The sequence below is a fragment of the Mesoplodon bidens genome (genome assembly GCF_964165515.1).
Source record: "Mesoplodon bidens genome assembly, chromosome: 13".
Lineage (NCBI taxonomy): Eukaryota > Metazoa > Chordata > Mammalia > Artiodactyla > Ziphiidae > Mesoplodon > Mesoplodon bidens.
Window position 1 is genome coordinate 77,044,658 of NC_138169.1, and position 288,358 is coordinate 77,333,015.

Genomic DNA, 288,358 nt, shown 5'->3' on the forward strand with positions numbered 1-288,358 from the left:
AGTTTGGATTAGAAAATGACTAATCTGGGAAAAAAGAATAGACCTTTAGATATATATTTAATACAAGCTGTCTTATTATGTATATAAAAGTACAACGGTGGGACTTCCCTGGTGGTCCAGTGGTAAGGAATCTGCCTTCCAATGCAGGGGACGCGGGTTCGATCCCTGGTCAGGGAACTAAGATCCCGCACGCTTTGGGGCAACTAAGCCCGCGCACACCTCAACTGCTAAGCTCCTGTGCCTCAACTAGAGAGCCTGTGTGCCACAAACTACAGAGCCCACGTGCCCTGGAGCCTGCACCCCACAACTAGAGAGAGAAAACCTGCACGCCACAACTAGAGAGAAGCCTGCGCACTGCAACGAAAGATCCTGCATGCCTCAACGAAGATCCCACGTGCCGCAACTAAGACCCGAGGCAGCCAAAAATTAAAAAAATAAAGTACAATGGCTAGAGTTTTATCAGTTTTTCTTTCCTTCCATTTTTTATTTTTGTGTGTGTGTGATGGGCTTGAGATTTTTTCATTTGAAAGTGCCTCTCCCACCCCCCCGCAATATTAACAAATAAATCAAGCTTGTTTGTGTTCAGTTCTATACAAAAATTACGATCATTTTGCAAGTGTAATTAATTTAAAATAGAACTGAAATAAACTGCAGACACCATAATATACTTTAAATTAATTAATATCTATTCTAGAAATTCTATGTAGTTTCCTGAGTCTTTCAGTCATGGATGATGAGTCTCCAATCTTAAAAAAAATTTAAATACATTAACCAAAGCTTGTTGCTTGTTTTTTTTCCTCCCTTTTTTTTTTTGGTCTCTATAAATCTTATCAATCAACTTTGGCTATAATAGTATTTATGTACTTATATTTGAGTAGGGAAAGTACAGCTACAAGCTTTCCCACTCTATTATCCTTCAGTGCCCTTTGCCTGATTTAAATCAACATGCATCAATTTCACAGTTAGGTTTCTATATTGAATACTTTTAAGTACCAGAAGCAAAGTAGGTTATAATTCTAGAAGATCTGTGTTAATATTAGTATCAACCTTCAGAATACAATAAAGGTATGAGAAAATGTTCATTCTTCAAAATATTCTGGGGGCAAAAACCCCCTCTATGATCAGGTTTTGTGTTCCTAGTTTTTAATGTAAACGCTTTATATATCATTATATATTCCAGCTCAGTGGAGCGGTCGCTCCTCCCTCCCCTCTGTCCTCCTTCCCTCCTGTCTTTGCTGCCTCCATCCCTCTTTCCATTTCCAGGTTACGTGATTCTAAAGGAGAGAACACATTCCAGTTGGAGAAGTTGATTCCCGACGAAGAGTTGAGTGCATCTACTTTTTTTTTTTTTTTTTTTTTTTTTTTTTTTTTGCGGTAGGCGGGCCTCTCACTGTTGTGGCCTCTCCCCTTGCAGAGCACAGGCTCCGGATGCGCAGGCTCAGCAGCCATGGCTCACGGGCCTAGCCGCTCTGCGGCATGTGGGATCTTCCCAGACCGGGGCACGAACCCGTGTCCCCTGCATCGGCAGGCGGACTCTCAACCACTGCGCCACCAGGGAAGCCCGAGTGCATCTACTTTTTAAAAAAATTTTTGGCCGTGCAGCATGAGGGATCTTAGTTCCCCCACCAGGGATCAAACCCCCTGCATTGGAAGCATGGAATCTTACCCACTGGATCGCCAGGGAAGTCCCGAGTGCATCTACTGTTGTAGGAGCAATGCTGCTTGGCAGGTGGGCATTTCTTCTTCCAAAGCCGTTGGGTCCAAGAGGGGGAGGTCTTATGTATGATGTGGCCATCACTGTATTCCTTATACCTAGCAAAGTGCCTGGCACATACTAGATGCTCAGTCAGACTTTCTTTTTTTTTTTTTTTTTTTTTGTGTTACGCGGGCCTCTCACTGTTGTGGCCTCTCCCGTTGCGGAGTGCAGGCTCAGCGGCCATGGCTCACGGGCCCAGCCGCTGCGCGGCATGTGGGATCTTCCCGGACCGGGGCACGAACCCGCGTCCCCTGCATCGGCAGGCGGACTCTCAACCACTGCGCCACCAGGGAAGCCCTCAGTCAGACTTTCTTGAATGAGTTAATCTGCATAACTGGACCATCACAATTTGGATCATAATACTGTATTGCCCAGAGTTAATAAGTACAACTCAGATTAAGTCCAGATCTGTGCATTCACATGGAGCTCAAATGAGGAGAGACAGGTTCTGGTCCATGTGCTTTTGCACAGAACATTGATCTTACAAGGAAAATGTAGAAATTAAGACTCATGGGCAGAGTTCCAAGTAAATGCCATTCTACTCCTCTTCCAGATTTTGCTGCCAGTTTTCACGTTGTCTCCATGTATTCACCCAGCTTTCTCCTTCCCGGGGCCCGCCTATCCTGCTAGCACTCCCTTGTCTCCTATCTTGTATGACCAGAGCCCAGAGTTTTATGTAATGAATGGGTTAAATAAATCCAATGTTCCTGTGTCTTAAACAAAGACAAAGCCTTTTATTACAAGATTATGCATAAAGTACTATGAACTTACACACCTTCAAGCCACAATCCAGACTGAGAAATAGAATATTTATCAGTAGCCCAGAAGTCCCCTCCAGTCAGTGTGCCAGGCCAAGGTGAACTTCTGTTGTGACTTATCAGATTAGTTTTGTTTATTCTTTTCTTAAAAATTGTATTAAAATGTACATAACATAGGGACTTCCCTGCTGGCGCAGTGGTTAAGAATCCACCTGCCAATGCAGGGGACATGGGTTCCATCCCTGGTCTGGGAAGATCCCACATGCCGTAGAGCAACTAAGCCCGTGCGCCACAACTACTGGGCCTGTGCTCTAGAGCCCGCAAACCACAACTACTGAGCCTGCGTGCTGCAACTCCTGAAGCCTGTGTGCCTAGAGCCCGTGCACCGCAACGAAGAGTAGCTGCCACTCGCCACAACTAGAGGAAGCCCATGTGCAGCAACGAAGACCCAATGCAGCCAAAAAAAAAGGTAAATAAATTTTTAAAAATTACACAACATAGAATTTACTATCTTAACCATTTTTAAGTGTTAAGTACATTCACATTACCATGCAACCAGTCTCTAGAGCTCTCTTCATCTTGCAAAACTCAAAACTCTGTACCCATTAAATAACAACTCCCCATTCCCCCGCTGCCTGCCCCCAGTTCTTGGCAACTACCACTCTACTTTGTCTCTATACATTTGACTATTCCAGGTACCTCGTATGAGCAGATTCATACCGTTTCTGTCTTCTGTGACTGGCTTATTTCACACTTTTGCCTATTCTTAAACTTGATTCGTATACAGGAGTCATACAATATGTGTTCTTTTGTGTCTTTTTCTGTTCAACATAATGTCTTTAAGATTGATCCCTGTTGTTGCCTGTTTCAGTAATGTGCTCTTTTTTACTTCCATGGTATAGTCATATGCCACAATTTATTACCCATTCTCATGTTGACGGGCATTTGAGTTGTTTTCCAGTTTTTGGCTATTTATGAATGAAGATGCTATACGTAGTCCTATTTTTGTATTTATCTTTTGGTGGACATATTTACTCATTTCTCTTGGGGATCATACCTGGGAGTGGAATTTGGCATATGTTTGGCCATAATAGATATTGTCAAACAGTTTTCCAACGTGAAATATGGGAGAGTTCAAATTAATTTTGTGGTATGGTACCTCATACCTCACCTGGGCCTGTCACAAGAGCCACCTCCATGGGGATCTCAGGAACACAGTGGGGGGCTGGGACTTGGTCATTTTTCCCTGTTTCGGCTCCACTCTGTCTCCTGTACCCCCCTCCTCCAACACTGCCCCCACTGGCACGCCCTTATTATGGGCCTGGGGAGTTCCACCTCCTATGCAAGAGAAGTGGTGTATCTGCGGGTTTCACCAAATGGCTTGTCTGGAAAGAATCTGCATGTGTCGGGAAGGGGAGCAGTAAGGCTAAAAGGCGTCAATGAGGAGAAGCAAGAGAAACAATTCTGGTTGTTCTGGGACCCTGGTTGGTGCCACGCTGCGGGGCTGGGGTTGGCCCCGGATAGGAGAGGATGAAGATAACTTACACTGTGGTCCTGTTTCCTCCCAGGCTCCAGAGGAACCAGTTCTGGAAAGTTTGCCCTTTGTTTACAGTATTTATTTCATATTTAAACAAACATATGACAAAAAAGCCCATCAAGAAACAAATACGCAGGACTTCCCTGACGGTCCAGTGGTTAGGACTCTGCCCTTCCACTGCAGGGGGCATGGGTTTGATCCCTGATGGGCAAACTAAGATCCTGCATGCTGCAAGGTGCGACCAAAACAAAAACAAAAACAAAAACAAAAAACACCCAAATACTCAACACTCCTGGGGTTTCTAAGAGCGACTGAAATGAAATAGTCTCACTTGACTTATTTGTCCTCAGAAAGTACAATGGTGGGGAAGGGCTGTGGGAGGGGGTGTGTCAGTGGGAAGCCTTTTTCCTGGGCTGCGTTTTCGAATCATGTTCAGTAACTTGACACTGTCACCTGGGTCCATTTCTCATTTTTTAAAAAATTAGTACTCGTTTTTAACATAACAATACAAAGGAGTGATGAGCAATTTAAAAAAAGAAACAATGGCAACAACTGAAAACCGAAAACGCCCTCTCTCACCCATAGTACCCTAGGTCTAGCGGATAGTCCACCAAATTTGTAACCCTAATCTTGGTGTCATAAAGCTGGGGTTTCTATCCTTACTTTGCCCCTTTCTAGCCCTGTGACCTTAGAAAAGATACTGAACCGTTCTGAGCTCTTCTTTACAATGAGAACCATATAGAACTCTAAAAGGGGTCGAAGAGATTAAATTAGAAAATATACATGCCAGGCCTGGCAGTGCCCTAACCTTAAACCTAAAATAACAGGACACCAGGTTAAATTCAAATATCAGATAAATAACAGTTTTTTTTCATATAAGTATGTCCAAATATTGCAATTACTGGGTGTCCTGTATTTTATTTGCTATATCTGGCCACCCCTTCATGGCATGTTATAGGCACTTGGTAAATGTTTCCTCATTTCCACTTCCTCACAAGCTCACCTAGAAAGGACTTCAGATGCTGCCCGATTTAAGTGTTGCTAAATTGTGGTTGAAGGATGGGGAGATAAGGAAAGATGACTGTGGCAAAATCGGCTATAACCATATTTTTATTTCCACAAGTAGAATAGTACAAAAAATAGCATAGGGCTTCCCTGGTGGTGCAGTGGTAGAGAGTCCGCCTGCCGATGCAGGGTACATGGGTTCGTGACCCGGTCCGGGAGGATCCCACATGCCGCGGAGCGGCTGGGCCCGTGAGCCATGGCCGCTGGGCCTGCGCGTCCGGAGCCTGTGCTCCGCAGTGGGAGAGGCCACAACAGTGAGAGGCCCACGTACTGAGAAAAAAAAAAAAAAAAGCATAAAATACTGAGGGCCAGCATGACGTCCTACCTGATCATTAATTCACTCTTTATAGAGGGCTTAAATAATGGTTCTCCAAAACGATGCATTTCTATCTAGATATTTAAATTATGTTTATGGCGAATTTTTTCATGTTTATAGCGTAGTTTTGAGTGAGAAAAGCAGGATAGAAAATTGTAATGACATTATGATCTCTACTCCATTAAAATACAGAGAAAAAAGCTACGAGGAAATATGTGAAAATAAGTTTGGGTCATTGGATTTTTTTGCTCATCCTTGCATCTTTATGGTTTTCAATATTGACCAAACTTTCTCTAATGAACTCAATTACTCTTAGAATAAGTAAAATTTAAAGTTCTCTCTTAAATTACATTAGAGTTTTAATTTATCAGTTGTTTTAGATTATAAATAAAATTTTAATGAATTAAGTGGTGGGAAACTTAACATAACTTTAAACTTTTAATTATCAACAAAACGTAGAAATTCAGATTGTAACAAAACCGTACAGTTGATCTTAAAAAAAACAAAAACGAAACTTTGTTCTGAAGTATAACACAAACAGGAAAGTATATAAAACACAAATATACGACTGAACCCATTTTTAAAAAACAGAGACTCGGGTACCCACCTAGGTCAATACACAGGACACTGTCAGCATCCCAGACGACCCCTACCCCTGCCATGTGTCCTATTCCCAGTCACAACCCACTCGCTTCCACCTAGTTGGTTTGTGTTAGTTATTTACTTCCTTTTCCTTTCATTTCAATTTTACCACCTAAATTGTATCCCTAAAACGTGTAGATTAGTTTGGCTCGTTTTTGAACTTGATATAAGTGGGATCATATGTTTAGTATGTTGCTTGTCTGGCTTCTTTCACTCAACATGCTTTTAAGATTCATTCAGATCAGGAAACTTGCACAAGCCTCTTAGATAACCTCATCCACCAAAGGGCAGACAGCAGAAGCAAGAAGAACTACAATCCTGCAGCCTGTGGAACAGAAACCATATTCACAGAAAGATTGACAAGATAAAAAGGCAGAGGGCTATGTACCAGATGAAGGAACAAGTTAAAACCTCAGAAAAACAACTAAAAGAAGTGGAGATAGGCAACCTTGCAGAAAAAGAATTCAGAATAATGATAATGAAGATGATCCAGGACCTCAGAAAAAGAATTGAGGCAAAGATCAAGAAGATGCAAGAAATGTTTAACAAAGACCTAGAAGAATTAAAGAACAAACAAACAGAGATGAGCAATGCAATAACTGAAATGAAAAATACACTAGAAGGAATCAATAGCAGAATAACTGAGGCAGAAAAACGGATAAGTGACCTGGAAGACAGAATGGTGGAATTCACTGCTGCGGAACAGAATAAAGAAAAAACAATGAAAAGAAATGAAGACAGCTTAAGAGACCTCTGGGACAACATTAAATGCAACAACATTCGCATTATAGGGGTCCCAGAAGGAGAAGAGAGAGAGAAAGGACCCGAGAAAATATTCGAAGATATTAGAGTGGAAAACTTCCCTAATATGGGAAAGGAAATAGCCACCCAAGTCCAGGAAGCACAGCGAGTCCCATACAGGATAAACCCAAGGAGAAACACACCGAGACACATAATAATCAAACTGGCAAAAATTAAAGACAAAGAAAAATTGTTGAAAGCAGCAAGGGAAAAATGACAACATACAAGGGAACTCCCATAAGGTTAACAGCTGATGTCTCAGCAGAAACTCTACAAGCCAGAAGGGAGTGGCATGATATACTTAAAGTGATGAAAGGGAAGAACCTACAACCAAGATTACTCCATCCGGCAAGGATCTCATTCAGATTCGATGGAGAAATCAAAATCTTTACAGACAAGCAAAAGCTAAGACAATTCAGCACCACCAAACCAGCTCTACAGCAAAAGCTAAAGGAACTTCTCTAAGTAGGAAACACAAGAGAAGAAAAGGACCTACAAAAAGAAACCCCAAACAATTAAGAAAATGGTAATAGGAACATACATATCAATAATTACCTTAAACGTGAATGGATTAAATGCCCCAACCAAAAGACACAGGCTTGATGAATGGATACAAAAACAAGACCCATCTATATGCTGTCTACAAGAGACCCACTTCAGACCTAGGGACACATACAGACTGAAAGTGAGGGGATGGAAAAAGATACTCCATGCAAATGGAAATCAAAAGAAAGCTGGAGTAGCAATACTCATATCAGATAAAATAGACTTTAAAATAAAGAATGTGGGCTTCCCTGGTGGCGCAGTGGTTGAGAGTCTGCCCGCCGATGCAGGGGACACGGGTTCGTGCCCTGGTCTGGGAAGATCCCATATGCCATGGAGCGGCTGGGCCCACAAGCCATGGCCGCTGAGCCTGCGTGTCCGAAGCCTGTGCTCCGCAATGGGAGAGGCCACAGCAGTGAGAGGCCCGTGTACCGCAAGAAAAAATAATAATAAAAAAATAAAATAAAGAATGTTACAAGAGACAAGGAAGGACACTACATAATGATCAAGGGGTCAATCCAAGAAGAAGATATAACAATTATAAATATATATGCCCCCAACATGGGAGCACCTCAATACATAAGGCAAATGCTAGCAGCTATAAAAGAGGAAATCGACAGTAACACAATAATAGTGGGGGACTTTAACACCTCACTTATACCAATGGACAGATCATCCAAAATGAAAATAAATAAGGAAACAGAAGCTTTAAATGACACAATAGACCAGATAGATTTAATTGATATTTATAGGACATTCCATCCCAAAACAGCAGATTACACTTTCTTCTCAAGTATGCACGGAACATTCTCCAGGACAGATCACATCTTGGGTCACAAATCAAGCCTCAGTAAATTTAAGAAAATCGAAATCATATCAAGCATCTTTTCTGACCACAACGCTATGAGATTAGAAATGAATTACAGGGAAAAAACCGTAAAAAACACAAACACATGGAGGCTAAACAATACATTACTAAATAACCAAGAAATCACTGAAGAAATCAAAGAGGAAATCAAAAAATACCAAGAGACAAATGACAATGAAAACATGATGATTCAAAACCTATGGGATGCAGCAAAAGCACTTCTAAGAGAGAAGTTTATAGCTATACACGCCTACCTCAAGAAACAAGAAAAATCTCAAATAAACAATCTAACCTTACACCTAAAGGAACTAGAGAAAGAAGAACAAACAAAACCCAAAGTTAGCAGAAGGAAAGAAGTCATAAAAATCAAAGCAGAAATAAATGAAATAGAAACAAAGAAAACAGTAGCAAAGATCAATAAAACTAAAAGTTGGTTCTTTGGCAAAATTCAACACGCATTTATGATAAAAACTCTCCAGAAAGTGGGCATAGAGGGAACCTACCTTAACATAGTAAAGGCCATATACGACAAACCCACAGCAAACATCATTCTCAATGGTGAAAAACTGAAAACATTTCCTCTAAGATCAGGAACAAGACAAGGATGTCCACTTTCACCACTATTATTCAACATAGTTTTGGAAGTCCTAGCCGCAGCAATCAGAGAAGAAAAAGAAATAAAAGGAATACAAATTGGAAAAGAAGAAGTAAAACTGTCACTGTTTGCAGATGACATGATACTATACATAGAGAATCCTAAAGATGCCACCAGAAAACTACTAGAGCTAATCAATGAATTTGGTAAAGTTGCAGGATACAAAATTAATGCACAGAAATCTCTTGCATTCCTATATACTAATGATGAAAAATCTGAAAGAGAAATTAAGGAAACACTCCCATTTACCACTGCAACAAAAAGAATAAAATACCTATCAATAAACCTACCAAGGGAGACAAAAGACCTGTATGCAGAAAACTATAAGACACTGATGAAAGAAATTAAAGATGATACCAACAGAGGGTTTCCCTGGTGGCACAGTGGTTGAGAATCTGCCTGCTAATGCAGGGGACACGGGTTCGAGCCCTGGTCTGGGAGGATCCCACATGCTGCAGAGCAACTAGGCCTGTGAGCCACAACTACTGAGCCTCGCTTCTGGAGCCTGTGCTCTGCAACAAGAGAGGCCACGATAGTGAGAGGCCCGTGCACTGCGATGAAGAGTGGCCCCTGCTTGCCACAACTAGAGAAAGCCCTCGCACAGAAACGAAGACCCAACACAGCAAAAATAAATAAACTCCTACCCCCAACATCTAAAAAAAAAAAAAATGATACCAACAGATGAAGAGATATACCACGTTCTTGGATTGGAAGAATCAATATTGTGAAAATGACTCTACTGCCCAAAGCAATGTACAGATTCAATGCAATCCCTATCAAATTACCAATGGCATTTTTTACAGAACTAGAACAAAAAATCTTAAAATTTGTATGGAGACACAAAAGACCCCGAATAGCCAAAGCAATCTTGATGGAAAAGAGCAGAGTTGGAGGAATCAGACTCCCTGACTTCAGACTATACTACAAAGCTACAGTAATCAAGACAATATGGTACTGGCACAAAAACAGAAATATAGATCAATGGAACAAGATAGTAAGCCCAGAGATAAACCCACGCACCTATGGTCAGCTAATCTATGACAAAGGAGGCAAGGATATACAATGGAGAAAAGAGAGTCTCTTCAATAAGTGGTGCTGGGAAAACTGGACAGCTACATGTAAAAGAATGAAATTGAACACTTCCTAACACCATACACAAAAATAAACTCAAAATGGATTAGAGACCTAATTGTAAGACTGGACACTAAAACTCTTAGAGGAAAACATAGGAAGAACACTCTGACATAAATCACAGCAAGATATTTTTTGATCCACCTCCTAGAGTAATGGAAATAAAACCAAAAATAAACAAATGGGACCTAATGAAACTTAAAAGCTTTTGCACAGCAAATGGAACCATAAGGAAGACAAAAAGACACCCCTCAGAATGGGAGAAAATATTTGCAAACGAATCAACAAAGGATTAATCTCCAAAATATATAAACAGCTCATGCAGCTCAATATTAAAAAAACAAACAACCCAATCCAAAAATGGGCAGAAGTCCTAAATAGACATTTCTCCAAAGAAGGCATGCAGATAGCCAAGAAGCACATGAAAAGCTGCTCAACATCACTAATTATTAGAGAAATGCAAATCAAAACTACAATGAGGTATCACCTCACACCAGTTAGGATGGGCATCATCAGAAAATCTACAAACAACAAACGCTGGAGAGGGTGTGGAGAAAGGGGAACCCTCTTTCACTTTACTGGGAACGTAAATTGATACAGCCACTATGGAGAACAGTATGGAGGTTCCTTAAAAAACTAAAAATAGAATTACCATATGATCCAGCAATCCCACTACTGGGCATATACCCAGAGAAAAGCATAATTCGAAAAGACACATGCACCCCAATGTTCATTGCAGCACTATTTACGATAGCCAGGTCATGGAAGCAACCTAAATGCCCATCGACAGATGAATGGATAAAGAGGATGTGGCACATATATACAATGGAATATTACTCAGCCATAAAAAGGAACGAAATTGGGTCATTTGTTGAGACATGGATAGATCTAGAGACTGTCATACAGAGTGAAGTAAGTCAGAAAGAGAAAAACAAATATCGTATATTAACACATATATGTGGAACCTAGAAAAATGGTACAAATGAACCGGTTTGCAGGGGAGAAATAGAGACACAGATGTAGAGAACAAACATATGGACACCAAGGGGGGAAAGCGGCGGGGGTGGTGGTGGTGGGGGTGTGATGAATTGGGAGATTAGGATTGACATGTACACACTGATGTGTATAAAATTGATGACTAATAAGAACCTGCTGTATAAAAAAATAAAATTCAAAAATAAAAAAAAGATTCATTCATATCGCCTAGCATTGTAATAATTTTATTCATTGCTGTTGTAGTGTTGGTATTTCAATGTAAGACTGTGCTACCACTTACTTACCTGTTTTGCAGTTGATGGACATTAGGGCTGATCCCAGGCTTTGGCATTGTGAACTGCGGCTGCTGTCAGCATCCTGTCTGTGTCTCCTGGTGCACTGGGCGGATGTTCTAGCTTCTGTGAGCTGAACTTACTTTGTGCTAATGAGATTTCTACCCACCTGTGACCATAAAAGGGAAAACTGATAAAGACCCTGGAGTTTGGAAATCTGAAGCTGTGGATCTCGTTGTCGTGGATTGACTCCTATTCATGAGAAATTTATATTTCAAAGAACTGAAAACCCAGCAGTTTTCTTACATGTCAGAATAATCCTGCTGTTATTTAAATGCATTAAAAATTCTTTTAAATGGCAAGAAGCAGCCTTGAGAGCCTTCTTATTTCAAATTAATATCATCTAAATATGAAGACCTCTGCTTTGTGACTAACAAAAACATTTGCCAGTATTCCAATTTAGACAATTTTGCTTTCAGCCAAAAATCAGAAGTTTTTTGAGCTGGGAAAGATTTTTTAGAGACACTAGTTCAACTCCTTCATTTCATAAATCAGTAACTGAAGCCTTCTTGAAGGTCAAATACCTTCCCAAGGTCATAGTTAACTAATTAGTATAGCACCAGGACCATATGAGGACTTTCTGACTTCCAACCTTATATATTATTAAATTCCCCCCAATATTACATGAAGCCACCTTTCAAACTATGGAATGTGTGGAGGACTGAGAATGTTATTCTGCCATTGTCACCATCATTATATTTGACTCTTCATATACCTACCTAAGCATGATCCCCTCTGCCTGATTTTCCTGGCATCCCATTTTTACTAGAGGTATGGTAAGATTATACATATGCTATGGCACTGGTGCAGTGATCATTTTTTGGGTAATATTTTGATCCATCTGGCAGCAGATGGTTGTACATTATAAAATTCCTGCAAGTCACAGCTCTGTGTTTACCATAACCATCCATTACTGGCTACAGAACAGGGGAGCACTGGAGATAGTACCTCTTTGCAAACTCTACCCCTGTGATTCCCAAATGCCAAGTCTGAGATGTGGTACTGGCTTGAGATGGCATTTTTCTTCATCTGTGGTAAGGCGAGAAAAACAAAACAGTGAAAGGTTTTTCATAAAATTAATTTTGTTCAATTTAAAGGGAACCTTTTATACTGAGATTTGTCTTTCCTACTTTTTCTGCGTTAAATGTATTTTTATGGTATTTATAGTTTAAAATTTTTTTTTTTTTTTTTTTTTTTTTTTTGCGGTACGCGGGCCTCTCACTGTTGTGGCCTCTCCCATTGCGGAGCACAGGCTCCGGACGCGCAGGCTCAGCGGCCATGGCTCACGGGCCCAGCCGCTCCGCGGCGTGTGGGATCTTCCCGGACCAGGGAACGAACCCATGTCCTCTGCATCGGCAGGCGGACTCTCAACCACTGCGCCACCAGGGAAGCCCTAAAATGTTTTTGAGGGCAGTGCTTACAACTGTCTTATTCACTATCATACACTCAATTCCTAGCATAGTGCTTGACATAAAACAGAGACTCAAAAAATATTTAAATGGGTGAGTAAAAAGTAAATAACCTTAGTTTGGACATCAGTTTTTTCAGGGAGGCAGGACGGGGGGAAAGATTTTACTAATCCCTGAACTCTAGAAGTCTGATAAATTTCAGATTGTCACTCTTGCGTAGCGATACAAGACATCTAGTGTACTGGATGGAGTGTCCCCCCAAAATTGGCATCTACCTGGAACATCAGAATATGACCTTATTTGGAAATAGGGTCTTTGCAGATTCAATCAAGTTACGGTGAGATCATAATGGATTAGAGTGGGCCCTGATCCAAAGACTGGTATCCTTATAAGAAGAGGGATATTTGGACACAGAGACACAGGGAGAAGGCCTTGTGATCTCAGACACCAGAGGGAAGAGATTGCAGTAATGCAGCTCCAAGATAAGGAATGCTGGCAACTACCAGAAACTGGACCAGGCAAGAAAGGGTCCCTCCACCCAGCCCTCAGCCTTCAGAGGGAGCATGGTCCCGCCAACACCTTGATTTTGGACTTCAGCCTCCAGACGTTGAGAAAATAAATTTCTGTTGTTTGAGCCATCCAGTTCATGGTACTTTGTTATGGAAGCCCTAAGAAACAAATATATCTAGGAGTCCAGCCAGTGGATTTGGTGGGAAATAGAGGGGAAAAGAGCAGGATTTCTAGGGGTTAAGTGTGTCTCGTACAATCTATTTTGGGGCAAAAAAGAGAATTCCCACGCTGATTCTTCAGGGTATAATTAATGACTATAAGTATAGGGGAGTCATCTGGAGGATACTTTTCTATTTTTAGTCCTGGAAGATTCAGGGGAAAATGCTTTGGGATGATGTAGGAAGGATATTTGTTAGACATGAATCTTGATGGAAAGAGGTATTAGGCACTTGTTAGAACCCAAAATGGATTTCTAAAAGCTGGGCATAAGTCAGTTTTTACAATTAATATATTTTAAATGTATTATTATTATAGGAGCCCAGTATTTAAAACAATTTTATGATGAATTCATATAAGAGAAAGAACAAAGAAATATTTATAGCCTAATATATAATTTATATACCTAGATTTTCTTTTGTTTTAAAATTAATTAATTTTTATTTTTGGCTGTGTTGGGTCTTCTTTGCTGAGTGCGGGCTTTCTCTAGTTGTGGAGAGCAGGGGCTACTCTTCGTTGCAGTGGCGGGCTTCTTCTCATTGCGGTAGCTTCTCTTGTTGCAGAGCACAGGCTCTAGGTGCGCGGGCTTCAGTAGTTGTGGCTCATGGGCTCAATGGCTGTGGCTCGCGGGTTCTAGAGCACAGGCTCAGTAGTTGTGGCACACAGGCTTAGTTGCTGCGCGGCATGTGGGATCTTCCTGGACCAGGGATCGAACCTGTGTTCCCTGCATTGGCAGGTGGATTCTTAACCACTGCACCACCAAGGAAATCCCTAGCTAGATTTTCATATATCCCATTTGCCTGAAACAAGAACCTTCTATACAAAAGAAGAAAGTAGGACAATTTTAACTAAAGCTTAAAAAAAAATGACAATGCCTATATGTAAGCTTTCCTAGGGCATGTATTTTTGTCTATACTATTTACTGAGTGTAAATGGTGCCTGCATATAAAAGCTTAATAAATACTTGTTGAATGAATGTCCCAGGTAATTTATATTGTTACTGGAAGTGGTGGGATTACATGGCCTCTATTTTGTGGTCTAATACTTCATTGTTGTGATGACAAACACATCTCGTTTACTTCTGTGAGGCAGGATGTGAGGAATGCGAAGGAGACAAAGAATTACAGGATAAAAAAGTGTGCACTAAAATCTGAAAAGTTATCAAGCCATATCTATAAAACAGACTACCTAAAGTGATAGTGGTAATCTAAGCTCTTGACAGAGTTCAGATGATAAATTTGTGAGGGAGGGGTGAGGTCTTAGAGAGCTGAGAAGGTCTCATCCTGTCAGTGAGCAGGGAACCTATGAATTCTGTTTGGCCACCTGGGGCCCATTTAGTGCACTAGAGTACTAATTTGCTAAATGGGTCCCTCATAGTAAAAATGAATGAGTAAATAGTGAGCAATTTAGGGATGGTAAACCGCTAGTAGCTCAAGGGATACAGGAATGTGAAACTATAATTATACTCCTTGTTCCTAATGTACTAACTAAATGTATTACATTGTATATTGCATCTTGCTGAGTTTATTTCTGGACACAGCTGAGCCCTTTACAATTCAGACTGAAACCAATCCTGCCATCAATTCATGCCTCCATTAAAATCCCAACTGCTTATATTAGAAAAAAAATTCCAAAGATGGCTTCTTTTAGCTCGGATCTAAGGATGCAAACAGGATTAACCTAGATGCAAAACACAGCAAGTCAGTTATAAATCACACGGCATAAAATAAACTGTGGCAGTAAATTGAAAATTATGTTCTCTTTTTCTATACTTAGCTGTGAAAATATTTTAACAAGTTGGCTCAGGGTTTGCAACTTTTACATCTGTTGTTTCTTTTCGGGATTATCTTTTAGCATTTGAAGATGTGGTTCTTTTAAAAGTGTGGCTAGTCAGAAATGTGGTATCAGATTGTACATTTGGAACATTTTAAAGGATGGGGGGCATTTGTGAGTTATGTGGTTTCAAGATAGTGGCCTATTCCCCACTCTACTTTTAAGTAGGAGAAGCTGCGATTTCATGGGTGTCTAGAAAATATTTGTCCCTAACTGAAATCCTTTTCTTATTCAGAGAAATTGTACAGTGTGGGTTGGCTCGGACGGTCTGGATGATGTTCCATGATACCAGCAAACTCCAGGTACAAGTTTCATTGCCCTTATCATTGTCTATTATTAAAACTCTGAGGTTCCAGATGATCTGGTGTTCAGGGGACTGTCTATATTTATGAACTCTCATTTCTTTCTCTCTCTCCTCTCACCCCCAAGTTTAGTAACTTCACTGAAGGTGTTTGGAGGTGGAACCAGGGGTGGATCACACTGTGGATCCTCGTTCTTCTGCTCTCCCCTCAACTCTGATTTCTATTATTTTGGATACAATGGAATATGACATCTTTTAGATTATAGACACTATGCCCGAAATAGTTTCTCTGTGTAGAAATTATAATCTGCATTCTCCCCCCGCCCACAAAAAAAGGACCCACTGTTTTTTGAGGCTGGAATGTACTTCCTTTTTCTTCATGTTGAGATACTTGAACATAATTTATTCCCTTTCTCCTCCTAATTTAGTAATCCCTCATACCAAGTCTGGCAGGTGTGTATGAAGACTCTTCAACCCCTCCCCACTCCAATACTTTGTACACTGAATTCTCTGACCAATGCTTTTTCTTTAAGTTTTCCTGCTTGGAGGAGGTTTTTTGGTTACAAATAACTTCAAGGGGTAAATACAGCTCCTAGAGGATGAAAAGGCAAGAGTTGTGGTGATTGTGTGAAACTAAACAAGACTCAGATTATTGAGAACAGCGTTATGATTTCTTAGAGAGGATGCAAATGGACAGTGGGCCAATGGTGACAGAATTTCTGATTAGAACAGACTTCCCTTGAGTTTGTTACATTAGCTAAATAAAAATAACTCCAGAAAGCAGATATATGAGAATTAATATATATTTCTTTTTTTTTTTTTTTTCGGGAAAGCAGCCTCAGAAGAGGTGGTTTTTCTTTATTGGGAACTCAGATGATCAGAGGTCCTCTGTCTCCAGTGAAATACTGAGGCTGAAGGAAGATGCCACAGCGCATTCCTTTGCATCCTGTGCTCTCTCCCAAGGTACAGGGAAACCACAAACACCCACCCTCTAGCCCTCCCCACTGCCACTCTTAAGGACTTTCCCCAGTACCTCCCAAAAGAGGATGCCCCCACACACAAAGTTAGGCCTGGCAAAAAGCCAAGCATAGAAAGCCTCAGTAACTCTTCTTCGTGGAACCAAAGCCAGAGAAGCCCATCACAGCTGCCATCTCATCCTCCTCCTCAAATGTCAAGTCCTCCTCAGCCCTCCTTTTCTTCTCCTTCTGTTTCTCTTTCTTGTAGGCTTTGGCCTTTTCCTCCTCTTCTCTGAGTTCCTTCATCCTTTCCTCAAAATCATAATCCTTCTGCTTCTCTTCCATCTTCTTCTTGTTGACTTCAAAACGTTTCTTCACCTGATCCGAAGTGGAACGTTCCACACGCATGTCTATGCCCAGGTTTCGCTGATGTTTCTTTCCATTAATGTGATCCAGGAAGTTGATGGAGTCTTTCACCACACAGTCACAGACATTGCAATAGTATCCTCCCATCTCAGACTGTGGGGTGGTCTTCGTAATGACGACTGTCTTCCCAAGTTTGGATTCCAGGTCCACCTTGTAGTCCCTATGCCGGAGAAGCTCTCGCTTGACTGGCTGCACTGGTTTTCCATCCTTCTTTTCTCTCTCTTCCATGAGCCTCTTCTCGGCGAGCTTCTCATATTCATCTTTGTCCCGCTATCGGCGGAAGTCCAAGTTTTTTGTCCCACTGCCCGACGCCATCTTCACTGCGAAGTGAATCTATATTTCTTAATATAGAAAAAATTTAAAAGGTTTATAGGAAATCAGCTAAGGAACTAAAAAATATAAAGAAATGTAAATAGTCCGTGTTTCAGTGCTGAAATTTAACGTAGTCTTTGTTTTTTAACCTTATTAAAGTAGGGCTAAATTAAAATACTGTTCTTTTCATTTCTAGAATAGTTTGTGTTAGATGCTACTCAAGGTACATATGGATTAGGCAGCTGAAATTCATCTTCAAGATCATTACCTCTTTCTCTGCCTCTTTACTTTCTCTCAGAGACTTATCCTTCAGCAAGTACTCAGCTTCATTTGTTCCAGAAAATTTCATCCAAAGTGCGGTCTCTATTGTTGGATTCCCTAGACTAGGTCAGTTCTCGTTTTATTTTTGCTTCCTCCATGGCACCCAGTATTTTCCCCTCGTCCACATCCCTCTCACTTGTTGAACCTCTTTCTTGCTAATCTATAAGCTCTGTGAAGGCAAGACAGTGTCTGATTTATTCAACTGCTGTAACAGAGTACCTGGCATATAATATGTTTATAATTATTTGTTAAATTAATTGACTTGACTATCTTATGTCTCTTGGGAGAACTTGCATTCTTCCTAATTTTAAAAATGTAACTCTGTGCTGTTGATTGAATTGAAATGGAATAAACATTTGTTTCATGAGACCAAGAGGTAATACTTCAAAAGAAAAATATAAAAAATCATTTTCAGGAATTTCAAGAATCAAGATAAATATATATTTTTTGGTCCTGTAACTTCCTCCATTCCTCTTCAATGAAACTGTGTAGATAACCCAAGTACAACTTTCCTTGCCCTTACTAGTTTCTGTTATTTCAGCTACAAGTTCCAGTTTCTCTGTTTCTCTCTTCTTCCTCTTTCCTCAACCCCCCCACTCCCAATTCACCCCCAAGTTTAGTAACTTTATTGAAGTTAAGGCAGTCCCTGGATAGTATGAAGTTGAAAAAGTCACAAATGTGAAAATCCAGATTTATAAAACAATGTGGGGGAATAGTAATTCAATTAAAAATTTTACTAAATTCTTTTAAATAGTATGCTATTTTAATCTAGCCTACAATATTGTTTCAACTGACAAGAAAGTGCAACTTTTCAGACCACGAATAACAATGTAGCCGTAGAATATAACTTCTTCTGAATGTTGAAAGAAAAAACAAGGGAAGACGTTAAGAGAGAACATACAGGACCAGCCCATCTCATATTCCCACCGTGTCTCCTCCATTCCAGCGTTTCCTCTACTTTCCATCGCTTTCTGTGTCATTAAGTTACTTCAAACCTTAAGATCAACAGGGAAAAATGAGATCTCAGCCCTTTGCCTTTTTCCTTCTTAGATGTAGGAACTGGAGGATCGGGTCGGGGCTGCACGATTTCCATTAAGCACGTTCAGTGGGTGGTGGAGATGAAGACCAAAGGCTGGGGACCTTTGTACCGTTTAGAGTCCCTAGAAGCCCTCTCTTTCAATTAACCGGGAAAACGAGTCTTCTGGGAAGCGGGAGTGGGCGGGCTAAGTACAAGTTAATGAACAAGAACATTCCCGGGCACGGAGTTCAACAGCAGAGGGCAGAATACCCACTGTCCAGGGCACACGGCTGGCTGCAAGGAGGGGCATAGTTTAAGGATCTCTGGGGCTTGTAGTTCACCACGTTTCCTTCGGACATGCCCGTCCGCGCACTGGAACTACAACTCCCAAGGTGCACCGCGCGCATCTGTCCGTCTCTGCCTCCCCGTCTCTGAAGCTCGCGCCGGAACCTCCCGGGAAGCTGCTCCCCCCCCAGCCCCGCCCTCGTACGCCGTCCCGTTTGTTTACCCTGAAGCCCCGCCTCACCGCCGCCCTCCTGCTCTCCCCTCTTCTGCCTGGAATGCCGTCATGCAGGTGATGCATATTCATGAGGCCCGCCGAGGAGCTCCCGCCCTGCCCGCCTCCCGCCTTCCCGCTGCCGGCGCGTGATTAATATTCAATGAGCCCAGCTACGCGGCGGGTTCGCCAGGGTGAGGCGGAGGAGTGGGCGGGGCCTGCGCTCGGCGCCCGCGACCCGGGCGGGGAGGGTGTGTGTGTGAGGGTGGTGGTGGTGGCGGCCAAGCGGGCGGGCGCGCGGGATGGAACACCAAGACACCGACGGAATGCTCCGAATTGCCACATAATCCCCTGAAACGGCCGTGCCGAACGCCATTGGCTTCTCCCTTCTCCCCGCGCCGCCGCCGTCTCCCACCTTCGCCTCCCCGCCTCTCTCTCTGCCCGCTGTCTCCGGAGCTGGGGGGGAAGCGCGAAGCCCCACTGCAATGGAGCCCGCCGCCGCGACTACGGCGCAGCGACTCCCAGAGACCAGCAGGGAGGACCGAGCTTCGGCTCCGGCGGCGGCTGCAGCGGCGGCTGCGGCCGCGGCGGCTCTGGCGGCGGCAGTCGGGGGCGGCCGGAGCCCGGAGCCCGCGCTGACCCCGGCAGCCTCGAGCGGCGGGGCGCGGGAAGAGGCCCCCGGCGAAGCGCAGCTGGGGCCGATGCCTGGCCGGCCGGGAGGCACGGGTCGCAGGAGGAGGCGCGGCGCCCCCCAGCCCACCGCTGGCGGAGCTGCCCCGGTGCCCGGGGCCGGCGGTGGCGCCAACTCCCTGCTGCTGAGGAGAGGGCGGCTGAAGAGGAATCTGTCCGCGGCGGCGGCCGCCGCCGCCTCGTCGTCCTCGTCCTCGTCGTCGTCCGCCGCTGCCGCCTCGCACTCCCCCGGCGCCACTGGCCTCTCCGCCTCCTGCTCGGCCTCGGCGTCGCTGTGCACCCGGAGCCTGGACAGGAAGACGCTGCTCCTGAAGCACCGGCAGATGCTGCAGCTGCAGCCGTCGGACCGGGACTGGGTGCGGCACCAGCTCGAGCGGGGCTGCGTGCACGTCTTCGACCGCCACATGGCCTCGACCTACCTGCGCCCGGTGCTGTGCACGCTGGACACCACAGCCGGCGAGGTGGCCGCCCGCCTGCTGCAGGTGGGCTACAAGGGCGGCGGCGTGGTAAAGGTGCTGGGCAAGGGGCACCCCGACGCCGGTCCCCGGCTCCCGCCCGGCGAGCCGCGGGACTCGGGGCCGCCATCCGGGAGGAGCGGACTGGCCGCCGTCGGGGGCCCGCAGCGCGCTCCTCCCGCCGACCTGCCGCTGCCCGGCGCCCCGGACGGGTGGGCGCTCCGCGCCTCCCGCGCCAGCCCCGCGCCCTCAGACTCCAGCCTGGGCGAGCCGGGCGCCCCGCGGCTCCTGGACGGCGCGGCCGCGGGCCCGGCCTCCGACACCGAGAGCTTCAGCCTGAGCCCCAGCGCTGAGAGCGTGTCGGACCGGCTGGACCCCTACAGCAGCGGCGGCGGCTGCTCGTCGTCGTCCGAGGAGCTGGAGGCTGACCCGGCCCCGGCCCGGACCCCGACGGGGGCTCGGGAACAGCCCCGCCTGCCCCGGCTTGGAGCGGGCTCCCGGCCGTCATCCCCGACGGCCTCACCGCCTCCGCCGCAGCCGAAAGCCCAGAGGGGCGTCGAGGGCCCAGGCGGCGCCGCCCGCGATCGGCCTCGGGAGGAGAAGGCGGCGGCAGCAGCGGCCCTCGGCCGCCCCCCGTCGACCCAGGATGGGAACAGGGCGACCGCGGAGCAGGCGCCTCCACCGCCCACCCTGTACGTGCAACTCCACGGAGAGACCACCCGGCGCCTGGAGGCGGACGAGAAGCCGTTGCAGATCCAAAATGACTACCTCTTCCACCTGGGGTTTGGGGAGTTGTGGAGGGTGCAGGAGGAAGGCATGGACTCGGAGATCGGCTGCCTCATCCGTTTCTATGCAGGTAAGGAGATCACCTGCACTTTGACGCGTGGGGAATAAGCACTTCCAGGTCCCGAGAAATGTTTGGCCACCCCGAGAGTCAGCGCGGGTCCTCGGGAATCTCTTACTTCTCTACAGCTTTCAAGTACGATCTGTGTGATACTAAATTGAGCAGTTTTAAAATCCGCGAGCTTTTGTCATTCTTGGGGCCTCCGAGGTTGGGAAGCAAGCTGGGACAGGTGGCAGGGCCACCAGGAAGCACAGGGAGCAGGCACTCCTGAAAGAAGCAGTGGTGGCTTTAACAGTGAAGTGCTGCCTTCGGACGTCCGTTCACCGGTTTGTTGGGTTTGAGGCAGTTTGGGATTTCAGGTAAACATCACGTGCACGTGATACCTACAGAGGAAAATGACCTTGAGAAATGCGCTGGAACACCCTCCCTCCGTCTGACTGTCCGCGGGTTGCCCTTCCAGCCCGGGAGCTCGCTCCGCATCAGCTGGTGCTGCTCGTTTGCCCACTTAGTCCTCGATGGAACCCAGCAGTTGCGGTCCTCTTTAGCGATAAGTTTCCTCAGCGCTTTTTGGCTTTATTTCAGTTTCCTCTGTAAGTTTGATTCTTGCGTCAAAAGTGGTTTTGCCTATTTCTTTCTCTCAGTTTCTTACTTCTAACCTTTATAGCCAGAACTGACCATTGCGATGTGACTTGCAATAGGGATATATAGGAATCACAATACGACTTGAGGGTGATCTAAAATCTTCCTCATTTTTTTTTCCATTTCTAGATTAAAGGTCTTAAAAGGAGAGTTAAATCTTCCCCAGATTTACTAAAGTACTAAATTACTTCCCCGCCTAGGTTGTATGGGTGGTGGAAAAATAATCACACTTGTAATTTCATTAATCTGTAGCCATTCTTTCTAATTTAATATGTTTTTGGTCCAGCTCGTGTCCCAGTAGCAATTTAGTCCGTTTGAATGAAGAAATTACTCACACATTGAGATATGCAAGACTGGTAGCATTCCTGGTGAGATGTTCCTTTACGTTTAACTGAAGTTTTTCTGTAATTCAAGTGGATTTCTGATGGATTTTTGCCTCGTAAAGAAAACCATATCATAATACAATAGCATTTGTAGTATCTGAAGATAATATCCCAAACCGGATGACAAGCCTTTAAAAGCTTATGGTCTAGAAAATAGGTGATTTTTTTTTTCATGTAGGAGCCACAACTATATCATTTTCTCCTGTGGCTCATGTAATTTGTAAAATACTGTTATTTTACAAAAGCAGTAAAGGGTAATCACACTTGGAATGAGAATATTTTCTTAACATGAGAATGATAAATGCCCTTATAACCAACCAATTACATTGAAGGAACTATATATAAAACAAAGGATATGTTAAATAAGCAGTATTGAACATATTTCGTATGGAAAGAGCTCTGCATCCCTTCTTTTCCTCATGACTGAATTGTTGATCATGATAAATGTCCATGGGAAGGGTTTTAGGTGTCCTAGTCATGACATTTAAATCTTTGATTCCCCTTGATTGTCTCTTCAAGTGTGTCTAAAATGTTCTAAGTGGATGATATATAGGTTTTTAAAAAAAAACTTATCTCAGTATAAAGGTGACAAATTATCTTTCTGGTAAATCGCAAATTTCTGGTGTGCTCATTTTAATCTTTTTGTTTCTTTCTTTATGAAAAGCAGGAATTGTTGCTTCGTTCTGAACTTATTTGCTTTATTTCTTATATGCACAGTATAAATACATATATACTTCTGTGAATATGCTTGTAAAAGTAACTAATTAAATGAGGAAGCCATACAGAGCATCCAACCTGTTCTTGAATATGAAGCTGGTATGCAGGTGTCCTAGAAGGAAGATGCCTGATTGTTATAAAGATATAACAGTCTTTATAAAGATATTATAAAGATGTTATAAAGATGTCTAATTGCTTATTTTATAGCAAGTTGAGCTTATTTTAAGCTTAAGAACATAGCAAACGTCTGTGTTGATGTTCATTTGCCATAGAACAAAATTTACCATATAGTGAGTCCACTTGAACTTTTGCAAGGAAGTTTAGTTACTGATGAACAAAAGGGCCTTGTTATAAGGTGGTCTCACTCATCACCGGAACATTATCAGGACTTCACGTGTAGTGCAGGTTTGCACCAAGCTGGAGGAGATTCCTAGAAGTTACCCGTGTGCTGCAGTGGAATGTAGGACACCCAACAGGAAAGCGGCATGTTTTGGTAGTAATTCTTTTCCATAAGAAGAAGAGAATTAACGTTTGTTTTATATGAGATCCTTTGAGGGGGTGTTTTCCACCACATTCGTTTTTATAATGTTACATATAACTTACTCTTAAGTTTATTGCTGCGTATCTTTTTGTTTATCTGTGTATGTGGAGTTAAGCATAGACTAGGAAATTGCTTTTGAAGGCTTTTGAATATTTTCCTGTATTTAAATTGAGCTCGTTATCTGTTGTTTTTCTAGTTTATCTGTTTATAACTGGAGAAGTTCTTGTCCAGTGGAGAACTTTCATTCTCTTGAGGTCACCTTTCAGTTAAATTTTAGTATTTATAACCTGGCCTAAGTTATTCTTAAAAGGCTTTGAAAGCCATTTGTGGTTGCTTGGAATATTTAAATATTTATTTAGGTAAAGTAAAATGGAAGTCTTTAATGAGCTAAAAGGCTTTGGACAAAAGGTACTATCTAATTACAGAGTTGTTGAGAAAAACTTAGTTTGAAAATTGTTGCTCCTCTGAAGCAACCATTCTCTTAGCTAACTTTAAATAAGAAAAAATTTAATTATGGCTCTATCTGAAGTAACTTGTGTGAAGTATTAAGTATATTAGGTACATTAACATTTAATTTTCCTTTAAGATCAGCCATCTTAAATTTTACCTGAGAGCAATTTTAGGTGAAAAAAAATTCAAGAATTTAGGTTACTCGACATAGGTTACGGACTTAAAAACAAACGTTAATGAGGTTATGTTTTGGACTCCCTGGGGGCGTCTGAGTCATTAATCAAGGGCAGTATGAAACTATATTTTTAATATTTTTGACTCTCTTCTACTGCCTTTTAGCTTTAGTCATCTGGCTGTTTCAGTTTAAATTGTGATAGTGGGAAATGATGTTGACAGGATGGAGAGTACACCCACTGTGGCTCGTGAATCTTGGACAAGATATTTTTATGTTTGACTTTTTGGGATTGCTCAGGAGAACGGACTCCTTACCCGCGCATATTTCTTCTCTTTTTCTCGTCTGGGATGATCAAACCTTACATGGTTTCCTACATGGAAACCAAGAAGGGGTGGTTCGGCATTAAGCTGTAATATTGACGAGAAGTCTCTTATTACTATAATTACAGCAGTATTCAGTAACGTGGTATGAACATGTGACACCAGTGTGTGCTTAAGCAGTCCTTTTAAGAACAAAGGGTTTAATTTTATTTTTGTTGCTTTTTGTATTTCAATTTTATACTTGTTTTTGATGTAAAGTGAATGCTGTCTTGTCTTCCATAGCTGTGGTTTGATAACGCCTGTTAATATGTTGGGTTTATTATCTTCAAAAATCTTAAGGAGCTTTCACATAAATTGTCTCATTTGTCCTTTCGGAAACATTATTAGGGAGGAGTGGGTGTCAATCCTCGTTTCAGATAAACTGATGCATAGTTTTGATTCTTGCTTGTGGTTTTTCAGTTCTTGGCAGAGCTGAGAAGAGAGAGCATGCATGTTCTGTTTTACAATTCATATTACTTTCCATGAATCGAAGTTGAATTTCATTTACACTTGAATTTTTCACTTGGTTAAAAGCATTCCGAAAATATTCTATTTTTGTTGGTAATGAGGTGATATTATCCTCTACTCCAAAGTGGTATTCCTTGTGAAATGTGGTTGGTTCTATTTTTATCATGCTGCCTTTAACATAAAGAAGCAAGACTGGCAAATAAGTGGACAATACAGAAAGAGTACGAAAGTGTTCTAAATATTCTGGTTGCTAATAGTCTTGCATGCATTTAAGTTGGCATGAAATAAAGTTCACCTAATGATTCTTTGTTCTCTTACACACGCCTCATTTGTTAAACTGTAAATCTTCATTTCATTTCAAATCTTCATAGAGCATTAACACTTTATCTGAAAAGTGGATAACTTTTGAGGGTAGCGGTGTTAAAACATAGCTTTACTTGTAAAGTATCGAAAATAGCTATCATGAAAGGTTTGCATAAACCTTTCATCTTAAAGTAAACTTATTTGTACTTTAGTGATCAGTAGTGCTCTATTGATGTCACCATGCTGTTCATTTTTTATAATTCATATGTTATATAGAGTTAGAGAGTAAGCTACTCTGCCTGGTTTTCATAGTTATTCCTTAAATGGTGTGTGTTTTTTATGCCTATTGAAATAATTACAGGGAGAGGAGATGAGTGTAAATGAGTTTATGAAGTTTCTGGTTGAAAGTTTTATCTTTTTGTGGCTATAAGATTGTTAAAACAGCCACTTTAAATGACTGGTTATCCCAAGATTCTTATTATTTTTTAAAGAGTAAGGTGTTTTTGTTGTTTTTGATTCTCTTTCTTTATAGAATGCTGAATTTGATTTCTTGGTAACATAACATTCATTAATGTTGTATATGGTCCAAGGCTAGTATAATACTTGACATTTTAGTTTAAACATTTGTTGAATTGAATTTGCGGAATTTTGTTAAGCAGCTGGTGGTGTATGTCCTGAATCTTCAGACTCCCTTCCTTTTAGGGTCCCCAGGGGTTGCGTTAAACACACATACACACAGAGGCATTTCTCCCATGACAGGAGGTTTTAGACGTGCCACACACTGTTAATATCTTCTATTTCCCGTGAGTGGAGCTCTATGCGGATTTTGAGAGAGTTCTCTCTCAAAGGTTTCTTAGAGTTAACAGGTGTTTTTTTTCCCCCCTTTTCAAAGGCATCTCTTACCTAAACTTTAAGATGAATTTAATGAGACATCTGTCAAATGAGGCGTTTTAGATTTAATGATTTTGTTATGTGCCAGGGCTGAACACGGTTCAGTCTATCTGGACAGGAGAAGGGTTTAATTGTACTGTGAAAGTCGAGAAAAGCCACTCAATAGAAAAGCTTTTCCTTTAAAGACGCCTGGCATTTTGAAAAAGAGAAAAAAGATGTTATCAGAATGTCCAAAATAGTCTGGGAAAGTGAAGGCTTTTTTTAAAAGTCCCACTTTCTAAAACCCACTCCACCCCTTGATCGCAGGCATCTGGTACAACACTGGTAATGAGGGGTTTTGAATCTACCTTCATGTCCCTCTGCTTCTTGGGCAAACTTTTTAATACTTACCTTTGGTTTTCTAAAGATAGTATAATTCAAACAAAACAAAATCGACCATTTGGATTCTTTAGACATATTAGGTATTTATAACCTAAGTCTCTGTGACGGGCTGTGTTTGGATTTGTTATGAAACTTTAACTCTAGGCTTTGGAAAATTTTGATAAACTGAAACTCAAGGGTTGGAAAAAATAGACTTTAGTGGTACTTTGATTAAATAACATTAGGATATTTGGTTAACTATGAAATAGCTCTTTCAAGCTGTGTGATAATTGTACTTTAGAATCAAGAATAATAACAGTTACCGGGTTGCTGAAGTGTAATTACATGTTGATTTAGAGATGGAATGGTTTTGTTATGTATATAATATATATGCCCAATATTCCTTTTAGTATGTTAAGTGAAACAAAGCATAACCATCCCATAATGCCACATGCATGCTGAAATAATTGTTTCCCTGTTGTATTTTTACATTTGAGATTGCTTTAATAGGTTGTAAAATGTATTTAATGATAGAGTGTCTTATTGAGGTACTAGTCCAATGACCTTTGAGTTTGGAACCTAGAAGTTCTCTTGGAAATGGAGTGAAATACTCTATTTGTAGGTTGCACATATTTTGTGAGTTTGTAAATGTCAATACTTTAGCAAAGAACAAAAAGAAAATCCAGAATTTATGACATGTATTTTCTCAAATGAAGCTTGCTAGAAGTAAATTAGTCTCATTTCCAGTTATGTGAAAGCATTCAGTTGAAGACTGAATAAAATTTGAAATAATTTGGTTTTGGACCATTTCAGTTAATGAATGAAAAAATCTAATTCGAAATTTGAGATACTTTGAATTGGTTGATTTTGTTTTAGTTTTTTCCCCTGCATTCTTTTCAGGCAGGAAGAGTTTTGAATTTGTTGCTGTGTAGTTCTACTGACTCATACATCTGATGATGAAGAGCAGGTGGAGAGTGAATCTTTTCAGATGTCTGCCTTCATTAACAATATGTTAGAATGTTTGGCGCCTTCTTTTCAAATACGAGGCGTGTTTTTAAATATAGCAAGAGAAAGTATGAACTGTATTTGTTTTCACTGCCTATTTAATAATTATCTGGATTTCACAATCAGTTCACTCCTGACACATGGTCCAAAGAGCAAAATTTTATGCATAGAACCAGTTTTTGACCTTTTTGTCATGTATGAGAAATATATTCCTAAGGAATTCTTTCTTTGTTCCTATCCATATATTTTGAGAACTTTTGGCTATACTTTAGCACTTGAAGGGGTGCTCCATCTTATGGGTTTTGAGTTTGGCTGATGTATCCTGGGGTCAGTTGAAAGTAACTTTGTTATGGTTTGTAATTTAAAGAAATGGGTCTGAGAGTTGGGAAAGTTGGTATGACTTTGGGCATTCATTTTAACTTATCCTGGGCTTTGATTTCCTCATCAGTAAAATGATGAGCTTGGAGTAGAATAAGTCTAAAATCTCTTCCAACTCTTAACATTCTGGGGCTTCATTAGAGAGCCTGTTCTTCAAATTAGAAGGACTAAATGTTGTAGTTGTTTTAAGTTCTGTACGACCTATCCATGGGTTTAAAAACAGCCAAATCCCCAGCTTTTTGTCACGGAGAAAGGAACAGGCTTGGACCTAATGCACACAAGTCAGCCTAAGGTTGCCAACCAAAGAAGAATACCTTTTTGGAGTCGATTAGGACTAATGATGGAATAGATAGTGTTTGATTACCCTCTCCCTGCCAGCTCTAGTCTTCAAAGTAGAATTCAGCACACTAGAGATGAATTTAAAGCAATACATCCTTTTAAAAGTTGACGTAAGTTTCTGTTCTTAAGTTGACTTGTAAAGTAAGATACTTTTATAATCCAGTTTATAAACTTTACTGTAGTGATAACTCTGTATTTGAGGGATCCAGATATGGGAAACTTAATGGTTCATTAGCTTTAATTCATGGTGAGCTGTATGTGCCTATCTACTTGTGCCTAGAGTCAGTAGGAGAAAAAGCACATAAAAATTTTTTGTGTGTTATTTTTGATTAGATCATAGAGTTTAGGATTCTGTAGAGATCCTAACATCTGTATTTTTATAGATGAGGAAAGCAAGCCCTGTAGAGGTTGAGTGTCTGGTCCAAGATCGGTGATAAACTCAGTCTCAGAATTAGGAATAGCACCCAGGATTTTGATTATCTGTCTAGTGTTCTTTTTTCCCCCACACTGAATTTATATACCTACTGTCTTTGGATTCTCCTTTATTTAGTATTCAAAATGAAAGTTTAAAAAATTGAGTGTGCTTCACACATTTGGTGCTTTCTCAGTTACTTCAAGGTGTTTCTAGTTTCTTTTCATTCTAATCAGTGCTTACGAGAGGTTACATATCACTTTGACAGATTATGGGCGGGCTTCTAATGGAACAGTTGGATATTTTAATTGCAGAGAGGGAAATTAGATTTCATCAGTGATGTTACCCTTCGGGGGTTTTATGATAGAACTTTAAAGTTGACAGATGGTTGACTGAAAAGAGTTACAGTGCTAGAAAATCAGAAAATCAGTGGTTATTTGTCCAGTCCTTTAAAGTTGAAATTGTTAGAGGAATGGAAATTTGGAAAACCACTGAATTTTAAAAAAATATTTGGAAGAAAAATTGAAGAATAGATCTTGAAAAAAAAATCCCATTCAGACATGTGTTCATTAAAAAGATTCAGTATTCATAATATTTTTTTATTTCATTTTTTTAAAGAAAAACGTATCTTCTCACAATTAAATGCACTTAGTTTATTTAGGTACACATACACAGCCCTACTTTTATGTGATATAAATTGAAACAACTTAGTTCAGTAATCTTTGGGCTTTTGCTGTTTGCTGGTTTTGGAAGTCTTTATCATGAAATCTGGTACTGCTTTGAATATCTTTGAGAGAGGGAGAGAAATGTCCTGCTCCTGTTAGCAAAAAGACAGTTTGTGAATATTTGTAGGGGTGAGAGATTCCCTTTTATATTAGGTTCCATTTTAATTTAATCATTTACCTTAAGTAAAAGTTTTATATGGAAATTAATCTATGGAGTCAATTAATTCCTCAAAGATGACTGCTCAGTTTTTACTATGAGGAAGGGAACTTGTAAAGTGCAGGAGTACAAATGGGTAAAAATACATTTCATCTGGCATATGGAATATGTACTCTAGCTGCTGAAGCAGAAAAGGAATTTCTCTTGATGGTCTCTGAGAGAGGTAGTATGGCTGGGGGTAGCTGATGTGCAGGTTTATGTAATAAATTGAATCTCTCCTTCTGGAAAGAAGTAAACAGCACTGTAGTTGGAGGAGACGCACTCTCTTCCTTACACACATCCCACACGTGCGTACATGATACACTCACACATGCACGCACACATGTTCTCCACTGAGTGCTGAGGTAGGGTGTAATGGTGGTGGTAGCAGGTGGGTGGGGTAAACAATCTTGGGGGGGAAAGTCTCAATTTAAAAAAAATTATAGTTCTTAATTACGTAGATCATTTTTTTTCACATTTTAATTGGTAACTTATTTCTCCCATGAATGGCCTGTTCATATCCCTTGCCCATTTTTTTGTTTGATATTTGCCTTTTTCCTACTGGCTTATAGATTTGTCTTGAGGGCATGTATCTAGGGGAACTAGCTTTGTTTCGTCAGTCACTATTGTCTTCATCCATTTGCACTGTCGGTCTGTTCCTCAAGGTATTCAGGGCTCTGTGTCATGCTTAGGAAGGCCTCCCCCTCAAGATTAAAAAAAAATTTCCCCTATTTTCCTGTGGCATATTATAGTTTTATTTGTATGTTAAAATTTTTAATCTATCTGTTATTTAAGAAAGATAGGAGCGGGGCTTCCCTGGTGGCACAGTGGTTAAGAATCCACCTGCCAATGCGGGGGACACGGGTTCCAACCCTGGCCCGGGAAGATCCCACATGCCGCGGAGCAACTAAGCCCGTGCCACAACTACTGAGCCTGAGCTCTAGAGCCCGCGTGCCACAACTACTGAAGCCTGCGTGCCTAGAGCCCATTCTCCACAACAAGAGAAACCACTGCAATGAGAAGCCTGAGCACTGCAACGAAGAGTAGACCCTGCTCACTGCAACTGGAGTAAGCCCGCGTGCAGCAACGGAGACCCAACACAGCCATAAGTAAATAAATAAATAAATAGATTTATTTTAAAAAAAGGAAGTAGGAAAGAACAAATTGTCCCCACACTTTTTATTCAGTAATTGAGTATTTCTTTAGTGACTTAAACTGTCACTTTTCCTCAGTTTATACCTTTTTAAAAAAACGGATAGGCATTTATATCATCCTTTACTATGTGCGAGGCACTGTTTTAAGTGCTTTATAAATATTAACTCATTTAATCCTCATTACAACTCTATGAGGCAGGTAATGTTACCACCCCAGGGTTACAGATAGGGAAACTGAGTTACAGAGCAGTTTAGTACCTCGTGTGGATTTGTCAAGCGAGCAAGGCACAAGGCAGAGTGCAAGCCCCAGCATTTGCTGCCAGAGTTAACTAGTGTGTAATAGCTTGCTTGGCCGAATGTGGAAAACTTGTCCTTGATAACCTTCTGGGGCCAGTTTGGGCACGTCAGCATTTGGGAAGCATGGACTTCGAAGTCCCTGAGGCTGGGACCTGCATTCTGGCTGCGCCCCTGAGCCCAGAGCTCTACCTCCCACTTTCCTTCTCTGTGGAAATAGGCAGTACCTGTGAGCCACACAGCGTTGCTGAGAAGATCAAAGGAGGCGAGGGGAAGTGCCTAGGACAGCAGGACTCGCTGTCAACCAGGCCCTGGTCTTCGGATGCAGAGAGCACTGATGGAGGAGCCAGGACCTAGATGTGACTGTGGGCTTCTTCTTTACTTGATGGGCAACCTATAATGAACCCTGTAATCTCTTTAAGCCTCATTTATTAGAGCGATTTATTTATTTATTTATTGATTTATTTTGCGGTACGCGGGCCTCTCACTGTTGCGGCCGCTCCCGTTGCAGAGCACAGGCTCCGGACGCGCAGGCTCAGCGGCCATGGCCCACGAGCCCAGCCGCTCCGCGGCATGTGGGATCCTCCCAGACCGGGGCACGAACCCATGTCCCCTGCATCGGCAGGCGGACTCTCAACCACTGCGCCACCAGGGAAGCCCCCTATTAGAGCGATTTAAAAAAATCCATCTCAGAGAACTTTGTGAGGCTCAGATTTGATGATATATGTGGAAGTGCTTTGTAAACCGTGAGATGTCATACAAATGTAGGGTGGTAGTGTTATTTTTAGCAATAGTAAATTGCCACAAATGTTAATTGGAGGTAATTAGGGCTCATTAAAGAAGATGGGATACGCTGTTGCTCAGTGACACAGTGACACTGGCAAACTATACACTTTCACTCACTCATTCATTCAATCCAGTAATTACTATGAGTACCTACTATGTCAAAAGTACTTCTGATTCAAAGATGACTAACTTTAATTTTCTAGGATCCCTTGAAATACTTATAGCTCTGAGGGCATGTTTGTGGAAACAAGCGGCCAACATTTAGAATACAGAAGTGGAAGATGCTCTAACAGAGGTAGTGGGGTCCACAGGTGACTGTAGTAGCAGCAAAGAAGAGGCTCCTGACTCCACGGTGTGAATCCCCGGAAGGCCCTTGAGCCCTCTTGAAGGACCAGAGGGACTAGACCCTTGCCATAATTCTGGAATACTGAATTGTTCGAGGAGCAACCATAAATTACTAGTCGTTCAAAGTCCAGTCAGACTGAGGATTAGTAATTCCACCTTAATCCTTTAAGATTTACCAACCCTTTCTATCTACGCCTTTTTATCCACTTGAATCATTGGGGCTTCATTTGGTATCATACTTCGTGAGGATCTAAGTTCTGGGTTAAGCAAATATTAATTTTGCTTCCTTGAAAAGAAAATGCAAATGTGCACATGCTCAAGGTTGCCCTGAAGCCTGGCAGGGGGCCTACACTACGCTTGAAAGACATTCTCTTATTTCTTTTTGTGAAGCCTGTGAGGGTTTTGCTTTCCTCGGATTTATAAAGTTTATGGGAAATGCTGTGTTCATCTTCTGGAGGCAGATACTTTCTTTTAGTTTAATGTCATGTAGACCAACCACATTAATGTAAAATTTGGAAGATGAGGGATTAATTGGTCATAACCTGAGGGTATTCTTAATTTTTAAAAAATAAAATTCCATTTTTTTGGTATAAATTTATTTATTTTTGGCTGCACTGGGTCTTCGTTGTTGCACGTGGGCTTTCTCTAGTTGCGACGAGCGGAGGCTACTCTTCCTTGTGGTGCGTGGGCTTCTTATTGCGGTGGCTTCTCTTGTTGCTGAGTGCGGGCTCTAGGCTCGCAGGCTTCAGTGGTTGTGGCTCGCAGGCTCAGTAGTTGTGGCTTGTGGGCTCTAGAGCACAGGCTCAGTAGTTGTGGCGCACAGGCTTAGTTGCTCCGTGGCTTGTGGGATCTTCCTGGACCAGGGCTCGAACCCGTGCCCCCTTCATTGGCAGGCGGATTCTTAACCACTACGCCACCAGGGAAGCCCCGAGGGTATTATTTTTAACTTTGCCCATCTACTGTCTGGATCTTCATTGGTGAAGGAATTTTTTTAAAAGCCTCTTGTGTGGACTAGGAGGAAACACAACGCTTAACTGTTCATATAAGCAAAAATAACTATTTTATCCATGGCTGTAAAATCTGTACTACACTACTATGGTAAGTTAAGTCTTTACTCATGGCCAGTTACAAATTTCTTTTGTTTTAAGTGGAAGGTAAATGTCTCTGAAATATTGTCTCATGTAGTAATGTGAATAACAACACTGGAAAAGATCTTTATTTTGCTTTTTATGTTAGTTTTAAACGTATGATAAACACCCTGTTTTTAAAAGAAGTTATGCAGATCCTGTCTGACTAAAATAAGTCATGCTTCTTATTCCAATGAAAATACTTCTAATTCAGACTAATCAACATTCAGGTTAATTACCTGCCATTGTGTATTTTCCACTGTCATTTGCACCTTTCTGCCCTCTGTGACAAATTTTTACAGAGGCCTCAGTTAACTCATTAGAGCAGTATTAACACCCGACAAGCTGATTTTCATGGGGGATAAGTCATAATAGAGACTTGGTGTTTTTAACCAGAATCTGAGTAGTATTGTCTCATTGATAAATACACAATGACAAAAGTTCTATAAACAAGTATCTTGGAACTGCTAAAGATAACGTCATTGTGAAGATACCACACAAAAGTCCATTTCTGAGAGTCGGGATCATCTTGTAGTCAGTACATTTGGAATGCTTGTTTATACCTTGAATTGGCTTGCAGCTGCTAATAGAGAATTGGGAGCCGTCATTGCTTCCTGCTTCTATAGATGTTCATAAGATCTCCCACCCCACCCCCAACCAAACAAAACGGTTGATAGCCTCTTGGTTCTAAGAAACTGATGGATTAATGCAGGTGATATTAACCTCTAGATAATACTGATGGATAAAGGGAGGTGGTGGTGTTCACTTATCTTGAAGGTACTATCATAAGCACAGCTATATATACCCCCTGGCCCGGTATCTTCTTTATCTTTTAGAAACATTTGTAATACTGGAGTAGACTAAACCAGAGTTGTCGGTAGATAGTTACTACTTCAGAAGCTGGTGAATGTGATAATTGAAGTATTACCTGCTAGGGAATAGCTTTGCCAAGCTTCACAGGTGAAAAATGGGTGACAACGTCATGGATATCTCAGGGAGAGCATAGAATCAAAGCACTGCAAAGGACCAGGGGCATCTAGTCCAGTTTCTTACTTAGCGTAGAAATCTGTGCTTATCCAATCCTGATTGATGGTCATCTGGCTTCTGCTTGTTGACGGCTTGCTAGATACATTATTCCAGGACAACACTGAGTGGAGATCTTGCTCCTTGAAATGTGATCTGTGGACCAGCATCGTCAGCATCTCTTGGGAGTATGTTAGAGATGCAGACTCTCAGGCCTCACTTCAGACTTACTGAATAATTGGCATTTTAACAAGATCCCTAGGTGATTCGTTTGCACAATACAGTTTAAGGAGTGCCAGTGTTGGATGAGTCGGGAGTGGGAGAGATTAGAATTGGAGGAGGGAAACCATTAGGGGCTTACATGGTTCAGTGAGATACTGAGGGCTGGAACTAGAGGAGTGGAGAGAGAAAAGGAGGCAGATGTGGATGTTAGCCTAGGACTCAGGAGCTAATATAGAAGCTCAAAGATGACAAGTTTGCACTTTGAGTGATGGGAGAATTGTGGGTCAGTTCATGAAGGTAGGAAGCAAGAGGTCGTGTGTGGGTATCACTAATTAATTCAGTCAAGCTGGAGGACCAGGCGCTCTAGTTAGGAGTTGGTGATGTGAGAATGAATGATGTGTCTCCTGCTCTTGATATTTACAAATATTTTGCAATTGAGGGTGGGTTTTGCTGAGGATGAGTTTGAAATGGTAATACACTTTAAGCTGACAGTAATCATTTGTTTAGCTGGTAAATGGACCTGACTCACCACCCAGCTTCCAGATCTCAGTGGACCCTTTTGCCTTCTACTGTTTATCAAATAAACAATTACAATAAAACTTGAAATGCCTTAATGAAGGCATTTACAGAGTGCCAAGGGAACCCCAGAAGCCTGACAAACCGATTCTTCCTGGAATGCTCTGGAAAGGCTTCCTGAGAAGGACTCCCTGTATGAATGGGGGACTAGCATTGCGTGGAAAGGGCATGTCAGGAACTGAAGCATGAGTGAAAGGGCAGGATGTGCGTAGGAAATGGGGAGGAACTGGCGTGGTGAGGTGTTAGGTGATGAGATTAAAAGTGGTAGGAGATGAGGCTAAAAAGGAGGTTGGGGCCAGATGATGAAAGGCCTCACATGCTAAGGGCTTAATTTGATAAGCAGTGGAAGCTACTGAGCATTTTAAAGTGGGGAGTGACATGATTAGATTTGTATTGTAGGGCATTAACTGGCAGCCAGCTGGAGGATGGATTGGAGAGAGACTAGAAATTTGGAGACTGCCTGAGTGGGGCAGTTAGTAAACATTTAAAGCGCTCTGTTAGGAGCTGGAGATCTAAAGAAAGAACGGCCTTGCCTCAAGGAGTTCAGCCTGGTAGGAGAGAAAGATATCATTGCAATATAGAGTCCCCTCCTTTGAGGTTTGTACAGTGTGGTTGTTTACCAAGTAGGGATTTAATCAACTCTTGGGGTAGGTGGGAGGTGGTTTAGAATATTAGAAAGAGCAGACCCAGCAGTAGGGGTGGATGGGATGGGCATTTCTGGCAGGGGGACCAAGGGGCTACCTGGGGGTTAGTTAGATGGGGGAGATCTAGACTAGGTCAGTGCAGATGAAGAACTGCAGATGTGGGAATTGTTCAGAATGTAGAATTCTTGGATCATATCGGATGATTACATGTTGGGGGAGAAAGAGTACTTGAGGATTTATTATTCATTCCTGAAGTAATTTGAGTATGTCTTCCACATCAGGAAGTGTGTCACTATAATCCATGCCAGGGATATAGTGTGAACAAGAGCGACAGGGTTTTGTGTGTTAGGATGACTTGGAGGTTTCTAGTTTGGTTGACTCTAATCCCATCAACCAACATGCAGAATGTAGGAACAGGAATTGGCTTTAGGGGGAGGGGGAGAGATGGTGAATTAGATTTTGGATGTGTTAAATTTAAGGTGCCTGAAAGACATCCAGGTAGGTCTGAAGAACTCAGGGATTATCTATGTTTAGATGTTAAAGTCTTTGGATCTAATGAAATTGCTAGATTAAGTGGGTTGAGTGAGGAGAGGGCTGAGGAAGCAACTCTGAGGACTGCCTGTATTTAAAAAGTGGTGGTAGTGGATTATGTTGAGTGAGAGAATTCAGGTATAGAAGAGAGACACTGTATGACATTTTTAGGAAGGTCAGTTAACAGGCAAAACTAAGTTTTGGTGACAGATCATAATAGTTGTTACCTTTCAGGGGGGTTATCGATGAGAAAGGCTCGAGCCACCTGCTGTTGATAATGTTCTTTGCCTTTTTCTGGGTTTTATTTTCCTAGGTATATGCATACACAAAAATTTATTGACTGTACGCTTATGGTTTATGTGCTGTACTAGATGTAAGTTATACCTCAGTAGAAAGAAGGGGTGTGGTCCTGAAGGAAGAAACTTGAACATTGTTTTTTGTATCCTGAAGGGAAAGAGAGAGGGTGATGGACGGACGAACGGATGGGGGAAAGTAAACAAGGGAAAGTCCTGGAAGAAATAAGATGGGAGGAATCAGGAACACCCAGTGGAGTTAACCGTGGGCGTGGGCGGGAAGAGGGCCACCTGTTTCTTTGAGACTGTTAGGATGGGTGAGTAAAGATAAAGATTCATTTAACTGACACTCAGGAAGTTGGGCCTTGGTTCTGTTAGTGAGAAGGTAAGGAGAAGCCAAGTCTCAGTATTTACTGTAATATGCTTTTTCTTGAGTGAATCAATCAGCTAATCATAGTTTATACCCTCTTTAGGGAATTTATGACTGTGATTTCAGTCTACACTGAATTTTCTGTAGGGTGATCCTCTCTTAATTGTGGTAACCCATCTGCAGCTTACTGCATGGGTAGGGGAGGGGGGATAATAAACAAGAGCTGGAGGAAATGATTGCCAAACTCAGGTTTACAGGTTTGGCTGCGCTTGGCAATGGGCAGGTTTGTTTTGATGGCACAGTTTTGGTTCCCTCCCCCCAATCTCTAAGTGTGTCTTTGGGGCAGGGGTTGGGGAATGGGGTTGGGATGTGTAGGTGTGGAGACATGATGGTCAAAAACCTTCAGAAAAGTTGCAACTTTGACAAAGCTGGGATCGTACCTTCCATTATGTCCTGTTTCCTTTCTGTTTAAAAATCACTTACAGAGTAATAAAACTCCTGAGATCATTTTATGTTTTTGCTCATGGCCTCCTACTGATACTTGCAGACATAAAAGCTGGTTCTAAAGAACGTGCTTTCCCCATTCCTAGATTGTCAGATTGACTTGTGGCTTGAATCTGTTTATAAAGTGAGCATGAAGACATGATAACTTATAAGTTTACGTAGATATAAATCAGATTGTATAGGGGGCAATTATTCTTAACTAAGAAATACTGTTAAGAAACCACATTAAGGGGCTTCCCTGGTGGCGCAGTGGTTGAGAGTCCGCCTGCCGGTGCAGGGGACATGGGTTCGTGCCCCGGTCCGGGAAGATCCCACGTTCCGCGGAGCGGCTGGGCCCGTGAGCGATGGCCGCTGAGCCTGCGCGTCCGGAGCCTGTGCTCTGCAACTGGAGAGGCCACAACAGTGAGAGGCCCGCGTACCGCAAAAAAAAAAAAAAAAAAAAAAAAGAAACCACGTTAAACCTATCATTTTTCCTCTTGTTAGTTGTAATAAGTGTTGAATTTCTGTTTTGTGCTCAGTACGGGGCTAGATGCTGAGATTTCAAATTGTGGTTATTGAAACAAATGAAAAACACACTTAGGTTGTTCTGAAGAATATAATTGCCCCAATATTTACTGAAGTATCTAGATCATCTGGTTATGTTATATTCCAGTTGCAAAGTTGGTTTCTGTAAATTTTTAATAAAGATGTTTTGGGGAATAAGATAGAAAGTCTTGAGAAAGAAACATAACTGTTAACTCTTCATGTCAAACATGGTGAATTGCCAAACAGCAAACTCCCTGAGGTAGGGAGCCCAGCGTGTTTAAAGACCTGGAGGAGGGGCTCCAGTGAGTGTAGTGTAGCAAGTGAGAGTGTCACGAGGCAGGGCTGGAGAAATAGTCAGGGGCAGATCGTGGGTGTGTGTGCCGAGTTCTGCCAAGTTCAGGGTGCTTCGGTCATCATAGTTCCTCCCCAAGCCCCCTCCCCCTTAAATACAAGGCAGGTAGATATGCACTCTTGGTTGTGTCTGGCTGTAAGGGCCTTATAGGCTACAGTTAGTGTTTTGGGATGGATTTTAAGAATCATAGGAAACCATTCCATTGAGTTATCAAACATCATTTAGATTTGTCTCTTTCAAGGACAGGTGCCATGACTATCACTTTATAACTTCCTTTCATCTTATCAGTAAGAAGGATAAAGGCAGGGTAAAAGTAACCCTGTCTTTTCTATATTTGCTAAGCCTTCTATTCTGGACACCTAAACAGCCACTTCTCTGTTCTTCCTGTGTGCACTCCCCACATGTGCTTTCTTCATCTTTCTTACTTTCCCTGGCCACCCAGGGCTACGCAGTCTCTGCACTGGGAACCCAAGATGCTCCCAAATAACATGGGGCCATGGTCTGATAATGAAGGCATAGCCCTTTTTTCTTTCTTTCTTTCTTTTTTTTTTTTTTTAACTCGTCTCACATTAATTTTTACAGAAAGCTTTATTTTACCCTCTTTTTGTTCCACCCGACCCACTTGTTTTCCCTTTCTTAGAAAAGAAAAATTAGTATCTCTCAGTGAGTGAGTATATAAACATTCCCTGTTGTACACTCTAACTTCCCCCAACTCACCCCAGTAGTTAAGCTGTGCTAAACATCAGGCATGTTTGACTGGGGAAATTAAAAAACACCAATTCAGTGTGTTCTCTTGGCACTTTAGCAACAGACTTTCATTTTAATGAAAATGGGATACAGTGTTACAATTTTTATATCCTGTTAGGTGTACATTCAGTGAGATTATACCTCCTTAGGATTTCTTTTTCGTACACTTTTTATCCATAAGCGAGAGAGGTCCTGGGGTCATTTGTGCACAAAGTCAATTATTTTTCAATTAAGGGCAGGTTAATTAGTTCCTCTATAGTTATTATTGAAGCTATTATTCTGTGTTCTCCCTTTTCCCTCTCTTGGTCATCATCTTTTGAATCATTTTCCTACTTTTTAATGAGATCAAGTGATAGTACGTACACAGGAAAGAGGTAAAAACAGTTCTTTATTTTAGGATTTTGTTGTCATTATAGAAAGTATAAAAAAAATTTGAAAAGTAGGCAAAATAGTGTCATGACCTCCTGCCTACTCATTGCTCGGCGTCAACAGTCAGCCACCTACTCGAGGCCATTCTTGTTTTACCTGGAGCCCCTTCTCCTGCGTCAATTACTTTGAAGCAAATACTAGACATCATATCTTTTCATCTGTTCATTTCACTAAACTTAAGTATCTCTAAAACATAAGCACTCTTTAAAAACAACCATGATACTGTGATTTCGTTTAAAAAAAATTAACGCTAATTCCCATTTTTCAGCGGCGCTCAAATTTCCAGTTGTCTTAAATTTTTGTTTAAATTATGATCCAAATGTGGTCGATACCTTTGTGATTTTTTGTTGTTGTTGTCTTTTCAATGTCTTTTCATTTTAGGTTTCCCTTCTCTCCCACCCTCCTCACCACCCCCCCCCTTTCCGTTGCAATTTACTTGTTGGAAAAACCAGGTTATTTGTTCTGTAGTGTTTCATGTTGTCTGGATTTTTGTGACTACATTCCTGTGGTGTTAACAGGAGTATGTTGAGGATTTGGATATATACTTTTGGGTTTTTTTTTCCTTTTGAGTTTTACTTAACATTTATGATCTTGATCAGGTAAGTTAAGTTGGAGGACTTAGAAAAGAGGTCCACAACTAATGCCCTGTGTCACATGTGGCTTACATGTGACCTGTTATGTTTGGTGACATGGTTTGAAATTTTTTTAAATTAATTGCCATCAGTTCAATATTTTAAAGTTTCCCATAAAAATCTAGACTTTTGTTTTTCTTCTTTTTCTTCTTCTTTTCTTTTTAAATCAGAAGATCTAGATCTTTTAAATCAGAAGTCCTGGGCTTCTGCAGCAATGCCCACACGTGTAGTGATGAGTGGTGGCAGCTCCCTCCCTGTCCTCTCCAAGGTACCCTGAGCACTTCACCCATGTAGGTTTCCTGAAAGGGCTGGTGTAGGGTTTGTGAACCCTGACTTAGAGCAACAGGAATTACTTTTATCTGCATGGTCTCACTTAAATTTTATTCATATTGATAGTTTGCTTTTAATCTTTTGCTACATGTTTTACTGTAAGCTGGTGTTTGGGGTATTTTACTAACAATCCATGTTTATTCAGATAAAGCTCAGAGCACCCGCTGATGTTCCCATTGTACCTTGTATATCTATCAGAAGACTCATTTGGTGCATTGTATTCTCATGCCCTGTGGAAATTGGTGTTTATAGTTTTAGAACCTAACAGAATGCTTGGCACATAGTAGGTACTCAGTAAATTCTTGTCGAATGAGTGAAGGAAGAAAGAACCAGTAAATAAACTACCAGATAAAACATAGAAAAAAAAATCATGTAATGCATATCCGAGTTTGAGTTTCAGTGGTATTTGTACCTCTGCTTCTTTCATTAGCATGTATTATCAGAAAGTGGCTGTAATTATGGTGTGTTATACTACACAATACAATTTAGAAATAACTTCTATATAGATAATAAGAGGTAAGCTGGGGATAGATTTCCTAACAAGAGATTCAATTTATTTGTGCTTTGGAGAACAAACTAGCTGGGCTTTCCTATTTTGCCATAAGAATTTGGAATTTAATTTCTCCTTTGGTTTGTGTCCTGTGTTAACAAGGACTTGTAGCAAGTGTGCAAAAGGAAAGGAGTTCAGCATGGACAGCGCGCACAGACTTGAGGATCCTTTAGGAGGTGTATCTGGCATAATTTGGTAAGGTTTTTAAACCTGGCATTTGAATACTAATTTAAAAAATACTGTTGTGTTTTATGGTTTAATAATCTTATTTAAGTTATACATCCTTTAAAAATTATAATTGAGGTTTTTGTCTCTTTCTTGGTCTGTGGTAAGCCTGCCTGAACTTTTCCTTGCTGACCGACAGACACCTTTTATAAAAAGCGTGGGTGAGGTCAAGTTCTGTACACTTCGACTCCAGGAGGATACTTAATTTATCAGGAGTAAAAGAACAGGAAAAATTAATACATGTTACCCAGTAGCATGCTCTAGCACAGTCTAAATTCTTAGTACCTGGTGGTAATGTGTGAAAATGTAGTTTGGATGACCCCAAGCCATCAATAAACTGACCTTTCATTAAGAAATCTAGCTCATTTTGCTTATCTTTAATTGTGAACTAAAAGGAACAACTAACAGTATTAAAAGTAAGGAGTTTCAGTTTTAGAATCCTTCAGTGGTATTTGTGGGTGGTGAAAAGTGATAAACTCTTATTGAAAGTGTGTGGTATCTTCACATAGTGAGGTTGAGTATTACAGGGAAGTGCTGTAATACTGAAAGAAATTAGAGGGTTTTTCCTGTTAGATGATTTTAGTAAGAACAAACAACAACAATAATATCGCCATCCTGTACGTACAGAGGCTTTACGTTTTTCAAAGCACTTTCAATACTGAAATGGTAATCACTGGATCAAATGAGACTTTCCTGATTAAAAGAAAAATTCATAATGTTACTGTTGTCCCTTTAACTCCTGTTTTTTTTTTTTTAATTAGTCACTGTTAGTAAATGTTAGCCAATGTTTCCTTTTTACATAAAGAAGAATCTTTACAATTTGGAGGAAAACTATGGTTGAAATTGAGGATTTGAAACTGAAATCATAGGGCTTCCCTGGTGGTGCAGTGGTTGAGAGTCCGCCTACCGATGCAGGGGACACGGGTTCGTGCCCCGGTCTGGGAAGATCCCACATGCTGCGGAGTGGCTGGGCCCGTGGGCCATGGCCGCTGAGCCTGCGCGTCTGGAGCCTGTGCTCCGCAACGGGAGAGGTCACAACAGTGAGAGGCCCGCGTACCGCAAAAAAAAAAGAAACTGAAATCTTATACTAATTTCAAATGAATTGAGTCAGAGACAGACTGTGAGAGGTGTTAAATCTAGACAGCTAACCACCGGTTTTATTCGCAGGCCCCAGGGGAGACTATGTGCATGCCTAATGGACTGCTTTATGTATCGATAATTGGAGGAACGTAGTTGGAAGGAAAACTAAATTTTTTGTAGTGAGGCCTCAGATGTTAGCACTTTCCTGCTGTTGTTAAATACTTAGGTTTTTTTGTAAACGCAACTTGATTTTCTTCTTCCTTTTCTACATACTGCCTGTAACGGCCTTTGAAAATTGTAAGGTAAACATTATTTGAATGATGTGCCTTAAGTAACAATTAATTTAGTTTAATTTTGCCCAAATAATTTTAGCTTTGCAGTTTTTTTCTTTAAAAAAAAAAATTTCTTGTAGCTACTTCAAACCTCAAGTTGAGAGTAGTATAAAGAACACCTGTGTAACTGTCTCCAGCCTTGTTGAATCTGTTTTACTTTATTTGCTTCACATGTGATGTTTTAAAGATGTGAACCTGCGTACACCTCATGATGTCAGCAACCTGGCACATGCTTTGTGAGATTCATTCCTATATGTCGTACATTTTAAAAAATTACTTACTATTTTAAAAATTGTCATTTATTATAAGTGGTGAGTTCAGATTTTAAAATATTGTTTGGTGGTATATAGCGATGCAGTTTATTTTTGCATTTTGATCTTAGTCTAGCAACCTTGCTGAGATTTTGTTAGTTTTAGTATTTGTATGAATTATTTTGTGTAGTCACCCATATCTCTTGGAAATAGTGGTGGTATTATTTTGGGTCTTGTATGTGTAATTTCTTTTTCTTGTCACACTGGCTAGAACTTCTAATACAGTGCTGAAAGAAAGTGGTGATAGAAAACTTTGAATTTTATTCTTTACTTTAAAGGGAATATGTTTTGCCATTTAATTTGATTTGTTTATAGTTGATAAACTTTATAAGGGTTAAGAATGGTATGAGAAGTTTGTTTTTAAAATCATGAAAGGAGTGTTGATTTTACTGATTACTTTTCTGTAACCTAGGGATCTTATGGTGGTTTTTTTCCCCCCCTTTAATCTGTGGAATGTGATAAATTATATATTTAGATTTTTCTTATGTTAAGTGATCCATGCATTCTTGAGATTTAAAAAATTACCTTGTTGAATTCAATTAGCTAATATTTTATTTAGTAGTGTTTTATTTATGTTATACAAGTAGAATTGGCTTAAACTTCCTTTCTTGAACTGTTCTTCCCTGTTTTGGTTTTACTCAGAAGGTGAATGTTCCCACTTTTTATTTTTTTCTGGAACAGTTTGTATAAGACCCGAGTTATCTGCTAGTTCCTTGAAGGTTTGGTAGAATTTGCTCAAACTCTCTGGACCTGGTAGCTTTTATAGTGGTATTTCACTTTATCTAATGGTTATAGCTATATTGAGGTTTTCTAATTCTTCTGGAGTCAGTTTTGGGAAGATGCATTTTTCTAAAAAATATTTGACATCTGTTTTTCAACATTATTGAAATCTCTATCACATTTTGCAATGTGCCTTCTCTTTATTGTTGGTCTAACCATGGGTTTGTAAATACAATATTATTAGTGTTTTGAAAGAACCATCATTTGGTTTTATTGAAACTTTTGTTGTTCCCCTCCCCCATATTTAATTAATGTATGCTCCTATTTTTAATTCCATTGATAAACTTTTTAGAAGTTCTCTTTCATTTTATTCCTAACTAAAGTCAGATGCTTAGCTTATTAATTTTCAGCCCTTCATTTCTAAGACCATATTTTAGTCAGTTTGGGCTGCTATAACAAAGTACCGTGGACTGGGTGGGTTATAAATAACAAAAATGTATTTCTCATGGTTCTGGAGACTAGAAGTCTCTGACCAGGGTGCCAGCGTGGTTGGGTTCTGGTAAGAACCGTGTTCCAAGATATGGACTAGTGACTTCTTGTATCCTCATACATCTGAAAGGGAGAGGGAACTGTCTGGATCACTTTCTATAAGGGCTAATCCCATCCAGGAAAGCTCTACCCTCATGACCTAATCATCTCTCAAAGGCCCCACCTCCTGATACCATCACATTGGGGCTTCAACATAGGAATTTTGGGAGGACCCATAACTGTCTATAGCAGATCATAAATATCTTTTAATACTGCTTCAGTGGCATCCCACAAATTTTGATATGAAGTGCATTAGTTTTCATTTGATATATAGTTAAGTTCTAAATATTTTGTAATTTTATTGTGCTTTTTTCTTTTATGAATTATTTTGAAAGGCATTTCAGTGTTTTCAAATACATTAGAATTTTAAAAATCTAAATTGTATCATTTATTTCTAATTTTTTGGCATAATTGTCAGAGAAAGTGCCTGTATGATATTGATTCTTTGGTATTTGTTGAGGTTGACTTTGTGCCCTGGTATGTTTTTATAATTGTTCCATGTCTGCTTGAAAAGATATATTCTACTTGTTGCATGTTGGGCTATAATATATGTTGTTAGATCACACTTGTTAGTTATATCATTCAAATTTTCTGTAGCCTTACTAGTTTTTGACTGCTCAATCTGTCGAGAGTATGTAAAAATCTTTCTCAATAATTGTAAATTCATTAAATTCCCCCTTTAATTCTGTTGATATGTGCTTTATGTATTTTGAGGCAATGTTGATAAATTGCAGGTAAATTCAGAATTTTAATCTCATTGACTGCATCTTTTTCTCCTTGTTGTATAATGACTATTTTTGTTTCTAAAAGTGGCTTTTGTCTTAATGGATATTTTGTTTGATATTAATGTGATTATATTAGCTTTCTTTTGTTAATATTTACTTTTTTTTTCTTCCTTTTATGTTCTTTCTGTATTGCTGCCCTTCTAAACTGCATATAGCAGGCTTAAAATTTAATCTGAGAGTCTGAAAATTCAGTCTATTTACATTTCGATCTATTATTTAGTTTTAATTTTGTGCTCCCCCCATCTTTTTAGGTTTTGATTTTCTCTTGACAGGGTTTTCTTTAGTTCTCATTTTACTTTTTGTTCATCTGGAAGTTTTATAATTTGCTTTATTATTTTAGTGATTATCTTAAAATGTTAACTTGAATATGTGACCTAAAAGGCTTGTAGTCACCATTTCTTCAGCATCCTCTCCTTAAAAACAAACAACAACAAAAAAAAGGCTTTAGACTTTTATAATTAACCCTTCTCCTGTCATAGGTGTTATTTTTACTAGTATTTTTGTTCTTTCTTAACTTTTTATCCCTGAAATTAGATGCTACTACTTCTATTTAGTCAGCACATGTTTAGATTTACCCATAGTCTTACTGGTATTCTAAATATATACATACATAAGGGGAATTTGTTTTAAGAATTCAAGTTTTACAGCCTCATATTATCAAACTCCAGACTTCTTGGGGTTACTTCTTATCAAAAAACATTGGTTACAATATGAAAAAGTATATAGGAGAAAGTATAAGTTCTGGAAACTTAGAGATAACATTTTGGTTAACTATTTAACTTCTTCCTTTCAACTTCTTTCTTCCCTTCCCAGTTTCTCTCTTCCTTCCCAGTTTCTCTTTTTCCCATTGTATTAGTTTCCTAGTGCTGCCACAATGATACCACAGACTGGGTGGCTTAAACAGAAATGTTTTTTCTCACAGTTGTACAGGTTAGAGGTCCAAGATCAAGTGCAAGTTTGTTTTCTTCTGAGGTCTCTCCTTGGCTTACAGATGGCTGTCTTCTCACTGTGTCCTCACATAAGTCTTTCCTCTGTGCACTTGCAACCCTGGTGTCCCTTTGTATATCCAAATTTCCTCTTATAAGGACACTAGTCAGATTGGATTAGGGCCCATCCTAATGGCCTCATTTTAATTTAATCACCTCTTTAAAGGCCTTGTCTCCAAATAATAGTCACATTCAGAGGTACAGCAGTTAAGCCTTCAACATATGAATTATGGGGGAACACAGCTCATAATACCTGTAATACTCATCTTCTCACTTCTTTCTTTTGGCAAATGGTTTTTGATTGCCTCTGTGTGCAGATGTGTGTTCATTGGGGATGTAGATGTGAATGAGGCAGAAGCAGTTCACATCCTCACAAGACTTCATCTTAGAGAGAAGTCTAATGATAATTTTTCTCCTTCACTCCCTCCGCCCTCCCCCTCCGTACACACACACACACACACACACACACTATACTTGTTTTGTGTTCACTAATATAACCACTCTTTTGTATACATTGAGGCATTGAGGAAAAATCCTTTATAGTCTTGAAAACCTGGTCCTTACATTTTTATAGCTTTTCTTAGAGCTCTACTTAGATTCAACTTGTCTCTAGATTTCTGACTACTGAATTTTTGTCTTTTACATTTATTGCTCTCTTTTCTTTTTCCTGTACTTTCAGCCACTTGTGTGACTGACTGCTGTCATGTAAAGAATATTCTACAGTTCTAATTGTAGGAGGGTGAATTTCATAGGGTTTTAAAAACTCCTGGGGTCTCTACTTTCTTCTGCAGTTCATTAATACATTTTTTTCCTGCATCTCAAAAAAAGCTGTTTCTTCCTCCCTTTTTAAAGTTTTAGATCTCAAGTCACCCCATTTTGGTGGAGGGCCTTGGCAGAAGAATGAAAAGAAAGAGAAAATGAAAGGGCTCAAGAGTTGATTGTTCAGTTTAAATACTGTTTCTCAGGTATCCCTGGTTCCGCACGTACCCAAAGTGAGCTCTACATTTTTTTGTTTTTGGTTTTTTTCGGTTTGTTTGTTTTGTTTTAATGCAGTGTTAACTTCCATTTGATTTTTGAGTACTGCAACTCAGGTGAAGGTGATCCAGAGTGAATCTTGGATTGATTCTTAGAACAGCTGCACATCTGACTGAGGTGTGTGATAAGTTTTCCCCACTCCTTATCATAAGTCTAATAGGCAGAGTTGGTATTATTATTATGGTTTTAGAAGTAAGTGTGAAGCATAAACGTGTTTGTGGGAGGAAGGAGGTAGTCTTTCTCTGTTTGAACACTGTCTCTAAAATTATTTATTTGTATAGGAATCTATGAAGGAGTAAAGCTTGAAGGTACCTCAGAACTTGACCTCTCGGTAAGAGAGAATTTGTACTTCTTAAGAGTGGATTAAATTATTATATCTAGCCAACTTCCTCATGAAATGTTTGTCTGAGCGTAAGAACAGCATCAACTCTAGGGTCGAAATGGGGAGCATGTAAGGGAGAGTCAGCTAGCCTTGTTAGTGCAGTCCTTGGGAAAGGCTTTCATTTGTGTGCTGCCTAATTATACTGTAAAATAAAAGACTGAATCCATTAAATAGCCAGGCCCTTTGTGTAGCTCCTGAATTCCTTTAATTTAGTGGCTGCATAGAAGCTTTATTCAGAGTATTCATAGTCCTGTACTATCTTTCCTGTCTAGATGCCAGGTCCTATTCATGGTGTTCTCACTGCAGGAAGTTCTCACATTCATCTGGGGGTGGCTGAAGTGGGGGAGGGAAAAGATGAGGAGGAGGCAAAGGACTGTGGATCTTTTTCCCTCCATTTCCTGCTTTGCTCCTTAAAAGCAAAACAAAACCAAACCCCAAACAAAAAGCAAACTCAAGAAGATAACTATAAAGGAAATTCTCAAGTGACTCAATGGATTGATAACTCCTGGTATATCACAGAAAAGTTGTGTCTGCCTCTGGTATCTATTTACAAATAGTACTAGAACACCCAGAAAAAGCATTTCAGGTCAGATGAGGGTAGGAGGCATTGGAAGAATAGATGGCAGTGTGTTCCAAAGGATTTATTTCCTTCAACTGAATGTATTTTAAAGGACTTTTTTTTTTTTTTTTTTTTTTTCTGGTAAAGAATAGCTCTAAGGTTTGTATTAGCAGTCAAGTTGGGCGCTGACACAGAGAAACGAGAGAGGAGTTCAAGTGAACGCCTGAAAATCTAAATGGGGGAATATAAAGAGGCCAAGGAATGCTTTTTATTGCCTCCTTCCACAGAGTTTTAAAAAATAAGTATTATTTTAGATTTGGTTTTGAATATGTGACCTTTGATTAATAGATGCTGAATTGCTGCTTATGTTTCCAATTTTTAAAATAGGTTTGTATTTAAGGAAGAGAACTGGACCGATCTGGATTTTGTTTTGTTTTGAGAGGCTGGTGGTGGTGGAAAATAAAGGAATGATGAGTGTAGTTGGACTCTTGTAAATAAACAGTGCACCAGTTTTGAATTGCCGGGATGTTATCTTGGTTAATGGGTAGTTCTGTAAACCAAGGGAAGTTCGATTTTGATGAGTTTTTTTGCCTAGAAATCTTGATAAATGGAGACGTTATCAGAGGGCGATCCCTGTTAGAGTCTGTTCTTGTTTCGTATTTACTGTCTTCTTCAGGACTTTTAGGTATGTGGTGTCATTTCCAGTTTCTGATCTCCTGTTGTCTCAGTAGATCCTTATTGTAGCTGACTATGCAATTAAAAAACAAACCAAAATCAAACCACCGCTCATCTCTGTAAAACCTTCAGAGAAAAACAAGGGGTGAACAATTAGATGAAAACTAAAGGAAAGTGAAGAATGTAGTTACATGTTGTGCCGTGTCTTGTACTGTGTAATAAATTTCTAAAAATTATAAACACAGAAAAAATAGCTATTTAAGGGGTAGGGTAGGAAGAATTCCTGACATATGGAGGCCTTGACTAGATGCATAGGAAACCGAGTAATAGAACCAAGACAAAGAATTGAATATTCAGTAGTTATCATTGAGAGAAATAATGCAGAATATTTGATTTCATTTTTTGATGAGATGGGAATGATAATGTGCTGCAACATTGTATTACATTTAAGTATATAGTTAGATAAGATTGTCTTTTCTACTATGGGAAGCTGATAAAAATGTTTCTAGTTGAATTTGAGGTAAATGTTGCACCAGAGATTATCTGCATATACTAATGAGTAGGTCTTAAAATAATTTACAAAAGAGAAACAGGTCATATTTTCATACGATATGCCCAAGCATTTTTATTGCCATGCCTCGGGAAAGTAATTTCTGAGATAAAACTGTGATGTTTAAATTAGTTTCTTTCTTTTTTTCATTTCCTTTTTCTTTATCATATTTGCTAACAAGTGTTATAATTATTGAGAAACTAGATCTCAGCTAATGTGTATATCCTTTATAGCTATTCATGATGTAATGTTTTTCTTTAGGTTATGTGCATGTATGAATGTGTTAAGTTTTAGATGAGTAGAGGCCAGGGATGCTGCTAAACATCCTATAAAGCACAGGACAGCCCCCTACAACAAAGAATTATCTGGCTCTAAATGTTAATAATGCTGACGTTTAAAAGCCTTGATCTAGAAAGTGCCTAAGTAGAGAAAATGGAGATCTTTGATTTAATCCCATAGAATATACCTGCCTACCAAGAACTTTAAAGGAAGAGGCAGGCTTTTATGGGAAGAACACTGCGATTCCCAAGACTAAAAAACAAACAAACCAATAACTGGAAAAATAATGCCATGTGAGGCACTTAATTAAACTGAAACAACCTGCAGAGTTGGAGTCTGTTTTTATTTGTTTCTCGTACATGTATGTACCTTCTCCTGTGTTTCAGGCGTTGTTGGGCACTGGAGAGAGGATGTAAACATGTGAAAGACTGGGCCCTTGCTGCACAAAAACCTTCACTGGCAATACCTCGTACAGGTGCTCTAGTAGTGGTGTGTACCGGTTGCTGTGGCAACACAGAGAAGGAAGGAATCACTCAGCATGGGGAGGCAGAGGGGCCATCTTCCTAGAAGGCATGAAATAAAAGAAGCGAAAGATGTGAAGTTAAACTCATAGAGGATGTCTAGAAGACAGTAGGATTTTGCCAGGTGAAGAAAGTTGGGATACCAGCAACATTTTAGGTGGAGGGGGAAACTTGTACATCATTTTAGGTGGAGGGGGAAACTTGGGGAAAGTGGTTAGTGTCGAGTGGCTGGAATGAAGCCTGCATTGGAGGAGATGGAAGGAGATGGCGATGGAGTCAGCTTGGTAGAAGCACTATGTGAAGGACCCTGTCTGCCGTGTTATGTTGAATGTGGACGTTATTTTGTAGGCGTGGGGAAACATAGGTGAGTGACAGGGTATCATTTCAGAAAGATGACTTCAGGGCAGAATAAGAGGGACAGAAACAAGGAGACCAGTTAGAATGTTGGTTGTTTAAGTTAATTTGAGAGAGAATGAGAGAGAGTCAATGAGAATGGAAAAGGGGATAAAGGAGATCAAGTTCAGAGTTGCTTAGAAAAAGAACCTGCAGGCTTTGGTGAAACTAGGATGAGGACTTAAGAGAAAAAAAAATGAGATTGAATTCTAGCTCCAGTGGAAATGAAGAAATAAAAGACGCAGGTTTGAGGGGGCAAGAGGGAAGTGAGTGGTATTAGGGAACTCTGTTTTCACTTACTGCTGAGGCCAGAAAGGTCAAGGATCTTATTGAAGTTCATGCAGGTAGTTTGTGGCAGTGTGGGAATGCTATTCTGGTCTTTTCCCAGAATATGCCGTTGAATGTGGCTTTGTGGGCTGTGCACTGCATGACTGCTTGGTTGCCGATCACGTGGATGAGGGTGTAAATAAAATGCACTTTTATTTAATCCTTATAATAACATGTTTAGATGGGTATAATTATTTTGAAGAACCTGAGATGTTAGGAAGTCCATGCTTTCCATTTTGGGTATGTTGAGCTTGTTGACCACAATAGTATATTTGGAGTTGATCTTTTACTCAAGAGGAGAAGGTACATTACTAGGGACTAGACCACATATTTTATCATTTTAACTGGTCCAGATAGATATTGTTTGAGGATTAAAAAGGAACCATTTAGCAAATTTATCCTTAGACGAGGCAAGGTTTGTTTTATGTAGAAGCTCTCTTAGTTGACCTCTGTCCACACTCTGTAACATTGTCTCAGCAAGGCTGGGAGGCTGTTTTCTAGTATGTTTGTGTAGTTCTCTCCTACCAACTGAGTTGAATACTTTATTGGCTCCTTCTTCAAAATATGTCCAGGATTTGACTTATCTCCTCAGTTCAAGTTCCATCGTCTCGATCCTGGATTTATTATAATAGCCTCTTAATGTCCTATCTCCCTGCTTCCCAACCAAATGAACCTGGTAGAATTAACGTCAGATCATGACACTGTTCTCAAAACTCTAATGGTTTCTGTCTCAGAGTAAAGGCCAAAGTCCTAACTAATTCCTAGAACAGTGCTTCCCTTGAGTTGGGCAAATGTTGAGTTCAACATTTGTTGAACAGATGAATGGCTCCCACTTTAAAGAAACAGAAACTGAATGTTTTAGATAATGCATTATGAGTTTATACTTGGCTCTGCATCAAAAGATTGATAAATGAATACACATTTATGTTTTACGTTAAAATGTAGGTGTTGAAGGTATTTATGTTCACGTTATACTAAATGTTTTATCATTTTAAAACATTTTATCACTTAAAACAAAAGACTGATTGTTAATCAACTGGGTCTGTATAAGCCATATAAGAAGACTTATGATATATATGGAGAGTTTGATTAGAGGAAAATAATTGAGGCCTTGTTTTAATAATAATTAATATGATAACTCTCTTGTATTGAGCCTATACAATGTCCCATAGGCTGTATAGACACTTTGCGAGTACTGTACATCTGCTTCTGTGCCCTGACAGAGGTCGGAATCCTCTATTCACTGCCACTAACAATTTGATCATTGTGTGTAGATGCATTCAGGAATGTGTGTCAGGAAATGTGTGTAGATGCATTCAGGTGCCCTGCTAAGTAGCGGGACTTTCAAAGTTCATTAGTTACTGACTGCAGCATAAACATGGAAACGGACACGCCATACCCATGTTACTGACTCTCTGGAAGAACCTCACCTTACTCAGGATATGACATTCATGGTGTGACTGTTGTTTACATACCTTTGAAACAGATTAATAAGAGTCATTTCCTCAAGATAATGACTTTAGAAGTTGGTCATTTTCTTTCTCTGCAACTTTGCTTAGAGAAATTGACTGTTCTATAAAATGTCTTATCAAGGGCCAAAGAAACAGATACCAGAATGATCTTTTGATGCTCTGGGATTGAGGCTTTTGCTTTTTCTCAAAGTCAGCTCTTTTGGAGTTGAGTTGATTTCCTTGAGCTGTCCCCTATTTCTTTCTTTTTTTTTTTTTTAAATAAATTTATTTATTTATATTTGGCTGTGTTGGGTCTCCGTTGCTGTGTGCGGGCTTTCTCTAGTTGCGGTGAGCAGGGTCTGCTCTTCGTTGGGGTGTGTGGGCTTCGCACTGCAGTGGCTTCTCTTGTTGCAGAGCACGGGCTCTGAGCGCGGGCTTCAGTCGTTGTGGCACGTAGGCTCAGTAGTTTTGGCCCACGGGCTTAGTTGCTCCACGGCATGTGGGATCTTCCCAGACCAGGGCTCGAACCCGTGTCCCCTGCATTGGCAGGCGGATTCTCAACCACTGCGCCACCTGGGAAGTCGTGTCCCCTCTTGCTGATTCCCCGTGAGGGCTGTGGTGAAAGCTAGTTATAGTCGTGTCACGAGTCCTTCAGCCTGCTGGTCCGGCCCCTCCTGTCCTGACCACTGCAGTTGCTCTTCTGAACGGCACTCCCACCTCACCTTCTCCAGGGAGAGCCGCCCATGCTCTGCCGCAGACAGGGCCTCCCCCCGTGCCCGAGCTGCTTGCTCAGCTGTTCCTGTTCTGCCGTGGAATTCCTTTCATCCTTGTGCAACAGGCATTCCCTGTCACCTGTCTTGTCACTCTGGCAGATGGTGCTTGGGGCCAGGGCCAGGCAGTTGTTGTGTGTAAATGCTGGGGTAGCATTAGGGTGTGTCCGTGCACACAGGAATGCGTGGGGGGCCCTGTCTGTGGGTTTGGCCACTCCTAGAGGCGCAGAGGCTGCTACCTCCATGCTTTTCTTTTCTGAACTGTTTCTCTACCAGGTATCTGTGTAATAAAATGTGTTTGGCTGTCAAAGAAGGCTTTCTGGTCAGAGGGATGAGCTTTGCAGTTATGCTCAGAGAGGGGAGGGTGCTTTGGAGAGTGTGACCGAAGGGACCAAAAGGTGTCTGAGAAACTTAGCCTACTTTGTGCTGACAGTATCAGAAGTAGGGCCCTCCTGACAGAAACGTCAGAAGGCAGGGCTGCTCAGCTGTTGCATCAAAGGGCGATGGATGTTGTCGTTTCTCCTCTAATATGCTGTAAGGGTAACTTAATGACACACTCAGTGTACCAAATTCCATATTTAAATTAAGAGAGGAAAAATGCAAGTAGAGGTTGTCATTTTTGTATTGTGTGATAGAAAGCATCAAATTACTATAGTCTTTCTAGGATCCCTAATGTGTGTCTCTAGGACTAAAATAGGCTTCTTGAAATTAACAACTCACAGATTCTTGTGTTTGAGTTAGCCAGCTAGCATTTTGAAATAACTGATGCAGTCAAATGAGCTAATAATTATTTTTTGTAGGCTATAAAGGCTTAGACATTTTATATTCCTTTCTTTGTTGTCCTTTGGATAGCTGGTCATTATAATCCTTTCATTCTGTGTACATATGGAAAAGTTGAAAAGCACTCTACTTTTGTAACTGGCCGGAATGTCCAAAATCTGATCCTGTCATGCTCTGTCAGCCCATTGGCCCATTGTTTTCTTTTTTTCATGTTCTTAGCAATACCAGTCTTCTCCATAAATAACTCCTTTCCCTGGAATGAAGATGGATACGTTTAGATAGGAATTTGCTTTAATATTATACTGGTAAGATAGTTTGTAACTACTTTTGTTTTATTGAACTGGGCATTTACTGCTAGGGCTTTCTTAGAAGGTATTATTCTCTCTTCAGGTACAGTTCTCTCTTAGTTTCCCTTAGCCAACTCTTTTTGCCATTTCTTCACATCTGGGTAAACAGAAATATGATTTGTGAGATTATTTTATTTTTTCCTTTTTATTTGTGCTAACTGGGAACTCAGGTTAATGTTTCTTTCATTTGTTTTTATTTTTATTTTAAAATAAAATGTATTAGACCAGCTTCTGTTACACTACAAATTCCCAAATGATTTTAGTGGCTTAAAATAACAAAGGTTTAATTCCTGTTTATGTTATTCATTGTGGATTGCTAGTGGGTGGGGGTGACAGGGGTGTGAGAGGGGATCTGCGCTTTATTACTCAGGGATCCAGGCTGATGGAACAGACGCTGTCTGGAATGTTGCGAGTTGCCATGCAGAGGGAAAAGAGAGAGTTCCAGAGGACTTCAGCTCACATGGCTTAAGTGACACAGCCCCACCCAACCATACAGAGCCAAAAGAGCAGTCCTACCAAGTGCCCCGAAGAGGGGACCCACACCATGGTGTGGGTCACTTAAGATGCCTCTGGCTGCAAGTGATGGACAGCCTGAATCAAGCACGCGTAAATCATGAGGGAATTCAGTGTTTCACAGCACTGAGAATCTAGAAGTTGGTGGGGTCCAGACGGCAGGTGGTGTGATCAGGAACTCAATGACATCATCAAGGACTTGAGTCCTTTCTGTCTCTCAGCTCCACCAGGTAGGCTTCCCTCTTGGTCAGAAGCTACTTCAGCAGTTCCAGTTAGCACTTCCAGAAATATTAATGTCTATAGAAGAAGAGAGTGCAGGAAGAAACATAATTTTTCTTAGGAGGTCTTTCCCAGAAGCTCCCAGTTAGATTTCTCATGTTTCATTGGGAGTATTGTCACATGTCCATTCTAAAGCAGTTACCATGATTGCTTTACAAATTCCAGTCTACTTGTTGGAGCTAAAACTAGAATGAACTTTCCCCTAAAGCACATGACTGTGGACAGGAGAGGTGGGTACTTAAACAAAAGTGGGGTTCAGTCAAGAAGGGTGATGGAGAATGAGCCACCAACAGTGTCTGCTACACTCTGTGCAGCACGGGTACTTATGGTTGAGGCTTTCCTCTCTAGAGGTGATGAGTCATTTTTTAATGGGTCTAAAATGGTACATAGAAGGGAGATTTGAGTGAACAAGGGGTAACCTTAACTTTAAAACCTCTTTTTCAAATAGTTCAGCAGACACAGAATAAGACTGTTTTTACAAAAGTCAACATTGTATGCATAGCACTGCAGTAGGTGCCAGGTAATGCGTTATATTAGAAAGGACAAGGCTTCAACTGCATCATCAGTTTATATAATGTCATCAGTCTATAGAACTCCTACCTGATCAGCCACCTACAGGAAACAAACCAGAAATGGGCCATTGCTTCTAGTAGCTCTGAAACAGTTCAGTTTTTGCTTAGATAAGGTAAAACTCCGGTGTGAATTTAATTAGTTTTTATTTCATTTCTTGCTCTTTATAGAGTTACATCAGTAATGTTGTACGGATTTTTCCTGCTGTATTTCAAATAAGGCTTGATGTCTCTTTGAGGTTTTGGAAAAGGTGTGTTCCAGTTTCTCCTTATCTCTCTAGTGCAGGCTAGACTGGCGATACTTTCCACCAGTTTGTATGGGGTGGCCACATTATAACTTCTGAAACCCTTGTTTCTATTCTTTTTTCATAGAGTTGAGCTTCACTCTCTATCTATCCTCTGAGATACCCAGAAAGGGTGCTGATCCCTAAAACAGGCAATGTGCTGGTGGAGGTGTGCTTTATCTCTTTATAGCTTTATATTTGTTGTTTCTCTTTCTGATTCTTTAGCAGGACTGCAGGGGCCAGCCCAGCAGTTCCTCTGCTGGAAGAGGATACCTGATTGTCTTGGTGCTTGCTCTGGGCCACCCCGTGCTTTTTTCCATCTTTGCCTTTTAGCTTTCAGCCCTCCTCCCTGGCTTACTCTTTCACCTGCTTACAGACCTGTATGAACAGATCAACCTCTGAGTAGTACTTCCTGCAAATACCTTTTCATCTTGCCTGTGTGGCTCTAAACCCTTAAGGTGTCTGTTTTTATGAGCGAGGGCTTCTTCATTCATGTGTTTAGGGTTTGAAAGAAATATGTTCAATTAGTTTTCATCTGTGGAAAGTTCCAGATTATGGATACTTCTAAATAAATCCTCATAGATTATAGAATGGTGAAGACAGCTTGCAGTTTGACCCCCATGAACTGATTTCCATGGGTGTAAAATGTCTTTCTTCTGCAAGTACTTGAAAAATATTCTGCGATTGTAAGGTCTATTATTATCAGAAAGCTGTTATCTTTTCCCCTATTAGGGTATGTTTACCAGAGTAAGTCATACCCTTGTGATCCAGTAATTAATACATAGCTTTTTTTTTTTTTTTGAAAGACAAAATGGAACACCTCATTCAGAGCCAGTAAACTGACATTTCCAAGATGAGAAAATGGGCACCAGGAAGCTGAGTAACTTGATGAAGAATACGCAGCTAGTAAAGGGGCACCTTTCTGTACTCAACCTTGCTGTTAATGCTGCTAGTCTCTCCTTCATCTTTTCCTTTAGCTTTTTTTCTTTTTCTTTTCTTTTTCTTTTGATATAGTTCATATCTTGCTTAGAAAAAGTGAGAGGAAGGTCAGAACTATTCATTTCTTCCACATTTTTATTCTTTTAGGCTGATGACCGTTAGCACTTATTTTTTTAAGAAAAAAACAGATGAAACAAAAGCAAAACCTTTATTCTTCTGCATTTTTGGGTAGTTACAGAAACCCGTAATTACCCAACAAAGAAAAAAGTCTGATTTCTTTTTGCTGAAGTGAAGAGCCTCTGGCATCTTAACTTCCTATGTGTTGTGTAGTGAACTGGTCTGAGGTAGAGCTGAAACCTCTAGTTCAGTTTATTACTTGACTCGGTAAATCCATTGCAGAGAAGAAAACTTCAGTTAATGTCCATACTTGAATTTTGCATGTAGAAAACCATTACCACTGGAATGAACTATTTCCTTAAGAGTTGGAAAAAAAAAAAAAGTAAGATCTCTTTTTTCCCACTCTGAAAATTCTTTCCTTCTAAGGATAATGAATGCAAATTAACTTCTTTTCATATGGTGACTTTCGTGATGGGAGGGTTGTAAGGTTAAATCTCTGTGCAGAATGGAGGCTGTTGTTGAATCCACTTCTTCATAAACCAAGAAAAAAGGAAAATTTTGTGTCAGATACCTATGCATTGTTTATTAGAACCGACGTGTGATGTTTGTGAGTCAAAACAGGATTTATATGGAAATGTTTATTGGTTGAATTTTTGAATTACTCTGTGGGAAATATTGATGATGGAGAGAACAGTCCTTAAGGTAACTTATAGCTGCTTTTTAAACATCACCTAAATATGATAAGTGTTTTAGTTGATGTGGTGTAGGATCCAGTGTTTGTAGGTTTGAGTGCTTGTCATGATGTGGAGTATATCAAATGGCCATGCCATTTAGTGAGAACATTGCTGTAGAAGAAACATAGGTAAAAAAATTGTCTTGAGGCCTCAAATAAAGCTTGGAAAAATGTGTTCTTTGCAAGCTTAAAAAATCGCCATTTACCTGTCAAATGAAAACACTTTTTAACTCTTAGGCTACTTTATACTTTTTGAGATTCTGTGTTTGCAGCTAAAATGTTTTGAATTTATTCACAAACATGTTTCTTTGAAGATGAAACAGATTAGGAATGCATTGAGAGATGGGAAGAAGTAGCTATACTGGATATGTTCTCATTTGTATCTTTCGCTTAAATAATCCTTGTTAAAATCCTTTGAACATATGAAATATTTCTGTTTTAATTTCAAGATCTTGCTTGAAATGTAACACACTGACATGCTTACTTTTCCTTGGCTATGCTTTGTTGGCTAAGATCAAGAACTAATAGAAAATGACTAATTGTATACTTGGTTGGTAAACCCACAATGTAGTATACTGGTTTTGGAGATCAGTTTCTTTCACCCTAATGTGTGGACCCCACTGATATTTGTTGGTTACTGGGTCTTTTATGTCTTACCCCATTTATTTGTTTTCTAAACCCCAGACTACTTTCCTTTTCAGGTCTACAGGAAGGATGAGTTGGACTAGTGATCTTCCCATTTTGGTTTTAAAAAATAAACCACTTCCAGTGTGTGTGTTCACAGTGAACAGCCATCAGAATACTGAAATAATTGGGAAAAACATAAAATTAATCGTTCAAAATTTCCTCTTACGTATCTACCCTGCTTGGTAATTAGATTTTTAAGTTGTCAGCATCCAAGCTTCCCCAGTATATAAATGTAAATAACAAAATAAAATTATTTTTCACATACTGGAAATTTCAGCTTTATCTTCCTGTTTACATTTTTGATGTTGCTTCAGAACTATTATGTATATACAGGAATATCAGTGTATTTCTGAAACATGTTAGAAATTTATTGAGAAGGTGGTATGAGCCTGGGATTGCCCACCACTACCCAAATAAATATTAACTGGGTCAGAATTGGTGATATTACAGAGTTTCTGTAACTGGTGCCTTAACTGACTCACCTGAGAGTAGGTTGTGCCTGGCATTAAAATTGTTACTACAAAGTTGGTTTGTTCTCCCTCCCTTTCTCTCTCGTGCTCTCTTTCTTCCTTTAACTTTGGGAAATTCAAAACCAAAAAAAAAAAATGAGAATGAAACATATTGCTAATAACTAATTTCAGTTTAGATTAAATAGACACGTGATTCCTCCCACTTCATAGACTCCAGCTGTTCTCAGACCTGTGCCTCATTGCCCTTTGGGTTCCATACTTGTCTATTTCTAGTTCTGTCAGAAATGGTAGTAGTACCTCCAGGAAGTAGTTGCATCTACCAGTTTCAGGGGCTGGATGCTAGTGGTCCACGGATTTATATTGTTTGAGCAGGACACGTTTAATTTTTAAAAGTTAGTTGTCAATATTTTTAAAAAATGAGTTTATTTCCAGTATCTCTCGAGAAGAAGCAGAAAGTCTGGCAACATCAGGCCCACGTTTCTGTGTGAAGTGAAGCATAGCTGCCTTCTTAGGATGATACACACCGTCTCCTTTTACCTAGTTCCACTGAGTTCCCTTCATTTTCTGTTACTTGCCTGACCCCCCAATAGGCATTTGCAACTTGCAGTCCTGCTCTAGAAGAATTCTTGCTACAGGTACTTCCCCATCTTTAAGGCATTTTCTGCCTTACTGCTGCTGATTCTGTGCTTACTATGGCATGTGAACTGGTGAAAAAATGTATGATTGGGGAGGCAGGTATACTAGGTTTTGAAACCTAGCTTTACCTTTTTCTGAGCTAGGCATCTTTGGACAAGTCTTCTGTCACACACCAGGCCCCTCGTATGTGCACGGCTACAGTTGCTGCCTCGGGGGGTGGCTGTGGTGCTGTGTGCCGCTCCTCCTGTTGCCCTCCTCCACTTTTCTTCCTCCACTTCCACTCTCCTGAAATGCTATGTTTTGTATTATTTTTGTTTGTTATTATTAGTGGCCTGCTTCACAAAACTTGGTGGAATTTGCACAGTGATACCCTTGAAATGGGTGTCCCTCTGGTGTTTTTAATGAGGACATGTGTGCAGATTCTTTGGAGATGAATAAATCCTTTTTTTTTTGGCCTTCCCGCATGGCTTGAGGAATCTTAGTTCCCTGACCAGGGTTGGAACCTGGGCCCTGGCAGCGAAAGCGCCGAGTCCTAACCCCTGGACCGCCCGGGAATTCCCAGAGATGGATAAATCTTAAGTTAAAATTTAAAAGCAGTACACCAGTGGAATTCCCTGGCTGGCAATCCAGTGGTTAAAATTCCACGCTCCCACTGCAGGGGGCCCGGGTTTCATCCTTGGTCAGGGAACTAAGATCCCACAAGCCGTGTGGCGCGTCACTCCCCCCAAAAATAAATAAATAAAATAAAAGCAATACACCATCTCTTTTAATATTCTAAGAAGTATGGTGATTATTAAATAGTACAACTTCCTAAGCAAGGTGCTAAAAGAATATGTTTTTTTGAAAATATGAGAGTATAAGAATATAATGAAAAAAATACAGGCATTCTGCAAATCTGAAATAGAGATACTGAATTTATGATTCTATAAGCATTTTTTAAAGATTTAGAAAATACTAGGTTCTATTTTCATTTGTAATCAGATGATCTAAGGCCTAATAAAGATTGAATAAGCATTTTTTAAAGATTTAGAAAATACTAGGTTCTATTTTCATTTATAATCAGATGATCTAAGACCTAATAAAGATCGAATAGTTTTTGCTTAGTATGCGATGACTTAAGTGATAGCATTTATTATCTTTAATAACAATTAATATTGCTTAATAAATTATAGGTGCTGTGAGAGTGTTCCTGACTGTCCAGCTAAATAGAAGCCTGTATTTGTCCTAGAAAATTAATTATCTGTGTTTGTAAAGCTGTGGTTTTGTTGTACTTTGAATCTGGTCCAGCTTATTCATTGACAGTTGAAGAGATGGGAACTTAAAGAGAGGGGCTTGATTGTTTAGGGTACTGCAAGTACATAATGATCGGCTGAGCCTCAACTGTGACTCACGTCTTCTCCGTTCAGTTTATATTCTTCCTGTAACTCCTCCCTAACTGGAAAAAAAAACAAGTGTTTTTCTAGAAATCATTTCCGTTCTCTTGATGTTACATGATTTTCATGTAGATTTATGCTTTGAAATTAAATTTTAGACATTAGAACAGTTCTTTAATTTTATGACTGGGTTTTATGAGTGATCCAAGTAGGATATAAGTTGTTCAAAGGAAATGTCTATATTGCATATCTGTAATTTGTTTTAAGATATTGACTCTTATTCTAACTTTGCCATAATGGTTTTGGTAGAGGTGTCTGTGGGAAAGTGTTCTTAGTTTTTTTATTCTGGAAATATTAATTGTAAAATTAGGTAATCTAAAACACGGTTGTTACTATTTAACACCCTTTAATATACCACCTTGCAGCTAAATCCACAAAACTTACCCACTCAACTAGAATTTCCATCCAGATATTTTCCCTGTGTGACTAAGTTACCTCTTTCTTGTTCTCTAACAATTACTTCTGGCTTTGGAGTACGCATGAGCTCCCAGCTACTTAGGGACACGCTGGCCCCTGTAGCCAAACTGCTGCGCTGAAGGAGCTTGTCTGCCACCCTCCTCCACTGCTCTTGGGCATCTCTTCTCTCTGTGACTTTGACTGCTTCTGAAATAATTATAGTGTAATGGCCTGTAGCCATGTTATCTGACCTCTTTTGGAATTCAGGAGGAAGCAGGGTGCCAGCGAGGAGAGGAGGAAGATGATGAGTGATTTCCATGTAGGTTACAAGTGGGGCTCTGAACAGCTACCATCCTCAGCCTCTGCCTCTGTCCTTTGGTTGGGTACACGCATCTCACCTGCAGGAAACCATGGGCACGCCTCATTCAGCCTCATGCAGTCTGTACTGAACCAGTGCTACCCACCCCACCCAGGGGCTGGGCAGAAGGAAGATGGAGACTGCTACACAACTGCCGTTTCCGTCCCATCCCCTCTCAGATCTTAATCTTTCTTAGTGCCTTCTCTTTGGTGTCTCTGTTTGCAGAGTCCGCCGTCCATGGCACTGTGACTCTGTTTTTTGGTAGCCCTGTGCCAGTCTCTCCTGTGTGTCCTTCCCTACCTGCTCCCTGGACTCTTGATAGCATGCTCCTGCCCTCTAAATGTGACTTTCCCCAGTGGCCTAAGATATTTTTTCCTATTGGGCAGACCTAGATCCTGTCACTTCAGCCGATAAACACTTAAAGTTTCAAATAGCCTTCATCTTAAAACAAAACAAACAAAACCCCAAACAAAACCCCTTTCACCTCCAGCTACTGTTCTATCTTCTCTTCCTCTGTTCTTTTACTAGCAAACCTTTTTTAAACTCTTCTTTCTCAACTCTCGTTTGTCCTCAACCCCATCCAGTCTGGGCTCTGCCTTTACCTTATTATGGAAGTAATCTTCTCAATGGGGATGGTAGTACTACTTACCTCACTGGGTTCTTGGGAGGATTAAATGAGTTAATACTTGTGAAACTCTTAGGACAGTGTGCCTGGCATACACTCAGTAGATGCCAGCCTTCCTTATTATTAGTTATTTGCCACACCCACTGTCTCTGTCCCTTGTCTCCTTTAATTATTGACAGTATTTGACACAGAAGGTCATCTCATCCTTTGAAAATGCTTTTCCCTTCCCTTGGCTGCTAAGATACTTTACTGTCCTTGTTCTTTTCCAGTGTCATAGTGACCATTTTCAGCTCCTTCATTAGTTTCTGTTCCACTTGTCCTTTATTTATTTTTTTTTGAGAGTTTTCATTTGGGAGTTTCTTTTAATAGTTCTTGTTTTCTGAAGAATAACCATTGTAAAATTTCCTCTTTTAAAGAATAGATCACAGTTCGAGGAAATGAATAAATGAGCACATATCTGATTTGGTTACAATTCGAAACCAGTACTCATTTTAAGAATAGTTTAAATGGTGACACGATTCACATTAGAGCAGCATCTGGTCTGTAAAGGAAAGTACTCTTCTTTACTCATTCTCATGGCTGTGGCATCCTCTCACTTCATTACTATTGGTCATTCTCCTCAAGATCAGAAATGAGGGTATTTTCTTCTAAATGTACTGTACTAAAGTTGGTTGCAGGATAGTAAGGATTTCCAAACTGTGCGAGTCTCCTGAAGATACCACTGTTGTGCTTGTATATGCAGAAGGAATGTGTGGAAATTGCCAGAATTACTATCAGTGTCACTGCTACTGCAAGAGGTATAATGCTGTGACTTGGTCCTTTTCCTGGATGCTCCTTCATTGTGTGAGTATCTAAAATCAAATACAAAAAGTACTGAGATGAAATTTTCCTTTTAATCAGCAAAGGTATGTCATTACTTATAGCAGGGCTCAGCAAATAATGGCCCATGGATCAAATCTGGGCACCTGTTTTTACAAATAATGTTTTTTTTTTTTGCGGTACGTGGGCCTCTCACTGCTGCGGCCTCTCCCGTTGCGGAGCACAGGCTCCAGACGCGCAGGCTCAGCGGTCATGGCTCACGGGCCCAGCCACTCCGCGGCACGTGGGATCCTCCCGGACTGGGGCACGAACCCACGTCCCCTGCATCGGCAGGCGGACTCTCAACAACTGCGCCACCAGGGAAGCCCTACAAATAATGTTTTATTAGAACTCAGCCACACTAATGTGTTTCTATTGTCTGTGGCTGCTTTTGTGCTATAGTGGCAGTGTGACAGAAACCATATGGCTCCTATAGCCTGAAATATTTACTCTTTGGTCCTTTAAAGAAAAGTTTGCTGACCCCTGATTTATAATAATCATTATTAGCGCTCACAAACACATACATTCCTTTTTTTTTTTTTAAGCCGAAGAGTCCCCATCCAGTTTCAGCACTGTGCTGCAATAAAAATATGAGTAAAACATAGTCCGTGCCTGCAAGAAACTCAGTTTTGTTGGGATCTGATGTAGAGTTAGTCGAGCAATGATAACCTCCCTGGCTTTTTGCAGAGATTTAAAAAGTCAGCACCCTCTCACCTTTTAATTAATTAATTAATTAATTAATTTAACAATATACATTTTAAATATTTATTTATTTATTTTTGGCTGCATTGGGTCTTCGTTGCTGTGCGTGGGCTTTCTCTAGTTGGGGAGAGCGGGGGCTACTCTTCGTGCAGTGCACGGGCTTCTCATTGTGGTGGCTTCTCTTGTTGCAGAGCACGGGCTCTAGAGCACAGGCTCAGTAGTTTTGGCACATGGGCTCAGTAGTTGTGGCTCACAGGCTCTAGAGAGCAGGCTCAGTAGTTGTGGCGCACGGGCTTAGTTGCTCCACAGCATGTGGGATCTTCCCGGACCAGGGCTCGAACCCTTGTCCCCTGCATTGGCAGGTGGATTCTTAACCACTGCGCCACCAGGGAAGCCCCCCTCTCACCTTTTAGATCTCAGGAATCTTGGGAAATAAATAAGAGCTTCTCCATTCAAAAAGTTAGAAGTTTCCTGTTTGAGGATTTTCTACTGTAAGAATGTGTCTTTTCCAAGTAGACTCTATATGAAAATTTGAACTCTGCTATTTTTGATCTAAGCAAAGATCCAGAGAAATATGTAGGGAATGACCCAGCACTTGTCTTTTAAATGTAAATATTTCTCCAGGGTCTCTCCATCTAAGTGTCCTGCACTCAAATTGCTGTTTGTGCATTTTTCTTTTTGGTTAATGCTATTACATTCTCTGAGTCATTCAGGATTGTTACCTTGAAATCATCCAAAGTTCCATCTTCTCCTTCACTTACTTTCTCCAGACCACTCCCAAATCTAACCTTTTTCCAAATCCTGTTGATTGCACCTCTGTCATTACATGCGTAACCTTGTCATGTTCATTGCCACCATCCTGTTTTGGGTCTCAGGTCTTTCAACTTTTCCCTCTCCACATTGCTACCAGAGTTATCTTTCTTTCTTTCTTTCTTTTTTTTTTTAAAGAAGATGTTGGGGTCGGAGTTTAGTAATTTATTTATTTATTTATGGCTGTGTTGGGTCTTCGTTTCTGTGCGAGGGCTTTCTCTAGTTGCGGCGAGCGGGGGCCACTCTTCATCGCGGTGCGCGGGCCTCTCACTATCTCGGCCTCTCTTGTTGTGGAGCACAGGCTCCAGACGCGCAGGCTCAGTAGTTGTGGCTCATGGGCCTAGTTGCTCCGCGGCATGTGGGATCCTCTCAGACCAGGGCTCGAACCTATGTCCCCTGCATTGGCAGGCAGATTCTCAACCACTGTGCCACCAGGGAAGCCCCGAGAGTTATCTTTCTTAAAGCTCAGTTGTGATATCACTCCCTATTGCTGGAAGTGGTGGTCTCTGAAGAGGGGTGCTTGCATTATAAGGAGAATGCAAATAGTTACATTTGGATATGGGAAGTAAATGTTAAAGCTTGTGTTTATGCTTAAATTAAGCTTTACTAATATTTGATGTGTGCCTTGACGTTGGTACTGTCATTGGATCTGTAAGTCATTGGGTCATGTGTCTTGAAATATCCCAAGGGAAGAATGCGGATGAGTTATCAGCCCTCCATTGTTTGCTGCTTTTCAGCATATTGCAGTCTATTACAGGTTATGTGCCTGTGTAAGTGGATTTATAGAGTATATCACTTAGTTTTCAATAAGCAAATGCTCTCAAAATGGATAAGTGACTTACAAAGATTTCTAAAAAATAGGAGGATTGAAGATAGTATTAATAATGCACAATGGGCTTCCTTGGTGGCGCAGTGGTTGAGAGTCTGCCTGCCGATGCAGGGGACACGGGTTCGTGCCCCGGTCCGGGAAGATCCCACATGCCGCAGAGTGGCTGGGCCCGTGAGCCATGGCCGCTGAGCCTGCGCTTCCGGAGCCTGTGCTCCGCAACGGGAGAGGCCACAACAGTGAGAGGCCTGCGTACCGCAAAAAAAAAAAAAAAAAAAGCACAATGAACAGGTTTTGGATGGGGGCGGTGGAGAGGAAAAGTGTTTCACTCAGAGAGAACAGTGTGGAGGAACTTGGGAACATCACGCTGGATTTAAGGATGTGGTCCCTTTGGTCCTGCTTGTTGTATTAGAACCTCTTTTCTTCTGGTTCTGTGATTGCTGGTGTGGGATGGGCATTCATTAGGGTAATACTCCTGGCCTCGCTAGGAGCCTTCACTTACTCTTCCCTAAGGCAGGAGAAGTGACTTCTCTCTCTGATGTTTGGAAAAAGGAACGGGGCCTGTCTAGTTCAGCTCATCATTTCCTGCAGAGAGCCTGCATTCCGCCCTGCCCAGTCATGCTCTCAGTTTTCCAGGGCAGGCCTCTGCAGGAAGGCCTGTGGCTGTTGAGCTGTGCTGTACTGTTTGCTGGAGGGGCGGTGTAGGACAGGAGTGGTAAGTACTGAATCTGTTTCACCTCAACACCAAAGCCTCCGTTCTAAGTCACTGATCGCTAACTCTGAAGGTTGTTTTATGTGGGTAAAAGACAGCTGTTTTTGAAAACTAAACTGTCTACAAATGTATAGATTTATGAATATTCTTGGGAGTGGAAGTAGAAACAAGCTAGTGGAAGTAGAAACAAGCTAGGACCTGTTGCTTTTACAATTAACTGCCATCCACAGGTAGGATCCTAGCTCCTGCAGCCACCCTGCCACGTCCCTGGGCTACTGGAGGTGATGGTGGTGGTGATGGCGGGGGAGGTGAGTGGAAATAGCAAATAAAAAAGACCTCACTTTGAGTACAACTTAGATATCAGGCTCTTAAATGGTAGTATTATGATATCACAGAATATTGAAATGAGGCAATATCAGATTAAAAAAAATAATTTTCAAACAGGAATGGAGAAAGTTAAAATTAAAATAAACAATTTCAAAGGGAGGCACTAAAGCAGAGTTTGCCTCAGCTTTTCAAAAGTACCACAGTGTTATTTGGCCCTCCGTCTCACAGTGGGAAATGTGCTTGCATTGGATTATGGGAGCAAAACCACAACGGCTCCCACTTGAGAAAGTCCTAGAATTTGAGCAAATACACCTGTTACTTATATAAGACTAGAAAGAAAATCATTTGCAGTTTTCTGTTGGATTTGATCCTTTCCTCTCTATGTGAAAGAGACAGCCCATACATGGCAAAACCCAATTCAGTTTTTGAGAGTTTTAAATGAAGTGATTTAATGGTTTGGAGCATGACTTACCTGTGGCATAGGCACGAAATCCTCAGTAATGACTCATAAGAGTTGTTGCTACCACGGAGCTTTAGAACATAGGGATGACTGAATTCTCTGAAAATATTTGTATGTAATTTCATTTCTGACGTGGTAAGTAGGTAACAGCTGTTTGAATCTGGTGGTAGCATGTGGTTGGTGGCAGCATGTGAGAAGGTAGAGTGTATGCTTTTATGTCAGAGAAATTACACCCCCCGCCCCAAATCTGGTCTGATAGAGCACAATAACAAAAAAACTAATCAGCTGAAGAAGTGGCCCTTTAAATCTGGCCCCTTTATCCAAGAAGTGGTTTGGAATAAAAGATGCTAAGATGCAATATTTGTCTGTCACTATTTAACTGCATAGAATGTAGAAAAGAGGGTTGGATGTGAGTGAGGCTCAAGGTGTCTTAGGGCTCCTAGGAGAGGGATGAGCACCACTAGTACTTCTGTATCTGGGAAAAGGGGTGTTGCCAAGAAGCCCTGTTTTGTAAATTTATTTAATGTCTATTTTAGAAAGAAACTACCCAGAGAAGGCTAAAGTTAAAAATTTGAGAAGCCACAGCTTTTATGCAATATTTAAGCTGCTATGATTAAAGAAAAACAAAAACGAAAAAATATTACAAAGACAATAATCTGTCCCGTTCCTCAAGCCCCAAGTCAGTGAGCAGGCACCCTGAGAACCAGAGGTTGATACAATGGAGAAGATCCCAAAACGGAACCAGACCTGACCTGTAGGGCAGGAAGTACAGCCTTTTTGAGCCTCTATTGAAAACAACTCAACAATGATATCATTGCTGGGGCCGGAGGAGGCTATATTTTATAACACTCTGGAATATGAGCTTAAAAATTGTATTACTCTGGGGCTTCCCTGGTGGCGCAGTGGTTGAGAATCTGCCTGCCAATGCAGGGGACACGGGTTCGAGCCCTGGTCTGGGAGGATCCCACATGCCGCAGAGCAACTAAGCCCGTGAGCCACAACTACTGAGCCTGCGCGTCTGGAGCCTGTGCTCCGCAACAAGAGAGGCCGCGATAGTGAGAGGCCCGCACACCGCGATGAAGAGTGGCCCCCGCTTGCCGCAACTAGAGAAAGCCCTCGCACAGAAATGAAGACCCTACACAGCCCCCCCTCAAAAAAAGTTGTATTACTCTGTAAACAGGACAAACAACAACAACAAAAGACTCTGTCACAACCTCACTCATGTATCTGGAATATAGGTAAAAACAGGAAAATAGGCAGAAAAAATTCTTTGAATATCCCAAATTAATGCCAGTAAGATTTCATTATCTTTAAATATAATTCTGCTAAGCTTGGTTACGTGGTTCTATTAGAAATATGCAATTGGGAAAGAGGCTGCTGTAAGCATTCACAGTGCCAGTATCAAGCCAGTGTGTGGGTGGGGATGAAAAATTATATGATTACCTAATAATGAAAAAGGAGATAAAAAATACTATAGAAGCAAATACAAGGATATAAAAGCTCGGAAGCTGGTTCTATTATGATAAAACAAACAATTTATATCTTAGTAAGTCTTTAAGTATCAGAACTACAATTAAGTTACTTTATAGGCATCAAGACAGTGGTTTATATGCTGTATTCTCTAGGGGGGTGGTGTTTGTGGGGATGGCAGTCTATTAGTGATGTCTGCTACACTCATTGATCATCACTGCTGAATAGGAGATAAACTTTTGAAAGTTTAATTTATCAGGTATAAAATGATGGCTAATAATAATAAGGATAATGATAAAGATTGAGGGAAAAAACTCTGTCTAGAAAATCATTAAGAATTGGACATTCAGCTCTATTTACAGTAGCCAGGACATGGAAGCAACCTAAGTGTCCATCGACAGATGAATGGATAAAGAAGATGTGACACATATATACAATGGAATATTACTTCATCTACAAATGAATTGCAAAGTTGTGATGTTTCATGCGATGGTAAATGTGAAAGCTTTTGACGTAAAGGTCACTTAGTAAATTGTCTCTTTGCTTACCCTTGTTGAGCTAATATCCTGAGGATCCCTACCTCTTCTTTTAAAAGAGGCAACACACACACACACTTAAAATTGTAGTAAATTTGAAAGTTGTCTTAACTAGTTGAGATGATTATTTAAAGTAGCAATTCCAGGGATCTCCAGAGAAAGAAAACTAAGAGGATAGAGATATAGATACATAAAAAGATTTATTTTAAGGAATCGGCTCACGTGATTGTAGGGGCTGGAAGGTCCAAAATGTTCAGGGCAGACTGGCAGGCTGGGAACCCATGGGAGAGTTGATGTTGCAGGCTTGTGTTTGAAGTCTGCAGGGCAGCCTGTTGGCTGCAAACTCAGACAGGAGTTGATATTATAGTCTTGAGTCTAAAATCTATAGGACCACCTGGAAATTCAGACAGGATTTCTGTGTTGTCCTAAGGCAGAATTCCTTCTTCTCTGAGACACCCCCGTTTTTGTTCTTACGCTTTCGACTCCTTATAATTGGATATCATCATGGGTTGTAAATTTCTTCTTCAGAAAGGGCTTTTTTTTTTTTTTTTTTCTCCTTTTCCTGGAGTTAAGGACTCTTTCTGTTAAAACTCTTTTGTCTGTGTTCAAGCCTTCATTGTCTTTGACCTTCCCATAAAGTATTCTTCTCATTGACCTCCTGGGTATGGTGTCTTCCTTCTTCAATCTGTTTCTATAATGCAATGGATTATTCTTCTAAATCTCAGTCTGTTCATGTTATTCCCTGCTGAAGAATCCTCAGTAACTGTCCATTTCCCCCAAATTGCCTGAGTCTAGGTAGTGTCTCCTGATGAATTTCCATGTTATAGATTATGGCATGGAGAGAACACATCAGCCAGTTTGCTATGTAAAGGGGTAATCTCCAGCTTAGAGGACTCAAGTATGACTTCTGTTATTATATTTAACAGATTCTGTTGTTATCATTTTTTTTATTAGCCTGAACTCTTTTTAACACATTGCCTTTGATATCCTCCTTAGCTCCTAACAGACCATTGTGATATAGGAGGCTTTCATACCTCTTCTTTTGAGGGAATAATCAGAGAACGTTTGGGAATTAAAACACCATTGCTGGAAATCATTGAATTGAACACTAGGCAGCCAATAATTTTTGGATGCTATATATAGATTTTTAATTTTGTAGCTTTATGTTTAGAGGCCCTAATTTAAAAAGAATAATCTGGAAGAGTAAATATAGTCTTCACTTTAATTAGGAAGTAACTTTTGTTGAACTAGCAGTGAAAGATGTGTTGAAGAGAATGATGACAGTATCATTGGTTGATTATTCTGGATTTTTTTTGACATATTGTGTACTGTGGCTATTCTATCAGGGCCTTGTGGTTTTGGTTTGAGACATAGCTTTCCTTTTAGAAATGTAGAAGCATGTCTTCAAATTGAGTTTGTTCTTTGGAGGATTTTTTTTTTTAATGGAGGGTAGCATTAGAGTTCTAACAGGAATCTCCTTAAACTGTTTTGTGACTGCTATTCTAGATAGTACACAAGCTAAGGATCCAGGAGATAGAATAATTTAGCCTGTGGAGTAACTGTGTGTCAAGGTATTGATTTAATGTCTGTAGCTTGATGATCTGGTGTAGGTTTTGAGTCATTCCTTAGCATGTCTGCTCACACTGTGCTATGGAAATATTTTAAATGAAGCCTTCTGACTCCTATGGTCCCATGAGAGTTGCTGGGGGGTGATAAACTCAAAGGTGTATTTAGAATTTGTAATGACTCTGTTGTATTCATAAGTAATCAGACCCTGTTGTGCTGCTATTAAAAACCTTCCAGAGGTTTCCCATTACACTTAGAATGAAATCCAAACACCCTACTATCCCTACAAGCTCCTGCCTGCCTCTCAGCCTTACTCCCCTTCCTCTTCCCCTCATTAGCCTGGCCCCAGCTACTCTGCCCTCTGAGCACGCCAGCTCATTCCCTCCCTCGGCCTTTGTACTTGCAGTCACCTCTGCCTGTATTCTTCTTCCTCCAGACATTTCAAATGCCTTTTCAAGGTCTCAGATCAAATGTCACCTCCTCAGAGAGGTCTTTACCAGTGTCTCCTCCTCCCCCGTCACCCTCCTCGATTACACTCTTTTTATTGTCTCCACAGTACTCGTCACTGTCCCCCTTGTTGGTCAGTAATCCTCAGGAGAGCCTGCACCTTGCTGTTTTATCACTTCCCTCACTGCTGTGTCCCTGTGTGTGGAAGTACATAGTGGGTGCTTTGTAAGTGTTCAGAGAGATGATGGAATCCTTATAATTATCCTCACTGAATCAAAGCGATAAAAACAACATGTGGCTAAACAGGTACTAATTCATACGATTGTCTGTTTAAATTACTCAATAATTGATTCATTGTTTCATTACATAGTACAGAATTCAATTATGTTAGAAACAGATACTGTCTCTTGGGGCTGGAGCTGGTATGCAGATACAAGAATCTATCTTTTGTTCAATTTATCAGGTCATGATTTCTGTCAAGTCTTTAAGAGAGATAGCTGAGTAATATATACTTTTAAAGTTTTATGTTCTAGAGGCTTTTTGGAAATTGCCAAAATGTCATTAGATCTTTTTTTATTAAGTTAAATCATGGCTGAGGCAGGGTGGTAGATTGAGAGCGTTCTGGACTGGAGGTCCGAAGGCCCAGACTCTCGTTTTAGCTCTGTCAGTAGGCAACTTTCCACGTGAGTCTTTTGGCCCTGTTTTTCCTAATTTATAAAATAATAGGGTTGAATGAAATGATCTTAAATGTCTATTCTCTTTTAACAGTGTATAATTATCTAGTTTCAAGCATGAACCAGTCATTTTTTCACTTTTGGGAATTTTTATAGGCTGTATGTATATGAGATAGTTGTCCAGATATCATTAAGCTTTTGCAAGAAGGGAAGGCCAAATTTGTTTAGTTTACCAGAACAGTAAAACATCTGAAAGATTCAAAAGAGGTTTGGTTTGTTTCACTTGCTTTTTTTTTTTTTTTTTGGTAGCCCCTGTGGTAAGAAATACTAAATATGATTTATGGGAGGTATTGATTTTAAAATTAACCGTATTATTTAAGTGGATAATAAAGATTTGTCTGTAAGATGCTGATTTTGGCTTTATCACTGTTTCAAGGATTCCCATCTTTTTCTTCTTTGGAGATCATCTAAGAATTTTACAATTGACTTGGCCTAATGTGTCTACTTCAGCATGTCAGTTTTACTTAAAGTTCATATAATTCTTCATTGACATTAGATACATGTCAGTTTTAAGAATTACTGTAGGATACTGTGTCCCATTCTGTATTCTGTAGTTCACTGGTCCTCAGACTTCAGCAGGGGAGTCAAAGTTGCCTCTTGGATTGTTAAAACACAGATTACCGCCCCATCCTGAGTTTCTGATTTAGTAGGTCTGAGATGGGACCTGAGAACTTACATTTCTAAGTTCCCAGGTGTTGCTGATCTGAGACCAACACTTTGAGAACTACTGCTGTAGTTTGTCAAGTTCTTTATTTGTTCTTGCTTCCAACATCTTATCCAGAGGAGTGTAGGTCCTTCCATACTGTGTAGTGATGCATCTCAATAGTACTGGCCCCCTTTCCCTCTTTACCTTGTGGGCCCTGGTATAAGGTATCTCACATCCTTTCCAGCCTCCTGGAAAGTGTGATACATAACAAATGGTTAAATGCAGCTGGAACCCTTAAGGCAACATACTGCTAGTAGCTTAACCTTTTGGATTCTGTGTTTAAATGGGGAAAATGTGCATTTAAAGGTGATAGGCAATTTATTCTTGTCAGTTTGACAACACTGGCTTTAGAATCAGAAATACTTTGGCTCAAAGGTTAACTCTGCCACTTATTGGCTATTTGAATTTCGGAAAATGATGTAACTTTTCCGAATCTTAGTTTCCTTACTTCTAAAATGGGTTGATAATATCTGCCTTATAGGATTTTTGTGAGGACTTAATTAAATAAGGTACATAAAGTACTTTGTAGGTACTCAATAATTACAAGAATGGAAAGTCAAATTTGTTTAATTTACCAGAACAATAAAACATCTGAAAGATTCAAAAGTGGTGTGGTTTGTTTCACTTGCAAACCAAATGGTCATAACTTCTTTTTTTAAAAATAAATTTATTTAATTTATTTATTTATTATTTTTGTCTGCGGTGGGTCTTCGTTGCTGCGTGTGGGCTTTTCTCTAGTTGCGGTGAGCGGGGGCTGCTCTTCGTTGTGGTGCGCGGGTTTCTCATTGCGGTGGCTTCTCTTGTTGCGGAGCACAGGCTCTAGGTACGCGAGCTCAGTAGTTGCTGTACGCGGGCTCAGTAGTTGTGGCGCACGGGCTTAGTTGCTCCGCGGCATGTGAGATCTTCCTGTACCAGGGCTCGAATCTGTGTCCCCTGCATTGGCAGGCAGATTCCTAACCACTGCGCCACCAGGGAAGCCCTGGTCTTAACTTCTGGGTAGTTTTCTATCAGAGCACTGTTCATGGCTGCCCTGATGTGGGTTGCTCCCCCAACCTGTTTGCAGGAGACTGGCCATGGGCAGTAGGTGGGTAGCTGTCTACTGTGTTTACACAGATCCCACTTCTCTTACTTGTTTGGAAATGCTGTGTCTTGTTCCTGTGTAACCTGGCTCTGTATCCCTGGTCCCTTAGCTCTGGCCTCTGGTGCCCGAATCAGGCCCTTCTTGCTCTGAGAGCCTGTTTCTCTGCTTCTGCGCCTCACTGTGTTCTGAGTGATCTCATGCTCCTCTTCTGGCTCCACGTGAAAACCAGTGTGTTTGGAGGTACGTAATTCCACCCCTTCCTGGGGTGGGATGACTTTTTTGATCACAAAAATAACTGTTCTCATCTTTAAATATGTCTTTCAAAATGTGTATGATTTTAATTTTACTAGATCCAGAGGACACGTTTTTCTTGTGCATTTGAAGCTCCAGTTTTCATACTGGATGTTCAGTAGACACATAGCCCAATGAAAAGAACTTGGATTTACTGTGTGTCCTCTTAAAAAGTACCTATATGCACTGGATTTTAGTTAGTTGGGGATACACTGGGGAAATTTCCAACTATGATTTCTGTTGATTGGGATGGAGAATCCCCTAAGAAACTGCTTTGGCCACTAAAGATGTTTTGTGAGGAAGTGCCAGTTGCTCCCATCACAGATGATGCTTGGTGGCAGTGTTCGGGGTTCAATGGCTTTTCATTGTTTTTGGATATGACCATGAATTCTCTTGTTGTCCTAAGGTCTATTGTGATGATGTATTTTCATCCGTATTTATGATTTCATGCTTTTCAGAAACAGAAGAGGTTTGTCTTCGTTGCATATTTACACAAACACTTTGCTTCCTATTTCCTTTGCAGTGGACCCGTGCTCATCTAGTTCATGGGCAGCAGGAGGGCGTCTCAGCAGATATATGTGTCTGACTGGGCAGTTGTCTCCTAAGCATGATTTTGGCTTGCATTTGCAAGTACGTGTAGAGAGAACAGAAGCATCAGATAGACTACCATTTATTTATATTCACAATTACAAAAAAAAATATGATGGATGTAAGGAACAAGATATAGCAGTTTTACTTGATTGAATTGGGATATTTGAGTATTGGTAGAATAATTCAGGATTGGGAGACAATATTATTACCTAAAAATTTATCACTTTCTGTAGTCATATCTATATGATACTAAAAGATATGACTTTATAGTGTGAAGGATTGAATAATACATAATGGAGCTCTCCCTGCCATTTATGTATTCTTGCTTAAAACTGTTTTATTATAGTATACGCATATAATATACAAATTTAACTTATATGAATTCAGCCATATATGCACTCCATCTTTTGGATAAACTATACATTTGTATATGTCAAAGAATTTACAAGTAAAGAAATTTACGAGGATAATTTCAGTAATATGTGGTTTTTATCCCATTCTTCTATCCCTAAGTAAGATGCAACCAAGAGTAGGAGAAGTAACAATGATAATAATTTTCAGTGCTGAAGATTGATTGTACAGCAGAGAGCAATGTAGTAGTAATTTTTGACAGATTAAGATCAGATGTTTTTGGAGCAAAGTGCTGTTTGTTTTTTGACTTCCAGTGTGCTTTTTGGCATCTATTTGTGTTGGAGTAAAATGAATTTATTTGCTTTTCTAACATTTTGAACACTTACCATGGTTTGGGTTGATTTCAGCTCTCGTAAGTAAGTAGCTTCAGTGAAAGTTTGTGAGACTCTTAAATAATTTAGGGACCAATAAAAGATCATTCTTGTCAGAAGATGGAAACAGTACCTGTAAATGGTACCTGTAAATGGTACCTATGCTAAATAAAACTTGATGAGTTAGAATATGTGTTTCTGGAGTTTAAAAAAATTAAAAGTAAGGTAAGTCACCTGTGTAGTTACTAGATTTTGATACTGGTCCTCACAGGCCTTTAGATAAATGCTGTATTGTAATGGTTATTGCAACAAGAAGCTATTGTGCTGCACTCATGAAATGAATATCTTTTCTGATCCATGAATACCACCATTATCAAGGGGATACTTGAAGCCTTGAAGAAAAGTTTTTCTGTTGCCCTTTCTTCTTCATGGACTTTTTTTTTCCCCTTTAGAGCAGCTACCAGTTAATATTTTTGAATACAACCTAATAACTTGTATCTTAATCTAATTAAATTGTCTTTCATGCAGGGTGAAATGAGTGACTGTAGGCATGACAGCCTCTGTAATGGGAAAAAAAAGGGAATATTTATACTTGTCTTTTAGGAAACTCATACTTCTCAAAATCTTAATCTGATTTCTCGAGAAGCAGGATGGCCACAGCGAGGAGGGACCTACTGTCTGCCAGCCAGCTAGTCAGAGCCTAAGCAGCTGGGTGCTCTAGTAACTCCAGACCCAGCCTCATGGTCTTCAAGGTTTTTTAATCTTTAAAATTTGAGACAGTGGGAAGAATCTTGAAGGCATTCTCATTGTCTGATTACACTGTCCTCATTCTAGACTTGTATAGAAGCAGACAGACAGTGTAATATCTCTAAAGCAGTTGTTCTTATTTGGGACAATTTTCCCTATCGGGAGACTTTTTTGGTTTCATACTAAGGGGATTGTTCCTTGTCACTGGACAGCTAAATGCCCTATAATACACAGGGTAGCACCTCAAGAAAGAATCATCTAGCCCCAAGTGTCAGTAGTTTCATGGTTGAAAAACCTACTGCTAAAGTATCATCTCAAAGAGAGAACATAAATCTCCAGTATAATTAATATTCTCACCTTGAAGGGTAGTTTTAGGAAAGAAAACAGGAACAGGTTCTAATTTTAGTTCCTGCCTTAGAATGATGGAATAGAAATTGGAAAACTATGGTAAGTCATGACACAGGTTTTGTGGCCTCATCCACAAGTCTTCATCTTTAGAGGGAAGAAAAGTTTATGGTCTAAGTTCCAGTGCAGGCCATCTTGCATTTAAGTGAGTGGTGCAAATTCAGAGACTACTAAAGCCACAGATTGGTCTGAAGAAATGAGGAAATCATCACCAAAAACCTCTCACTTGGCTTGCAGAATGGGATGTAGCCTGCGTCAGTATATGTTACATTGTAGGATCTACATTTTCCTGTCATTTCACTCAGTCTTAATTTGACTTTTTCAGAGTGAATTGTAACAGAGCACAAGTCTACTTTTAGTGACACTTGAATCAACAGAAGATTATTGGTATCTTTTTTTTGAATTTAGTCATTGTGGCTTCTTTTTTGACGTAGTTGCCATAATCAAGAAATTGAAGCATGGTCTCCTCAGGGCAAAATGAGTCATGAAGTCAGAAAACATATAGATACTTGTGGAAAAAGATTAATATGACATAAGCAAGTGCTAGAGGAGGGGAGAATAATTTGAAAACTCATTATTTATAATGAAGCAAATGAATCATAGTTCCAAAATTATGTTGTTATACAACACGGAAAACCAGATAATTGGTGCGTTTTTCTGTTTGACTCTCAATTTTAAAGGACTCTAATTGATGTATTGTTTATATTGTTCACTAAATACAGTGTTTGGATGATAGGGAGGGAGTGGAGAATATAGCATGCTCAGAGATGTGCAGCGCTTCTCCCCAAAAACAATTATAGTGCAGCGGCTGCCAATGGTGATGTCACAGTCAGCAGAGAAAGAGCCATTCAAGACTCTTTATAACCATCATTAGAAGGACAGAGAGAATTGGTGTAAAAGCTGAAGCAGTGTTAAGATTCCTACTGTGTTCCTCTGTTTTGTTGCCTTAAATGATAATGTTTTCAACATTTAATTACTTATATAATTTACAAATGATATTTAACATCATCCAGGGGAAGAGAGAGTACTGTTTATAGAGGACAAAGCAGTCACTCTCTTTGTTAGAGCAGAAGCAGAAACTCAAAGCAGTACTTCGGGACTGAGATAGAGAAAATAATGCTGGTTTCTAACTTAGTAATGTGACTTTTAGAGGTGGTGTTGAGCAAGACTGACCTACCTAGATTGTAAAACTTAATCTAGTTTATAGTTATGTAACATCCCTTTTTGGAGAGGAAAATGATATTAACATAGACTTAAGTGGTCTAAGAGGTGTAAAAACAGCTTCCTACAGGCAGGAAGCACCTAACTTAAAACTGATTTTCCAAATGCCAAAAGGCCTTCACTATCAGCTGTATACTGTGCTTTTTTGTCAAGTTTTTGGCACGTCTTTTTGCGGGATTATTACCCTTCTTGCTGGAGCTTCAGTTAGAAAGGAGTATGCTGTCTAGCATTTCTGTTTTAGAGATGAGGAAGCCATGCCTTCATTTGGCATGGCAGGGGTGGGCAGCTCAGGGGCAAGAGTGGTGAGTCTTGAGAACTAGGTAAGTTAGTCCTTGAATTGAATTTTATCTCAATATTTTCAGTCCATAGCTTAGTACCTGACCCATAAGAAGTACGTAATTAGTAACTATAATAATTTATAGGTAGCGACAGGTGGATACTTTATAGGGAGATTACTCCCTCCTAAATATATCTTTTATCACCCTCTTTTCTCTTTCCACCCCTGCCTTAGACCATCAGTTTGAGAGAGAGACAGACAGACAAAGAGAAAGAAAATACCAATACAGAAGAAAGAAAACTAAAGCACATTGGACTAGGCTTCATAAACTTTATTACACTTAATCGTCATAACCACCTTGTGATTAAATAGTATTCACATTTTATGGATAAGAAAACTCAATTTATAGTAAATGACAGAGCTGGGATTTGATTCCAAAGCAAGCCTCTATTTTCTTTTTTGCAGTTTTCTGTATTTTGTGGTACTTTGGAATTCTACTAAGGACAGGGACTGGTACTTATCTCTATATCTCCCTAATTTAGCAGGTTTAGTGATAGAGAAATGCCAAAAAAGTGTTTGTTAAAGGATCCGTTTCAATCTAGAAACTTGAATTTTCTTTGGAAGAATGGATGAAAAAGGGGAAGAGTTAGGGCCAGACTTAGAGATAAGATGGAGGCAGAGAGAAGTTAGCGTTTGTGGTGCACACAGTGCGTGCCTGGCAGTGGCGAGCCTCTGCTGAGGGAAACATAAATCAGAAATTGAGCCCCTGAGTTGTGAAAGCAGAGCCACCGCTTATAGATGTGTCAGCTATAAGGGGTCAGCACTGTACCGCCCCTTGGGGTGCCACTCACAATGCAGTATGAGTTGTACAGGGTACGGCTGGGTGCAGTGGCTTGCATGGGAGCATCTAGGTGTGTGCGTTGAGGGGTGTCTCTTTCTAGAAAAAAGAAGTAGAAGTACCTGGAAGTCTTAAAAGTCAGGGTTACTAAACAAAAATAAAACAAAAACAAAAAACCCCAACTCGATGAAAAATGAGCAAAGGACTTGAATTGACATTTCTCCAAAGGAGATGTGTAAATGGCCAATAAATATATGAAAAAATGCTCAACATCACTAATTAGTTATTAGGGAGATGCAAATCAAAACAAATGAGATACCACCTATTAAAAAACAGTGTTGATGAGGATGTGGAGAAATTGGAACTCATGTGCACCGTTGATGAGAATGTAAAATGGTGCAGTTGCTATGGAAAACAATATGACAGTTACTGAAAAAATCAACAATAAAATTACCATATGATACAGCAGTTCCACTTCTGGGCATGTATATAACTGAAAGCAGAGTCTGGAGGAGAGATTTGTACACCCTTGTTCATAACAGCATTACTCCCAATAGCCAAAAGGTGGAAGCAACCCAAGTGTCCATTAACAGATGAATGGGTAAACAAAATGTATTTCAGCCTTTAAAAGGAAGGAAATTCGGACGTATGCTGCAACATAGATGAACCTTGGGGACATTAGGATTGGTGAAATGAGCCAGTTACAAAAGGACAAATACTGGATGATTCCATTTATATGAGGTCCCTAGAGTTGTCAAATTCATAGAGACAGAAAGTAGAATGGTGGTTTCCAGGGGCTGGGAGGAGGGGAGAGTGGGGAGTTAGTGTTTAACGGATACAGGGTTTTAGTTTGGGATGAGAAAGTTCTGTAGATGGATGGTGGCGATGGTTGCACAGCAGTGTGAATGTACTCAGTATCACTGAACTGTATACTTAAAAATGGTTAAGATAGTAAATATTTTGTTGTGTATTTTACCACAATTTTTTTTAAAAGGGTAACTACTCCCACAAGCCTTATTGTCATCTTCTCTTTTTGCCACAGACTTTTCATTTAAATATATAATTCTCTTGACCAATATTAAGGAGAAAACCGTCATCTATAATTTAAGAATGCAATTTACAAAGCAGAGGACTTTTCCCACATCCACACTTGAAGAATGTCTGAAGCCATTGCCCTGAGTAGCAGCTGCATTTGGCAGAATTAACTTGGAATAATGGTGCCGATGGTCCGCTCTGACTTCTCCTACTAAACGGCCCCCTCTGAAAGTTGCACAGCTGCCACTTGTGTCAAACACGTGATGACGTTTGGTTTTTGTGCCTTTGGATAGTTTGTGTTAAGTTTATTTAATAAGATTGGAACTAGTATTTAGTCAGTTAATTGAAAAAGTTGGTCAAAGCAGAGCATGAAATGCTTTAAGGTATTTTTTTATACGTTCCTTATCCTAGACTTTGTGTGGAGGCATGGAGGTATGATTCCTCTAAAGCATTATATTGAAGAAAGGATCTGAGAAGAGCAGAAGAATAACAGTTTCTGATGTAGTGTGTCTAGACTGACAGGTAGTTCCAGGAACTGAATCAGGAGCAGAACAGTTATTTTAGTTCTTGCTTCAGAACCAGGGGGCTAGATTTTTATTACTGCCCCTCCATTTACAATTTTTCCACAAACCTAGTATTTTGTTAATTGATTCACTTTATTGAGTTTCTCCAAAGCATTCAGTTTAGTTTTTATAGAAATAAATTTTCCTTTTATATTCATATTTCTCCATTTATATTGGTTAATATAATTACAAATACAATTGGTATTATAGGGTTGGTTTGAACCTACCACTCAGCAGGTACGGGTAGAAATGTGCCCTGATGCTGTGGGGACCTCAGAGTGCCGTGGATTTCACTGGTGGGTTTTACTGCAGGGATGGAGATGTGGTTAATCCTGGTGGGTTGGTTGAAAGGATGTTGGTTAAGAGAGTGTTATCTCTGTTCAGAGTCTTTATCAAGTCTCTTGCCTTTGGGAGAATGTTTCTAGCTTTATCAGACAGACCTCAGTGGCACAGTATTCAGTCGGTACCCTCCTATCATAAACATTTCATGTCTGTTTTATGTTATTTGGTATTTTCCAGTAATTTGTCAATGAAGAAGTTATGCCAATAGCGTTTTCTGTCTGTTTAAGGCTATGCTCTCCTGAGCTCAGCTGAGAGACCCTTTTATGTTTATTTTCTTTAAATTCCTTTGAATCCGTTGTTACAGAGAACTCTGGGGGGTATCTCTGGGAGATGGATGTCTTTCACTGCCTGGGTTTTGTGTAGCTTGGCACACTTGTATGAGCTGGATACCAGGGGTGTAGGAAGCCAAGGTAGTAAAGTAGGAACTGGAGCAGTGGGAAGAGGGAGGGATGACCATTGTCAGAGGTGGCCAAGACCAGGCAGGGCCTGCAGTGGGCGTGGGCTCCTAGTGTAATCACCCGGGATGAGCCTAACATGAAGTCAGCCCCTTCCCTTCTCATTTTATATTGGAATAGTGCCTTCTGGCAAAGGGTAAAAGCTTTCTCCTTTTGTATGCTATTTATAACAGAGCATCATTTTATGTGGTTCAAGTGAGCCTTCAAAAATAGATGGGTAAGTGAGAGGTTTTTTTTTTATTAAACCTAGGGGCTATTCTCTTTCAGTCTACTGTGGTGTGTCACCATAAACTGGAGTTAAAACTTGTTACATCTTGTGTGTTTAGAAACACCAGTCTTGAGTTTAAAATAACCATAGCTTCTGTTTTTAATACTGGATGGATAAACCTAAAACAGATTTATGTGAAAAGATATTCTGGATTTCAAAGAAAAGATGGTTTATCCAGGATGCCTGTTTCTCCTTTTTCTTTTTTTTTCCTTTTGCTTAGCAAATTGCCCTCAATTTTTGAAATATGGTTAACTCCAATTATCTTTAAGTGGACTGTAGGCAAGTAGAAACTTCCAGAATATCTTGGCCATTCCCACCCATTCTTTCCTTACTGTCTTTTCTCTTGCAGGCATTAGTTACTATTATATGTTCATGGAGGGCAAAGTAATATTAATTTTGGCCCAAGCTTCAGAAAAATCACATTGAAGAATGAATTTTGGGGGAGTATCCGAAATTTTACATACCATTCTTACCTTCTGTTAGCACGCTTAATTGATTGTATGCAGAAACTTGTATCTTATATTCCTTTTTTTCTGTTTGTATTCTTATGTCTATTTCTGTGTTGTGCAAAGGGAACCAGTTCTCCCAGGCCTTCCGTCTTGGTGTTAGCAAGTATGGAGAGAGTAGAAAACCAGCTTTAACCTGCTGTTGAGGTGGCTAGCTTGATTTTCCGTCACTGGAGATGCTGACATTGTGGCGGGGAAGCCCATAAAACTCAATTAGATGAAGCCACATCAAAGCCTGCATCAAGGCAACAAGCCAGAGAGGGAGGGCAGCTGTGACACGGTGTCAGATGAGCACACGTGGAGAAGTGGGAGAGGAAGGTTGACTAAAGATACTTTAGGAGTCTGAACTACACTGTGTAATTTCTTTCCTCGAGCGTTAGTGAATATATGTAAGACTTTTTGTCTGTTTTCACAGACAAAACATTTCATTTCATATTCACAGGAAGCACTGCTGCCCTGAGAGATTAATTGCTTAAAAACTCGGAGATGGTTTTTCTGTGTATGTGTAGCTATATATCAATCAAATAATAAACTTATTTTTGAGTGAAAGCAAAACAGTGCCTTTATTTATTTATTTATTTATTTATTTATTTATTTGCGGTACGCGGGCCTCTCACTGTTGCGGCCTCTCCCACCGCAGAGCACAGGCTCCGGACGCGCAGGCTCAGCGGCCATGGCTCACGGGCCCAGCCGCTCCGCGGCACGTGGGCTCCTCCCAGACCGGGGCACGAACCCGCGTCCCCTGCATCGGCAGGCGGACTCTCAACCACTGCGCCACCAGGGAAGCCCCAGTGCCTTTATTTTTGAAGAAGCTAACATGCAGGTATATCTCAGATTTTGTAAAATCCTGAACTTTTACCAGAATTTTCTAGGCTGTTTTAGGAATGGTTTTGTGTAGAGGTGAAATACTGATGCTGCTCCCTGCCGTGAAGGTTGCACGTGCAGTAGGAAAGCCCAGTGGCCCCAGTGGAGGCCTCCTCTCTCCACTCTTCATCAGCGTCTCCTCACTCAGCATCAGACCTTCTGCACCTCTGATGTCTAGTCTCCAGCTACCACGGTCCTGCTGTCTGGCTTCTGTTTCTTCATGCTGCAATTCCCTGATGCCCATGGAACGTAGCTTTTATCTGTGGCTGGCTGCAGAAATTCTGATTCACGGCGGTAAATAGTTCCAGGCTGCACTTGAGACCAATTATGTTTGTGTATAGTCCATATATATATGTGTGTGTGTGTGTATATATATATATATATATATACATAAATTATAAGAAAACTAAACATACAAACCTTTAGTGCTTTCATAGCAACAACTTAAATTCTCTGGCTTTTTCTGTCGCACACTCCACATGTCATTTATTGTGGTTGTAGTTCTGTGTGTAAATATACTTATTTCCCAGCTGATTTTTAAGTAAAATCTGTGTGAGGCTAGTGATTTGATGATAAAACAGTAGATAGGAATAACAGGAAATGTAGATTGCATACAGAGTCACTGCCTTCACAATTTTTCAAAGAATTTGGAAAGACAACACTTTAGAAACAAGTTTATAAATACAAGTACATCTCCCCTTTTTGGTTATCAGGCAGTGTTACCAATTGCAAACACATCCCTGAGCCAGGAGGCTAGTAAAAGGGCCTCTAAACAGCCCAAAGAGACACTACAGAATTTAAGTGCAAGCACTTGGGGTATATCAGAAGTAGCAGTCATAAAGTGGGAGCCAGCCAGCTCCCTGAGGACATTTTTATGAATATCATTTATTATACTCTTACATATCCTTTAATAATGATGACTCAAGGCAATCAAGAAAAAGTATTCACCATTTATTTGATTTTTGACAAGGCAGGACAAGCTATGGTATATTCAAAAGTATTGGAATAAAACTTATTGCCAAAAGAGTAAATCCTTGAACGTCTATAAAGCTTGGTAATCTAGAAGAGCACACGATCCCTAGGTTTAGAAAGCTAAGATATTATCGTTACAACTACTACAAGGATTTAAAATGTTCCAGAGAAAGTCACAAGCTTCAGGTGAGACAGGAAGAGGGTCCCACAGTGGATCTGGTAGTGGAATGTGCGCCGGAATGTGCAGTTGGGAGGAACCAGGGGAAGGAACAGTAGTTAGGTGGCTGTCGCCATAGTTGAGAGAGAAGTGGGCAGTTAAGGTCAAGAATTTGAACCTGGGTGGTGACATGGGGAAAAGAGAGGAAGGACGGATGCAAGAGATACTCTGAAGGCTGCAGGGTGAATTGATTAAGTGGATATGGATGACAAGAGGGAGGGAGGTTTTAAAGGTGACCCAGGTTTTGCAGCCCTGGAGTCTGGGAGAATGTTGTTTATTACTGCAGAAGTGGGACAGGCAGCTGATTTTTCAGTGAGGGAGACTGCTTTGTTTTCAGGTGGTGAGTTAAGGAGCTGGCCAGAGACCTGGCAGGTTTGGACTTGAGGCCTTTGGACTTGGACTTGAGGTCTAAGAGGCTCTTTTCAGCCGTGCCCGAGACAAGCGAAGACAGGCATGCTTTCGTTGTTGCCTTGGTAAGTGCTTAGTAATTATTGGTTGGTTTGTACTTCTTTTGAGTTTTGTGGGATGACTGGATTTGCTTGAAAATGAATTTTGTTCAGTTACGTAGTTTTTCTTACAAGTAAAATGTCAGTAATTAGGCCTGCTCACGCACTTGCAGAGTAGGAACAGAAGCTGAGGCAGACAGGCTAGCCTGACTTTGCTGTAAAGCCTCAAGTTTCCTCTTGAAATGTTACGTAAAATCTCCGTTCAACTCCATAATATTTATCTTATATAATGAAAAAATGAAAGTATTAATAATCACCAGTGATACAAAATAAAGTTTCCTACCACGTTTCTCTGTGGTTTTGCTTGGTTCTTCTTGGTTCTGCATAGGTATGCTTTATTTGAGCTGCAAAGGGAAATGCAATTTCCTGTCAGCAATATGACGGCTCTTTGGTACATCACTGAATGTTCTTGCTGTATTATTTCCTTGATCTTTGGACAAATGTTTTAAATGAGTGGAGCATTATGAAATTCTGCTAGGAAAGCAAGATAGTACAGCTTATATTATTGAAACATTTTTTGTGGCAGGATTTGTAAGAGGGTAATAGGGAACGACTGTTAACTTAAGTGGCTAGTTAAGACTTTTGTCTTTATTGAAAATGGTGCTTTTTATTGAAATGGATAATTAGTAATTGCAGACACTGTCATTAATGGTTAAGAATCCAAATAGATAAATAAGTGGATGCGAGGGAAGTCAGGCCTTAGGTGACTTGGATTAATACCTTTTTTTAAAAAAAATCACTACCCTGCAAATTAATGAGCACACTACTTTTTCCTGTTGTGAGACACTTTCTCTCTTTCTGAATAAAGAAATTACAAAAATCACATTATTTTTAAGTCTGATGTAATCAGCTTGGATTCCTATAGCCAAGGAGAAGATTCTTTTATTACAATCTTTAGCACACATCTTTCTATTCAGAGCGATTAAATCAAACCCATCTTTCTATGCTACAACCCTATTTCAAATGAATGCTACAGAAATAGGAAACTAAACTCAATGGGAGTATATAGTATTGGCTAAGCTTTACTTCTAGCCTTGGAGAGTTTCCCATCTTTCAAAGTGCTGGAGCTTAAAGGCATCTTGGAAAAGAAGTGTTTTCTCAGGCATAGCTTATTGAATCTCTAATGATTATTTTTCAGTGTTAGGGTAAAACTGTAATTTGCTATCACATTTGTGCTCCATGCACACCAATATGAAACAGTTGACTTTATTGCTGAGGGCCTTTTAGTATAAATTATTTTTCATAATTATTTCAAATGGCATCCTTGGGAAAATAAATTCTGATTTTCCTACCCCCTTCTGACTAAAAGACTACTTTTGCTTTCTTCTCACTTTCTTCTAGCCTACCCCTTGCCTTTTTTTGTGGCCACACCATGCAGCATGTGGGACCTTAGTTCCCCAACCAGGGATTGAACCCAGGGCCATGGCAGTGAAAGCACCAAGTCGTAACCACTGGACCACCTGGGAACTCCGCACCCCCCCCTTCGCCTTTTTTTTTTTTATTGTGGTACGCGGGCCTCCCACTGTTGTGGCCTCTCCCGTTGCGAAGCACAGGCTCTGGACGCGCAGGCTCAGCGGCCATGGCTCATGGGCCCAGCCGCTCCGTGGCATGTGGGATCTTCCCAGACCGGGGCACGAACCTGCGTCCACTGCATCGGCAGGCAGACTCTCAACCACTGCGCCACCAGGGAAGCCCCCCCCCTCCTCACCTTTTTTAATTAGTGTATTCTGATGATTTTTCTAAATATGGGCTTCCCCAGATCTAATGCAAAGGAACATTCGTTGATAAACAAGTTTAAAAACATGTCTTCTCTTTTATTATTAAGCTCTGAATTTGAATTGGTTTTTATGATTCAACAATCCAGTAAGGGTTTTCTTTCTAAATTCCCCCTTTTTTCTTACCTTTCTTTTGAAAATCTGGGTTTTCCCCTAAATTTGATGCTTTATAAGTATCTCACAAAGAAATTACCTTGCAATTAAGAATAAAATATACCCACTGAAATAGAGATGAGAGCATAATTTCTTTAGAAAATCTGTATAAGATTTATCCAGTGAAGGTAGATTACAAGGGGCTACTTGTCATGACCTGCAAGTCACTTAGATATTTGCAAAGAAAACTCAGTTCTGAAAAATGATTTAATAAATTAATTGGACGGGATTTTATGTGCTGAGAAACATGACTTTCTTACACTTTGAAGAGACTTTCTAACACTAATCAATACATATGAGGAACTAGATGCATTAAAAATTTTTTCCTCTTTAACACGGATTAGCACCTGCCTGCTGCTCGGCATTGACAGCAAATCACATTCATTCATTAAGTACTGTGATGCAGAGATGAGCGATACAACCCCTGCCCTGGAGAGCATTCTTGAGCAGATGTCTCCACCAAGTTTTGTAGGATGAGAAGCGTAGCTAACCTGGTGAAGGAGGTAAGATGGGACATTCCAAACAGGGGGGCATCAGTGAGAAATGAAAGCATGTTGGGGTGTTTGGGGTGCTGCCAGTGGGTCTAGTTTGACTACAGGGATGAAAGGTTAAAGTAGAACATGCGGAGAGATGAGCCTGCAAAGGTCAAAGAACTTCCTTTGTGTGCTAGGAGTTTAGGTGAGGCAGTATTGTCCAGTGGTTAAGAGCGTGGCTCTGGGTTGGATCCTGGCTTTGCCAACTCCTAACTTACTTTGTGACCTGGGACAACTCCTTTGGTCTCTGTTGCCTCCTCAGTAAATTGGAGCTGAAAATTGTACCCACCTCATAGGAAAGTGATGAGAATAAGTGCTCGGTAAGTGTAAGTTCCTGTTGTTGTTGTTGGTTTAATTATTGTTACTGTCATCTCGAGGTTGTGGAGGACTCATTAAAGAATATTTCACAGGAGACTAACTAATGACATTATAGCATTTTAGAAAACCATTCCTGGCAAGCAGGGTGGAAGGATGAGGTATAAGGACTTAAAGATGGATAAGGCACATTATTGCAGTAGTCATCTAGGTAAGACAGATGAGGGCCTGAACTAAATCGGTTGCAGGAGGAGTGGAGAGAGGAAAGGATGGATTAGAGAGATTCAGAATGGAGATTTGGCTGGTGACGAATTTGATATGGAGGGAAAAAAGCAAAAAACAGTGTGTCCAGGGCTTCCCTGGTGGCGCAGTGGTTGAGAGTCCGCCTGCCGATGCAGGGGATGAGGGTTCGTGCCCCGGTCCGGGAAGATCCCACATGCCGCGGAGCGGCTGGGCCCGTGAGCCATGGCCACGGAGCCTGCGTGTCCGGAGCCTGTGCTCCGCAACGGGAGAAGCCACAACAGTGAGAGGCCCGCGTACCGCAAAAAAAACAAACAAACAAAAAAAACCAATGTGTCCAGCATAACTAGGAGGTTTTTAGATTTGAGTGACCAGTGGGGGAGCCAGAGAGAAAATACATGAGGAGGAGAAGCTTTAGGAGGTGAGAAGATGGTAAGTTTAATTTGCATTTAGATTTCATATTTGTGGGTCTTCCTAGAAGAGAGGTCCAGCAGCCAGTTGGGTACCAGTATATAGTTCAGGAAAGAGATCTGAGCTGACCTTGAGATGTGGGAGTTACGAGTGAAGTCACGGAAGGGACTGGAGGTGAGGAGCCTGAGAAGCCAGAGCACGCACATGTATCGAAGCTGCCATATTTAAAGGACTTGTTGATGGGGGCTTCCATTAGAAGGGATCCCATTAGAAAAGATTTAAAAGAATCTGGAGAAGTAGAAGAAAACTGGAGAATAGGAATGTTAACAGAAGTCTGGATGGGCTGGGCGTGGGGCTGGGGCTTGGGCTGGGGAGACTGATTCAAGAGCGAGCACGTTCATGGAGCAGTGGGGGGACCAGGACACGGGAGGTAAAGGTTGGCGTTGGATACTTTTCAAAGAAATGTGGCTCTGAGGGAAGGAGAGATTCCTACGTATCAACAGAGTTCCCTGCCCCAGTACCCCGCTAATCTGTGGCCGAGGTTCTTACCATTCTCTCTCCTGTCAAAGCCTCCCAGTAGTTTCAGCTCCACTTGGTATTTTGGGACCCAGCCTGGCCGAGATCAAGGCAACATGGCTACTGGGTCCCAGCCATGTCCTTGGTACCTCTTTCTCGTAACTAAACTAAGCTCTTGCCTTGCTTCCGGGGCCCTTTTTCTCCCCCTCAAACTCAACTAACTCCCTCCCTCCCTTCCTTCCCCTCCTCCGCCTCCCATATTGAACTCCCTTCCCTGGTTTCCAGCCCAGCACTTTAGTTGCTGGGAGACTGCGGTTCCACCTTTTCCTCTCAGTTCACTCTAACTCTCAGGAATAAATCCTCAAAGCTGGTTTCTTTCTTTTCTTTCTTTCTTCCTTTCTTCCTTTCTTTCTTTCCTTTGTTTTTACCACTTACTGCTGATTTACCCTCATGTCAGCTTGCCTACCTGTTTGAACCATCTCATTCTAACTGCCAGATTCACCTGGTGATGGAGCTTGACCAGTCAGTTGTTTGACCTTTGCCATTCCTAATACTGACTGTTCCTTTGTCCAGTCTCCTAGAGCCTGCTTCTCAGCTCTGCCCTAACAACAACCATAGCCAGTATTTGTTGAACATGGAGCTTTATATACAAACATTATAACATTAGTTAACAGTGATTGAATGCTTGCAGTGTTTCAGGCACTGTGCCGAACACCATAGGTATATGATTTAGATGGCAGTTTAATCTATTTTATAGACAAATAAACGGAGACTTGGTTTAGTAACTTGTCCAGGTTCACACAGGAAGAGGTGAGCCAGTATGCAAACATAGGCCCGTCTGACCCCTGAGATTATACTCCTAACTGTTATACCATGTTGACAGTTCCCTGCTCTATCTGCTGTGCTGTGGACTACTTGAATGTTTCTCAGACTCGGGTCCATTGGCCTATTGTTTGGGTGTTGATTTCCATTGTGTCCAGTCATACTTCAGACCTAAGTTTTACAGATTTGGTTTCCTGATAGAGATGGGTCTCTGTTGTTGCAGTCTACATGTACAGTGACTTTTGCCGTAACGAACTAATTTGCTTTCCTGAAAGGTAAATTTTATTTAAGAAATTTAAAATCAACATTTTTATTCTCGGGGTAAGTGGCTCTCTGCAAGATTGTGATAAGCCTTCTTTAAAAACTTAGGTAGAAATGTCATAAGTAGACACATACACACATAATATATATTTCATATATATTTGAAGTGCTTGTTTTGTGTTTTGAGGTGAGGAGGAAGCTTGAAGTTCTTGCCTAGATAGAACCTTTTATAAGTCAGTATACTAGTTTGATTTTGGAGATGGGAAAAAATGACTTTTCATTCCACAAGTGTATATTTTTGTGGATAGTTTGTTACTGTTTTAATCTACATTTCACAATTTCATGTATTAGTGGTTTTTTTTTTAATACAAATCACTTGGATTTTATTTGTAGATTTATTGTTGGTGATGAAGAAGGATGAAGGACTTTAAAGTGGTCCTTGTTATTTAGATATTCAGAGTGGACTCTGTAGGCCTGGGGTTTGCAGTGCTGGGGAGGGTGTTTTTAATGAGTATTACAGTTTTACTTTTATAATCACGTTGAGGATTATTAGGTAAATGGAGTAGAAAACAAAACTCTTCTCTTGCGGCAGCAGAGCAGAGAGTAGAGAAAATGGAAATCATGGACCTTACACTGTGCAGCCCCTAACCTCTTCATTATCCATCAGTTCCAGCTGATTTTGGAATCTGCCTTAATAGTGCTTTAGGGCAGGAGTTGGCAGACTTTTTCTGTAGAGAGCTGGATAGGAAGTATTTTAGGCCTTTCAGGTCACATAGTTCTCTGTTGCATATTCTTATTTGTTTTGTTTTTGTTTGTTTACAACCCTTTAACATTTTACTTTAAAAATCTGAGTCGTTCTTAGCTCTCAGCCATACAGAGACAAACCACGGGCCGGACTTGGCCCCTGGGCAGTAGTTTGCTGACCCTTGCTTTACAGGAACCTTTTCGATTGAGCATGTGATCACCTGAAATCAATGTAAGGTCATCTTCCATTCCATCCTCCAGAAAGTGCAAAATCCCTTTGCACTCCCAGTATCCTCTTGCTCCTCTGACCCTCAGACTTCTAGCATGGCCTCTCTCCCCCTTCCTTTCCAGGTTCACCATGTGACCTAAACCCCTATTGCCCTGTTGCTTGGATTGTTAAAGTCATTGCCTGCTCTGCAGGTTTCTCTGCTTCCAGTCTTCTACTGGTTTAAACTGCCCTGTACACAGCTCTTGAAGTAATGTTCTGGAAATACAGTGATATCGTGTCATTTGTTTTACTCAAGGTACATTAATTTCTTGTTGTATGACACTGAAACTCTTCTTATCTTTCTTTGAAAGGTTACGGAGCTTTACATACATAGAACATTTTTTCTTATTCATTTCCTATGTGAGCCCACAGTTTATAAAGCAGGTTATATCCTGTGATTACTTTCTGGACACACCTAAAATTGTTAGTCATAATGGATTTTATTGAAGTAAATTGTTAAAAGTAAATCCCAAGTTTGTAAGACTTGAGGCCAGTAACAATGGTAAATTCAAAGTGTTAGTCGCTGTGCTTTACAGATACATTGGCCTCTTTAGCCTTCACAACAAACTAATGAGGAAGGTACTGTTTTACAAGCAGGGCACTAAGACATAGAGGAAGTGAGGGGCAATGTTAGTTGAATCGATTCAAACCTAGGCTCTCTGGCGCCAGAATCCATGTTTTTGAACCACTGTACTATATTGCTTCCACAATGAAATAATAGTTAAGAGAAAGACTTTGAACCTAGTAGAGGAAAGGAAGGAATTGTTCAAACATAGCTTTAACCTTCATCCCTTTCCCTGCCAAGGCCCCAGCTCTCTTTGTATTTTGTTGTTTTGCCAGATAGTTTGTGAACTTGGCTGAACTTCATAGATGGAAGTATTTGAACGTTTGAAATAGGGAAGAGTTGAAGGTTATCAGAACAGAAAAAGTACAGCTCTTTTCCCAGAGCACAATCAGGTGCGTTTAGATAGAGTGTGCTAGAGACTCTATCCATAGGCAGAGAGAAGAGAAAGCATTTGAACATGATTATTCATTGTGAAAATTTGTTAAAAACATCAACAAAGCACTGTTTTGGTCAGCCATCTGCTGGAAGATAGAAATGAACTTGTTAAGAATTTGCAGTTATTTTTGAAAACTGTTGATTACTTGTTTTGTTTGTGGATTGCATATTGTCATCTGGATTGTTAATTGCTTGGGAAGAGAAATTCTATTTTCTGTTTCTTTTGCAATCTAAGCCCAAATTGCCGTTTCTTAGAACTCTGTATATAAGCGGGTGTTCTGTGAATGTTGACCAAGTGAGATACAGATACCTGATCTTATTGGACAATAGTTAACTTTGATCTTCACCCATTTGTTTCAGTTAAATCCTCAGATACTTAAGATTAAAAAAGCTGATAAATAAAATTCTTCCTTTCCAACCAGTTTGGTTAAGAATAGATTGTTCTTTTGTAACTAAAACACTTTTATCATAATAAAACATATCTTAAATATTAGCCAGCCAGCCATTGTATGACTTTTTATGGAGGCCACTATGTGTCAGGCATTGAATGACTTCTCTACTGTAGGCACTGTTGTAGGTGCTCAGGATACAGCCAACAAAGATTGGTAGCTTATATTCTGGTGGAGGGAAGAGATTGCAAACATAATATAGAAGTAACTTATATAATATATTAAGTAACAGATGCTATGGAAAAGGAAAAAGTAGGACGGCGCAAGTGGTGCCGGCACACTGGGAGGAGGCAGTCTGTGGTGCTATGAGCAGGGTGGTCAGCGTTACCTCGTTGGGGTTTGAGCAGATACTTGAAGGAAATGCAGGAATAGGCCAAGCGGCTAACTAACTATAATTCTTGTTACCGCCTCTTATTTTATTACCACTCTTCAGCTTGTTGTAGATTGACTCTGATTAATTTGAGTCCCTGTTTTATTCCACCAGTATAATCTGTGAAGGCTTATTTAGCATACGTTGTGGAACCCTTTGCTACCATAATCAGAGCAAATAAATTAAGGCTTAGAGTTTGTGTTACACAGATGTAATTTATTTGGGCTAACTATAGGTTTTGTGGTTTGATTATTTTTAGCAAGTGCAGTCTTCATCTTTTAGAACTTGCTTAATAGTTATTAATGTTAAGTAATGGTGTACGGTGGTGGTCTCAATTTTTTTTGTTTTTGCCTCTAGGTCGATCGCATGTCGTGCATGCAGACTCTCATCTTTAGCGTCTTTCATCATATGCAGCAGCTAAAGTTATTCTTGTGGGGGAGGGGACGTGAGGATGGCTGAAGAATGGGGCATTCCTGCGCGGGAGCATGTAAAAAGAAGGGTCCCTATTGTAAAAGACCCTTTCAATTTTGATACTTGCCTTGGTTCCAATTATTTTATTGTTTAGAGTTTGTCTTATCTGCTTAGGATCATAATAATAACTTATTGGCCTTATTTTCTAGAGTGCCTAGAGGGTATTGGGTACTGAGCTGGCTTCTCTAGATACCTGCAGCCTATGCCTTAGTAGTGAGTCTTTGTAAACACTGATAACATTAATCCTTAGAAGCAAAGATCTCTTGTCACTGCTGGTAGGAGATGTGCCAACAGAGAGATATTCAGCTGAAGTTTATTTTATGGAGTCTTTTTATTGTCTGCTTTCACTTAACCAGAAATTTCCCTTCTTGATATTTGTGCACGTTAAGTTGAGAGTTGAATTAAAACTAATTTCAAATGTCATTACTGAGAACAATTAGTTTTTAACTGTAGCTTTGCCCAGGTGACATATTTTACATGGCAGGTTTGGTTGGCACTGAAGAGCTGCATCAAATAGAAACTGTCTTTATGTAATATACAACTTCACTACCAAAATTTTTCATTTGGACAAGTGAGACGTGTCAAAAAGCAATTATAAAGTACCTGGATAATTTAGTATTTGGAATGAGCTACTCGGGTAAGTGTGCCAACGTTTATCTTAAAAATGGGGTCTCTAGAGTCAGCTGACTTGTGTAGTCTGTTGTGAAACTGCTGAATGAGCCTAAGGATTGTGTTTTAGTTCTTATTTTCCTAAAACAATTAGTGAAATAAAGTACTACCGTTCGTATCAATGGTGATTTTATTTACTAAGCCTGTGAGCTTAGTAAATTTCAAAAGATTTATGTAAGTTTTTTTTTTTAAGTTCTTAGGTTTTTTTAAAAAAATTATTTTATTTATTTTTGGCTGCACGTGGGCTTTTCTCTAGTTGTGGTGAGCGGGGGCTCCTCTTCGTTGCGGTGCGCAGGCTTCTCATTATGGTGGCTTCTCTTGTTGCAGAGCACGGGCTCTAGGCTCTCGGGGTTCAGTAGTTGTGGCACGTGGGCTCAGTAGTTGTGGCGCACGGGCTTAGTTGCTTTGCGGCATGTGGGATCTTCCCGGACCAGGGCTCGAACCCATGTCTCCTGCATTGCCAGGCAGATTCTTAACCACTGTGCCACCAGGGAAGCCCAAGATTTATGTAAGTTTTATACCCAGATTTTAAAAATTGTCGGCACTATACCTTGTAAAGTAAATTATTTTTTAATTATCTTACTGCTAATTTTGCTCATGATAGCCAACTGCTGGGAGGAGTACTTCTCTGTAGGTGTGCTCAAATTTCTTTAGTTATATATACCTGCTGTCTAATAAAAAGCTCACTTTATTGAATGCTTTCTGTGATGCCTGACATTGTTCTGAATGCTTTACATGTGTCTTATTTCACCCTCATAACAATCTGGTTTGATCTAATCTTCATTTTACAGCTAAGGAAATTGAATCCAGAGAGGTTAAGTGTTTTCACTCATTTATTCAGTTGTTTTGAGTGTATACTGTGTGCCAGCGTTGTTCTAGGTGCTGTACTGACAAAAATATTAAAACGAGGAAGAAGAAGAACAAAAAATTCTACCATTAGGGAGTCGTTAAGGAACCTGCCCAAAGTCGTAGAGCTCTTAACGACAGAGCTGGGATTTGGACCCTGGCAGTCTCACCCCACAGCCCGTGCTCTTCTCCGAGCTGCAGGGACGTCCCGCTCATTTTTATGCCCATAGTTTCCCTTCTTTCTTACCAAGTCTTAGACATTTACCTCTATCTTCAGCATCTTAACACATTTTCACACCTCTTTCCTGCCTTTCCCGAATTCCATCTGTTATGTTCACCTGTTCTGTCATATTCACTCACATTCGAGCACCCTGAGGCCGTCATTCCTGGTCTCCAGTAGAACTGTTGTCCGTGCTGTTTTGCTTTATGCCTACACCGTTTTTATTTTACTTCCTCTGTCATATTCACTCACATTCGAGCACCCTGAGGCCGTCATTCCTGGTCTCCAGTAGAACTGTTGTCTTTGTGCTGTTTTGCTGTATGCCTACACCATTAATATTTTACTTCCTCTGTCTCCCTCCTGCCCTTCCTTTACCTCTTTTCCTTTCACCTTCTTTTCCCCTCATTCCCCTTACTGCCTTCCTTCCTTGCCAGAGTGTATGCTAGCACTTAGAGGCAAAGGAGTGCTGGGGAACCAGCAGGTCTAGTCATTGATGGAAAGAGAGGCTCAGAGAAAAGAAGAGCAAACTCGCCAGTGGTCAGTGAGGGAGGGGACGGACGATGTGCCCCGGGAGAGAGAACACTGGGTCTGCTGGTCTGAGGAGCTGCATCTGAGCAGCAGGAGGGCAGCTGAGCCGACCTAGGAAGCAAATGGGAGAGACCTAAGTCTCCTTGGAAGAGGGTAACGTGGGGAAGGGGGAAGATTAAATTCCGTGGAGGGAAAGACCAGAGTGGAACCTGAGCAAGTGGGGATTGATTCCCTCTCAAATAGAATATGACTTTACTAATTTGATGATTGAAACTGTTCTAAGTGTTGCAGTTATAGTATTTGTGGCTCTAGAACATCATACAGCTAACTAAGCTAGGTCGGAAGAGGTAACAAGACATGGACTACAAAATACAGCTGAATTAAAGTAACTTCATTTCTAATCTTGTAGTGAGGGCTAAAAGCCGTAGGTAAGATAAGCACTCAAATACTGGTTGAACTGAAAGTAATTTGGTCTCATTCTATAGCTTTTTTTTTTTTAAATGCATATGTGCATGTTTTCATCCATCTTTCTACTGTGTGCCAGGCACTGAGAATGTATAAATCAGTGAGACAGTGCCCTCTCTAGGCACTTGGAGCTTAGTTGAGCAGACAAAGGACAACTTTTAAAGTTGTGTGAAGGGTAGAAATAGAAACTTACTAATTATGCCTTTTGGGTGGCGGTGTCCAGTGGCGTAGAATCCAAATGAAAAGTTAGATTGGGACAGGAGGTCAGGGAGGCCACTTCAGGCAGGCAGAATAGCAGAACTGAAGTCAGGGCAAGTGTGGAAGGGATTAAGTGTGGAGGAAGCCCAGTGAGGGCTGGATAGGAGGTGAGTGGCAGAAGACCAATTTGCAGAGTACACTGGAGAATTTGGGGAATGCCCATTGCCTATGCCTTCATCGCTTAGATTTTTGTTTTTTATTTCGTGCCTTAAGAGTCTCTCTTAAATGAAGTCAGATTTTAAAATAATCTCAAAATGCTTAGTTCTGGAAGAGTATGCTCTCTGGATATATATTAAGGGTTCATACTGGTGTTAAAACTTGGAATACTAGAAACTTTAATTTAAAAATTTGCTCATTGTTAGTGTTCTAAGTCAAATTGCTTTTAAAGAAAACAAGTCTTTTAAAAATATATAACATACATTCAGAAAAATGCACAAGTCTCAGTCACCAAGTGAGACCTCTGAGCTTGAGAAGTAGAATATTACCGGCACCCCAAATCCCCTTCTACCCTCCCTACTTACTAAATACCTGCACCCTCCTCCTCTAAAGGACCCACTATCCTGATTTCTCACCCTGCCAATTAGTTCTGCCTGTTTGAACTTTGTATAAGTAGAGCTGATCATATGTACTTTTGTGTTTAGCTTCTCCTGCTTAAGGTTGTTTATGAGGTTCGTCCATGCTTTTGCATGTAGTAGTAATTCATTCATTTTCGTTTCTGTTTGGTATTACCACAGTTTATTCATTCTACTGTTTATGGACAGTTGTGTTGTTTCCAGTTTTTTTCTAATTACAATTAATGCTGCTACAGACATTCTTGTGTATCTTTTAGAGAACTTACATATGTATTTTTGTTGGGTAAATCTCTAGGAATAGAATGGATGAGTCCTAGGTTATTCACGTTTTAACTTTAGTAGATCCTGCCAGCAGTTCCAAAGAGGTTGTACCAGTTTATATTTCTACCAGAATAGTATAAGTGTTCATATTGCTCTACATCCTTGTCAACACATGGCATTATTAGTCTAAATTTGGCCATTCTGGTTGGTGTATAGTGATCTCATTGTGATTTTAATTTGCATTTCCCAATAACTGCGGTTGAGCACTTTTCATGTGTTTATTGGCTCTGTGGATATGTGTGTGTATGACAGAGAAAGGTTGCCGGGGGAGGGGGAAGTCCAGTTTTTTTTACTGTTTTTATTTAATTAAAAAAACAATTTGTAGAGATTCTTTTTATATATTCCAAATATGAGTTTTTAGGTAGTTATATATGTTGCATATATCTCTTTCCCATACTGTGACTTGCTTTTTTCACTCTTAATGTGTCTTTTGATGGCATTCCTAATATATCCTACTATGTCCACCTATTCCTTGTGATCATTCTTTTCGTGTCCTATTTAAGAAATCTTTGCTTATGTTAAAGTCATATAAATATTTTCTTATAACGTCTACTTACGGTGTAAGGTAGATAGAGGTCAAGATTCTTTTTTTTTTTTTCCTTCATCCATATGGATAGCCAGGATTGATTTTTTTTTCTTAGTTTCAAATTATAGGGAATAAAATATTTCCAAATGTTTTATCTGATTCAGTCTACAAGTAATTTTAAATGACTTAAAATGCTCTCTTAATTGACATACTGGTGGTTCTGTTTCTGCTGTGATATCCGAAATTGCAAACAAACTGGTTTTTCTGCCTGTTCATCTACTTCTCTTCATCTGTCTATAGAGAACAAAACAGAAACTCCAGCTCAAGAGTTTCATATAGTGTCTTTCTGCTCAGAAGTCATATCTTTTGTTGGACACAAGAAATATCCTCTAACTTTGAGGTCATCATTGGGTGTGTGTGTGTATGCCTATATAGGCAAATGGAGAATTGGTAAATAAAATTTTAGGTAAGCCTGTCAGGAAAACCAGTGATTTCTATTATTTGATTCCTTTCTATTTCATTCTTCTAGGCTGATCTATAGTGATTCCAAAAAGAATTTATTGATAGATTCAGAAAGAAAGGAAACCTTCTATGTTATTCTTCCTAGTATGTATTTTCTGTGCTTTTTCTTTTCTCCTGCTGTCCCCATTTTTAGGCATATGGCATAAAAATTGTTATAACCGTGGGACTGGTGAGCAAGTATATTACACTTTCCTATTATTGGTTAGTTGAGTCTTTTTCTTGTTGTTATTTGCATTAGTCCTAAGATTTTGAGAAAACCTTTTTCTTCCGAAAGGTAGATAATACTTCCAAGGCAAATATCTTGTAGGGAAATGAAAAGATGGTCAATAAGAATTTTCTGGTGCATTGTATATATTGTGTATACACAACTTTGGACTATCTAAATATTGTTTGCAGTGTTGAAATGTTATCTTTGAGGATCAGTTTAACATCTCTCTTGAAATCCATAATTTCCTATTTATCTGAACAGAACTTTGCCCTCGGATCTAAGTATGAGATTATAATTCTTTAAGTCTAAAGCTCTTAAGTATAGTTTTATTTTCCTTATAAGTTTGGGATTATATGAGCTGAAGTGTTGTCTAAAGGAGATAAGATAGAGTCAGAAGCTGTTTGAGGAAACTCCAAGAAATAAAAATCTTGAGGTGAATACTCAGTTCATCAGGACTTCGTTTAAATTAGTATGTTATTTCCCCAGACGTTGTCAGCTTTTAGTTTAAAATCCTTTTTATGAATAAAGTTGCTCTTACTCCCTTTGATAATAACATCTTCTGGTTTAGTGTAAGATGAATGTATATTTTTTTCAAGTTAATAATCATTAGGGATTATTGTAGTGTGCAGCTACCAAACTTTCATCTTTATCATATGAAAAGGAAACTCTCACATGTCTATAACATAGTTACTGGTGAAATGGAGTAAATAGTGGTGGTGAAGGAAAGTTCTTATAAAATCTATCTTAGTTTGTCTATGAAGTTCTGTTTTCCATTAATTGTATTTACTCTAAAACCCAAGGGCATAAAATTAAGGGACTAGGCTAAAATTTTAAGTAAATTTTAATTGTATATCTTGAACATTTATTCTAAGGCTTATGGTTTTGGGGGAGAAGCATAAACAAGAAGATATCAGTGTTGTACTCCCACAGTTTATAAACTAAAATAGAACTAAGACGTTTGTGTATGTGGATTATTCTGAGGTGAGCATTTGGAAATAATTGGTTCAGTGGTGTATTCCAGAATTCTCCTTCTACTGTGTGAGAGGAAGGGAATGGGTGAGTCCAGTCTGGTGGAGAGAGAGTCCAGTGGTGTAGGATGACACGCTAGGACGGCTGCAGCACGCACTCATTTCAGAAGCGAGCAACATTTAGTCTTCATGTCAGGACTGGAGAAGTGTCCTCTCCAGCTGAACCTGCAAGCTGAATGGCTCAAGTAAAACTGAAGATGCAGGTAAGCAGAGGCTGATAAACAAGGACTGAGTGAATGAAAAACATTCATTCTTCCAATCTTGGTATAAAAAAGCCAAAGCTAGTCATATAACTAAAAAGTTAATAATGCTGCCATAAAGGAGTTTGTCACCATTAACAACAATAAATATGGAAAATGAAAGATTCTTTTTATTTAGTATAAGAAATGGATGGATTTTGTCATATTCATAGTCTCTTAGAAAGTTCTATGCTTGATTTTCTTTGATCACAGTAGTATATAATTTTGTATCCATAGCTAGTAATTAGTTTTTCTTTGCTCCTAAAAATGCAAAGGTTTTAAATTTAATATTTTATTTTTGTGTGAAGGGCAAGTTTTGTAATAGACTTGATTGGTTGTAAATTTACACTTCTTTCTGAATAGTCTATTAGCTAAATTGTTCTTCTTCAGCTTATTTTACCTTTATATCTTAGGTAATTGAGGCAGTTTCTTTAATATCTTGTTTATTATTAGAAAATACCATATGTAAATTGAGCTTTTCTCATCACTAGAAGTGGTTTCATATTTTCTTATCTCCAGTTAGTTCAGTTAATTTGTTTAGACTTTTATTGAATGCCTTCTGTGTGTTTGTCATTGGTCTAAGTCATCTGAGAATAGAAAGGTGAATGGCATGATTCTTGCTCCTGAACTAACAGAAGACAGAAAGGTTAATAATTTTAACATTACGTGAATCATGCTTTAAGTATGAAGTATATGTAAAGTGTTATGGGAAGACAGATGAGGGAGAAATTAATTCAGTAGGCAAAAGAGGCACAGATACAGGGTATTTAAGCAGGGCCTTGAAAGATGGGTAAGAATTGGTTTTCTGATTTACATACAGACTTTAAGAGAAAATGTGTTATATTAGAACTATATAGGCTGAATTCCATTACAACAAACATAACAAATCTCAATAATTCCTCTCCTCTCAAATTTCCAAATTTCTGTCAGCCGTCTTCTTAGATTAAGAAAGATTCTTTTAAACAAGAAAGTTCAAGTAATTCTCAGTAAGGTTTCCATAAGAGATGTGAGCAGACTTGAGACAGTTCTAAAAATATGTAGTTATAGTAGTGATCCATACTTTTGGTGTAATTTTAAGAAATCTATGCTTTTTCTGAAAATAAGTTAATTCATTTTCAGAGTTTTGTGTGCATGTATGTGTGTTCTCTTGCTATTCTATTGACTCAGGGCTTTTTTGTCCTAGCTGTCAGATTTTAGCTAAGCTGATGAAACACAATGTGTAGATTCATTCTACTACATGATGTAATTTAAAATTTTTACTCATTGGTAATTAGTGAATTAATTGTGTTAGTGTTAAGTACTGATAGTCAAGAATAAATACCATTTAAAACTGCTTATAGTTGTTAATACAGAAGGCTCCCAAGTCCAAATGTGAAACCCCAAAATTAATATAGAAGTTTTTAGGTGGTTAGCCTCAGAAGTTAGTGATTTAGAGTAGAGGGGTGAACAGAAATAACCAGCGATAACATTTGGGGGTGAGGATGGGTACAACTAGTTCAGATGCCTTGAGACAAGGAGGCCTGTGTGGCTGGGAGGACATGGGCCAGGGCGAGTATGGTAGGACAGTGAGTCAGAGAGTTGGTAAAGGGCCCGATCAGTAGAACCTGCTAGGCTATTACAGACTTTGGCTTTTACTCCGAGTTAGGAAGTCATTGAAGGCTTTTGAGCAGAACAGTGAACACAATCTGGTCTGTCTTTAAAAGAATGATTCTGGGTGCTGTGTTGAGAACAGACTAGTGCTATGTTATGGGTTTGAAGGAAGGATGGAATTACCTTTTCCAAAGATGGGTTAATCTTAGAGGAGTAGGCGGAGACGTTCAAGTAGATAGTTGGACAAAGGAAACTGGAATTCAAGGGAAGACTGGGCTGGAGATGCAAATATGAGAAGTTGAAAGTCTGATGTAATGAATCCATACTGTGGATTCCATTTATGCATGTAATTATGTAATTATCGCACTACTTATATGCAGATACTTGTTAATCTCTTACTTACGCTAAGCATTATACTTGTCTAAAATACTTGCTTTCATTTGGAATCAGTACCTAATGTGATTCCCTAGCACACTGTACTTTTTCTATCATGGTTTCTATCAATTTATACTGCAATTGCCTGGTTATCTGACTAGACTGTAAGGTTTTTAAGGATTGGAACCTGTCTTCTTGCCAAGTATAGAGGTGCTCATGTAGACCATGTGGAGCTCAATTTAATATGTGAGGACTGGAATACTGAGAGTTACTACATTTGAATTTTTCTCTTTTTTAAAAATTTTTATTTTATATTGGAGTATAGTTGATTAAATTTGAATTTTTAAGAATATATATCTTATATGAAATCTAGAAACCGCCATTTTTCCATTTACACAAAACTTTGTTGCTGCAAACAAAAAAACCTGGATTTTTTTTTTTTTTTCCTTTCTTTTCTCTCTGAAGGGATTTCCTTTGGGGAGACAAGGCTTATGTGGTATCGCAGTGAAAATTAAGTCATAACCATGTAACTTTTTTTTTTTTTTTTTTTTTTTTTTTTTTGCGTTACATGGGCCTCTCACTGTTGTGGCCTCTCCCGTTGCGGAGCACAGGCTCCGGACGCACAGGCTCAACAGCCATGGCTCACGGGCCCAGCCGCTCCGCGGCATGTGGGATCTTCCCAGACCGGGGCACGAACCCGTGTCCCCTGCATCGGCAGGCGGACTCTCAACCACTGCGCCACCAGGGAAGCCCATGTAACTTTTTAAAGGACTCCAAATCATTAATTTGAGAGAAGCTCAAAATGGCTGTACTGTGACCATCTTATTCTATCCAAAGTTGAGTGTTTCTGAAGACATACATAGGGTAAGCATTGGAAAGAGTGTGAAAATGAAAACATCATGTTTTCCCTTTTAGCATTAACTGACTCCTCAGCATTATCCTTAATTATAATGCCACAGTTGGGTGAGTAGAAAGGAACATCCTTCTGATCTTTCAAAACTTGCTTGATTTTAGCAGATTTCACACAGGAATGATTCATACATTACAAAGACACATCTGATGGGGTTCCTCTGCCCTCTTGCAGAAGAAAATAGTGCCAGTAAAAGGTATAACAACACCGAAGGAACCATCGCCATTATTTACAAAAGTAAGGAAGACTAGGGAGCCACCCTAAACTCACATGATTAAAAGAATATCTGAGGAATGGTTAATATGTAAATCTTAGGAAGGTACAACTTTGTACCAAGAAGGACCCTTAATAACCTGTGTGTGTTTTCCCCTCAGAGCCCTTTCTTTAAAGGAAATATTATTCAGATGACTTCCTTTTAAATAGAAAACTGCTTTATTATGAGTTGGATTGAGAGAAAGATGGGACTTAAGACCACTGAGGACACAGTTTGGTAACCAGTGATCTAATCTGATTTTCCCATTTTCTCTCCGCATTTGAGAGAATAAAGGCCTAGAGAAGCAAAGTGACGTATCTAAAGACATAGAGCCAGTTAGTGGCAAAGCCAGCTCTAGAATTCAGGTTTCCTAACTTTCAATCCAATCTTAACCTTCTTAGTTCTCATTTTGACTTAAATATTTATATTTTATTTAAAGTAATAGTAATGTATTTATTATTAGCCTTTATTTAAAACTGTGAGAAATCTGTTCTATATATTAAGTTAAAGACATTTTATTTTCCTTTCTAAATCCATGAGAGAAATGAAAAATCAATACCCAAGGTATGAACAAAAACACACAATTTTGTTTTTGGTTTAATTTTACTTGTGTACTTGACTGTGGACTCAGAGGCTATACGTTGTTTGTAGGTGAAAGACTGTACAGAACCAGCACAGACGTAGCAGCAATTGTTCAGTCAACAGCACAAAGCCCTGGGATGCGCTGGTGCAGTGGAGTGTCTAGGTTACCCAGCCTGTTCTCGTGCTAATGTGATTAAGCTAAGGATTTTGACATAGGATGATTATCCTGGATTGTCCAAGAGGACCCTGATTCTAATCCACAAGTGTTCTGATAAGGGAGAGTGAGGGGAGATTTGACACACAGAGAAGACGTGAAGACAGAGGTGGAGAGTGGAGTTATGTGACTACAAGCCAAGGAATACTGACAGCCTCCAGAAGCTAGAAGCAAGGAACAAATTCTCCCCAAAACCTCTGGAGGGAGCACAGCTCTGCCAACACCTGTTTCCTGGGGCTGTTGTAACAAACTACCACAAACTGGAGAAATTTGTTCTTTCATAGTTTTGGAGGCTATACGTGCTCCCCCTCAAGGCTCTGAGGGAGGATTTATTTTTCCTAGCTTCTGGTGGTTTCTGGCAACCTTTGGTGTTCCTTAGCTTTGCAACTACATCACTCCAGTCTCTACCTCTGTTGTCACATGGCCATTTTCCTTCTATGTGACTGCGTCCAAATGTCCCTCTTCTTATAAGGAACACTAGTCATTAGGACCCACTCTAATCCAATACGACCTTATCTTAACTTGATCGCATCTGCAAAGACCCTATTTCCATATAAGGTTGCATTCACAGGTACCAGGGGTTAGGACTTGAACATATCTTTTTGGGAAATGCAGTTCAACTCACAGCAGAGGATGTGGATGGCTGCCACAGTGACTGAGATAGTGGAAGCAAGGGAACAAATTGGGAGTTGGTTGTTCTATCGGCAAAAGATGACAGCTGTTAGCTTCAGCTATATTTAGGGGACAGAGGTGATAAGATTTGCTGAGGATAATGAGGGAGAGAGGGAAATTGAGGATGACTTTTCTACTTTTATGTGTATACAGTTGCTGATACAAGGTAGTGAGAATGTTAGATTTGTAGTGATGACCTTGAATACATTTAAGTGATTAAAATTTTTATTGGCATTTCTCAGCACATCGTACAACTAATTGAATCTAGGGTACCATTTTTTGGTGATTTTTTTTACCCTGGATGTTGGTTAAATGAGTGTGTATGCTAAATAAGTATCTTCTGTTTAGTGTTTTACAACTAATGTACACATCATTTGTACCTGTGTTGGCATTTTAGTTCACCCTCCAGTTGGTTGTTTTTTTGTGTGTGTGTGTGTGGTACGTGGGCTTCTCACTGTTGTGGCCTCTCCCGTTGCGGAGCACCGGCTCCGGACATGCAGGCTCAGAGGCCATGGCTCACGGGCCCAGCTGCTCTGCGGCATGTGGGATCCTCCCGGACCGGGGCACGAACCCGCGTCCCCTGCATCGGCAGGCGGACTCTCAACCACTGCACCACCAGGGAAGCCCCAGTTGGTTTTTTAAATCGATGGATGCCAGCTTTATTTGGAGTTGTGAGTAGGCAGCAAAAATATATAAAATGGTTGAAAAAATATGTAAGACTGTGATAGTCTTCAGGGTTAATCTTCATGGGTTTTAAGTCCTCTTGTAGAGTCTTGAAGACAGTTAAATAAACAGTGAGGTTTGTTTAACTCAGAGGGAAGTGAAGTGGTAACAGTGTCAGTCTACTAATGTACTGATCGTTGGACTTTAGCCAAGCCATCGCCCTACTACAGGCACAAGTCATGGAATGCTTCGTGGCTCTTTCAGTAGTTTGAATTTCCACATATAATGCTTAGAGACATGATACTTTCGTTCGCTGGGGCATTTTTACCTTTAAAATTTTAAAGTCAAAATGCTGTATTGTGCCTAGCATTCTTTTTGGAGCTCTGCTGACAAGAATTGCTTGATCTTAGGTGATACTTCATGATTAAGTGAGTTTTATATGTAAACTGAATATATTGAAAATATACTCTGATAATACTGAGATACTATAAATTAAAAAAACTATAAAATCAGAAAAAATTAGATTTGTTTAGATCAGATATCAAAAGTGTTGTAGGTGTCCTTCCAAAATTCATGTCCACCCAGAACCTCAGAATGTGACCTTAGGGTTGTCGCAGATTTAATTAGTAAGATGCGGTCAAACTGGATTAAAGTGGGCCCTAAATCCAATGACTGTTTGTGCTTAAAAGAAGAGGATACGCAGAGAAGGTGACGTGAAGATGGGGTTTAAGACTGGAATTACGTTGCACAAGCCAGGGAATGTCAAGGATTGCTTGCAACCACCAGAAGCGAGGAGAGAGGCATAGGGCACCTGCTCCCTCAAAGCCTCCAGAAGGAACCAACCCCAGTAACACTTTGATTTCAGACTTTCAGACTCCAGAACTGTGAGAAAATAAATTTCTGTTGTTTTAAGCCATCCAATTTGTGGTAGTTTGTTATGGTAGCCCTAGGCAACTAACGGTTTATGATTCTAAGACTGATTTTCATTGAAATGAAAGATGGATCATTTGCTGTTTTCAGAGCCACTCTCCCTACTTTTTAAGCTGCCTCTCAGAGTCACTCTTCTTGATAACTGGCTGCCATTGTGGTGACTGTAAGAAGTGCACTAACGTCACGTTCACATGCCCCTCCCTGTGATAGGCAGCATGGCTGATCACAGCTGTTTTCCCTTGTATCTCAGAAGACGGATGGAAGCTTGGCCACCTACTTGGGCTTATTGGGGTACCCAGTTCCAGAGGTTTGCCCATGGATATGACAAGAGTTTATTTCAGTTCCAGTTAGGGTGACATTTTGATTTGAATATAACTGTGTTAGGGAAATTCTAGCTGCTGCAAGAACCAACATACTGATCTTATGCTTTAACATAATACATGTTTCTTTTGTTCTCATGGTCAAGTCCATTGCTGATGTTTCTAGTCAAGCAGCTCCAAGCCAAGGGACTCAGAGACCTGGGCTCCTTCCATCTTGTGGTTCACCATCCCCTTGAGCCTCCTCAGAGAGTTCTTCTTGCACCATCTTCATCCAGCTGGTCAGTGGGTGGGGAGCCGGTGAAGGAGCACGGGCGGGGGGTACAGGCCACGTTTTGTTTGGCCAGAACCAGTTGCATGGCTCTACCTGAATTCCAAGAGAGGCTGAGAAAGTAGTTATCATTGTGTGTCCAGGAAGGTGAAATGGGATTGTTGAACATACAGCCAGTCTCTTCCAAAATAGCATATGTAATATATGCTAGTATATGCAAAATAGCATTTTGGTTCATTCATATTTTGAAAATTATCTTAATATATTTTGTAGCCATGAAGCTTTTCTTTTGTTTTATTATTTTGGATGTGCAATATAGGTTTTTCCAGCAAATGTTCTAAGTCATTCCTCTCAAACTCCCCTGGGTGTTTTGAGTAATGACATTTTATTATTTATTTATTTATTTATTTATTTATTTATTTATTTATTATTGGCCACATCAGGTCTTAGTTGTGGCGCTCAGGCTCTTCGTTGTGGCACACAGGTTTCTCTCTAGTTGTGGCATGTGGGCTCTGTAGTTGTGGCACGCAGGCTCTCTAGTTGTGGCACACAGGCCCAGTAGTTGTGGCATGCGGCCTCTCTAGTTGTGGCATGCGGGCTCAGTAGTTGTGACACGTAGGCTTAGTTGCCCTGTGGCATGTGGGATCTTAGTTCCCTGACTAGGGATCTAACCGCGTCCCCTGCATTGGAAGGCAGATTCTTAACTGCTGGACCACCAGGGAAGTCCCAGTAATGACATTTTATAACTTATTGCCCTACTAAAATTAAAACTTCTGTTTGATAATTTAGGAATGAAAAGTATGACCTGGAATTGCAGTATAATTGTAAATAAATCCATTGCGATAATATATTACTTCTATAAATCATGGTGAAAAGGAAAAGCTGACTTTTACATTTCTGGTATAAGGTTCCATAGTACCTGGAAATTCATGTTTCTCAAAAGTTTTTGTTTTTCTGGGCTTTCCTCGTGGAACAGTGGTTAAAGATCCGCCTGCCAGTGCAGGAGACACGGGTTCGAGCCTTGGTCCAGGAAGATCCCACAGGCTGCGTAGCAACGAAGCAAGTGTGCCACAACTACTGAGCCTGCACTCTAGAGCCGGAGCCACAACTACTGAGCCCACACTCCAGAGCCGGAGCCACAACTACTGAGCCTGCGTGCCACAACTACGGAAGCCCATGAGCCTAGAGCCCATGCTCTGCAACAAGAGAAGCCACCGCAATGAGGAACCCGTGCACCACAACGAAGAGTAGCCCCCGCTCGCCGCAACTAGAGAAAGCCCACGCACAGCAACAAAGACCCAACACAGCCAAAAATAAATAAATAAAATAAATTTATTTTTAAAAAAAAGTTTTTGTTTTTCTGGCCGCTTTATTTATAGTCTGGAGAATGAGCTAGCAAATACTTCTTTTCTATTGTCAGCAAGTTTTGGAGGCAGATTTTGCTCTCTAATTTCCAGGGATACTAAAAATGATAAATGGACATTATCCCTGTTGTAAACACAAACCTTCATTTATCCTCATTTCTGATTCTTCCTGGTGTGATCCCTGTTACTCATCCTTTTGTCAGACCTACTTTGTTTGAATGTTTATATGTGTATTGGTTTATCATCATACTCATAATATACTTTATGATGAAAATGAGAGGCTGTTTTTTTTCAAAACTGCATGTATACTGTAACTAATTCAGCTGAATGACTTTCGTTTGCCTATTGATAATACCCCCTTTCCTTAAAAATAAGAAAACTTTATGTTTCTAGAGAAGAAGCTTGAAATATTTGGCTGATAATTCCAGGCAAATGTTTTCCTCTGTAATATAAACTAAAGATTCTTAGAGACTAGGAAGTTGGTTTTGAGCCACCTAGTTTCTCTCCTGTCCTTTGTTTTTCCCAAACACATAGCTATTGATTGTATACTTTTTGTAATTTGCTGTGTATGTTGAGAACTGGCTGTTTTCTCTGGCCTAAACATAGGAGGGTTTTTGTCTATGCAGCAGGTGCTTGTACAGCACTTAGGCTATTGCAGATACTGTGCTGGGCTTTGGACCTGCACTTTGGAAAGAGCCACACCTAGTAGTAGACTGTGTTTGGCCTCCTCTGGAATCTACAGGCCAAGGGATGTGGTCGTTGGAGGAACTCTGAAGCCCAGGAAGACTGAAGTTCTGGGGTTCTTGATCCCTTTGAAAATCAAAAGACTTACTTGTGAATAAATTCTTTGGTTACCAAGGAATTAAATCCCGTATCTTAGATCTGAAAGACTTAATAGCTTTTATGATAGCAAGGGCTGTAAAATGTATGCTAGTCAATTACAGCTATTTCCTTTTCATTGTAGTTGTCTGGAAATGCTTTTTTTTTCATTGCTAGGTGTTTTGCTGCTCCTGAGAGTCCCAGCTAGTGAAAAGCTGTTCTTTTGCAGGGTTGGGAGTAGAGAGGAAAAACAGTATGGAGTCCTAGATGAAATTAGAATGCTATTTGTGTACAAATACGAAAGTTTTCACCAGAAAATTACAGATTTTTTTGTTTACTTTTTAGTCTATTTTCTTTTAATCATTATTTAATCTTTTAATCATTATTTTCTTTTAATCATCATTTTAATCATTATTCATACACAACTACTGGTATCAGTGTGAAACCTACTTTCATTGTGGGTGGTGGATATAGGTTCATTTTTATTAATTGAATGGCTTAGTGTGCTATTTTTTTCTTTCACATGTTCTTAGGATGTCTGGAAACCTTACTCATTTCTTTGGGAAAAGTATTCAGTAGTAGAAACATGCTTATTTTGATTTATAGCTGATTTATAGTTGCTGGCTAGGGAGAACTGGTAATATTGAAGAGGGATTAGGAGTTGTAAAAAAAAAAGTCATGAACTTTGATTTAGCAATTCGTAGAGTGAAAATTCAGAAACAATTATCAATAATGAAGAAATGAGAAAACAAAGGATAGTTCTATGGAGTATCTTGCAAGTCTTTTAACTAGAAAGGCTGAGAACTTGGGAAAGTGTATGATACGATAGGAGGTTAAATAAAGCAGGATATAAAATGCTGGGCATGTTATGATTATATGTATGTAAATGATTTGCAAATTAAAAAAAAACAAAAAATTCAGCAAAATGTTTATAATACTGTGAAGAAAGTAGGATTATGTTTATTTTCTTGTTTTTAACTCCCCTTTTAAACTTTCGATGATAGAGTTGTACTTAAAATAATAATTGAAAAAATTTAAGTGGAAACAGTGGATTTTGTGTGTGATTCTGAGAAAGTTTAAAATAAAGATCTTGAAGTTTCCTATAAGTAAATCATAGGAATGGGCTAAATGTGGGAGGTTTTATAATTTTTTTTTTAGAGATTTCTAATAAGTTGAGGTATTCTCATCTATTCGGAATGGGTGAGTTTTAGACATTTCTGAGGTTATGTTTGTACAAAATAGTTTAAGGACAGGGTTAGAACTTCTGAATCTAGACTCATCATCTGTGGTGTAATCAACCTTGTAGGGAAAAGGGTAGGTAGTCAAATGAATGTTATCTAATGCAGTAGAGAGTAGTGGAAAATAAGGTTTTTCGGAAATTGTTTTGCTCTTGAAATCTTTGTTTTTGTTTTTAAAAGTCAAATTACACGTTATCAGTATGTATTATAAAGTGGAAAGTAAACTCTCACCCCATCTCTCAGAGAGAACCACTGTGGAAAAGAATTTTGACTCGCATTGCATCTTACGTGATTGTGTAGATATTGTTCTTTGTTACCTTGTCAAGTCACCTTGGCTGAAGTCTGTTCTTCTAGGCAAAGCAAACTGAAATATAGTTTTGTTTTGTTTTGTTTTTTACTATGTCTTAGGAGAGAGGAATAGTGGTGTGGATTATCCAAAAATTATTCATGCTTGATTTTAGAATTTTTATTTTAGTGTTTGCATGTGTGTGTGCGTGTGCCTGGCTAGAACGTTCCAGCACTCCTAATAAAATCATCTCACAGTGAAGACTTGATTCAGCTGGAGCTGTGGAACTGTCTAGCTTCATCATCCTGATTTCCACATGCACAGCAGTGTGCATCACCTCTGACACAAGTCCCAATTTGTATCTACAGGAGGTAGTGAGTGTGTTGTTTATTCTTTTGGGAGCAGTTAGAGTAAATAGGGGTATACTGACCCTTAGGCATTCTCAGATTTAAGATTCAGTGATTCCTGAGGCCTCTAAAACCTCATGATATATAGTAATTTGCAGTGTTTCTGGGGCACAAGTTTGAATCGAGCCTACCCTGAGGCCTGCTGCCCAGCCTCGTCATTTCAGCGACGTTCAGCTGCTTCTCCTCACAAGTGGCGTTTTATGCTTTAATGCTTATGCCTCATGCCATTATTCTCTGTGGAGAACTACCACGGAAATAAAGGCAGCTGGGAAAGCAGGTGATGAAAAGTCTGACGTCTACCGAAGGGATGGTTTTTAGCCAGAAAATAGAAGGTGTAGGTAATTTAAGAATGTCGAACGTGGTAGAAGCTTAACAAACGTATGGACCGGAACAAGGCTACCATTCATTATAATGGAAACGACAACAAAAAGTTAGTGAAACTGTTTTGGTGATTGTTCTAGCCAAGGAAACAAGTGCTCATCGAATGAGAAAGAAAACTCAAGAGAACGTTGAAAAGGCTCTTAAGGTCTGGTCTGGTCATGCACAGGAAAGATGAGACTGCCGTTTCTGGGAAGTAACAGATGGTGAAGACATTGAACTGACAGGTGCAGGTTGATTTGATAAAGCTTTTCAAATGTGTATTTTTGCCAAATATGAAGTTAATGAGGGGAGGCCACACCAGCTAGCCATATAGTGCTCTGGAACTGAGCTGAAGAAGCTCAGAAAGCAGGGAAAGGTTGTAGTCTCTGTGAATGCAAAATTGTAATGAAACCCACATTTGAAGAAAATACCTTCTCTAAATACACGTCCCATGAAGAGACATGATCATCAGATATTCAGATAACTAAGGGATAATTTTGATGATGGAGTGGTGGGAACTTTAAGGATGCCTAGGCAATGAATCTAGTTCCCTGCGAGGACAGGAGGTGCGGGAAGGAAGGAGGGAGGAGGGGAGTGTAAAAGGCAGCACCGGCTCTCCAGTTCATTCCCAGCTACCTCTCTCGTCTTTTCCCCAAATTGATTCACCTGCTTTTTTGGTCAGTGTTCATCAAATGCTGATGATCCACCAGGTCAAAAAGGCATTGTTAACCTGATACTGTAACTCAGTGGGTCTCAAATTGTGGTCCTCAGACCTGCAACATCAGCAAAATCTCGGGCCTCCACCCAGAATTACTGAGTCAGAAACTGGGTGGTGGAGCCTTGCAGTCTGTTTATAGCAAGGCCTTCCTCGTGGTTTTGGTGCATGCTAAAATCTGAGGCCCTCCGTTGTAGCTTGTCTTCATGCAGCATTTCCTTTCAGCATTTCAATTTAACTTAATGTCGTTTAAGTTATCGTTTAATATCGTTACACACAATGTATAGTCACAGTAATTATCTTTATTTGGTTTTTCAGAGTTTTAAAATTTATGGATAATTTTACTGTAGTTTGTATTAGAGTTTGCTTTGGTGGATTTTTTAAACTTACTTTGGCCCTGGGTTTACATAATCTGTACGAGCGGGAAGGGGTAGTGCCCATTTTCCGGGCACTGTTTTCATGTCTCGTATTATAGGGGGAATTATAAGCTCTGGTGGTATTCAGGAATTGAGAGATTAGAGAAAGGTTCAGGGCATGACATTTCTCAGGGATAAGGGTCTACACTAATTTGGGAGATACAAATAAACCTAATCAGATGGAGTAGCTGTCAGTAAGAAGCAAGATTTACTGGGCAGTTGACTTTGTATATGTTGATCTGATGCGTAAATTAACCGTCTCCAAATATATTTAGCAGCTGGTTGTCATTTCCATCAGCTAAAAGCAACTAGTCTTAAATCTGTTTCAAAGCTCCTGCCAGCACACCTTGCTGAGCTTGCTTCGACTTTCAGCTCTGAGACAAAATTCCCAGCTGCCAGTTCACTGCTCAGGTCTCTGGACCTCGTTATGGGGTCGTCTAAATCCTTCTTCCAGCTCTTGAAATGAACCTGGGCAAATAATTTAATTCAGTCTTTCTGACACTTCAGGTAGTCAAGAAGGATTTAAGGATTTATATGCAATAAGAAACATGCTTTATAGTTTTATCAATCTAAGCTCTAAAGATAGAGAAGGTTAGGTGAGAGTTGAGTGTTCTCACTTATTCCTGAGCATTTTCAGCTCCAGGGACATGGTAAATTCTTCCACTATCTCTTCTGTACTGATCAAACTTTCTTACTTTTTGGTGCTGCATTATCATGAATACTTTCATTCTGTAAAGTTTTTGAAATTGTGATTGCTTAATGTGCTGTTCTTATTATTGTTTTTGATTATTTTGGATTACACTAGGCCCTCACTAGGTTATACAAAGTCCTGTAAATATTTTTGTAGATTATTTTAGGGAAATGTAGGTTATTAATGTTTCACTATGTTCAGGTAAATAGAACTAAGTGAAACCAACACAGTAAAGTTGTATTAGTTATTGCCTCAAAACTCAGTGGCTTAAAACAGCACACATTTAATGTCTCATAATTTCTCTGAGTCAGGAATTCTGGAGTGACTTAGCTGGGTGGTTCTGGCTAGAGATTATCATGAAATTTGCAGCCAAGATGTCCTAGGGGCACAGTATTCTTGACGGGGACTGGAGTATCTTTCCAGTATGGCTTGCTCACCTGGCTTCTGAAGAGGCCTCAGTTCCCTTTTGGCTGTTGGCAGGAAGTTTCAGTTCCTCACCTGTTGGCCTTTTCATAGGGTCCCTAGGGTGTCCGCATGGCAGCTGGCTTCCTCAGAGGGAGTGATCCTAGAGGGGGTAAGGTGGAAGCTATTTGCCTTTTATGACCTGGTTTCAGAAGTTACAGCAGCCATTGAGTCTGCTACATTCTATTTGTTAGAAGCTAGTCGCTAAGTACAGTCCACAAGCAAAGGGAATGGGATTGGGCTCCACCCTTGAAGGGAAGAATTTTAAAAAATTTGTGGACATATTTTCAAACTACCACAGATAGACACTAGGATATATTTGGCAAAGACATGTAATTGGCAACAACCCAATTTGTACTTATTTCTGTGTTGTTCAGTGGTCTTCTAGTTAAATAAGCAGGTGTTTCTGCTACTATATATGTTCCCAAAACTTCTCATGTTCTCCAAAGTTGAAAATTAAAAATAAAAGTGTTTATGGGAAAATAGAGTTGGAGAGCGGCAGGACTCTAAGTCCAAGCATCTTTATAACCAAAATACTAACAAAAATAATAATGGATACCTCAGGAGATAACCTGGACAGCCTAGGCAAGTAACTTATTGTGTCTGGAAGTTACAGACACAATATTAGGGAATATTAAAAATGCACAATAACATAAGAGTAGAAATGTTGGCTTGTGGACATTGAGACTGCATTTACCATGGGCTTTTTTCCTTTGTTATAATTCCATTCCCAATATTCTGGCTCCCCTTGCCTAGAGTAAATCCTTATGGACCAATACTATGCATATTATAGTGACTTCATTCCCCTATTTATGATCATCAATGAATTAATTAGTATTAATGAAACGTATTATAGCAGAATAGACTGTAGTTAGTTTTCTTTAAATAATACTTCTCTTCTAATCATGTTTATTCATTTATTTAATAAAATTCCCTTATGATAGATAAAACATGAGTAGACTTAATTTCAAAAGCTCCTGGTCAAAATTCTAAGTTAGTAAGATCCAAAGAAGTGATGTTTTATTATATTCTTCACTCCCCCTCAAAGCTGAAATTCTCTCATCTTGAGGAATAACATTTAAGTTTAGTCTTTTTTTTTTTTTAACATCTTTCTTGCAGTATAATTGCTTTACAATGTTGTGTTAGTTTCTGCTGTATAACAAAGTGAATCAGCTATACGTATACATATATCCCCATATCCCCTCCCTCTCGCGTCTCCCTCCCACCAAGTTTAGGCTTTAAACTACAGAAGAGAAGAGAAGGAGAAGAGAGAAGAAAAAGAAAAGAAACGAGCAAAAACCCAAACTCTTATTTTTAAAAATGGAGGGGTTTTTCTGATCATCACAACGATCTCTGTTCTTTGATCCAGACTGCTGTTTATATATATAGGGCTTGTTAAAATACAGATTACTGGGCTTCATCCTCAGAGATGCCAATTTTGTACTTCTAGTGTGGGGCCTGAGAATTTGCATTTCTAATAAGTTTCCAGGTGATTCTGGTACTACTGGTCTTGGGACCATACTTTTAGAACCACTCTGTCTGAAGCAACTGTTACAACAATCTGTCCTACTCCCACTTGAGTCAACAAAGGAGGTTATTTTAGAATTCTCAGGATTTTTCTATCAGAGTAGCTCTATCCAGTCATCTTAGTTATATCCGTTAAGGTTGAAGTTCTAATATTTGCAACAGTGTACAGAGATTAATGAACTATGCATTATTCTTTTTACACTTGTTTTTGAAAGGTAGTATAGTGACACCCAGCTTAACCAGAAGTGAATCGTTCAGAAGACCGAACTATTTAAATTAATATATAAATATGCAAGTCAAGAAGGACCTCTGAGTGGAGGAAAAGACCACAAAGTTTAGTCCTTTACTTTGAAAGAGGGTAGAGAGCTAACTTTAGGCCTGTTGTTTTAGGATTGAATGTAAAGTAAGGCAGTAAATTAGAAGTTGCTTATATACTCATTACTGTCAATAATTGGAAAAGAAGAGCCAAAGAACTATGATAATACTGAAGTTTGGAGCTATTTTTGGACAAGAGCAGATAGCTCTTCTAGTCCACTGGTCCCACAGGGTTTCTCTGAATTTCTGAATATAGGAATATATTGAGAACCCACCCTTTAAAGAAAATCTTTAATTATGTTAAACATACTTTTATAATCTATAAAAGTGAACGGTATGTATGAGAAAGAATTAAATTTAAATATTTGGCACTTGGTTCCAGCCAAGATGGAGTAACAGCGACTGCATTTACTCTTTAACCTAAAAGAAGAAACAACTAAAAATCAGATGAAGTATATGAAACAGCTTTCAGACATTGGGCATCAGGCAGCACAAGACACAAAACCCCACAACAGATGTGCTCCTTGAGAGAAAGGAAACAGATTAAAACAACCCTACAAACGTACCATCTTACTGATGGTGGGAAAGAGTTCCAGGATTACGTTGTAGGGAGGAGGAGCCCAGGCAGAGCCTGGTATGCATGGCGAGTTCAGGAGACAGAGCTGGGAGTCCACTGAAGCTAAGCAGCTTGAGTGTACAGAGCAGAGTGCTGGAGAGAAGAGAGCTGCTCAGAGAGTCCTGGACACGTGCAAGGAGTCATCATTGAGCCTTCAGCTGAGTGCTGATCAGCCACTTATGTGAAGAAGAAACTATGTGAGGCTGGGGGTTAAAAACACAGAAAAGGAGCAGAGGGAATAAACCTTGAAGCTCACACAGGGCGCCAGGCACAGTTCATGCTCCTACCAGCCAGACTGGAGAATCGTATAATTTAGAGGATGTCCATTAGAGTACTGCTTGCTAATATTGCAATTATAGATCTAGACTTAGGCTGCTCTGGTCTTATATGACAAATCCCAGAAAGCAAGCCTGGTAAGAACCAAACTGTTTTCAACTAACTTAATTGTGTCCCAGAACAAAACTCCATAAGATTCATATAAATACAAAAATATCCAGCACTCAACAAGGTAAAACTCCTAATGACTAGCATCCAAACAAAAATTACCAGGTGTGCAAAGAAGCAGAAAAATAAGACCCATAAGAGAAAATGATAAAATAAAACAGACACAGAAGTGATACAGATGATAGAATTAGTTGACAGGTACACTTAAGCAGCTATTATAATTGTCTCATATATTCATGAAGGTAAAAAAAGGCATATTAAGGAGTGACATGGAAGATATATACATATGAGTGTATATGTATGTATATATAAGTATGTACCCACATATAGCCAAATTGAACTTCTAGAGATGAAAAGTACACTGGATGGAATTAACAGTAGATTAAACACTGGAGAGAAACGATTAGTGAACCTGAAACCACAACATACCAGAATTTGTGGAATGCAGCTAAAGCAGTACTTAGAAGGAAGTGTATAGCACTTAAATGCCTATATTAAGAAAAAAGAAAAGCCTCAAATCAGTGACCTCAGTTTCCACAGTAAGAAAATAGAAAAAATAAGCAAAAATTAATCCTAAAATTAGTAAGAGAAACAATGATAAGAACAGATATAAATGAAACCATAAACAGAAAAACAGTAGAGAATGAAACCGAAACCTGGTTCTTTGAGTTTTTTAATAAAATTGGAGGAAGCGGGAAGGGTAAGCTGGGATGAAGTGAGAGAGTGGCGTGGACATATATACACTACCAAATGTAAAACAGATAGCTAGTGGGAAGCAGCTACATAGCACAGGGGCATCAGCTCAGTGCTTTGTGACCACCTAGAGGGGTGAAATAGGGAGGATGGGAGGGAAACGAAAGAGGGAGGAGATATGGGGATATGTGTATATGTATAGCTGATTCACTTTTTTATAAAGCAGAAACTAACACACCATTGTGAAGCAGTTATACTCTAATAAAGGTGTTTAAAAAAAAAAGGATGAATGACTCATAAAGATCAAATCTTGTATTCTTTGCTAACTATTGTTGGGAAGAAATACGGGGGAGTAAAAAGACAATGAATAATATGATCCTCTAGTTTTGTATATTGGTCCTGTATAAACCAACTTGTGGCATAGGACAAAATAATTTAAACACTTTCTTTAATATTCTTATCTTTAAAATAAAGATAAAAACTCCTCCCTCAGTTTTTTTATGAGAAAAAAGACATAATAAATCCAAACAAAGTTATAAAATATAAAATGTTATCATAATAAACATTTTTATGTGAAAAAAATAAATAAAAAATAAAATTGGTAATCTTCTAATCAGACTGATCAAGAAAAGGTAGAAGTTCGTCTCCCAGAGTAATGGAAGTGAAAACAAAAATAAACAAATGGGACCTAATTAATCATAAAAGCTTTTGCACAGTGAAGGAAACCATAAACAAAACCAAAGGGCAACCTACAGAATGGGAGAAAATATTTGCAAACAATGCAGACTGAAAGGGATTAATTTCCAAAATATACACACAGCTCATAGAACTCAATATCAAAAAAACCAAACAACCCAATTAAAAAATGGGCAGATCTAAATAGACATTTCTCCAAAGAAGGCATACAGATGACCAACAGGCATATGAAAAAATGCTCAACATTGATAATTGTTAGAGAAATGCAAATCGACTACAATGAGGTATCACCTCACTCTGGTCAAAAAGTCTACAAATAATAAATTCTGGAGAGAGTGTGGAGAAAAAGGAACCCTCCTGCACTATTGGTGGGAATGTAAATTGGTAGAACCACTATGGAGAATAGTATGGAGGTTCTTTAAAAAACTAAAAATAGAGTTACCATATGATCCTGCAATCCCACTCCTGGGCATATATCCAGAGAAAACCATAATTCAAAAAGATATATGCACCCCAGTGTTCATTGCGGCACTGTTTACAATAGCCAAGACATGGAAGCAACCTAAATGTCCATCAACAGATGAATGGCTAAAGAAGATGTGGTATATATATACAATGGAATATTACTCGGCCATAAAAAAGAATGAAATAATGCCATTTGCAGCAACATGGATGGACCTAGAGATTATCATACTAAGTGAAGTAAGCCAAAGACAAATATCATACAATATCACTTATATGTGGAATTAAAAAAAAGATGCAAATGAACTTATTTACAAAACAGAAGAAAAAGAAAAAGAAGAGGTATGTTACCAATATCAGGAATGAAAGAGGTGACATCACTACAGTTTTTTATTGATATTAAAAGGATAACAAGGAAATATTGTGAACAACTGTATGTCAACTATATGAAAACTTAAATGAAATGGACAAATTTTTAAAAAGTCAAACCACGAAGGCTTACTCAAGAATAACTAGATAATGGAATAGGATAGCCCTAACTCTAGTAAAGAAATTGAACTTATAGTTAAACACTCTCCCCCACACACATACAAAACAAAAAACAAATAAACAAACAAAAACCAGAAAAAGCAAGACTCCAGATCCAGAAGTCTTCACTGGGGAATTCGACCAGATGTTTAAGGATGAAATGATACCAATTTCATCCAAATTATTCCAGAAAAGTAGAGGAAAGAATTCTTCAGCTCAGTCTATGAAGCCAGCATTACCCTCACCCCTGACACCAAATCCAGAATGTTTTTAACCATTTAAAAATTTTTATTTATTTATTTTTGGCTGTGTTGGGTCTTTGTTGCTGCACGTGGGCTTTCTCTGGTTGCGGTGAGTGGAGGCTACTCTTTGTTGCAGTGTGCGGGCTTCTTATTGTGGTACCTTCTCTTGTTGAAGAGCACAGGCTCTAGGTGCGCGGGCTTCAGCAGTTGCAGCACGCGGGCTCAGCAGTTATGGCTCACGGGCTCTAGTGCGCCACCAGGGAAGCTCAGTAGTTGTGGCGCACAGGCTTAGTTGCTCCGTGGCATGTGGGATCTTCCAGGACCAGGGATTGAACCCGTGTTTCCTGCATTGGCAGGCGGATTCTTAACCACTGCACCACCAGGGAAGTCCCCCAGAATGTCTCTCTCTCTCTCTATATATATATATATATATATATATATTCTTTTTCAGATTCTTTTCCATTATTGGTTGGAACTATTGAATATAGTTCCCTCTGCCAATTTGTTGCTCTTAATGGTGAAAAACTGAATGCTACTCCCCTAAGATTAGGAAAACGGAAAGGATGTCTGCTTTCCCTAGTTCTGTTCATTATTGTGTGGAAGGTTCTAGCTTGTGCAGCAAGGCAAGAAAAAGAAATAAAAGACACCCTGATTGCAGTGGAAGAAGTAAAGCTGTCATTCTTCGCAGGAGAGGACTTATTTTACCTGATTTCAAGACTAATTATAAAGATTCAGTAATCAGGATACTGTGATATTGGTCAAAGATAGACAAATAGATGAGTGGAATGGGAAGAACCAAGAAAGTGGCCCATCCAGCTATGGTCAGTAGAATTTTGATACAGGTGCTAAAGCACTCCAATGGGAATGGAGAATCTTTTTTTAAATTTTATTTATTTATATTTTAAATATTTGGCTGTGTCAGATCTTCGTGGCTGCCCACGGGCTTTCTCTAGTTGCGGCGAGCGGGGGCTACTTCGTTGGGGGTGTGCGGGCTACTCTGCAGTGGCTTCTCTTGTTGCGGAGCACGGGCTCTAGGCCACGCGGGCTTCAGTAGTTGCAGTACACGGGCTCCGTAGTTGTGGCTCACGGGCTCCAGAACGCAGGCTCAGTAGTTGTGGCTCACAGGCTTAGTTGCTCTGCGGCATGGGGGATCTTCCTGGACCAGGGCTCGAACCCATGTCCCCTGCATTGGCAGGCGGATTCTTAACCACTGTGCTACCAGGGAAGTCCCAATGGATGATCTTTTTAACAAAAAGTTCTGGAATAATTCAGATAGCCACTTGTCAAAAAACAAAAACAAAAACCTCCTGAACCTCTACTTGTTTCTTGCTGTGTACAAAAATTAACTTGAAATTAATCATAGGCCTAAATGTAAGAATTAAACCTATGAAACTTAGAGCAGAAAACATAGGAGAAAATTATAGTGACCTTGAGTTTGTCAGAGAGTTCTTAAATACAACACAAAAAACACTCATTGTAAAAGATAAATCAGATATTTGGACTTCATTAAAATCGAAACTTTTGCTTTCCCAAAATACTGTCAAGAAAATGAAAAAGCAAGCCAGACTGGGAGAAAATATTTGCAAGTTACACATTTGACAAAGGACTTGTATTCAGAATATGTGAGGAACTCAATTCAGTTAAAATTGGATACAAGATTTGAATTAGTCACCTCAGCAAATAAGGTATGTGAATTGCAAATACGCTCTTGAGAAGATGATCAGCATCATTAGGAGAATGCAGATTTAATCCATAATGAGGTACCATTACATGTGTACTAGAACAGCTAAAAGTGTTGACACGGAGGTAAAGCAACTGGAACTCTCCTGCATTAGAGATGAGCATGTAAAAGAGTACAGCCCAGCCATTCCAGTCCCACGTGTTTACCCAAGTAAATAAAAGGATATATCCACACAAGAATGTTTGTACCAATGTTTTCAGTCAAGATAAGCAAAAAATGTGGGAACAGTCCAAATGTCTATCAGCAGATGCATGGTTAAACAAAATGCGATATATTCATGCAGTGGAATACTACCCAGCAATAAAAAGGAATGAACTCTTGGCACACTCAACAACACGGACAAAAAGTGACAAAAAAGCACATCAGCAGTCGCCTGAACATGGGAGGCCCTAGGTGGGGGGGGAGGCGGCGAGAGGGAGAGGGAGGGATCACAGTGGGCAAGAGAAACTGTTAGCGATGATCAGTGTGCTCATTTTCCAGCTCATTTATAGGTGTATATATGTCTAATCAAATTGCCATGTGCCAAGTGAGGAAGACGGGGAAAGCATGTTTTAAAGCATTCTCTGTTGTGTTCAGGTTTCTCTCTCAGCTTGAAATATTTGCTTTTGCTGTCCATCGTTCGTCCCAGATCGTATGAGAAATGCCTTAAACCTGTAGGATATTTCTAAAGGAAAAGTTACAACAATGGATCCAACTTTAATTTGGTGGGCATTGTTTCCTTGTGTGATGTCAGTATTTCTTAGAGCATAGGACAACTTGAATTCCTCTGAATTGAGAAGTTTCGAAATTGGCAGCGCGAGCTAAAATAATTCCTTACGTCATAGAAGAAGGAAGTCTGACACAAAGGGGTGTGCACGGGGGTGACTGCCCAGCTCTGTGTTACTTATTCATCTCCATATTCCCCAGAGCCCAGTTGGTACACAGCCTAGTCCTGAGGGTGTGCCTGAGCTGGGAACACCTAGGGAGGGAGCCGACAACAAGGATGTTTAAATTCACCCAGAGCAAGATAAGAGGGAGTTGATTCCCACGGGGACGTTCAGGGCGGGGACAGACCGATCTTACCATTAGGTCCCGGGACTGTGCAGGCCCCTTGGGAATTTTCCTAAAGAGGGAATAAAAAGCCAGTGTCTGTTGACGTCTCCATACTTCTCTCGTGTGTATCCCTTCTAGCCTTAGTCCTCTATCTGGCAATGTGCTCTGGGGCTTTCTCTAGGATTTTCGTGGAGTTGGAGAATTGAGGGACTGTTGCTTATGTACCTCTGTTGTCTTTTTCTTCAGTCTCTAATTAAATCACAGATCTCTATAAATGTGACGGGTTAACAAGTGTCCTTGAAGCCACTCTCTGATGTGGCTGAATAAAATGCCTGCTTCTTTGCATTCATTAGTGTGTGTGTGTATGTAAGTATTTAGATCAGATCCCTCATTAGAGGATGTTGGTGTATTACAGTCCTGGAAATTGGATTTTGTAAATGTGTTGTCCGTTATTTTTAGCCTTGCACGGATTTTAGCCTTGCACGGACCTTTCCATTTTCTGAATCTCCTTCCGTCCCACTTCTTCTCTACAGGAAGAGAGACTACAATGTAGAGAGGAGCTCTTAGATTGGGAGCCTGGGCATCTCTCTCTGTGGGTGTAAATGAACTTGTGCAGAATGGGACAAGTGAATGACTGTGGTCTGATCCATCCCTGGCAGCCTTTGACAAGCCATATCTATTTTAAAGTCTCCTGGGCTTCCTATCCCTTTGTGGGAGTGTTAGCATTTGGTAGACAAACAACTCAGTGGAGCTCTCCACTGAGGATGCTAGCTGTGTAGTTGTTTGCTGGGCCCAGGTTCAAAAAGGTGGACCACTTTTAGACTTCATTCAAGCCTAGCCCTAGCACATTTATGCAGTGTACAGTATTTATTTCATAAAACATTTTGATATACTGGGAGAAAGAGGAAGTGAAATTCAAACCTGCTGGTTTTGTTATTTGCAGACATCTCTGCCCAAAGGTGTGTATTGGGAGGGTTCACACAGTTTTTGGATCTTCTTGAGATCTATTTTTGGTGCTGCTGTTCTTCCTGTTTCCTTCTCCAGTAGCTATTAGACATCTACCAAAACTACTTGGCATTTATGTTAGTTTTTAACATTCATAAGAATATAATTTTTCTTGAATCTGTTTCTTCTGCTAGGCAACTAGGCAGACTTTCAAATAAATATAACACTTCTGACTTGGGAACTATTTGGGGACATGTGCCCCTCATTAATTTATCTGTGAGCATGGGCTTCAGTACTCTGATAAATATTCAGTGTCTAGAACTGGGAAATATTTTTCTTCTTGTTTATACAACTCCATCACTTATTAATCACAGTAGTTCTCCCATTCAATTGATGGGACTTGTCTGAATGTCATTCTTCCAAATTCACTTCCATCTGGGAAATGAGGACTCTTCAGAGCTTTCTCAGCTCTCTGTCTCTGAGTCTTAGCGCATCTTTCTCTGTCTCTTTGTTCCCTCCGTGACTCACAAGCACTACAGCACACCATCCTTCCTGGATTGGCATTAAGTTTATCTTTGAGGACTTAGATTATGTTTATAGAGTAATGTTTTCTTACTAGAAAAGTCATTCTTTTTTTTTTAATCAATTTATTTTATTTTTTAATTTTTGGCTGTGTTGGGTCTTCGTTGCTGTGCACGGGCTTTCTGTAGTTGTGGTGAGCGGGGGCTACTCTTCATCGTGGTGCGTGGGCTTCTCATTGCGGTGGCTTCTCTTGTTGCGGAGCACGGGCTCTAGGCGTGCGGGCTTCAGTAGTTGTGGCTCGCGGGCTCTAGAGTGCAGGCTCAGTAGTTGTGACGCATGGGCTTAGTTGCTCCGTGGCATGTGGGATCTTCCCGGACCACGGCTCGAACCTGTGTCCCCTGCATTGGCAGGCGGATTCTTAACCACTGCGCCACCAGGGAAGCCCAAGTCATTCATTTTTAATTGTCTCCTTAATAGCAACTGTACATTAAAGATCTGTAGGAGGAAGAATATGAGTGGCTAATTCCATTAAAACTGATTAGTTTCATTAAATGCTAGATCTTGAATGTTATCTTTCTATATCAGTCTATAATATTTTCTTCTTAGTGTACTTAAATTAACTCTCACATTCATGAAAATCTTGAAGCCATTTCTGTTTTAAATGTAAAATTAAATTATGAAGGATATAGCAGAAAAACTTAGGTTATAAGTTTTTTAAGGTAAAAACTCTTCTTCACCTATATTAAAAGGTACATGTGGAGCAGATTTGGTAGTTCTTATCATAATTGCATTACTGCAGGTTTCAGAGTCCCTCAATTATAAATTAGATTGTTTCCCTGTAATTATTCTCTGTTGTCCAAGTAATTTATCTGGTATGCTGATGAGTAGCAAAAAAGCCCATTTCTTTAAGACTAAAATGTTTGCTTGTGTTTGTTGCAGGAAAACCTCACAGCACTGGTAGCTCTGAACGGATTCAGCTCTCAGGAATGTATAATGTCCGTAAAGGCAAAATGCAGTTGCCAGTGAACCGATGGACCAGACGCCAAGTTATCTTGTGTGGGACCTGCCTAATAGTATCATCTGTGAAAGACAGCTTGACCGGAAAGATGCATGTTCTGCCACTAATTGGTGGGAAAGTAAGTTTAAAACAAACCAAATACTAACAGATTTCCCAGTGTCATTAAGAAGCTTACTTTGAGTCATTTCTGTAATAAGGGGTAGATGGGTTTTTTTTTTTAAGAATTTCAATTAAAAAATATTCATGTATTAATTTATTTTGGCTGTGCTGGGTCTTAATTGCAGCATGCAGGATCTTCATTGCGGCACGTGGGATCTTTTAGTTGCGGCAGGGGGGCTGTTAGTTGTGGCATGCATGCGGTATCTAGTTCCCTGACCAGGGATCGAACCCAGGCCCCCTGCATTGGGAATGTGGAGTCTTACCCACTGGACCACCAGGGAAGTCCCAGGGGTAGATGGTTTTTGAGTCATCATTCCTGTTGTGCCTCCACCAGTGGACATTTTTGGTTGGTGGAGTTTTGGAAAATAACAATGCCATTGGCTCACGTGAAGCCCTGGTTATGTTCACTTCTTAGTACGTGCACCTTAACTATGTGACTGAAAATAGAGCAACTAGAATTTCACTGTTATATTTCAGACTGTAGGTGATAAATTATTATTTATGAGAAGATGTCTTTTGATATTGTGAGCATGTATTTTATAGTATAGAACAGTGATCCCCAAGTCCATGACCTTAGGATCATTCTGGCGTGCTTATCAAAGGTTAGACTCTCTGTTTGTGTTTAGTGACCAGTGGGGTTAGTACTTTTAGTTTATCGCTATAGCTAGTCATGATTTTTGAACCTGAAATGCTACTCATTTCAGAGAAAACCTGTGATACAGCTGGTAGATATTTCCAACATACTGGCTGCTTTTCTTTGGGCATGTTAACTATTTTATTCCTATCATTTATAAATATCAACAGAAAGAACAAGATTGCTTAGGAAGATATTACATTCTTTTCTTTGCCAGATTTATTTATAAACTCCAAGCACTGGTAGGGGTATCATTACCATAATTATATGTCAGTATTTCCTGATTTTTTAATGATATGATAATCTGTTAATAAAGGGAAAGGTAAATTTGGATGAAGAAAGGGGTTTTTGGAAATCGGGGGCATATTAAAAAATTTTTTCTTGATCGTTACTTGATCGTTCAAAAAAAATAGATTTGGCTAGTCTGTGAGGTGTGTTTAGGTCTATTTCATTCACCCATTTTGAAACCATGGCTTCTTAACTTCTGTCTGAGCATTGAAGAATTAGTGATAGTTTATTACTGAAAATCTTGTCCTTTGGATGGATCTGAAAACTTAGTCATCATTATTACTTCCATAACTCATCATTAAAAATGCATATTTAATGTTTGATGCCCTGATAGGTCAACAATCTGTTTCTTTCTTCTCTATGGTGTTAGGCATTTGCATAGGCAAATTTAATATAACTATTTATTAAATATCCTCTGTGGGGAAGCCACTTTGCTTGGCGTCCCAGAAATACCAAGATGGGTAAGTCACCATCTCTGCCTTTGAATAGCTTATAATTACTATCTGGAAATGAAGGATGGACACAACGATATCTGCTCTACGAGAGGTGCAAAAAAGTAGTGTGGAAGATAAGTGGAAGAGATGACATTTTGTGGGAGGGAATCGGGATTTTGTGATGAAGGAGGTAGCAATTATGATAGAACTTGAAGGGTGAAAAATCTCTTGACATATAAAGGAGATGGTCAGAAAGATTATTGTGCTCAGAGAAGCAGAGGCAGGGAAGCAGTGGAATGTTCAGGTAAGGTGAGAGAAGATCCAGTTATAATTAGCATTTTTATTCAGAGCTAGAGACTTGTTCTGTTTCCCAGGCCTATTACTGGATGTACTTCTACCATTGAGTGAATAGAAAGTTAACAGCTTCTTTTTCTCACAGACAAAGCTTGTAAAACCTGTTTTGTGCTACACCTTTAAAAATAATTGAGTATATTGAAAAATTATATTAACCAAGTTAGGAAAAAATAATTTACTCTTTGCAATGTGAGTTTTCATTAATGTTTGTCTTTCCTTTTCTCATTCTGTTCTGTTGTTAAAGGAAAATCTGAGAGTAAATGGAAGGGTTTTTTTGTTTTTGTTTTTGTTTTCTAATTTATATAAAAGAGCTAGAAATGAGGTGTGAGATAGATGCTATAATTGCTGTGATAATCAATTTTGACACACTACTTGAGCATGATCATTAGTTTACGTTTTCAAATGTAGAATTCAAATATGAAGTTAAATAAAGCTGTATTAAATTATTGAAAAACATTTGTTTAATAAGTTTTTATTCATGTATAATTATTTAATTTCTTCTTTAAAATTGAACATAAATTTTTAGATAACTTATTTACATTAATACTTTATGTAATATTCGTTAAGCTATGAGGCATAATAAGCTGAGTAACTGTTAACTTACTACTCAGTTTAGGAAGTACAGCAGCATCAGTACCAGTGTCTCTACCTAAGTTCTCTTTGTATCTGTCCCATTGCCTCCTCCTACCCCAGAGGAATCCACTGTCCTAGAATATGTATTCATCATTTGCTTACTTTTTTGAAATAAATTTTATATAACTATGTTTTGCTTGTTTTGATCTTAATAAAAATGGTATCATCCTGTTTGTAGTTTTCTGTGATTGACTTTTTTCACTCAATATTATGTTTCATAATAAGATTCCATATTACTTGCTATATATGGTTTTCATTTCTGTATAATGTTCCACTCTGTAAATGTTCCAGATTTCTAAAATTTCTTAAGTAATTTTCTTGCTGATTGACATTTGGGTTGCTTCTAGTTTTCTATTATAAATAGTGCTCTTGAGATAGTCTTATTTTGATATACCTCCTGGTTTACAAGTAGTTTTTCTAGAGCAGCAGTTCTCAACTCTTGTCGCTGTGCCTGAAGGGGACATTTGGAAATATGTGCAAGTGTTTTGATTGTCAGATGATTGGGTAGTCAGTTGATGTAAGCTAAGTTATGCTGTGGTAACAAAACCCCCAGATCCCAGTGACTTATCATAACAGTTATTTCTCACTCACACTATTTGTCCAGTGTGGGTGGGTGGAGATTTCTTTTTTCAAGTAATTATGTACGAACCCAGCCTGATGGGGGTTCTTCTCTCTTATAATATTTGTAACACGTGGCTTCCTTTGCTGCTTAGGCAGGAGAAGAGGTAACTTGAGGGACATTAGCTGGCTCTTGTATATCTGGTTGTAGAAGTGCACATGCCACTTCTGCTCATGGCTCATTAGCCAGAACTAGTCACATGACTCCATCTTAATTGCAAAGGTTCTGGGAAAAGTAGATAGTGTGTTTGGTTAATACTAGTATCTTTTGCTGCAAGGGGACACTATTGGCATCTACAGGGCAGGGGCTCAGAGAGTAAAATGTCATGCAAAAATATTAGACAGTCCTGAATAATGTACACAAGGAACTATTCAATCCAAAATTCCTATAATGACCTCCTTGAGAAATATCGCTCTTAAGAGTGCAGTCACTGGGCTATAGGACATATATGCACGTTTACTTTTACAAGATGATATCCAGTTGTTTTCCAAGGTTGTTGCACCATATCATGCCCCTATCAGTGTACCTTTCTCTACATCTTTGCCGAACTTTATTGAGGTGTAATTGATATACAACATACTGCACATTCTGATAACAATTTGATAACTGTATTAGACTTCCATGAGTACAGTTTGACAGATAGTCCCCTTGTGCTACTTTGTACCCTCTGTCCCTACTTTTCTGCTCACTCCTACCCATTCCCAAAAAACACTGCCTGATTTCTGTCAATATGGATTCGTTTAAATAGCATTTCTATAAGATTATATTTTCTCTTTGATGTATAGAAATGTGGTTGAGTTTTTTAGTGTTAGTCTTATATCCAGCCACCTTGCTAAATTTTCTTATTCTAATGTCTCTAGATTCTTTGGAGTTTGCTCTGTAGCTAATTATCTCATATTCAAATAATGGCAATTTTCTTTCTTCCTCAATACATTTCTTTGTCTTATTGCAATGGCCAGGACTCTAGTACAGTATTGAACAAAAAAAATAAGGTAAGAGAGTGATGTCTCATCATTAACATTGAAGTTTGCCTTACATAAATATCCTTTGTTGGCTTAAGTGAGTTCTTTGTGTTCTTAGGGTTTGTTTTTTTTTTTTGCGGTATGTGGGCCTCTCACTGTTGTGGCCTCTCCCATTGAGGAGCACAGGCTCCGGACGCGCAGGCTCAGCGGCCATGGCTCACGGGCCCAGCCGCTCTGCGGCATGTGGGATCTTCCCAGACCGGGGCATGAACCTGTGTCCCCTGTATGGGCAGGCGGACTCTCAACCACTGCGCCACCAGGGAAGCCCCTGTGTTCTTAGTTTGCTTAGAGTTTTTATCATGAATGATGAATGGGTGGAGAATGTCATCAAATGCTTTTTCTGCAACTGTAGTGGTGATCATACGGTTTTCTTCTTTAATCTGTTAATGTGATTAATGACTTTATAGTTCCAATAACGTTAAACCATCTTTCCTTTCCTGAGGTAAATCCAACTTTTGTTCTTGGTGTATTTTTTTCTGTATTGCTGGATTCTGATGCAACATTTTGTTCAAGATAAGTGTTCATGACTAAGCTTGGCCTGTAATTTTCCTTTCTCTTACTGTTCTGATCTGTTTTTGGTTATACTGGCCTCAGAATAGGCTGGGGTCTTTTTCTTCTTTTCTCGTTTGGTGGATGAGTTTGCACAAGTTTGCAATGATCTGTTTCTTGGAACTTTGATAAAACTCACCTACGAAACCATATGAGCCTGATATTTTCTTGGTTAAAAAGTATTCATTTTCTTAAATGGTAATAAGACTATTTAGGCCTGTTTTTTCCCCCTGATTTAGTGTTGGTAAAATAAATTTTTCTAAAAATTTGCCACAAAATTATTTATAATAATCTCTTTTTAATCCCTGCTTAATCTGTTGTGTCTCCCTTTTCATTATTAATATTTATGTCTTCAGTTGATATCATTGATCAATATCAATTGATATTCAGTTTTGTTAGCCTTTTCAAAGAATTGCTGTTTTGCTTTGTTAATGTTCTCTATTGTATATTTGGTTTTCATTTCTTTCTTTTTTTTAATTTCTTTTTTCTTTTTTAATTTTTTAATTTTTTGGCTGTGTTGGGTCTTCGTTGCTGCGCACGGGCTTTCTCTAGCTGTGGTGAGCGGGGGCTACTCTTTGTTGCGGTGCACGGGCTTCTCATTGCAGTGGCTTCTCTTGTTGCGGAGCACAGGCTCTAAGGTGCATGGGCTTCAGTAGTTGTGGCACATGGGCTCAGTAGTTGTGGCTAGCCAGCTCTAGAGTGCAGGCTCAGTAGTCGTGGCACACGGGCTTAGTTGCTCCGTGGCATGCGGGATCTTCCCAGACCAGGGCTTGAACCCGTGCCCCCTGCATTGGCAGGCAGATTCTTAACCACTGCGCCACCAGGGAAGTCCCGGTTTTCATTTCGTTAACTTCTGCTTTTTATTATCACCTTCATTCTGCTTTGAGTTCACTTCGTTTTTGTTTTTGATATTTTTTCCCTAAGTTCTTGAGATACATGCCAATTAAATTACTTTTCTGCCTTCTTTTCTAATATGAGTATTTAAAATTATAAATTTCCCTCTGTGTACCTGCTTTTGTTACATTCCATAAATTTCAGTATGTAGTATTTTTAATGGTTTAGTGCTAAGAATTTCTATGTTTTGATTACAGATTCTTTTTTTTACCTGTGAGTTGTTTAGAAGTGTATTAACTTTCTAAATGTAGATTTTTAATTGATTTATTATTGATTTTTAACTTGATTTTATTTTGGTCCCAGAATGTAGTCTGTGTGATCTTTCTGAAGTTTTTTACACTTTCACTGTGACTTGGTTTGTGGTCATTTTTGTAAATGAAATATAGGAAACATTCATTCTGTAAGTAAAACGTAAGAGTTTGTGTAATATCATGTTACTTTATTGTTTGGACTTTTTCTCCTTGTGAAGAATTTATTGGGAGTGGAAACTTGATTTGACTATATCGCTGCATTATTGGGACTTGAAATTTCTTATGGTAGGGTTTTATTTCAGGTTAATCTCAATTTCACAATAAGCTAAAAGAAAAAAACTTATTTAACATGTTGAAGACCTCTTTTAATAAAAGGTTGTAATTCAGAGTAATACAAAAGTCCCCTAAGTAAAAATTCACCTGCAGTAAAAATTCTTAAGTAAAATCTTCAGTAAAAGTCCTCCTCAAGAGGAAGTAAGAACCTCAGCACCCTATTGTGAGGGTGTAAAGGATAAAAAAAGGGAGTCTGTTACAATTTTAAACAGGAAGAAGAGAATTTCACGGTTGTGGGGAAATCTATTGAAGGTAATAGTCCCCTTTTTGGTTTCCTTGTAATTCAGATTGGTTGGTCAGACTTAGGAACTTACATGCTTTAAGTAGTAAGAGGCACACATAAAGAGAGAGATGCAAAGCTGTGCAGGCTCACTGGTTTAAGGGACAGTTAATGAGCTTGGTAAATGTCCTGCTTTCTGACTTGTTTTTGTCACTCTTTGTTTTTATAGGTAGAAGAAGTGAAAAAACACCAGCACTGTTTAGCATTTAGCTCCTCTGGACCCCAAAGCCAGACTTACTACATTTGTTTTGATACGTTCACAGAGTATTTAAGGTGGCTTCGACAAGTCTCCAAGGTAAGCATTTAACCAAGAATTTTGTTCAGCTTCTGGCTGGCTAAAGAGTTGCTTCTGCTTTACAAAATATAGTTACACACTCATTTTTCTTTTCAGATACTGCCAGTAGTTAGCAATTTTCAGTCTTTTTAAAAGCTCATTTTGGTGAAAAGTAGCTTTTTAAAAATTGTGTTTTATTTGCCCATTTTGTTTATACTTAAAAAAGAATTCAGTGGGTAGACTGTCATTATTATCTTAATGTTGTAGAGAAGGAACATGAGGTTAAGAATATTTAAGGGACTGGCCCAGGGTAGGACAACTACAAAACCACAAAATACCCAGAGAATTGTTACAAATTTCCCCTTTTCCTCTGACCATTTTTTCTTAGAAGCAGTCTAATCTTGTACCATCTCCCTTTCACCTTTTCAATTTCTGCCTTTTGAATGGTTCGATTTCTTTTTTCATCCTAATTATTTTTACCATTTTATAGTCCTCTGTTTAAATAAGATTACCGTGACCCATGAAACAAAATACCTCTGTGTGTGTGTGTGTGTGTGTGTATGTGTGTACTGGAACCCACAATAAACTGATAAATAAGATAAAGAAATGCTGGTATTTCAGGTGCTGTGTGTGAGAACGTTTTTATATCACATTTGTAGAATTATGTACAGTGGATTAGATGGCAGTACTTTGTGCCTTGGTTTTGGGTGTGTTTATGAAATGATGAAACATCCCTAGGGGGCAGAAGCATTACAGTGGAATTTGCTTTCATATTTTTGAATTTATAATCCAGTTTGTTATTCAAGTTCAGTGTGATTCAGACTGCTGCATGATGTAATTATTTGTCAAGTGAATGAATAAGGAATAACTTTGTAGAACAGTTAAGAGAAAATTAGAGAATAATGTCTAGAAAGTCTTTTTGACATACTGGGTGCATTTGAATTATCAGGGGGAGAAAACTGTGTTCTCTAATGATACAGTATACTTAGGAACATTAGTTTCTCCTTTTAGGAAGAAGCAATGGACAGAGTTTAGGTTGATAGGACTTTGAATATTCTCCCAACCTAGTAGGCAAATGGAGGTTCTAAACGTACAGGACAGCACCCCTACTAGAGAAAATGGGAAAGATGACACTTCTCCTTCAGACTTGCATGTAGAAATAACGTGATATTAGAGGCAACTAGTATATCTGTCTAGTTGTTTTAAAATTACTCTTGTTGTTGCAAATGTGAGGAGACAAATATTATATAATATCGTGCTTTTAACATTAAGTGGTTGTATGGGTTCAAAGCAATAAGTCAATGGCCCATACGCTATTCAGAATAAAATGCCAAACTATGGTCAAACTGCAGTTTAAATTTCTTTCTATATGGAGATGTTGATTTTTTAAGTAAACTTTTTTTTTCGGAGTAATCTTCTATTTACAGAAAAGTTGCAAGGATAATATAGAGAGTTTCTGTATACTCCTCACTTGGTTTCCCAGACATCTAATATTACCATGATACATTTGTCAAAACTAAGAAACCAACATTAGTACGTTACTCTGTAATTATTTGGATTTCACTAATTTTTCCATTAATGTTATTTTTCTGTTCCAAGATCTAATCCAGGGCACCACAGTGCACTTGGTTGGCATTTCTCCTTTGTCTCCCCTGATCTCTGACAGTTTTTCAGTCTTTCTGTGTTTTTCATGACCTTGACAGTTTTGGGTACGTAGTGGTCAGGTATTTTATAGAATGTCCTATATGGAGATGTTTTGACCTTTTATACCAGATGCAGTGTAATAGCTGCTTTACATTCTTTTTCGAACAAGTCAGGTATAAATTCTTAAACAAACATGGATAAGGATGTAAATAGAAGTTTTTGTAAATTAGCAAGCTTACAATGACAGATTGCTTTGATTGAAACAATAATTACAGAAAGATTCATAGGTATTGAATTTAATAGTCTTGTAAATTAAACATCCACACAATTGATAAATCACTGTTCTAAAGCCAGCAAGCATTTATTAAGCACCTTCTGTATGTCAGGTATGTATTTTATGCACTAAGATACAGCAAAGAACAAGTCCAGTTTCCCTCTCTGGGTAGGGCTTATACTGGAGAGACAAATGGTAAATAAGTAAACAGAGAAGAAAGAAAATATCAGTTAATCATCATGCTATAATGCAAAGTGATATGACAGAGAATGATGGGAGAGGAATAACTCTGAGGAGGGGACATTTAAACTGATACGTCAATGAACAAAATATCTGATTATTTGAAGATCTAGTGGGGGTAGCTTTGCAGGTAGTGGGAGAAGGGAGTGAGAGAGCCCTAAGACTGGAAGGAGGGATGGTGAAGGTCAGAGAAGACAAGTGTCTTCTGTTATAGAAGAGGATGAAAGGTCTGGATTTTGTCATTGGCATAATGGCAAGCCATTAAAGAGTTTTCTTCCAGAAGGTTCCATGATCTCACATCACATCAGCTGTTGTGTAGAGAATGGACTGTAGAGGGCAAGAATGGAAGCTGGGGGCCTGACCGTCAAGAGGCTCTTGTGGTGTATTCTAGGCAAGAGGTGAAGGTGGAAACGGAGAGAAGTGAGCAGATGTGTTTTGGGGATCAAGTGACAGGTTTACTGATAAATTACATAAAGAGCATGAGGAAAAGGGAAACATAAAGAATGGCTTCTACGTTCTTTGAATTGCTGCGTAGATTGTAGCCTCAGTCAGAAACCATAACACGAATTAGACTCCATATTTGCGCCTTTAGAACTCTAGCAAAATACAGTTCTTCACTTCAAACAGCTTCTGTTCCTAGGGAAACAGCAGAGAGGTGGAGTTCAAGAGGAAGATTATTAAATATCTCTTAAATAAGGTGTGAAAAATGTTGATTTCTAACTTGTGGCAGGTGATTGTAAATGTCAAGCGTTAGCTTGGTTAGTACTCTTCCCTGTTGCTGGTTGGTTAATATGCCATTTCTATGGTCTAATAGGGTGGTGTCTCTGTAATGAGGCTCTCACTCTGATTATCCAAACCTTGAACTGGTTCAGACATCAGACCTCTCAGTAGGAGAGGGTGGGGGGAGAATTGTGACACAGGAACACATGATGGTGGCAGGATGAGGAACAGGAATGTTGGTGTGAGTTTCCCTTTTCCCTCATTATGGTATGGATGTTAGGAACCATCTGCTAGGTACGTGCCGAAATGTAATGTAGCTACACACATGTACATACACAAGACTGCAGCTTACACTTCACACTTCCAGGAAGGAAGTTAATTACCTTAGATCACTAGTATTAACAAGTACTCAACTGGTAGTTAACTGATATTAACTAGGATGAACTTGAATCAGAACCTTAACCTCCTCTCCCTTCAGAGCAGCTCTGAATGTTTGGGGAGGCCAAATGGTGTAGGAGTGAAGAGTTTGAGTCTCAACTAAGGAGACCTGGGTTCTAACATTTACTGGCCCTGTGACTGTATCTAAGTTTCTAAATTTTAAGCCCTTTTTATTTGATAAAGGAAATAATAATAGCACTTACCTCTTAGTGCTTATATGAACTATGCATGTCATGGACTTACACTAGCACATAGTAAGTGTGTGTGTGTATGTGTGACTGACTAAATAATACATAAATAAAAAAATAATTTTATGACACCATTCCTGCCATCATCACTGACTGGCTGGACAATATATGTTTTTCAAAATATTATCTGTTTTTATGTTTATTTTAAGCACAAGACACACATATGCTTAGTTTATCTGAACAAGGAACCTTCTACTGCTCTTAACCAGGACAGCAGCCTTTTGGGGTAAAGTAATTAAGCATGGCAGACATTGGGGAGAAAGAAGATTTCTTCCTGAAAAGTCAGGGGTAGGGGATAGAGGGCAAATACTTTAATAAATGCTGATTTTAGATACAGTGTCTTCCTTTTCGTCAACCCTAAAAACCAGATACACATTTCAAAAAGTTTTAGAAGTTGTTATACTTAGTGAATTAAAGGGGAAATGAGTTGTAAGGGTCTGATTAAAGAGGTTAGGTATTATAGGAGGAATAAGTGCGAGAACTCCCTATTTGGGTATGAAACCCATATAAAATATGGCCACACTCTTTAAACTTTGTATGTTGAGGAAAATCCTATGATAGTGTCTTTTCCTTTAACCCCACATCCTGGGAGGGTAGGTTGGGGCTGCTGGAAAGAGGATTAGAACTCGGTCCCTTTGGGATAATGTGTGTATGGGAAGCGTGGAGTGGCACCGGCTGACCATCACAAGCCACTTCTGCTTCTAGCTTCCCCTTTCCATTGTCTGTTCTTCCTTATATGTAGGTCTTAGGAAGGTATACAGTTTAGTCACACTCAGGGTTACTATGGAAACAGTTTCTTTTTCTTTTCTTCTTATTGAGGAACAAAACATTCACAGAATGGATTGTCCATATCCTGATGTTTCAATGAGGATTCATTTTAATAATTGAAAGAAAGACAAACCAACAACAGAAAGAAATATGAGTTTCTGATTCTTAATGACCATCCTCACCCCAGGGTGGGAAGACAAAAAGAAGCAAATTCCAATGATTTTTGAATTAAAATGAATTAGATAATTAATTTAAAATAAAAATTCTTTATTTTCAGTTTATGCTCTGGATCTTAGCTACAAGAAAAATGTTATTCTTTGTTCTAATTTTTCTAGTTGACTTTGTGAACATATATAAAAGGTTATTAATTAGCTGTGTTCTACCAAGACAGGCTCTTATATACTTATTATTTTTTAAACTTAATCTTAGCCCTTATTATTGCTTGCCAAAATAACACCCGAGGCTGTCCCTTTAGAGTTTTTCATTTGGGGCGGGTGTTAGTGATAGTTACTATGGAAGAAATGGCTCCTCTGGGAGGATGACAATGTTGATTTTCAAGTCATCCCTGAAATATTAGTGCACGGCACTCTTTAAAAATTCAGCAAACATCCTGTTGTATGCTGTGTAGATAGGACTCTGGTAGCACAACATGGGTTCCTGTCCATCGTGTCTTCGAAGCGGTTGGTGGCGCAGGGACGTGAGGGCGAGGGTAGTAGTTGAGGGAAGAACAGGAATTGCAGAAGCGCTCCAGTCAGGTATACGAGTGACTTTACAGAAATGCTGCCCCAGCTGTCCCTCTTTGTGGCCCACTTTTTGGAGTACATTGGTTTTAGACATGTTGATTGATCCTGTGGATTCTCTTCAAAGTTAGTCTTCATGTGAATCTATAGCCTAAGTCGTACTTTTTTTTTTTTTTTTTTTTTGCGGTACGCGGGCCTCTCACTGTTGTGGCCTCTCCCATTGCGGAGCACAGGCTCCGGACGCTCAGGCTCAACGGCCATGGCTCACGGGCCCAGCCGCTCCGTGGCATGTGGGATCTTCCCGGACCGGGGCAGGAACCCGTGTCCCCTGCATCGGCAGGGGGACTCTCAACCACTGCGCCACCAGGGAAGCCCCAGTCGTACTTATTTTTAATTTAAAGTCTTAGTCACTTCTGGGACACTGTATTGTCCCACATTAAAGTCTGTTTCTTGATTTCAAGGAAGCTTAAAAGGGGGTTTAGATCACTGATTTGGTGTTGTGCGTGAATGTGGGGTTTTTTGTTTGTTTTTGTTGTTGTTTTCCCATGTGAAAGGCATTTATTTCTTATTAGTTAATTAATTAAGTAAAGTATGCATGAATGTGTTTTTAACTTTTCATTATGGAAAATGTCAAATATTTAGAAGTAGAGATAATATGCACATACCTATTACTCAGCTTCCCCAATTCTTAGTTTGTGGCCAGTTGTGTTATATGTATATGTTGTATGGCCCAGTGGTATAAGTTGACGCTTCATAAGGTCACTTAGTTTGTCCACATATCTCTTTCCTTGTTGATCAGTGGTTAACAGGCTGGCAGTTACCAGCGACGGTGGCTATCACAGTGCTTATCTCTCTGGCTATCTTTCTTTTAGTATTAATCATAGTATTTTAATTCTAGGCCATCTTTTTTTTAATGAAAAAAAGTCATCACATTGAAGTTTTGGTTGCCGTGATATTTTGGTTCACCCTTAATATGCATAGTGTAGGCAAGTCAGGGCAACATCTCATGCTGAATTAAAGAGCATGTGAAATGATGAGTAAACATCACCCTTTAAATAAGAATAAGATATATGGTGAATCACAGTTGAACTTTTGCTTTCATGTGCTTAAAAAGAGTGTTTTATTGTCCAGATTTTACTCAAAGAATACTTCACTAATCACAGAGTCAAATCAATCTGGTGGAATAGAATTGTTTCCAGCATGTAAATTTGTGTCATTTGATGTAGTTGCAAGGAACCCTTTAAGATCACTTAGTCATCTTTTGCACATATTTACACGTATTTTGTCTCTTAATTTGAAGTGTAATTTAGGGAGTTTTCTGCTTTTTGTCAGCATGTTTGGTCACTTGTCTTTTAGGGATTTTGCTGTTGCTGGTTACATTGGGGTCATGAGGGTAAGAAGCTGTGCTCTCAATCCTGTTCTGCTAAGGAGTCCAGGGCTTAAAGGGGCTTTTTTTGGAAACCCTCCCTTCACATTTTATACCCATTCTTTAGATAAAGAATCAAGGGCCATTTGACCATGACAATCTAGCAAGTCTATGGCAGAATCTGAAGTAGAATTGAGGGTCTGAGTGACATGGATTTTAGTTTATAAAATGTCACCCCAATCCCTAGAGAATTGCTCCTGTACCAATTCTGTAGTGAAGATATGGAAAAGTTTGGAAATTCAGTGTATGAAATATTTAGGTACAGGAAGCCTCAAGGAGGTAATGAGCAAGCTGAGTTTGAAGGATGAATAGGAGTTCACAAAAAGACGAGGGAAAGAGCATTTCAAGGAGAGAGAAAATATCTACAAAGGTACAACTGTGTAAAATGTAAATGTGTAGTCATATCACAGATGTCTGAGCGATGCGAAAAAGGAAAAAATGGAAGGTAAAATTAAAAAGTACTGCCCAGGACTTCCCTGGTGGCACAGTGGTTAAGTATCCACCTGCCAGTGCAGGGGACACGGGTTTGATCCCTGGTCCGGGAAGATCCCACATGCCGCGGAGCAGCTAAGCCTGTGTGCCATAACTACTGAGCCTGTGCTCTAGAGCTTGCGAGCCACAACTACCGAGCCCATGCGCTGCAACTACTGAAGCCTGTGTGCCTAGAGCCCATGCTCTGCAACAAGAGAAGCCACCACAATGAGAAGCCTGTGCACTGCAATGAAGAGTAGGTCCCACTCGCCGCAACTAGAGAAAGCCCGCGCACAGCAACGAAGACCCAACACAGCCATAAAAAAAAAAAAAATCTTAAAAAAAAAAGGACTGCCCATCTGGATAGTTTCCTGCTCATTCCATTTTATTTTCTTGGGAAAGTTTGACTATGTTACCAAACATCATAATTAACTTTCCAATATAGTTACACAAAAATTCATATTGTGGAATCCTTCCTTATTATAGGTACAAATAGTTTATGAAATTAGGGAATTTAGAAATTCTGCTTTGAATTTAAACTAAAGTATTTTGGATTATATTAAATTTTGTTTTTCTAATACATAATACTGTGATTTAGTGGAAATATTAAAATGCTCTTTGCCATTATAATTATGCTTCATCTTATTTCCACATTGCTAATCCCTTCTTTTTTTTTCTATAGTAACTATTGGTTCTGAAATCCTAGTGAATATATTCCTAAAGAAGGGGTTTCTCCTTCATTCTGAGTCATTTCCATTTAAAATTATTTAAATTTATTTCCTTCAGAGTTTTTCAATCCACTTTTATACAAATGAAAAAGATACCTAGTCTGCTTACTCTATCCTGACGGAAGCAGCATGCTTTGTGAAACAGTGCTGACTTGTGTACTTTACATGTTACACTCATCCCCTGTGTCTCCATCTTCCCTTCTTCTGTCTTCCCACCCTCCCTCCCCTGTTCTGTCAACAGCTCTGTTGTTGGGGGGGGCGGGCAGAAGGTAGTGAAGGGGGAACGAGAGGATATTTGTTCCACCTTTTCTCTGTGCTAGGCATTCCTCTAGGCTCCACTGCTAGTGTCAGGACTTCAGCAAATGGAAGAAATGTGTTCCTCGTGTATTTTATCTGTATGTTGTTATCTTTAGTAAAATACATTTTAGGTTTTAAGGGAGGAACATACAGCTGTGTTTTTTGGTTTGTTTTTTGTTTTGTTTTAATAAATTTATTTATTTATTTACTTTTGGGTGCACTGGGTCTTCGTTGCTATGCACGGGCTATCTTTAGTTGTGGCGATCCGGGACTACTCTTCGTTGCGGTGCGCGGGCTTCTCATTGCGGTGGCTTCTCTTGTTGCGGAGCGCGGGCCTCAGTAGCTGTGGCACATGGGCTCAGAAGTTGTGGCTTGGGGGCTGTAGAGTGCAGGTTCAGTAGTTGTGGCGCACGGGCTCAGTTGCTCCACGGCATATGGGGTCCTCCCGGACCAGGGCTCGAACCCATGTTGCCTGCATTGGCAGGTGGATTCCTAACCACTGTGCCTCCAGGGAAGTCCCTACAGCTGTGTTTTAAAGTTACAGCATGTTGGGCTTCCCTGGTGGTGCAGTGGTTGAGAATCTGCCTGCTAATGCAGGGGACATGGGTTCGAGCCCTGGTCTGAGAGGATCCCACATGCCACGGAGCAACTGGGCCCATGAGCCACAACTACTGAGCCTGCGCATCTGGAGCCTGTGCTCTGCAACAAGAGAGGCCGCGACAGTGAGAGGCCTGCGCACCGCGATGAGGAGTGGCCCCCGCTCTCCGCAACTAGAGAAAGCCCTCGCACAGAAACGAAGACCCAACACAGCAATAATTAATTAATTAATTAATAAACTCCTACCCCCAACATCTTTAAAAAAAAAAAAGAGAGGACTCTTCCCTCTGAACCTAGTCATGTTCTCTGCATGCTTCCTTCATCACATTTAAAATAAATAAATAAATAAAGTTACAGCATGTTATTTTAAGATTGGGAAGGGCCCTTGTAAAGTAGTCGCCAAAAAGGTAATATTACTTGTAGTTTTCTGGAACAATTGCCTTAACAATTACTTGGCATTTTCTTTAAAAGTGTTTGTTAACCTTAAAGTCTAGTCATCATCAAGTGGCTCTTAGTTGAGAGAATTAGAATTTAAGATTTGAGAAGGACCTTGTGGACTCCCAGACTTACCTCCCTCCTAGAAAAAGGTCTACAGCCTTTCAGATACCTATAGTGTCTGACAAGACAGCTCTTCCTTAGAAGTGAGCTAAGTCTTTATCCCTATATCTTTGACTCACTGACCCTAGTTTTGCTCTCTGGTTTAACAAAAGGTAATCGTACTCACTCTCCTATTTGACAACCTCTAACTATTGAAGTTTCTGTGATTTCCGTGCCCTCCCCCACCTCTTAGCAATCTACTTTTACGAGAAACATCTCTGGTAATTCCAACAATTTCGTCATCACTTGGTTTCCGATCCCTTCTCTAGCTTTTTCCTTGCAGACTAGCTCTGCAGTTTCTTGATATACCTGCAGATAGTATCTGCTGAGCACAGAGTATGTGACCATTGTTTTCCTTGCTTTAGACATTATGTCCAAAGTGAGTTAGTTATTCATTCATGAGGTCAACACCAAAATAAAAAGACTCTTTGTTTTTCCCCCCAAATTGTTAATAGATATATTTTGTTAATAATAAAATCATTTAGCCGACTGAATTAATGCAGTAGTGACAACAAGTAGTGATAACTAACATTTTGGTAACTTTTTTCTGTGTGCCAAGCGCTATTCTAGATGCTTTATAGTATCCCTGTGAGGTCAGTGCCCATAACATTGTGTGAGGTCGGGCTTTACAACAAAAGGAAATAACCTTTGAGGAGATATTATCATCTCCATTTTGCAGATGAGGGAACTGAGATGTAAAGTATCCAGCACTGCTTTATGCAGGGAGTTCCTCTTCCTTGCTTTTTCTTTAATTGTACTTCCAATGTTTTACAGTGGCCTGAAGGGGCAAAACGAACCAAGATTCAAATAATAACTGAGATTTACTGAAAATGTCAAAGAGAAGTACTTCAAATACACAGTTGTCAGTAGAATCCAGGCAACTCACTATTAGAATAAAAGGTGATTTACCAGGCAGTGTATTGACTGGGGTGTGCTGCTAAGGACACTTGAGCATAGCCACTGATCACTGATCTTCTTAAATGATGACCAAGACGTATTTAGGAAATCTCAGATGCCTTCTGAGTCACCCAAAGCAAATTAAATTGGTTTCAGTGTTGAGGGGACTACTGTTGTCTAACTTCAAAAACTGGTCAAGTATTGCTATATAAGGAACTTAGCATATATGATTAACCAGATCTCTACATCTGGTCGTCTTATATTTTGAAGTTAAATCATTTAAATCTGAGTGTTTAGACCAATGTAAAAATACATAGTATCTTAAGAGTTTAGTTTCCATGATATATTTACTTACCTTGGAAGACCCCAATATTTGTAACCCAGAGTACTGGATTATCTACAACTGCTCTGAACAGTTAAATTCTTCTACTCACTGGTCTGATTTATTTTATAAAGTAAGGAATACTGGAATAATTGAAAAAATATCAGTGAACTCTCTATGTTAAACGTACCAGACCTTGTATGTTAGACTGGTACTTAACCCGTGAGGTGTATGTGTCATTTGTATTTTAAATGGAAAACAAGTAGCCTGTTTCTAAGAGAGCATCATTTAAGTGTGCATTTGTGTTACTTCTTTTAATGGAAAGTTAGAATGTAAGTTTTTTGTGGTTAGCAATCTTTTCCCTTCTCCTTTGCCGAGGAGATGCTCCCTTTGGGGGAATGCTGCCGTGATGGAGCTCAGAGACACTCTCAGGTTGGTCATATTCTAAAGAGCTTGTTTACACATATTTTGCCAATAAGGAAATGAGGAAGGAACTCTGAGTTCAGATTTGATCTCCACCCAAGCCAAGCTCTATTTTTCTGTTCTCACTGAGAAACACAATGGGCTTTGTGTGTGTGGAAGGAAGATAACCGTCAGAGGGGCACGGTTAGTGATTCTGGAGGCCGCGGGTACCATCTTCTCCAAGCCTCTCACACTCAGAGAGGGTGAGGTGCCAGGTGTGCCTTTCTAGTTTAGGCTGTACCACGAGCTCATGGGGCACATCCTGCAGCTCTGCCTGCTCTTGATGGTGGGGTGCCAGCCTCTGCACCGGTGCCGGGGAATATCTGCCCATCTGGGCGCGTGAGGGGACCGTCAGTGCTGGAACGGCCTGGGGAGCTCTGGAGTTTGTGTTCTCTGCTCTGTGTGTCCCTACCGCACCACTGCATGTGCATTTTGGAATTATACTTGTTAGATGTCTGTGTCTTCAAGGGACCCATTTTTTGAAGACGAAATGTGCATCTCTCCAGTATCGAGTCCAGTGTCTGTTTCATAAAGGCAAATGGTAGATCCATGTTGAAAGGTGTACTCATGCATCCCCTCTACTCACCTGCAAAGAGAAGTCGGGATGCCTAGGAGGAACTCTTCGTCTAAATTTCTCAATATTGTTTTTCTTTATTGTTACAGTCTGGTGCTTTTACAGTGAGCCGTGTGTTTTATTTATTTGTTGGCTTATGTGTCTATCAGTCATCTATCTAACGCTTCTCTTTTCTTTCTCTCTCTCTTTTTCTGTCTCCCCCCCAACTTCCTTCTTTCCTTTTCCAGCCTGCAGCTCTCTCCATACTCTTTTATTCTTTGGTCCCTTAACGATGTTTTAACTGGTACCTTATAGTTTTAGTAAGCCTAATCTTAAAATCATAGTCCCCTCCCTTCCCTGAATAATTTGCCCTCAGAGAGTTCCATCTCTCATTTTTGTCTGTCAGTGATAGCCTCTCCACATCTTCTTGTTTGTCTTCATTGATTTGATTACATCTGGTGGTTTGGAATGGTGTGTAAATTTGTGTATTTTATTTCTTGGGTTTAAAAATTTTTCATAGCATTTACTCATTTAAGGCAAAGAAATGATAAAATAACCAGAATTCCAGGTAGAATTTACTGAGTCCCAAATTGGCAGTTTGATATGCCCCTATTCGGACATTACTAATGTATATATTGTAATTAATTTTATAGGAAGGTTTTCTGCATCTGCTGTTAAACAGATTTTATAAAATGATAATTAGTACAGGATCAAGAAATGAGATGTCATTGTGAAAATGTCTGCAGTCAAGTTAAGGCATTTCCTATGTTTGTAGATTTTTTTTTAAGAAGTGATTGCATGTTTTGGAGCAGTGGCAGCTTAAAGTTTATTAAAATTGGAAATTTTTTGTTTGATATTATTATAAAACTTTATTGATGAGGATGAAATTAAAAATAAGTCACTAGAGTGCTTAGCTAAGAAAGATGAATAAACTCTATTCTAAATTTATATTCTCCTACTTCATGTCTTCCCAAAGCATTTTTGGGGGATGAGAATTAAAACTAAGTCAGTTGAGGTTAAGAATTTTTTACAGAAGTTTGGTAAACTCCCCAGAGACTATCCCTGTAGCCAGGGCATAGTTTCCCAAACCACTAAAGGCTAGGCCAGAGCAATTAATGACTCAAAATGCCAGTTTACAGCAGTATTTTACTTTGCACAAGCGGAATTATTTGTGCTATTTCAGCTGCTTTGACCAAGCCTTTCAGAATCATTTTGTTCAATTTTGAGCATGCTTTGCACATAATAAGGATAAATACCACTTCACTAAAGTATAGTGGGGACAAAAAAATCACGTGAAAGTTATTCTGAACTTTCCGTTGCTTATAAAAAGAAGATTGTCCACTAAGTGAACATCAGGAATAATGTGAGTATTGCAGAGTGCAGTCCTGTTGCAAGGGAAGATGATAATTTTGAAAGCACGGAGGGGATAGGTTAGGGTTAGGATAGATATATTGGTTTAGAACTGCAACCCAGCTAGACTCAGAGCAGATACTTTATACAAGCGTGCTAACGGTTGGTAAAGAAAGGACTCAGGAAAGCGTCAAGCTGAGTAGGATGTTAGAACTGTGTAGAAGCGCAGCAGGTGATCTGGAAAGTTTGTTGTTCGCATTATCATTTTTATGGTTAATCTGCAATGGTCTTTGGGGAAAATATTTTGAGGGCCCAGTGAGCTTTTGGTTCCTACGTGTTCACAAGTCATTTGGAAAAGAAGACAACGTGAGCCAGTGGTTGGGATTCACATTCATTTTAATGTATCTCCGAAAGTATAGCGGTTTATGGGGGGAAAAATCCCATTTGATTTACTAACTCTAAATTATTAGCCTTAACATGTTTTGTTGTTGTTAATATAAACTAGCACTGATTTCCCAAGCCATGGTTACTTGAACTGATCTTCTAAAACTTGAATCCATTCATGTGCGGTTCATTGATGGTCTGTGAGGGATGACATCAAATCGTCTTTACTCTGGGCTGAGGGTTATGTTAGGATTTGATTGTGGCCGTTGGAGGAGCCTCCCTTTGGGTAGGACTTGAACTGTGTTGGGGCCCTGACTCCATGGCATATGCTGTCATTCAAACTCTGCTGCTGCTTTCACTGTGTGACCTTGGGCACACCCTTTAACCTTCATCTTTGAAATGGGGATACGTCCTTATTATGCTGAGTTATTGTGAAGACTAAAACTTAACATTACATCTAAAGAAGAGTGCCCCCTAAATGTTAGCTGCTATTATTGTTATTACTATTAGGGGAAAAAAAAAGCTAGAATAATAAAAGGCTACTTGCTCTGAGGTGTATACAGGTGGCTTTCTCTTTTTTTAAATTTCTTATCTTGAGGAGGATATTAATTTTTTGTTTTGTTTTTTTTTTTGCGGTACGTGGGCCTCTCACTGTTGTGGCCTCTCCCGTTGCGGAGCACAGGCTCCGGACGCGCAGGCTCAGCGGCCATGGCTCACGGGCCCAGCCGCTCTGCGGCATGTGGGATCTTCCCAGACCGGGGCACGAACCCGTGTCCCCTACCTCGGCAGGCGGACTCTCAACCACTGTGCCACCAGGGAAGCCCGAGAATGTTAGTTTTAACAGGTGCTATATAGGTGGGTCACAGCCTCTTTGGGTAGCCCTTTTGGTAGTTTTTTCATCTGGGAGTCCAGCAAAACCTCTTTGTGGTGGTGTCCTTATGTGCCCAGGTGGATCTGGGGGAAAGCGTTTAGATCTCCCCTTTGTTTCAGGGCGTGGGACTGGGCAGGGGTGCAGCTAGTGGTAGTAGCTCTCGTGGTCGCCTTGGCCGCCCACCGCCCCACTGCCATCACGGCGTGTCTAATTTCTGTTCTCGCTGTCCCTGTTCCCCGGTCTGCTGCGACTCCCACGGACCACGTTTGCTTGCTGTAGCTTTGTTACTGTGCTTTCCTCCCCCTTGTTTCCAGCAGGAACAGCTTGCGGTCCAGAATGAGGAAAGAAATCAAATACGACTTGACATTTAATTGTTATCTTGTAGCTGTCCAAAGAGAGTATTCAGTATGATGCTTCAGCTGAAATGGAATGTGTCCTCCACAGAGTAGTCCCCACATGGAGGAATGCACCAGATGGGTCAGATGCAAACTGGTGAGATAGGAAGGGTTGTAAAGTAGTCCCCTGTCATTCTTCCACCAGATACTTCCTGAGGGTCGTACTAAGTGCTGAGCACAGGGCACATTGTGAACAAAATAGACCCAAATCCCTTCTTTATGAGCTTACAGTCAGAGACAGAGACTCTTCTGGAACCTTTCCATGACGGCCCATTTTGCTCACACGAAAAACCAGAATCTTTTTTTTTTTTTTAATTTATTGTATTTATTTTTGGCTGCGTTGGGTCTTCGTTGCTGCGCCTGGGCTTTCTCTAGTTGCGGCAAGTGGGGGCTACTCTGTGTTGTAGTGTGTGGGCTTCTCATTGCGGTGGCTTCTCTTATTGCGGAACACGGGCTCTAGGCGCGCGGGCTTCAGTAGTTGTGGCACACGGGCTCAGTAGTTGTGGCTCACGGGCTCTAGAGCGCAGGCTCAGTAGTTGTGGTGCACAGGCTTATTAGTTGCTCCGCAGCATGTGGGATCTTCCCGGACCAGGGTTGAAACCCAAGTACCCTGCATTGGCAGGCGGATTCTTAACCACTGCGCCACCAGGGAAACCCAAAAAGCCAGAGTCTTTTTTTTTTTTTTTTTCCGGTACGTGGGCCTCTCACTGCTGTGGCCTCTCCCGCCGCGGAGCACAGGCTCCGGACGCACAGGCTCAGCGGCCATGGCTTAGGGGCCCAGCTGCTCCACGGCATGTAGGATCTTCCCGGACCAGGTCACGAACCCGTGTCCCCTGCATCGGCAGGCGGACTCTCAACCACTGTGCCACCAGGGAAGCCCAAAGCCAGAGTCTTTACAATAACCTAAAAGGCGGTGCAAGATCTGCTCCCCCCGCCAACCCCCTTACCTTTCTGACCTCATCACAGGTCACTCTCCCCTGTCTTAACTGGTCTTCATGCTGTTCTTAGAACAGACCAGACACACTCCTTTTTTAGGGCCTTTACACTGGCTACTTCCTCTGCCTGGAGTGTTCTAGATAAATCCTTTCAGCTAACTTCCTCATGTCCTTCAGGTCTAAATGCCACCTTTTAGGTGAGGCCTATCCTGACCAACCTATATAAATTACAACCTATAACCTTCGCAACAATCCTGACCCCTTTTTCCTTGCTCTATTTTTTCCATAGTAGTTACCAATTTTTAACATATACTTATTTGTGAGATAAGTTTAATGAGGGCAGGGATCTTCTTATTGTTTACTGAAGCATACTAAGTGCTTACCCAGGTCAGTAATAGGCATATAGTTGGTATTCAATAAACATGTTGAATGAATGAAAATGAAAAGTACTATGGAAAAGAATTAAGAAGGGTGTACTAGTTTCCTATGGCTGTTGTTAAAAATTACCAAAACCTTGATGGCTTAAGACAACAGAAATTTGTTCTCTCACAGTTCTGGAGGCCAGAAGTTTAAAATCAAGGTGTCGGCAGGACTGTGCTCCTTTTGAAGGCTCTAGGGAAGAATCTATTCCTTGCCTCTTCCAACTTCTGGTGGCTCTAAGCATTTTTTAGCTTGTGGCCCACATCCGTCTCTGCCTCCGTGGTCACATTGCCTTCTCTTCTCTCTCAGAATTCCCTCTGCCTATCTCATGAAGATGCATGTAATTGTATTTAGGGCCCTTCCAGATAATCCAGGATAAATAAGCACCTCCTCTCAAGATCCTTAATAACATCTTTTGTCATGTAAGATAACAGTCACTCTTTTGCCATGTAAACTAATATTCACAGATTCTGGGAATTAGTACGTGAACATACCTTTTAGGGGGCCACCATTCGGCCCACTACAAAGGGTTGGGATCCTTGAGTTACAGGGGAAGAATCGTCTCTGATGCACCACGTAGTAGAACACTAGGATGTGAGGAAAGCCAGGAGACTGCAGTCATCCATTTCCCCCCTTTTTACTGAAATTTTCATTGAGATTACATTATTTTTTTCCAATTAAACACACACACACAGAAGAGCCCAAAGGACAATATTACAATTTCCACGTACTGATCTTGGCCTCCCCAGTCGTTAACATACTGACATAGTTCCTCCATATCTTCCATTCTTTTCTTTTTCTTCCATTCTTATTATAAGTAAATCGCATCACAGCTAAATTCCAAATCCCCTATGCTCCCATTCCTGTTTCCATTTCCCTCCCTGCTCATCTAGAGGCCGTCACTGTCGTTGATTTGGCATATGCCCAATGCATAGTGTGTAGCTTTACTGCACATATAACTATTCACACATAATATACGGAGTTGTTGTGTGTGTTTATCTTAAAAATGTTTTTCATACATGGCATTATAGTGTATGTAATATTCTGCAGCTTGCTTTTTTTTTTTAATCAATCCAGGTTGATACATACAAATCTAGTTCAGTCATTTTAACTGCAGCTCTAAGTGGCAGGTTCTCTCTCTCTCCTGGCTTTAGAATGTATATCCCAGAGAAGGCCTTTGATTAGCCTAGCCTGGGTCACATGCCAGTACCCGTTGGATCAATTTGTGGGTTCAGCACTGGGGAGCTCTGATTGCTCGAGCCGGGAATACATGCCTGCTGCTGTAGCCATAGGGTCAGCCTACTCTGCCGCTCTCGTCAGAATCACATGCATTTGAAGGATTGTTATAGAAAGAAGTGGAAAAGGATTTGGGGCCGACAGAAACACAGATTGCCACTTGAGTTTCAACCTTGAGCTTGGACATCAGGTCCTCTGGGAAGCCTTCCCTGACTCCTTAGATCGTGCTCTGTGCCCTTGCACTTAGTATATTGTCAAGTAGTATATTAATTCACCTCTCCTTGAGGTGCACTCCTTTAGGGCAGACTGTGTCTGTCTTGTTTTACTCCTGTACCTCAGGAAATGGAAGGTCTGACACACCATTCCCTCCTCACCACATATTTTTGCCTGAATGATTCCACCGAGTATAACTTTCAACCTCACTTCCCGTGAATGGGTTCCTGCCAGGGAATCTTGTGTGGCTGTGACATGTTTGCACCTACCTTTCTGCCCATTAAATTCTGGCTTTTTTTCACATCATTTGGTTTGTGTGGGTGACTTGGCCTGTTTTGGATTTTCTTTTTCTTACTTAATAGTGAAAATTCAAGGAAAGATGAAATTGCTAAAATGCAAACTCAGACTTCCTTTGTAAAATCTTTTGAGTTGAGCCCTGCCAGGCCTTTTTCATCCCACTGTCCCCGCAGCTTTCATGTGTGCACAGCAATTTCTTTCTAACCTCAGACATGCCATCAGCAGAATGTGTTTTATGCAAAGTTACTTCTGCATACCTTCTTTAGCATCAGGAGAATGTGGATTCCAATGGGTATAAGATGTATTTGGAAGTAGTCGTAGCAATCATAAATGGTCATAGCAGTCACAAATTATTGAGTGCTTTTTCTGACCAGGCATGTGGATGGAGGTGTCATCTTTATGCCTGTTCTACAGGTGAGAATACGGGAGCTTGGAGAGCTCAGTGATGCACCCAGCTTCTCTCAGCTCCTGAGCGGTAGAGCCGGGATGCGAATCCACACATTGACACCAGAGCCACACTCCTAAGGACCATATTCTGCTGCCTTTTATAATCATGAAAGCGTAAAGCTGGGGTTTGAAATGTAAAATAGATAGCTAGTGGGAAGCAGCCACATGGCACAGGGTGATCAGCTTTGTTGACCACCTTAGAGGGGTGGGATAGGGAGGATGGGAGGGAGGGAGACGCAAGAGGGAGGGGATATGGGGATATGTGTATATGTATAGCTGATTCACTTTGTGAATCAGAAGAAACTAACACACCATTGTAAAGCAATTATACTCCAAAAAAGATGTTTAAAAAAAAAAAAAAAAGCTGGTCAGCTGGGGTTTGGTAGCTTTGATAAAGATAAAGCACGAGGAGGAATCAACCCAGATCTTAGAACAATAACCCCACAGGCTCTGTGAGGGAAGAAGCAGCCAAGGTGTGTTTATGTGGGCCTGAAGCCACGTGCCATGGCATAACCTGGTGCCACAGTCCCTGGAATGTGGGAGAGAGAATACACACTGCCCAACGCTTTTTCCGCTTCCAGAATGCGCTGTTGTAGCCCTGGGACTATGGCTATCATAGGAGCCATTTAACCGGGAAAACTTTGAATATGTGGATAAACATTTAGACATAAAACAAATTTCACTTAGAATACCTATGTGAAGCAAAATGGAAACTGTGGGAGAGGCAACACGAGAAGTTCACAGCAGGCAAGCGGTGGAATCTGATTATGTGCTACCACTATTATTAAAGATACGTACAAGGCCACTGATCCTGCGTTTCTTTGTGCTGTTTTTTTTTTTTTTTTTTTTTTTTTTTTTTTGTGGTACGTGGGCCTCTCACTGCCGTGGCCTCTCCCGTTGCGGAGCACAGGCTCCAGACGCGCAGCCTCCGGACGCGCAGGCTCAGCAGCCATGGCTCATGGGCCCAGCCGCTCCACGGCATGTAGGATCTTCCCGGACCAGGGCACGAACCCGTGTCCCCTGCATCGGCAGGCGGACTCTCAACCACTGCGCCACCAGGGAAGCCCTGTGCTGTTTTAAATCAGTATATACAAGGGCTTTCATAGGTTCTGTGTAGATCTTAGTGTCTATCTCCCAACCCTGTATTTACTCTAAAGTCTTGTATTATTTAGCTCTGAATTCTCTTACCATGAATGTTTTCAGGAACATAACCCCTACAGTTGGAGGAGATTACTGATATCACTAAACTTGATAGGATAATCTGTGCTCTTTGTAACCTGTCTCCTATACTGGGTTACTATAAGTACCTTCCATGGAGGGACACTGTTTCCTGCCTTTGTAATACTTTGCTCAGTCCTATCTAAATAAATACTCTTGGTTTATATTTGAATAATGGTGCTAATTGCATAGCGGGTCTGTGTTCCCAAATGGGGTTATCTTGTTTCTGTCCGTGGAAAACAGTTATAGGATAAAGGATGGTATGAAAATTGAGTTGTGTTTTTATCCCTTTCTAGGTTGCATCACAGCGTATTAGCTCAGTGGACCTCTCATGTTGTAGCCTGGAGCATCTGCCTGCCAACCTCTTCTACAGCCAAGACCTCACTCATCTCAATTTAAAACAAAACTTCCTAAGGCAGAGTCCCAGTCTACCAACTGCAAGGGGGCTCAATGAACTGCAAAGGTGAGCATGCAGAAATGGGTAGATAATTAGGAAGGGGAGGGTGTGTCAGCTTCTGGTTGTTCCTTGAATATTCTGACTAAAAAGCTACAGTTAGTAACCTTTCTCTTTCAGAGGGCAGGGTAATAGGACTTCAGTAGTGAAGACATTTTCAGTTCTCATTTTGAAATTTTTTTCAAGGTCTCTGCCTTTGAAATGAATGATTTATAATAGTCATTAACTGGATAGATTTGTATAAGAAGAACACTTCTCTTTAAATCACTTGTATTTCTTAACCTGTCTACAGATGGGTCTGTGAAAAGTTGTTATTTGCTGTGTTACTTCTGAACTATAGGGGTTTGGTCAGATTAATTACTTCTTTCAAAATTTACAAAAGGTCAGTTTTTTCCATGAAAAGATATTTCCTTAGAAATTTAAGAACGAAAGTTTAAATCCATTAATACCACATCATCTGGGTGATTACTGTATAGGTTTCAAGAGTCGCATGTGAAATGAGAAGGGGCCGCTCCTCTAGTTAGAGGGAAGGGACTTTATTTGCATTTATCTGAAACAGATTTAAGAATTTACCATACTCATTTCATTTTCTTTTTTGGAGGAATGATCAATCTTGATTCTGTGGTAAATGAAACCTCTGATATATATTTGTTGCAAATATGTGAGACTATAGCTACAGAAGGATATAACTTTTAAATAAATAATGGATAGTTCATTTGTTCTTAAATGACTGATAATGATCAGAGATTAAACTATGGAAATTAACCATTACGATTATGTGTTTATGGTTTTTTAACATCCAGAAAGAATAATCCAATAAGTATTTATATAAAGTTTGTGCAGACATGTAGAATAAAGGAAGAGTATTTTAATTTTCTTTTCAGATGATTGTGAATATTCTTCTTTGATACTATACCAAAACTTGACAAGTGGTAATTTCTTAAATGTTGGTCTCAGTGTGGAATGTAAAATCCTATCAGTGGACTTTTAAAATTCTTTTACATTAGGATCCATTGATCTTTCTCGTACTTTGAATGGATCTTTGCCCATACATCCTTTTATTGCATTAAGTATTGGTCATTTGGAAAATACTGGTTTGTTGGATAACAATGAGATTCCAAATGTTAATGTATTTCATTATGCAGTTTCAAGAAATGACAGTTGTTAATATCACCACTGATCCCATCAGAAAAATCTTTAAGTATTGGGAAGTTGTCAGGCTCAGTGTGGAAACAAGTTTTCCAAAATTTTAAATTTCAGTTGAAAGCTTGAAGGCTACCCTTGGCAACAAATACTGTCAGTTGTTTTTCCTGAAGTGACCTTCTTACTTCACTGTAGAGAAAACATCTGCCAAATACCCAAGTCTGAATACTGAGTTTGTCAGTTGTTCTTTCAAGTAAAAGTGGTATTCCATGAACATTGTGACTAGTTTGGCTCACAACTCAAATAATCGTACAAGGGTTTTCCTTGGGATAACCATCATACTTTATATACAGCAGAAGTGCTTTATGTGTACTTCCCATTTTATCACCCAGAAAATAAAAAAGATATGTATTCAGTGGTTGAGATCTAATACAAATAACTTTCTTGCATCATCAAGGACATTTTTAAGTAAAACTGGCATTATGCAATTTTTTAAAATTTTATTTATTTTTTTATACAGCAGGTTCTTATTAGTCATCCATTTTATATGCATCAGTGTATACATGTCAATCCCAATCTCCCAGTTCATCCCACCACCACCCCCAACCCCCGTGGCTTTCCCCCCATGGTGTCCATACGTTTGTTCTTTACATCTGTGTCTCTATTTCTGCCCTGCAAACCAGTTCATCTGTGCCATTTTTCTAGGTTCCACATATATGCGTTAATATACGATGCTTGTTTTTCTCTTTCTGACTTACTTCACTCTTTAGGATAGTCTCTAGATGCATCCACGTCTCTACAAATGACCCAGTTTCGTTCTTTTTTATGGCTGAGTAATACTCCATTGTATATATGTACCACATCTTCTTTATCCATTTATCTGTCAATGGGCATTTCGGTTGCTTCCATGACCTGGCTATTGTAAATAGTGCTGCAATGAACATTGGGGTGCATGTGTCTTTTTGAGTTATGGTTTTCTCAGGGTATATGCCCAGTAGTGGGATTGCTGGGTTGTATTAGGTAGTTCTATGTTTAGTGTTTTAAGGAACCTCCGTACTGTTCTCCATAGTGGCTGTATCAATTTACATTCTAACCAACAGTGCAAGAGGGTTCCCTTTTCTCCACACCCTCTCCAGCATTTGTTGTTTGTAGGTTTTCTGATGATGCCCATTCTAACTGGTGTGAGGTGATACCTCATTGTACTTTTTTTTGTGTGTGTGGTACGCGGGCCTCTCACTGCTGTGGCCTCTCCCGCTGTGGAGCACAGCCTCCGGACGCGCAGACTCAGCGGCCATGGCTCACGGGCCCAGCCACTCCGCGGCACATGGGATCCCCCCAGACTGGGTCACGAACCGGTGTCCCCTGCATCGGCAGGCGGACTCCCAACCACTGTGCCACCAGGGAAGCCCCTCTCATTGTACTTTTTTTTTTTTGCATTTCTCCAATAATTGGTGATGTTGAGCAGCTTTTCATGTGCTTCTTGGCCATCTGTATGTCTTCTTTGGAGAAATGTTTATTTAGGTCTTCTGCCCATTTTTGGATTGGGTTGTTTGTTTTTGTGATATTGAGCTGCAAGAGCTGTTTATATATTTTGGAGATTAATCCTTTGTCCGTTGATTCGTTTGCATATATTTTCTCCAGTTCTGAGGGTTTTCTTTTTGTCTTGTTTGTAGTTTCCTTTGCTTTGGAAGAGCTTTTAAGTTTCATTAGATCCCATTTGCTTATTTTTGTTTTTATTTCCATTACTCTAGGAGGTGGATCAAAAAAGATCTTGCTGTGATTTATGTCAAAGAGTGTTCTTCCTATGTTTTCCTCTAAGAGTTTTATAGTGTCCAGTCTTACATTTAGGTCTCTAATCCATTTTGAGTTTATTTTTGTGCATGGTGTTAGGAAGTGTTCTAATTTCATTCTTTTACATGTATCTGTCCAGTTTTCCCAGCACCACTTATTGAAGAGACTGTCTTTTCTCCATTGTATATCCTTGCCTCTTTTGCCATAGATTAGCTGACCATAGGTGTGTGGGTTTATCTCTGGGCTTTCTATCCTGTTCCACTGATCTATATTTCTGTTTTTGTGCCAGTACCATATTGTCTTGATTACTGTAGCTTCGTAGTATAGTCTGAACTCAGGGAGTCTGATTCCTCCAGCTCTGTTTTTTTCCCTCAAGACTGCTTTAGCTATTCGGAGTCTTTTGTGTCCCCATAGAAATTTTAAGATTTTTTGTTCTAGTTCTGTAAAAAATGCCATTGGTAATTTGATAGGGATTGCATTGAATCTGTACATTGCTTTGGGTAGTAGAGTCATTTTTACAATATTGATTCTTCCAATCCAAGAACATGGTATATCTCTCCATCTGTTGGTATCATCTTTAATTTCTTTCATCAGTGTCTTATAGTTTTCTGCATACAGGTGTTTTGTCTCCCTAGGTAGGTTTATTCCTAGGTATTTTATTCTTTTTGTTGCAGTGGTAAATGGGAGCGTTTCCTTAATTTCTCTTTCAGATTTTTTATCATTAGTGTATAGGAATGCAAGAGATTTCTGTGCATTAATTTTGTATCCTGCAACTTTATCAAATTCATTGATTAGCTCTAGTAGTTTTCTGGTGGCATCTTTAAGATTCTCTGTGTATAGTATCATGTCATCTGCAAACAGTGACAGTTTTACCACTTCTTTCCAATTTGTATTCCTTTTATTTCTTTTTCTTCTCTGATTGCCATGGCTAGGACTTCTAAAACTATGTTGAATAATAGTGGCGAGAGTGGATATCCTTGTCTTGTTCGGCATTATGCATTTTTAAAAGAATATTTTTGCCATGATTGCCTGGCAGAGAAGAATACTGTGACAATGGGGACAGTTTGATGCTGCACTGAATTAGCTCCATAGGTAGTAAGAACTCCAGAAGGATATTGTGCTTGAGCACTTCCTTATTGTTCCCTGGAGCTGATGGTTACAGTGAAAGGGAACCACAGGAACTTCTTGAACTTAGGTTTTTATATGCCCTATGCACTCATAATACTATTTTTACTGACACTACTGTAATAAAATTACAATGATTTTTTTGCTAAAGGGTTATATCATGATTTAATCTGTTTTTGAGGCTTGAAATTATTTTGAAGTATTCTTGTGTATTTCACAGCATTGTAGGCTTCTGCACTTCATTACAGAACATCAAGAACTTTATATCATGTTATTAAATCCTGCTGTCTTAGAACAGAAAGGGGCATAGAATTTATCCAAACCAGTGCTCTCATTTTAGAGATGAGGTAGAGGGAGATGTTAAATGCCAAAATCAGATTAACGGTTACCTTCTGGGAGGCATTTGGGGATGCAATTAGGGAATGGTTTGAAGAGGATTTCAACTATATCCATAATGTTTATTTCTTTACAAAAAATTAGAGACAGACAAAATGTTAATATTTGAAAAAGCTGAATAGTGGATACTTGGATGATCATTATTATTTTCTGTATTTTTCTATTTGTGTATTTCATAATAATTCAAAAATTAAAGCCTAAGCAAAAAGGAAATCAAAATGCTTCTCATAACATAGGGGAATATGATAGTCCCAAAGGGTCAGCATATATGGACTAAATACCTAAATACCCAGATGGAGGGATATTTGGGGCATTGCCTTGCCTGTTGGTGCTTTCAGAATCTCCTGATTGGTCCCTCATATCTGTTGATTCTAAATCTGTAAATAGCTTTTCAACACGTCCACCTTTCTCGTCTGCTTCCTCTGCTGCTTCTCTTCTCTTAGCACATACCCTCTCCACCCAGCTGTGAGGGGAAGCACTTCTCAGCTCTCACAGGGGCTATTGCAGGAACTTTGGAGAAATGGTTGTCTTACTGTCATTTTCCCACTGCAATTCATCCTCTTTAGTTTTCTTGCGTACTATTTTGTGCATTTTTTGGTTTTGTTTTGTTTTGTATTTTTAAAAATTTAAACTTTGGTCCCATCAAAGTAATATCCTATATAGAGTTTTAAAAAAATCTTAATAGGCAATAAGACATAAGAAATAGGAACTCCAGCCCATCCTTATACCCAAGTCCTTTTCCCTAGGCAACTACTTTTGATTCTCAGGACTCTTCTTGCTGTTTTCTTCCATCTTCTGAAATAGTATGTATGTACTGCTATTTTTGAATTTTTTGTTATTGGGCATTATGGGTTGGCATATTACAATGGAAGATGAGGATTTAACTCTTAGATTGTCTCACAGCCCCTCAGCCCCATGCCACATGCCCAGACTGCCGCTTCCCCCATCCTCTCAATGTACAGATATCCGTTTCTGGTTAAGTAGATGTTGAGGGCTCACATTATTTTGAGCATGGAACTGTGATTCTCCTAAGCCACTTAAATGCAATGATTACATTTCCTTTCCTGTGCTGGCTGGATAGTAGCCTCTCTTTTTCACTGGTGTACTTTTCTTTTTCTCTAGTGTTGTTAAGGTGGCAGAACTCTAACCCTCTTCTCAACACCTTTATCTTGGAGACTTCTTCCCTTCTGGAGCCAGCGTAGGTACCTGCTCCATAGGCCTGCTACCGAGCTGTTGTCCTGGGGTTACCTTTTGTCATTTTCCTGGTAATTCCCTTTTCGTCTCTCCTGTGTTTTCTATATGTCTTCCTGTGTCTAGCGATTCTTTCTTGGTTTACTCCCTCTTTCTAATGGAATATCTTCTAGGATCTTCCTGAGAAAGGGCACATGGGAGACAAATTTACTAGGCACTTTGTATATCTAAAAATATATTTCTCACACACTTGATTGATAATTTGGCTGGTCTCTGGATAGGAAAACATGTTTCCTCAGAATTTTGAAGCCAGTGCACTATTGTTTTCTAGCTTCTACAGTTGCTATTAAAAAGTGTTATACTCTTGGTTCCTGTCTTTGTAGACCTCCTTTCTTCTTCTTTTTTTTTTTTTAATAACCCCCAAAGAGGCTTTAGGATTTTCTTTTTTAGCAGTCTTTATTCATTTCAGCAGCTATGATGAACACTCGATCTGAAAAAAATTACATCCTTCAGTTCTGGAAAACTTCCTCATTGTGTTTTTTGATAACCTCTCCCCCCCTTGGTTTTCTCTTTTCTTCCTCTGAATTCCTGTTAGTTAGGCAGGACCTCCTCATTTGTCCTCTAAAGCTGTCATTTTCCTCTTTGTCTTAATGCCCTACTTCTTGACAGGTTTTCTCTCCTTTATCTTAACCTTCTGAATTTCTGCTGTCTGATATTTTTTAAGAGCTCTTTCTTGTTCGTTGGTTTAATTTGTGTGCATTTTAACAGCATTCTGTTCCCCACCCCTGCCACGGGTGCATTCCTTCTCTTTCTGAGGACATTTAATTAATTAATTAATTAATTTTCTTATTGCACTGTCTTGATTTCTTTTTTTTCCTGTTTGTGTGGGTGTCTGACTTTTATGTGAGGAACTTGACCTCACTGTTTGGAGATCCTTTGCTCTCTGTTCCTATTTAATGGTGAGCTGCTGAGAAGCGAATTGGGTGCTGTGGTCTGTGGACAGCACTTCTCCTCCATACAGCTTCATTGCAGTGCTATCGGGGGTGAGCCTTGTGGATTCCTTGGGGAACTTCCAAAGACAGTATCTGTGGATCTTCTCCCTAGGACGTGTCAGTTTTACTTGAGAGGAATCCTTTGGTCTTCTGCCTGGGCAGTACATGCCAAGATTCAGGGAGTGGAGTAAGGAAGAGAGCTGCAATCTCAGGGTTTAGCGTGTGGATTTTTATTTGATCCCCTGTTTTCAGAACAGTGTTTTCTACTATTCCTGATGTCTTTGAGCCAGGACTCTGGGATTCAGTTTCTTGCAGGGAATAAACTGTCTCCTGCTGGAACTGGGGAGAGGATCTGGGGTCTCATGTAATTCCTTATATTCCTTATATAATCTTTTCGAAGTCTTTTTGTAGAAGTATAATGAGTGTACAGTTCGATGGGTTTCCACAAAATGAACACATGTGACCAGTGCTCATACTGAGAAATAGAAAATTACTATTTTAAGGGGGGGCACAGAAGCCCTCCCTGTGCCCCTCCTCTTAGCACCCTAAAGATAATCACTGTGCGCACTTCTAACACCATAAAGAGTTTTGCCTGGTTTTGTTCATAATATAAACGAGTCATATAGTATGTACTTGTGTCCCGCATCTTTCATTTACATTTTTTTTTACAAAGCAAAACAAAGCATATCAAGTTACATATTATCAGCTTGCACTGTATAGTGTGTAGTATAAAGCCATGACTTTGATTTATTTAAGGTGGGAGACTTTTCAGTTTTGCATTGCCAGGAAAGTTTGTTAAGTTTCTTTTTTTTTTTTTTTTAACCTCTTTATTGGAGCATAATTGCTTTACAATGTTGTGTTAGTTTCTGCTGTATAACAAAGTGAATCAGCTATACGCATACACATATCCCCATGTCCCCTCCCTCTTGGGTCTCCCTCCCACCCTCCCTGTCCTGCCCCTCTAGGCGGTTACAAAGCACTGAGCTGATGTCCCGAGCTGTGGGGGGGGGGGGGGAGGTAGGTTGAGGGGACTTGGATGTGGAGGCTGAGCAGCTGGTGAAGGTGATGTTGTATTTGCCCTTCGGGAAAAACTAGGCTTTAAACCAATTTCTTTTTCTCCACATACTAATGTGAGATTTTTGTCTCCCATCCCCATTATTCATGAAAGATTTTATTGCCAAGTTTTCAAAGTAGTAAGTTTGTAAGTATATGTGTACACACACCCAGATGTTCAATGCTAGGAATTGAAATTATATATATTTAAAACTCATTTTTACTTCAAAAAGCACTAATGTAGCTTATTTAGGGTCATACTGTTAGTATGGTATTTTTTTTTTTTTTTGCGGTACGCGGGCCTCTCACTGTTAGTGGCCGAGCATTGCAGATCACAGGCTCCAGACGCGCAGGCTCAGCGGCCATGGCTCACAGGCCTAGCCACTCCTTGGCATGTGGGATCTTCCCGGACCGGGGCTCGAACCCGTGTCCCCTGCATCGGCAGGCGGACTCTCAACCACTGCGCCACCAGGGAAGCCCAGTATGGTATTTTTGAGATATGCCATTTATTTAATTTATTATTTTTAGTTGTATGTTTAAGGAATTTGTGTTGATCTTTAGTGCATGTTTCACAGGGAATATGTTAGAGAGGTACCAAAGGGTAATTTATTTTTATGTTTTTACCATAGTCTCAAGGGATGAATTTTTAGGTTACAGTGTCAGGGCGAATATCCAGAGAGAAACTTTACATACAAAGCATTTATAATGCACAGGAGTTCTAAGACTTTTTCTCTTAACCACATATCCCCCTAATATTTTTCTCTCTATTGCAAATTCTCACCTTAAACAAATGAGCAATTTCCATAGAACATTTAAAATGGTATTTGCAGCAGCATTCTAATTCTGGAAAGATGGCATGCTGATATACACACACAGGCCAGCAGTTTCAGAGGGAAAACATTGTTTTTGGAACTACCAGTGTTTGTTTTTCCTTTATTGGCATTGGAACTCTTCAGTTAGTTTTCAAAAATAGAGGCAAGGCAAAATCAGAGTAATTTTTGGTAGTTTTCGTGGTTTCTTTCCGGATTTTGTATGTTACTAATAATTACGATGCGTTATTTACCTCTATTTTATTAATACGTAGTATTTCACTTATATTAACTGTATTCCATTTAGATGACCCAGATGGTATTAGTACTAAATTGTTATTATTTGCAATGGGGAATTGTTTTAATAAAATATAGTAAGTTTCTTTGTAAAGTCAATGAAGAGGACAACTTTTTGTTGGCTTAAATTCAAGGGATATAATTTTCCTTCCCATGTCTTAATTTTATTGTTTTTAATATGGTATCAAAGCACCATGAACTTATTTGTACTAAATTATATTGGTGTTCAAACGTTTCAAGTGTACTTTTACATTTAAAAGAGCTAAATCTATCACTTATTAAAATTTCATGTGTCGTAATGTTGTATTGACTGATCTAAAGTTTGTAAGGGATGATAGCTCACAGTTCTTTCATGGTGATATCCAGTGCAGTGTTTACAAAGGGCAATGTCAAGAGCAAACTCAAAAGCCAAGTTTGATAGAAATAATTTGTATGTGTATGTTTCTGGTAGCTTTGTCCACCCACGGCACTTGGAAGGTTATCTGATTAGATGTGAAATTTCTTTCAGCTGAAAAGACTAAGAGAGATGGGAGAGATGAGAATTTTTCAAATGGGAGTGAAGGAATGAAGTTGAGTTGGGTGTGCAAGTATGTGGGTGTAAAAGAATGAAAGTTATTGAAGAAATGAGCATTGAGAAACTCATAATTATGCCTGGCATTTATCAAGTACCTTTCTTCTTAGAAAGCTTAATTTTCTACATTTTTATTCTCCATGAAATGGAAAACAAATGACCTTATTTCCTACCCTGTTCTTTTGGGGATCTTGGCATTCCAGAGCTACAGAGTTATTCGTTTTAATGACTTATCCTGACCAAAAGTTCACATTTCCAGGTTTTTATAGAAAGAGGGATTTTAATTTTTGTTTTTATCAGTGATTTTATCAGTGACTCACTTTTAATGGAAACAGTGATGATTCATTAACATAGTGGGATCAGGAGTGGCATGCTAAAACATTTTTTCAGCTTATTCGCCAGACATAGACTGCAGTACTTAGAACAGTTTCAGCTTCTTTAAAGATGCTCTGTCATATAAGACATATTACAAGCAAACAAGAGCCACTCACTGCTGAAGGAAGGGCATAGCCGATGCATTAAAGACCAAACACTTAGCACGGTCGCTGCTCAGGGCTTGGGAAGGAATTTTCACCACTGGGTTTGGTGAGGCTTGCCAAATGTCTAAGGAATTTCAGAGACTGTATGGAATGCCCTTCTTCCAGTTAACTTTTCCCAACACTGAAGTTCCTTTCTTTGTACAGCTTTGCTTTTCAGATGGAGTTTTGATCCTCTTGGGAAGCTTTCCATCTCACACAATTCCCATTTTCTTTCCCTGAGCATTTGATCAAAGGAAAGCATTTGCTTGGTGCTTGGGACACTGAGATTGTGTAGCCTTTGGTGCTCTCCTTGGTGACGGCTCTCGGCCTCATTTCTGGCAATAATAGCCTATTTTCTTCTGCGCTCATACAGCGCATTTAGAAGAGAGGGCTCAGAAGAAACAAAAGATTTATTTATCAACCAGACAATATTAAATTCAGTTTGCCCTGTTGCCTTCTTGGGATCCTTTAAGATGTTCTTTAACTTTTTTTTCCCCACTTAAATAAAAAGTGGGGAGAGATCTTCAGAAGCCTTGGCTTGAATCCAGTAAGGCTATATTGTATTCTGGCCAATTCTGTTCTTCTGTTTGTTTTAGTTGAGCTCCTGGCTGTACTCTCTCAGTTTTAACTGTAAGAGTTTAATGTTAAACATAGTATTTGCAGAAATTTGCTATTCTGAGTGGTAACCAACTTTTCACTTTGCCTAGCTCTTAGGGGAAAAGGGTAAGCATGCAGTGAGCGGGCCAACAGATAATTATTTTGCGGTTGTTGATGGTTAAATAGCATAGTAACTTGTGACTTGGGACCATGATTAACATCATTACTGATAACTTCTGAAATAATGTTCTGGTTGCTAGTGTGAGGATGCTGATGGAAACCAGTCATGTTCCTCTTTCTCCCTCTCTCCTCTGCCTCATGTCAGACAGACACAGCTAACAGTACAGCTAACACTGGAGCCCCTTCTAACAACACACGTGTGTAACTTTTGAAAATTAAAGACCCATGAGGGTTTCTGTTTGTCCTAAGAGTGCCTGTAATTTTGATGTCACTCACCATGCGCTCTGTAGTAATAGAGCTTTGGATGGAAGAGTCAGATTCCTTTTGTCATTTCCCATGGCTGGGTTAGGATGGTGATGCTAGAGCTGGCAAGGTATTTGACAGAGGCCTCTGGAAAGTAGGGCACACCCATCTCTCCCCGGTGATGTCTTTGGGACTCATAATTAACAAGAAACCTTAGGGAAAATCTGACTTTCCAAATAGCTGTACTTTCCTCCAATTTAAAGATTTCTGTCAGAAGGCTCACTTTCACCCCACATAGATCATGTGTGTGTGCGTGTGTGTGTGTGTGTGTGTAGGGGAAGCACAAGAAGGGAAAGGGAGCTGTTATTTGATTTATGTAATACACAAATCCATGTGTTCTAGACTCCCCTGTTCAAAAATTTTCGTAGGTAAATAGCAGTGTCTTCATCTGGAATTCGAGGTGCTCTGTGAATACTCTAAGCATCCTTTATGACCACAGGAGTTCTTTCTGCTTAACAATATGGTCTGCTTAACGTTTTCCAAGAACACCGTGGAGTTTTTGCCCCCCAAATTAGTGTTTCTCAAAATGTGATTTATGAAGTGCCTACATCAGAATCACCTGGGGTATTTACTAGAAACAGAGGTACCTGGTGTTCATCCCAGACCTGCTGAATCAGAACCTCTGGTGATGGGACCCTGGAATCTGCCTTCTAACAATGCTAACTGAAGTTTGAGAAACAGTCACACCAGCCTGTTCTTTTTGAATGCTCTCTTTTCAATTCCCCATCTGCCTATTGAACTCTTGTTCATGTCCCTTAGGTAAAAGTGAGTTTTCTCTTCTGCAAGCATTTATGGTATTTTATTCCCAGTACGTTTCATCCTCTGCTTTTTATTATAGAAGCTTTGCTCCCAAACTGTTTCAAGTTCCTGGAGGGTGAAAAACATGCCTGGTTCACATGTGTATGCTTCACACCCTTTATGCCTGATAAGAACTCAGAAAATGTTTAGTGAATGAATGGTTCAGTCCTAGGATTGAACTTTTTTTTTTTTTTTAATTTAATTTTGGCTGTGTCGGGTCTTCATTTCTATGTGAGGGCTTTCTCTAGTTGCGGCAAGCGGGGGCCACTCTTCATCGCGGTGCGCGGGCCTCTCACTATCGCGGCCTCTCTTGTTGCGGAGCACAGGCTCCAGACGCGCAGGCTCAGTAGTTGTGGCTCACGGGCCTAGTTGCTCCGCGGCATGTGGGATCTTCCCGGACTGGGGCACGAACCCGTGTCCCCTGCATTGGCAGGCAGGCTCTCAACCACTGCGCCACCAGGGAAGCCCTGGACTTTTATTATACCTAGTAAACTTTGGGTATTGGATTTTTTATTTTTTCTATTTAACTATCAGATATGCCTGGTCTGTTTGTGATGTGAGCTTAAGCTTTCCATGTCTGAGCATGTTTTCGTGACATGATTATTCTTTCCGGCTTTAGCTTATGTTCACCTTCTCCTTTGGTAATCTAATATCCTTGATAGAGACATTACCTGATTTTCATTTTTACATATCCTTGTATGACTCAACTGTGGTTTTATCGAAGTATACTGTGTGGGTCTTCTCTGCTTTGAGAAGTGGAAATAGCATCCGTTTTCTGCCTGTTACAGAAATGTTCTTTTTATATTTTGTTATTTGTCCTACTAGTGTGGAGGTTAATATTAAACATCTCTTGAATAGTATCTCAATTAAATTGGCTAACTATGGGCAGATCTGTTGGTGAGAAAATGAAAACATGTAGTCATGGATAAAGTGAGAAACTATTTCATAAGAGATGTTTAACTGTAACATAACATATTTCTTCTTTGTTTTTTTGATTGTTATGTTGCCAATTTATAAAAGAATCAGGAAGTGACTGATTTATGCCACTGAGGACTTACTGTTTTCGTGAATTTAGTTAGTGCCCAGTTCCTGTAGATCTAGTGACTGCTCTTAATGCATGGTTACCGTCCTGTGATTTGGAGTGGTTTTCTGTATAATGGAATTACTTGATTCATGGGAGCCTGCCCTTGCATGCCCCCCCACCCCTCCCTTGCTGTGGGCAGGAGCTCTGTCTTGTTGGCTGTTGTATCCATAGGGTTAACTGTGTCTAGGATCTGGCACAAAGTAGGTAACCCATAAGTGCCTCTTGTTTGAACTATTTTAGAAGGGAGGGTTAAAGTAAACATTTCTCTCTTTAGGGGATGCTTTAATTTGCCCTTCCAGCAACATGTCAATTGTAATTATTGCCAGCACTGAGTGTTCTCTATTTCCTTGATTATTATTTTGGAAAAATTATGTTTATGAATTGTAGCTTTGGTATACTTTTTCTGCTTTTTCACATCTGCAGCAGTTCTTAGGAAAATGCTACTCAAATTCTTTTGTGGCTGTAAATTTTAAATTCTATCCAAGTAAAATATACATGTGTTTATTTTTGTTTTCTAGTCCTATGAGAAGGTGATATGCTTGTTTTGATTATACTGACAGTCATTTATGGTGATTAGGACGAAGATGGGGTGGTTTCTGTTTATTTTGCTCAAGTATTGAGAAGCTGGCTGTGTGCTGCATTAGCATTTGGGTGCACTGAACCTCCTAGAAGCCCCTGGCAGGTGCTAGCTGGGAACAAGGCCAGTGGGCCACTTGAGCCTTGGAACAGAATGGCATATATAAATTCACGTGGATTCATTTCAGAAGTGGTAAAGGGACAACAGGAAAAAAGTGCCGCACCAAGAAATGGAGAAGTCACCGCTGAGAGTTCAATTTCAGCACAGTACAGTCTAGGGAGAGCAGTGTGAGAGCTAAGAGGAGATGAGTCACGCTTTCTGAGGCGTAGGTGTTCCCAGCAGTTCTGAAGCAGGCCCAGAGATTCAAATGTGTCTCATGCCACCACAGCTGCAGACAAGTCCAAGAAGAACATGGGGTAAAAGGTATCCTTTCTTTTCTCCTGCATCCAGGAGAGAGAGCCTCTTAACTGTTCTGCAGATTATTTGGCTTTCTTACATAACAGTTAGAGCATGTTCAGGTTGCCCTATATCATTCCTGGATTGGGGGCAAAAATATTAAAACATGGTGTAGGGACTAAGTTCATAAGCCAGTAAAGTTCCATACTAAAGGAATTGGGATTTGAGGAGTGCATGGAAGATGAATCAGGAAGTTGCTGACTGATGTCTTTCATTCATTGACATAACTAATGTTTCTTGAGAGAAAGTGCATTCAGTACACATTTTTTAAATGTACTTTAATACCCTTCCCAAGATTTGTCCTTCTGAAGATAAAAGAGAAAAGCTACTCTATCAAACTGATAATTTTATTAAAGCATTTTGCTGACTCAGAACCACAAAGTGGGCTCTTAGGAAGAACAAAAATACAGGCACTTGATTTTATAAATTCTCTTGGAAAAAAAGAAAAGAGAAAGAAAAAGTAAATGCAGCTTGTTTTTACCCAAGCCTTTTTCTTTGTCTGTTTTACTGGAATGGCACTAAGCTTCTCTTTTTGTTCTCTCTTCCCCTATTCTATGAAATTTATTTAAACTGAATGGAAATTGAAATGGATGGTTTATTTAATGAATGATATTGGCATAATTAGCTACCAGAAAAAAAATTGTTAGACCTCCACCTAACATAAAATAAATGTCAGGTGAAATAAAGGTCTAAATGTGAAAAATAAAATATATAAATATTAGAAGGAAATACAGGAGAACATTTGTGCCACTTTGGGTTAGGGTAAGAGGACCTTCTCAAGCAAGGTGAAAAACATAGACTCCATACAGGAAAAAATGGCCACATTTGAGCAAATAAAAATTAAAATTAGTGTGTGGCTAAAGTCAGCATTAGCAAGGCGGGAAAAATGAAACCATAAGCTGGAGCGTCCTGTGACACACATGCATCATACGACACCAAGAGGCACATAGTTTTCAGGGAGCTCCTACAAATTGACAAGTAGAAGGTGAACCACCCAGGAGAAAAATGGGCAAAGAACATGACTGTGTATTTAAAAGAAGATGAACTTCACAACAAGATAAACTTCATTGAGAAATAGCAATTGAAATGACCTGATACAACTTTTTGCCCATCAGATTAACAATAATGCAAAGGATGCTAACATTAAATGGTAGCGAAGGTAAGAAAGGGAAAGAAACCCTCTCCTGTGTGACCGATTGGGAGTGTGAATTTCTACAACTTTTTGGTAATTCTGCCATCTGGATTAAAAAATATATATAGGGGTGGGAGATACAAACTGTTGGGTGTAAGATAGGGTCAAGGATGTATTGTACAACATGGGGAATATAGCCAATCTTCTGTAATAACTGTAAATGGAAAGTAACCTTTAAACGTTGTATAAAATATAAGAAAGGTTAAAAAAATTTTAATTGTACAAACTCTTAGACCTACAGTTATATTTTTAGAAATACAGGTTCACAATCCCTTATCCAAAACTCTTGAGGCCATTTGTAAACTTTCAGATTTCAGAGATTTTCAGGTTATTAAAGATAATACGGTGCATATACTGTATATTGTATAACACCTCTCTCAAGGTTTGGGACAGCACTCCATAAGCAAACACGTTTATATTTCTAAAGGGATCAGATGAATATTCACATTAGTTTAGATCATTTTTGGCACCACATGAATCAAAGAAAAATTTCTAATTTTTAGAGCTTGTTGGGTTTCAAAAATGTGGGTGGCATTGGGCACCCATAAATACTGCAAAATAAAATCAATTGGTGCACAAACAAATAGGCTGAATTATTTCTATCAGCAAAAGACTGGAAGCATTCCGTGTCGATCAGCAGAGGGATGGAATAAATTGGTGGCACATTTGTACTCTGTGTATTATGCAGCTGTCAAAAGAGTGAGTTAGATGTTAACATACTGACGCAGAAAGATGATTTGTTTGTATTAGATGAGAAAACAAGTTGTAGAAGAGAAGTGTGTGGTACAGTCCCACTCACAGAAGAGGGAGGGAGGTTATCACCCACTTACGCGTGTATGTGTTTTACAAGGAAGAAAAGCTTTGGAAGGATGTATACCAGACTCTAGACACTGGTTATCTCAGGAGGATGAGATTTGGAAGGAAGTAGGAGACTGTTAACATTTTGTTTACATGCTTCTAGAGTTTGACTTGTTAAAAAGAGCATGTATTAATTTGGTCACCAAATAAAAGCAGTTTTTCTCTTAAAAGCAAATACAGTTTATATTACAGAGCCCTGAGAGTTGGCACCTCTCCACTAAGGTGCAGCTCTCCAGACCATGAGGGAACCTGCTTTTCGTAATTAATAATTAATGGAAGGCAGAGGGCTAAGCCTGGAGCTAGGCTTACAGCTTCAGTCCTCAAGCAGGGCCTTCATTACTAAGTACCGAAGCCTAATAATTTCCAACGTGTATTAGCCTGTCCCCCCACGGGAAAAAAACAAGTTAAACTTAGACTGTTTCTATGATACGGAAATCCAGTCACCCAGGGAGTCTTTTTTTAACTGACCCACTTGTGGGGAATAATAACTCCAGAAAGTAATATTGATTTTTCTTTGACTCGTTGAGTAAGACAAATGTGGTTTCCGCTTCATGAGTGTAGTGTGTGACACTCGTTTTAAGCACATTTAGAATATGTTTAAAAATAGAACTACTTCTACCATACTGTCATTTTATTTTACAGTCAAGTTTTCCTAGTACTGTACCCTTAATTCCTGGAAGGAAAATTACTAAAGATTTAGATGGATCTAAAGCTAATTAGTATTATGTCTCCAAACAGTTATCATGCTATTTATTTGGTTTTATTTCCTAAATATATACAGGCTATGTAGCCCTTACCTTTAACTCAGAAGCAGAAAGAACCTTGTACATAAATTTTTGAGTGTGGATAGATTGAATGGATAAATTCTGAGAAAGGAGAAAAGATTAAGCACATCAGTGATCATAATAAAACAAGCCCAGGACAGGGCGGTATATGAAAATTGACAGCATTTGTGTGTTTGTTTTTCTCAACTGTGATATCTTATGTGGATGGCATTGGGCACCCATAAATACTGCAAAATAAAATCATTGGGAGCAAGTGCTCCTTAGAAAATAAAGAGAAGCCATTTGCTAAATGTGATACTGTGCCATGTAACTTCATTTTGAGAACTAAGATTACTCTGTTAGACTGGATGAATGTTAACTTGATTTCTTTTCCCTACTCTGAGCTCTGTATACAACAAATGAACATGAGTTAATATCTCTTTCCTTAAAGCATTTTGCTTGCTCTGGAAAGTGAAGTCAGTCTTTTCAGGTTGTTGGGTAGTTTGGGAGCATGGGCTGTGCCTGAATTTGTTTGAAGGTAAATGTACATAGTGTTCAAAATATTCATTATCCTCCAGGGCCGATAATGCCACCCTCTATAGAGGGAAATGAGGGTGAAAAAGGAGTGCTTTCCACACACTACTCTGAGGCCGTTCTTTGACCTGTGACTTAGAATTGTTAGTAAGTGATATCTATTTACATTTAACTCTTTAATAAGATGTAATAAAAGAAGGGCGGGAGAGATGAGAAGTAGTACTGATGTTGAAAGGCAGTAGATTCAAGTTGTTTGTGATAGTCACACCATTTCTCTGAGCCTAGTTTCTTTGTCTATGAGCTTGGGAAATGAAAGGCCCCGTCTGTTCTCACTTTTGATAGCCCTGAGAAATAAGGAAGGTATATCTACTTTAAGTAGCTTTCTTTAGCCTTGGCACTGTGTGTGTGTGTGTGTGTGTACGTATAACAGATGTTTTTAAAAAACAAACCACACAGTTTCTTGTCCTTTTAGTTTCTACAGTATCAAAAAGAATCCTTTCTTGTTATTGATAAACTCATAACTGTAATTATTATAATCGTCATTAAAATAATTTTTATTAGTCTTAAATTTTGTGATGCTCTGATCATCCTCTACTTCCTATATTGAACAGCTATGAGGGGATATCTGCAGCCTGATTGAATATAATGTAACTTCATTTCAAGGATTTAATTTTAAGGTTTAAGAACTGTAATATTAGTTTCAAAAATAAAATTATTTAAAATATTTCACCAAATATGCATTTTTTTCCAAAGCCAGCCAAGTTTTATTTTAGAATCAGGGCCTGTCTTTAATTTTGTAGGAGACATAGAGATTTCTGGTCTTTTCTTCCGTAACAGTGTACTGTCACCTTGCTCTCCCCTCTGCATTCTTTTAAAATGAAGGTAAAGGGAGGAAAGGTCACCCACTCCCTACTTTGATCTCTTATCTCTCTCTTAACTTAAAAATTGCCTTCAGGTATCTGCTTCACCCATTTGAAGACCAGAGGGAAGTGGATTCTAGGTGGACTTTAATTTTTCTAAGAAGGGGTTTTTGAATTGGCAAATGCCTATAATCTGACTGCTTTCTACATAAATAAAGAAAAAGTGGACCTCTAAGAAGGCTAAGAGTTAGAGTTTCCAAAACAGATGAGTTTTACTGTGTTCTGATCAAGAACTTGAGTTCTCAGAAACAATCCATGCTTTGTTTGCTAAACAAGTCTACTGAACATCGTGTTCTTTTCTGGGAAGAATTTGGGGGATGGGCTGTGCAGGGCAGGCTACGAAGGAGGTAGAGAGGGAACGAGAGAAACTTAGGACACTTATAAATCAGAATCATCCCTTAAAATGTATAGGTCTAGGGCAAGAGTATAAGGGGAGGCCCCAGCCCACATATCTAAATATTTAATTTATAATTAAGCTGTCAAACTGTTAAATAAAATACATTCTCGCCTCCTACCTTCACAAATACACTTTTCTGATGACCTCTAGATTCAAATTTATTGAATTCTATCTATATAATCCTCAGACCCCTTGGGATTCTGCACTGGATATGGCTGCATGGGGGGAAACTGGCTCAGTGGCCCAAATCTCATCTTTTTCCATCTCCGACTCTATCCCTCATCCTGCCGGACACACAGCCCATGTGTCCAACCTCTGTCCACTCCTAGGGCCTATGGGTGCACATACTCAGGGGCGGATGGGCCCAGGGAAGAGGCCCACACAAGCACTGAAAACAGATAAGGCGTCATTTGGGTAAAGGAATTCCAGGATCCTGCTTACTGTTAGTATGGAGAGAATGCTTCTCTAATGGAAATACAATGTGAGCCACATAAGTAACCTTAAATTTTCTGGTAGCCACATTGAGGAAAAGGAAGAAGAAACAGGTGAAATTAATGTTAATAATATAGCTTATTTAATTCAATGTATCAAAATTATCAGTCCTAAAAAATTATTAATAGAGTTTACATTCTTTTTTGTACTAAGTCTTTGAAATCCAGTGTGTATTTTATAATTAGAGAACACGTCAGTTTTGACTGGCCCCATTTCAGATGCTCGGGAGCCACTTGGGTCTCGTGGTATTTGTACCAAACAGTACAGCTCTAGGCCAAGGGAGCCCAAACTCCTTGTTCTGCAGGGGCACTCGGCCTGTACTTAACTAGTTTTTTTTCTCTTCCATTCAAGTTTGTCACCTTTTACTCATTCAACTCACTGCTGCTTGCCTTTCTTCTCAGGAATAGTATGGTCCTAATAAATTTGTTTGCCTAGATGAATATACCTTTTATCCCCCTGTTATTGACAAATACTTTTGCAAAAGCCCATGCTTCCACTTTCCATCTTGAGTAATTACTGGAATTGTAATCCTTTTGTTCTCCACTTTCTGAAGTCTTTGTGCTGTATTGTTTTGGATAATGTCTAGGGTCTTTTTCCTTCCTAGAGGAACTTTTTTTTAAAAAGTTCAGTTTAATTGCATGCATATTTTAAAGCTGTGGCCAGTTCTACCAAATGAGCATACAAATCTAGAAGGTAGGGTACTGTTTTTGTTTGGACTAGAACAACAGTTTTATCTATTTCAGGATAGAGTTTCCAGAATTAGAAGAAAAATAAGCATATAGTTAAATTTGAATTTCAGAAAAAAAAGAATATATATTTTTTAGCATAAGTATGTCTCATGCAACATTTGAAACATACTTATACTAAACAATTATTTGTTGTTTATCTGAAATACAAATTTAACTGGATGTCCTGTATTCTATCTGGCAACCCTATTTCAAGACTGTTTTACTGTCTCAAAAATTGGGGACCCTAAGCAGCTTTTATTTCTGTGGATTAAACTATTGATATTTACTGTGTTAGAAATTTAAACTGAGAAATATTTTCATATATAGTAATTCATTTAGAAAAATAACAAACCCCATTCTTGTTAACATATATATTTTTTATGAAAAATAACTACCTTCTATAACAAGAAAAAATACGGAGAAGAATGTTATTATTTTATATTGTTGCAACTCTTTTAACACCTGGCTTACGTAGAAGATAGTTGGATTCTCAAGTCTCCTGTTTCTAATCAGGTGTGCTATCACAAAGACAGGTACCATCTGGAAACCTCCACTGGACACTTGGGAGAAAATGAGAGTGGCAAAAGTCAAATGACATCTTAGCATTGTTCTGAAAATAGTTTTGACCTTGAGAATCTCCAGAAAGGATCTCAAGGACCTCTTCCGCGGTCCCCCCCAACCATGCTTTGAGAACCCCTGGGCTAGGAATAATAGACCCTCTAATTCTAGCTTGTGTGTTAGATAGATCATAGATAATCAGAACAGAGGATAAACATTCTTTGTTTTAAGTAGGACTAATGAATCAAATCATAAAATACAAAACAAATTTTTAAATGATTATTCACGTTTAGCAGTAATTCTTAAGTTTTGTTTTGTTTTTTACTTTAAAATTACTGTCGGCCGCTCTCGCTTTCTGAGATGGCCCACACTCTGTCTGTGGAGTGTGTTGCTCTCGAAATAAATCCACTTCTTACCTATCAACTTTGTCTCTCACTGAATTGTTTCTGCGATGAGACGTCAAGAACCTGGGCTTCATTAAGTCCTGAAACCAGATACTGAAACCCCCGCCAGGTGGGAGAAGTTAACTCTATGCTGCCACAACAGGCAGACCACAGACTGGCTGGAACCAGAAGGTTGATGATGCTGACTCCCACTTACCTCACCACCAACCAATCAGAAGAAGGTCCATGAGCTGACCACACCCTCCTCTTTGAACCATTACTATAAAACTCCTCACTACCCTCTGCAGGTCGGGACACTCAGTTTTGAAAGCATTAGCCCTCTGTGGCTCCCTTTGCCTGGCAAAGCAATAAAACTATCCTTTTCAATTTCACCCCTACCAAAAATAAATAAATAAAATAAAATTACTCTGTCAAGAAAATAGCTATCAATCTATCAAATAGGTACACTGTCAGCTTTCTATTTAGAATAAAATTTATATAGCCATTTAGAACAAAGCTTTACATTTTTTATTATAAAATTCAATAAAGAGGTCTCATGACAGTTTCTTTAAAATGCTGATTGGATTGAATTGGGTTTATTTTTAAGATGTGTCTGTTCTAGACATAGTACACATTGCCTAGTATTTAGGCTTGGCCAGTTTATAAAATAATTAGCATAATGCAATAACTAATCTGATTCTCATCTGAAATAGAAAACGTTGTAGAGGTTGGCAATGGGCCAAATGTGAGAGTACACAGAGAAGTGCCCTCAGACTTAGAGGTGACTTCTTGAATTGCTTTAATTGCTTGGACAACTGAGAAAATGAAAGAGCCATTAACAAAAATAGAGCAGGAGGAAGTGCAGGTCTGGGATAAAGATGGTATGTTCAGTTTTGGACTGGAAATGTTGTAGGGTGGGTCAACAGAGAGGAGATGGTGTGTGATAGGGTGAGAGAGAGTTGTCCACAGGGTAGTAAGACGCTTTCCAAGGGAGACAATGTAAAGAGAGAAGAAACAAAGAGCCCATCTGTGAGGAGTACCTAACTGTGGGGTAGGAAAGAGGAGACGGGGAAGAAAAAGGAAGAAAAGGAGGGAAGGTTGGAGGGAGCTAGGAAGAGGCTAGGTGAGGAAAGTGTCCTGAGAGTGAGATGAAGAAAAAAGAAGAAAAGGAGGAAAGGTTGGAGGGAGCTAGGAAGAGGCTAGGTGAGGAAAGTGTCCTTAGAGTGAGATGTCCTTAGAAGAGCTCTTCGTGGAAGGGTGTGTGGTTAGCAGGATCGAGACTGAGGAATGGTTGTTGGTTCTTCAGTTTGGAACTGCAAAACTGGTACCCTTAGAGAGAGTGTAGTTTTGATTAATTGTGAAGTTTTTGTTATTTCAGGTTTGGATTGGAGAGAAGGGAAACAGAAAAGTTTTTGACTCGTCTGGGGTGACAGAAATCCTAAAGAGCTACATCGGTGTTCTTTTCCTTCCCCTCTGTTGTCATTCACACGGGTGTTAATTAAGCTAGCCAAGGTGAAGCTAAAAAACTCACTCCAGCAAACTCACCGCCTCAAATATTCAACCTTATTTTAGAGTGACGTTTGTTCTTAAATAGAACCTTTATATTTTAGGTAAAACGCTGGCCTTAGAGTCTGAAGATGTGCACTCCAGCTCTGCTGCTCGCTTACCCTCTCAGGGCTCCTTTTTCTGCTCAGCGGCATTAGAGTTGGACTAGATTATCTCTAAGGCCATGCCAAAATCATGTGATGTTATGCATCTATGACATTTGTCTTTTCTTTCCTTTTATTATAACAGGTTCAGCAAGTTGAAGAGTCTTAACCTTTCCAATAATCATTTAGGGGACTTCCCATTAGCAGTCTGCAATATTCCAACCCTGGCCGAGCTGAATGTGTCCTGCAATGCCCTCCGAGCAGTCCCGGCAGCCGTCGGAGATATGCACAAGTATGTACTTCAAACCCTGCTGCAAAGTCTCTCTCAGAAACCCCCAGAAAGCTGCATCAGGGTCGCAGCACATGAGATTAGTTAACTTGTTATGTTGTCATATGTTGGTCTCTTGGTCCCAAATCAAGAGATCATGCTCTTGTGTAGGGTTCAGTTGTTAGCTTCTTTCGGAATCTTGTAAAAGATTAAAATATCCTTGTTTAGAACGAAGACCCCTACAGGTGACTGTGTCTAAATATGGGAGGAGGGGTTACTTTCTCATTTCCTGAGTTATGTTGAACTCTAAGACCTAGAAGTTAATTGTTTAGAATAACAATGAAAGATGGGTATTTGGGCTGATTCCCACTGCAGTCAGCTTGTCTTGTTCTCATTTATGCCTATCCAAGTTGGGAAAATTGGTCATGATTTTCGTTTTCAGTAAAAGATGAAGATGTTTATCTCTGATCATTTCTCTCTGGTGTATTATTGCCTCAGGCCCTGTCCTTAGCATTTTGCAAAGGATAGTATATTTTCTTTTTCTGGTAATATGATCTATACTTATGGAACTCGTATGTTAATAATAAAGATGTAAAATTTATACATTCTCTTTCTAATTCTTATGTTTTCTCTAATAGCTTACAGACATTTTTGTTGGATGGAAACTTTCTCCAGACCCTTCCTGCTGAGTTGGAGAACATGCATCAGCTTAGTTATCTTGGTCTTTCTTTCAATGAATTCACTGACATTCCAGAGGTATTGGAGAAATTGACTGCTGTGGATAAGCTTTGTATGTCTGGAAACTGTATGGAGACTCTTAGGCTACAGGCTTTAAGAAAAATGCCTCACATTAAGCATGTGGATCTAAGGTAACCATTTTAAAGAAATATATTGCATTTGAGTGGTTGGCTTATATTTGGGGGGTAGGTTATAGCCCTTTCGGTGGCATTCTTCTGTCGAGGCAAGCAGGCTGGTTAGTTGCAATACGGGCCCGCTTTGCTATTTTTGCCCAGAGGGAAGTATAATGATTAGTAGTAGGGTCTGCTCATGCCTGAAACTTGTTAAAAAATGTTTTTCTCACTGATGAGTGACCACATATCTGGAAGGTCTTAGTTGGTTTTGCAAGTTTGAGACCAGTTTTAATGAGCGTGAATCAGTAGGCCCATCGAGTCAGAGAGAGCTATTTATGGTGAATGAAAACCGTATCAAGAGCCAAGTGGATATTTTTCTCTCTTATTCCTACTTTTCTGTGGCTTGAGGCAGTTGACACCATTGAGCATCTCTCCTTAAATTTTTTTCCCTTCCTTGGCTTCCTTAATATAATATATTCATTAAATTAAATTTATTACTTATTTAATTTACTTATTTTAATTTCCTCTCTCTCTCTATCCAGATGGGTCTGCCCTTAGTTTACGGTTCTTTACAAAAATGTAAAACTCATAATCTCTGGGTAGGCCCAAGTTTGGCCAGAACCTCCACTCTCACCCCTTGCAAGAACAAGGGAACCTGCATTTTGAATCTGATCACACTAAACTCCAGCTGAAACACTAACACAGTCCTTGCTTCATCACAGATGCCCAGTAATCATCCCTTCGTATGTAAACTTCAGTTTTACTTTCTAATGCACAAAGAACCAATACACAAGGAGGAAGCCATTCTAAATTTCTCTTTTCTTAAGGAAAAACAAGAGCCTGTCATCGGGCTTGAGTTCCTGCAAAGCAACATATTAGGTTTAGGCCTTAATATTAACTTGCCCAATTTGATACTTTTTCAGCCAAACTAACTTTCCCATTAACCAGGGAGTGATGACCACATTAAATCTTGGGCGAGATATTTAATGTCTCTGTGCAGCTGTGTTCTCATCTCTAGATTACAGTTAATAACAATCTAATTCATAGAGTTTTGGAAGGAATGGAGTAAATGCCTCACTCTCCCAGCAGATGTTACATATTATTATTACCTGCTGAGGTCTCGTACTCATGAACCCTGCTCAGCTTCAGTCTTGGCATCTTTTCACCTCTTTGTTTGATGGTTCTTTCCTTGTTTTACTACCCGCTTTCCTCTCTGGTGATAACCCCAGACCCTCACTCAGGCCTGTTCATCAGTATAAAGCAGCATCACCTTTTGCTCCCCTTTCATCTCCATTGTTACGGTTTGGCCCCAGGGAACCCATTCTTTCCAGTCCCACAAAGAGTTGACTTGCTTTACCTTTCCTCTGACTAAAGGAATCAAGCCTGTCGTACCTGGAGAAGTGTTAGCAATTTGCAGACCTAGAATTCTTAGTTCAGGGAGTTCAAATGGTAATAATTTATCTGACTTTGAGAACTTTTTGGAGTGTGACAGGATAGGGAACTGAACACTTTGTCTTGTTAACTTTCTTTCTAAGTTGTTAACGTTATTTGCCTCTGAGTCACTTGGGTTTAGAACACCTTCATATTCAAGAATTTGAGCCCTTTTTATTTATTTATTTATTTTTTTTTTTTTTTGCCGTACGCGGGCCTGTCCCTGTTGCGGCCTCTCCCGTTGCGGAGCACAGGCTCCGGACACACAGGCTCAGCGGCCATGACTCACGGGCCCAGCCGCTCCGTGGCACGTGGGATCTTTCCGAACCGGGGCACGAACCCGCGTCCCCTGCATCAGCAGGCGGACTCTCAACCACTGCGCCACCAGGGAAGTCCTGAGCCCCTTTTAAATTCAGCCACCCAGAGGTATAAGGATGGTCATTTTGACCTCAGGTAGCAAGCATGAGGGGATTTATAAGTTACCTGGTATGGATAAGAAAGCATCATTTTTCTTGATCTGGATTCGCTTACAAACGAGATCAATCTAAGATGTTTGGAAGTAACTTCTTATTAAGAGCTTTGTAAATTCTTCAGATTTCTAGTTCTAATTGGGTTTTTTTTAGATGAGATTAGTTACAGGATACTTAAATACCAGCATAGACTTTTGTACATGTAAATGTTGAATGATCATGAGTCGGTAAGTTCTTCCCTTCAGACCACTGAGCTGAGGGGGCACAAGTCTGGTCAGATTTGCTTATAATTCTACCTTACTATTTTAAACTGAAGCTAGTGGAATGTTTAAGGGGAGTTTCACTTAGTTTCTGTGAGCAGAGGGCTAATTTTATTGATTGAATTTTTATTCCTTCAGATGGAAATATTACATCAGATTAAAAGTAGTCATTTTTCTTTTAATCTTATTCTTTTCTCGTATTCACGTTTTTGAGTCTGATATTATTTCTTCTATGGCATCATTAATAATTTCTCCTCTTCTCTGTCCAAAATGTGGATGTCACGTCTTTCTCCTCAATCACCTCTCTTTCTGTTTTGTGCCTTGGTGGTTGGTTGCCTATACTCACAGCACTTCATCATTTACCTTTCATCTCCATGGTAAATATTCCTCAATTTTTCTCTAACTCTTATTTCTCTTCTTGGGATTAATTCCACTTCAGCTGCCAGCAGGATAATTTCACCTTGCTTTCTCCCGTTGACACACTCACCCAAATTACACGTGAAACAGCGTTCCATTTCTTTCTATTCAACCAGTTCTTTCCCCTGGATTCCCGATTTTGCCGATAGCAGCACTGCTTCATTGGTTATCCAGACACGAAACTTTTGACTCTGTTTTCTAGCCTGCTACCTGATCTCATCAGTTCTCGCACACTAGTGTGACTCCTTGTGCCTTCCTTTGCCTTCTCACTGCTGCTGTTGTCTCCTAGCTGAGCTTTCTGCTGCCATTGTACAGCCTCTCAAGCAAGCACAGCCCTGCTCAGAGCCTTCACTTCTCTAGTTCAGGATATTCAAGCTCTCACATCTGGTTTCAACCCACTAGCCTGCGAATCCCTTGAGGATGAGGCGCTAGCCAGAGCTGCTCAAAGTGTGGTCCTCCAGCCTGCGCTAGCAAACCTACTATTTGCTACTTTTCTACAGCGAGATATGTGTAGAAATTGAGACTTAATATCTTAGAAACGCACAGTGACTTGACACTGCCACAATATGCAAGTAGACTCGTATCAGCAGACTCACTGTACAGGGAGTAGACTAGTTTAGGTGTTGGCGAACTTGCAGTGGTGAGCTGCTTGTTTGGTGAGCCGTGTCCTGTTGTGTGCATATGACTACACATCAGTCTGTGATGGATTAGAAGTTGAGAAAATAGGTCCTTCACCCGAGATAACTTGAGGAGCACTGCTCTTATTTATGTATCCTTGAGTTCCCAGTGTTAGCGCTGAGTAGGCACAGTACTTGATAAGTATTAATTGACTAACCCACCTTTGTAGCCATATTCTCACTCCTCTCACGTAGCCTGCACTCCTGAGGGACCCCTACACCCATGCATGAAACTCACCTTGTGCTCTTCTCTTCAGTCCGAAGGCCATTCAGCAACTCCTCATGGACGCCTTTCTTCTCCCATTTACATCTGTTGAATTCCGCCTGCCCTTGGGGTTCAGATGAGATGGCTCCTCTTGCATAGCATCTTTTTTGACCATTCTCTGTATTTTACATCATTTATGACGTTTATCACATACTCGTATCTTTATACTTCGTATTTTAAAGCATATCTGGTTTTCCTCACTAAATTACTACATCTGTTGACAAGCACCTTACTTTATTCATCTCTTATTGATGCAAAGCCATAGGTTATCGTCATCATCATCATCACCATGGCTTTTCCTTGTTCGCAAAGCACCAGCACATTCATTTGATTTTCTCAACTGCCTTGTAGGACAAGGAAGGTGTCATCCCCATTTTACAGGTTAGAAGTAGACTTAACGGAGACTTTGGTGACTTGCTCAAGGTCACATATGCAAAGTGTTGAGCAGCAAACTGGAACTAGAACATTTTCATACTGCCGATCAACACATAGTAAATGCTCAGTGAGTACTGATGAAATCAATAAAATGCCTGTGTTAACTGAGGAGATTATTGGAAGAAAATTTTTACCACATTTTGCCTCTTTCAAACGTCACCCTAAGTAGTTGTATTATTTGTGTGAGCCTGAAGACTCTTGATATTTGCATCCTGATAAGACTTGGCAATTTAAAGTGAATAGTGGGACTAACCTCCCTGTCGTTATAGATTTTCTTTTGTCTCCTCATTAAACCAGATGATAGTGCCACGTGAAGGTAATTTAAAGTGTAGAGTAGGGAGAACCTGGGACATTTTTTCAATTCCTGCAGTCTCTTATATCCAAAATTAGATTTGGGTTTCTTTTTGTCTTTTCATTCTGTGTACATATTGTAGTAATCTAGTGAGCATTTGGAGATAGGCAAATTGCTGAGTTGAGGCCAGTTTTTTAATCTTACAACCTGGAATAGAAAAGAAAAGGAGCAAAAAAAAAAAAATCATCTTGGGGACATTTGAAGAGGCAATACGCTGTTCTTGCAGGTTGACAAGTCCTAGCTCTTTGCTGTCTTGTCACTCATCCTTGTGTTTCAGTGGCTTTATGATATTGCTATTAAAATTTTAGTTACCCTCATTTTATTTTATTTTCTCAAAGGGCAGAAAATCACTGCAGAGAAGACTTGGCTTTTTCCTAAGCTCCTGCCTTTGTATTAATGCTCTTCTAACCACGTGCGTGGTATCAGCGCTCTGTTGGCTTTGTAATGAGAAGCAGGAGGTTCTCGTGTTTGTTTGTTTGTTTGTAAAGGAGTTGGGTGTAGCCTAGCAAACTAGGAATTGAGATTTTCTTCTGTTTTTCTCCACTTTGAAGCTAGATGTCTTTTTGTTATATTGATTCCTAGTCCCCATTACTACTCACGTATCTTCTTGGCAACTCATTCATGGCAACTTTAGTCTATTAGCCAACTAGTTCTTATGACTGAGGCTCTGCCAGTTTTTCCCTGTGCCCTGAACTTGTTGATCCCCATTATTGTCCTTTGTTTTATGATTTCTCAGTGAATCCTACGTGTCAAATTTCAGTATTTTCTGCACTTTGCTCTTTCAAGTAGTATTTTAAAATTGGAGATAGTTTTGGAAATTAATCTTTGGTCCAGAACCAACTGAAAATTCAGATATATTTGCACACCTGTCTCTGGTGTATATTTGGCTCCCATTCATTATTTTTTTCCAAGTTCACCGATTAATTCTGTCCTTTATGGCTGCTCATCTACCTGCTCACTCATCCTCTCTCTTTCCTTAAATATCCATGTAGTTGTAATGTGCTTCATGGATTATTCTTGGTTTTGTTTCTCGTGTTCTTTCAAACAGGTTCTTTGGAAATAAACATTCAAATGATTTTTTTTCTCCGTTGAAATGAAGGTAAAATCAGTATGCATATTTCTCTTCCATCCTTAATGATCTAAATTGTGTTTCAGATTATATTGTCAAGGTTAAGACCTCATGGAATTGTAGCTAGAAATAGCCAGAGAATCTGACTAGTTAAGGAAAACCAGATACTGAGATTAAAGAAATCATGGAGGACTGTGACGGAGTGAGACTTGAGTCCTTCTTGTTAGTCACCGTATGAGGGTGTGGCTGTTTATTTATAACATTGCAGTTAATTATAGTCTTTATTTATGTCCTTCTCCTCTTAAGACTGAACCTAATTAGGAAGCTAATAGCAGATGAAGTGGACTTTCTCCCTCACGTCACTCAGCTTGATCTGCGCGACAATAAGCTTGGTGAGCTAGATGCTATGGTTTTCAACAACATTGAAGTTTTACACTGTGAAAGGAATCAACTGGTGACATTAAACATCTGTGGCTATTTCCTAAAAGCACTGTATACCTCTTCTAATGGTATGTAACAAAGACCACATCAGACTTTCTCTTTGTGTTTATTTATTTATTTATTTATTTAATTTATTTATTTTTGGCTGCGTTGGGTCTTCGTTGCTGCACGCGGGCTCTCTGTAGTTGCGGCAAGCAGGGGCTGCTCTTTGTTGCGGTGCGCGGGCTTCTCATTGCAGTGGCTTCTCTTGTTGCAGAGCACGGGCTCTAGGCGCGCGGGCTCAGTAGTTGTGGCTCGCGGGCTCTAGAGCGCAGGCTCAGTAGTTGTGGCGCACGAGCCTAGTTGCTACACGGCACGTGGGATCTTCCCGGACCAGGGCTCGAACCTGTGTCCCCTGCATTGGCAGGCGGATTCTTAACCACTGCGCCACCAGGGAAGTCCCCAGAGTTTCTCTTTTGGTTCCAAGAATTTACTCAGTGCCATCTTCTCTGCCTCACTTTGATTTTTCTTTCCTCATTTAGGAAAATAAGTTTTTCCAATTTTGCTAAGATAAAAATCATAAAAGAAGAATCCTGGTTTGGTATTTAAAGGAATCAAACAGGAAGATTTTAAAGTTCCTAGTTTGTTTTTCTCATATTGTGACATTTAGATAGTTTACTCCCACTTGTGATTTGGCTCTTCTCCGTGAAGGGCAGACGGGGGAAGGTGGGGGGTGATTGGGCTACCTTGTTAAGACAGTAAAATCTGGAGAATGAAGGTGAAAGGGAGGTCTGTTACGGACTCCATTCAGGGTCTCAGATTTCCTGCTCCACCAACAAAGGAGCTCACCTTAAGAGAAACCCAAATTATATACCCACAGGGACACCACAAAGCAAGAGTCTTACTCATTTAATAAGGTCTCCTCCTTAGAATTTGGAAATCATGGCAGTTCTAAAACAGAAAAGGTCGTATGGGCATATGTTTGCTGAAGTGAAGATTTCCATTCCCTCCCACCAGACAACTGAATGGAAACAAGTATTTACTACTACGTGCTGAACAAATATTTATCAAGCTGAATGTTTAAAAAAGTGGTATTCATATAGTTAGTCTTCCAGATAAAATTTAGCATGCGTAACAAGAGGAGTGCCACAGTAAGTGGATAAGAAAGAGGTAGGAAAGTAGAATGAGTGATTTATTTCAGTCTCTGAATAAGATCTTGTGATTAAGTTAGAAGTTCTTTGTACTCTCCTGTAGTTTCAAAGTTAAACAGATGGATGTATTGTATTTCCTAACCTAAATAAACCATGGAGAATAAAGCACAGGAATGATATTTCTACATATAAAAGGAGTCTCTGTGTCACCTGAATGGTAATGTTTTTGTTTTCTGCTTCCTAGAACTTGTCCAACTTGACGTTTACCCAGTTCCGAATTATCTGTCCTACATGGATGTTTCAAGGTAAGAAGGCAAGTCCTAGAGCACTCTGGGGTCTGCTTGAAAGTTATTTAGATGATTCTGTCTCAACTTCGGCATAAAAACTTTTTATATATCTTGAAGGTATTCACTAGTGTTGAATACTTATCCTCTGAAAAATGCATGCAACTATCTGTCAGTTAAAATATGTACTTCATTTGTATACTATAGTTTACACCAGAAGAATCAAGATGTTGATGTGGGCACCGGTTTGAATGCCAGGTTTATGCTTGAAAGATTAGTCAGTTGAGGGTTGTATGGCTGGAAGGTCCAGTACTTCTTTAATTATAGTAACCATATCTTCATGTCTTTCCCTGAAACGTTGTTAATTTTGTTAAAAATATATGTTGTGCTATATAGCTCTTTGATTTTTTGCTTCCGTTTTGTATATACATCACCTTACTAAGAACTCTTAAAAAGTGGTGGCTGAGACTACCGAAGTGAGATTTCCATACAGCCTGCTCACTTTTCTCAGCTCATTTGTGAACACCTTTTATACAAATTCACTCCTACAGTGTGTCGTGTGTACTCTGGTTCCCGCAAATATTGTAGTAGACTTTTTCCTGAAGGCCCAAAGCATGTATTTGCACAAATTAGACTTTCATAATCTCAACACACTAAATTGAAACTCACTTTAAACTTAATTCCAAAGGTAGTAACCGAGACTTTTCTGAATGACCACAGTACATGGGAGCGTGTGGCCCTGTCAATGTGACAACTGTTAACTCATCTCAGTGTGTAAAGTCTGATACAACTGATATGTGATTTGTCAGGTGCAGAATTTGCCTTTAGTCATGAAAGTACACAAACCTAGATATTTTAATAATACTCTCAATCATAATTATGTCAGAATGTGTCAGAATTTAGCTGATGTGAGAATGATTACAATTGGTTTTATTAGAAATTTATAGTTCTAAAATCCTTTATGAGTAGTGCTTCATACATTTCCTACTAAATTCCTGTCAGACAGTTTTGTTTAATGAATTTTAAGTCAGACACTACCTAAGTTCTTTCTTTTTTTTTTTTTTCTGTCAGCCTTGAATATTATTATCTTCAGCATTTAAATAAGAGTACAGGAGTGGGGTTTGCATACATGGGTGCATATAAATATCTTGAACAGATTTATTCCAGAGAATTGGCCATAGAGTCAATCTATTTTTCTTTTATTTATAGTATATAATTGGCAAATGGTTCCCATTGAAACCCCTAAGTGAGACTGAATTGGAGACTCTTATGTCATGCTAGTCCCTGAATTCTGCCCTTAAATGCTATTCATCTTGTTTTTAACTCGCATGTCCAGCATCTTTACTGTAACGTGCTCTGCCTAATCCACCTCCCAAACTGTAGGACATTCTTGTAGAAAAACCTCTGCTTCCCCTCGCATAGCTCTGGGTATTTCACCCTCTCTTGTGTATTTATGTTCTCTAAAGGAACTGAGCTGTTACTCATGATAGTGTTTACTAGGTTCTTAGAGTTCCTCAAGTTCAAAGTTCTAGGTTATTTTATCACTTAAGAGGAATTTTATTGCTATATGGTGAGGTTGCTTACACTGAAGGGTACTTTCACTCACCTATCTTACTGAGATGTTTTAGAGATTAACTACTGTACAATAAAGTAATTAAGTGTGTCAATCTGTAGAGCTTCAAAGCCAGAACCGTGTTTATCTATATAAACACTAAACAGAAGATAACGCCTTCTTTTCTATATTTTAGTTGAAAAGTTGATATAATAGCAAAAACTTTTACTCTAATATAATCCTTGTTCCAAGCATCATACTTTTCACAGACTTGTTCATCTGTTTTTAAAGAATTGTAGTCATAACATACATACCACGTTAGATTTTTTGTGCCTAGTCATTTCACATATTTTAAAAAGAAGGTAAAAAGCTAACCATCTGTGTTTAAGGAGACATTCAAATATAGTAGATTTATCTAAGATGTGGTCAATTCATTTAACAATTTAAGTTACCATTGGTTTAGTTTACTTGTTTCTGGTAATTATAATTACTATCTAATGCCTAAGTAAATGTTTTCAAGTAATTAATTCTGAACTTAAGGGTCAGTGTATCTTTTCATTGCTGCCATTTCTTTCCATTTGTCTATGGCACTGCTCTCATGGTACCTTCTGGAGTTAGGAAAAATTTTCATGTTAAGAGTAAAAATGCAAATTGGAAGATAAAACTATTTTATACCATTTGACTATTTACCTTAACTGGAAGTGTGTGTATATGTATTTGTTTGTTTGTTTTCCAGTATAAGACATCTTCTCCCTAAGCTTACATGAGTTTATAGACATTTTGGGATAGTAATTCTGGGAACCAGACTCTTTTTTAGACTTTAGAGATGATGCAGATGATGTGACTATGTTCTTTGCTACTCTTTCTTTATTTCTTATTCCTTATCACAATTCATCTTGCTTCAGATTAAAGTGAATACACATATCCTTTTGATTTATACTCACTGTAATTGGGTATTTCACTTGAAGTTTTATTGTGCTATATAATTATTTTGACTTTTGAACCATATTTTAAGCCAAATTCCCATCAAAAAGAATTGTATATTCTTATATTTAGGAACCGTTTAGAAAATGTGCCTGAGTGGGTATGTGAAAGCCGAAAACTAGAAGTTTTGGATATTGGCCATAATCAAATATGTGAACTTCCTGCACGGTGAGTATTACAGATTAAGTTAGAGAATCTCAAATTAGATGAGCAATGGAAAAAATTGCTGATTCGGTGTTTAATTTGTTATTATGAACCCCTGAAAGAGTTTGTTCTAAAACCTTATTTAGGGACTTCCCTGGCGGTCCAGTGGTTAAGAGTCTGCACTCCCAATGCAGGGAGCACAAGCTCAATCCTGGTTGGGGAACTAAGATCCCACATGCCAAACCGCGCGGCCAAAAAAATAATAATAAAACCTTATTTATTATCTTTTACCTCTCATGGTATCTTCGAGGCACAATCTTCCATCATGCAGTGATGGGTAGACCAAGGCTTTGACTCCTAGCCAGACTTCGCAAAGCCATGTGGCAGTTGATGCTTGGTGGAAGTTTTCAAATAAGCCAAAAGAAATGTTCAGAGACTCAGCAAACAGTACAATTTGTTCACCTCTGTAATCTTAATTCTTTCAGAATTTTTGCCTTCTGTCCATTGTCTTACATGTCTACCTTACCCCAAATAATTTTTGGTTTTATTTGAATGTAACCCTAAAAAAAAAAGATTATTAGATCATTAAACCAGAAAAAGCAAACTAGATTCTGTTTTTCTTGTGTGAAATTTGGAGTGGAAGGTCGAAGAACTTCTCTTTCCTTCTCTCCTCTCTCTTAAAGTGTTATTATTTTTATTTCATAATATTCACTTTAATGGCAAGATTGTAAAGCAGCCACATGATGGTATCTGGTATCCATAGATCGAGACAAATATCTTCAAGTTGACTAATTGTGGCATAAAATATTATTGGACTGTTAATGACTAGCCATGCAATTAATAACCAGAAGAGTAGTCTATCCCACTGCTGTCCTGAAGAACTTTCTGTGATGATTGAAATGGTCTGTATCTGTGCTCTTCACTACAGTGTCCACTAGCCACATGTGACTGTTGAGCACTTGAAATGTGGACAGTGTGACCAAGGAACTGAATATTAAATTTTATTTAATTTTAATTAATTTAAATTTAAATAGCCACTTGTGCCTAGTGGCTGCCACAACTCAGGTCTAGGTATTTCCACTATTCTCAGCCAGTCACTGGACAGAGTAAGCCGTTTGTTTGTTTGTTTGTTTGTTTGATTAGTTTTTCGGGCCTCTCACTGCTGTGGCCTTTCCCGTTGCGGAGCACAGGCTCCGGACGCACAGGCTCAGCTGCTATGGCTCACGGTCCCAGCCGCTCCGCGGCATGTGGGATCCTCCCAGACCGGGGCACGAACCCGTGTCCCCTGCATCGGCAGGCGGACTCTCAACCACTGCGCCACCAGGGAAGCACTATTTTTAACCATATATAGTAAAAAATATCAATGAAAAATTGTAGAAATATATCACTATTTTGGAGTAAACTTAGATACACGATCTCTAAAGGTTTATGATCGTATTCCTCTGTTCTCTTGTAAAGGACAAGGATCATGAAATACACCTGCTTAGTAAGCCCAGTAAATGTGTCAGAGTTCAGCTGTCCACTATGATAGCCAGTAGCCATTAGCTGAGGGGCTATTGAGCACTTAAAACATGACTAGTCCTAACTGAGAAGTGCTGAAGTATAAAATATACACTGGATGCAAAATATCTCAATAATATTGTATATTAATTACATGTTAAAATAGCATTTTGGATATATTGGGTCAAATAAAAAGTGTACTGTAAAAACTAATTTACCTGTTTCTTTTCACTTTTATAAATGTGACTACTAAAAAGTTTTAAATTACGTATGTGGCTTGCATGGTATTTCTGTTGGATAACATTGTGTTAGAGTCTAGCTCTTGTGGAAGAAATCCGATTTACATTTTCAATCGCTGTAAAGCTCAGTTGATTTTACTTTACTTTTTCAGCGATATGTTATACCTGTAAATTCAGTCCATTTGAAAATGCTTTTTGCTTTAGAGTTTTATGTTGAGTGAACATTTAGGTGACCCAGTATAGCCCGTCACCGTTATCAAAAGGACTTTGGTGATGTGCCCCGTGGACAGGTGTGTGTGTGTGTGTGTGTGTGTGAAGGAGGGGGAGAGAGAGAGAGACCCTTTTAGAAGACAAACAGCAAAAAAGAAAACAGGCTACTACTAATGAGGAAAAATAATTTGTTAAAAAAAAATCTTGTACTGTTTTCTTTCTGTCTGTTTTTCTCTTCCCTACTTTGACCTCCCCAATTTAACACATATAGCATGTTGGAGTCTAAGGCCTCTGTGTCACTGTATGCTACAACAAAGATATTATATAAATAAACCAACAATTAAATAAATACAAGATAACTGATATCTTACCCAGTTTTCCCCAGAGTTAATTAATCTTTGATTTGCTCTGCATTAGTACAGGCTTTTTTGGAATCTAAATGAATGCTGATTCAAAGCAAATCCAAATGCTGTCTTGTCAAAAAATTTAAACAGTGTTTGTTTTTGTGGATGTCTGTGTTTTTAATACATGTTTTCTCATTTATGGTGTTGTTTAGTTGCAAACTTTGTATCGGCCCTATCGTTGATCTCATATCCAGGCCAAGACAGTGATTCGTTAGAAGCTGGTTTAACATTCAAGCTTTGTTTGTCTAGGTGATGTGTGTGAAGGGTCTGAGAAAACAGAAATTCATGTTTAGCAGCGGAGCTGTACTGAAAGGAGAAGAAGCTATTTTAATCATTTTAATTCATAGTATCCAAAAGAATTGAACAAATCCAGTTACTAGCATTTATACTCATCCTACAGTTATCAAATCTCCTCTTATCTGGAAAAATGAAGATAAAGATTTTGTAACCTGTCTTTCAGTTATCCATCTATGTAAGGGTGAAGTGTGTGTGTGTGTGAGAGAGAGAAATAATCCCATTCTACTCTCTAAGAATTCTAAATTGTACACCAGGCCCAGCAAGACAGTAAAATTGGTGGACCAAATCCCGAATTATTAGGTTGAAGTGAGCGTTACAGAGACTGGCCCCTGTGATAGCTGTGACTGAATGACAGTCCTAGACAGATTGTCTTGTCACATTAATATCTAAACCTGCAAAGTCAGGTATATCTTTAATGGGGGCCCATGGTGTCACAGTGTTGAGACAGGTCGCTAGCATCTTTCTGAACAAAGAATCTAGTTTTGATACTTAAAGTGAATAAAGTTACAGCTGTAATATAGAGTGATTTAAGAACTTCGGATGTCAGTGAGGTCAGAATGGTGGGAAACAGGAGGTGGGTGAGGAAGCCTCATTCTTTGACAGCAGTGTAAATGAGTTCTCATTCCAATGTGATCCGGATGCAAATTATAACCTCATTTTCCCACAGTCCCCAGGTTTCTATGTTTAACCCAGGACCTGCTTTATTCTCTATGACTGTAGTGGTCTTAAGTGATCATAAAGCAGATTTACATAAGATTAACACATATTCATCATTTGTTGCAGTTTTGATAACCCATAGAAGAAAAACACAGTCAAGCTTCCCAATAGCTTGTTTGATGCTCAAAAGAAAATACTGCATTGAGTGAGTTATATTCTCTTTAGGAGGGAGTCTCTGCTTTGGTCTAGGATTAAACCAAAGAGAAGATAGAAATATACAGATTTAAGGAAGTGAGGAAAGAGAGAAATAATTATTGTGAAGTGCAACTGAGGAAAATGTAGCATTTTTTCAGTTGTCATTGGTAAAAGTTTAACTGGACAAAAGAAGCCTTACTGAATGTTGACCTTGTTAAGTAAAAATTGCTCAACTGTATTTATTCAGATTCTATTGTGGGTAAAACCCCCAGCGTTCCAGGGCGATACCAGATGTAATCCCTGCCTGGGGAAGCCTACAGCCTTTCACAGTTTGCCTTGTGAGTCTAACAAGACTAGGCTGCTGCCTTTGGTGTCTTCTATGAAACCTGTTTTCTTTTTCACTAAGTAGAGCTGCTTTGTTAAATATTCCTTTTCATAGTTTTTCCCACCCTCTTTTTTTTTTAAGTATGGCAAGTATTGAAATGAACAGCTCCAACTTTGAGCTTATGTTAAAATGAATGTGCACTTGCTCTGAATGAATTTAGGTTTCTTAGAGAGATAATTTTAAGTCTTTTCCCACTCCTCTCCATTTTGAAAACTTCATCCCAAATGAGCTCTCAGTAAGTTTCCTTCTGTCTTTGTCCTTGTGTGCACAGCTTATTTTGTAACAGTAGTCTCCGGAAACTACTGGCGGGACACAACCAGCTGACAAGGCTTCCCGAAAGGCTAGAAAGAACCTCCGTGGAGGTCCTGGATGTGCAGCAGAATCAGCTCCTGGAGCTGCCGCCCAACCTTCTGATGAAGGCCGACAGGTAAAGCTGCTGGTTTGTTTTGGTTGTTCATCGACTTGTAGGATGCCCCCTAATTAGCATTCTTATCTTAGGTGATCTCAGACCATTTCAAGTGGACTTTGTGACTATCTGTCTGTCCTAGATTCATGAAGAAAATGGTATTGCCAGCCACTTCTGTCACCATTTTGTAGGAAATCAAGGCAGGAATATCCTAGAGGGTCTTTCTTAATTTCTCTGCTTCTTTACTTTTGATTCCTTAAGTGGGTTGAGTTGTGCGTAAGCGTTAGCTTTGGAGGTGTTGGTGTAAAACAAGGGTAGGAAGTTTGCTGCCTGGTCAAAACTTGTGCAGCCCGCTCTAGGCTTAGTGTAATTACCTTAGGAGTCTCTGTTCTTGCTTTCACATATTTATGACTTTGGGTGACAGAGATAGATTTTCCTAGAGTTTTACTTTTTTTTTTTTTTACCAATTGTCTTATTTTTACCACAGGTTTACCCTTGCATGTAAACTATTTTCTTTCTGAACAAAGAGAATTTTTCTAAATAACTTGTTCACTAAGTATTTAAAGAAATTGTTCCCATCAACAGTGTTAGGAGGGTTCCTTTCTAAGATGTTCAATAAATATTTGTTTAATGAAAGGTAAAAAATATAAGGAATTTTAAATACTACCCTTGATCTTGGATTTGCATTTTTTTCTTTCTCTCCTTTTCCTTTTTCAAAAAAATCTTTTTATCAAGATGTAACTTACAGTCAAAAAGTGTACAACTCTTGAGCATACTGCTCAATGAACTTCTGCATACATATATACCCCATAACCGTCACCCAGATCAAGATAGAGAACATGTCCAGCATTCCTTTCCTTTTCCTTTGTTTTCCTCATTTAAAAAAAATGTATTCTCTGTACTTAATGTAAGTTACAATGAATTCCTACTGGTATAATTATTGAGAAATAATGGAATTGTGGGGAAATGGGATTGTTACATTGTAATTGACTGGTGCTGTGTCATTCCCCTGACAAAAAGAACAATATTTCAAGATAATTTGAAGAATTGTTCTTGCTTTTGCATTCATATCAAAGGACAATGCACAGCCTATGGGTAGCTCTAGACCTGTTTCTTATTGTTATGAATACTATAGGATTTGGTTTCTTACCCTGTGGAGAATTCTATGTCATGTTGTAGCCTTGTGTTTTCTTTCATAAGGCTAACTAGGGAAAATTTGGGTGCAGTTTTATAATGAGAATCCACTTGTTCTCCTGGGGGATCTACACTGAATCGGTAGAAACCAAAAGGGAGATGGATTCGGGTTTTAGGAGTCTTTGAGTGAGATAAAACCATTTCTGAATCTGAGTCTTATAAGGTCATGGCTAGTAGAGTAGGTAAATAGTGCTGGAACTCTCCAATAGATAATAATCATTCTTTATTCATTTCTGAGAATTTTATTTTAAAGGGGCACTTGCATATGTTCTTCATTCTCTAGAGGCGTCCCTAAGCAGTCATTGAGTCTCCCTGGTGCCAGCCAGATCTGACAACGTGTGCCTGAGGTCGCCCACAGTGTGGTCCAGGAGACTGTGTGCTCATGGTCAGACGAGCAGTTGCAAGGGGCAGCTTTAACTTAGATTGTTCCACAGGCAGTTCTGCTGACTCCCAGGGTCGAGAACCGCTGCGTGGACCGTTGACTTTGTGGCCCTGCACAGGTTTTCCCATGTTGTCTATTCTGTATAGTCCCAGATGGCATCTGTATGTTGGAAAAGGGGTGATTGTATGAACTAGAATATTTCTAGTCATGCAGTATGGAAAATTCAGGACCTGAATTGAGCCACTGAAAGGGAACATTGCTATCAAGGGGAGCAGAATAAGCTGAGCCTACAGTGTCAGCTAAAGGCATTTAGGCAGAAATACCCTAGTCTGAATAAATGGGCCTATCCAGAGCCAGCTGCATTTTGGAAAATAGGGGCTGGTGCGGGGGAAGTAGGCAGCCTCTGTAGGTCTTGGGAGGAGGGCAGGCCGTGCCAGATGCCCTTCCAGCACAAGGAAGTGCTGGAGTAAGGGGCTGAGTGAATTAGAAAGAGCAAGCATCCTGCTTTTATTTTATGAGAGAAAAGCAAATGACCAAAAGAAGCAGAAGTAAGAAACTTTTCCAAGAAGGCGTGTTCCGGTGCCTTTGTTTTCCAAGCAGTGCAATAACCCCGTCTCCAGCCTCGTGTAGCAACTGACCTTACTGTCATGACTCTGAGTCAGAGAGGTTAAGAGGTTTGGTTCTCTCAGGCGGATAGGGTTATAAAGAGGGTGGGGTAAAGTCGATGAGATCTTTTTTGAACAGCATTCTTGCATTATTTCACTCGTTGGAAGACAAGAAAAATAGAACTTTTTAAAATTGAAATGTAGTTGACTTTTACAATATTATATTAATTTAAGGTACACAACATAGTGATTTGATATTTTTATAGATTACACATCATACAAAGTTATGATAAAAATACCGACTATTCCCTGTGCTTTACCAAACTATTTACTGCTTCTTAAAGGGATAATACTTTTTCGATTTATCCCCTTTCCAAAACCTAAATAACTGAGGTTTTCTCTATCTAAATTAAAAAAATTTTTTTTAATCGAGGCATAATTTACATTCAGGAAAATGTAGAGCCACTGTATATTTGGTTTGATTAGCTTGAGGGGAAGGAATAAACTACTACTGACTATTGTGGGAGCAGGTCAACCTAGAAAACATGAAGCTTAAAATATTAAAAGAGGGTTTTTTAGGAAAGAATCTTCACAAGCTCTTTGCAGGTGGTTTCAGTTGTGATTTGTTTTCATTTACATGGTTCAAGATGGCCAATGTCTTACTGACCTTGTAAGTTTAAGTCACTGTGCTGGGTACTGCAGGGGATTGAAAAATGACTAACATCGGTTTTACCCTCAAGGAGTTTACAACCTAATGCTGAGCTTAAAATAACTGCACAATGAACTGTAATAAAAGGTGGGGTTGAGAGGGTAAAGGAGAAGAAGGAAAATGATAGGATTGGTTTTAATTTAGGCTCCTGGTATGAAGAACAGCACTTTGTTGTATAATACAGAGCTTTGTGTTTGGCAGATAGCCCCAGGCAGTAATGAAATTGCTTCAATTCTCCTTCCATTCAGTTTGCTCCATAATACAAATCTTAAAATATATATAGATGCTCACTTTTTCTTTTTTCTTTTTTTTTTTTTTTTGTGGTAATAAGTTATTGTTACCAGTTCTGTGTTTGGTTCTATAATTGAGGAAAAGGCCTGAATACAAGTCTTCATAAGTTAAAAATGGTTTTGTTTGTTCTCTAAGTAAAACTTGTACTTGGAAGCTTCATGAGAACTGTCAGAAAAACATGTTATTGGACCCAGCAAAAGGCTGAACTTAAACTCTCTTTCTAAGGAGATTTCTTTAGCTCTGAATCTTTCTGCTGAAACACAGTGTCATGGTTTTGATTACATAATATTGTCTCTGAGATAGTACAGCTTTAGAATGGTTATTTTAGTCTGCTTTACCTGGTAGCAGGTAACCAGATAAGAGAGGGGAATCTACTTTAAATTAGATGACTTTTAGTGATATCTTTCTCTTCCTCTGAGAACTTCAGACCGATTTTATTAAAATTCTCATGACCTGAATCAACAATTTAAGTTTATGAGTTTACCCTCCATATTCTTCTTTGAGTTTTGTTTCTTTTGACTGGCAGCTCAAAAACGATAGACAGATATAAAATATGTTAGACCATATTTGCGGAGAAGTTGACTGTGATTTTGTATCTTGTGGTCAGAGCAGGATTTGGTTCTGTGAGGGGAACTGGTAAGTATTCTGATCTGGATCTTACCGGCCTGGATCTCTCATCTTATCCCTTTTTGCTTAGAGTTGAGAATTTTCTTGATGGAAACCCCCAAAGGAGTTTCAGATCATCAGTTTTCATCAACAGATGGGCGAGAGTGGGAGTGGATATTCCCCATTGGTCCCCAAGTCGGATGGACGAGGTACCGCCATCCTCCTGTCCTTTCTGAAATCTCAGCCATGGCTGGGTCCCTGTCCATTTCACATATGCACTCTCATAGCGTGGCCAGAGAGCTGCCCCTGATGAGGTCAGTCACAATGGGCCCTGTAAAGGAGAGTTATAGATTACTATGGTGGGTGGGGATTAGGGTCTGTTTTGATCCTTGGTTGGAACAGAACAAGGTATTTTCAGGGGATGGGAATGGGGAGAGTGTATGTACAAATGAAGTACATGGTAATTATTAAAATATCCCCGGAGTATTAGTCACATTACAGACCATAAGTTTTAGTGACTCAGACAGAATATGTGTAAATATCAAGGGGACTAAAAGGGAATAGAAAATTTGGGAGAGCGTGATCGATTAACCACGACAAATGGTGCCTTTTGGCAAAGTTAGATATTTCTGGCATTTTGAAGAGCTGAGTTGCCTACACTGTCTTTCCTAAGGGAAGAGAGCTATCTTGGGAAGTTCTGATGTTTTTTGTTTTTTGTTTTTTTTCCTGCGGTACACGGGCCTCTCAGTGCTGTGGCCTCTCCCGTTGCGGAGCACAGGCTCCGGACGCGCAGGCTCAGCGGCCATGGCTCACGGGCCCAGCCGCTCCGCGGCACGTGGGATCCCCCCGGACCGGGGCACGAACCTGCGTCCCCTGCATCAGGGGGCGGACTCTCAACCACTGCGCCACCAGGGAAGCCCCAGTTCTGATGTTTTGAGAGCCGTAGTGAAATAAAATAGTGTTTCTCAGAGTGTGTTCAGAATCCCCTAGATTACTTACTAAACATGCAGATTTCTGGCCCTTTTCTCAGTTCTCCTGACTCAACTTGGCCAGTCATCAGAATTCTTAATTCAATAGATTTTTGAAGACTTATGCTGACCTACTTAATAAGAATATCTGGGAGTTGAAGTTGAGAATCACATACCTTCAGGAGCAAAGGCACAACATCACTTCTATGTGTTTTTGCCAGAAATGCATCACATTATTCTAAATTCTAATGATGATAAAACATCAAACAAATCTAAATTAAGACTGATTAGAGGAGACAAATGAGGCATGATAAGGAAGTGGAATGTGTGACCCTAAATTGGATTCTGGACCAGATAGAGAACATCAGTGGTATAATTGATGAAATTAGGATATCTCTAGATTAATTTATAGTGTTACATCAATGTTAACTAATTCTTAATTAATTATACTTAATTTTTAAAATTAATTCTTTTCGAGTTCTTGTTCAACCGTTCATACACCTGTGTAACCTTTGTTCCTTTGCTCTGTAGGCTTACGATCTTTACTGCCCAAGCCAGGCAGATTTTCAGATCTTTCAAAATAATAGTGTGTGAGTTCTGTTAGGCCATACGTACGCGCTTTCTCTTCACATGCAATCCTCACTATTAGGTGACGTTGCTAGACAATGAATAATAGGCGTCCTTTTTTCAAACTGATAAGTGAGGTGTAGTAATTTAGTGGGTTTCTACCAGCACTTGAAAAAATGGCATAGGGGCTTCCCTGGTGGCGCAGTGGTTGAGAGTCTGCCTGCTGATTCAGGGGACATGGGTTCGTGCCCTGGTCCGGGAAGATCCCACATGCCGCAGAGCGGCTGGGCCCGTGAGCCATGGCTGCTGAGCCTGCGCGTCCAGAGCCTGTGCTCCGCAGCGGGAGAGGCCACAACAGTGAGAGGCCCGCGTGCCACAAAAAAAAAAAAAAAAAAAAAAAAGGCATAGAAAATATCAGTGTAAGATAGAGTAAGGTTAAGTATTGTTTCAAGAAACTTTTGTTTCATTTACACATGTATATGTCGCATCTGTACTGGGTGGTCATGTAAAATGTATTTTGTACTGTTGGTTGCCATTAATGGAAAGTTTGAAAGCCCCTGCTTTAAGAGCTATCGGTCTTCTGAAGATATCAATAGATGAAATTGTCAAAAGCGTTATGTTGCATGGACAAATGATAAGGAATTTAGAGCATTTTGTTTGGCACCTCTGGAAGATTTTGGGGGCCAGAAATCAGGGAGTTGTATAAAAGTCAAAGAATTTTGCTGCACTTAGGGTCTTAACCTTTTGCATTTTCAATAGACTTACAAGTCCCAGTACTGATCTGCAGAAAAATCATTTGAATGCAGAATGCCTGGTATGCCTGCAAATAGGTAGACCTGCTGTGGTACCAAATCCTGTGCTTTGTTTCAGGACAGAATTTGGCTGTAAAATTTAAGGGTGTGCTGGGAATTACTGAAAAACAAAAACAAAACAAAAAAACCTAGATGAGATAGAACAGACAAACAGAATGTGCCAGGGAAGAAGAGAGTAATTGCTCAAGAAGCAAGAAGTGGATTTGTCTCACTGCTGTCATGGGCAACTTTCCAAATGCTTCAGGGCAGGAGTTGTATGTGAGTCTTTTCTCTACAACGTTTGCACTTCCTGCTAAGAAAAGTTTTTGAGTACTGTGCCATTTATTAAGTTATTTTAGGAATGGAGTTTGAAGCGCTGTGCACATGTGGTCTTCACACTACCCAGCAGGTGCCCTGCTTGACCTCCAGCTTTTTTGGAGAAAGCCTATGAAAATTTCCTCAGGAAAGTTTTATTATTACTGTTTTTATCAGTTGAATTTTGTTAGGAAATAGTGGACTCTTTAAGATTGGTGAGATCTGGGTTTATTTCTGGCTCTGACACTAATTACTATTTAACAACAGCCAGGTAATTTGACTTTTCTCAGCTTCAGTTTGTCTTCTGTGAAGTATAAGGGGGGTATCTCTGGGATGTTGGGAGAATCAAGTGAAACAGGAAATAGGAAAGAGCTGTGGTCTCTAGAGAGCACTTTACAAATGAGAAAAAGTGATATGTTACTGCTTTTCTCTAATGATTATAAGAGGGTTGCATAGTGAAGAGGTTTCTATGGATGAAAGTCTCATGGCACATTAAACAAGTCTTTTATAGAGTTATTACAAAAATCTATAAGGGAAAAGCTGGAGGAAGTTCTCTCATATCATACTGAGTTGAGACCAAACTCAGTGCTTTAGGAATTTAGTCTTGGGGAGGCCTTGAAAGCATGGAGTGGGGTTATACACCATATTTATTGAGTAAAACCGTTACCCATACTGGAGAAATTTTACAAAATTAAAGTTGTTGCTCATTCTGATGGAAATACAACACCCAGATGATTAAACCAACTTAGTTTGCCTCCTGCTGAAACGTGCGGTTGTGGGACAGGTATTTAATTTTTAAAAGGATGGGTATTGAATTTAATTTCCCGGAGACTATTATAATCAAAAATGTTTTTAGCCCAATTGTTTGCTCTTTGACTGTTAACTAACACGATGATTCAATCAAGCTTTATTCAGTTCAAACTAAATCCTTTGGAACCAGCCCATGTAGTTTCAACTTAGTTTCATTTCCTGGAGGGAAGGGTGCGGGATTCCCCCCCTCCCCCCCAGTTTCCCATAAAGAGTATAAACTTCAATACAGGCAAATTTCAACAAGATGAGAGGACAAGTCTTTTTGGAAATCCCTCTCTTCCCTTCATCAGATGTTGTAAAGAGTTTTTAAAGTCCCTTTTGCAGTTTTCTAGATGAGCATTCACTAGTCAGCCTTTTTTCCTTTCAAAGCAACTTTCCCTCTTTTTCTGGCCTAAAAATATGCAAATATTCATGAGTTAATTTCTTTCTTTTCTTTTCATGTATCTATAACTACATATTTCCTAGAGAATTGTATTTTAATGAGATTGTCAGAGTTTCCCAGCCAACCCCATTGCAAGATGTTTTAGGGCAATACATTTTAATTTTTTCTAATTCTACACTGAAGAAATCTTAACAGGGTATTTAAGTCAGGTGATACAAATGAGACTGGTAAAAGTACTTTAAAGAACTATGGTGCTGGAAGGGGTTTCCTTCCTATGTCAAAACCATTTCAGAAACTGCATGAATGACCTTTATTTTCTTCTCTGTAGCACACACAACTATAATTTCCCATGACTATTTATGGTCTGTACAGACTTCTTCTTTTCTTTTTTTTTTTGTACAGCCTTTTTCTAACTTCCTTTTTTTTTTTTAATGTCAACGGAATACATGTTTCTTTAATGGAAAATGTTCTATTTTGGGGAAGCTGCTTTTCCTTAGATAAGTAGTGGAGTTGGGCCGTGCGTGTGTAAGTGTGTGGAGGTCGCAAGATTGGAGAGTATTAACTTAGTGGACTGAGGGCTTGGGATGACAGTTTTGTTGATGACTCCCGAATACAAAGCTTTCTTTTTATCCAAGATTAAAAATATCTGTACCTGGTATTCCAGAGTCTTCCTTTTTAAGGAAGATTTTATTCTTTTTTACTAACATATGGTAAAATAGTCCTGAATTGAATGCTGAACATTTCAAACCTGGGTGGTTTTGAAACGAGAAAGGCAGTTCATTAACAGGGTAGTTCTAGGTAAGGGGTGGGGGACAAGTCAGCTTTGACCTTGGTAACTATGGCAGGTGAGTCCTGTGGGCTGAACGCTCTCCATGCTCGGGTCACTGGGGCTTCACTATGGAACACACGTGGTGGAGATCCACCGTGAAGCAGCAGGGTTGTCTGCCCGTGAGCCATGCACAGTTCCTGCTCTGTCCTTCTCTTCCCTTTCCAGTGATTTGGAATCTGATCACAGCAAGGATTCTGTTTCAGTTCTCCAGCTTTTTTGCATTTATCTGTGTTTCACAATAACTATGGAAGGAATTACAGTTTTTGACAGTTTTAGTTATCTCAGGTGTAAAAACATTCTTCATAGTTTAGCTATTGTTCACTCTATCATTTGGATAACTGGTAGCATATACATCTTGTTTTAATGTAAATTTTACTGAAGTATAATATAGATACAGAAAAGGGGCCGTATCGTAACTGTAGCACTTGATAAATTTTCTCAAAGTGAACACACTCGTGTGACCAGCACTCAGATCAAGAACCAGAATGTTATCATATTGGAAAAATTAGAAGCTGTCTCCTAGACACTGCTTCCCGTCCCTGACTTCTAATACCGTAGATAAGTTTTGCCTGATTTTGAACTCTATAATTATGGAATCGTGCAGTGTATCCTCTGGTATCTGGCTTCTTTTACTCAATATTATATTTGTGAGATTCATCCTATTGATACATGTAGTTGTTCTTCATTTTCACTACTACATAGTATTACACTATTTTACTACAGAGTAAATTATCCCTTGCAGTTGTGAATATATGTCAGTAAAATATGGTTTGGGCATCATACTGAAAAGGACTTAGTCACTATGTGATTTAGTTGTATTGTGATCTGATGTCTAATTATTTTATTACTATAAGAGCTCTTTTATTTTAAAATAGGCAATTGTTTTTCTCTTTCTTAAGACAGAATATTAATTTTATCTTATCATTATCCCTTCGACTTCCCACCAGCTATAAAATTAATCACTTGCTCTCACCTTTGTGCTTCCATAAAAATTGATTTCTCTTTGTAGTTAACACACACAGATAGCTCCTGTGTTCATTATGGACAGTGGAGTCACATATCTATATGCCTGCCAAAGCCAAGACCTATCTTTTTTTTTGTTTTAAACTTTTTATTTTATATTGGAGTTTAGCCGATTAACAATGTTGTGATAGTTTCAGGTGCACAGCAAAGCGACTCAGCCCTACATATAGATGTATCTGTTCTCCCCCAGACTCCCCTCTCATCCAGGCTGCCACATAACATTGAGCAGAGTCCCCTGTGCTATATAGTAGGTCCTTGTTGGTTATCCTTTTTAAATATAGCAGTGTGTACATGTCAATCCCAAACTCCCTAACTATCCCTTCCCTCCACCCTTCCTCCCGGTAACCATAAGTTCATTCTCTGAGTCTGTGAGTCGGTTTCTATTTTGTAAGTACGTCCATTTGTATCATTTCTTTTTAGATTCCACATATAAGTGATATCATACGATATTTCTCTTTCTCTGTCTGACTTACTTCACTCAGTATGACAATCTCTAGGTCCATCCATGTTCCTGCAGATGCCATTATTTCATTCTTTTTTATGGCTGGGTAATATTCCCTTGTATATTTACATACCACATCTTCTTTATCCATTCCTCTGTCAATGGACATTTAGGTTGCTTCCATGCCAAGACCTACCTTTAAATTCATGTTTCTAAACCCAGTTTCTAATATGCCAGGTATCAATCAGAAAAATTCTAGGTTTGTTGAGGATTCTGGACTAGACCTGTGGCTTATCAGTGGGATTCTGTTGCATTTTTGTCATTGTAGCCTGAGATTCCTGAATGCATCTGCAAACAAACTGGAAACCCTTCCTCCAGCCACACTTTCTGAAGAGACAAACAGCGTCTTACAGGAGTTGTATTTGACAAATAACAACCTCACAGATAAATGTGTACCCTTGTTAACAGGACACCCCCATCTGAAGATTCTTCACATGGCCTATAACCGACTTCAAAGTTTTCCAGCAAGGTAAAAGAAGATTGCAGAGTGACATCCTTCCTTGCATTTCTGAAAAGGGACTCATAGATGGAAAGGCAAAAACTAACATGTTTATTTCCCAGATAATGTAAAGCTTGTTCCTCCTGATTCTTATTCACAGTGTCTTTTATATAAGCCATTGTCAGCATTCCCTGAAAGAGAAATGTGTTCATTTTTCTAATATGGATGTATCCAAGGACCCAATTGCTAGAATGTTCTTATGATTTTGAAATAAGGCATGTCATCTAGCAGGTATATTTTTTCTTTTGCTTCCTTTTAACCAGTCAAATTAAAAAAAAAAAATTAACCTAGTATGGTGTGTGAGAATTAGAACGTAAACTAGGAACCTGAAGGTTCTCAATTAGCTAATAGCTTTTGTATTTATGCTTATGGTATAAAAAACAATGGTGGCCTGTGCATTCATAGAAACTGTGACATTACAAATAATTTATGGCTCTTAGAAAATTCTACTTTTAAGTCTGTTTTAATTTTAATTTCTAATTTTGGGGAGCAGTGGCATTGTATCTTGCTTTGAGTGAAGCTTTAACAAGTTAGGTCTTAGAACTCACGCCCACACATCAAAGAAGCAAACGCTAACCCCTCTGGTATTCTGCTGCTAACTGCAACTTAGCACTGGGCCAAAGCAAAATATGGGGACAGCCTCCCTCTGCTAGCATCAACGATACCAGTCTGTTGAAACCCTTACTAAAGGAGGGAGGCCCAAATATGCATTGACTTCAAGTATTACTCTATTTTTGTAGTATACATTTATTTCTTTACTTTTTCCCATCATTTGATGTTACTGATTAAGCTTTTCTTTCTTTCTTTCTTTCTTTTTCTTTTAATGTACTTTTCTTTTACTATGGAATGCGATGCTATTTTTGGAAGAAAACATAGTAGTCACATAACAATAATATCTCTGAAAGGGCTCATGGTCCTCATTTGATGATGAATGACTAAGGCCAGCAGGAGAAATGCTCATCAGCTCAAATTCTGAGGGTATCCCCCAGGGACCCATGCCAGTAGTAATCACCCTAACTACAGAGAATTTTTTTTTGACCACCTTCTTTCTATGTTGAGGGATAGAAACTTCTTCAACATATTTTCTTTCTTGGACCTGATGTCTATACTTTCAATCTTTTTCCATGCCTGTTACTCATTGGTTTCTCCACATGTCTTTTCACAATATGATGACAACATATTCAAATAATAATCTTACAAATTCAGGCTATCATAGATGGATTACTTCACAGTCTGTGCATACAGTATTGTTTGTAGCATATCCTAATACTATGTTGAATGTTTATGATATTAAATGATCTGATTTCATAAGATAAAAACTTAGTTCTTGTATCTTCGGCGTATATTTATTTTCAAGTAAGCAAATAAGGTAACCTTTATTTTTGGGAGAAAACAGAAAGAAAAGCAATAAAGTGTTTCTTGCTAAATTTTTAAATTTTTTGTGACAAATGAAACCACAGCAAGGAGAGGAGATACCAATAACTCTAAACTAAATGATTTAGATTGTAAGTTTGAGTTGCACTCACTGGGAATCCTGCACTTGTTAGATTGCACCTTCACAAGTGGTGGGAAAAGGGCCAGAGGAGTGATAGATGCATTATAGGTTTGTAGAGGCAGAGGGTTTTTTCCCTCCAGATTTACAGAGAATATAAGAAACCCTAATTCTGAAGTTTTTCTTTATTGGGTTACTGTAATTATTGATTAATGTAATTAAATAGTAATTCTACATTATAGGTTAAGATTGAACAATACAAGACATTCTTAAACAAAAGTGTTAGATCATATTAGGACTTGTTATTAAGGTAAGATCAGAAAGATTCTTTCTTTGTAGGTGTTTAGCAGGAGTTGAGAGAAATTTCTTTTGGGTACAGATTGAATTGGGGCATTGACAGAGGTCGAGAGATGATCCAGATGACCTTCCAGCATCCTACTCCTCGTGACCACCTTGTTATCACAAAGGATGTCCAAGGAATTTGGGGAGTGGTGTTTCAGGAGAAAGCATATCTTCATATAAACCATACCCTTTTCTCCTCTATACATTCCCTTGAGGTTTCAGTGCCAATACAAAGAAATAATACTCTCACACTAAGCTCTTTTAAAGCACATTGATTAGATTAATGCTAACTTTTGACCCATTTGAGTAGGATTTTCACTGGAGTTCAGATTAAGCTACATAGTAAAGTGGTTGTTGTCAGGATAACTTAATTCACACACACAGAGTTTTCATGGGAAAAGGACGTCCATTTTTCTTCTTGTTGCCAATTCAAACAGCTGAAGTTAAGAGTTTCTGTTTTGTAGTAAGAAAGGAGCTATCAAAATACTTTGATACTCAAAAACAGTAGTGAAAAACTTGTCTGTTAAAATGACTAGTGCAAGTGAATCTTTAAAGAATCTTCAGAGTCATAGTAAATTACCTTTTGGTTCTCATTGTCTATTATTTTCTTTCTAAATTTCCTTATAGTTATTTTGTGACCTGCCCACCCTTGGATTTTCTCTTTTTCAGTAAAATGGCAAAGCTGGAGGAACTTGAAGAAATTGACATCAGTGGGAATAAACTGAAGGCCGTCCCGACAACTATCATGAATTGCAGGCGCATGCACACGGCGATTGCTCACTCCAACTGCATTGAAGTCTTTCCTGAAGTTATGCAGCTCCCAGAAATCAAGGTACGTGGGTCGATTCCATACACTCCAAGCTTCAGGTCCACAGAGAGACTTGTTTTCTCTAATTCGTCAGTTCCGGATGTTCGCACCCTTGTTGGATTTCCTCAGCATGAAGACTTCTCTGATGTCCTTGCTGCATCCTTCCTCAGCACTGGGCTACACCTCTGGGTCGGCAGAGGGAAAAAACAAACAAACAAACAAAAAACCAGTGATCCAAAACCACTGGACTGGGAGTGGGGAAAATTGTATTCTGGGCTCTGTCCCTAACTAGCCACATAGCCACCTAACTCTTTCCCATCTGTCTTACAATACTTGTCCTACTTATTTCCAGGGTGGTTAGGAGACTCAGAGGCTGAATCAGGTTTGACAGCAGTTTGAAATGGTTAACGGTATCTCTGCACAGCCCTCCCCCCAACTCCCCTAATTAAGAGTATCCACCACCCCAGCACCCGATTAGTCCTAATTCCCTATATAGATGTAGTCTCATTAGTGTTACCATTACCAAACATTCACTTCAATTTAATGAAGCCTGACAGAACAGATAGTATTCCCATTTGGTAGGTGAGGAAACTGAGGTGCTGAAAAGAAAGTGGTTTCTGTAAACTGAAGACAGCAAATTGGTGGCAGAGACGTTCTGCCATTCCTGGCTCCTGACTCAGGGCAGTCTCACCAGATGAAACCAGTTCACTAGGATGAAAACCATCTAACAACTTTTTATTCTTTTTTTTTTTTTTTTTGGAGCAAAGAGTAAGAAGTTCTTTCATTTTGCATTTTAGCATTTCTGATGGTTAGTTTTGTGCTTAATAAAAAATAATTCTGGTTATAGAGTAGGAGCATATTCTAATCTCCTAAAAAGGAACAAAAGTCATCCTATTTGAAGACACTTTGAATAGCATGAATAATTTTTCACCACAGGAGTTTTTGTACATTTACTTGGTTGAGGTGTGTACAAGCCATTTGATAAGTGTGTGCATGTGTGTGTGTGCTTCAGCCATGAAACATTTTACTGTGAGCGCACCGTCACCTCATGCATGACCGTGGCATTTTAGAACACTTACTGTTAACTAGCAGAAATATTTTATTTTTACTTTATGTACCTTTTACAGTAGGTAAGAGGTGGGGCTCTGGAGGAGGACAGGTCTAGAGGTGGATCCCAACTAAAAGCTGCTTAATTGCTCCGTTTCCTCATATGTAAAATGAGAATGAGGGAAAGAACAGTGCTTCCTTTACAGTATTGCTGTGAAGATGAAATGAAATAATACATGTAAAGCATTTGAAATAGAAGTGGCACCTGGTAAGAACTCTGTAAATGTTAACTATAATTAGTTACAAGACCTCGATGAAGTTCAACTCTGATGTTGATTATATGGAGCAACTGTTCTGGCTGACGATCCACAAAATCCAGGAAATCTGTCACTTAAGCAAATGCTTCTTTGCTTCCATCCCAGGAGCAGTGTTGACAGCTTAGCTTTCCAGGGGCCGCTCCACTGCCCATTACTCCATGGGGCATGTGGTGTCTGTCACGGGGCCTCATTAAACAGGTCTCTGTGCACCGAGGTCTGGAGATTAACCTCCTGTTTGCTGGTCTTACTTTCTGCACCTGTCTTTTAATGTTATATAACTCTTAATCGTAGATTCCTTTTTTTTTTTAAGTATCTGGTTTAAAGTACAGATACAGATAGACATTTAAACTTTTCAAGTTTTGACTGAATTTTGCAAAATACAAATGTTGCTCTATGAAAGCAAATCTTCTCTTAGACCGTTGCTTGGATTCCTGGATTCTAAAATTGGTGCCCTTGTGTTTCCATCTAATTCCTTCCCCTGTACCCTGCTTTACAGCTCCTTTTAAAATTTTACTTTTGGTATTACTTTTTTTTTACAGTTTTTCTTCTTTTGTTCTTTGATTTTTAACCCCAGATATTGTAGCTTAGCATTTTCCTTATGTTAAAAATGTCCAGTGTTTCTGACCCAGCTCTTCCATTACCAAGAGATATTTTGTTGCTGGGGTTTTATTTGTGGGGGGGGGGGCGGTGCGGTGAGCAGTATCAAGTCCCCTTTATGTACAAAGTACAAACTTTGCAGCCCTGGACAGACAGTGATATTGAAAAAGTAGTACTTATATTGTTTGAGAACTCTGAACTGATATTTTAGTGTTATTTCATATGAGAATATTTTAAGTTGCTATATAAGTATTTATGCAGATTTAAACCATCCAAGGGACTTCCCTGACGGTCCAGTGGTTGAGACTTCATGCTTGCAATGCAGGGGGGCGCAGGTTCAATCCCTGGTTGGGGAACTAAGATTCCACATGCCGTGCAGTGTGGCCAAAAATAAATAAATAAATAAATAAACCATCCAAAAGAAAATTCCTGGTAAAAATATTTGCTGTAAACAGATGATAAAATACCTATGGGAGTCTTCACTGCAAAGTGAGCCCTAAAGCATGTTTCTAATGGAAAAGAAATGATTTTTTTCCTAAGCTGAAATACTCCAGCCGCTATTAAAATATTATCATTGAGTTAATAATCCTAGATTGTATTCTTATTGTTTCTTGAAAATAAAGTACAATAATTGTAAAGTATTTCATAAAAGGTATGAAGATCATTGCAATTATAAACATTAACAGATAATTTAATGAAGGATAAGATCCTGGTATATTTAGCTAGTTCTCTGTGAGCAGTCTCATCTTTTAAGACATTAAAAAAAAGTGCTTGTTCACTGCTTTGTTACCAAAGCTTTAATACCAAGTATCATTTAAAGGGTAAACAAGTTTGCTTATTAAAATATATATGCTAGGGCTTCCCTGGTGGCACGGTGGTTGAGAGTCCGCCTGCCGATGCAGGGAACACGGGTTCGTGCCCCGGTCCGGGAGGATCCCACATGCCGCGGAGCGGCTGGGCCCGTGAGCCATGGCCGCTGGGCCTGTGCGTCCGGAGCCTGTGCTCTGCAGCGGGAGAGGCCACAGCAGTGAGAGGCCCGCGTACCACAAAAAAAAAAAAAAAAAAAAAAAATATATATATATATATATATATATATATATATGCTAAAATGTAGTTTTTTATTTTACTTTATTATTTTTTTAATGTAGTTTTTTAAACTTGTAAAATCAGGCCATTATTCATGTACACCTAAAACAGAGACTGTATGCATCCCCTATTCCTGGATAAAATTTAGGGCTGGCCTCTTCTCATTTTGGTGCATTTGGTGAGATTTGTTAAAGTGATCATCAGGCATCAAATTCTGTACTTGGGCAAGAAGGTCATATAAATTCGTAGGAAAAAAAGTATATTTTTTTAGAGTTTTTCGATGAGCTCACGTGCACCCAAAGTCCTAGCAGTTTTGTTCCTTAGTATTGACATTATTGTCTTCGCCTTTGTTTAGCACTTTCAAATCAGTCTTCCAAACCCCACCACCAGTCCTGTGTTCCTGGAGCAGGTCATGTTCTGTTCTGATTCTAAAATAGACAGACCTCCCTCTGGATACGGATCAGCTCTCAATCACCACATAAGCCAGACTTGGCTTGGCTGGTCCCAGGCCGAGGTCCTCACGTAGGCTGCTAGAGCTGATGAACCTGAAAAGCAGAGGCGGCCGCGGGTGGGGCACTCGGCTTCTCTTCCTCAGGGGCCCTTCGCCGAACCACATCGCAGTCACGTTGATCATGTAGGAGTTCTGCAACAACACCAAAGCTTTTAGTTGAGTTACTTCCAATTAGGGACATAGTACTACCTTGTTTGAAGTGTGGTTTAAGCAGATGAAAGAAATGTGTGACACATAAAATGAATGAAATTTGAAATTTAGACACCATATATCAGCAACTTTTGTCAAATTTTCCATTTCCCTGTGGTGTCCTGATTCTGATTACTGGGTGAACAGCATCTTTTAAAATGTTTTAAGTTCTCTTCAGAAGGTTATTTTCATGTTTGTGCTATGCAGTAATAAACCACTTGGATAAGTTGAGTGACTTCATCTTTAGGACTGTTATTTCACTTCATGGAGTATGAAGTATTTTTAATATGCCACACTCTTGAGAACAATGGCTACAGGAAGTTGAATTTCCCTTGGAATCAAGCCATGTTGTTTCTAAAGTGAGATGAGAGAGAACCAGCTCAGTCATAGAACACAAAGAACACGGGGAAACGGCTAGGTCAGAATGGATGAAAGAAAAGACACTAATTCTTTGGAAAGTAGGATAATGGAAATAAAGACAGATCAGGGACCAGTTAGATGTCAGTTTGGTAGAGTAGTTGACCTACTAGACTTAAAAGGTCATCTAGGAACTGCAGTATCCAAAAACCAGGAAGCAGGAGCAATTGTCATTATGGTCCTGGAATCTGGGTAATGGTTATTTAGGAATTCTTCTAACATTTGGGGAATCCGGCATCCATTCCTGTTTGGGACAAGAGCTAAGGAAAAAGGAATGAAGCAGTGTCTACCAGGACATGGCCATTTAAGCCACTTTTCTCCCTGCCTCACTAGCAACTCACCAGCAGGAAGCTAGGACTGCATAGTCTCTGTCCTTCAAAGTTGGACTAATTTATTAACTCAGACTACTTTGTTTTTTTAACTCTAGTTTTAAAAATTATTTCAGCAGCCCTTTTAAACACAAAGCCATGCCTTTTACAATGAGATACTGCATGCATCTTATGAAGTGGGTTATATGTACATACAGATAAAGAACTGGTCCTCTGTGAGCTCATGCATATTAAAAGTATCCCCTTAGAGATGCTCCTGGAGAAAGGAGCACTTGTGACCATGAGTCCTCAAAGAAGTTGGCTGTGAAGTGGTCACTGTCCTGCTCTTCAAAGTCTTCTATTGGTAAGGAGAAAGAGAAGTGAGCTCATATGCTCCCAAATCTGGAATACAGCCTGGAATCATATATAAATTTCTTTGAAGTCTCCTGTTTGATCTAAAATTACATGCTAATTTTGTGCTCTTACTTTTTACCATTTCTTCTAGTTTTAATGTAAAAGTAAAGGCTCTTCCTCTCCATAATCTTTGAGTAACACTGAAGCCCCCAGAAGCATGGGCCAGGTGTCCTGTAACTTTGTGATATACCACTGAGTCTCCCCAAGGGCACACATAACCAACTTTATGAGGTTATGAAATTTATGAGGTAAAGGAATTGCTTAGTTTATATAGGATGCGTTTTCTTAAAGTCAGATTTTATAAATAATTTATTTTGGTGTTTAAGGGAATTTGCTATTTGGAGGAATGGAATGCTATTTGATGGATCAAGTTTTTTTTTTTTTTTTTAATTTATGGCTGTGTTGGGTCTTTGTTTCTGTGCGAGGGCTTTCTCCAGTTGTGGCAAGCGGGGGCCACTCTTTTTTTTTTTTTTTTTTTTGCGGTACGCGGGCCTCTAACTGTTGTGGCCTCTCCCATTGCGGGGCACAGGCTCCGGACGTGCAGGCTCAGCAGCCATGGCTCACGGGCCCAGCCGCTCCGCGGCATGTGGGATCTTCCCGGACCGGGGCACGAACCCGTGTCCCCTGCATCGGCAGGCGGACTCTCAACCACTGCGCCACCAGGGAAGCCCGGGGGCCACTCTTGATCGCGGTGCGCGGGCCTCTCACTATCGCGGCCTCTCTTGTTGCGGAGCACAGGCTCCAGACGCGCAGGCTCAGTAGTTGTAGTTCATGAGCCTAGTTGCTCCGCGGCATGTGGGATCTTCCCAGACCAGGGCTCGAACCTGTGTCCCCTGCATTGGCAGGCAGATTCTCAACCACTGCGCCACCAGGGAAGCCCTGAGGATTTTTTTTAAAACAAAGTTTTACCCTGATTGTCATTTTTGTCAAGTAGTTGCCAATAAGGTTTCCTAAATCTAAAATCCAGTTGAGAAAAATCACAGATACTGTATATAAATTTAAAAGGAAGAGTCTGTACAAATGAAAGTTCTTCTTTTGCAATTTCCTGAAAGGTGGAGAGGTTCAAACAATATACATTCCTGAATAATTAGAGACAAATACACTATTACATAGAAAAACGAACTTCAACCTTGGCTTTAGGGTCTGTGTTTAAAGTAAAAGGTTCAGACTGGCTCTCTTATTTAATAGGTTTACTTAGATGTGTGAACATCCTACAGCGATGATGACTTAGCCTTTTGCAACATCAAGAATATGTAGTAGTTTAAGTGTTAAAAGAGAATTTGACTTAAAGTTATATAATGAGAAATACTACACATGTGTGTACATGTATTTTACTCTAAAGCTAAAATGTTCGGGTTCCTGTAGGACTCTGAGAGAGGGAGGTGGTATAGACGACTTCAGCGTGAGACACAATCTGTAGCTCACCGTTTGGCCCCTACCTGCCTCTCCAGCCTCGTCTTCTGCTCTCGGGCCCGACCATCTCCAACCACCCCAACCACTCTTGCTTCGTGTCCTGGTATACCGTGCATCACTCTGTCTCCTGCCTGGTGCACGTGCTGCCAGTGCTTGCTAGATGCCCTCCTGTTGCCATCTGCCTCTTTAGCTTTAATTTTGATTCTTCACAAAAATCCTCTCCTGGAAAGCCCTCTCTGTGGTCTCAGTAGCTGCCCCTTCTCTGTCACAGCCACGCACACTTGTACACATCGTTGATCATAGCAGCTGGAGGTAGGTAGTGGTGTTTGTTTCCCCCTTTAGCCTGGGAGTTCCTCGGGGTGGGGACTGTGTCTGCCATCTCTCTTGAGGTCCCTGATGTCTGGCTTATTGTCTGCCACTTAGTAGATGCTAAATAAATGTTATTTTGATTGAATACTTGGATGTATTTGCTGCTTTTGACTTCAAAATGGAAATTAGTGAACCTAACGGGGGAACATGTTATACATCAGCAGCTTTCACCCTGTGAGGACTAGGGAGTGCAGAAGGTGAGTGGGAGCCCCGCCATTTGCAGCTGTCAGAGCTGCTGAGCAGCACAGTTGAGGTGGGGCACTAGCTGTGGTCTGAAGAGGGAAGAAGCAAGGGCGTTGCAGAACCTCAGAGCTCACAAGTTCTGTTAAGTTGCTGATTCGGGGCAGCCCAGGCAATTATTTGGCAGATAATGAATAATACACTGCTGTGAACATTGATATGCTTCTTTCTTTAGTAATGTTTTGTGAGGAATCATCATAATTAAGGTATTGCAACTTTTGTGATAATTACACTTGAACTATAAATCACATTGTATTCCCTTTTCTTTAAGATACACTGATTATTTTCCTATACTCATATCTAATTGTATTAGCAGTCATTTCCTCTAAATCATGAGTTCCTTCTCAACTATGAGTTATCTCACTTCTCAACTATGAGTTATCTCACTAATTCTGTTTTGAGTATTCTTACCAGAGTTTTGTATTATAGCAGAGTGATTTTTGTTAGCTATGTCCTAGAATGGGCCTGAAAGAGGGGATGATAAAATTTTAGATTCAACATTCTATTTAACAATGTATTTCCAAGAAAATTTTAGTGCGTTAAATATAAATACATACATTAAACAACATAGAATATGTGGGTACTATTTTTTTTCTCAGGTCTCATTTCCAAATTTTCTATTTTCTTAGTGGTTGCCGTTACAATTATTCAGTCAACAAGTGTTTGTTGAGGACTATTAAAAGAATAGGAAATAGTACTTGTAAGTAAAGCACTCACTATCTGCGTTGACACCAGTAGGTTGGCACCAAGTACCAGTGTCCTGTAATTTTTAGGAATAAACCTCCTTCAGTGTGCAGAACTATATAAAGGTGTTTCTCTGCTTATCTGCCCTTAAAAGAGTTTCCTTCTCATGCAGAAACAATAACATTTTAAAATGTATCAATTGTTTTGCAGTGCTACTTATTCTAGACTGAATTTAACCTAAACATGTGTACCTCAGTTCCCATCCTAAGAGATTTAATTACTGAAAAACCTTTTTATAAGATCCATTCATTTATTCATTCAACAAATAATTGTTTACCAAGTGCCAGGCAATCGATTGTTTATTTGTTCCTCCTTTCGGTGAAGGCATCTACCGAGCCTCTGTTCTTTGCAGTGCACTGCACTTCGGATATAGGAGGAGAAGAAGCAGCCCCTTCTCTCTAGGAGCTTATGGTCTAGTGAAAGAAATAAACAAGCAGATACTTACAACAAGGGACATCTAATTGAAACAGGGGCTGTAGTGGACTTGAGTGACATTGTAGTGGCGTTGAGTCTTAACAGAATAAGGCAGATTACCAGGTAGAAGGCAAGGATAGCTTGAAGAGTTCCATTCACAGAGAATAGCACGTGCAAAGGCACAGACAAATGAGAACATGACACATGCAAGAGTTAACTTTGACGCAGCTGAATATAGATTGTGAGGAAGCAGGTGGCGAAGGGTGGGGTGAAGGCCTTAGTTGACGTGCTGAGGACTTTGGTGGCAGATTGAAGGGTAGTAGGGAGCAACAGAAAGACTGAAGCTGGAGTGTTATGTGATAGAACAAACCACATCAGAGAATCACCCGGACAGCATTGTGGGGAATGCAGCAGAGGGAAGTGAGACTGAAAGCAGAGTTCGGACGCCATCGTAATCCTCCAGGGGAAACGTGATGTGGGTCGGAACAGGACTATGGGAACGGACTGCCGTGAATTAAAGACTTGGTGACAAAACGGGCCTGGGTGGGGGTAGTGCGTAGGCACCATCTCATAAGATCTGCGTTACCATCACCAACGTTATCTTTATAAATGAATACCCTATTGAACTCATTTTATAATTTGGTAATTTAAAGAATGAGCAATTTTACATCTACAGAGCTGTGAAGGTTTAAATCTTTAGAGGTAACATTAAAAAACATTGCTCACCAATTTCAAAAAATTCAGTAATGTTCTAAAATGTCTTTACTCTTTCCCCATAATGCACGCTCTGACCTCTGAATTCGTTTGTGTCAACCACTTACGTTCTGTGTCGCCCACACCTGTCAGTCCTTAAGCTCATGTTTCATCACCACCAGGAGATTGTACTGACACCATGTGTTGTTTTATCTGTACTGATGTATACTGACCATACTGCCAGAATAGCCCATTATGAACCAGTATTATCAGTGTTTCATTAAAGTCCAGTTGGCTATTCATGCAACCATTATTTATATTTGGAAAAACAAAAAAAGGAGATGACCATGTCCCTGTTATTAACATTTAGGTTAAGTGAATTCTCATACTTCTGTTGAAAGTATTAAGACTATAAAAGGTGTTGGGAGTGAAGATATAGAATAAGTGAAATGTAATGAAATTGTACCTACACTTACGGGTTTTAAAAGTTCTTGGTTTTTTTTTTCGGTACGCGGGCCTCTCACTGCTGTGACCTCTCCCGTTGCAGAGCACAGGCTCCGCGGCCATGGCTCACGGGCCCAGCCGCTCCGCGGCATGTGGGATCTTCCCAGACCGGGGTACGAACCCATGTCCCCTGCATCAGCAGGCGGACTCTCAACCACTGCGCCACCAGGGAAAAGTTTTTTATATTAATAATAAGGCTAAAAGAAACAAAAGTAGAATTCTAACACTGGTTGTGTTCAGGTGTTAAATTTAACGGTAAGTTTTCTAATCTCTGTCCAACTGTTTATAATGTGGTTATAATGCTCTCATAATAAAAAAAATTATAGTATATCATTGCTACTGTTTCAGAGCAAGGGTATGAAACAATTTGTGTGGAAACATTGTATTATTTGAATTCAACTGAGAATATATTTCTCCAAAAATAGAGGTTTCCATTTTACCCAGTCTCTACCCCTCCCCAATCCATAATAGATTTAAGTTCTTTAAAAAATTTTCCAGATAAAGATGAATTTGTCCACTTTTAAGACTGAAATTCTCGGATACAATTTGCCTTTCAGTCCACCTTAAGATTTTTAATATGCTCTTTAGGCATTTTAAAAAATTATAATAAGGTACCAGCTCAAGCCAGATAATTGAATGCTTTCTCCCCATTCTGCCGAATTGTTGGTTACACATTCTCTTACCAGGAAAACTGCCAGCTGTTCTCTCTTGTGCGTGTGATCCTTCTTCTACCCTGGTGCCCGCTCCCATAACAGAAATGCAGCACCTCCTTTGGGGACTTAGCTCATTTAAGCCTTACATTTTGCAAGAAAGGTGGTGTTATTCCCATTCACAGATAACATGTAATTTTTGTTCTAATCGGTATGCTGACCCTTTTTGTGGCAGTTTTCCAGGTGAGATTAGGCAGGGCTGTTGGAGAGTCCAGGTATTGGGTGCCTGGAGTGCAGGATCTATATTTGACTCCTGCCTTTTTCCCCGTGCATATAGTAGGCAGGCCCACCTGCTAGTCTTTCACCACTTTCTTATTTAGCTTCTTTTGAATTATCTTCCCATTTTGAATATTCGTTCCCTGCCTTTTCCTCATTTTGCATGTCTTTTGGTTTGTTTTAAAAACCGAAGACAAGCCCTTTAAAGTTCCATCTTGATGTTGTAACTGTAACCCTCATGGCCACAGCAGTGCGGAGATATTGTGAACAGTGTGAGTGAGACACGATCTTTAGGCTTTTTCAGTTAATGCTTAATTTTTAAATGTAGAGGTGAGCTTAAAAGGATGAAGCTGGGGAGTATAAAGGACATGGAATTTGTGTTATTCAAAGAAAGTAAAATTTTAATTACATTTAGCAAAGGCTGTTTCAAATGTTTATGGCAGAATAGCAGACAAACGTAGTTTCTGCATTTGGCCATCATAGTACAGTGAACGGTCACACTGATTTTCCTGCAACGAGTAGGAGCATAGAACTGCCTGAACAACTTCTCCAGGCCATCTCCTTGTGTTTCCACTTGTTCCTTCAGTGCGTGGACCTGAGCTGTAATGAGCTAAGCGAAGTCACTTTACCAGAAAACCTGCCTCCAAAACTGCAAGAACTAGACCTGACTGGAAACCCCCGACTTGCCCTCGATCACAAAACCCTGGAGCTGCTGAAGTAAGTATTTTGTGAAGCGCTGCAGCCCCATCGCTATTCACTGAAAATGACATTTACCGCTTAGAACATTAAATGGAATATGAAGCATCTGTTGACTTATTAGGTCTATCTATACACATTTGAAGTGAAGTGATTTGTGAGTCTGTAGTTCACCAAAATGGACGAATGGCCAAAAAAATTTTCAAGTAATTGGATACTCGTGTCCTTTCAGAAAATTTTTGAGAAAGTGTCCAGACAAAAAGAGATGAGAATAATGAAAACAAAGAGGAAAGGGGATTTAAGGACACAGGAGAGGGCAGTGAACAACCAAGAAGTAAATGTACATCTCGGTTACGAATAATATGGTGTGATGCTTAATGCAAATGTTACAAAGGGATTTTGCAAGAGATTCATAATGTGGGGTAAATGAACAACTTGGAACTAAACTTCAGGTTATTTAAACAAAACTGGGAGAGTGGGGTAGTTAGATCCGCTACGTTGTCTTCCTGTTTTGGGAAGAGTTCCTTGGTACTATCTCATGTTTTCTGTTGATGGAGAATAACAGGTTGGATGGAGTTCGCTATGGAAAACATTAAAGTTAACCTTGTTAGAAAAGATGCCTTTATAACAGTGTTCATCACAGAACTCTAAATATCAATAAAATTAAATTATGCTTCACATAATGAATATTATAATGAATATTATCCAACTACTAAAAACAATGATGTGGAGTTATATTACTAACTTGAAAGATCTCTGCATATGACGTTAGGTGAAAAGAAAGTTTACAAAGAAATTTGTGTAGTGTAATCCCACTTTTTGTAACATGAATTTGTGTGCATTTGGGTATGTGTGCATGTGTGTGTGCACATGCACAACTAGAAAATTCCTCAAAGGATATAAAACAAAATGTTAAAATGATGCTGTTCTCTGGATAATATAATTATGGATGGTCTTTACTTTCTTCTTTAAATTTTTCTGAATTTTCAGAATTTTTTGCAGTGTATCTCAAAGTAACAGTCCTAGACATCGACACACATTAGACATTGTGTATGCCATCTGTGCTTAAACCCTGTTGTAATATCTGTTGCTGGAAGTCATCTTCCAATATCTTACAAAAAACTGAAAAGGAGAATTTTGAAAAGAAGAGTAATATTGGTGGTCCATTATTATTATCCTAGACTTTAGTACATATCAAAATTTGAAAATCATCTAAGGTGATTCCTGGTTGGAATTGGCTTAATTAGTGCCTGTTCGTTGATATTTTAAGTACTTAATGAGAAAATTGATTTAGTTGAAGAATATTGCCTAAGTACAGTGTCCTCGGGAAGCCACGGGGACCTAGGCTCTCTCCACTGTGTATCAGTATGTGAAGCCTTGGCCCAAATCCCTCAGCGTGTCCAGACCTTAGTTTTCTCATCTCTTAGGGAGGATGGCCTACACACTCTCTAAGGGACTTCCAGAACTAAGAATACATGGATTAGCAAAACATATTTCATCTTTATAATGGGTAACTTTTTGAGTTTTTACAAATATGACATAATTTTATGATAAAAATAATTATATAAAAATCTGTTAATAAATGGAAGTAGCTGTTTGGAGAAAAATAAAAGTTGAATTTTTATTGCACACCAAAATAAATTCCAGCTAAATTAAAGAGTTAAATACATAAAATGAAATAATTTTTTAAAGTAAGAGGAAATCATATGGATATGTTTACAAACCAGAAAAGGACTTTTTAGGCCAGAAAAGGGGGTGGGGGAAATCACAAAAGAAGTCAATATGTATAGAGTGGTTTTGATATTTATGTTATGTATATTTTTATATAAAAATCCTTTTTTACATAAAAGTTTTAGATATCTATTCCAAAAGCTATCAAAGGTAAATCTAAAAGGCAAATGACAAACTGAGAAGAAACGCTGGCAAAAAATAAGAAAAATAAAAGCATTAATATTCTTAATAGAAAATGTTCTTATGAGTCAGTAGTGATAAGTACTCACTCAAGCAGAAAGTAAGTGAAGCACATTAACATTTAATAAACAAAATATGGATAGTTACATGAAAAGATCATATTCAGCCTTATTAGTGTATCAAGGAAATATTAAATAAAATATTTAAATGATAACATTTTTCCCCCTCAAATTGGTGTTGATGGAGGGTTGTAAATCGATATAACTTTTTAAAAAAGCTTTTGGCCCTGTTATCAAGCTTTTAAAAGTATTCATATACTTAGACCAAGGTTTTCTGTGGTAAAAATTTATTCTAAAAATTAATCAGAGATATGGTATTTATTTTAGGTACAGAGATAGTCATCAAGATATATCTAATTAAATTTAGGATGAATATAAAATGACATGGGGAAATGTTCATGATGTAATTAGAAAAAAGATGCAAAACCATATATATAATAGAATGACCCCATTATTATATAGGCATAAGGCAGTATCTCTTAAAATTCTCTACCAAAGGACATATGTTACTAGAGTGGCCAGAGCTACTACAGTGAAGCACATGTGTGTTCTCAGATTTAAAAAAAATTAGTAACAGACAGTGAAATCATAACACTCTTAGGTAAAAACGTTACCCTCTATTTAATATCTAGAAGGTTGTGGCTTCTTAATAACTTGGGAGAGTTTCCATATCTAATGTATTACTTGCTCTTTTAGAGGGTTGGCCTATTTGTTCTACATGAGGCAGGGTTAGTCCATATGGCGACTCTTCCGTGTGACTGAGCTCCGGCTCCCAGATTCCCTCAGACTAATTTCAAGATGTACGAGAGTCACATCCAGGTCACTTCAGACGGCTGCTCAGTCACAGTGTGTTCAGCGTGGCGGAAATGAGAGATTGCTGCTTCACTAGAAAGGATTATGGGGGAGTTTAAGGATTACTTTTTTCTTTAATAATCAGGCTAGGAGGACTTCCCCGGTGGCGCAGTGGTTGAGAGTCCGCCTGCCGATGCAGGGGACACGGGTTCGTGCCCCGGTCCGGGAAGATCCCACATGCCGCGGAGCGGCTGGGCCCGTGAGCCATGGCCGCTGAGCCTGCGTGTCCGGAGCCTGTGCTCCGCAACAGGAGAGGCCACAACAGTGAGAGGCCCGCGTACCGCCAAAAAAAAAAAAAAAAAATCAGGCTAGGAAATGGAATTATTTCTTTGAAGGCTCCCTGTTCTGTAAAAAGTATAAATGTCTTTAGAAAGGAGTCTTCCGTTTTTCTCCAGAACTCAGAAAGGTAGGAAAAATGTAGGGAGAACCTTAAGGTATGCCTTAAGAAACCCATTGCATTGCTTACCATTGTACGTGGATAAAATTTGGTACCAGGTCATAAGGAAAGCAAACAACAGCAGACTATCTTTTTAAATACACCTTTTATTGATGAGTTTGAAAGGAGGATATATCTGTAAAATGAGGTATTTGATTTTGAGATTTTCTGTTGACACTACCTATGATTTTTATGTTTTTCAGCTTTTTTAGGATAAAGGAAAAGGTGAATGTTTTCTGGTAATTAAGAGTAGAAACTTTTCTTTAATGAAATATTTTTAAATTTCAAAGAAATTGCCACCAAATATTTCTAGAATCAAAGTGAATATTATTAGACATTGATTTACTCCTGAGTTGAATGGTTCTTAGGAAAGGTATTCAGTATTTATTATATTTTGGAGTTAATGAATGCCAACAGATAATTTAAATTCTTGGGCTCAGGACAAAATTGTTTAGGTGTTAAGAGATTATACATAATTCTGTTTCTCTTTTTAAGTAACGGGGAAAAAACTAGTGGCAATTTACAAATAGGGATTTATCTCACCATGTGGTAGGCCGCCTTTTAAAAACCTGCTTCACATCTGTATGACTTCCTGTTTGTGAGCACTGAACGCTTTCTAGTAGGCTGGTTTTTAATGAACTGCATTTGAAGGTTTACTCTTTTAATATTTCTGTTTTGGGTCCTTTTGGACCAGTTATAGCATATGAGAGCCGAGGTGAGATAAGAATTTGTCTCCCAGTTTATTTATATGTAGTTAATGTGTAATTTATTGAATGCCCCTCATTTACTTCATAATTTTATGATATTGGTCTCAGCATGGTTGTGCAGGTGAGGAAAGAATTGGAAGCTTCAGGGGATAGCAAGTCCCCAGTAATATTTGTGAAATATTTGAAGGGGTGATGTGGGCAGATACTGGATTTGAGGATGAGTGTTGCAGAATTCTCTCACATGATCCAAACGCAGTACAGCCATGGCTCCGGTTTCATTCTTTTCAAATCTGGGCTTCATGTTGTGAGAATACACCCAACTTAATAGTTAAAGTTTCTTTTCTCATACCAAGGTTGAGAGCTGTCCCTTTCATCCCCAGGGGAGAGTAGCCATCTAGGGGTGTGTGTGTGTGGTGTGTGTGTGTGTGTGTGTGTGGTGTGTGTGTGTGTGTGTGTGTGTGTGTGTGTGTGTGTGAGAAAGTGCCTAATAACCGACATTTGATGCTGATAAAACTAATTTTCATGCCCTGTATATATGCCCCTTTGTTTTCATTATGATGAGTAGCTAGTTCTTGTTACTGATAAATATTTCAGACACATTAAACACAAATGGTAAGTACAGAGTGCTTAGGTGTTTTTCATTTCTCAGGTAAAAGTAGCAATTTGCACATGTTCTGTTTTAATGATTCCTGGTCCCTCTGTTTCTCTGGTTAGTAATATCCGCTGTTTCAAGATTGATCAGCCTTCCGGAGGCGATGCATCTGGAGCCCCAGCTGTATGGAGCCATGGCTACACCGAAGCTTCAGGGGTGAAAAACAAGTAAGTGGGGTGAAACTGGAGTGAGAACCGCCACCTGCCCGCCCGCCCGCCCGCCTCCCTGCTTTAGTGGGGTGGAAGCCCAGGGCTAGCACACACTTTCCCCGTGTCACATGTATTTCAGTATGTTTCCCCAGAGTGAGGCCACCTCATGACTTAGGCTGGAACATTAGGCTAAGCCCTGCTTGGCATCACATACTCTCTCTTTGTGAGGATGTTGCTAGGATACGGTGTAACTGACACATTATATCTATGTGAGACTCCAGTGTTTGGAGAAGGCATAAGTATTGAAATGCATCCCTGCTCTTTTGAAAAGCCCCTTTATCTTTGAAGCCTGTTTACCAAGCAAAACAGGGATAGTATTAAAGGAGTAGAAGTAGCCTTGATTGTCCATATTCGAGATCCCTTATGTTACTGACAGTCGCTGTTGCTGTGGAGCTGTTTTTTACAGTCTAAATTAGCTTGTCAGGAATTTGATGTCCATTCCCTGTAATGTCAGCTGCTTGTCTTGCCATCAGGTCTTGTCCATCTTAATTTCTTTTTCTTCCCTATTTTCACCAACCTTCCCTGTCTCATATGCAGATGTTGATTTCTTGAGAATTGTAATCCAGCTCTTCAGGCTTGCTTGCTTTTTATGAAGGGGTGCTGATAATCAGTACTAGAAAAGCAAAGGATCCTATAAATTAGAATGGTCAAAATTTAATTAGCTAAGGTATAAGAACACAAAATATTGAGAGCGGGGGGAAGAACAGGAAGTGGAGGATGACCCCATAATAGCTAACAGCATTCAACCCTGGGTGCACATTAGAATCAGTCAGGTGAGGAACTTTAAAGAACATTTTCCAGCCGAGGCCCGTGAAATCAGAATGCTTTAAAATCTCCCCCAGGTGATTCTAATGTGCATCCAGGCTTGAGAACCACTGACTAGCTTGAATACCCTTCGTGGAAAATAAAAGGTGGAATTGTGGTTGCCATGCTGACTGCTTTTCCTTGGGTCAGAAAACAGAATGAACTCGCATTGTGCGTCTGACGCATTGATCCTGTCCTCTTTCCCTGAGAGTGTGCTTCGGCATATTAGAGAAGATGTAGCCCCCATTTCAACATCTCTGTTCCATTTGCCTCCCCAAAAAAGGCAGAAAAACCAGTTGTGTCTGGGCTCTGACTGCTTATTTCTATGTACTTTGCACTGTATATCATTATATTTTGGGGAGAGAGGAAGAAACTATACATTCTTTGGAGCAGTCAAAGTTCCTTCCTAGAGATCTTTCTTTTTTTTAGATTAAAAGACCTTCTGTCTTACTTATAAACCCCAGTATGTGAAAGTGCCCTCTAATTCCAGAACACTGATGTGAAATCCAAGATTGGTTTTTAAACCTCTCTGGATATTAAAATGTATTATCTACTCATACATATTAGTGAAGCAGTGACCAGTTAGGTATTTTTTCCTACATAATTCCCCCTTCCACAATTCCTTTTTAAAAATTTTTTTGCTATATTGAAGTGTAAGATAAACGGTAAGCATACAACTCTATGGATTGTCCTTAAGTGAACCAGCACCTAGATCGAAAAATAGAACATTACCAGCACCTCAGAAGTCCCATGCCATCCCTGGCCCTCACTTTATTTTCCCTTGCTTTTTTACCCTTTGGTTTTGCCAGCAGAAGTTTCTCAAGAGTTTTCTTTTTGAATTGTGGATAAAGTAGATATATAAGCAAGGAGCTTGCTGCTTTGAAGGAAGGAGAGAACTGCAGTTGTCCCTGCCCCCAAATCTCAATAGACATCTATTCTCTTCTCTCCCTCCCACTTTCCCCTATGGGTACTGGTGCTCCCTATCAGGTCATTTCAGATCCTTTGGGAAAATCCAAGCAGGGAGCTGCAATCCTATAATTTAGGTTCTTCCTCAGACTAAAAAACAAACAGGAAGCTTCAGGAGAAAAGAAAAGTCACTACTGTACTTTTAAAACACGTTATTTTTTTCATACCTCCTGCCCCATTCTTTCTAGCAAGGGGAGCTTACAGAGGAAGACAGAATTATAAGATGATTTAATATTATATAATTAAATTTTACTTTGCCACTAATTGTCATATAACTAGGGATGACTTTTTTTTTCTTTAATAAATGGAGGCAAGAATTTCAAAGTACTGAGGTAAGAGCCAGATTTCCTAGCTTTGAATCTGGGCTCTATACTTTTTTGCTATGTGACCTTGAGCAGTTACTCAATCTCTCTTTAGCTTACTTTCCTCATCAAAAATACTACTTGTCCTTATAGGGTTATTGTAAGGATCCACTGATTACATACGTGAAGAACTTAGAATAACATGTGCCATATAGTAAACTCTATTTAAATGTTAGTTATTATTATCATTAATGATAATGAGTATTACTATTGTTATTTATCCCCAAACTCCTTAAGATCAGGAATTATATTTTCAGGTTCATACCGCTGTTACCTAGCCATGATACATATTAGGTGCTTAATAACTTTTTTCTTTTCATTAATTTATATACAGTAATAAGGTATAATTTATATTCAACAAAATTCACCCTGTTTAGTGTACAGCTCTGCAAGTTTTTTGTTTTTTTTTTTCGGTACACGGGCCTCTCACTGTTGTGGCCTCTCCCGTGGCGGAGCACAGGCTCCGGACGCGCAGGCTCAGCGGCCATGGCTCACACGCCCAGCTGCTCCGCGGCATGTGGGATCCTCCCGGACCAGGGCACAAACCCGTGTCCCCTGCATCGGCAGGCAGACTCTCAACCACTGCGCCACCAGGGAAGCCCCAGCTCTGCAAGTTTTGATGAAAGAGCCCGAGCTCTGCTCGGTGATGGTGATTGTGTAATCACCTCTATATCAAATTATAGAACAGTTCCTCAAAATTCCTCCATGCCCCTCTGTTGCAATTTCTTCTCCCCGCTCCCAGCCCCTGGCAACTCCTGATCTGTTTTTTGTTCCATTAGTTTTGCCTTTTCTAGAATGTCATATAAATGGAATTATACAGTATATAGCCTTCTCAGTCTAGCTTCTTTCACTTAGCATCATGCATTTTAGATTCATTTGTGATGTTGCATGTGTTAGCAGTTTGTTCCTTGTTACTGCAGAGTATTATTCCATTGCATGAATATGTTACGGTTTGTTTATCCATACACAACTTGAAGGATAAATTATTTAGATTGTTTCTATTTTTTAGCAAATACAAATAAAAATCCCATAAACATATAAACCTGCATACAGGTTTTTGGGTGAACAAATGTCTTTTCTCTTGGGTGAATACCTATGAGAAGGATTGCTGAGTCGTTATGATAAGTATATATTTAATTTTATAAGAAACTGCCAAACTGTTTCCCAAAGGCTGTACCATTTTGCATTCCCAGCAGCAATGAATGAGACTTCTCTTTGCTCCACATTCTCACCAGTACTTGTAAGATCAGGTAGTGGCAGTGGTGGTAGTGGTTTGGGTCATTCTAATATTTCATTGTGGTTTTAATGTTTATTTCCCTAGTGACTAATGATTGTTGATCATCTTTTCACATGCTTATCATCCGTATCTATATCTTCTTTGGTGAGAATGTAATCTTTCACAATTAAATATGATGTTAAAGGTGTTTTTGTAGACTTCCTTTATCAAGTTAGAAAATTCCCTTCTATTCCTAGTTTGCTAAGAGTTTTTATAATGTGTATCAGATTTTGTCATAGGCTTTTTCTGCATCAATTGAGATGATCATATTTTTTCTTTCTTAGTCTGTTGATGTAGTGAATTACATTGATTTTAAAACGTCGAATCAGCCTTTCATTTTCAGGAAAAATTCCCCATGGTCATGATGTATTACCCTTTTTTATATGCTGCCGGATTCAATTTTTTGGTATTTGTTGAGCATGTCTGTATTCACAGATTAGCCTGTAGTTTTCTTTTCTTGTGGTGTCTATGTCTGGTTTTGGTATCAGGGTGATGCTGGCCTCATAGAAGGAGTTGAGGAGTATTTCCTCTTCTTCAGTTTTCTGGAAGAGTTTGGAATTTATATTATTTCTTCCTTAAATGTTTGGTAGCATTTACTAATAAATCCCATCTGGGCCTGGAATTTTCTTTGGTTTATAACTAGACATACAATTTCTTTAATAATAGTATTATCTCTTCTTGAATGAACTTTGGTAATTTATGTCTTTCAGAGAATTTATGCATTTTCATCTAGTTTTCAAATTTATTGGCATAAACTTGATCATAATATTCCATTATTCTCCTTTTAATGTCTACAGGATCTGTAGTGATGATGTCTCTCCCCTCTCTCATTCCTGATATATTTGTCATTTGTCTGTTTATCCTGATCAAATTGGTTTGAGGTTTATCAGTTTTATTAATATTCTCAAAGAACCAGCTTTTGGTTTCATTGATTTTTCTGTTGTTTTTCTGTTTTCTATTTCATTGACTTCTGCTTTTATTTTTATTATTTCCTTTCTGCTTGCTTTGGGTTTGTTTTGCTCTTAATTTTCTAGCTTCTTAAGGTAGAAGTTTAGGTCATTGATTTGGGCTTAATGTATTAATATTCTATGCATTTAGAGCTATAAATTTCCTTCTAAGCAATTATTCCAGTATGGTTAGAGGACATACTCTGAATCAGTTGAATCCTTTAAACTTACTGAGACATTTTCTGGACCAGAATATGGTTTATCTTGGTAAATATTCTGTGTGCATTTGGAAAAAAATCTTGGGTAGGGTATCATTTAGATCAAGTTGGTTGATAATGTTGTTCAAGTCTTAAATATCCTTGCTGATTTTCTGTCTACTTTTCCATCAGTGACTGAGAGACTATAACTCTAGTTTTATCTGTTTCTCCTTGTAGTTCTCTCAGTTTTTGCTTCATGTATTTCCAAGCTCTGTTATTAGGTGCATAAACATTCAGAATGTTATAGCATTGTGACAAACTGACCCCTTTAACATTATGAAATGACTCTTTGTTTCTGTAATATTCTTTGTGCTGAAATATATTTTGTCTGATATTAATGTAGCTATTCCAGCTTTCTTTTGATTAGTGTTTACTATAGTATAGTTGACCCTTGAACAACATGGGGGTCAAAAAACACAGTCAAAAATCCACGCGTAACTTTACATCAGCCCTTTGTATCCGAGGTTCCACATCTGCAGATTTAACCAACCACAGATTGTGTAGTACTGTAGTAGTATTTAGAGGAAAAAAATCAGCATATAAGTGGACCTGCACAGCTTAAACCCATGTTGTTCAAGGGTCCACTGTATATCATTTTTTATCCTTTTGCTTTTAAGCTGTTTGTCTCTTTATTTACTTTATTTTTTAAATCTAGATTCTTTTTAGTAAGTGTATTTCATTTATTTATTTGTTTGTTTATTTAGGCTTTGTCTTGTGTTCTGTTTGTGTTCTGTTGTGTCTTCGTTGCTGCATGGGCTTTCTCTAGTTGCAGCGAGCAGGGGCTACTCTTTGTTGCGGTGCATGGATTTCTCATTGCAGTGGCTTCTCTTGTTGCAGAGCTCGGGCTCTAGAGCGCAGGCTCAGTAGTTGTGGCGCACGGGCTTAGTTGCCCCATGGCATGTGGGATCTTCCCAGACCAGGGATCGAACCCGTGTCCCCTGCATTGGCAGGCAGATTCTTAACCACTGTGCCACCAGAGAAGCCCGTGTCTCTTTAAATTTAAAGTGTATTTCTTACAGGCAGTATTTAGTTAAATCTTGCTTTTTTATATAATCTGACGTTCTGTCTTTTTGGGTGGTGTTTAGACCATTTTTATATTTAATGGAATTATTGATATGGTTAGGTTTAAATCTGCTAATTTACTAGTATTTGTTTTCTGCTTGTCTCATCTGTTCTTGATTCTTTCTCTTTTTCTTCATTCTTTTGGATTGAATATTTCTTATTCCATTTTATCTCCTTTATTCTTATTAGTTCTCCTTGTGTGTGTGTGGTTTGTTTAGGGTTTATAGCATAACCTTTACCTTATTAATTACAGTTTACCTTCAAGTAATATATCAATTCACATATATTATAAGAACCTTACATCGTGGACTTCCATTTCCCCTCTCCTAGTCTTTGTGCCCTTGTTGTCATATGTTTTACTTCTACTTTTGTTATAAACCCCAGAATACATTGTTATAATTTTTATTTTAAACAGTTATTCTAAAGTAGTGTTTCTCCACTTCAGTATTATTTACATTTTGAGCCAGATAATTGTTCATTGTTGTGGGGCAGGGGAAGGAGGGGTGTGTCCTGTGCATTGTAGGATAATTTAGCAGCACCCCTGGCCTCTACCCAATAAATGTCAATATCACCACCACTCCCAATCGTTACAAGCCAAAATGTCTCCTGGGGGCAAAATTTCCCCCATTGAGAACCACTGTTGTAAAGTGATTTTTAAAATAAGAAAAAGAAAATGTTTGTATTTACTCACCTATTTGTCATTTCCAATACACCTCATTCTTTTATCCAGATTTCCATCTGGTAGTATCATTTTCTTCTGTTTCATGTAGTTCCTTTTACATTTCTTGTAGTGGTTGTCTTTTATTTGCGCGTCTGAAAATGCCTTTTTTTGCACCTTTACTTTTGAAAGCTAGTCTCACTGGTTTAGAAATCCAGGTTGACAGTTTCTTCCTGTGAGTACTTTAAAGACGTTGCTCCGCTGTCTTCTGCATTGTTGCTGATGAGAACTCTGCTGTCGTTCGTCCTTTGTTCCCCTGTAGGATATGTTGTTCTCTACTCCCCAAACCCCACCTTTATCCCTGGTTTTCAGCAATTTGATTTTGATGTGCCTCAGTTAAGTTTTTTTTACTTGCTTTTACTTACTGTTTGTTGAGCTTCTTGTATCTGTAGGTTATAGTTTTCATCAGATTTGAAATATTTCCATCCATTGATTCTTCAAAACTTTTTTCTGTCTGTCTCTCTTCTCTTTTGAAGACTCCAATCCCCTGTGTGATGGGCTGCTTAAAGTCATCTCACCACTTACTGATGCCCTGGCTTTTAATTTTTCCCCTAGTCTTTTATTCATTTTGGACAATTTATGGGACACAGTTACATTACTTGGAAACAGTCTGATTAAGTGGAGAGACTCTGCAGGCCTCTAGAGCGCCCTGTGCACCTCTCCTCCCATCAGTATATACTTTTCCTGTACTTTTCCTAGTGTTTTAGTTGTTACTCCATTTTTGCTCCATGTGGAAGTTCTCCTTGATAAATGTTTTGTGAATGAATGTGAACATATGCATTCATAATCTGGTGTTATTTCCCATGCCTCCTACTGTCTTTCTTTCACTACCATTTAAAAATAAAATCATCAGAAGAGAAGAGTGGGGGAAAGCCATGAAGCATAAATATGTGCTTATCATTTTTCTTCACTCGCAGAAATTAGTTGATATAAATTAGCTTGGGTTAGTTTACCTATTCTTAATCTATGTGGAGTCATGAAGAAAGAGAGAAGACTGGATTAAGCAAACCTGAAAAAAACACAGCTGGGTTGGGCATGGAGAAGGAAAGATGAGTCAACTTAGCACAAAAGCATTCTTGCTTTGCAGGTTGTGTGTTGCAGCCCTGTCGGTGAATAACTTCCGTGACAACCGGGAGGCCCTGTATGGTGTATTTGATGGAGACCGGAATGTGGAGGTGCCCTACCTTCTCCAGTGTACCATGAGTGACATTTTGGCAGAAGAGCTGCAGAAAACAAAAAACGAAGAAGAATACATGGTCAATACGTTCATTGTTATGCAAAGGTAAAACTTAGAGCACCTGCCCTGTGTTTTCTTGCTCTTCTTTGAGTGTTTGCCATCTGGTTAGAAAAACAGGTGTCCAGTAATCTCAAAGCCTATTGTTGAATATGCGTTATTCAAGATGCATTCAGGCGATTTGGTTTTGCCCACGTATCAGGGCCGGACTGTGTTCCGTTTGAGACACACTGATGTTCAGACAACTTGGTTGGAGGCCGAGTCAGTGACAGGAATTCAGTTTCTCCTAGAACTGGTCTCATAGGCCTGTCGTGATTCCAGATTTTCACCAGATTGTTTACGACACACTCCCCTCACCCCAAGTCATGCGAGCGCCAGACGCTCTTTAGACCTTCTGGCGTGTGGATTGCTCTTTGCAATGTACTATTTCCATCTCGGTTTGTTCCCCCTTATGAAACACTGTCACTGATCCAAGAAGTGCCAACCTTTGAGAACTTGAGATGGTCAAATTTTAGGCCAGGCGTTACATCACTGTTCATATATTGTTTTTCCCCCTTTATTAAATGTTCAGACAGTGTTACTAGTAGAATCCTAGGCCATTCCCTAGAGCTTTTGGTCACCGTGGAAGTTGTGGAATGTTGTTTCTGACTCTGAGGGCTGCATGTTAGGAGCATTCCCACATTCGAAGATTTGCTCGCTCTTTTGTCACTTTAAAGGCTTTGTAGGTTGTAAAGGAACTGCCTGTTAATATTGTATTGCAAGCCCTTGCTCTTGTGGGACCAGGAAGTGGAGAGTGCTCTGAAGGTCATGGGAACAATGACGCTCTTTTCTCTTTCTCTCCCTTTTCCCTGCCTTGAGAATCTGCCAGAGGAAGTATCTTTGCAACAGGAGTAGAAAAAGTGTCTGCTAAGGAATGCTGGTCCAGAGAAGCCTTGAAAGTTCCCCTAAGTCATGAATACTCTTGAAGAGCTCAGTAGAGGCAAGCCCGGTGGGGTTCTTTGCTGCTCGGCTCACCTGTCTTTCAGATTCTCATTGGGCATGTGCAGTTAATAATTGATGCTGGGGCTTCCCTGGTGGCGCGGTGGTTGAGAGTCCGCCTGCCGATGCAGGGGACGCAGGTTTGTGCCCCGGTCCGGGAAGATCCCACATGCCGTGGAGCGGCTGGGCCCGTGAGCCATGGCCGCTGAGCCTGCGCGTCCGGAGCCTGTGCTCCGCAACAGGAGAGGCCACAACAGTGAGAGGCCCGCGTACCGCAAAAAAAAAAAAAAGAAAAAAAAAGAAAAAAAATTGATGCTGGTAACAGCTAGTATTTAGTGAGCCCTTAATATATACCAGTCATCGTTCTAAATACCTTAATTCCATAAGGTATAAGACAGGGACATCTATCTACTTTTCTGTTTTGACCACCATCTTGCTTTAGGAAAAAAGCAAACACATTTCATACATACGGACACACATAACACACACACACACACCCTTCACACACTCCTAAGCGGTCTACTTTTTAGAGACCCTCAAACACTGGATAAGAATTAAGAACTTAAGAACCTCAAACTCTGATTACTAGTTGTACTTCTCACAAATACCATCCTAATTCTGGCTTTGCTGGGAGGAATCATTGTGCCTTTGACAGGAGGAAAGCAGTGCTGACTTGGCAGGGCCTAAAGTCCAGTCTGGTCGTAGATGTGCAGAAGTTGGAGTTTAGAGACCCAGATTGTCAGCCCATCTCTAGGTCACTTGCTTGCCTCTTATTTTCCCTGTTGGTTAACAGGATACGGGGTGTGTGGTGATCTTTTCAGTCCTCAGGAGAACTGTATGTTCTCTGTGCCTGACATTCTAATTTATATGAACAGGCAGCCCTGGTTTCCATCGCTAGTGGTGCCCCTTGCCTAACCTAGACAGGGTCTGCCCTTGTAAACAGGGGAGTCTGTCCATCTTAACCTTCTGTACCACTCAGGATCTGTCTGGGAGGCACTGCCATCTGTGGGGCTTCTGATAAGAGTTCTTACCTCCTTTTAATTGTTAGAACTTGCAGGTGTCTTGTGTATTCAATACAAGTATGGACCGATGGTGAATAAAAGCACTTTGGAGCTTCATTACTAGAATGTCCTTTCTGTGAATATTCTAGAATAGACATCACTCATCTAGAAAGTCTGCACTGTATAGGACAAGAACATGAATGGTCCAGTACTTGAAAGCATGTCCCCCAAACATCCTAATAGAGAGGGTGGTCAGGTAATTCTGAAGTGTCAGTGGGTGTAGTGTGTTTACACTTGCTCCTGTTCAGTGGTCACTCCGGCTGTCCTCTCTCGGGAGCAGAGGGGATTTAGAGACGGGGATGAAGAAAGCAGCGGTCACTGCCGCTGTCTTGGGGGCACGCCGATACGGGAGCGGCAGGCTGGATGCAGCAGGAGAAGGGCTCCTTGATTCCACAGCAGCTCCTTGGGTTTTCGTGGTGAAGTGACACCTGCCCCAGTTGTGATCAGACACCTCTCCGTGTGTGTGTGTGTGTGTGTGTGTGTATGTGTGTGTCAGATTCCACAGGCTCTTTTCCTGAGTTGAGCAGTGCCTGCTTTGGTGAAAGAGGCCTGGTGGAGCCCCAAGTTCTGTTTTTCCTCCTAACCCCGTCCAGTGGTACAGTCTGGCAAAACTACATGTGACAGGTGTGTGTGGGTTTTTACCCCGTCTCTTCATTTTCCAGGAAGCTTGGAACTGCTGGGCAGAAACTTGGAGGTGCTGCTGTCCTTTGTCATATCAAGCATGACCCTGTGGACCCAGGAGGACCCTTCACCTTGACCTCTGCTAATGTGGGCAAGTGCCAAACGGTTCTCTGTCGGAATGGGAAGCCGCTGCCTCTGTCCAGATCATACGTTATGAGCTGTGAGGAAGAACTGAAGAGAATCAAACGGCACAAGGCCATTATCACGGAGGTGAGGAAGAGGGATTTTCCTCAGGATGGGGGAGGACAGGGCCGGGGTCGTGGCAGAATCAGCCAGGCAGCACTTCCCGCCAAAGCACATTCTTTAAACATTGAAGTTGGTTTAAAATTAAAATTCCAAATCCAGAGTATCACAGAGCAAACTCTGTGTGTGATGTGTCTGGAGACATTATAATATACAGAGTAATATAATAGTTATCAACGGCCTCTCCGCATTGAGGGCTGTGCCACGGTACCGTCTCATCCTCACAGCCGCTCTTGGGAGGCACTTTGGTGGGGGCTGAAGCCTCCAGCCCTGAAGTCACGCCGCTGGTCCTCCTGTCGTAGATCTGCAGCTTGTGGGCTACGACCTTGAAACCTCGAAGCCTCAGGCTCCTCCTCCGTAAAGTGGGCATAGCCGTGTGTCTGTCCTGTCTTACGAGGCGAGCGTGCGCATCGGTGTACCTGTAACGAGGAGTTACTTTGGTTCATGCCTCCTGCTCCACTTGAGTTAAGGCAGTGAGCGGTTCTCAGCTAGGGGCATCTCCCCCCGACAGGACACTTGCTAACGTCCGAGGACATTGTTGTCACAACAGAAATGCTCGGGGCATGTAGCAGGTAGAAGCTAGGGATGCTGCTAAGCATCCTACAGTGCGCAGGACAGCCCCACAGCAAAGAATGATTTGGCCCAAAATGTCAAGAGTGCCGCTCTTGAGAAACACTGGTGTCAGTCTTCGCTATAGAAGATTCCCTGTAGCGCAGCTTCCAAAGTGGGCTGGAGGAATTGTGCTCCACTCGCTAGCTCATCCTACAGTGTGGCTCACCTGCTGCGCACCTGAAACGTGATGTGGGCTACAGACGTGATCCCCAGAGACACACGTCTGCCCCCAGGAGGTGTCCAGTCTTGTGGATAAAACCCCTGGAAGCATGTGTAGCTCAGGTAGACAGTGGTGAACGTTTGCGGCTCGGTAGAGAAGGACTGTGACTCCCCGTAGGCTTTGACAAGGGCCATGAGAAAGATAAAGACTCGGGATCCACCACGAGGGTCTGGCAAAGGAGGCCGCGTGTAGATTTTAGTTCCCTGCTTGTTCTAAGAGCAGAGAGGATTAAAATGGACGCTAGACAGTTTCAGATGGGATTGAATGAAATGATTAAACGTATTGAATTAAATGTTCAGCATTACACGATGCCAAGATTAACCATTTCTGCTACATAAATGCGTCACCGTTGGTGCTTCAGAGGTTTCTCCTGCTTTCTCTGCCTCCCTCTTCCTTGCTTTGTCGGTATCGCTGCGTTGGTTTAATTTAATTTCCCTGCCTTGAGGTGTGCCCCCCCAAACACACACACACACACACACAAAATCATTGATTCTGATGTGGTGAGATCTTAAAGCGCTGGGCAGAACAGCGAGGGTAATTTTTGCCAAAGTTCCACCTTTGGGGGAAGAACAAATACATGAGCAGAATTAAGAGAGTTGAAAATTGTGCCTGAAGCCCCGCTTCAGTAACTTTACTTCGAATTGTGCTGCCTGCTTGTATGCGTGGCGGGATTGTCTGTGCAGCTGAGGGACGAACTCCCAGATGAAGGAACGTGGTAGGGTTGGGAAGGGAATGGGTATTCTCCAGAAGAAACACTCGCTTCGAGGGAGATGGTTAGACCATCACTATTCCCTCATCCCAGACACACATACAAGTTGTCCGAATGGAGCCTCCTCTGGAAAAGGTGTTAAAAATAGGGGCATGTAGAGGCACGTCCTAGACCCGAGAACCTCAGACTTGAAGAATAAAGAACCGAGCGGGTACACCCAGGGGTTATCTCCCCTCCTCTCCTCCAGCTTCACAGAAAGGCTTTTTATTGGCAAGTGGTCTGAAACTTTGGTTCGTGGTTTAAGTGGCGTGAACTCGGCTGGACTGAAGCAGGAGACTTTGTCGTCTCCATTTGCTGCCAGGAAAGTGAGTTCAGGGAAGCGGTAGGAGCTGGCACTTCTCCTTAAGCATCTACCTCTCCAAACGCGATCAGTCGTACCCAGCTAGTCACCCCAAGATTTCCCCACCAATTGTTTTTAACCTTCTTACGTTTAAAACAGTGCCTCTCCCCTCACTTCTGGACCTTCAGACATTCCCGCCCCTGACGGTTGATGTGCTTTGGGGAGTGACCTAAGATTCCGGGCGTTATCTGGAACGCACCTGCCTCGGGGGCTGCTCGGCACTGGCGCATTCAGGAAGGCTCTTCCTCTCGGGACCCCCGTGGGTTCCAGGAGGCACTAATCGGCCATGTTGCTGTGTCAGATGATGGTCTGCTTTGGAGATAGACGGGTCCCAATAAAGGGAGTCACTGAGATACTTTGCATTTGTCCCTCCTGCTTCTTACGTGCCCCGGGCTTCTGATGACAGGTGGACATGAACCACTCACAGGAGGGTGGGCAGCCCCTCCCCCTGTGGACCGCGTGTCACGCTCCGGTGGTCCCCCAGGCAGGAGGCCCCAGGGAAGCCGCACGTCGCCCCGCGTGCTCCGTGGTAACGTCTGTTTGGAAACCCCTCTTCTTCCAGGATGGCAAAGTGAACGGAGTGACCGAGTCCACGCGCATCCTGGGCTACACGTTCCTGCACCCCAGCGTGGTGCCCCGCCCCCACGTGCAGTCCGTGGCCCTGACCCCGCAGGACGAGTTCTTCATCCTGGGCAGCAAGGGCCTGTGGGACAGCCTGTCCGTCGAGGAGGCCGTCGGGGCCGTGCGCAACGTCCCCGACGCCCTGGCCGCCGCCAAGAAGCTGTGCACGCTGGCGCAGAGCTACGGCTGCCGCGACAGCGTCAGCGCCGTGGTGGTGCAGCTCAGCGTCCCCGAGGACAGCTTCTGCTGCTGCGAGCTCGGCGCCGGCGGGCCCGTGCCGCCGCCCAGCCCCGGCACCTTCGCGCCCTCCGTCAGCATGGTCATCAAGGAGCGGCCCGCCGACGGGCTGGGCGTGCCGTCGTCCAGCAGCGGCCTGGCCTCGGAGATGAGCAGCGAGCTCTCCACGTCCGAGATGAGCAGCGAGGTGGGGTCCACGGCCTCGGACGAGCCCCCGCCGGGCACCCTGAGCGAGAGCAGCCCCGCCTGCCCCAGCGAGCCGCGCTGCTCGCTGCACCCCGCCTGCCCGTCCAGCTCCTTCCAGCGCCAGCTGTCCAGCGCCACTTTCTCCAGCGCCTTCTCCGACAACGGCCTCGACAGCGATGACGAAGAGCCCATCGAGGGCGTCTTCACCAACGGCAGCCGGGTGGAGGTGGAGGTGGACATCCACTGCGGCCGCGCCAAGGAGAAGGAGAGGCAGCGGCCCCTGCTGCAGCTGCCGGCCGAGGCCAGCGACGAGGGCATCGTCATCAGCGCCAACGAGGACGAGCCGGCCCTGCCCCGGCGGGCGGACTGTGCCGCCGTGGGGACCATGGGGCGCCGGAGGGCTAACGGCTCCGTGGCGCCCCAGGAACGGAGCCACAACGTGATAGAGGTGGCCACGGACGCGCCTCTCCGCAAGCCGGGGGGCTATTTTGCGGCCCCGGCTCAGCCGGATCCTGATGATCAGTTCATCATTCCCCCGGAGCTGGAGGAGGAGGTCAAAGAGATCATGAAACACCAGCAGCCGCCGCCGCCGCCGCCGCCACCCTCACAGCTCCATGTGCAGCCGCCGCCGCGGCAGTGCCCGGGGGACCAGCTGCCGGACTGCTGTGACACACCGCTATGACCCACCCGCGCGCTGCTTAAAAATAAACTAACCAACAAAGGCTGAGTTGCCAGAGCCTCCCAGGCTCCCGTTAAACCAGGGGTTTACACTACGCCCTTCTCCCAGACGCTTTCCCAGCCTGTCTTTGCAGCCAGTCTGTAGGTTCCCCTTCTGTTGGTCATTTTTTAAAATAATTACCACTTTTCTTCTCGTGATGCTGTACCAATATGATTTAAATTTGTTAACTTCTTCCCCTAACATATCAGATGTGTAAAGACAAAGAACAAAAGGTTTAATATATTACAGAGAAACAGTTAATGATAATGTAATACTTTTTAAAGTGGCTTTGTGATGTTTTGTTTGTCTGGAAGGCAGGGCAGGTTGCCAGTGCTAAATGATTTAATAAGACTGTAATTCTGTATTTCTTTGCGGGGGGTGGTGGGGGAAGCCTTTTTTTTTTTTTTTTTTTTGTCTTGAAAATGATAGACATTTGTAGAATATGGAGACTAACTCCTAGGAGTTGCTTTACTCTGTCAGGTGACCTAAGTCACTGGATTCACTAATTTTCTCTGAGAGAACAGTTGATTGAAAACTTTCTATTGTAAATAGCTCAGTGTTGTATAGTGATGCTTCACATGTTTTGTAGTTTTGGCATAAGGGACTAAACAACTGACTTCCCTCCCCTCCCCCTCTGACACACCTTCCTGCCCACCCCCCCTCATCCCCCCACCTTTTTAATTCATTGAATGATGAGCCTGAGCATTGCTGAGAGCATTGCTGTTCAAATACGGTGGACCTTAGGCCACTGGAAACGAACCTGCCCCCGAGGGGCCTCGGACCCTTTTTCTTCCTCTCCTGTTCCCGCCCAGCGACACTTTTTAATTGTGTTCCTTCCTGCCGCCACAGTCAGCATGACTGTATAGAATTCAGTTAGATCGTTGACATACCAAGAGTTAGATTAAAGCAGAATGCACAAATGAACATGTCATTTTTGTTATAATAAATATAAAATTTACAAGTATTGGACCCATCTGCTTTTGTCTTAAGAGCCAGATGTGTCTTGCAGATGATCACACCTAGCTTGGGTTTGGAATGAATGCATGTAACTTTGGGGTCATCAGATATTTCCGACTTTGATTTTTTTTTGAAGGGAAAATACCCAACAGGTTAACTTACGTTGAACGAACGTAGTGAAATCAATCCTGTGGTTAACAATACGCATAGCTGGTCTTACAGCCTTTCTATTTCTTCTTGTTGTTGTGTAGGGTAGATGGTAAAAGGGGAAGAGATGAGGTTGCATAGAGGAGATCCCTGGAAAACTCCCACAAAGCCAAGTTGGTTTCCAGGTCTCTCAAGGCCCCCTCAATCACCTGAACATGTTAATAGATCTTTTTATAAAAATTGGAGTATAGTTGATTAACAATGTACACCGGAGCTGGCTGCCTCGCTCTCTGCCCCTAGCAGAAATAATGTCAGTGCAGTGGGGTCCACTAGGAAATCCTGTATTCCTAGCTGACTTACTGGCCCCATTTACAGACTCTAGTGCCCCACCCCTCCCTGCCGACCCTGCATCTCGTGAACCATGTTTTGGAGATGCTGTGGGTCTTCTCTCTTGTCTCATGTGGACCAGCTTCCCACGTAGAATGGTTTTCCTTCTTCATATCTGCCCTCCAGTGGTACCTGGCTGGTTCAGTGACAGGACGTGGCAACTAGTCTTTCCTGTAGACTCGGTAATGGGCTGTCCGTCCCCTCGCTGGGTGGCCAGATCAGAGGAACCCCCCTGGTCTTGGTGACGTCCATTCTTCATTCCGTATCAGGCTACTTGTACACTGTGTACTTTGAAAACCACTAAGGCTGTGGAAGAAGACTGAGTTCCTCTCAGCCCCGTAAGGGACGCAGTGACCAAGGGACTAGACTGCCCAAGCCCGGGCAGAGCTCTCTGCTCTAGAGCCGGAGCAAAACCATCTGAGGGTCCCTGCGCCCAGCCCCGCTCAGCAGCACCTTGCCGCCCCGTCGTCCCTGCTCCAGGTGGATCGGAGCAGACTTGGAAGGCTCTGGGTTTTCACCCCCGTGCCGTAGTCACTACAGAAGATCTGGGCTGGCTCTCTGACCTCCTCGGTGCTTAAATCCCCTGTGGACGGGGCTCACCTGTTGCCTGGAGCGGGGCCTGCCCAGACGGTCAGTGCGGATCCGATTCCATGGCAGCTCCCTTCCAGAGGAGCCACCAACGCTTCCGCCCTAAGCGTGGCCAACAGAGGCGGCAATAATTTGAGGAGTCCATGATGGGTCCCACAGCAACTGCTTGTGCCAGGGGCAGCTGCTGGGACCGGCAAGTCCCAAGTGGGGGCTCACCTCACGTCCTAACGTGTGTGGCTGACTGGGAGAAAGGGCACAGGCTTGGCGCTGCTGTTTTCCTAAGGCCGCCAGTTCAGTGCTTGCTTGCTTCTCAGTTTCTTAGACCATTAAGTCACATGGAGCGCATGCCGCATATAAGGCACTATGGAGATAAAGGACAAAACTTTGCCCTTTGGGAGCTTGGGGTAAATAGGCTTGTGGGTGAAAAGTAAGAGATGAGCACATATTAAGCGGCTAAAGACGCGGAGACCTACTGCTAGGCCTCCTTGCCCTTGCCTAGGAGCCTCCCAGTTATTGCCTGAGGAGGAGTTTCTTTTCCCTTCTGCTCAGCAAGGTAGCATCTAATAATGTATGCAGAACTGCTTATAAAACTGTGAAGTGCTTAACTGAAGATTCCTCAAAGCCACGGGATCTCCCGGGTGAGCACGACAGGGAAAGGCATCCCCCAGCCCCGCCCCACACTGTCCTTCCTGCTGGGACGGCCAGTGAATTGGGAGAGGGCTGGCGGGTGGGTGGGTAAGAGGCTGGAAGCCCTGACGGGGCTCGCAGCCCTGCTAATAGACTCAGAGCTCCCTACCGAGGGCCCTGGACGTTGCTTGGTGTTGGATCAGCCACAGGCTGCCACGTGTGTGCCCACGGAATAGTGGCTTTCCGGAGGGCACCAGGGCCAGGCTCAGGAGCCCCGACTCCCAATCTGACCTGGTTTCTCTAGATTGCTTTTGTCACAGCACCACCTGCTGGTGAGATTAGATTTGGGGTGGAAATGGGCATGACTCTCGGTCTTTCTCCTGCCCCTCTTCCAAAAGAAAGTTTCAGTTACTTTCATTCCTAGACACCTGACAGAAAGCAATCTCCAGCACTATTAAGTCAGAGAAATATCAGGGACACTGACGTGCAGACATATCAAGACGTGTAGCCGGAATCATAGCATCGACCTGGGAGAGAGGAAGTCAGTCTCCAACATCCATCTAGTTCTCCATTCCCCATAGGGAAAAATAAATAAACACCCCTAATACGCCTTGGATCTAATAGGACAACATCAGCTCATTGGTGGCACTGCCCAACGGGGAGAAAGAACAATTCCCATGCGAACACTCGTCAGAAGGCACTTTGAATTCACTCTGACACGTCAGGAGATAGAGTTTTTGTACAGTGTGGGTTTGTGGTATCTGCCCTCCCTCCTCCCAAGTGATCAAACCACGTAATTTGTAGATAGTAAAGCCTTATGTAAGCGGAAGTACTGTCATTGTTGTAAGTAAAGAACTAAGGGTGGTCACATAGAAAATAATTGGGAACACAGAAAAAATCATTTTTTTAAATTAAAAGCTCCCAGAGAGGAAAAAACCCAAAAACCCCTAGGAAACATCTGTTGGAACTGTTACAGGAGGGAGGGATGATGTCATGGGAGAAAAAATAGGCTTTCCTCATCTCTTGCCATTGAATTTCATTTGCTTTCAGTTCATCCCCCCAAAAATGCATTTTGTGCAAATGGATCTGTGCAAACTTTATTTCCCTATTGTTGTTCACCTGTTGGGAACTGATTCCTATTGCTGCGTCTTTGAAAGATGGCTCTCAAGGTTGTCCCCTCACCCCACCTTTACCAAAATCGCAACCAAGTTCAGACTTAGCTTGGCAGATCCACTGCCCTGATCAGTAACAAAGCAGGAACTACCCCTAGCAGACGAAGCTTTGGGCGAGTGTTAGGAAGCAAGCTCCACAGCCAACCTCACACCCACCCAATCCACCATGTCCGTTCACGCCCCGCGTTTAGGAAGCACCAGCCAGAGCCGCCAGTGTGCTCAGCTCTGGGTCCCCTGCCCAGAACCACAAATGCAGTGGGGCTTGGGTGCCACGGTGGCTGTGCTGACCTCCTGAGGTCTTGGTCTCAGCCAGTTGAGGGCAGACTACAGGCCCTACATGTTGCCCCCTGCCTTCTAGAAGACTAAGGTTGAACCTTGACAGGAAGAAAGGGGCCAAGGGGTCCCCAAGGCCGCCTTCCACTTTTCAGACTGTGTGGTAAAGTAGAAAGCCACGCTGTCCCCTGCCCTGAATTTAAGGACCCATAAACAAGTGCTGCTTTTGTTGGGCTCCAGTTCATTAGTCCTTTCATTTTCATCAGAAACACAATGTTCTATCCTGTTCAAAGGGGGAATGGCAGAACACATGGAGAACTTTCTCCCGTCTGCTTAGGACTAGAACTTCTCCCATTGTCACTCCTCTCTTTTTCTAAAGCCGTGGAAGTAAAACTGGCTTCAGACTGAAATTTCAAGTACCTTCTAGTCATTACTATTTCTTAGCTCTTATTCCAATAAACTGAACTTCCCCCTAATTTCTAATCTTATCTATTGGAAGAAAGTTGAAATGGCAACTAAGATCATTTTCCCAAATGGTGCAACTCCAGCTGTTGCCTTTTCCTGAACTCATTTACAGGTCATTTGCCTTTCTGAGTCTTTAAGAAAACTGCTTTGCAGTTAACATTTGGAGGCTCTTTTTTTTTTTTGATGTGGACCATTTTTAAAGTCTTTATTGAATTTGTTACAATATTACTTTGTTTTATGGTTTGGTTTTTTGGCCTCGAGGCATGTGGGATCTTAGCTTCCCAACCAGGGATCGAACCCGCACCCCCTGCATTGGAAGGCAAAGTCTTAACCACTGGACCGCCAGGGAAGTCCCATTTGGAGGTTCTTAAGTCAGTTTTCCACTTAACAGAAATTGCCCTGTAAGCCAGGAATAAATCATGCACGCAGAATAAAGTCTTTTTTTTGTTTGATGGTCTACAATGCATCTTAAGAACTACTCAAATACTCCTTTTCCTAGAGCGTTTCAGTAGGTTAAAGATAGTTCATTGAAATGTGGCCCACCCCTGCTTATCCTAAGCACAATTACCCACACTTTTTCCTCAGGATCTGAAACCACCATCTCTCACAGGTAAACCCACAGGACTTTTTTCCTAGAAACTTCATTGGGCATGTATTTCAATGCTGTCTGCATATAATTTGCATATACCCTTCATGTAAACATTTTTGAGTCCTCCAGCTTTCAAATTTAAAATCTCATCATGATATTCCTTAGATTACAACGTGTTGGGTTTTGTCTTCACTCCTTTTCTGTTACCAACACATGTTCTAAGGGATGAGACGCTGAGTGTTGGGGAAAGAAAGGGCCATGGGCAGGAAAGCCCAAGCCCACCTGTGTGACCACAGTGGTGCCTCTCCTGTCCATTTCCATCCAGTGTGAGCATCGTGGGGCAGGAATGATCTCGAGAGTTCACCCAGTGCCCACTTCTAGGCAGAATCCAAACTGTTGCTCTGCTGAGTGGAATTTTGTTTTTTCCAAAGATAGAGGCTAACCTCCTTCATAAACGACCACCTACAGGCAGAAGTTGAGTCCCCACTCTGTGCAGAAGTGCCGGGGTGGGCGGAGCACAGTGAGAGGTCCACAAGGATGAAAAACAAAGCACATTTTAAAAGATGGTGCTACTCGGCTTCCTGGTGGCACAGTGGTTAAGAATCTACCTGCCAGCAGAGGACACGGGTTCGAGCCCTGGTCCGGGAAGATCCCACATGCCGCGGAGCAACTAAGCCCGTGTGCCACAACTACTGAGCCTGCGCTCTAGAGCCCGCGAGCCACAACTACTGAGCCCGCGCACCTAGAGCCCGTGCTCCGCAACAAGAGAAGCCACCGCAGTGAGAAGCCCGCGCACCGCAACCAAGAGTAGCCCCCGCTCATCGCAACAAGAGAAAGCCCGTGCGCGGTAACGAAGACCCAATGCAGCCAAAAATAAATAAATAAATGTAAAAAAAAGATGACGCTACTACTGCAGAGACCCAGATAACCAAGAACGCAGGGAGACGGGGTGGGTCTCCAGGTCTGAGGTCACAAAGGGCCAACCCCAAGCTCGGGATTCTCTAACTCCCAGCCCCGCAGGGTGGTCACTGAGATCCAGCACTGTGAGTTCTTCCTGTCCACCAGTGGCCTTCAAACGTTTCTGTCGTGACTTCCTGAGGGACGCTACTGACTTCCCACCTCCAATGAACAAAGAAGGGGGAAGGGCCCACCTGCCACCAGCTGCTCCTCATTAACGCCCAGCTCGGATTCCTTCCTGCAAGTAGCCAGTAATAACCTTGACCGCTTCTACCCTAAGAGCCTGGCCACAAACAGAGCCTCTTCCAAGTGTGCTGAGTGCAGGGGGTGCAAGGATAGAGCCGATGGACCCTGGGCCTGCTGTTACAGAGCTCTGAAGACCCAAACTCTTGGGAAAAGAACAGAAAGACCAATGCGCCTTTGCTCTGCCCATCAAACACCATCAAAACCATTTCCTAGCTGTTTTTCTCCAATAGGCAGGGTTTTATTCTGAGCAACTTTGAATTCTACACACCTGTGGAAGATGGACACAGCAGTTGTCTCTGGCACGCTGACCTCAGAGCTCCCTCTGCTTCACGTTTAATTCCTTTTCTGCAACCCATCCCCTGGTACCATACCTGAGATACACACGCCCATTTGTTTAAAAAAAAAAAACCAGTTTGCAGCCTTTTCCCCTCCACTCCAGCACACTGAGGATGGGCCTCACTCACTTGTGGAGGCACAAGGCTCTCCACATCCAGGGTTGAAGATGGGTCCCTTGGCCTCCACTGGAAATCGCTGACTTGTTACTTTAGCGGGGCTTCTGCTAGAAGTAGCCTCAAGATGTCCAAGCGCCTGTCCTTGAGATGAGTCCAGCCCTCCCCCTTTTCGCTTCCAGCTGGGCCAGAAATAAAACCACTGGTTCATGCAGATGGGCGCCCTGCCTACTGTTTGCAACTTCCAGCCGCCTCCATCCCTCCGGTCCTGGCCTCTGCCCCTCGCCCCTCCTCCCCATTCACGCCCTCCCTCCCGGCCATTCAGCTGCCCTGGTCTGGGTGCTGCTCACCACGGTCACCGTGGCGGGAGGGAGGATGGGGCTGGACGTTGCAGCAGCTGCCACAGCCGATCACTGCCTTGTGCAACCTCTCCGCTTTGGCCCCCAGCCCTCTTGCTTGGCCTTTGAGCCGGCTATAACTGCTGCTTCTCTGCCACATTTTGCAGGCTCTTCTGCCAGATCCTAAGAGTTGGATTCCGCGCTCCTCCCTTCACCTCTCACTCTCACTCAAGGCTCGTCCTGGGGGCGCTCATCGTCACCCCCTACGCCCATGTCCACACCGCCTCCTGGACACCTCCCTCGCAGGACTCAGGCGCCACAAACCCAACGTACCTCAAACCTGCACCTCCTGCAAGCCCGACGCTGGCAGAACCTGTCATCGGTCACCAAGTCCCGTCAGTTCTACTTCCTAAACCCTCCTGGTGGAGGAGATGGACAATGAATAAGCAAATCTTTAAAAATGAACATGATTATTTCAGATGCAAAAAAAAAAAAAGTGAAGAAAACAGAAGAGGAAAATGGAATCAAGAATGATATTTGACCTAAAACCTGATGAGAAGAAGACAATTAAGATCTGGAGGCAGAGAATTTCAAGCAGAGGAAACTGCAAGGTCAAAGCCCCCGGGGTGGGGACGGCGAGCGTTGGGATATTAGGGGAGTGGCCCTTAATCAGCTTCCCTCCTCCTTGCCCCGGCTCTGAACCAAAGGCGAAATAAGACAGCGATAAGCAGAAGGGGCAGAAAGGTCAACTTTACTGCTTAACGCTGACAGTGGAGAATGCGGGCTGTGTCACTGCGTGAGGGGGCTTCCGACTACGGAAACCCCTCAGCAGTCAGCCGCTAGGCGGAGGCGGAAGCCCTCAGGGCTCTGGGGCAGAGAGCGCCCCCTGGGGGCGGGGAGGAAGCTGAGAACGCGGCTCCTGAGGGGGCGGGGCGCGGGCTGCGCATGCTCAGTGTGTCCTCTCAAACTCCCGCGATGGAGCGCTGGCGCCGCCCTCCAAGATGGCTCCCGGGGCTGCAAGTCTGGCGTCCTCAGCGTGGCGGCGTGGTTAGAGGTCGGGAACCCAGGGCCGGAGGGTGTGAGATGAGGCCGCAGACCTCCGCCAAGGCCAGGGGCATGAGAGAGATCTCGTCTTCCAGGAGGTTGGCGCAAGGCAGGTGCTTACTAAACAGTTTCTCAAGGGTCCTCACGCTCAGGCGCCGCCCCTTGGCCTGAGCCCTCCAGCCCCCGACGCACAGCTGTGCGACTCGCGCCGCGGCCTCTGGGCCGCATCCCTTCATTTCCCGTGCGTTGCAATCACCGTAAATGTCCACCCAGTAATGGACGAAAATCCCAATGCGCCTGATTTCAAACATTTGGAAACTGCCTCCTGTAAGTCCTCTCACCCTGGTCACGCTTGGGGTCCGGGTTTTTTATTGGGAATTTGTGGCCCCAGCGCTGTGTCCCTGAGTCGGGACTGGCCTGGGTGGCTTTTGAGCAGCACAGGGACTCGGCCTTTACCGGACAGGGAGTCACTCTTCTCCAGGCCCCCGAGACTGAGGTATGTGGGCGGCGGCGGGAGGAGAATCACCGGAAGTTCAGGATTATCACCCACTCTCCCCAAGAGACTCCCAGGAGGTCCGCTTAGCCTCCGGGTGTGGGAGCCGCCGACTCTTGCCTGGCCCCGGGGACTTGAGAGCAGGAGGGAAGAGCTTTTTAAGCCAGGGCCGAAATCCAGCCTTCCTCTGGGTGGCTTCGGGCGCGTGGATTCATTTATTTCCTCTTCTGCTTCTATTTTGCAGCGCATTTACCCAGGGTTGTGAGAAATTCAAGGGTGCCCGCTGTGGTGATCTCTCTGACGGAGTGAGAACCAGAACTAACTACGAGTTTCTGATATTCAGCAAAATGTTACTTTCCTCCCTGGATTGATGAACATGACTCGTGTTAATTCAGCTATTGGCCGGAGCTGCAAGGTCGCGCGGGGCACGACGGTTTCGCTGGTCTGCAGAGAGTCCCTTCCCTTCTGTGCGGAGAGACCCCTCCCCTGTTTGAGTCCTGCTGTTGGCCCTTCAAGCGGCAGCGCGTTGTCACAGGTAGGAGGTGGAACCTTTTTCATATGTTTGGTTGTACTAGACATCGGCGGCGTCCCCAAATTTCCTCTGGTTGAACTTAATAGAGTTCCTTGGCGCTGTGAGAGATGCCTGATGAGCTGCTCCCACGCACCCACTCCAGGGTCACCTGCCCAGGGTGTGTTTGTGAATTTCCTGGGGACGGATGACTTTGGCCGTGGTTAGGCATTCCCCTGTATCTCTCTATTTTAAATTGCTTATTTGGCCCAGGACAGGCCATTTCACATCCTCCGTGATCAATAAATATGAAGTAAATCATCCAAAACCAAGTGGAAACCGCAGTCTGGATAATGAGCTGATTTATGCCTTTAATGAATCTCAGCCATTGTCACCACGGTGAGCAGCATTGGGAGCTCGCTTCTCTCATGTCATTCTTCACATGACTTGAGCCGAAGAGAGATTGGAACAGGCACCATTCGGGGGTTTTCTCAGGGAGCAGGACTCTTCCCAGCAGATGAAATGCTTGTGGCCTGGTTGCATAAGATTCCACTGGGACCGCTGCTGGGCCTCAGGGGAAGGTGTGTGGACAAAGCTGGCGCCAGAGGGACACCAGCGCCATCAGCGCAAAGCCTTGTGAGGAGGTGTGTTTCTGGCCAGCGCCAGCCGGGGAGGGAGCATGGAGGACAGTGTGGTCTCCCCAGGGGCGTGTGTTCAGCCCTGGGATGCGCCAGAGGAACCACTGGGTGTGGGAAGAAAATATCAGAACTTCCCTTTTTGTTTGTTTGCATTTCTGAAAGTTGTGAGAGTTAAATTCATACACGGCTTTAAAGAAGTGTCGGACACTTGCTTTACTTTAGTGGTTGGCTTAATCTTGACAATAGCCCTGGGAGGTGAAGACTATTATAATCCTCATTTGTACAGGAAGCTGAGGCTCAGAGGGTTCCAAGGATCAGCCCCAGGTCAGGTCACCGCCAGGAGGTGTCAGAGCAGCCTGGCTGGCTCCCAGCTGTCTCTTATCACCATTTTTTAACCATTTCGTGGATGAGACCATCTTCACCATGTGGTACATGTATGTAATGTATTAATACACACGCGCACGCACAAGCACACACATACCGCAGGCTGCACCTTTGTTTTTCTCTGAGAATTAAAAGTTTGAAACCCCTGGGACCGAGCCCTCTGTGAGAATAAGAGCCAGGTGCCTGCTGGCTCTGATCCAACAGTGGGAATTCAGGCAAGTCCCTTGGGCTCTGGGGACCTCAGTTTGTAACAGGAAGGCTGTGGACACAGCAACCTTGGGTCCTTTCCGGCTCTGGCATTCGCTGCTCCCAGGACAGCACTATGGCAGGAGATTAATCCCCCCCTGATTAATCCTTAATCAAACAAAAGTTTGAGTTTAGGGCAAGTAGCAGTTTTCCATTGCATTTAACTGCCTGTCTCACTGGGAGTGCTTCAGGGATCGTCAGCACTTTGGATAGTTTGGGACCTTTTCATACTAGATGGATCTGATCTTGCAAAATTTAGCTTAAAAAGATAAGGAAGAGGGCTTTGGGGTTTTTTGTTTTTGTTTTTGTTGGAGTTTTTTGGGGGGGGTGTTTGTGTCTGTGGATCTATCACTAGACAGAATTGTGTTCTTGCTGCCTTAGTGAAGAGGGACTGCCCAGGAGAGCAAGGGGGCAGGCTGGTCTGTACTTGGGGAGGATCCAGAATGTCACAAACCAGATGACAGCATGGGAGAGGTCTCACGACTGCAAAAGGAAAGATCTGTCGAGTACGATGTAATTTATGGATAGGGAGCTACTTTTTATAGGAGGAGGAAATATAACTCTGAGGTAAGACTTGAGCTCAAACCATATTCGGGAAATTTCTCGTGTGTTGCATTACCTTCCTGTGGAGGGTACTGGAGAGGGAAAGGGGGGATTACAGCCAGACCTTCGGAAGGTTAGGGGATAGATTTGCAACAAATATCAATATTTGGGACCCCCATTTAGGTTGTCACTCTTTTATACTTGGTTGATTGTTTAAATCACTAGATAGGTTTTTTAAATGATGATAATAGAAATGTATTCATCTTTAAGGATTTGGGTCCACCTTTCTTTACACATTCTTTTCTCATTCTGAGATTTTAAATGGGCATCTTGTAAGCTCCTTGAAGGGGAGACCTTGCCTTACTAATATCTCTATCTCAGGGCTTGCCCTGCACCTAGCACATAATATTCTTTCAACACATTTTTATGCATAAAAGAATGCACCAACTTTGCAAACACCTTGTGGGCTTTTTAATTGGTACCCTTCCTTTTCAGCACTAGAAATGACTAACCGTCTTTAGAAAGGTGCCAGAAATGGAACAAAGGCTTCTCTCACCCCAGAAGCCACAGACACATTTTAAAATATAACCAATAATGTCTTTTTCTGAGTAGAAGATAAGGCACACAAAAAGCTGGAAAAGTTAGGAAGCTTAATGAGGAAAAAAGCTGAGTCATTATCCCATTAACACATTGCCATTGTTTTATTTCTTTCTAGTCTTTTGTCTATGTACCACTTTTTTTTTTTTTTTTTTCTGAGCAGAGAAAGGTTTATTACAGGGCCAACCAAGGAAAATGGGTGGCTCGTGCTCAAAAACCCCTAACTCCCTGATAGTTTTTAGGGAGAAGTTTTTATAGGCAAAATTTGGGGTGAGGGCTGCAGGGTGTGTGACTTTCTTCTGATTGGCTGGTGGTGAGGTAACAAGGCAGTGTTCCGGGAATCTTGTTAAGTGCCACTTTTTAATACACATTGTGGTTATGTTATATTCAATATCCTTTTTTTTCCAATTATGTGGTGATCGTCTTCCCTTGTTAATAAAAATTCTTAGTAAACATTTTAAAAAGCTGGTAATATTCTGTCAGGTGAATGTATCACAGTTTGATCAACTACCTCAATAATGGTAGTCATTTGGATGGTTTCTAGCTTTTTGCTGTTTTAAGTAACAGTGCAGTGAACATCTTTGCTATTATCCTGCTTAAAATTTATGAACAGTTGGAGCAAGAGGTAGGGACCTAAGTTGTTACTGTCTGCAGTGTAGGAAGATGTGCCTTGCTTTCCAGTTGTAGAGTAAATGCAGCCCCATAACGATGGTGAAGGTCAGTGGGTGTGGCAGTGTTGTCTGAGGGAGGACAGTGATGAGGTCAGAGCACCTGCTACAATTTATTTATTATTATTATGTTTTATTTTTGGCCATGCTGTGTGGCTTGCAGGATCTTAGTTCACTGACCAGGGATCGAACCCGGGGCCTCGGCAGTGAAAGCGCTGAGTCCTAACCACTGGACCACCAGGGAATTCCCCATAGAACCTGCTACAAAAGGGGAAAGTGATATTTTTTTTTTTCTTCCTGGAAAAAGAAAGGACATTCAGTAAAGAGAAAATTCTGATACAGCTTTGGGCTGATTTTTAAATAAACATCTCAGCTTCAAGAAGAAAAATCAAGATTTTTACCTTTCCTCTCTGCAAAGTGTTCCTTTAGTGACTGGTGGTTTATAGCAGATTTCAGTGGCCTGGGTTGTAAGTGCCTAGAGACTGAAACTTGTAGCTGTGATTTCACGGTAGAATTTCAAATGTCAAGACTACTTCCAAATATGGGGCACTTTGCAAACCTAGGACACTGGTATTCACCGTGAACCCAGTGTGGCTTGATTTGTTCTTTAAGGACTTGAAAAAGTCCTTAGTGGAGGAAAAAAGTCACTGAAAAACTAATAGCAGCAGGAGTTCTGGAGCCGGCAGCCTCGAGTTCAGATCCTGACCCTGCCTCTGACTAGCTGGGTGGCCTTGGCAATTTCACCTCCCGGTGCTGTAGTTACTTGGTCTGCAAACGGGGGTTCATAGTACCTAGTCATAGCACTCAATGAGAGGACATGACATTAACATAGGCCTGGCTTGTGGGAAGGACTGGATTTCAGGTGTCTCACATGCACAGAAAAGAGCAGCCACTCGGGTCAGGAACAGAGATGGCTTCACAGGGGGGCACTTTCTTCAGTGGTCCTTGCGGATGCTTGGGAGGTGGCTCACGGAGAAGTGGGATAACAGCAACCCCACCAGGGGGACGATTGAATCAGGAAAGTGAAGTTGGGGTGCCACAAAGAAGTTCAAGTTCTCTGAGCCCTGATTCTTAACTCTTTGGCTGGATCATTCTGTATTTGTCAACATCTTCTTAGTTCACATTGTCTGCCTCTTTTAAAAGAATTATTCTTCCAAGAATCATATATTATTAGAGCTTAACCAACGTTTTCTATGCAAACTGCAAGAGGGAAAAATGTTCCTTTTCTTTCCCCTTTTGATATTGAAGTTAGTATTACTGTTTAAGTAGTCTACTACAAACCGGCACACAATTGATGGACTTTAGTGTATCTTATCTACTTTAAATACCATCTATATGGTGATAGCCCACTGTCTGCCATATCTCTGCATGTGGATGTTTAATAAGTGTCACAAACTCATCCCATCCAAAAACAGAGCTTCTGTTTTTTTTTATCGCAAACGAATCCTCTCTTAGTCTTTCTCGTTACAAAAATGTCACAAGTAACCATCCAGTTGCTCCAGCGAACATCTCGCTTGATTCCTCCCCCCCCCCCCCCGGTGCACACAAGTCAGTTCACCGACAGAGATGTCTGTTTCATCTTGAGAGCATATCCCAAACCATCCATGTCTCTGCATCGCCCCTGCTCGTCCAAGCCACCCTTCTCTCTTGTTCGGGCTTCTGTATGAGAGTCTGTTGTGGTACCACTCCTGTCAATTTTCCACCAGAACCATCAGTGCAAAATAGAGAAGACCATGCCGGGCTCCAGAGGAGCAGTCTCCAGTGGGCTCCATCATTCTAGAGTGACCCCAACTCCTCATGAGGACTGCACAGCCCAATATGGCCCCATCACCGCCTGCCCACCTTTGCCACTCTCACCCTCGAGTTTACTCTCTAACCTCAGCACCAGTGACATTTTGGTCCAGATAATTCTTCATCATGGGCAGCTGCCGTGTGCACTATAGGATGTTGAGAGTCGTCTCCACCCCTACTCACTAGCTGCCAGGAGCACCCTCCCCCAGTGTGGCAACACAATTGTCCAGTATCCCCTGGTGGGCAAAATCGCCTTTGTTGAGAGTCACCAGTCACTTCACACTGGCTTCCTTCCTGCTGAACAAGATGAGCATCTTCCCACTTAGATCCATTATATCCTCTTCCTTAGATGGTCTCATGTCTGCCTCCTTCTCTGTTCTGATCTTGGCTCAGATATCACCCCCTCAGAAGGCTCTTCTTGACCACCCACACTAAGGTGGCCCCTTCGAAGTCACCCTGTACTGCATGGCTGCGTTTTAATTTCTTCATATCCTTTGTCAATACTGAAACGAGTTTGTGTATTTCTTTGTTCAGCATCCCTTCATTATGTTGTAAGCTTCATGAGAGTAGAAACTTGCCTGTCTCCATGAAGTATCCTAAATACGACCAACACTACCAGGCCCACAGGCGGCAGGTGATAATAACAAATGTCCAATGGATACATAAATGACTTCCTCCTCCTTTACTGAGACTTTCTGAAAGGTCGAGGTGGGATTACAAAATGCTTGGGGACTTCCCTGGTGGCGCAGTGGTTAAGAATCCACCTGCCAATACAGGGGACGTGGGTTCGAGCCCTGGTCCGGGAAGATCCCACAAGCCGCGGAGCAACTAAGCCTGTGCACCACAACTACTGAGCCTGTGCTCTAGAGCCCAGGAGCCACAACCACTGAGCCCATGAGCCACAACTACTGAACCCACAAGCCACAACTACTGAAGCCCACGCACCTAGAGCCCGTGCTCCACAACAAAGAGTAGCCCCTGCTTGCCGCAACTAGAGAAAGCCTGTGCACAGCAATGAAGACCCAACATAGCCAAAACAAAAAAAAAAAAAAAAAAAAAGGCTTGGGATAATTCCAGGACATGATTTCTGGAGAAAGTCTAGGGAGATTTTGTTTGACAACATCTTCTAGCCTCAGCTTTCTTAGTCTGGTGAACTAAGTGCCAGGGGTCCCAGGTGAGTGACCCCATGAATCCAATCTTCTTACTGAGGAGTTTCTGACCGAAAGGTCACTTCTGGGACAACCCAAGCAGAAGCCTGGCGGGTGGAGAATATTAAGGTCATGGAGAGGTTGTTGACATAAAGGGAACATTGACTTCCAGGAAAGGGAAGGGGCCCTGATGGGAGCCAAGGTGTGGGAGGGCGGAGGTCATGTCCTAGGAGGCTGGGGTGGGGGCACCTCTCCCTCCCCCGGCAGTGTGGCATCCACCCTATCCTCCTGACCACTGCATGGCCACACACACCCCTCTCTTCGTCTCACAGGATGCATTTCCGGGGCTTCCAGCCAACCTCTTGACTCTCTTCTCTTTGCCAAGTACAAGGGCCAGTTCTGTCTCCTTCTGACCTCTCTGAAGCTGCTGATTCAGTGAATCACTTTCTGTCTTCATTGTCTTTCCCGCTCTTGGCAGGCTTCCTTGCAGGAAAAAAAATACCCTTTGCAAGATGAATATTGACCGCAAAGGATAAGTTTTTCCACTTTTTTTTTTTTTACATCTCATTTTTCAATCTCAGTTGATTCAACTTGTTGCAACTATAATACATTACAGTTAAATATTGGAGGCAGAAGCTGGGGACAAAAGGCAATATTGATAGAATGTATGTTAACTATTGACGTTTTCAAGATAAAAATGAATCACTTTATTATTTCCTATAGACATCCAGTTGCTCAAAACAGCGCACTGCCAGGTGGCAAAAGCATCAATTAGCGTATAACAAGTGCCCACAGGATTGAGCGAAGTGTCCAGCACTCTTTGTGGCTTTTGTTCCCTTGCTGGAGAAACTCAAGCAAGAGTCTGTAGTTCTCTCTCTGACAGCACCAGTGTGTGCAGGGCTGGGATATCCTGTGTCTGGACTCCTGAGAATTTGTCATGTTTACAGCCCTGCGGTGAGCTCGGGGTGAGGAATGCTTTGCCTCCAGCTACTGTCCCACCTGGGTAGAGCTCGGTGATGGTGCTCTAGAAAGAAATCAGAAAAGGAACTGGAGAATTAGTGTTTGAGGGCAAATTCAGACTATTCTACCAAAGGCTTATTAACTGTCACACACACACACACACACACACACACACACACATGCACGCACGCGACGCTGCCCTGGCTACAATACAGCTCTAACTAAGGGTCTTGAAATCGTGGTAGAACATACCGGATTCTAAAACCTTCTGGGAGACTTTTGTCTCAAGAGGCTAAAGCCGGTGTGTCATATTTCAGGATGACTCCAATACTAAATCCCCTTCCAATCCACAAATGTAAAGAATGGTTTTGTTCTAGGAAACCCATGAGCTAAGTTGAGTGCACATGTTCAGAGGAAAGAGTCTTCTGTCTGAGATGATGAAGCTGTACCCACACCCCAACCTCAGTGACACATGTCCCCTTGTGTAATTCTCCGTGTTCATATAGTCATCTGATGATTATTGTCAACATGCAGATCTCTTTTTATCAAGCAACTGGATTTATAGAATAAATCCCCTTTGTTGTCTAAACCAGTCAGAGTGGGTTTTGGTTGTTACATGTGCAAGCATCCTAACCTGTAGAAACTCACTTGGAGGAGAAACTGAAAAACCAAGCCTGAGTTCACCTCTTGTCTTCATTTCCTAGACCTGCCCTGATAAAGTATCACAAACCGGGTGACTTAAAACAACAGAAACTCATTCTTTCGTGGATCTGGAGTCTAGAAATCTGAAATGAGGTGTCGGCAGGGCCACACTCCCTCTGAAACCCACAGGGGAGGCTCCATCCTTGCTTCCCGCCTCTTTCCAGTGGCTCCTGGCAATCCCTGGTGCTCCTTGGTTTACAGCTGTGTCACTCTAATCTCTACCTTTGTGATCACGTGGCCTTCTCCCTCTGTGTCTGTGTCCAAATATCCCTCTTCGTAGAAGGACACCGGCCATGTTAGGTTGAGTCCACAGCGTGACCTCATCGTAACTAATTACATCTGCCCCGACTCTGTTTCTAAGTGAGATCACGTTCTCAAGTACTGAGGGTTATTACACGGACATAGGAATTTGTGGGAGACACAGTTGAACCTGCAGCAGGGCCTTTCCAATACCCTGATTGCTCTCAGAAACAACAGCAGGGAACTCTGCAGGGAGCCAGGAGGTCCAGCGTGGGGGTGCCCTCGTTGTGTCCTTGGATTGGTGATTCCCGAATTGACCAGGTCAGGGCTCACCTGGATGAGTCTGTACCATGAGCTGACTGTTACTCCTAGAACTTGTACTTGTTCAAGCAGGTGTCACCAGCAGTGGCACATTGGAGCTGTGGAGCCCAGGGGTGGACTGAGCTGGACTGGCAGACGATGCTGGAGGTCCGGGGCTGTTGGCAGGAGGCTGGTAACAAGCATCCTAACGGCAGCTCTCACCCCCAGGACAGCTCCTGCACACACACCCCGGCCTGGGCTGGGTCCGGAGCAGCCAGCGGGCAACAGGAATGGGGCCAAGGCCCCACCCTGGAGGTGCTCTGTGTTCTTCTCACCAGCACGGCCCCAGCCAGACGTTCCTGCAGACATCGGGGGTGACGAGAACCCTGGGCCGGGCACGTCCACATTGTCAAAGGGCAAGGGGCCAAGTGTGCATCTGTGTTCCGGCCGGAGGCCCCATCCAGAGGCGGAGGAGCGGGGAAGGGCCTGACGAGGAGTGTATGGGGTTGGCTTTGTCTGGAGCCCGCCCAGCGCTGCTTCTGACGCTCCAGAAACCAGACCACAGGTTGGGTCCGGAGACGGGGCTGGCCTGGCACCTGGAGTTGGATTCAGTGCACTGGAGGCTGGATCTTGTGCCCGGAGGGTCAGAGGTCAGGCAGAATTGGGAGCCTGAGAAGAGCCGCTCCAGGAAGTGAAGGGCCGTCTTGATGAGCCCTAGACAAGCCTTGGAACCACACGTCTGGCGCTGCGTTATCAGGGCTGCTGGCGTATTTTCCCCTCAGTGGTTCCCAACCCTGGCTCCACATGAGAATACTTGGGGTGTATTAAAAAATCCTGATGCCAGCGTTGCGCCCCGAGAAATTCTGATTTAATTGGCCTGGGGGTGGGACCTCCATGAGTATTTTTTAAAGCACCCTAGGTGACTCTGTTTTGCTTCCAGAGTGGAAAATGGTAGTTGTTGAAGGACAAGCGGAGAAAATGGAGAGTTCTTTTTCCAGCTCCGGGTGAGGCAAGGACTCAAGTACCCCATTTAACACAACTGGAAACCAGAGCGCTAATTATCACAGAAAAACAAGTTCTGACAGATTCCTTCACCTCTGGAGCCTCCTTTGGAATGGGGAGGGTGCATCCTGGCAGGGCCGCCAGGTCACAGAGCCAGCTGGCCCAGAGGGCAAGGCCTCTTCCCTGGTCAGCGGCAGCTTCCTCTCAGAATTCGGGTGTCTGCAAGGGAGGGTGGTGACACTGACGAGACCATGGCCAGAAAATAGCACTGGCCCCAGAGTGGCACCAACTGATGTCCACGGCAGGAGGACAGATGGGCCGCCTGGCAGGGCCCAGAAGGCACCACTGGCAAAACACCACAGGAGCGCCCTCGGGTGGCCCCCGGGGATAATGTAGGGGATGAGGACTGGGGTGGGGTGAGCTCTGCCCCTGTGGGTGAGTCACCCCCATGGAGAGAGCACCTCCCTCTCTGACTTCTGCTCAGAAGGAGGGCATGTGAGGCGTCCAGCCAGTGCTTCTGAATTTTAGGCCTGGCCCTTCCGTACAGGGCAAACTAATTAACCTTCCAGCCTTGGCGGCGGGGCAGGGGCGAAGATAGCAGGTCACCTTGCAGGCTTTCCAAAGGTTAATTATTTCCCATTTCAGCACCTCCGGGAAAGTTCTGAGGTCCTTTTTCGTGGTCTCTTCCCCACCCTGTTTCCTCTCTCTGCACCCTTCCTTCAGGCTTGATCTCATGTTCACTTGAATTAAATTTCAGCCATCTAAAATGTCATAGCTGGCTGGAACTTAGAGACTGACATTAGGAAAACACCAACGTTTTTATTCACGCCGGTCTCTTTCACCAAGTTAAAAGTCCAAGGCATCCTGTAGCAGAGGTGCCGATAGTTGTACAGTGCCCTGCAGTTTACGGAGCACTTACATATGTATCATCTTGCCAAATCGTTAAATTCTGAAGACAGATGTAAATAGATCTGGACCTTGTACCATCTCTGCATTATTGGGTACAGGGGCTTCTCATCTCTAGACCACCTTACAATGAGAGATTTTTGGTGCTCGAGGAACTAACTCATTTTGCAGGAATTCATATCAGAGCCACCATACTGTGAACCTAAACTCTAAGGAATAGTATTGGATCAAGGCTCACCTGTCTTCCAGGGCCCATCCGAGCAGACACGGCCCTGGGTGGTCATTTTCTTACATCCAGGAGCAGCCCCCGCTCCCTTTATGCCCTCCCTTCTCCAGCCTGTGCATTTAACCCCTGGAGACATGTGGTAAGAACGCAGCCTTCCATCAGGGCTTACTGGGCGCTCGGATAATTCCCAGTAGGTCCTGAAGAGCCCTTGTAGTTGACCAGTGCCTGAGCTGACTCAGTTGGCCTCCCCATCTCTCCTCCCCCGGTCTGGCCCCCTCTGGGGTCCGTCTGTCCGGGATTTTCCTCTCCTCGGGGTCTGAGTGTGGTGCCAGTTCCTGGTGAACCAGACTTTGTAATAAAATCCTGCAGAAACGTATCTGCTCCGAGCATTAACCGTTAGTATTGGCGTCCCGTCCTCCTGTTGTAGAGCCTCAGGACTCAGCCCATGGTCTGTGCAGCCAGGGCCCTCAGGGTGAGGCTGTGCTGGGAACACGGGAGGCTTCTCCACGTGGAGTTTTCTGAGCGGAGCCCACGGTACGTGCTCTGGTGACTTACGCCTCTCTTCATGCACACATGACAGAGCTTTGTGCAATGGGACTGCCCCATCCAGATTCTCCACCCAGTAGCCTGCTGACCCAGCGTTGTCTTTTCCCATGCTTGTCTATATGCACAGACTCCATAGTCCTGTGTGTTCACCCAGACACGTAATCCACATATGCAAATGCCAGGGGTGGCTAATATTGACCAGTGGGTTCAGAGCGTGTCAGTCTGACCACTCCATGATGGAGGCATCCACCAGCCTTCCACCGAATGGTCTACACATGGACTAATGACACAGCCCAGAGCCGTCGTTCCATTAGATGTCGCAGATGGTGATTTTCTAGCTCTGTCATTCCTTCTGAAATGATTGGCTGGAACTCTTCTAGGAAAATAAACTTTCCCTCATGAACTTTTTTGGCTTTCCTGAATACAGTCTGTATAGGAAAGACAGAATAAATGACACCCTCATACTGTCCAATGGCGACCAATTTTTTTCAGTATAATTATGAATTCATGGATTTTATATATTTCATGGGTTTCAATCCATTGCATTCATGATTCTTTTAAATGCTCAGATCACTCCCACTTAGATCAGTGGGAGCCCTTTCAGGTTTTGGCTCCTGTGGCCAGTTTCCAATTATTTTGTTGTTCTTCCGTGTCTTTAAGTCATATTCCACCAGGTATACACAGTCAGAATACTGCATTGAAAAGCCACAGAGTCATTCTTTCTGTGTGAGGTTCTGCCAGCTGTTTAGTGTACATTAGGTTTGTTATACATTTTTTCTATGTCTGTATGCTTGACAATTCCGTAATGTAAAGTTAAAAAACACATGACCTCTAGAATCCCATAGAAATGAAGGGTCCGACGTGTAAGGATGTTTGTCACAGCAGTGTGCAGTGACCTGGAACCAGGAAAATGGGGATGCGGGTTAATAATTTTGTGTTTATTTATGTAAACACTCACATGACCCCAAAGTGAAAACTATGAAACAAGGTACATCTCAAGAAGTCTAGCTTCTGTTCTTGTTTCACTCACCCAATCCCGCCTTCCCCCAGACAAGCTTTTTGTATTCATTTTCTTTATCCTTCCATTGTTTCTTTTTGAAAAGATAAGCCCCAAAGATGGTATACTACAGACACTCTCCTGCACCTTGATTTTTTTTTTTCACCTAACAATATATAGGAGATCTCTCCATATCCATACTTAGAGATCTTCCTTGTGACTTTTTACAGTGCCACCTATAGTGCTTCATGAAGGTGTACACCTCGTTTTATTCAGTCTGTGGATGGATATTTGGGTTGTTTCCAAGGTTTTGATATCACGCATAATGCTACCATGCCTTGCACACTGTTTCGCTTTTCTTTCCAATGTCTCTGGGATAGATTTCTAGAAGTGGGATTACTGAGTCAAAGGAAAATGCATGGGATTTCAGTAGGCATTGCAAATTCCCTTTCCTAGACATCGTAGTGGTTTGCATTTTTTTTTTTTAAGTTTATTTATTTATTTTTTTAATTAGTTTCTGCTTTATAACAAAGTGAATCAGTCATACATATACATCTGTTCCCACATCCCTTCCCTCATGCATCTCCCTCCCTCCCACCCTCCCCATCCCACCCCTCCAGGCGGTGCATTTTTAACAGCAGTGTATGCAAATGCCTCTTCCCCACGGCCTCTGGTCAGAGTGCTTGTCATATTTATAAATATTTACCAATCTGATAGGTGAGAAATAGTATCACAGGATAGTTTTAATTTGCATCTCTTTTACTTGAATGGAGTCTAGGATCTCTTCATGTGTTTAAAGGACATTTGCATTTATTTTTTGTGAATTCGCTGTTGTATCTTTTGCCATTTTTTTCATTCATATTGTTAGTCCCTTTTCAATTTTTGACTCTTTATACATTCATGATATTAGTCCTTTGTGATAAAAGTTGCAAATATTTTGTCTTTGACTTTGCTTATTTTTTTTTAATTAATAGACTTTATTTTCAAGAGCAGTTTTAGGTTTACAGAAAAATTGTGCAGAAAGTAGAGTCTCATATACCCTATCTCCCAACACACAGTGTCTCCCATTATTACCATCTTAGGTTAGGGTTACAACTGATAAGCCAATATATTTGCTACAATTGATAAGCCAATATTGATACACTATTATTATTATTATTATTTTTTTTTTTTGCGGTACGCGGGCCTCTCACTGTTGTGGCCTCTCCCGTTGCAGAGCACAGGTGCCGGACGCACAGGCTCAGTGGCCATGGCTCACGGGCCTAGACGCTCCACGGCATGTGGGATCTTCCCAGACCGGGGCACAAACCCGTGTCCCCTGCATCGGCAGGCGGACTCTCAACCACTGCGCCACCAGGGAAGCCCTGTTGGAAGATTTTTAATGACAGTCTCAATTTCAGTGCTTGTGATTGGTCTGTTTATATTTTCTATTTCTTCCTGGTTCAGTCTCGGAATGTTGTGCTTTTCTAAGAATTTGTCCATTTCTTCCAGGTTGTCCATTATATTGGCATATAATTGCTTGTAGTAATCTCTCATGATCCTTTGTATTTCTGCAGTGTCAGTTGTTACTTCTCCTTTTTCATTTCTAATTCTGTTGATTTGAGTCTTTTCCCTTTTTTTCTTGATGAGTCTGGCTAATGGTTTATCAATTTTGTTTATCTTCTCAAAGAACCAGCTTTTAGTTTTCTTGATCTTTGCTATCGTTTCCTTCATTTCTTTTTCATTTATTTCTGATCTGATTTTTATGATTTCTTTCCTTCTGCTAACTTTGGGGTTGTTTTGTTCTTCTTTCTCTAACTGCTTTAGGTGTAAGGTTAGGTTGTTTATTTGAGATGTTTCTTGTTTCTTGAGGTAGGATTGTATTGCTCTAAACTTCCCTCTTAGAACTGCTTTTGCTGCATCCCATAGGTTTTGGGTCATCGTGTTTTCATTGTCATTGTTTCTAGGTATTTTTTGATTTCCTCTTTGATTTCTTCAGTGATCTCTTGGTTATTTAGTAGTGTATTGTTTAGCCTCCATTTGTGTGTATTCTTTACAGATTTTTCCTGTAAATGATATCTAGTCTCATAGCGTTGTGGACAGCAAAGATACTTGATACAATTTCAATTTTCTTAAATTTATCAAGGCTTGATTTGTGACTCAAGATACGATCTATCCTGGAGAAAGTTCCATGAGCACTTGAGAAGAAAGTGTACTCTGTTGTTTTTGGATGGAATGTCCTATAAGTATCAATTAAGTCCATCCTGTTTAATGTATCATTTAAAGGTTGTGTTTCCTTATTTATTTTCATTTTGGATGATCTGTCCATTGGTGAAAGTGGGGTGTTAAAGTCCCCTACTATGATTGTGTTACTGTTGCTTTCCCCTTTTATGGCTGTTAGCATTTGCCTTATGTATTGAGGTGCTCCTATGTTGGATGCATAAATATTTACAATTGTTCTATCTTCTTCTTGGATTGATCCCTTGATCATTATGTAGTGTCCTTCTTTGTCTCCTGTAATAGTCTTTATTTTAAAGTCTCTTTTGTCTGATATGAGAATTGCTACTCCAGCTTTCTTTTGATTTCCATTTGCATGGAATATCTTTTTCCATCCCCTCACTTTCAGTCTGTATGTGTCCCTAGATCTAAAGTGGGTCTCTTGTAGACAGCATATCTTGTTTTTGTATCCATTCAGCCAGTCTGTGTCTTTTGCTTGGAGCATTTAATCCATTAACATTTAAGGTAATTATTGGCATGTATGTTCTTATTACCGTTTTCTTAATTGATTTGGGTTTGTTAGTGTAGGTCTTTTCCTTCTCTTGTGTTTCCTGCCTAGAGAAGTTTCTTTAGCGTTTGTTGTAAAGCTGGTTGGGTGGTGCTGAATTCTCTTAGCTTTTGCTTGTCTGTAAAGCTTTTGATTTCTCTGTTGAATCTGAGTGAGATTGTTGCTGGATAGAGTAATCTTGATGGTAGGTTTTTCCCTTTCATCACTTAAAATATGTCCTGCCACACCCTTCTGGCTTGCAGAGTTTCTGCTGAGAAATCAGCTGTCAACCTTACGGAGATTCCCTTTTATGTTATTTGTTTCTTTTTTTTTTTTTGCGGTACGCGGGCCTCTCACTGTTGTGGTCTCTCCCGTTGCGGAGCACAGGCTCCGGACGCGCAGGCTCAGCGGCCATGGCTCACAGGCCCAGCTGCTCCGCGGCATGTGGGATCTTCCCAGACCGGGGCACGAACCCGTGTCCCCTGCATCGGCAGGCGGACTCTCAACCACTGCGCCACCAGGGAAGCCTGTTATTTGTTTCTTTTCCCTTGCTGCTTTTAATATTTTTTCTTTGTATTTAATTTTTGATAGTTTGATTAATATGTGTCTTGGCGTGTTTCTCCTTGGAAATATCCTGAATGGGACTCTCTGCACTTCCTGGACTTGACTCTTTCCTTTCCCATGTTATGGAAGTTTTCAACTATAATCTCTTCAAATATTTTCTCAGTCCCTTTCTTTTTTTCTTCTTCTTCTGGGACCCCTATAATTTGAATGTTGGTGCGTTTAATGTTGTCCCAGAGGTCTCTGACACTGTCCTCCATTCTTTTCATTCTTCTTTCTTTATTCTGCTCTGCAGTGGTTATTTCCACTATTTTATCTTCCACATCACTTATCTGTTCTTCTGCCTCAGTTACTCTGCTGTTGATTCCTTCTAGAGAATTTTAAATTTCATTTATTGAGTTGTTCATCATTGTTTGTCCTTTAATTCTTCTAGGTCTTTGTTAAACATTTCTTGCGTCTTTTCAATCTTTGCCTCCATTCTTTTTCTGAGGTCCTGGATCATCTTCACTATCATTATTCTGAATTCTTTTTCTGGAAGGTTGCCTATCTCCACTTCATCTAGTTGTTTTTCTGGGGTTTTATCTTGTTCCTTCATCTGGTACATATTCCTCTGCCTTTTCATCTTGTCTGTCTTTCTGTGAATGTGATTTTTTTTTCTTTTTCTTTTTTTTATTTTTGGCTGTGTTGGGTCTTCGTTTCTGTGCGAGGGCTTTCTCTGGTTGCGGCAAGTGGGGGCCACTCTTCATCGCAGTGTGCGGGCCTCTCACTATCACGGCCTTTCCTGTTGCGGAGCACAGGCTCCAGACACACAGGCTCAGTAGTTGTGGCTCACGGGCCTAGTTGCTCCGCGGCATGTGGGATCCTCCCAGACCAGGGCTCGAACACGTGTCCCCTGCATTGGCAGGCAGATTCTCAACCACTGTGCCACGAGGTAAGCCCCCTGGCAGGAGTTCTTTAGACCCAACCAAGTTGTCAGTTACTTGCTGCGCAGTCTTAATTTGGATGTTTGGTGGTCGTCTGGGTGGATCTTTTCAAGTCCAAAGAGGTAGAGCAATAGGAGAATGAGAAAGACTGAGGGGGAAAAGCCTTGGCCTCAGTGCGCTTCTTCACGGCCAGAGAACTGGTCTCTGCCAGATCCTGCAGGCGACGTCAGCTGCCACTTAACCGGCTACTTGAATCTACATGGCTCAGGATAAGTCCCAGCCACCCTTCAGAGGAGAGCCATAGCCCAATAGGTGGATCGAGATTATGGCCTTTGAGGCCCCGCATTGGGTGCCAGAAAAGATGTTGCAGGAAAGAGAGTGGGGTGCGAGAGGATGGTCACATCCCAAGTCATGTCTGAGTCCCTGGGATGGCCGCCAAGTGTGGGTTCTTGGCTTTGTGCAGGCAAGAATTCAAGAGCAAGACATAGTAAAGTGAAAGAAGGTTTATTCAGGGAGATACACACTCCATAGACAGAGTGTGGGCCATCTTAGAAGGCAAGAGCTGTGAATGTGATTTTTGTTCCACAGGCTGCAGGATTGTAGTTCTTCTTGCTTCTGCTGTCTGCCCTCTGGTAGATGAGGCTATGTAAGAGGTTTGTGCAAGTTTCCTGATGGGAGGGACTGGTGGTGGGTAGAGCTGGGTGTTGCTCTGATGGGCATAGCTCAGTAAAACTTTAATCTGCTTGTCTGCTCCTGGGTGGGGCTGAGTTCCCTCCCTGTTGGTTGCTTGGCCTGAGGTGACACAGCACTGGAGGCTACAGGCTGAAATTTTCCCCAGAAGTCTCCTTTATGTCCCTTCCAGTCACAGCCCTACTAAGGGATCATTATCCTCCTGACTGCGAATACTATGGACTACTTTTGCCTAGTTTTGGACTATATATAAATGGGGTCATTTTTGTATCTGCCTTCTTTTGTTCAACACTGTGTTTGTGAAATTCACCCATTATATCACGTGTAACAGTGGTTTGTTCTTTTTCATTGCTGTATAGTATTCCATTTTCTGGATTATGCTGCAATTTATTTATCCATTCTGCTGTTAATGGACATTTTAGTTTTTTCCACTTTGAGGTTATTATGAATAGTGTTGCAATTAACATTCTTGCTGAATTTCTGTGGGGGTTTATACCTAGGAGTGGAATTTCTGTGTCATAAAGTGTGTGTATTCTCAGCTTAGGAGATATGGATGATTGGTTTTCTGCAGTATTTGTACCATGGTATGCTCCCATTATCAGTACATGAGTTTTAGTTGTTCCAAAATCTCATCAACCCTTGGTACTCTCTGTCTTCTAATTTAATTTAATTTTGTGGTGATATCTTATTATAGTCTTATTTTAATGTTGAGCACCTTTTAGTATGTTTATTGGTCATTTGGTTTTATTCTTTTGTGAACTAACTGCTCAAGTCTTCTGTTCATTTTTCTGTTGGGTTGTCTGTCTTTTTCTTATTGACGTCTAGGACTTTTTACATATTTGGAAGATAACTTATTTGTTGGGTATATGTATTATATATGTCTTCCCACACTCTGAGGCTTGCCTTTTCACCTTTTTAATGTTATCTTTGATGAATAACAGTCCCTAATTTCAATTAAATCTAGTTGACCAGTCTCTTCTTTTAGAGTTAGTGCATTTTAGATATTCTTCTATGTTTTTTTAGATGATTTAGTATTTTATCTTTTACATTTAGTTCTACAAGCCATCTGGAATTTATTTCTGTGTATAGTGTGAGTTAGGTGTCAAGGCTCATTTTTCCCTCATGTGGTTATCCAATAGATCCAACACTATTTATTAAAAAGATTGGTCTTTCCTTATTGTACTGCTTTGTCATCACTGTCATCAATCAGGTGACCATATATGTATGGGTCTGTGTCTGGACTTTCTATGCTGTTTCATTGGTTTATTTGTCTGTTCTTATGCCTTTATCAAACTGTGTTAGTTGCTGTAGCTTTATAACAAATCTTTTTTTTTAATTGTGGAAAAATACACATAACATAAAATATCATCATTTTAACCATTTTTAAGTATACAGTTCAGTGGCATTGAGTACATTCACAGTGCTGTGCAACCATCACCAGCATACACATCCAGAATTTTTAAAACTTTAAACATTAAAAATTAAAATTAAAAATTAAACATGTTTAAAATTGTGGTAAAACATATAACATAAAATATACCATCTTAACCATTTTTAAGTGTACAGTGCAATAGTGCCATGTATATTTACATTGTTGTGCAACAGATCTCCAGAACTTTTTTCATCTTCTGAAACTGATACTCTATACCCATTAAACAACAGCTCCCTGTTTTCCCTTGTTCCCAGTTCCTGGAAACTTCTATTCCACTTTTTAGCTCTATTAATTTGACTATGCTAAACACCTCACATAAGTGGAATCATACAATGTTAGTCCTTTTGTGTCCGGCTTATTCACTTAGCATAATGTCCTTAAGGCTCCTTTATGTTGTAGCAGGTGTCAGAATTTCCTTCCTTAGCAAGGCTGAATAATATCGTATATATAGACCACATTTTGTTTATCCATTTATCCATTGATGGACACTGGGTTGCTTCCATCTTTTGGCTATTGTCAATAATGCCGCTATGAACATGAACATACAAATATCTGCTTGAATCTCTACTTTTGATTCTTTGGGGGTAGATACACAGAGGTGGAGTTATTATATAGCAAGTCTTGATATCTGGTGATGTTGATCCTTTAGCTTTGTTCTTTTTCTTAAAGAATATTTTGGCTCTTGAGCTTGTTCATCTCCCAATGAATTTTTATAATCAGTTTGCCAGTTTAAAAAAATCCTGACATTTTGATTGGGATTCCTTTAAATCTATAAACCAATTTTGAATGATCAACATTTTTACAATATTGAAGTATCCTTTCTGTGAACTTTGCATAACCCTCCATTACTTAGGTCTCCTTTAATTTTTTTCAATAATGTTTTGTAGTTTTCAGTGCAAAGTCTTCAACATCCTTTGTTAGATTCACAGCTGGTGAAGGCAAAGGAGTCTCTGGCCCTGTGGACCTCAGTGACGGGGCTGTCAGACCCTGAGGGGCCCCAGAAGGACCCTCCCTGCCCTCAGGTCTTACCTCATATTCTACCTCAAGGGCAGGGTCAACTCCTCTTGGCCTTTGGGGGTCAGGGTGGCTCTGGGCTATTTTTACTCAGAACACTCTGATAACAAAGGTTTTTTCCACCCTAACAATGATTTCTCCAACTCTCTGATCACCAACTGAGTGGCCTACAGTTGAATTCAGGTCTGACACTAACCACCTGGCATTAGTGTCAGATTCCACAGATCCAAGGGCTCAGTCCTACAAAGCCCCACTTCAGACACCTGTCACAAGTCCCAGGCCACCTGTACGTCTGACCAACCAACTATAGGTCAGGGGTTCCCACGACCCCTTCTCAGGTTCCATAATTTGCTGGAGTGGCTCACAGAACTCAGGGAAACACTTTACTTAGGTTTACCAAGTTTATTAGAAAGGATGAAACTCAGGAACGCCAGAAGGAAGAGATGTACAGGACAAGATATGGGGGTGGAGGGCACGGAGGTCTCTGGGTGTCACCCTCCCGAGAACTTCGATGTGATCACCAACCTAGAAGCTCATCACATCTCTCAAATCAAGAGGTTTTATAGAGCATAAACTCCAGCCCCTCCTACCCTTCCTGGTGGGTGTGGGTGGGGCTGGAAGTTCCCACTCTCTAATTACTTGGTCTTTCTAGTGACAGTCCCCATCCTCAGTCTATCCAGGGACCCCACCCTAAGTTACCTTATTAGCAAAAGTCAGGTGTGATCTAAGGGGCTCTTTATGAATAACAAAAGACACACTGAGCACTCAGGAAATGCCAAGGGTTTTAGGAGCTCTGTGCCAGGAACTGGGGACAAGGACCATATCCACAGTCAGCCCTCCATCTCTGTGGGTTTTGCATCCATGGATTCAACCAATCATAGATCAAAAAAAAAAAAAAATTTTCGAGAAAGTTCCAAAAAGCAAAACCTGAATTTTCCATGCACCAACAACTATTTACATAGCACTAGGTGTTACAAGTAACCTAGAGATGATTTAAAATACACAAGAGGATGTGCATAGGTTACATGCAAATACTGTGCTATTTTATATAAGGGACTTGAACATCGACAGATTTGGGTATCCATGGGGAGTAGGGGGGGCATCCTGAAACCAATCCCCAGGGATACCAAGTGACGATTGTATTTCTTATCATTCTACAGTGACCCTGCCCAAACATGTGGTCACGTTTTTCTTCTTCAGGAGACACTATGGGCCCCTCAACACCCATCTCTTCTCGAACTGTCTCCTTCTGGTTCTTGCTCTGGACTCTGTATCCAACTCCTAGTAGATGACTCTGAGTTTAGGGACCCCAGCAGAACTCACTCATACTTGGTCACCTGCAGGTCCCAGCAACATCTGCTCAGGCAGGCGAGTGTCCTGGAGCTGAGTGTGGAAGAGAGGAGGGAGGCTGTGTTCAGGTTTGTGGTCCCCAACCAGCTTGGCTTTGGTCAGAGAATTAGCTTATGGCTTATTCCTTGGGCACACAGTTAGAAACCTAGCTGTGGGGTAATCCATTGATATAGAAAGTTTGTTATTCATCTTATATTTTTCCCTCCCTCCATTTCATGTACTCCGAAAGGCTCTGAGTGGCCTCTCCTCAGGGAAGGTTTCAAGATAAGTCTGCTTAATGTCAGTGGCTCTGTTTCTTTTGGGATTGCTTGAGGAGTTGCCTTTAGGGGCTTCAAGAGGGAAGAGGAAAAAAGTTAGTAGGGTCAAGACTAGCAAGACCCAGGTCCCTGGTGAAGTAGCAACACTCCAAAAGGATACCTGTGTAGGGTGCCATATTGTCTGGGCCCTGGATACTGGAGTTGCCAACAATGACAAAGAGTTTGGAGCCCTCAAGCAAAGCATGGGTGGCTGGCCATTGGCAGCAACCGGGAAAGACAAAAGAACAGAGGGGTCTCGCAAGTGCTTTGGGTTAGCCCAAAACATCAGAAGTTCAATCCTGGGATAGAGGATATGGGTGTGAGAGAGAGAGAGAGAGAGAGAGAGAGAGAGAGGGAGAGAGGGAGAGAGGGAGAGAGAGAGAGAGAGAGAGAGAGTGTGTGTAGCTAATGGTAGTCAAGGTGGGGTGAGAGAGAGAGAGAGTGTGTGTAGTTAATGGTAGTCAAGGTGGGGTTTCCTGTTAATTTGGCAGGATGGAGATTACTGTGGGTTGAATTGTGTCCCCCCAAAAGATGTTTTGAAGTTCTAACCTAGTACTTTAGAACATGACCTTATTTGGAAATAGGGTCTTTACAAAGGTAGTCAAGTTAAAATGAGGTCACTAGGGTGGGCCCTAATCCATTATGACTGGTGTCCTTATAAGAGGGGAAATTTGGACAAAGAGACATACACACAGGGAGAACACCATGAACTCCAGAGCTGTGAGACAATACATTTCTTTTTCTTTTCTTTTCTTTTCAAGTATAGTTGATTTACAGTGTTGTGTTAAGACAATACATTTCTGTTGTTTAATGTACCAGCTTGTGGTACATTGTCACAGCAGCCTTAGGAAACTAATATAGAGATTCGGAATTGGATTTAAGGAGAATAGAGAAAGGCAATATTTCTTACACACCTGGATTTGTCAACCAAGTTTCCCACTAGATGGCAACAGGAGAGCTAATTTCCTGAAAATCCATGTGATTTTTTGGAAGAAGTTTCCAAGATTGTATAGTATCCTTCAGCTGTCCATTCAAGGTTATAATATCTCCTCTCTGGAAAGCCCTTTCCCCTCCTTTAATCCTTCCAAGCGTGTGGTGAGGTAGATTCCACGTCACCGTTGAGCCAGAGGGGGTCGAGGCCAAGACCGCACTTTTGATTCTTGGCCCCTGGGACGTCCCATCACTATTTGCTGTCAGGAAGTTCTCTCCTCTATGGTCAAAATCCCTCAGGTTGGAATTTCCCTCTATGGTCACATTATGATCCAGTCCCCTGGCAGAAAAACAGGGATGAAAAGAAAATTCCCATGATTATATTGAAAAAATAAGCCACAGTTAGGAGGTCAGAATAAGAGAGGGCTGGCTTGGCCAATGGAGATGTGAGGGTGATCCAAGCTCCGTAGGAGCCAGTTGGGTGCCGCGTTTGATAAGGGAACTAGTGCAGACTCGGTGGCATGAATAATGATGTCATTTGCATGGTCATAACCTCGCCAGAAGTAACAGCGGCTGGTGCGGGTCTGACCACACCGTGAACATCACGTTCAAGTCTAGGATCCGGTTCCCTGGGGGCTCCACTACACTGATGTGACGTCAGAGCACAGGCAGGAGTTGGGCGCTGGCAGCCAATGCAAATGAAGGAGGGAGCTGTTCTTGGTCTGGACAGGAGACCAGGGTGTCCGTGGGATGACCACATCTCGTGAAGGCAGGCTTAGGTCTGATGTGGGAGGTGCAGCTGGGAAGGAGGGGAACATTTCATGTTCGATGGAGCTGTCGAGCAGGGGGGTCCCAGAGTGGCAAACAACTGTCCCAGAAAGTATTTACACCAAGGGTGGATGGCCGAGGATGCAGCCTGCAAGGGGAGGAGAGGGGATCGCTTCCTAGGTTCTCCGTGTCTAGGACGATGCCTCTGACTGCACAGGTAGTTTCTAGTAAAAGTGCACTTCATTCATTTCACTTTTAGCACAAGAAACGTTGAGGCTGTAGCAAGTTTAAGAAACTCTTTTTTCATGAGCAATAATAAAAGCTAAGAATAGATTGAGGGCAACGCGGAGGGGCTTCCAATTTGTCATGAGGCCACTAGGGGGCAGAGGAAGACAGCTCTTTGGAGCCGCTAAAAAGCACTGCAATCCCAATCCTTTTTCCGCACCACAAAATGCTTGAGTAAAAAAAAGAAAAAGTATAGCACAAACCAGAAATGGCTTTACCATTATCAAGAGTTTCTAGTATTCGGAGGTAGTTTATATTTTATAGCTAGAGTGTTGAGTATCAAATGGAACACTACCTTTAACTGGAATTCAATGAGTCAAAATTTAGTCACACCTGCTATTCAGCTCCATGCTTACAGCTTGTGTGCAAGTACATATATGTAGTGATCACTGTCCTTAAAGAGTGTTTGATCAAGCTGGTAAAAATGAGGACATTTAGAGCTGCTTTGTTTGGCTGCTGCTGACATTTGATTTTGAAGGAAATCTGCCTCAGGTACAGTCTTGGTCTCAGAAAAGTCTGAAATTGTTACTACATGTTGGATCTTTAACATTGGAACCATTTCTGGCTCACAGAGCACAAGGAAAGCAGATAATGTATGGTGACCCCATTGCCAGGCACAGTGGAAAAGCACAGTGATATACCTCTGTTGGTGCCTCATACCTTGTAAGGGACCTTTAGTTAATTATCATATGCAGGGACTTAAGCATTTGATGCAGTGGTCTTATGGGTTTAGTTAAAGCATCCTTTGACCCTGAGGGTCTCTCCCCCAAATCCTATGAGGTAAGGATGAAAGATAACATCCCATTCAAAGAAGCTGAGGCTCTGAGGCTTATTTCTCCAAGTTCATTCAGTCAGCAAACATTTATGAGCTCTGTGCCAGATCTGATGAATGTTGAGGGGCTTGTAGATGAACTGAGGAAACAGACACATGGCCTGAAAACAGAGTGTTGTCTGAGGTGCCATAGGAGTGTGTACAGGGAGCTATGTGAGCAGAAGGGAGAGGTTCCAAGGCTCAGCTGAGGAAAAGGGACCCAAGGAGGCTGTATAGAGGTGGTCATTTTTTAGCTGCCTTGACTCTCCCCAAGGCACTTGGCAAGAGCGAAACCAAAACCACTATGGAGGGACACTTCTGTTTTCCATATTGCACAGGATTCCCACAGAAAACAAAAACAGAACAAAACAAGATCATCCATCCCTGTGGACGACAGCCTTACAATAAAAATGAAAACTTATAAAACGCTAAAGGACACAGTCCCCAAGAATAAAAGTAAGTGTCCATAGCAAACATTGTAGCTTTCAGATAACAGAATGTTCAGATGGAGGGTATAAAATAATATGTTTAACATAAAAACCACAGAAGAGAGACTAAATATGACCAGATGGACTTGAAGAAGAGCCAAATAGAACTTCTAGAAATGGAAAAATAGGATTATTTAAATGGAACACTGAGTGGGTGGAGCAGCTTAGACACAGCTAAAGAGAGTTTGTAAGTTGGAAGATGGCGCCAAGGGGAGATAGAAAATATTAAAGAAAGCTTAAGAGGCACGGAGGATAGAATAACAAGAGCTGTCATGTCCTTGATAGGAGTTTCAGGCAAGAATAGGAAGAATGAGAGAGTGGCAATCCTCAGAGAGATACTGGCTGAGATTTTTTTTTTTAAGAATGAATAGAAAACATAATTCTTCAGATTCAAGTGGTAGGGAGTCCTGAGCACTATAAATAAAAATAAAGGCATACCTAGCAGATGAAAATGAAACTGCAGAACACCAGAGAGGGAAAATGAAACTGCAGAACATCAATCTCTCTGGATTAAGAAACCAGAGATTAAAAAACAAACAGCCTTGCTTACAAAGCAACGACAGTCCAGCTGAAAACAGCCTTCTCAGTATCAACAAGAGAAGTCACAAGACAAGGCACATGCTGGCAGAAAATAAGTACCAAGGTGGATTTCAAAATCTAGGTAAGCAGTTACTCAAGAGCAAGGATACAATAAAGACATCTTCAGTCAAATAAAAACGGAAAGTTTACCCCTAGCGGATCCTCCCTAAAAGAAACTCTAGAAATATACTTCAGAGGGAAAAAAATAAATTGAATCTAAAGGAAATGAGTAGGATGCAGGAAAGCCTCCTGCTTTTCCCCGGCCATTCTTCTGCCTCTATTCTCATTCCTCTCTCATTATTCCTCTACCTCCTACTTCACAGCTAGGAGGGACTGGCGAGGAGGATGCTCACAGGTGGTGAAGGCAGGAGAACCTAAGACGTCCTCCCGATATACTACTGTTCCACCATGACACAGTCTCTGTCCACCTACACGTGTGTTCTGAATACCTCTGGCTGGGCTTCCCTATCAACTCATCACTCCTGGGACAGAAGGTAGCAGCCCAAGGGACCCCAAAGTGCATCAGAGGTCCCCCAAACTGTATACTATAGCTCAGGCTATAGAAGGAGCCACACTTTCTGATTTTGTGAGGGAACCTCCCAGCTGGCCAGTGACTGTTCCTCCACCACAATATCCCATTGGCAGAGGTAGACACCTGTCTTTGGGTTCTCTCTGAATCTGACTCTAAGACAAAGATTCCAGATGGTGTAGTTTATCTGGGAGAAGATCCCAGGAGATGCTGGCAGGGGCCTGGAGAAGAAGGACAGGGAAGGGAGGACAGCCAAGAAAGCATAAGGCATGTGATATCAAGCTGGCTACCACTGTGGGCGACTGAAGCTTATATCTGCTCAGAAAGCTCTGGAAGCCAATGTAGAACACGCACCTCAGTGTTGTCCTGCCTGAGGGACTGGGGAGCTGGGGTATTTATACACCAGGTCCTGTCCACCATTATTGGGAGGCTGCTCCAGGGGTATCAATTCCCTGGCACTTTGGCCTGCTGTACAGGTGGCAAAGGGGTGGCTCCAGGGCAAGAGAAAGTCTTCAGGCCACAAAATGAGGTGCTGGCACTTGGAATTCAAGCCTGTCAGCGCTGAAGGGGGAGAAAAGGGTGTGGACAGGGCTCAGGCAGCATCTGCTGTAGCACCTTGATTCAAAGGCTTTAGCAGAATGCACTTCTTTCTTTCACAGGTGAAAATAAAAAGACCCCAACAAACTCAATGCCATGGCCAGGTGAGAGGTGCTTTGTAACTTCCTGCTGCTCACTGGCATTTTCTAAATGAGCGCTGCCTTCAGCTCCTAGTTCTCTTGCAGGCTTTGGGAGGGGCTTCAGGAAGCCTGGAACTTTTCACTCTCATTACAGTGACAGAACCTAAGACACCCAAGTGTGTGCTTTGTCCACCAGCTTTGCTAATAGCCTGGCAGGCAGTCCAGCAGGTAGATGAGTGCTTGGAAAACCGTGCAGGTGCAGCTGGCACTGCAAACAGCAGGTGATGCATTCCAAAGGAGCAGGAAATTCAGGGTACTTGAACTTCTGGCTGAGTTAAAATTTAAAAAAGGACACATTTTTATATTACTGATATTTTCCCAGGCTTGAGTACTATAAAAAGAACTAGAGGGGAATAAAATTAGAAACACACCTTTTGGCACTCTTAAAATAAAGTGGAGTGAAAAGTTTTGGGGATTGACAGGAAGAACACCAGGGCAGATGGCATTACACACTGCAGTTTAGCCTGGCGGTAACCACAGTGGGATGACCTGCCCTATCCCTTTGAATGGTTTTCACGACTCTGTTCTCTTCTTTTGTTCGTTTCTGTGGTCTGCAATTTTATTTTAAATGCCTGGTACCTTATAAAGTCTCTAATAGCTTGGACATTCATTATTTGCAAGGGGGTTTCAGTTAGCGACCTCACCTGTAAAATAAAGATGCTACCTCTTGCACCTCCTCACTTCAGCCTCTTAACGCTCTTGGCCATTTTCCGGTTGTGAAAAGGAAGGATCGCAGTGGAGAGCCCTGCTTCGGTGTCGGCAGCTGTTAACCAGACTAGTCTATGAAGCTGTGAAATTTCCATCCTTCCTAGAAGAGAATTATGTCAGCGACTCCTCCGTCCCTAAGCTGGAACAGGCCACAGTCCTTGAATGAGAGCCTTGTTATACGTTAATACCAACTTCAGCTTTATCCATTTATTCCACCCATCAATCTAGCCTTACATCCACCCACCCATTATTCTATCACATCCACCTAGCTAGGGAGCCACCCATCCTTTCTTCCATCCCGACCATGCTTCCGTTCATCTTTCCAACCAAGCCAAGCAGCCTCCTTCCCTCCCTCTCCCCTCCCTCCCTCCCTTCCTGCCTTCCTGCCTGCCTGCCTGCCTTCTTTTCCTTTCTTCCCTCTTTCAATGAATGCATCTCAAACAATCATCCTTCCATCCATCCGTTCGTTTATCACAACCATCCAAGATTGAGTGCCTCTGGGCGAACTAACTCAGCATTGAAATGCAGAGATATTTACCCTCAACACATTTACCCTTTAATAACATTTTTAAAAAATCTATAACTGGGGGTAATCTTTTTTTTCTTTTTCTTTTAATGGAAATCATTTCCTCTAGAAGTATTTGTGAATCTGCCCACATTCAGTGGTAATCATATTCAGGGAAAAGTGGAAAGAGAATTCTTGAGAATTTCATTGCAGTTTAACATGGGGCCCTGAAGCAAGTGTCTCCTGAGGGATGCTTCTTCATGTTGGTGAGCCCTTCCTTTTGTGGATTTTTATTGGGCATTGCAGACAACCTTGTACACTTTCCTAGTGGAGTAGGAATTGAGACGAAGCCTTCCAGATGTCTGGGAGGATTCTGGGAATGTGCACAGCAGGCAGAATGAGCTTCCCTGAGCCATGTGTTAGAAAATGTGGTCCAGACGCAGCTTCACTTTAATGGCTCGGAAACTCCCAGCAAACCTCCTAACCTCACGAGTCTCTGTTTCTCCATATGGAGTCATCATTGCCCTGCCTGCTTTTGCATAAATTGTGTGCAAATAGTCCAAAAAGAGCTTTGAAAACCACCTACTATTTCTTTTTAAAATTGTTTATTATTTCTTAATTCCATGAATTGCTGACTGTTGAGAGTAGAAAAATCTGAAGATCCAAATGAGAAAAAACTAAAACAAACAGACATAAAAGCCTTTTAGTCCCACCTCTCATTTTCCCCAAGATATGTTTACTGACAGGAAAAGGTATTGATTAATGAACGCTCAAGCTGAAAAAAAGCGGATTGTATAACTGGATATATGCTAATGATTCCATCATTTAAAACTGTATTTTCAAATATACACATATATCTGGAAGATATTTTATCTTAACTTTAATTACAATATTGATACATAGTATCAAAAAAGTCAGATAAGTAAAAGATAAAAATTTAAATTGATCATGACCTACTATGTAGCTGTAACCACTGATGACATTTTGGTGTATTATCCTCACAGAATTTATTTATATCTATATCTACATTTTTACAAATATTGTACCAGAGCATACAAACAAATATGTAACCTGCTTTTCCATTCTATGATATAACATGACCAACTCTCCATATCAGTACATATACAGTTGACCCTTGAACAGTATGGGTTCGAACTGCACGGAAGTTTTTCAAAACATAGGTAGTACAGTACTACAAGATCCACAGTTGGTTGAATCCCTGGATGCAGAACCATGAATAGGAGGGCCGACTATGAAGTTATAAGCAGATTTTTCACTGCAGGATGTGGGGTAGTGCCCCTAACCCCCAGTTGTTAAGGGTCAGTTGTACTATATTGCTATTTTAATTCGCTTTTAGGGTCTGGTCCTCTGACTGTACCACAGTTTATTCAACCCATCCTCTGCTGTTGGATATGTATATATTTTTTCTCTCCCTCTTTTTTTTAACACCTTTATTTGAGTATAATGCTTTACAATGGTTTGTTAGTTTCTGCTGTATAACAAAGTGAATCAGCTATATGTGTACATATATCCCCATATCTTCTCCCTCTTGCGTCTCCCTCCCACCCTCCCTATCCCACCCCTCTAGGTGGACACAAAGCACCAAGCTTATCTCCCTGTGCTATGTGGCTGCTTCCCACTAGCTAGCTATTTTACGTTTGGTAGCATATATATGTCCGTGGCCCTCTCTCACTTTGTCCCAGCTTACCCTTTCCCCTCCCTGTGTCCTCAAGTCCATTCTCTACATCTGTGTCTTTATTCCTGTCCTACCCCTAGGTTCCTCAGAACCTTTTTTTTTTTTTTTTTAGATTCCATATATATGTGTTAGCATATGGTGTTTGTTTTTCTCTTTCTGACTTACTTCACTCTGTTTGACAGTCTCTAGGTCCATCCACCTCACTACAAATAATTCAATTTTGTTTTTTTATGGCTGAGTAATATTCCATTGTATATATGTGCCACATCCTCTTTATCCATTCGTCTGTCAGTAGACACTTAGGTTGCTTCCATGTCCTGGCTATTGTAAATAGAGCTGCAGTGAACATTGTGATACATGACTCTTTCTGAATTCCGGTTTTCTCAGGGTATATGCCCAGTAGTGGGATTGCTGTTTCGTATGGTAGTTCTATTTTTAGTTTTTTAAGGAACCTCCATACTGTTCTCCATAGGGGCTGTATCAATTTACATTCCTACCAACAGTCCAAGAGGGTTCCCTTTTCTCCACATCCTCTCCAGCATTTATTGTTTGTAGATTTTTTGATGATGGCCATTCTAACTGGTGTGAGGTGATACCTCACTGTAGTTTTGATTTGCATTTCTCTAATGATTAGTGATGTTGAGCATCCTTTCATGTGTTTGTTGGAAATCTGTATGTCTTCTTTGGAGAAATGTCTATTCAGGTCTTCTGCCCATTTTTGGATTAGGTTGTTTGTTTTTTTGATATTGAGCTGCATGAGCTGCATGTAAATTTTGGAGATTAATCCTTTGTCAGTTGCTTCGGTTGCAAATATTTTCTCCCACTCTGAGGGTTGTCTTTTCATCTTGTTTATGGTTTCCTTTGCTGTGCAAAAGCTTTGAAGTTTCATTAGGTCCCATTTGTTTATTTTTGTTTTTATTTCCATTTCTCTAGGAGGTGGGTCAAAAAGGATCTTGCTGTGATTTATGTCACAGAGCGTTCTGCCTAAGTTTTCCTCTAAGAGTTTTATAGTGTCTGGCCTTACATTTAGGTCTTTAATCCATTTTGAGTTTATTTTTGTGTATGGTGTTAGGGAGTGTTCTAATTTCATTCTTTTACATGTAGCTGTCCAGTTTTCCCGTCACCACTTATTGAAGAGGCTGTCTTTTCTCCATTTTATATTCTTGCCTCCTTTATCAAAAATAAGGTGACCATATATGTGTGGGTTCTCTATCCTGTTCTCTTGATCTATACTTCTGTTTTTGTGCCAGTACCATACTGTCTTGATTACTGTAGCTTTGTAGTATAGTCTGAAGTCAGGGAGCCTTATTCTTCCAGCTCCGTTTTTCTTTCTCAAGATTGCTTTGGCTATTCAGGGTCTTTTGTGTTTCCATACACATTGTGAAATTTTTTGTTCTAGTTCTGAAAGATGACATTGGTAGTTTGATAGCGATTGCATTGAATCTGTAGATTGCTTTGGGTAGTATAGTCATTTTCACAATGTTGATTCTTCCAATCCAAGAACATGGTATATCTCTCCATCTGTTTGTATCATCTTTAATTTCTTTCATCAGTGTCTCATAGTTTTCTGCATTCAGGTCTTTTATCTCCTTAGGTAGGTTTCTTCCTAGGTATTTTATTCTTTTTGTTGCAATGGTAAATGGGAGTGATTCCTTAATTTCTCTTTCAGATTTTTCATCACTAGTGTATAGGAATGCAAGAGATTTCTGTGCATTAATTTTGTATCCTGCTACTTTACCAGATTCATTGATTAGCTCCAGTAGTTTTCTGGTAGCATCTTTAGGATTCTCTATGTATAGTATCATGTCATCTGCAAACAATGACAGTCTTACTTCTTCTTTTCCAATTTGGATTCCTTTTATTTCTTTTTCTTCCCTGAGTTGTGGCTAAAACTTCCAAAACTATGTTGAATAGTAGTGGTGAGAGTGGGCAACCTTGTCTTTTTCCTGATCTTAGTGGAAATGGTTTCAGTTTTTCACCATTGAGAATGATGTTGGCTGTGGGTTTGTCATATATGGCCTTTATTATGTTCAGGTAAGTTCCCTCTATGCCTACTTTCTGGAGGGTTTTTTTTTTTATCATAAATGGATGTTGAATTTTGTCGAGAGCTTCTTCTGCATCTGTTGAGATGATCATATGGTTTTTCTCCTTCAGTTTGTTAATATGGTTTATCACATTGTTGATTTGCGTATGTTGAAGAATCCTTGCGTTCCTGGGATAAACCCCACTTGATCATGGTGTATGATCCTTTTAATGTGCTGTTGCATTCTGTTTGCTAGTATTTTGTTGAGGATTTCTGCATCTATGTTCATCAGAGATATTGGCCTGTAGTTTTCTTTTTTTGTGACATCTTTGTCTGGTGTTGGTATCAGGGTGATGGTGGCCTCGTAGAATGAGTTTGGAAGTGTTCCTCCCTCTGCTGTATTTTGGAAGAGTTTGAGAAGGATAGGTGTTAGCTCTTCTCTAAATGTTTGATAGAATTCGCCTATGAAGCCATCTGGTTCTGGGCTTTTGTTTCTTGGAAGACTTTTAATCACAGTCACAATTTCAGTGCTTGTGATTGGTCTGTTTACGTTTTCTCTTTCTTCCTGGTTCAGTCTCGGAAGGTTGTGCATTTCTAAGAATTTGTCCATTTCTTCCAGGTTGTCCATTTATTGGCGTAGAGTTGCTTGTAGTAATCTCTCATGATCTTTTGTATTTCTGCAGTGTCAGTTGTTACTTCTCTTTTTTCGTTTCTAATTCTATTGATTTGAGTCTTCTCCCTTTTTTTCTTGATGAGTCTGGCTAATGGCTTATCAATTTTCTTTATCTTCTCAAAGAACCAGCTTTTAGTTTTATTGATCTTTGCTATCGTTTCCTTCATTTCTTTTTCATTTATTTCTGGTCTGATCTTTATGATTTCTTTCCTCCTGCCAACTTTGGGGTTTTTTTGTTCTTCTTTTTCTAATTGCTTTAGGTGTAAGGTCAGGTTGTTTATTCGAGATGTTTCTTGTTTCTTGAGGTAGGATTGTATTGCTCTAAACTTCCCTCTTAGAACTGCTTTCGCTGCATCCCATAGGTTTGGGGTCATCGTGTTTTCATTGTCATTGTTTCTAGGTATTTTTTGATTTCCTCTTTGATTTCTTCAGTGATCTCTTGGTTATTTAGTAGTGTATTGCTTAGCAGCCTCCATTTGTTTGTATTCTTTACAGATTTTTCCTGTAAATGATATCTAGTCTCATAGCGTTGTGGACAGCAAAGATACTTGATACAATTTCAATTTTCTTAAATTTATCAAGGCTTGATTTGTGACTCAAGATACGATCTATCCTGGAGAAAGTTCCGTGAGCACTTGAGAAGAAAGTGTACTCTGTTGTTTTTGGATGGAATGTCCTATAAATATCAATTAAGTCCATCTTGTTTAATGTATCATTTAAAGGTTGTGTTTCCTTATTTATTTTCATTTTGGATAATCTGTCCATTGGTGAAAGTGGGGTGTTAAAGTTCCCTACTATGATTGTGTTACTGTTGCTTTCCCCTTTTATGGCTGTTAGCATTTGCCTTATGTATTGAGGTGCTCCTATGTTGGGTGCATAAATATTCACAATTGTTCTATCTTCTTCTTGGATTGATCCCTTGATCATTATGTAGTGTCCTTTTTTGTCTCTTGTAATAGTCTTTAATAGTCTTTATTTTAGTCTTTATTTTTTCTGATATGAGAATTGCTACTCCACCTTTCTTTTGATTTCCATTTGTATGGAATATCTTTTTCCATCCCCTGAGTTTCAGTCTGTATGTGTCCCTAGGTCTGAAGTGGATCTCTTGTAGACAGCATATATATGGGTCTTGTTTTTGTATCCATTCAGCCAGGCTATGTCTTTTGGTTGGGGCATTTAATCCATTTACATTGAAGGTAATTATTGGTATGTATGTTCCTATTACCGTTTTGTTAATTGTTTTGGGTTTGTTAGTGTAGGTCTTTTCCTTCTCTTGTGTTTCCTGCCTAGAGAAGTTTCTTTAGCGTTTGTTGTAAAGCTGGTTGGGTGGTGCTGAATTCTCTTAGCTTTTGCTTGTCTGTAAAGCTTTTGATTTCTCTGTTGAATCTGAGTGAGATCCTTGCTGGATAGAGTAATCTTGATGGTAGGTTTTTCCCTTTCATCACCTAAAATATGTCCTGCCACACCCTTCTGGCTTGCAGAGTTTCTGCTGAGAAATCAGCTGTCAACCTTATGGGGATTCCTTTTTATGTTATTTGTTTCTTTTCACTTGCTGCTTTTAATATTTTTTCTTTGTATTTAATTTTTGCTACTTTAATTAATATGTGTCTTGGTATGTTTCTCCCTGGAGCTATCCTGTATTGGACTCTCTGTGCTTCCTGGACTTGATTGACTCTTTCCTTTCCCTTCTTAAGGAAGTTTTCAACTATAATCTCTTCAGATATTTTCTCAGTCTCTTTATTTTTCTCTTCTTCTTCTGGGACCCCTATAATTTGAATGTTGGTGTGTTTAATGTTGTTCCCGAGGTCTCTGAGACTGTCCTCCATTCTTTTCATTCTTTTTTCTTTATTCGGCTCTGCAGTGGTTATTTCCACTATTTTATTTTCCAGGTCACTTATCCGTTCTTCTGCCTCAGTTATTCTGCTATTGATTCCTTCTAGAGAATTTTAAATTTCGTTTATTGTGTTGTTCATCAGTTTGTTTGCTCTTTAGTTCTTCTAGGTCCTTGTTAAACGTTTCTTGTATTTTCTCCATTCTATTTCCAAGATTTTGGATCATCTTTACTATCGTTACTCTGAATTCTTTTTCAGGTAGACTGCCTATTTCCTCTTCATTTGTTTGGTCTGGTGGGTTTTTACCTTTCTCCTTTATCTGCTGTGTGTTTCTCTGTCTTCTCATTTTTCTTAGCTTTCTGTGTTTGGGCGTCTCCTTTTCACAGGCTACAGGTTCGTAGTTCCCGTTGTTTTTGGTGTCTGCTCCCAGTGGGTCAGGTTGGTTCAGTGCATTGTGTAGGCTTTCTGGTGGTGGGGACTGGTGCCTGTGTTCTGGTGGATGAGGCTGGATCTTGTCTTTCTGGTGGGCAGGACTGCGTCTGGTGGTGTGTTTTGGGGTGTCTGTGACCTTATTATGATTTTAGGCAGCCTCTCTGCTAATGGGTGGGGTTGTGTTCCTGTCTTGCTAGTTGTTTGGCATGGGGTGTCCTGCACTGTAGCTTGCTGGTCGTTGAGTGGAGCTGGGTCTTAGGGTTGAGATGGAGATCTCTGGGAGAACTTTTGCCGTTTGATATTACATGGGGCCGGGAGGTCTCTGGTGGACCAATGTCCTGAACTCGGCTCCCCCACCTCAGAGGCTCAGGCCTGACCACTGGCTGGAGCACCAAGATCCTGTCAGCCTCACAGCAGTGAGCTGCTGCAGGTGTAAACGGTGGAGGCGGCAGCTGAAGTGGCAGTGCCCTTGCCTTCTCTGAAGGCTACAGAGACGACACTCTCGCTCCTTTGCCCGTGTCCAGTAAGGTGGCGGATGGTGTGCACGGACTGGGAGCTGCCTCCTCCTCCTCAGCGACTGGGCTCTTAATCCTCTGCAGTAGCCACTGAGGAGCCCGACGGGTGGGGGGAGGGCACGCTCGGCTGCAGGTGAGGGAGCTGATGTTGGATATTTAACATGTCCATCTTCCAAAAATTTGGAATTTTTCCCTATGAACAGTGTATAATCAGGATCCTTCCAGTGACATTTTTGTGTGCATGCGTACTGCTGAATTTGCTGAATTGAGTTTCAGAAATGTTGGACTATGTATTCTCCCATTGTGATATATGAGTATCTTCCCTACCCCCAACCTCATAAGAATACATTTATTTAGGGAATTCCCTGGAGGTCCAGTGGTTAGGGCTCCGTGCTTCCACTGCAGGGGGCATGGGTTCAATCCCTGGTCAGGGAACTAGGATCTCATGTGGCGTGGCCAAAAAAAAAAAAAAAGAATATATTTATTTAAGTCTGAATTGGTAACCCCTTCTTCCTTCCAACAGTCAACACAGAAAAGGGGGCATGGAAAGTGTGTCTCCAAGCCTTACCCTGTCCATCCAGGTGCCCCACCTGGCAAGTAACCTCTTTAGGTAGTGTTTTCCTGTATCCATTCGGATTTGTCTTGCAAAACCGAGAAAATACAAATATAAATTCTTATCTTCTGCCCCTTTTGATACAAAAGGTAGCAAATTATATGCACTGTCCTGACCCTTGCACTTAGAGCACTTTCCACACCAGTACTGGGAGCACAGCCTCCTCTCTGTTTCAGCAGTGAAGTGGTCCATCCCAGGGAAGCATCAGATCTGGAAAGGGCCACCTGCTGTTTCCACTGTTTTTTATCACAAACATGGTTGCAGTGAACAATCTCCTGCATATGTCCTCTTCTGTGCATGCCCGATGCCACAGAATACATTCTCAGAAGTGGGATCATGTATTTGTAATTTTTTTTTTTTTTTTTTTTGGCTGTGCTGTACGGCTTGTGGGATCTTAGTTCCCTGACCAGGGTTTGAACCCGGGCCCCTCAGCAGTGAAAGCATGGAGTCCTAAGCACTGGACCCCCAGGGAATTCCCCACGTATTTGTAATTTTTGATGGATAGGCCACATTCCCCTCCATAATGGAAATACCAGTTTACATCCCCACCAGCAACGTTCCACAGTGCCTGTCTCTCCACAGCCTAGCCAACAGAGTGTGGTAGTAAACATTAGGATTTTTGCCTATTCAGTGAATGAAAGTGTATTTCAGGGATGCTCTCTTGTCAGTGCTGCCCACATTTTCTATTGGGTTCTCTCTCTTTTTGTTACTATTTCTAGGTGCTCTTTTTGTATTAGGAACTTTTAGCCCTGTTTTGTCATATGAATTGCAAGAATTTTTTTCTTTTTAACATTTGTCATTTTAAAAAATTTAGCCTGCAGTGGTGGTTTTTTCCTTTCCATGCAAAAGGTTTAAACAGTGTAGTAGAACATGTTAGTCTCATCCTCCGTGCCTCTGGATTTTGAGTCACATGTTGGAACAGGGTGGGTGAGAGCACATCTTAGGCCTCCAGGAGCCCATGGCCAGCGCCCAAGTCCCAGATGGCGCTGCAGCTCCTTGGGTTCTCAGAAGCAAGCTGCCTTTTTCTTTTCTTTTTGTTAAACCTCGTTTCATGGGAACAGGAGTGGTGTAAGTATCTCACAAATCCATTTAGAGAGAACAGAGGGAACAGATTCAGGAGTGGGCCTATGTCTGGGAAACATCATACCGTCAGGCCTGTGCCTGCCCCCCTCCCCCAGGCCCTCCTGAATGGGTGACTTGGGCTGCAGTTCACAGACTGCCCAGAGGGGCAGCACTGATTGTGGAAGGAGATGCGCTTTATGGTGTGTGTAGACCGTTCCCGTGCACACTTCACGTGTTTTTAAACTGCACTCATCACAGCCCAACAGCCCAGTAGATTATAAACCATGTCCTATGGAAACCGGGAAATCATTGGACATCCCTGAGTAAGTAAGGGTGTGCACGGGCAACATGTTTCATGTGCATCTTTGCTGTTCCTCCTGCCTCTGATGCAACATTCTAGAAGAGTACTGGGGCTTTAAGAATCATGCAGAAGGATCATAAGAGTCCAGCAAGCTTTAGTGCCAACCAGAGAGCCTCCCTCTGAGTCAGCTCTTTCAGCCCTGTGACGTTAACAGTGAAAACACCCACTTAGCACTGCGGTGCCAGGCTTGGAGTTACTGCCATTAGCCTACTTCTCACAGGTGGGAACACGGAGGAACAGAGAGTTGAAGAAAGTTGCCCCAAACTACCCACCTAGTATGTGGCGGAGCTGGGCTTTGAACGCAGGCAGCCTGACTCCAGGGCACAGGCTCCTAGTCAGTGCACAGAGTGTCCTTAATTAATTACAACTCCAGACCTAAGAGGAGAAAATACCATTTAGAAGGAAGATGGGAAAGAGTTAAAAAGAAATAAAGGAAGAAACCTGTATGAGTGGTTCCCGGTACCCCTGCTCCTGCTGTAACTGCCCGCCACTGTCAGCAGTGTGGTTTCTATTTCTGGAGAAAGCTGAGCCCAGGAAGCATACCTCAGGGTTCCAGGCCCAGCACCTCAACTCCTGTAGCTCTATGACCTGGGGTAAATCACCTTATTTTTATTTATTTCTCTTGTTTTTGTTATGGTAAAATATACATAACATAAAGTTTACCATTTTGTTCTATTTTCAAGTGTACCGTTCAGTGGCATTCAGTGTATTCACAAGATTGTGCACCCATCCCCGTGATCCATTTCCAGAGCATTTTCATCATCTCGGACAGAAACTCCATTCTCATTAAACAAGAACTCTCCATTCCTCCTCCCCCCAGGTCCTGGTAACCACTGTCTACTTGGTGTCCGTGAATTTGACTATTCTGCATACCTTGTGTAAGTGGAATCGTACAGTAGGTGTCCTTTCACGTCTGGCGTATTTCATATAGCATAATGTGGTCAAGGTTCATCCCGTTTAACGTGTATCAGGATTTCATTCCTTGTGAAGGTTCAGTAATGTTCCATTGTATACATATTCCACCTTTTGTTTATCCATTCACCTGTTGATGGACAGTTGAGTCGTTTTCTGCCTCTGGATGTTGTGAACAGTGCTGCTGGGAACATTGGGCCTGAGACCCTGCTTTCAGTTCTTTGGAGTCTATACCTCAGAGTGGTTGCTGGATAATTGCTGGATAATATGGGAATTCTGTGTTTAACATTTTGAGGAACTGCCAAACTCATTTTATTTTCAAAGAGGAGATTTTTTTCCTCACTCACGACCCTGGGCATAAGCTTCCTAATCATTTCCCTGGGCCAATGAGCAGAATTTTTCCAGCCCCTTCTCCCTGAAGCATCAGCCCTACGACGTCTAGTGTGTGGGGGGCTCACACAGGCCTAAGGCCACAGGCCCCGTGAGTTAAGTGCTCGGCACCTGCACGTGTGTCCTCCCGTCCCCTCACTTGGCACCCTGTGGACCATCTCTTCCTTCTAGGGTCACTTTCCACGTTTGTTTCCTTCGTAGTTTCTCCCTCTCCACAACACAAGTTCTGTGGCGGTGAAGACATTTTTTTCTCTTGTTTTCTATTATATCGTCAAATTATAAGATGGTAGCTGGCACATAGTAGGTACTCCAGAAGTAAGAGAAAATGCCAAGCTTTTGTATACATTGCCTCATTTAACCCTTATAACAACTTTTATCCCCTGCTTCACCCTCCAAAAACAGGACCAGATAGTTTAAGTAACTTCCCTAATGTAGCACAGCTAGTAAAATATATATTCGACGTGTGATCTACATGGGAATGCAACAGGCACGCACTAGCGTGGCTGAAGGAAACCAGTACTCCTCCAGCTACCCATGAGCTATTCTTGAGTCCCCAGGGATGCTGCCCCTGCCATTGGGCACGCTCCTGCCCTTTCCAGGGTCTGGACTTGAAGACCCTCGTCCTGGGGCATCACGGACCTCAGGGGCCCACGGAGGGCGCCCTCACCCCCAACTGCTCTATCCTCAGTGAGGACCTTGTCCTTAAGTTCCCACACAGAGCAGAGGCCAGGCAGTGACATCGACTGGAACTTTACTGACGGCGCGAGGATAATGAAGGCACACGCGGGAAATAAATTACGAAGTCCTCAGGCTCAGACCCTCACCCAGGGCTCCTCACGGCACCACCCGGCCTCGCTACCATCCTGGCCATGAGCCAGGAAGTTCACGGCCATCAGTGCTCTCCAGGCATACCCCCACCCCCGCTGTCGTAGTTTGCTAGTGCTGCCAAAACAAAATACTGCAGACTGGGTGGCTTAAAAACCAGAAATTTCTTATCTCACATTCCTGGAGGCTGGAAGGCCCAGGTCAAGGTGTGGCACCGTCTGTTCCTCCCGGGGCCCTGCTCCTCGGCCGGCCCGCGGAGGCTGTCTTCTCCCTGCGCTCTCACAGGTTCTTCCCTCTGTGTGTGTCTGTGTCCTCGTCCCTTCTAAGGTGGACACTAGTCGGATTGGATCAGGGCCACCCCCATCACCTCATTTTCACTTAATTACCTCTTTCCAAATACAGTCTCTTTGTGAGGTGCTGGGGGTTAGGACTTCAGCATATGGATTTGGGAGGGGACACAGTTCAGCCCGCAACAGCTCAGCCAGAGAAGCACGTTTCTCCTGTTTCCTAGGAGTGTAAGATTTTGCTCCAAGGCACAGCCATCTCCTCGGCCTCTTCCAAAGACGACTGCTAACAGTACCTATTCGTTTAGGTTTTTCCTATCAAGCGGGGAGGTTCTCCAGCCACATGGTTATGTGTAGAAGAAAATGTGTCTGCTGGATATGATGGGCTAAAGGGGTCTGCCACGCTATAAAGTTGTGAAATTCTGTGTTTCAAAAGTATTTCCAGAGAATGCGGGTTATGAGATGATGTGGAAAGGGGTGCGGGGTCGAGAGCTGGGATGCTGTAATCAGAAGCCCATCCTCAGTCCAGAATTCTCCTCTTCCTGGAGTCTAAGCTCCTCATTTTCATGCTGTGAATGAAGCCATTGCCTATCCTGTAAGAGCAGATGATCTTGCTTCACACGAATCGATGTGGACCACAAAGCATGGCTTTCTTCCTCTCCTGGAACCGTAAATTAAGGTCTGTTCTGCACTCATCTGCTCGCCAGGTCTTGGCAGCCTTCTCTGGACCTTGGGGCTCCTTGAGTACTTACAGTCTTTGTTCACATAAGCAGCCTCCCGATGGCTGGCCCAGATGTGAGGCCCACATCTGGAAACTATCCCTAGTCTTGGCCCAGGCCTTCAGGCTTAGGAGATGTGTGTGTGTCAGGTACAACCCCGCCCTGCCTGGTGATCCACACACAAGGCCCCGTGCAGGGCAGAGGTCTTGGGGAGTGGCGGCTGGGTTTGGAGACCTTGTGTTGGGTTAACTCCCAATGGGCTACCTGACAACAGCACCACACTCGTGTTCCCATCCCGCCATCCTTCCTTGATTCTCTGGCAGGGCCCACAGTGCCAGGCCTGCCACAGACGTCCAGCATGCAACCCGCCGACCTTGAGGCATCTCACCGATGCTGCCGCCATGGCTTGGCCCATGGACGGAAATGGTTGTCTGAGCCTGGAACTGGGTCTCCCAGCTTGAGAATTTATACCTGAGATTTATGGTGCAGGCATGAGGGTGAATTGTTTGTATATCACAAAGTGCTTAGTTCAGAGAGGGCTTCAATGCTTAAAGAAAACCCTGTGCTCTAAAGCCAGTAATACAGCATGACCCACTTTGGACCAGTGGTGCCTGTCCAGGGAAATGCCCTGCCCACCATTCTTAAGGAACAGTGAGCACCAAAGAGTGGTTTACGTGCAGGAAGGAGGTGGCATTTCTGGTAGGACCAGAGCTTGCGCAAATGCTTGTATCAGGTACTCGTGTAAAGCTGCTGGCTGCTATTGACAGATTTGAGGTCTCACTGACCCTCTGGGCCAAGAAGGATCCTCACTGATGTGTCTGCCTGGCCTGACCTATTGGTTTTTGGGTTTTTTTTCGTCGAATGCATTTTACAATTTCCCAACTAGAAAATTTTAAACATACAGTAAAACAAAAGAAAAAAATTATTCCTCAAATCCCAACATCAGAGATAACCATTAACATTTTGGTTTCTATATGCCAAATCTTTTCTCATATGTATGTATAAATAGTTTCTAAAATAATGAGAGACAATCATCCCATAATACTGTTCTAGAATCTGCTTTTCTTTCAATATCTCATAATATTTCCATGTCAAAAATATACAACTACATCAGCGGTCTTAAGAGGAGCAGTACTGCTACTTAGGAGAGGACTGAAGATCTATGAAGGCATTTTCAGTTGTTGCAATCATGGCAGAGTAGGAGAGGGTGGGTGGGAGATGTGCAGCTGGCACTTAGAAGGCAAGGGACCAGGAAATTAAGTATTCTGCAAAGCGTAGTCCAGCTCAGATTTTGAATATCCTGATGGATATTTACAACAGTGGGAAAAAATTTATAATAACTTCAGCCTAAGACCTAACTCCTTTTTTACGTATAAACACAAAGCTTTTTGGCATGGTTTTAGTATACACAGAATTTTATAACAATGTAACTAATGAGTTTTATTTTGTTTACACTTTATACTATGAATTGTCAGCTCAACCATTTGGAAAATCTCATCAGCAACGGCAAAGCCACTCCCAGCCTCTGAGTCAAGGTTATAGCCACCTGGATCTATCTGTATTGTAGTCATTGCATTTAGAATGAGTGTACATACATGGGAATACACTTATCCGCCTTTTGTTTCCAAACGTCAGATGCAGAAAGTATCTACAAACGTTTAGTGGTACAATTGTCTTACTTCTATTAAGTCCCAACTTACTTAAAAGCAGATTCAAACACCTGGTTTCTTCATTATGTCTTCAAATGTAGCTGCGCCTAAATATTTGCAAGTGGCAACTGTTATCTGTCAGCCCTGTACCCCCTTCTAAGCCCTGCTCTCCATCTCTGAGGTTGGAAACCTCCAAGTTATATCTTCCAGATTCCTTCCCATCTGGCTTCTTTGAGCGTCTGCCAGTGGGAGGCACTGGGGGAGGTTGGAAGAGGAGATCAGGGAGACGCTATTTTCCCGGGGCTTCTGGGTTGTGTAGTGTGCGCAGCGGCAGCTGCAGCAGCCTGGCCGTCGGAGGCTCCCGGTAACTCTATTTTCCCTGTTGCTTCTCCAGTTCTAGGGAGTAGTGGCTCCTTGGAGTTTCTAACCCTGGACAACCCTACCTTCCTCTCTGTGTTCTTCCAGCCCTTCCCAAACCTTTATAACCCGTTCCCTAGATTAATTTACTTCTGTTTGAAAATACCTAGAATGGTTTGTTTTCCTGATTAGACACGAAAGGATAAAAAGGGCTTAGAATTATATTCTGTTTGACTTGTTTAATGTTACAGTCAGGCCATTATATGCCTTTTAAAAAAAATTCTGCACTTGGGTAGGTATATTGCCTATGAATTCAATTTCAGGATAAAAAGGGGAGTATTACAAACTATTTATCACTATAAAAAACTGGTTTTGAGCCTGAAAAGAGTTGAAAGCAATCCATGCCATCCTTTGTAGTGACTCTTTCATCTTTTCCACAACCCCCTATTGTTTGACATGGAGAATGATTTCAAACTTTTCACTATGACAGTGGCACTTCCAGGAATATACTGGTACTTAGAGTTTCCAGTGCATTTCAGAACTTCTAAGGGCAACTGTTTCTACTAGAACTCATTTCTGTTGCAGATCTCGTCTCCTTCCTGGATGTGAGTTTTCGTAAAGAAAGACCAAAAAAAAATTGCACTTGCAGAATACACTGTGACAGCCCTGATGGGGGGAGGGTGCAGGTAGCAGGTGGGCATAGGAGGGGTGCAGGACGGGGTACAGGATGGAAAGTGAAGATGAAAAAAATCATATACTAAGAAAACACTAACCAAAAGAGAAATCAAGCAGTAATATTAACAGCAGGCTAAGTAAACTTTGAGATAAAAAGTGTTACTAAACATAAAGGTCGTGACATAATAAATGATGAAAGGTCCAATTTTCCAGAAATATATAACAGTTCTAAATCCGAATGTAACTAATAACAGAACCTCAAATATACATAAAACAAAAATTGACAGCTTTACAGGAGAAACTGCCAAATTCACCGTATCTCTGGGAAATTTTAACACACCTATTTTGGTAGCTATTTCAAAGGATTGATGTCAGACAGGACATAATCTTTAATCACAATTCAATTAAATTATAAATAAAAAGATAACTTTTTAATCCAAACCCCATGTCTTTGGAAACATACATAAAACACTTTAAATTTAATCATGTATTAAAAACAAACTCACAATAGAAATGAAAATATTCAGAACTAAACAGTAACTAAAAATTATGTACCAAAATATGCCAGATGCAGCTAAAGTTGTACTTAGAGAACAACTTATAACTTTAGATGTTTATGTTAGGAAATAAAAAAATCTAATAACTTAATAAACCAAAGAGCCAACTTAAGAATTAGGGGGGAAATAGCAGCATAAGCCCAAAGAAATAAGAAATATAATGAAGGTAATGCAGAAATTAATGAAATAGGACATATATATTAGAGAGGATCAACAAAGACAAAGTTGTTTTGGGGGAGGGGAAAAAATATCTAGCAATATTAATCAAGAAAAAAGAAAACAAACATGAATAAACATCAATAAGAATTTAAAAGGGGATTACAACTACAGGTGATGCAGACCTTAAACAGATAACTGGAGGATACTATAAGCAACAGTGAGTGGTCGTGTTACCAGTCAGTGACTTAGATAGGCCATTCCTTCTTTGATAAAAATGTTTGAATTAGCTGATCACATATAAAGCATAAAGCAGCATTGCTCATTAGTTAGTGACTGTATTGTGAAGATGCAGATTCTGACTCAGTAGGTCTGGGTGGCGCCTGAAAATCTGCATTTCTTTTTTTCCTATTCCTGAGCTTTGTTTTATTTGCTTATTTATTTTTATTAAAGCATAGTTGATTTACAAAGCTGTGTTAGTTTCAGGTGTACAGCAAAGTGATTCCGTTTTTAATATATATATATCCTTTTCAGATTGTTTTCCATTATAGGTTATTACAAGATATTGAATATAGTTCCCTGTGCTATACAGTAGGTCCTTCTGTGTTTATTTATTTTATATACAGTAGTGTGTATCTGTTGGTCCCAAACTCCTAATTTATCCTCATCCTTTCCCCTTTGGTAACCATAAGTTTGTTTTCTATGTCTGTGAGTCTAGTCTTAGGGTTTTTTTTAATAACAAAATTATATTTGAAGACATAGTCCATGGCATTTACATAAGAATTCTTTTTTTTTTAATTTTATCATTTATTTAACTATTGCTTTGGCCTTTATGGCAGTCTTTTTTTTAACATGTTTCAATTAAACTTTATTTATGGATATTGAAAGGTGAATTTCATATAATTTTCACATGTCATAAAATAATATTCTTTTTTTGAAGAAATTTTCAACCATTTAAAAAATGTAAAAAGCATTTTAGCACATGAGCCATACAGAAATAGGGGATGGGCTGGGTTTGGCCCATGGGCTATTGTTTGTTGACTTCTGATCTAAACCAGTGCTTCTCAAACTTTTTTTTTGGCTGTATAGTTGATGTACAATATTATAAGTTTCAAGTGTACAACACAGTGTTTCACAATTTTTAAAGGTTATACTCCATTTATAGTCGTAAAATATTGGCGATTTTCCCTGTGCTGTACAATATATCCTTATAGCTTATTTATTTTATAAACAGTAGTTTGTACCTCTTAATTCTCTACCCCTATCTTGCCCCGCCTCCTTTCCCTCTCCCCACTGGTAACCAAAGTTTGTTCTCTATATCTGTGAGTCTGTTTCTTTTTTGTTATATTCACTAGTTTATTTTTTAGATTCCGCATATAAGTGATATCATACAGTATTTGTCTTTCTCTGTGTGACTTATTTCACTAAGCATAATATCTTGCAAGTCCATCCATGTTGTTGTAAATGGCAAAATTTCATTCTTTTTTCTGACAGTATTTCGCTACATGTATACATCACATCTTTATCCATTCATCTGTTGATGGACACTTAGGTTGCTTCCGTATCTTCGCTATTGTAAATAATCCTGCTGTGAACATTGGGGTGCATGTGTCTCTTTGAATTAGTGTTTTTGTTTTCTTTGGATATATACCCAGGAGTGGAATTGCTGGATCATATGGTAGTTCTACTTTTAGTTTTTTGAGGAACCTCCATACTATTTTCCACAGTGGCTGCACCAATCTACATTCCCACCAACAGAGGGTTCCCTTTTCTCTACATTCTTGCCAACATTTGTTATTTGTGGTCTTCTTGATGATGACCATTCTGACAGGTGTGCGGTGATATCTCATTGTGGTTTTGATCTGCATTTCTCTGATGATTACCAATGTTGAGCATCTTTTCACGTGCCTGTTGGCCAGAGAATCTGCATTTCTAACAAGACCCCCTGAGTGGTGTAGATGTGCTGGTCCATATTTGAGTAGCAAGGCCTTAGGCATCATTGTCTCATACACCAGCATTACTGTCTTTTTAGGCAGATTCTGTCCTGCAGTCTGTGCTGCCTTTTTTCAGTTACTCCCAAACTCCCAAATCCTTCCCATTCCACCCAGATATAGTAAAGCTAAGTTTCATCAGTTGAAACCTGAAATAACCTTGAAAGAAGCAGAACAAAAAACAAAACAAGATGAGTACCCTCTAATTTTACTACAAGTTGCAACTAAAAAGACATCATCCCTAAAAGAGAACACCTACAGTCGAGCCCTTTTTTCTTTCTTTTGTTTTTTGTTTTGTTCTGTTTAGATGAACCAATTTTCTCTGTATTATGGGAAATGGGTGAATTGAAAAGTGCTATATAGACGTAATGCCTGCCAATAATTATAATGACATACAATTATATAATCCATTCATTGACAATAAACACTATGAAAATTTCTCTTTTAATTATATAAGGGAAATTTCTGTTTGTCTTCATAAAATGTTTTAGAGGCTTATCTTAATTATCCCCATATCATTCACGGTTGAATAAAAAGTCAGTTTGATGTGCAATGTGGGATTTAAAAAAAGTCTCCTACATAACGCCTTCCAAAGCATGAACTTTAACTTCAAATTCCCTTTGTGTAAGTCAAGGAGAAATTGATGAAGTCATTTTGCTTGAGTGCACAAAATGAGAATTTTACTTACAGTTTCTGACAATAATAAGGTTGTCATCTTTAATATTTAAGCTCAAGGCTGGAGGGGAAAAGATATGTATGCACATATTTGTACAACCTAGCAAACATTAGTCATTTGTCCCCAGACACCTGGAACCAAGCAGAAAAATAAAACAGGGTGCTCTGGCCGTCCCAGAAAATGTATAAGGTTTTAGATAAAGTATGACATAGTCTTTGGTGTGACTGCCACCCTGGGTGTCCCTCTTCTGGTTGCTGCTGGCACTCTCCACAGTGTCCTCATTTCCACCTTGGGCCAGTGCTGAATGAGCAGGAGGAAATATTTGATAGATGTGAGGCCTGTCACTGGAGCATTACAGGCAACAGGCCTGCAGGAGTGAGTGTCCAGTTCTTCATGCCATCTTCAGCTCAGTTCTAATTAGCTGCACCTCAACACAAAACTTGACCTAGAACCAAGTAGGCCATTTACAAATTCCAAAACACAAGCACCCAGAGTAATCAATTTACTCTGTATTTTGAGTATGATTCTAAAACACCAAGCACTAGATAATATGAGTGAAAGACCCAGGGCCTAGACCACAAAGCCCGCAGCCACTGAAAGCACGATTCTGTGGCAGCCTCCTTCTTGGTCACGGAATTCCAACAGAGACATTTGTGATGAAGCCCTGGGTAGACACAGGGTAAGTGGGAAACAAGACAAATTATTTCTCAAAACTGTGTTTCTAAAAACCTAGCACAGGTTTCAGACCTCTCAATAGGCTTTCCCAAGGAAATCTAATCTAATAGCTAATATCAGGGACTTTTTCCATATCTGGTTTAAGAATTGTGGCCCAGAAAAATGGCCATACAAAAGCGTTCCCTCATGAGACTCTCCTGACTATTCATGAGGTTGGAATGCTCCCACCTTTCTTCAGGTGAGCACCCTGAGGCCCAGACAAGTTAGGTGACAGATCAAGGCCCAAGGGTTGGGTTAGTTAGCTCCTCCATTCAAGCCCGGGGCTTTCAAACTCCAGAGTGTTTCTGCTCCACTATGCTGCCCATCTTACAATAACGTAACACGCAGCTCAGAGATGGATCTGCTCCTTACAAGTGCCAGGAAGCTCTGAATAAAAATCATAGAATCATACTTTGAATAATCACATCTAGGGAATAAGTCTGTTCTTCCTCTGAAGTATCGTCCGTATGTATTAGACAATTTAGTCACTGAAGCCTTTTAGACATAATCATTTGTTTCGTTCTCCAAGGTCCATAAGAGGGGAGATTCTGTCTCTCTTATTCACAGCTAAAGGCTATGGCCAGACAATTCTTAGCACATAGTTTGTGTTCAACAAATATCTGTGACTGATAGCTTAAGAACTACCTGTTGAAAGAATTCATTAATGAGTTCAGGAAAGGACAGAAAGGTCATCTATGAGGTCATCCAAAGGATTTGGATTATGACATAAGCCTAGTTCTTGGACTCCACCCTTCTGAATATTTAATATAATACAGACATGGGGCTTCCCTGGTGGCGCAGTGGTTGAGAGTCCGCCTGCCGATGCAGGGGACACGGGTTTGTGCCCCAGTCCGGGAAGATCCCACATGCCGTGGAGCGGCTAGGCCCGTGAGCCATGGCCGTTGAGCCTGTGCATCCGGAGCCTGTGCTCCACAACGGGAGAGACCACAGCAGTGAGAGGCCTGCGTACCACACACACACACACACAAAAAAAAAATATATATATATATATACTTATTTACTTATTTACTTATTTATGTGTGTGTATATATATATATACAGACATGATAGAATATGTATATATAAAATTAAAATGTACAATCACTGTATTCATTTTCTAGGGATGCTGTAATAGGATACCAGATAAACTGGGTGGCTTAAACAACAGAAATTCATTGCCTCACAGTTCTTAGGGCTAGAAGTTCAAGATCGAGGTGTTGGCAGAGTTCGTTCTTTCTGAGGAACTATTGACAAATCTCACCCTTGCATACAGAGCTTCAAATCAGCCTTTTATGGGCCTTTAATCCTGGACAACCAAGGATCCTCAAACACACAAGGAGAACCACTAACGCAAAGAAGCCCCAAGGAAACAACTGCAAAAAAGCTGGAGGAAATGGGATGAATCAGGGAAGAGAGAAAAAATGTAAATAACCCCAAATAATATCCTTAGAAACAAGAAAACACTGCAGCTTTAAAGCAAAGAGTAAAATTCTATAAAATGGTAACAATTAGAGATGAAGAATAAGCTCTTGGAAAATTAAAACATATACAACAGCCAAAATAAAAATATTCAACATGGGGGTTAGTAGGTAAAGTTGAATAAATTAATACAAATGATTAAAAAATGGAAAATGTGATAGAAAAGATGAGACATGGAAGGTTATTCCTGAATGTCCAACATCTGACTAATAGGAGTTCCAGAATGAGAGAACAGAGAAAATGGACAGGAAAAAATTTATTGAGCATTTTCTAGAGCTGGGACTCAGGTCTCCAGATTGAGGAGCTGACCATGGGGAAATGATTCACACCCAGGTAGCTGCTGTGGACAACAGAGATAAAGGAATGTTCCTAAAATCCTTCTAAGGAGAAAAAAAAAAAAACATCAGGCCTCTCAACATTACATGCAGAAAATAGGGGAGCAATGTCTTTTAAATCCTCAGAAAAATGAACTCAATCTAGAGCTTGGCTCTCTGATAAACTCACTTGAATGTGAGGCAAAATAGATTTTCAGTCATCCTAGGACTCAGAATCTCTACCTTGCATTCATTTTGTCATAGAAAGTGAGTGATGTTTATGCTCAGGTCATATGGAGTAAACCAAGAAAGGCAATGAACTAGGATCCCAGAAAGAGTGGATGTAACCCAGGAAAAGGGTGAAGAGAAATTTCAGGAAGACAGAAGAGCAGCAGACTCACCTGGACAGGAGGACAGAGGGTTCAGGGAAAGGAGACCCTGAAGAAAACGGGGGCTCCCTAGAATATCTGAGATAATAGATCACTCGGGTAAGATAAAAGACGGACAGATGGCAGAACTGAGGGAGCACTTGGAACAAAATAAGTAAATTCACATAGTCATAATCATACGATTTAATTTAAAATAGTGATCCATCATAACAGATAATAG

The 288,358-nt window shown here is 40.9% G+C and overlaps 2 protein-coding genes across 2 annotated transcripts; one reads left to right on the forward strand and one right to left on the reverse strand.

Moving 5' to 3' along the window:
* Positions 1-16,497: 16,497 nt before the first annotated feature.
* Positions 16,498-17,387, reverse strand: LOC308626842 (zinc finger matrin-type protein 2-like). Its single transcript, XM_081252339.1, has one exon. It carries the CDS (start codon positions 17,277-17,279, stop codon positions 16,767-16,769), a length of 513 nt encoding a protein of 170 aa, XP_081108465.1. The 5' UTR covers positions 17,280-17,387; the 3' UTR covers positions 16,498-16,766.
* A 2,162-nt stretch (positions 17,388-19,549) lies between these two features.
* PHLPP1 (PH domain and leucine rich repeat protein phosphatase 1) lies at positions 19,550-231,285 on the forward strand. The gene is made up of 17 exons (XM_081251786.1): positions 19,550-21,199; positions 123,120-123,316; positions 129,818-129,943; positions 149,407-149,573; positions 172,066-172,212; positions 172,827-173,057; positions 178,722-178,924; positions 180,231-180,291; positions 182,879-182,974; positions 187,109-187,264; positions 197,486-197,686; positions 200,220-200,382; positions 211,134-211,264; positions 215,923-216,027; positions 223,549-223,743; positions 226,397-226,625; positions 229,162-231,285. The coding sequence occupies exons 1-17, from the start codon at positions 19,684-19,686 to the stop codon at positions 230,323-230,325; spliced, it is 5,088 nt and encodes a 1,695-aa protein (XP_081107912.1). The 5' UTR covers positions 19,550-19,683; the 3' UTR covers positions 230,326-231,285.
* Positions 231,286-288,358: the final 57,073 nt, after the last annotated feature.

Bases quoted from the DNA above. Each gene is read 5' to 3' on its own strand.
- LOC308626842 (XM_081252339.1), bottom strand. From the start codon at position 17,279: ATGGAAGAGAGAGAAAAGAAGGATGGAAAACCAGTGCAGCCAGTCAAG.
- PHLPP1 (XM_081251786.1), top strand. From the start codon at position 19,684: ATGGAGCCCGCCGCCGCGACTACGGCGCAGCGACTCCCAGAGACCAGC. The intron at 123,317-129,817 runs GTAAGTTTAAAA...TTGTTTTTATAG, and splicing joins TGCCACTAATTGGTGGGAAA to GTAGAAGAAGTGAAAAAACA. The intron at 173,058-178,721 runs GTAACCATTTTA...TCTCCTCTTAAG, and splicing joins ATTAAGCATGTGGATCTAAG to ACTGAACCTAATTAGGAAGC.